Genomic DNA, 252767 nt, shown 5'->3' with positions numbered 1-252767 from the left:
GAATATGATTTCGAACTATAAGAATGCCACAAAAAGGGTAACACATCATTGAATCCATTTTCTGATAAACATATGCATATAAACTGAATTACAATAAAAAAATCATATGGAAGAATATGACTCATTTCTTTTATTGAACCACCTGATTCAAAGGCTTCGTCGGGAAAGAACTAGGAAGAAAACCTGACATCGTAGCCATTTCCACAATAAGTTTATAAATATCATTTTTACACAGGATTACTATCCCACGGAGAAATCTTCTAACATATTTGAATTTCAATAACATTTCTGAATTTTGTTCTTGGCTCCACAACAGGGAAACCATTACAAAGTCTGCAACACATCAAGATGATCATAAAGAGAACGAAAACTTACCAGGAGACAACCAATCTTAACATGAACACAATTTCAAACATTCACTCCCATCCAGGTTTGCACAACAGGTTCGTCATTGAACCAAACTAAGGAGAAGGTGGATTTTTCTAACAGGAGATGTCAGCCACAACACCATAACAAGTGCCCTTTCGGGGCTATAAACTCAAGAACTTATATTCTTCCATTTCTTAAATTCCAAAACTCAAAACATGGTTTGTGCTGATGAGTAGGGGCCCATAACACCCTACTCTCCCTCCCTCTCCTCGTCTTGAGAAGAGACTCTGCACTGTCGGAGTCCAACTAAAGACCTCCTCTCATACATGGCCACTTCTGCCATATCTGAGGGTAAGTAATGCCAATACAACCCATACAATCCCTTCGAAAATCAAAGAAAAATACTAACGAAAAACAATTAAGAAAAACCCATTTCAATCCCTCCCAAACATATTCATCAAACACATGAACATACATATGCAAGAAAACTACTTAAGCTTGAAACACAACATGAACAAAATGAGCTTGAGGGATTCCTACCTTCATAATAAGGTTATGGTAATTGAACAATTTGAGATGAGCTTCCCTTCCTTCTCCTTCTCCTTCAATCCTGAATTGCTCTCTAAAACTAGAGGTTGGGTGAACACTCTTCCTTTCTCAAATTTGCCTCTAAATAGGATATTAACTCAACCACCTCCAAAATGCAATAACTTCCCCACTTGCTTAAAGTTTCTAGAGTCTTCTAACTCAACTTGCCATAAAGCTAACCTCAAGGTGGAGTTTAACTTATCCAACTCATGGTGAAACATTCAATTTTCGCAATAAAGCAAAAATGGGATATTTGGATGACCATAAAAGTCAACAAAAGGGGTTAAAGGGGTGGAAAATGCCCCTAACCCATACCTATACCACTTAAGTACTTAGTTCTCATGATTTTTGGCCTCTAAGACTATTTAGGGACCTATCAAAAAGCTTAAAAATTTGGACTTCCTAACAATCCTCAAAAATGTAAATAAATCACTAATCTTGATTAGGGTAATTAATCTCAATTACTAACTGATTAGCCAAAAGGTAACTAACCTAGTCCAACTTAGATCGTTAGGTTACTTGGTTAACCCTAACTATCAAGCTAAAATGCATATACGATTCACAAGTATCAAGCGACACTATAAAATCACTATTACAAAACATTAACACTTAATGCTTACATAATGATACATTCATTCAATACATGATACAAATAAAATATGAACAACGAGGTCTACATCTTTTATTAGACTCAACCCTAGTTTTCACAAACGATACATAGGGTCTAGTTCAAATTCTTCATTAGATTTCCCGACTAATAAATCCTACACACTCATTTCACACATTAGTAACTCAAGAAATCACTTGCATATATTTAAAACTTATTTGGATAGTCGCATAAATCAAAACATAAATCTTTCATTTAAATAACCCCTTTCTAATTTGACACACACATTTAGTCATCAGTAATTACATAATCAAATATAACTTTATTCATTAATTCATATTAAAATAGTAGAATATTAAAATACTAGAATATAACATCATAAACATCACCAATTAAAGAATACTGAACTATTTGAATGTGTATAACCTAATCATCAAGGTACCATAATCAACATCATCATCATTGGGTGAAAACGCCTTGTATCATCGTTAGTGAAATTTTAAAGTTTAAACAGTTGAGATAATGTAGTAGCTCTCAAATCACTGAGTATTAAAACATGGATGTATAAACTGATCTCAATTTTCATTGGGGCATTCACAACATAAAACATTACTTTGTATCCATTTCAATCTCCTATAATAGTTTTAATAGAGAATTCATATTTGATAATTACATACGAGGAGGGACTTTTCACCATGAAATGATATAACTTCCCCAACATTCTCAAGTGTAGGCTAATCAAGAATAGATTTTACCTTTTTAGGATCCATCTTCAAACCATCTATCGAAATAAAAAAACCAAAATACACAATCTCCTCTTTCATAAAAGAATATTTCTTCATATTTATCAACAACCTCTCCTCTTTCAAACTCTACAAAGCTTGTCTGATATGCTCAATGTGTTCATCTTTAGTCTTACTATAGATTGGTACATCATCAAGGTACATAATCACATACTTACCTAATAATTTCTTCAGAACTTCATTCATCAACCTTATAATAGTACTAGGTGCATTAGTTAAATCAAAAGGCATAACCAACCACTCATACAAACCTTAATTTGTCTTAAAAGTAGTCTTCCATTCATCTCCTCCTCTTATCCTAATCCGATAATAGCCACTTTTCAAATCAATCTTTGTGAAATATTTTTGCTCCACTTAATTTGTCCATAATATCATCCATCCTAGGGAAAGGAAACCTATACTTCATTGTTATCTTGTTGATAGCTCTAGAACCAATGCACATTCTCCATTCTCTATTCTTTTTAGGAGCTAATAGAGCAGGTACTGCACAAGGATTCAAACTTTCTCTAATAAAACCTTGCTCAATCAGCTATTGCACTTGTTTATTCAATTATTCATTCTTTTAAGGTGTTAGTATATGTGGTGTTTTATTAGGAAAACTAGCTCCAAGTATCAAATCCATGCAATGACTTATACTTCACACATAAGGTAATCCATCAAGAATGTTATCAAAATAATATCTTGAAGTTCAGCCAAAAAAAATCTCACTTTAGGTGCATGTTCAAGCTCATTTTGTTTCTCAATATTTCTAGGAATTAAAGCAAAGCAAACATTATGTTTCTTCATGTCTTTCACAAACTGATTTTCCTCAATCAAAAAATCTCTTATAAAAGTACAATGATTCTCTTTAGGTTTCTCAATCAAAAGAAATGATACTTGTTTCTTTTCATTGCCCCAAATAGTGCATTATATCATTTTACCTTCATGCAAAGCTTTCCTACCATACTACCAAGGTCTCCCAAAAGTATATGACAACAATCCATGGCATAATATCACACAAAACTTCATCAATGTAATTTTCAATCTTGAATTTCACAAGGCATTGTTCACTCACCACCTTGATCCAAGAAATGCGATAAGGGTTAGGGTTCTCCAATCTCTACAATTCTAACTTATTTACCAATTCTATAGATGCCAATTTTTTAGAACTGACAATATCAATAATCACCTTGCAACATTATCTTCAATCTTACATATGGTTTTAAAAGGACTTTTCCTCAAAACATGTTCATCATCCAACTGCTCATTCCATAGAGCTCTTCTCATCATCAAGTTCTCTCCCTTCTCAAGTTCATTAGGTACATCAATAGCTTCTTCCTGAATCAAAACATTTCTACTACTTCACACTTTCTTACTAGAAAATTTATATTCAAAGGCTCCATGTCCTTCTTCACCACACTGAAAGCAACTTCCCTTAAACCAAGATCTATATTCTCTCTTTCCATTATTGTTATTCCTATAGTAACAGTATAATTACCTCTAGTTTAGTTCCTCTTTCTCTACTTCCATTGTCTTCTTTCCATTCAAATAAGCCTTTAGATGTGCTACTTTCTCCATAAGATCTTCCTCTCCTTCACTGAAATCTTCCATCTCTTGATCTATTTATATGCTCTTGTTTCTTTGTCAAATTTTCTTCAACCTTCAAGGCATACAAACATGCTTCCTCTACACATTCCATCTTTGTAAAATTGATTTCATCTTGTATAGGAGTCCTTAAACCATTCAAGTACTTAGCAACTTTATCAACTTCATTATCAACATGTCTAGATCTAATGTCCAACTTATAAAATTCTTCAGTATAGCCTTTCATAGTCATATCTTTATGTCTCAGATTCTGCATTCTTCTCAACAAGTTAACTTGATAATCAACAAGAAGAATTGGTTTGTTCAACTTACTAGTCATCTTAACCCAAGTATTGATCTTTTCTTTTCCTCTTCTTTGTCTACCAGTTTGCAAGTGTTTCGCTAAAGAGATGCATGTCCATTCAATTTTATAGCTTATATCCTCACCTTCTTATGCTCAGGAATACTTTCATAGGCAAAATATTTCTCAATCTCAGAGACCCAATCCAACAAAGCATTAATATCAAGTCTTCCATTGTAAGAAGAAAGTTCAAAATTAAGTCATGAATTCTCTCTCTTCAAGGCTCTCATAAGTCTCTCTTCATCTTGTTCCACTTCAAATTCAAGATTCGGTGTCATTGCTTCTTCATCACTAACATCTTCAAGATGTACTCTCCTTCTCTAGGCTATTTCAACAACTTCAAGTCTAGCTACAATCTATCTCAACATATCCATAATAGCATTGTCTGCATTTCCTCTACCTCAAACCATTTTGACAATAGTTCTTGCAAGATTGCAACCTTCTGCAAGTTATAGGTCAGAGACCAATTATGTCATCCTACAACCAATCTTGAAGAAGATTCTACGTGATCCCAAACTTCACAAGAAAGAAATCTTCACTCTGATCCTACTTAACACAAGGGAGGAGGGGATAAAGTCCTCCTCCTAACTACCATTGCTAAGAGTTACTCATGAAAACCAACCAATTGGATAAACCACAAGAAATTATAGAGAAATCAATGTAGCAATGATGAGACAATCTTCATTCAATATGACAGGCATAAGACCTACCTGGTTGTAGCCATATGCATTCAATTTACAAACACCAAGCTAAAGAATTCAGACTTTCAGAGCCAAAACTTGTATTTTTCCTTCTATCTAACTTCATTGTACTTTTCCTAATCCTAGATCTCTAATTGTCTAACTAAAAAGACCACAAATCAGCCTGTTAGACAAATTATTACAAAATATAGGTCTTGCCCTAAAGGAGAATTTAGTGACCTTACAAACAAGCAAATAAACTTTTGTGGAGACAAATATAGGTCCACATGTGATCCAAGAAGATAATCTCAAGTGTGTAAAACACCATGATATCAAACAAAACCTCACCAAAGCCAACCCTACACATTACTCAAGTTGCCAAGAAATCATCACGCCTCGAACAAATAGAAGGATAGCTCCTATAAATAATGGAATTAGATTCTGCGAGCTTAGGTATAGGATCCACAATAGGCCCACATTAAGGAGCTAGTTGCACAAAAAGAGAAAACACGAATAACAATGATTATTCTTCAAACAACAGATAGGAACTATAAAAGGAAATCTTTTTAGTTGATGCAAGATTGTCAAAGTACCTAAGATGCTCCTACATCAATTATTGATATTGATTTTGTTTGGCAGATATCATTAGTTGTGTTTGTTATGATGTTATAGGAGTTCGTTGATGATCATATGAACATTACATAGTTCTACCCTTGGGATCTAGGTGGACTGATTTTATTTGTTTCTAAGATTTCTTGGGCACAAGGAATTTGGGAAGGGTAGATTATAATGTCCCCTTTTTAGCTCACCCTGGTTGGTGGTTTGGATTATCCTTTCAATGGCTGTCATAACATAAGATAGGCAGATAAAGGATCTTTGTTGGCATAACCAAAGGACAATTTGCCACAATTACTATTTATTGTGACTATTTCAAGAAGGTTAGGGTTTCTATCTTTAGTAGGGCACTTGAAAAGCTTAGTGGAAGTGTTGAGATTCAGTATCATTAATTGGGGCAATTATTCAAGACTTACTATTTATAATAAGTCATTGTTAAGGAGTTGCTTTGTTTGGCAAGGTTGCCTTGACTCATGGTCTGCACAATGGTTAACTCATACTTCAATTGGCTCAGTTTGAGGATCTTGATATTCACAATAAGTCAATTATGCTCGTGTTTTTTTTTAAATTTTTTGTAGTGCACCTCAACTTGGTATTAGTAGACTTCATTAGTTGATTAAGTGGAATAAGTTGATTAGCCCAAGTTCATAATATAATTTCTTTAAGTTAATAGTGCCAATTGATGATAATATGGTCAGGGCGTACTTATTTATTATCCTAACAAAATGTGGGACTTGAAGAAGCACATATATTAATGTTTTTAAAGTCAATTCAATAGCAAGTGGTTTTAACATCAATTATTTAGATGGGAATTATAAGCTCATAACTTTAATGGGGCCTAAGTCATCATTAAATATTATGAAATGCTTATTTAAGTACTGGTCACAACTGGAGGGGAATGTAATTAATTATCATAAATTTCAAATGCAACAAAAGTAAATACACTTACAAGTTATGTGAAATGTAATCAAGAAGACACTCGATCAATTTCCTACTTGAGAAATATTAAAAGACAAAGGGTAGAAGAATGGATTCATTGTATGCTTTGTTATCTCTTGATTTATGTGAAGAGAAATTGGGCAAGGGTTTGTAAAGTTCAACTTGGGCAATTGATAATTCTTCTAAGTTTTTCAACAATTTGAATTAGTGAAATAACCAATGAATTGTTTCATTGTGAAGTTGGTTGCAAAAGTTAGAAGATGAATAGATAACGTAGATTGTAACCTATATTAGCAACTTATGTAATCATTAAGGGCAGTCATAGGGTATTTAGCAACCACGTGAGGCAGAGAGGAAGATGTGGATTTCTTATAAAGGCCCAGTGGGGTTTTGATGCATCAATAGGCACTCAACATTAGCACCAAGGTTCAAAGTATTTCTAGATAATACTTGCGATACATTTTGACGGTTTGAATGCAAGCTGCAATAATCTCCAATTTTTTTATAGTGCAAATAAAGTTATATTTTTGATCCCTGTGTTTATCATAGTTAATATTTCTATTTCCTGAATTGAAATAGAGGAATTCTTGTGAATAGTTTGAAGCAGATAGTTTGAATGCAAATTATATGATTAAATGCGTTTAAATAGTTTGATGTGTTTTCATGATGATATAATTCCCGTATTTGACAAAAATCAAATTATTGGTGAAACCAACTTATATCCAAAATTGAAATAATACAATGTTTGTCAAGAGTTATAACCATAGGGTTCTTACATTCAAGTGTCCATTTTTTTATAGAAACTTTGTATTTTTGTTTCCCCACAAACCTACATATAATGGCTAGATCCCTCACTAATAACTTATCAATAGTCACTTCTTGAAACACTTTGATAGAATAATGAAAAATTGTATGTTATGTTGGAGAGATTTCACTTTTTCAACTCTAGAAATAGATGTTCAATGTCTTTGACTCTATATCAAATTCACATAGCACAAATTTGATCTTTAACACAATCCTAATTTGTTGTAGCGAAGACTCCTATAATCTATCTACTATAATCTCTACTCTCTGTTTAAGTGTGAGCAACATGTAGGAGTACATGCAAATGCAAATATAATATCATCAAATATGAAAGAGTGTGTTAAATGGAGATAAGGATCGAGGATAAGTAAGATATTTCAGCAACTAGTCAAATTGTGATAATGCTCTTAGGATTCAATTGTGTATTTTTTTAGTCAAACACATTGACCATGTTTTATGAGTAGTTGATCACAAGAACCCATCTCTAATTAGAATGAATAGAACACTTAATACTCATTGCATTTGTGTGATGCTCACAAAGGTGAAGCATTAGGCTTTCCTAGGAGGTCATCCTAGTACTACTCCAACTTGGGCAAGTTTAACCATGGAATCTCCTCCAAGTTTAAGCCCACTTAGTTTGCTAAATCATTTGCAATATCTTTAGTAAGTGTTGTGACTTACTTGTGCTTACACCATGGACAATAATCAATGGTTAAACACTCGAGTTGTAGTATTACAATGGTTGACATTCCTAGGTCTAATGAAACATCTATGTAAGCATTACTTAGACATAATGACCGGTCAGTGTTCCATCTATTCTCGTGAGATGTGGGTTCTTGTGAACCACTACTCATGGGGCAATGGATTAGATTTGAGAACTACACAATTGAATCTTGGTGGCAATATCACATGGATCAAGGAGTCAACATTACAATAAAAGTGTACCACTAGATTAGCCTTTTATTGATCAAAAAAATAATAATGTGTTTAAAGTAAGCATAAATATCTTCCATATATCTTATCTAAGGGTCTTTAAGATAGATCTATTTAGTAAGATAGCTATTCTAGTATTTATTTATTTTTAACGAGGGTGTTGGAATGTAAAAGAAACGATTACACAACTTCTACTTTTCTATCTTCATATTTTAACCGATTTTTACCACATAATCTCTTATGCAATGACAAATGTCCAAATAGCTTGTTTTTAATTGATAATTAATACAAACCTCAACCTTAAATGTTTTCTTTTATGCTCATTTCCAAGGACTATACGAGCCTCAAATTTGTCAATTCCCCAGCTCAATCATATCTACGGATACAACAAATACCCAGTTCAAATACTCAATTGTAAGCATAATCTCTACATCCTTCAAATTCAAATTCATATTTAGGACGAACCTAACCTTTCTTACTTGTTCATTGTGCGTTAACTTGATGAAGAGACCATTTAAAATCATTGTAATTGTATTCAATCGGGTAAATATAATTCAATTGGTGGCACATGGATCTTAGTTTGCATTCTTACTTGCACAAAATTCAAGGAACATATGTTTGGAGTACTTTCATTATGCATATGTTGCATATTTGTTGTTTTTCTTCAATAATGTTCTACATTGTTAGACTAGACATTCAAAATAAATAAGAAAAGAATCACCTATATTACATGAAATCTCTACCCCAGAACTAAGTTCTTACACAAAGCCAAAGAAATAATTTCATGATAGGCCACTCGTGAACATTCACATATTTACAAGGACTCAAATCAAACTTGGCATAGGTCAGAGTTGCATGTGCATAATCTCTACCACAATTGCTGAGGTAGCCTTTGTGATGCACAAATACATTTACAAATTCCAAGACATTCATCCCAGCATCACTGGATTTTTGCATTCACAAATCATTTTCAGACATCTATGACAACATATTACATCAGATTCCTTAATTTAAAATGTCACTATTTTATTTTCCAAAATATTTAAATCAGAATGACCATAATTCCCAACCATATCTAAAATAGATTCTGAATGCTTATGTATTTAATAATTTACACTAATGTATGTAGAAAGGATATCATTCTTCCTTTCAACTAATAAGTCAAACAAGAATTGAAGCCAAGCCTCTTGATTTTTTTTTATGTGTTTGAACCCATGACATCATTTGTGAACATTATATGCAATTTGTTCTTTACACATGTTCTTTCAACAATTTTTATTCAAGTTATTACACATGTTCTTTCAATGATATCCTGTCACAACACTAGGGTGCATTTGTAATTCCTCTCAAACAATATTCCATTGGAAAGCTGGCAACCACTGCTGACAGTTGACATTGATTTTCTTTGTTTTAGAACATATTGTCATGCAAAATCTGGTCTTACTTGAGCGATGCAGTTGAGCTCATAATCATGCAAGCCTTCAAGAACCCAATGTCAGAGAATGTAATCACAATCTTTATCAATCTTCTGAAAGAAAAACTGATACTTGTGCCCTTTCTCAAGAACACGGTAGCATTCAACAAGATATGACTATTACATGTAAACGACAGCTAGTCATACATAATTATACATGCTGGCATTTCCAGATCATTAGCCTCAGACTATATATTTTTGGAACTGACTGTAAAAATTGAATTCATTTTGATCAAGCATAAATGGATTTCTGCCACCCAAATTACCGTGAATACCCTGCTCACAATACAAATTTTGAATCCCGTGCAATTTCACGGCCATGAAGAATCAATGGGAACAATTCTATTCTGCTGACTGTCAAAGCTCCAGTGCTGTATCTCGCACTGTAGATTAGTGTGCAAGGCCTGCTGGTTTTGGATGAAGCTCATAGGAAAAAATTTAACTTATGACAACTTCTACACAGATTCCTTCAAATGTTTGATCTTTAAACTATCCTTTTCCTACAATAACGTTTTGATAATTGACTTGTCCTTGGATGGAAAGGAGTAGAATTGCAGATTAAAAGATAATATTGGATTTTAACCCTTCCATCAGGTAACAACACTGCAAAATTATTTGGAGGATATCCCCACTATCTTGCAAAAGCCAGTGCTAGAATTCATTGTATTTGCATTCACCTAGGTTCCATTTGAGTGAAGCTAGCTGGTGCACTGCTAGCAATAGTGGTCATTAGAGATAACGATGATGAAGATGATGCTCCTTTGTGCGTTGATTGTGCCTAAGGATTGTGAAAAGCGTAAGAATAAGAATAAGGCTCCCAAAGAAGAAAATGTATCCAATAACAAGAGCAAGAACCAATCCCAACAGATTCTATTCATTCCTCTGAACCGTTAGTTTGCTGCGACTCAAATGTAATCACTTCCTATCTGTCTCAAGCAAGAAGAAAATGTATCCAATACCTTTGTTCTGCTTGCAGAACCATGTGTGTCAGCTCCTACTTTAAAGTTTTTGAAGTCGGAGATCAATCCAGGTCGTGTCAACAGTTTCTCATTTATATTTATGTCTTTTGAAAGCATTGCCACTACTTGAGACATAGAAGGCCTGAAGTTGGCTGCAGCTTGCGTGCATAGAAGCGCAACCTTGATGAAACGCAATACTTCTTCTGTGGGACACTCCTCTAACTTTGGATCAACAACATCTAAAAGTTTGTTTTCCTCCCTGCGATGCCATGTCTGCGGTAATATCATTCAAAACTATTAAGTACAATGGTCCCTAAGTTTCACCAAAACGATGCAAATTATAGCAAGAAATTACTTTTCTGAGCATCAGGACTTGAAAGAAATGAATATAATTGCAAGAACTAAGCTAAAAGGTATTATAAATATACTCTTTGCAAACATCTAGATTAGTAATCCACCCTTGATGAAGACTGGTATTGTACAGGAGATATTCAAGTCCCATCACTTGTGGCAATATTTAATCATCTACTGATATTATTCTAATGTGTTCAATAGGTAGATGACAGATATTGACAAGCTATGAGCCAAAATTTAAATCTCCCTTGTGAAATAAATTCTTCAAGGCATTGGTTCACTGACCAAAGTGCCAATGGCTTACAGCCCATTATGAGATGGTTTTGTTATCCATCAACTGCTAATTCTTTCGTGCATATTTTCATCATCACAGGAAACTAGAACTTCTTCCCTATGATTGTATTAAGTTGAACAACATTTTCAGCATAGCACCAAGATTTGAGGGGCAACACTAGTCACTTGATCACCTGGCCAGAGAAGGAAGTGCTAGTTATATGTATGATTATTTATTTCTTGTCTGATCCACTAAGTCTATGCATGGGTTTTATTCTTCGATATTTAGATTAAAGCTATTATACCCATTTTATCATCTGTCGAGACTGATAAATTCAATACGTTAAGAAAGGTGGTGTATTCACAAGCACAAATCTACATTTCTTGACCCGTGTGGCAAGGAATCTTTTAGTGCTTGGAGTAGCCATCTTGTGTTCATAGTGCGTGGTCAAATAGTGAACTTGTATGCAAATCCATTTTTCAGTAAATAGAGGATGGGCGATTATAATGTGAGACCGACAATCAGACTTAAAAACTAATATAATACACTAGTGAACACCTATTATAATCCCTGGTAAACCAGTATAAAACTTGTAAAGAAATTATACAAAGATCACATTAAAATAAAAGAGATTCTCTCTCAAATCATGAATCCACTTATCCTCCTCATCTCAGCTTGCAAAAACTATTTCAACCACCAGTAACAAATGGAAAACCGTTAATTCCTTGTTCAGAGCAAACTCTGACAGTGAAATACAAGGGATACTTCAAGTTCTAACTAGGAAACCTAATGTAGTGAACATACTTCCTATCTTATATTATCCCCTCTGTGTGATTTATTAAAAGGTGGAGTGGATGGATTATAACCCTTAGGGTAACACTCCTTGGATAGTGTAAATATTCATTTTGTCATCTATTTTAACTTTAAGAGAATGAATGGGGAGAATGAAAGAAGAGGCAAAGAGTGAGGACTTATGTGTATTGCAAAGTAAGCATGTAAACCATACAAAATGGAGAGAGTTCATAGGATGATATCCCTTTAGTCCAATAGTATAATCATTAATCTCTCTCAAAAATTGTGAATAAGATTTCAAAAGTTGCAGGTTCCTTTGCTGCAAGTTCCCATAAATTTGCATTTTTGTTGTGGGTTTGAGCATAATAGTTGTCTCTACTATTATTGCAGCATTTCTAATGAATTCTGTGAGCTTTTTTATAAACTAGAAAGGTTTTGGATTTTTTTTGTTATTTGTTGGCTCTAGTTGTAAACCTGGGTATAAATGTTAATAAAAAGACACTGAAAAAATCTAGGCTTTACACGTTCTTGTTAAAATATTTATAATCTAAAACTTATTTTTTGGGAATTATTACAGTGGTATCAAGATAAAGTTATTTCTGGCTTATAGGGAATTTACTGATTTCTGTCTTTGAGTGAGAGAAACAAGGTATCTTAGAAGAGAACAAACGGAATGGCAAGTTGAAGGCTCAAGGACTGTAGTTATAGCTACAGGAGGAAAAGGGAAGAAGAAACTGATAGACATGGGAAAAAAAAGTTATTGCAGAGAATTTTACTGAAACTAATGGAACAGCTAAGCACAGGATACCTTCAAGGAAGGGAAAGCCTGTCAAGGAGTAGTAGAACAGCAAGCAATTCTCTATAATTCATTTTCAAAACCAACATTCATATTAGAAGAAGAGGAGGTTGCAGTTGCATCCACTAATACTAGTGAAATATCACCAGTAGGGGAAACTACTAATTTACTTAAAGGTATCAAAAGTACATGAATCAATCTGAAGCCTTTGGGGCAGCCCTCCCGTTTGAAAAATTTGCAAAAATAACAAGGCCTCATACTAGAAGGGGATTTGAAATGACCAAAATAACATGAGAATGACTAGACAAATAAACTAAGAAAACTTTCAATACCCACTTTCGATGGTGGCAATAAGATATCAGCTCGGGCTTGGTCGCAAAAGCTACATAGTTACATTACTCTCAGTCCTATGAGGAAGAAAGAAGCAATCCAAATGCAAAACCTCTGGCTTGGTTGCCAAAACTGCAAACTTATCTTACTCTGAATCCTATGAGGAAGAAAGAAGCAATCAAATTTTCTAATTTGCCTTTGGAAGAGATTGCCTATGATTGGTGGCATGATGGCCTCACCACTCAAGGGCATGCTCAAGTGCAAACTTTTGAGGAGTTTAGTAAGAGATTACTTAACAAACTTGAGTTGAAGGATGAAAAAGAAACCTTAGATGCCTAGGTAGCAGACTTTCAAACAGTTGTAGTTATGGTACTTCAAATATCAGAGAAAAGGATAAGGATTACATACCTTTTCATTTAAGTACCCTTTGAACCACCCAAATGCCTAGTCAAGGCTTTTGCTCCATCCCACTTACAGGAGGCTAACCAAAGAGCTCTCATTCTAGACCTCTCATAAGGAAAATGTCTAGAAGAATGGATTTCATGCACTTCCAAAGGGCCACACATCCAACTACATTAAAAAAGGTTAGATGAAGATTCCAAGAATGAACTTTGGAGAGAGAAACATTGCTTCTCTTGCAGAGAGCCAATGGGAAGTAGGCCGTAGATGCTTGAGCAAAGGACAGGTTCATTCCATTGAGGTGATTTATAATGAAGAATTAGATATAGTGGAACATAAACCACAAATAGTTTCAGAAGATTTCAAAACCAAATAACATGAAAGTGAAGTCACCAGTGATGGGTACTCTTTTAGCTTGGTCAAGAGCATCAAAATACCACCCATTCAAAGTTCATGAAGTGTTTTATTCAAACATTGAAATTTCATTGCTTATTGACAACGAAGCAACCCACAATTTCATTGATGAAGGTATGGCGGCCAAGGGAAGATTGAAGGTAGAAAATTTGAGGCTTTCAATATATTATGCAATTGCTGCTAATGGATTTACCATTCCCTGCACTATGGTCATTCAGCAACACAATTTCTCCGGGAAATCAAATAAAATGTGATGACGTTATGTTGTGGGCTTAGGAGAGACAAATATGGTATTGGGTGTTCAATAGTTGCATGTCCTAGGGAAATTTTCAAAGAATCACCAAGCTATCAAGCATAAGTTCAAATCTGATGAAAAAGAAGAGATAAATAAGGGAGTTTCTAATGGGGTGCCACCAATTTTTACAACAAAGAGAATGAGGAGTATTTTCCATAGAAGTCAAGTTGCATGGGCTTCCAGTTGCTTGATTACACCAACAAATCACTCTAGTGGTGACAAATATTCACATCATGTTGATATATAAAAAAAATGATTAGTACGGTGTTCAATGACTTGCATCCAAAACAACCTCTAGATAGAGTGTTACAATCAAAGTAACGAGAATTAGAATCGAATCAAAATCAACAAGGCCAAATCGAATCACGAATTGGCCATGAATCGGAATCAAATCGGCAAATTTAAAAAACCCTTGAGATTTAGATAGTTTAACGATTTAAAACTTATTTCATACACCCTTTATTGAATATAACTTTAAAACACTATAACGTCATCAAATAGAAGCTAACATACATAAACAAAGAAGATAAATGATAAATCCATCACATACATAAAATGTAAATTGTAATTTGTAGCTGAAGTAAACAAAATACATAGGGTCTTATGACATAGATATATGGAATTATAAATGCTGTCAAATCATAAATGTAAGTAACATGAAGATCCATAAAATCAATAACATCAAACCATAAATGTATGTAAGATGAAGATCCATGAAACATATGTCTATCTATAAACAAAATGAAAAGACAAGTCTATTTGCTCTAGCTCTAGCAAAAGTCTATCCCTCACTTTTCCTCTCTTTGTCATACTCAACAAATAGATGGCCTTTTAGGGTTATAAGAAAAAGAAATGTGAAAAAAAATCATTAAAAAAGTTGTATTCTTTTATGTTTTTTAGTTGCCCAATTGGGCTGGCTCATTTTTCCAGCCGATTAATGGTGATTCATGCCGATTCATGCCAAGAAATCGCAGATTCAATTCACCGATTCAGAAAAAATCGTTTGGCTTGAATCGAATCACCAAATCGCGTGAATCGCCACGATTCTCGTTACTATGGTTACAACATATCATAGAATTAAAAACCGAAGCAAAACCAATCATAACCACTTCATATCATCATCGAAGAAAATATAAGTGTTAAGAATATAGCTTCATCGGATTGAAGCATTTGTATCATGAATAATGATGTACGAACATATATATAAATATGATGTTGACAAGAAACAAATATATAGAGAGAGAGATATTAGCATCCATTATTTTGTATTACAAGTGTCCTTAACTAATCTGAATCGGCAATCTTAATGCATGTCTTCATTGGTTGTAATTAAGAGAAGTCACGATTATGAATGGGTGTGACTCCCTGTGGCAAGTGCCACGAGGGCAATCACAACCATTCATAATCGTGACCCCCTGTGGTGTATTTATGTCTCTGATGACATTGTATCTCTCCCAGCAGTCATCAATATTAATAATATTCAGTCTGTCCTTCATTGATTCACAATAATAAGCAAAGAAATCAGATAAACATCTGATCTGCTTATAACCAAGGGAAAAGTAAAGGTGTTAAGAACAATCTCAGATAAGGGACATTGCAAACCGTTCTTAAGAAGTGCAGATTTATTCTCTAGAAAAGATCCTCAAATAACAATAAGGAGGACAAGGAAGCTATAAAAGAAATTTTGAAGATGGGCTAGATAAAGCTCAGTTCTAATCCCTTTGCATCTCCTATTGTTCTGATGAAAAAGAAGGATTATTCTATGCAAATAGGTATTGATTATTGAGCATTGCATTAGAAGACCATCAAGAACAAATATCCATACTCAAGATCAATGAGCTAATAGATGAACTACATGGGGTAGTGCACTTCTCAAAGATTAATCAAAATCTGTGAGATGATGTGCAAAAAGCACATTTAGATGTCATATTGGACATTTTGAATTCTTGATTATGCCCTTTAGTTGACAAATGCTTCAGTGAGTTTGCAATGCATGAATTATGCATTCAGCAAGCAATTCAGTTGGAGCACTTGAGTATTGTTCTAAGCATTTTAGAGCAGAAATCTATTTATGCGAAATAGTACAAATGTGGGATTGAATTAACAGAGATTTTACATCACAAGTGCTAAGGGTGTATAAATAAACCACACACAAACCAAGCTATTTCAATTGCCCACCTACTACCACATTAACATAGTTAAGAACTCAAGAGGGTTCTTTAGTTTATGCAACTACTACAAAAGACATGTGAAAGGGAATCTTCAACTTGTTGCACCTTTAGCAAATTTAACAAGAAAAAGGAACCTTTGAATGGACTAAAGTAACTGAAAATACTTTACTAAACTCAAAAATAATGAGCTTGTGCCTTGCACTTGGTATACCTGATTTCTCTTCCATTTTTTTGTAGAATGTGATAGTCAGGGAGATAGAATGAGAATTGTTACAACTCAAAGGAAACATTCTATTGCCTTTCAAAGTAAACATTGAGTGAATCAAAAGAACTTACTCCATCTATGACAAGCAAATGTTAGCCATCATGTGTGCTCTAAAAAAATTTAGATGGTATTTAGTTTGTCGAAGATTTGTAGAAAAATAGCAACCGTAACATCTTGAAACTCTTTTTGCACCAACATGATTTAAATGATGACCAATTAAAGTGCGTAATTAAGATATAAAATTATGACTGAAATAGAGAATACAAAGGGGAAAAAGGATGTCATTGATGCTCTTTCTAGAATGTCAAATCTCTGTCCCCTTTCCACTATTTCTTCTGACTGAAAAGCTTGTATTTTGGCTGAATAGGCCGAAAATACTTTTGCTACTAACATTTATGATAAAGTGGTAAAAAAGACAGAGAAACAACCGCAGATGGACTCATTCTGTATAAGAATATATTTTTCTTGGACTGTGATTTTAAGACTAAGGAAAAGATATTAAGAGCAATTCATGATATACCATTACCAGGGACCTAGGCTACTACAAAGAACACAAGCAATTAGGAAAATATTTTCATGGAAGGGCCTCAAGGAAGATGTTCTCAAGCATTTGTGAGAATGTATCATACGTCAGCAATGTTTAATGCTATGGGTACAGTGAAATAATGCATACTACAGATAGAAGAAATGTAACAGATACACATAAGAGCAATGAATTATTAGAGAACTGCCAATTCTTTCACTAATGCCACTCAAGTTTACATCCAATTATGACTCCATACACAGTGATCACCATAAGGATGATGCCAAACATTTCCTCTGAGGGTATACATATAAACCCCTAGGGGGTGCAAGGTGAACCGTCACAACTCCTAACTGTCTACCCCTCGTGCATACTAACAACCAATGACCTACTTAACAATTAACAACATATTTATGATGACAATACAACTATGCCCGACAACAAGCAAAGCAAAAGAGAATAATTAACACAGATTTAAAACCATATCCAGCTTCAATATTGTTAATGACAGCAATACAAAAGTTAGCAACCCCTTCTAGACCATAGTGATTAGCATTCGTTTGAGTGTATGGTATTCTTGAATGCCCTAAAAGGCCACAAAAATGTACAACAACACAGCTATCAAACAGGACTTATGTACATCAAGCATGTAATAAACTTTGAACAAGGCAGCCACCTTAATAACAAAAAGGATCAAATATCAAATTGTATAGAAAAAGGAATCCTTCAAGTGCTAGGTTGATGCATACATGACAACGGACTTCTCTTGACAGGTACAAAAGTTCAAATGTTGCAAAATAGGGTTGTCATCCAAGGGATTGGAACTATGGGGACCTTAAAGGATGTAAAATTTACTTTTCCAACTACATCTGTTGAGCTGAAGTGGATAACGACAGAAAAAAAGGAATGATAGTAGGGTTTAGACTCTATAGTCATCTATTTTTTGCACTTCAGATGGTACTCCGTACTATAGATATTATATTAACTTAGCGCAACCCTTCCTTAGACGATACAGCAAGGTGGACTTTTAGCTGGTAAAAAACAACTAAAGCAGCAATATTATTTGTTATTATAACAATAACATGATAATGATATAAACTTGAAACCCTGTGATTAACTCTTGCGCTGACTGCTTTGATATTTCTTGGTAATTGTATTTGCTTTATAAATGTTTATTTATCTGATCAAATGTCTGCTGAATATATGTGATTGATTGGATGATTACAGGATTGTTGATTAGATAATTGATGAGTGGTGATGTAATGAGTGCTGGTTTGATATATTGGTGAATATAATGTATGCTGCTTTGATACAGTAGTTTTCTGATTTATTCTTTGTTTGACTTTGATCTGATAAATGATGATTGCTTTTGCAGATGCATAGGTGATGAAATGATGTTTGTTTGAAGCGGATGCCTGTGGAGGCGGATTCCAAAGCCGATGCTTGCGGAAGCCACCCGGAAGTGCTTCCCAGGCATCCGGATGCAAGTTGAAGCTTGTCAGGCATCCAGGTGGCTTCCACAAGCATGTGCTTCTATTATTTCATTAAAACTTGAGCTTTATATCCAGTTTAGGCTTGAAGAGAAGAAAATATTCAGGATTGCTAAATCTAAAGGTTGACGATTATTGGTTATCTGTGTATGGAGGGCATTTGCAGAGCATTGTCTTGTGTTACAGGCAGAACATGTGTCTGAGAGTTTGCGTGGCAGCAAATTTAAATCCAGAGATCAATTTCTACTATTTAAGTTTTCCATACCTAGTGTCTTCCATGACAAATGTTAAGGAGATATAGACAATACTAAAGATGTGATCTTATCTAATGCTGTTTTCAGTTCAGGGGATCTGTGGCTTTTGACTGAGGATTTTGGCAATATCTGTGAATATTTGATCCTAGAACAATCCATTTATTCAATATTCAAGGTTAATGAAAATGCATTTCTTTGCATGTGTATACATATATATACACACGCATCCAAATGCATCTCTGCATTACCACCCATAAAAAATTGCACATCCACACACCCACTTCTTGCACATCTGGATCAGCACCCGAATCAGTAACTTAGTAATATTTTAATACCCACCTTTAATGGTCATCCTCTAACTCTTGTCTTATGGTCACAAGTTCTTCAGAACATTTTGCTGCTGCTGAGACCCTCCCTGGATCTGCAAAACGATAATGTCCAAGGAATCATGATGTTGGGTAAAAAAGGTATTACTCCCTGTGCCATTCTAAACTTGTTATTTCTAAAATACAAATATGTATGTATTTATGATTTTTATATGTTTTTGGTGCCCAAAAAATTCTTGTACCAGCATACTGTACCTAAGTACTAGTACCCCTACCCAATTCCAATTCAGCAACTTAGTTTTCTATCTTAGAAAACAATCAAAGTAGTTTTCTGGAGGTAAAAGGGAGGTCATCCAAATTATTTAACACACTTCTGAAGTCATCCCCATTGAGTCTCTTCATCTGCAATATCCCCTCTTCAATTATGAGGAGTTCAAGGACTAGCATCCTCAAAGTCAGACAAGAAATGCCAAACAATTTGTGTATTTATAATAAAATTAATGCTAGTAATCATAGGACTTTATGTCAACCAAAACATAAGAATCAAGACATTTAAGTTGTATAACTGTTTGTTTTATGGTTTTTTTAGAAAATATAAACATGTTATATATCCCAAAGATCTCTCAAAATCCAATATTCAATGGTACTACTCTCATTCCATGAATCTGCTCGAATTTTATGTCTACTAGAGTTTCCACGATATCTCATTTAGTTCATGGTTACCTAACAGAAATGGCTTAATACTAAAATCTTCCAAAGGATTGTTCAGATAAGGGTTTTGGGCATCCACAATTGTTTCAATTAAAGGTGTGTGCATTATTGAAGGAATGCAAAAAACAAAGTCAATGGACACGAACATGAGCTATTTACTCTGAATATTTTTAGTCTTTTATGAATTCTCCCTATAAGGATAAGTTAGTTCTAAGAATACATTCAGAAATTTCCTAGTATTTCAAAGTACACTGTATTTTAAAAAGTAAATTTGTAATTTCTGTAAAATTTGAAGATGGATACAAATAATTGAAATAGATAACCTTACCCACTCCAAAAGTATTTGTTTCTCATCTGGGAGGCTATGCTTTGTATTACTCCTGCCACTGATTACCTCAAGAACAAGTATCCCAAAGCTGTAAACATCTGCCTTTTTTGTCAGCTGGCCACGCATAGCATATTCTGGAGCCAAATAACCCCTGCATAACACAATTTGTCATACAGAAAATTTTAGTTAGAAGTACTTAAATTATGTATTTAACATTGACTACTCTTTGTTATTGAACTAAATAGGACACAAATTCAAATGAATATTTTAAGCCAAATTTATGCCTTTAATATCAATAGCCCTTTAACGAAATCGAGCCAAATCTATCCCACTTGGCATTGACCAATAAAAAAATTAACACCCAACATTTAAGCATTGTATAGATTCGTAATGTCCTCATTAAGGATATCTTGGGATGTGGGGACTACCTCAGTTTCTTAAACTGACACTATCTGATCTTTGCAATTGAATTAGGTGGTGGAAATTGTACCCAGTATCGTCTTGTTATTTCTGATTCAATCAGTATATATGCAAAATGATTTGCTTTATATATATATGTGTGTGTGTATATATATATATATATATATATATATATATATATATATATATATATATATATATATATATTTCTGATCTCACTATTATAACCAATATTAATACTATATATGATCCAACTCATTTCTTATCTTTTCCTTATGAAGAGTGTCAAAGTATTTTATATTCTCTTATTAATATTCTCTCCTATTTGATCTGCACAAATATTCCCTCCATAAGTAATTCATGAACATATATATTCTTCTCATGATCATTTGTACTTTCTTCATACTTGGTGAATATGCTATTGTCATTTCAAGTAATTCCCCTCCCTTTTGCTCATGTGAATATTCAGATGTGAAAGATAGGACTTTGATCTGCCAGGTATGTTTTCTAACGATGATTGGATATTAACCAACTCTGATTTATACAATTCTGATTCTGATGTAAGGATGTTTTCCCCATAACTTTATGATTCATCCAATTGATTAATACCCATTAATAATCTCTGATCTTCCCTATTTTCTTCTTATTCCCCAACTCCCATCTTTTCTTTTCTTTTCCCCCATAAGGAAGTCTTATCTATCTATCTATCTATCTATATATATATATGATCTCACTATCATAACTGATATTAATACTATATAGGATCTAACTCTTTTATTATCTCTTACTTATGAAGAGTATCAAAGTATTTTATATTCTCTTATTATTATTAATATTCTCTCCTATTTGATTTGCAGAAATATTCCCTCCATAAGCAATTCATGAACATATATATTCTTCCCGTGATCATTTGTACTTTCTTCATACTTGGTAAATATGCTTTTAACATTTCAAGTGATTTTCCACCCTTTTGTGTTCATGTGAGTATTCAGATGTAAAAGATAGGGCTTTGATCTGCCAGGTATGTTTTCGAATAATGATTAAATGATAACCGACTCCGGTTTATACAATTCTTATTCTGATGTAACAATGTCCTCCCCATAACTTAATGATTCATCAACTGATTTATACCCAATAATAATCTCCGATCTTCCCTATTGTTCTTATTCCCTGATTCTAACTTTTCTTTTCTTTTCCCCAATATGAAAGTCGATATCTATTTTATATAAATCTAGATACGAAGGTTTGTACCGATCTGGAAATGTTGGATTTAGTGCCAATGTCTACTCCTGCACGGTTTTACTATCTATTCTCTGGACACATATATATTCTACAGTTTATACTTTTCTTTGCAAATTCCTCCTTCAGTCTTCTCATGTCTCCGTGCTGACAAGCATATATTGCCGTGCAGCCAATATTGGCCATAGCTATGCCAAGAGAACTGATTTCTTTCACATTTCAATGGTTTAACATTTTGTCAAACACTTGGCAAGCAACCCAATTACCATTGAATATATGATGTCTTAAATTTTCAAACACAATATTAGGATGTACAACAAACTAATTACAAATTTATTTAATTTTGCCCTTATAAGTTTTGCATAATAAATACCAAACGCCAATAAAAAATTCTGAAATGATTGACACCAACCTATGAATTCATTCATTGACAAACCATACAGCAATATAATGAAAAGGGAATTTAATTGTTGGCTGATTGCTATAAAACATAATTTGAAGCCAACCTGTTATACTTTCAAACTATGTAATATAAATCAAATTTTACAAATTAAGAACTTGGTCTTTGTCATAGAATGTAATTGCAAAGTCAAACTGAAAGCCACCTAGTCCAATTGCAATCTAGCATTCACAGTCTACCCTTTACAAATGCTTCCCAAAACTGATTTCGAAATCACGCCAAATACAAGAACCCTTGGCATTCAATCTATAAATCCAACACACTAATTCTAATGCAAATCGAACAAACTAGAATATCTAGAATTACCAAACTCAAATTTGTAAACTAGACCCTCGCCCAGCAATAGAGATAATTGAAAATGAATTAAAACTAAATTCTTCAGCAAGCCAGTCACTTCTTACCACAGTAGACACAGTATGAGAAGTCTCTTTAATTTAGATTGAAAATTAAATCAATACCACTTTACCTCAGCAGTGGATTGATGCACAAACTCAATCTCAAACTCTTATACTTTAGCAAGGGCACATAAAATCAAAACTTCAAGAAATGTCACAAAGACGACAAAGCAAAATAAGATAATCAAATGATCGGATGCTTTTCTTATCAAATGTGGTCATATTTATAATCTCCAAATGGCGAACCAATTTCCCAAAAGAACTCCACTTGAGAAGCTTCTTCTACACAACATTAAAATATAATAAAGTGGCATTAATATAATTTATTAATTGTTTTTGGCTCCAAAAAATGACATTTTCCACCATAACTTAATATTCTGACACACAAAGCCACTATTTCTTGTTCCCACGATTTAAAACTTTTTCTCCCGGTTCCAACAAGCTATGCTACTGAGGTGACCAACAAACAACACCAACAAAAATAGCAACCTCAACGTATTTAGATGAATAACAATAATAATTCACCCGTCTTGCAAAAACAACTAAAGAAGCATCATAATCGAAATCTGACAACATCAAAATGATCCTGATGATAAAAGACAATTAATGAACCTAACAAGATGACTTACTATCAATAGACGCTCCCTCCAAGATTCTTGGAGCCCAAACTAGAAGCTCGAAATAAAAAGTGAGAGCATCACCCAACTCCTCTAACTCAACTGAGCTCATCAAAACCAATAGTTTCACTTACTATAAATAGTAAGCCCCTCAAATGGAACCAAAACACACCATAGGTTGTTGGGAAGCCTATAACCATACAACTAAGACCTTCAAATCTCATTATCAACTCACGAGGGTCGCAATGCTAAACTGACCTAGCCAACTGCCAAAAACTTGCCAAAAATGGGGACATTACAGTCCTCCCTCCCTAAGATTGCTTATCCCCAAGCAATCTCGGAACAAATGAACATCATAGTCCAACCGGATCCCAAGGGTAGAACTACGTACTATCCATGTTGTGTACAAGCAACTCCTATAGCACCAACACCCAAATAACGAACATCACCATTAGAATCATCTGGAAACTAACCCTAGGCACTAATGAAGGCAATAACTCATCAAAACTCAACCCAACTGAAATAACAACTCTGTCCACACCTGAGTTCCCATCAAATTGACACACACCCAACTGCATTGTAGAGACAATAACAACCATAGGTACCTGAATCACTATCATCAACTCCAACCACTGATAAAGTGTTCTAGGTGTGGGGATCCTGCAAGTGGTTTAACTTGCAATTGTCGATCCCACCTGCAAAAGATGGAGCTAACCCATCCCATAATGGATGGTATGAAACTGGAGCCAACCTACACCGATGTGAAACCAAATGCTCTACCTGTGGGTCAAATGAAAAGTGATGAGCACTCCTTACAATGCAATGTCGAAAAAAACTCCCAATCTCTATCAAGGGCTCATCAATATCAAACTGGGAATCAGGAGACAACTCCGAACTACTGGTCAAGCGAGATCCTGGTCAATTCTCGAAGAAAATCCAACCATGAAATCCCTGTGGTCAAGCATAGTAGACAAAGTCTCTACAATCTTTTCCACCAATCTCTGAATAGCGTGAGAGCCTCGGATGAGAGTACCCTCAGACACTATGAATCCTCCTGTACATCTGAATTCTCCAATAGCTACTCCATGAAGGACTCTATGCAATAGAAATTATATGTGGAAACATCAACTTGCTCCCTTGTGACCCACAACTGATCCCTCTAAAAATGTGGCACTGTCAACTGTCTAATGGTGCCAGTTGTATGAAATGAAGAAATAAATCCGCTTTCGACAGAGGGAAGCAAATCACCATGAGAGTTCAACTACACTGATACTGTTACCTCACTAGTACCTACTGCAGCCATATCTTGGATAAATGTGTTGACCACATCATCACATCCCTCATCCCCAAGTGTGGAAGCAAACTCACCACCAACCACAATATGTAACTGAACAGGGTCTGGGATTGGTGTCAATTGTACCTGTTCTAACTCCACGATAACCTCATCCAACTGTGATTATGACTCCTGAAGAACCAATTGAGTATATTGAAGAGAGTCCACAGCCACCTCAAGCTCTTGGGTGAGCTCATTCACCTCCTCTTTCCCTAACAACGTCTCATAACAAGTGCTACTCCACTCTAGAAGGTAATCCTTGTCAGCCACTAACTGAGAGTAACTATGCTTCAAGATCCTGACAACCTCTCGAAGCACATGAATCTCTATTAGGGAAAGACTACTATCACTATGCTCATCTGACATATGAGCACCTCAACTGGACGTAGCTAACATTTGACGGATAGCGTCATAATGCTCAAGAGCTAAAGAAATGTCACTATCACTCGCCTTCAACTGACTAGTCGTCATATGATGCCCCCGTAATCCCTAACTCCTATGCAAGTTCTTTGTTTCACTAACTACACTGTGATAGGAAACTGAATCAGAACTGACCACCACAAGATCGCTCACCGCATGTGTGCTATCATCCTCACACACCTCTGCATCCGAGATACAACTACTCGTACCTCAACCAACACCTCATCCGAAGAAATGGAAGCCCTCGCAATATCAATCTCCTCGCATGCCTTAGCTTCCACCTCAATAGTAAAATCCTGTAAACACCGATCTTGGGACCCATCCAAAACCTCCTCAAAGTCATTAGCTAATACCTAGCAAAGGATATCATACCTAGTGCAACTCATAGCATCATCAAATGGATCATCAGATCTGTCCATACTATCCGCATCCACATCTCCTGACTTCGTTGTAACACCCATATCACCAACATCACAATTAGATGACTTCATGCGTGCCTCGGTCCCACCTAAGGAAGCAACTGCCTCCTGCACTAGAGAAACACTATGATAGATGACATAGAAGTCTCCAATAACAACTCCTTCTTCGGGAGAGTCTAAACAGTCAATGACAACTACAACATCAATTGCCTTTGAACTAACTGTAGCGACTACTTTGGGAGTCTCAACCTGTTGAAGCTCAATGCTACTATCAACCCAGGGCACTCACACATCCACATGTCCTTGTGAGATAAGTCCATCATCATTACAGATAGAGCTAGTAGGTGTCATACTAAATATAGGTACATCTGCATCATGGACATCTGTCGGGGCAAACTCAAGCTTCCTTCCCTGCAACCTCAATGCCGACCTTCTTAAGCCGAAAACCATATACCTCGTTGCCCTCTCAATTGTCTCTGGATCCAACAAGCTCTCCGCAAACCTCTATTGATAAAGCTTAAGTTTCTCCATACTCTCTTGCAAAGCATTCATTTTCGCGCTAACTTCCTCATTACTCCACCGACTTGTAGAACTGTCAGTCCTCCTATGTCTATTCATAGCTAGAAAATGCTAGAGTGCTGGTCACTCCAAATGCAACAACAAATCTGAAAATAAAATAAATTTCCTACCCTACAGGATGGGAGGAAACCACTCTGATACCATTGTAATAACTCTATCTGGTTATAGCTAAATCTAGCATCAATTTCTTTCACATTTCAGTGGTTTGACATTTTGTCAAGCACTTGAAAAGCAACCCAATTACCAATGAATATATGACGTCTTAAATTTTAAACACAATATCACGATGTACAACAAATTGATCACAAATTTATTTAATTTTGGCCTTATAAGTTTTGCATAAATAAATACCAAACACCAATAAACAATTCTGAAATGATCCACACCAGCCTCTGAATTCATTCATTGACAAACCATACAGCAACATAATGAAAAGGGAATTCAATTGTTGGCTGATTGCCATAAATCAGAATTTGAAGCTAGTGTATCATACTTTCAAATTATGTAATAGAAACTGAATTTTACAAATTAAGAACCTGGTCTTGGTCGTAGAATGTAATTGCAAAGTCAAACTAAAAGCCGCCTAGTCCAATTTCAATCTGGCATTCACAGCCTACCCTTACAAATGCTGCCCAAAACTGATATAGAAATCACACCAAATACAAGAACCCTTAGCATTCAAGCTGTAAATCCAACACACTAATTCTGATGAGAATTGAACAAACTAGGATATCCAAAATTACCAAACTCCAATTTTTCAACTAAACCCTCACCCAACATTAGAGATAATAGAAAACGAATTAAAACTAAATTCTTTGGCAAGCCCTTCGTTTCTCAGCCACAATAGACACAATATGAGAAGACTCTTCAATTTAGATTGAAAATTAAATCAATACCACTTTACCTCAACAGTGGATTGATTCACAAACTCAGTCTCAAACCCTTATACTTCAGCAAGGGCACATAAAATGAGAACTTCAGGAAACGTCACAAAGACGACAAAGCAAAATAAGATAATCAAATGATCGGATGTTTTTCTCATCAAATGTCCTCATATTTATAATCTCCAAATGGCACCAATTTCCCAAAAGAACTCCACTTAAGAAGCTTCCTCTACACAACATTCAAATATAATAGTGTGTCATTAATATAAATTATTAATTGCTTTTGGCTCCAAAAAATGACCTTTTCCACCATAACTTAATGTCCTAACACGGAAGGCCACTGTTTCTTATTCCCATGATGTAAAACTTTTTGTCCCAGTTCCAACAAGCTATGATATTGAGGTGACCAACAAACAACACCAACAAAAATAGCAACCTCAGCGTATTTAGATGAAAAATAATAATAGTTTGACTGAGCTCATCAGAACCAACAGTTTGACTTACTATAAATAGTAAGTCCCTCAAATAGAGCCAAAACACACCATAGGCTACTGGAAACCCTTTAACCACACAACTGAGACCCTCAATCCCAATGTCAGGTCATGAGGGTCACGATGGTGAACTGATCTAGCCAACTGTAGAAACCTGCTAAAAATGGGGACATTACAACCAGAGTAACGAAACTCGTCTGGAGTCGGGCGAGTCTCCCGAGTCAGTGAGTCGAGTTATGTTCACTGGGTCAAATAAACCTGCGATCCTAGCTCGCCGGCTTAAGTCAAGCGACTCGCCTAAGTCACGAGTCATGTCGTGACTCATGGTTCACAACAATCGTGACCCGATCGCTGTTGAGTGTTGGAGTTCGGAAAAAAAATTAAAATTTGGTTGCTTGTTTTATATTATTTTTTGTCTTTCTTTTCCTTATAACCCTAAAAGGGCTTTCATAATACTCTATTGTGAAAAAAAGAAAGAAAGAGAGAGGAAGAAAGGGAAATAGAGTGCCATTGTTTTGCAACCAGCTGAACGGAAGAGGAAAAAAGCTTGCATTTGTGACATTGGAGCAGCTATATACTTGCATTTAAATCATCAAGGAGTTTATAGGAGCTCTTCTCAACACTTATCAACTCATTTCAAAGAGGTAAGAGTTGATTTTCTGGATTTAGATGATTTTTTTCTCTATACTTATGGGTTTCTTGGATGAATTTTTTCTATATGTTTATGGGGTTTGTTTTACTTTAAATCTTCCTAAAATACAATGCTTAAATGGTATTTGTTGGTCTAAAATGTCTTATTGCAGCAACCTTGACATTTATCCTTACTCATAAATTCATAATGGCTCCTCCCACTAAAAAATCCAAGCTCTCTAAAGGCAATCAAAAAGATGAGTGTTGGAAGTACACCATAGACTTTCCGGGTAGAGGTAGAACTCAAACAAAATGCTTATTTTGTAAGACCATTAATAGTGGGGGGATAAATAGATTGAAATACAATATCACTGGCATACGTGGTCATGATGTTGAGCCTTGTAAAGTTGCAACTACTAAGGCTCAACATTTGTTATGTTCCGTTCGAAAAATATGAACAAGAAAAGGAATTAAGACAAAAACCATTAGCAGAATTAGCTCAAATTGGTTCCACTTCCCATCCACCCTCATCTGGAATTGCTTTTGTATCTAGTTTTACACCCCTAGGTTGAATAGGTTGTGTTGGAGAAGGTTCTTCCTTTTCCGCCTATTGTCCTAGTGCTTCGACTGGTGCTATTGCTTCTACATCTATTCCTGGCACTGCCCCTAATAGTAGTGTTGACATTACCTTTCGTCCTAAAGTCAAAAAATCTAGGTTGGACAATTTTTTAATACCACGTTCCACTCTTAGTGCACAACCCTCACTTGAGAGCTTGGACTAGAATAGGGAGATCCATGAAGCTGGAAGAAGAGCAATTTGCAAGTTTTGGTTTTTCTACAACATTCTATTTATAGCAGCCAAGTAGTTCAACTTCATTTATATTTGACTGTTTTAAGTTTTAAGTTTTACTTTTAATTTTTTTAATTCAACTTTGAAAATAAAATTTTATAATTTTATCTTGATGTTGAAATATTCTATTTTAAATGTTTTTATAAATGTAACAGGACTCCTTATTGGTAGGGGATGATTGATGCAATTTCCATCTGTGGTGTGGGGTTTAAAAACCCCACTGAAGATGAGTTGAGTCGCCCCCTCTTACTAGAAATGGTTGAGAAGATGAAACTTGAGTTGGAGGACCATAAAAAGATTTGGAGCCAAAGGAGGTGTACCATTATGACGAATAAATGGACAGATAGGAGGAATAGGACTCTCCTAAATTTTCTTGTTTCTAGTGGACGTAATCCATCATCCTCTACTTCTCGAAGTCTAAAATTTAATGTATTATTGAATAACCAAAATTTTGTTTTATTGATTATTCAATGATAATTATTTTGTTTTATTTTCAATTTCAAGATCCACCATGTTTTTGAAGTCTATAGATGCTTCCTCACATGTCAAAAATGCAAAATACTTATGTGAGGCTATTGACGAGGTCATAAGGGAGGTGGGGGAAGAGAATGTTGTCCAGGTGCTAACTGATAATGCACCTAATTATGTTGCTGCAGGTAAAATTTTAAGTTTCTAAATTTTTTATTTTAGTTTTTCATTAAATTTTGAAACTTAAAAGTTTTTTAACACATCTAAATTTTCAATTGTTTACTAACTAATTTAAAATTGCTGCAGGAAAACTTTTGATGGAGAGATACCCAAGAATCTTTCGGACTCCATGTGTGGCCCATTGCCTCGACCTCATGTTACAGGATATTGGCAAGACTGAATGGGTAAAATCATGTGTTAAAACCAAAAATCTTTGCAAGTTCAATCATGCGTTGGTCCTCAGCATTATGAGGTAATACACAGAGGGAAAGGAGTTGGCTCGTCCCGGAATCACAAGATTTGCCTCTAATTTTATCACACAAAAATCCTTGTTGAGTTCAAGATTACCTTTGAGGTGCATGTTTGCTGGTTCACAATGGACTTCCTCGTCCTTTGCCACCACCCCTACAGGGATAGATGCAACAAAATGCGTTTATGATGAAGGTTTTTAGGAGTCATCTAAGGAGATTGTGGAAGTAATAGAAATTTTAAAAGCTTAAGTCTTAAATAAAACTTTTATTTTCATTTTGCAACTTTGCAAAGTTTCATTATTCACTAAATTGTTTTTTTTTTAATTGTTTTGTAGATCACTAAGCCCCTTGCAGCCCTCCTATGAGTTGTTGACAAGGAGAAGCCCGCTATGGGTTACATATATGAGGGCATGGATAGGGCCAAGGAGGCTAATAGAGCCAAATATCTAGGAGTTGAGGACAAGTATGGCCCTATTTGGGACATAATTGATAAGAAATGGCAAAATCAGCTTCATAGACCCATCAATGCAGTAGCCTATTACCTCAATCCGACATACGATTTCCGTGATGATTTCCAGGCAGATGAGGATGTTCTTAGTGGCCTATACACTATGATATTGAAGATGGCCACTAATGCCACAAATATATTGCTTGAGATGGATGCCTATAATAATGCAACAGGGCCCATTTTTTCAGGTCAAATTTGAAGAGGTCGTACAAAATTGCAGCCAGGTAAAAGTTGCAGCTTAAGCCTTCTACAATATGCAGTGATGCACATATATACTATCTACTTTCTAACTTTCCAGCTTTAAAGGTTGAAATGAGACTAATATTTTCTTCTTTTCCTTTTTTCAAAATTCAAATAGATGGTGGCAAATGTTTGGGCCTTCAACAAATTGACATCCACATATTGAGCCATCTAAATAGCGCTTTTAGATGTAAGCGCAACTAGAGCATGTTTGAGCACATCCACTCGAAGAGGCATAACACATTGTCTATGGAGAAAATGAATAAATTAGTCATTGTGCATTACAACCTACGCATTAGAACTAGGGAGATTTTGGATAGTGACACCTCTCCGATTACTCTAGAGAAGGTTGATCCAGAGTCTGAGTGGATCACTGAGGCTATTGATCTTGTCTTTGATGATGAGGACCTAGAGTGGGTTGACGAGGCAGCCAAAGAGGTTGAGGCCGTGGCTATGGAAGCAGAGGAGCAAAGAGTTAAAGTTGATCCTAGTGGCACCTCACAGGTACTACAGAGACTATAGTTGATCCTAGAGGCACCTCACAGGCTGAGGTTGTGGCTAACCAGTCATCTAGGACCTACCTTAGATGCCTTACTAAGAGGCATATTATAAATTATATTGAGGATGGGGATGGGGATGGGGATGAGGATGAAGATGAGGACTAGGAGCCATAGCTATAGTCTTGTTTTGACTTTTTGTTTAACTTAAAATATGATTGGAACATTTGATGGTGACTATTGATGTGATGGATTTCATGGATTTGATATACATTTTGATGGGTTTCATCGATTTTATATATCTATGTTTTCTATTTTCTTCAGTTACTATTTAGCAATTTACCTTTGTACTTATGTAATTGATGTATGTTTATGTATGTGATCAAATTACCTTCTATTTCATGATGGTATTGCGTCTTTAAGCTTTATTCAATGAAGGGTGCATGGAATGTTCTTTAAATACTAAAAATCTCAAAATTTCAAGGGTTTTGTCACCTTGCCAAGTCATTGCTGAGTCATTGGCAAGTTTGAGATGGGTCATGAGTCGAGTTACCCTTGCCGAGTCCGAGCCAGGTCTAAGTCTCATTACTTTGATTACAACATATATGCCAAGGACGCAACCTAACATTCCCGTGGTAAAAGACCCTTGAGCACAATTGTATGACCTCCTCTATGCTTGGTGCGAGACACTTCGACCTCCCAATAGATCATATATAGCTCACAAATTTCATTCCCTATTGGTAGATACCTCTTATCTCCCTATTTGATGTTCCTCCGTTGCTTGTATGATTGTTTCTTTAATATCATCGGGCATCAATTTATGGGAAGTGACTTCTCAAAATGAATCTTTATTGCACCCCTCTGTCAAGACTCTTCATTCGTGACTCTCACCCTTGTTTACATTATTTAATATTATAATATATATATATATATATATAATATTAGATTTATATTATGATTAATTAGAATTTAATATGTATTTTAGATTGATATTTATTTTTTTTCTATCACTTGTAATTTATGAAACATGTATCACATAATCATGCATATGGTGTCATAAGAGTACAGCAGAACCATCCTATTTCCTACGCCCAGTCTGTACATGTCAAGGCGAGATACGTGATCAGATAAACAATTTACTGTTACATGATCAGATATACAAATTACATAATCAGATAACAGAAAACGCATGATCTAATTATTCAACTTCATGATCTGATGAAGACCACACAGTAGAAAGGCATATATGCATCATGTTTCATGTCCACCCATGCAGTCTATCCAGCTCAGAACTTTGTCATCCTGGTTGTGCTGCCGGTAGGAGTGTTCGACCAAAGTGGCAACTGGTATCCCCAGTAAGGCTGCAATTGGCTCCTCTCTGTTCTGCCTCTCCTTATCTCTTTGCTCTTTAACTTCTGCCATAAAATTGGCCAAGGCGATTTCGAATGGGGAATATTCTGGTGTTGTTCTGGTCCATGCATGTCCATGGGAGATTTCCCACCTGAACACTCTCACTGTCCCATCCTGAAGATCTTCAAACTTTTTTTCATTCAGCAACATTGTAACTGTCACCTACACAGCAATGTTATTATAAGTGAGTCTCTGCAGAGACGTCCTAAGATGCCTATTTCTGCCACCAAAAATTAAGTTGTTATGAAATTTCCAAATAAGGCACAGAATCTCAACAGAAAAAGTAGACCAAAAGATATTACCAGATTTTTTAAGGCTCGGAATAGAACCAGACAACACCTGATACATACTAAAATTATTATGGACAGTAATACCAAATGAGCCCCATACTCCTTTGGCAAATAGGCAGTCAAATAAGATTATATTTAAAAAATTTAGGCAGTTTACAAAAGGAACACACATAGGATCTCCAGTAGGGAGTTTAACCAGCAGTCTATGCAAGACAAGGCACCACATGAAACACTTTTTCTTTGGTTCAACTAACCTGGTCCAAAGGTTTCCAAAAATTTTAATTCCCTCAGCAAAATCAAGTGTAAAGTTCCAGCAGGAGTTGGCATGGGTGAAGATCAAATTATCATCATACTCGCATAGCCTAGGTAGTGACAGCTCATTACATGCCTCTCTCAATACTGGGTATGTCCTGATGGAGCCCTGAATTTTGCGTGTTTGGGGCCTCCATTTGTGCATTCTTCCCAGCCTCCTTATCATACTGTGACATTGGAGAGATAATTATATTTTTTGGTTCAGATTAATCCTGCTATTCTTTTTTACCTCAAGCATGCATATCTGTAACCCCACTACACATGCACCAGGAGTTTTATTTGAATTACAAACAAGAGCAAAGGGCATTGAATACTCAGTACAGAGACACATTCTACGAATCCAAAAACAAGGAATTCAACCAAAAGTTACTATGTGCTATTGGATGGAAGTTCAGGTTTCAAAAATTCTCAAGAAATTATAGATGCAACTGCTTGAAATGATATGTTCTGTAAGCAAATAGAATACCTAGAGATGCAGTTGTGGAGTTAAAATGTTATTGGAAGTCTCTCGTTCAAGAATGAAGTAACACAGGAAGCACTGAATTCATTTAAGAACATGTATAGAAAAGATTTTATTCTAATGGTTGCTGAGGTTGGGTTTGAGCAGAATCTGCAACTGTAATGCTATGTATGGAGTATCTTTGAATACTAAACAAGCAATATTGAAGATTTTTCACCCTTGATATCATCCCTGTAGTTAAGCCACATAAATAAACAGTTCGGGCAAAAAATTGAGGCTTCAAAATGCCCATGTTGATCGTGTTTTCATTCTTGTGAAACGCAAATAATTATTGAAGACGTGTCAATGAATACCTTTCTGTAGCGAACAAAGTTAAATTAAGAATTGGTCTTATAAATTTGTGATTATCAAGTTATAAAAGGAGGATGCAGTGCATTATTTGTTTCAAAAGTCTCTGGCGCCAGAAAGTATTTTTCAGGAGAGTATGGTATTTCACGCAACATCTGGATTATTCCTTATAATGGAGATCTTAATCTTCATATCCGTCAGAACCGTCAGAAGCTTGCCTGCAATTCTGGTCTGGAAGTGATGTAACAAGATGAAGAAATTGAACTCTGCAAAACCCGGCAATACAGAGACAACGTGAAGTCAGATATTCAATATCGTTACCACCAATTTATCCTACAGCAGCACCAGATTTTCCAGCACGCACTCCACGGGTTGATGGAAAGGATTTCTTCCACAAGACATGACAGATCAAAGACGCAGATATATTAAAATATTTGCAAAAGAAACAGAAAACATTCGAAAGCTTTGATGAGTATCATATTGACATTTATCTGAAGCCATGCGATTCTTGTACCTTGGACTCTTTTTGGAATTGTTTTTCATCTGGAAGTAACCGTGCAGGAATCATATCATCTATTGATTCGGATTGCCTTTGATAATTTATATCTAATAATTGCTCTTATCTTTTTGCAGAATTAACAAGATACAAGGAGGAGAAACACACATAAAATTGGAACAGAGGACCTTCGCATATGAAGCAAACCATCCAAATCATTATGCCACTGTTTATGAAAATATTACATAAAGTTATAAAACCGCCTATCATATCAAATCAAAATTATATTGAGTTTTCAGTTATTTGTTATGAAAGAGTGTGCTGGTTGAGTAAATGCCTCTCCATCATTTATAAATAGGAGATGTAAATCAAACGAATAGATATAATTCATAGAATACAAATTTTTGCATACTCAGAATCTATTAGCACTCTTGATATGATATTTTCACTGGCAAAGATTGGATTCTTGAACCAAGTTGGTGGAAGTTGGATTATTGGGCATCTTTATATGCTGTTCAGGATTGAATTGCAACGAATTAAGCATCAGCACTGAGTGTCTTCGTTGCAATTTTATTTCTGCATAACCAGTAAGTGTAATTGATTTATTTTATTTGCATGAGACTATAGAGTCGAAGATATTATATAGTTCATCCTTTATAAATATTTTTTAAACTATATAATCAATTTTAATATCAGATAAGTGGACTGAATCAATTGTAGCATTTCAAACTCAATAATCACAGATATAGTGAAATGTTAAATTGTTTCCATATTTGTGTCTATTTTGTCTCTCCAAGAGTTAAAAACAATCTAGACTAGTTTGAAATTGCATAGATATAATAGATCAGTCACGTCTTGATGATTAAGTTGTTTATAGATTAAGCGCACTAAATTTTGTAAAGTTGTACGTAAAAGCTTATAATATTAACTCTACTGCTCCTTTTTGAATTCTAGCACTGGTAACAGTGTAACACGAGGACGCGTCCCCCCTCCCCAAACTGGGCCGTCTCAGAGACAGGGACGTCCTCGGGACGGGGGGACGACGTCTCAGCATTTCGGGCGGCACCACTTAGAGCGCCGCCGCCGCCGGAGACTGCGAGACGTCTCTGAGATGGCTAGAGGTCTCCGAGACAAGGGAGACGTCTCCGAGACGGCAAGATGTCTCCGAGTGTGGGGGTGTGGGGCGACGCCAAGGAGTCTCCTTCATTGAGGGGGGACGCCAAGGAGTCTCCTTCATTGCGGGGGGATGCCACGGAATCTCCTTCATTGACTTGACATTTTGATTTGGACTCTTGGAGAGTCGTAGTTTTTGTTTGCATTATATACTTATTTTGATATCATGATTCATGGCACATGATACTTATTGTAATCATCTTTATGTCATGACTCATATGATCATTGATTACTATTAGATATTAGAATCTAGATACTCATACTATTGATCTGAAGGCTGATATATAGAGTCTAGACTAATATTTATTATTTGTTGATGTTCAATGTTCAATGTTCATTGTTTGTTTGTCATTTGACCATGAAACACGATGTTCCAATTGAAAACTTAAATGCAATGTTCAATGTTTAAGTTTTTTACATCTTTGTATCTTATATTGTATAATTATAGCACATCTTTTCATAACTAGCATTTTAAGAACCATATGTATAGTATATAGACCCTTGCTCCTTCCACCACCCCCCCCCATCCCCTGCCGATGTCCCCTCGCCGTCCCCCCTACCATCCCCAAATCAAGGCCTCTCTGTCCCCCCGTCTCGAAAACTTGTCCCCCCGTCCCCCCGTCTCCCAGGGCGGTGTAACTATGACTGGTAATTAAATAGCTTATAGTTCATAAGTCCATATGTTGGCAACTATCTTGTCTAGTTCCTTTGAAAGTTGATATATTCATTTGTTCTAACAATTCGTAATAACTTCTCATTTCATATATTCTTATATTTACATAATCATTAATTTTGATTCTTAATTCAGAATCTACAAGTTCAAAGTATTCGAATTTCGAAGTTACCATTAAATTTGTACTTATTTGAGGAAGTCAAAAGTTTTCTAAATTTCTTACCAGTTTGGAAGACATTTATTGCATTCAAATCTATCTGTTATATGTAATCTTGAATTCAAGTGAGTGGTTCAGGATCAAGTACACCCGCCTTGGCCTTATAGAGCCAGAAGCGTAGGGGACTTGGATTGTATCAATCAATCCTATCACGTTGGCCATAACCAGTTGGATATCACAGTATCGAGTTGGAGAGGCTCGTAGGATTCCAACCCACGGTTTTGGGAACCAACGTGTCCTCCATTATATGCCTCTCTCAATACTGAGTATGTCCTCCATTACATGCCTCTCAATACTGAGTATGTCCTCCACCGTTGATCCCCATAGTTCAAGTTTCACCATATTGATCTTTCCCCACAAATCATATTGTTTCCTGAAAAAATCTTGTTATTGGAGATAAGCATGCTCACATTTTCCCACCCTTTCCAGATGGAGTTAAGCACACTAGATGTAATGTCCTCTTTTCTGGTTCATTACTATTGTTACATTCCTAGACCTTTCCACTATGCTATTGTGGGCTAACCAAGAATCTTTGAGGTATCAGAGTGGGTTTGGGTCTAGGTGCTTGCAATTTCAGGCCAAGCTGAGTGTTTTAGCCAAGTTTCTCAAACACTTACTATTTATAATAAGTCAGTTGAGTCTGTATTTTGGTATTCCAGTATTGGACTCGGACCGGTTCATCCAGAGCCTTCCATTGAGCTATCACACCTGCTATTCTGAGTCAGTTGTTCATTTTTTAAGCCAGAGATGCATTTAGATTATTTATTATGCCACTTTCCAATTATATAGAGACATTAATTGAAGTGAAATAATAAGACAAGGAGAAATATAATGAGTCAAGCAGGGGGAAAATGAAGAGACATAGGGATAGTTATAAAAGGACATTCAGGTGTTCATTTTGGTTATGCTTGGATATACATTTGGTTATTTGCTCGGATTTTAATCTCTCTTAGAGAGTCAATAGGAAGCTTCAGCTTTCAGCCCACTTGGAGGACAAAAACCCACAAGATGGAAGACGGTGGCCGAAAACCCATTGTAGTGGAGGCTTCAATTCAAGTGTCTCACCTGCGCTTCATTGCATCTCTTGTTTTAGCATCTCCAATCTGATTGTAAATCTGCTTTTAAGATTGGATGTTTTGGTGACAATAATAGTTGTTGTATTGCTGATGTATAATGCAATAACAAACCTGAGATTATTGGAATCTGTTGTATTGGATGAATTGTTGGTTATTCATTGAATATTTGATAAAATCAGTTCCAAGTATTTGTTGTTCATTATTTTGTGATTTTCATTTGAGAGTTTGAAGGAGATACGTAGTCGAGGTATTACAGTGATATCAGAGCCATCGAACCTGCCATCCTGTTGGGCAAAAGCAAGTTTACCAGAAAGATTATCAATATTCAGAATAGTGTTGAAATCATCCCAATGTTTCCATTCAAGTCTTGAAAGATAACATTGGAGTGAAGTGCAATATTACTAGCTTTACACATTGTGAGTAATATAAAGTTTATAGTTGCAGATAAATAGCAATTTGGGCAACTTCAGTGATAATATTTTATCGAGCCAAGGTATTCAAAATTATTTGTAAATGGGCAAAGCTCTAAAGTTCAAAAATGCCAATTTTTATTTTCTGGCAATACATAACATTGAAACCGATTATGCTATGTAATGAAGAACTTGGTTCTGAAGTTGATCTGCTTGAGGACAATCACTCTCTATATGTCTTCTTTGGTGGTGGAATTATATAAACAGGACGATACAAGAATTGATAACTACTAGGTCTGCGTGGAGTTTGAGCACTGAAGAAGTCGATCTACAAGAGCTTGAGGAAGGAGAAAGGCTTGTAGACAATTCACAATAGTAGTCATTCCAAATTTCTATGCATTTCCTAGAGCAGAAGACCCAATACAATCCCAATCATGTTTGCAATAATATTTGTGGACATAGCTTTTAAGACATTGAAGAGATTGTTGTGAAATCGTTACACAGAGACATCAATGATGGTCAAGTTAAATAAAAGAGGGCCTACGAATAGTTGGAACCAAATATAAAATTGCGACTTTGAGATTGGTTTCAGATGTGAAGTGGAAGATGTGCAGCTCATCATGTTCCTCAAAATGAAGTAGTACCTTGTATTTCTCTTATGGAGAATAACAATTGAAAGAGCTATTAAAATCATGTTTTCACGAAAGCCTTGTCGGGGAGAACCATTACCAATGAAATTGTCGTTTTTGGATAAGTTGGTGGAGCCGGAGAGAACCATTAGCAATGAAGTTGTCCTTTCATGATAAATTGGCAAAGCCTTAACCATTACCAAGAAGTCGTTTCTATATAATTTATGAACAGTCAGGGAAATAAATTGGAGAGTTTAAAGCTTGCAAAAAGGAATGAGCATTAACAGAAGTCTTAGAGACTGAGTAGAGTGCCTACGGATTATTGAGATTGAAGTGAAGTATATTTTAAAACCCACATCTTTGGTATCATTTTGAAAGGAATTTTGGAACATGGTTGGACATTGATGAATCACCGTAGAAAAGGAATGTGGAGTGTTGTCCTGCATTTTGTCACCACAAAAATGTAGGTAATAGTACGAAACTTTTTAACTTAGTTTCGCATTTCTCTGAGTTTAGATCATTATTTAATTGGATAACATGTTCAATCAATTGACCCCAATTGATATAATGAATCATTTTATTGAAGGCTTTCATCAAGTCTTTTTCATTTTTCTGTTTGTTGAGCTTATGCTTGATTTTTGAGGCCTTCAAAGTCTTTTTTCTCGTTTTTAGTGTATTTGTTGGTTTTTAGTCCATTGGTTTTGCTCAAGTCATTGCTTTCGGGTTTTCCTTAGATTTGATCTTAGGGCTTAATTGGAATTGGCAATCAAAAGATATGACCAATTTAGTGCCCAAAAATAGGATCTTTTAGGTGCAACTGCACGAATTAAAAATATCATGTTATATTTTTAATTTGACTTTCACCTTTTGAAAAATATAACATAAATTCACTTTATGTTATGTTTTTAAGTTACTTTGTCATTTAAATTTTCACTTAACTATAGTGCAATTCATGTAATATTTCTAAGTTGAGTTTGTTTTTCGATTTTTCACTTAAGTGACTATATTAACTATATAGTTCAATTTGATTTTTTATTTTTAAATCAAATACTCTAGCAAATTTTACTTATATTTCTAATAAGATAATGTGAATATTATTTATGTCCCATATAAATGATATTTCATCAAAATTAAATTGACATGAGCTTAATTCATCACTTAAGTTGTGTGCAACATGCTTACATGCAAAATATGCAATTGCATCCAAAATGTGTGATTTTGAATGCAAAATATGCAATCACACCAAAAAGGTGAGACATGCATATTGCAAAAATATGTAATGAAACCAAAAGGTGAGTTTTACCTTGGAGGTCAATTTTAAAATATTTCATTGCACCAAAAAGGTTAGTTTTACCTTGCATGCACATTTTTAAAACATGTAACGACACCCAAAAGGTGTGTTTTGTGTTATGGGGGTTATTTTTGTAAATTTTAAAATGTGCAATGGCACCAAAAAGGTGGGTTTTTCTTATAACATATGCACTTGCATACCAAAAACCCATTTTTGAAGCTTCAACGGCAAAAAACCTGATGTTTTCTTCCTCCAAGAACACGTTTTTCATCAAAAATCCTTAGATCTGCCCATATAATGGCTTGAAATCCATGACAAGAGGGGCCTTTTTGAGCTTTAATGCATTTATATGCATTTGAGGTCATGATTTTGCATATTCAAAACAAAAATGACTCATATTTTTGCAGATTTGGGGCAGTTTTGATCACTTTTTGGCTCAAATAGAAGTCGTCTTGGCATTTTAATCCATATATATAGTAATGAAGAACACGTTTTTGCCTTTAGATGTCAAAAACACTTCATTTCATGCCTTTTATGAATCACATTTTTGAGAAAAACGCCCAAAAATTTGGGGTTCTCATCCACTTTTTTGTATTTTGAAGCCAAGTTTTTGCATTTGGGTTCATGTATATGCATTTGGGAAAGTCGTTCTTGCATTCACAAGTAAAATATGACTCAAAAATATGCATTTTGCCACGTTTTTGCAAAAACGGCACAGATTTTTGCATAAAAAGCCACATTTTTGTTAAAAAAACTCAAAAAATGGCATCTGAGCCCCCATACATTTGGACAAAGAGGGGTCGTTTTTTAGTTTTAATGCATGCTATTGCCTTTGGCGACTATGTTTTTGGCCTTCTCATGTCAAATTCAACCACTGAATGTCCATTACATGCAAGTACGGAAGAAGTCAAATTATTGCTTGAGAACTTGGATTTGGAAAAGAATTGGTCTTCAAGTTTATAAATTTTGCTATTTTGGCACATTAACCTCCAAGCAAGTGGACATTTTCAAATGTGTTCATCAATCCTTGCTTATCTTGCTATTTCTATGCATATTTTAGCTTGATGTTGTACACTTGTCCATATGTAAGCCATGAATAGTGTTGTCCTGCATTTTGTCACAACAAAATGTTGGTAACAACACGAAACTTTTTCAAGCTTGTTTCGCATATCTCTAAGTTTGAATTTGATATTCAACTATTTAATGTCGATCAATCAATTGACTTCAATTCGTATATCAAATTATTTTACTGAAGGCTTTCGTCAAGTCTTTTTCGTTTTGCTTTCTGTCGAGCCATTGCTCAATTTTTAAGGCCTTCATCGTCATTTTCTTTGCTTTTGAGTTTGCGTTTGTTGGTTTTTAGTGCTTTGGTTTTATTCATGTCATGGCTTTTGATTTTCCCTTCGATTTGGTCTAACCTAGAACGTAATCAGAGCTATCAGTCAAGAGTTATGGTCGTTTTAGTGCCTCAAAAGTGGACTTTTTTGATGCAATAGCACGAATTAAAAATATCATGTTATATTTTTAATTTGACATTCACTTTTTAAAAAATATAACTTAAATTCACTTTATGATATGTTTTTAAGTTACTTTATCATTTAAATTTTCACTTAAAGTAACTATAGTGCACTTTATGTTATAATTTTACGTTGAGTTACTTTTTGATTTTTCACTTAAAGTCTCTATATAAACTATATAGTTTCAGTTTAATTTTTGATATTTAAATCAAATGCTCTTTTAAATGATATTTATGTGTTAAATTTTTAATATGATATATAAATATTGTTTATGTCCCATTAAAGTAACATTTTAATGAAATTAAATTGATATATGTTTGTTAAATGACTTTAAGTTATCAAAAGTGGACATTTTATATACAATTACATGTAAAATCCATCAAAAGTGGACATTTTACATATCACTGCATATAAAGTTCAACTTAAAAGCATAAGGCTAGTAAAAGTGGACCTTTTTGGTGTCATTACACCAAAAGTGTTAACTTTCACATAAAATGTGTCATTGCACCAAAAATGTGAGATACAACTTAAAATATGCAATGTCACCCCAAAAGGTGCGATTTTGATCAAATGCATGTTTTAAAATGTGTCATGCACTCTAAAAGATCCGATTTACCTTGTAGAGAGTTTTTAAAATATGCATGTCACCCAAAAAGGTCCGATTTTTACTTAAAGCATAATTTAAAACATGTGCCTCCCAAAAGGTCCGATTTTGGAAGAACACATGCATTTTCTCTCCAAGAACCCGATTTTGCACATTGTGAGTGATTTACTTGATGTTTTTGCATGAGATCTTCTCCATTAAGGTCGTTTTTGCTTGGCAATGGATTTTTTAGCATCAAAAATGGATTCATCTTGCTGAAAATTGTTTTTCTATGCTCTATCCTAGGGCACGTCTTTTAAAAAAACTTCAAAATGCATCATTTTTAGAGCACGTTTTTGCTCCAATAAGAATCAATTTTGTTCTTTTCATGATTGCATTGCATATTGGTAAATGTTTTGGTGCTTAAACACCAAATCAATTTGATCTCTTGCCTTGGTGAAAAACGTTTTTCACCAAAAACATCCCATAGCTTGAGCATGCAAAAATGTTGGATCTTGGAGCATTATTAGGGCACGTTTTGGCACCTTCCTTCCAAAACACCCTGTTTGCTGCCCTCTCCCATTTGAATTTGCAAGAGTTTGAAAGATTCAATTGTTTTTTAAGACATTTTCAACATTGGAGCATCTTTTTCCTTCATTTTTGGCACTTAATTTTCATGTAAGTAGACTTATTCTTTCTTGTTATTTAATTTGTGCTTATCTTGCTGATTTTATGCACATTATTGCTTAATGATTGCCACTTGTTGAAATCAATGCCATGGAAAGTACATTTTTTCTTTAAAAATAAAGAAATTGTTCATTTTTCTTGTTTTTGGTTTTTCCCCAATTTCCAAATTCAAATTTGTGTGTTTTGAAGTGCATTGTATCTTAACATGTTTGAGTCACTTTCCAAAGGTATGTTTTTCTTTTGAATTTTTGTGTATTGTGCTTACTTGTCGATTTTCTCCACTTTACAGAAGTTGGAAGTTCTTTCCCAAGAACTTGTTGTTTCACTTCATGCGAAAGCATCATCACGTTTCACTTCCATCTTCCATGTCACAACACTTCGCATCTCATCCAACAAATGTGATTACATGTTTTCCATTTCATTCACCATCTACACATGCATATAATCCCATTTTTCGATTCCATTCACACTCATCTCACTTTTCACATCCACTCGCACAACACAATTATACGAAAAGCCTTGCGTGTAATGGCATCTCAAAACCCCGATTTTGACTAAAAGTCTCTTTTTGAAAAGTCAAAAAGATGTCATTTTCATCTTCCATGTACTTTGACTTCACCTTTTAACCAAAGATGACTATAAAGCTCATTATCCCTCTTCCATTTTCCATTTCCATCTCTCCATATGCATTCACGCCTTAATAAACGAATGAATACATGTTTCCACATCTTTCCATGCTTTGCACCTCATCCTCCATCCACATTTGCCCGTTACATGTTGCTTACATGTTGCACTTACATGTACTAATTTTTCGTGCAACAATGTCTTGAAACCCTAAGTCACATTTGAAAATCAACAATCTTCATTCACATGCATTCCCATGCATTCCACTTTCATACATTTTCATTTCATTCCATTTTCCATTTCTCACCTTCATAACACTTCATTCTGCATTCCGTTCATTTCATTTTCATTCACTACATATGCATATGTTTCCATTTTGAGATCATTTCATCTGATCTACAAAGTCTCCAATCCATTTTTGAATCTTTGTTGCTAATCGCGAATCAACTTGTATGACAATTCCTTCTAATCTTGTGTTTATGTTTTGGGATTTTGTGTTGCAACACAAACACAAGAGATGCCCTCCTCACTAAAATCCAAAGGAAAAATGAAATACCAATACGATAAAGAGTTGGCTCATGCAACTACATCATCAGTTGCATATGTTCTTGATAATGCAATGGACACAATGATCGGTCATGTAGACATGGCTGATTTTCTAAGGAAAGTTGAAAATCCTGTTGGTCACGAGATGAAGCGCATCAAAAAAAGTAACATTCACTTGGTGTCTGAATTTCCTATAGTAGCCATGGAACCTGATCTTGATCTTGGATGTGTACGTTGTTTTACTCCAAAATCAAAGACTATCAAGGATGCTAACGCAAGGTTGTCATTAGCCTTGATCTAGAGGTCATTGAGCAGATCTTTAAAGTACCACATAAAGCAAAGTGTTCAGATCTAACCAAAGAATCATCTTTGGCATGCTGGAATCTGAAGTATGTCAACCGATACTAGTTAGACAATAAAAGAAACAACTTCTCAAAATGGCCAAAGACTGTTCATTGGTCTAACTTCAAACAAGAATCCAAGGATCTCATCATCCTTCTCAACAGAGTTTGCAGCCTCAAAGATTCCACTGATTTCAAGCCATGGATGTACAAGTTAATCTTTCAAATCATAGAAAACAAAGAACACATCTTTTCGGGAGAGCTGATCAGCACTGCACTTTGCCAACAAATACTCAGTGTGGGAACTTCAACACCCTTCTACATGAACTCCTATACTGTCTACATTATCGCTGCCATGGGATCTTTCTCTAGTCTCTAAACCAAGGCAGATCGTCTTCAAGTTCCTGTTTGGGATTACTATGACCAAATCACTCTGGCAGACAGTAAATTTCATTATAGAAGAGTCCAAGATGCCTTCTTTGAGCATTTTCGGCGATTATTTAATAGATAGTTATCTGCCAAGAGAGTATTTGATGCAGCATGGTTAAAGGTCAATCAATGCAGCTGTATTTTCATTCAATTTCCAACTTTTGCATACTTAAGTGTTGGGTATTTCAAAGGAGAACAATATACCTCACCTAGGTATGCTACAAATCAAATCATCTTCATGGAGCTAACTGGACAACTCATGGACGTGCAAAGTGATCAACATGTTATGCATAGACATGGTTTTGGCATTACTTCAGCCAACCCCTTGGCGATTGGCAACTATTCAATCAATTTTGTGCCCAAAGCAAAGAACATAGAAGCAGAGTTGCAGTTGATCACCTTGAAGAAGTTCAAGGCCAGATTCGACTTTGATTACCGAGAAATAAATTCTCAAATGAAAAGAGCTTACACACATGTTCTTCGCATCGAGGACATCTAGATTGATATGAGAACAGAGCTTGACATCATGAAGATTGACTACTGCAGATTAACCCTGCAATAGATAATCAATCTCAACATGCTGGAGATCCCTTCAGATTTCCAAGTTGAAGATGACGGCAACATCCTTGATCTAGAGTTTCATCAAGTCAGCTTTGATAAGAAGTGTCATTTTCATATTCAGTGGAAGCAAAAGAAAGGTATGTCTATCATGGATAGATTTCAATCCATCTTGGTAAACACTAACAAATGGCTAAAAAATAAAGGCCTTAAAAGAGTTAATCCTAAGATGGGATTGGATTGTGGAAGTTTTGGCCCTCCTGGAAGAAAGTCACAGCTAGAGATTACTGGGAAAGATGGTGTTTCACCGTTTGATGCTAAGGGTTCCCTCAAATTCAAATTAAAGGGTGGAAAACGTTCTAAGTCTTCTCAGATCTCTGAACCAGTTCAGGAATCAAAGGAAGAATCAAAAGAGGAACTGGATACAAAATCAAATAAAGAAGATACAGATGAAGAAGGGGATGTCATGATCATATTCCCCCCAAGACTTGCACAAACTTGTGCACCATGTATACATGAAGCGCCTTTTCTGGATGAGGTAGATGATGATGTGGATTCGTTCTCCACAGTTTTCACTCCTATTCCAGTCTCGGAAGTTAATACAATGGCCCTTCCTATTTCTTATGTTGCTCCTCTCATTCCTACAAATGATCAATATGAGCATTTGTCAAATGTGTTTGAGGATTTTCCAACTATCACAAGTGGTCAAGTTTCCCAACTTGATACCTCTTTCACAAGTTTTGAATTTTTCATGACAGAATCTTTTCAGCATGTTCCTATGCCTTCAGCTGTGCAAGCTGAATCTTGCTCTGTTACAACAGAAATACAATTTGGATCAATGTCAATGGTCTCCACTGTACCTGCTTCTACGGATGAAGGTTTCAGCTTGCCTACATGGTTAAGTAGAATAAAAACAAAGAGAAGAAAAGTGGTTGTACCACCAGATAATCTCCCTGTTAAGAAGACCAAATCCAAATCCTTCAAAGATAAGATTGTTTCAAGAATTTTGGTTAATTTAGATAAAACCAAATTTGTTGCAGTTGTTGAGACCTTGGTGGAAAAACCTGTTAAAGAACTTACTCATCCTAATTACAAATTTACCAAGGTTGAAATCAAGAAGCAATCGTGTCTAAGTTGTTTACAGGATGCTCAAGATACATTGGGTAATGTAACAAAATGCAATCATGAACTATAGGAGAAGAAAAATCAACTAAAACAGGAGGTTTCTCCCTTGAGTGAGGTCATTCGACACCAATCTTCTCAAAGTGTGTTGCTATGTCTCAGACATCTAAGGAGAGAAGATTGATTGAAGCCGCCAAGCCTTGGATAGGAGAAATCATCTCAAAAGGAGTCTGAGCCATCATGGAGACATTTGCAGTTCTTAGGTGTGTCAAAGAGATAAATGGAATAGAGCAAATTTTGATCTCTTCTTTGACTCAAGAAGCATTTAATTTGAAGGAAATTCTCAATGATTGGGATGAAATGACAAGATTTGATCTAGATGCTTTGGTTTCATGTGATATTCTTCCATCATGTGAAATATTCTTCAGATTTCAAGAACTTATTGGTTACAAAGAAGAAACATTAAGGAAGCTAGTCACAAAGTTGCAAGCAGCGCTAGGAGATTCTCAAGCAGTTGAAACAATTGTTACTTGTGATTTGGAACAGATGGGATGCCATGTTATTGATGAATCCAGTAATCTCATTGCAGCTGAAAGGGTAAGCTCGGAATATACAATCAAGATCAATGCTGATCTAGATTCTAAAGACTTTGGTTTACACGCAATGAACAAGTTTGTCTCTTATAAATCCTCAACAAAACAATTGTTAGATTCTATGAGAGCAAACTCCAAAGTTGTGCAATCAGCGTATGTAGATGTAGCAAGGATTGAAGCCATATCAAAAACCACGGAAATAGCTGATCTTCCCACAATGCATAATATCATTGTCAAATTCAAGACACTAAGAAACAATCTTTAAGATTGTTGTTTTTGTTTTTATTTTTATTTGTAGTTGGAGAGGTGCATTACATTAAAAAATGTAATTACATGTAATGCGAGTTATATGTGCACGAGGAGATGTAATGAGAGATGCATGTGCAATTGCATGTAACCCTATAATTTCTCTTTTAGTTAGACTAAGTCAAAGTTGGTTGAGTTGCTCCCACTTTTTCGTCCACATTTTTCTCAACTCCTAATGCCTATATAAAGGAGTGCCCCCTCATTGTAAAAATCATCTTTATCTTTATAGAAGAGAGCTCTAGAGAAATTGTGCCAACAGAACTTTGTTTGTATAACACTATTTTGAGAGAAAAGTAAATACACAGGAGCATTTGAGACTTAACCTTGATTAAGTGAGGTTGTTACTAGTGTGAGTTATAAGCTTTGTCTATAATTCATCTAAGTTATCTTTTATTCATGTTATCTTGTGTTTTTTATAATTTTATCTTGTGAATTGAATATAAAAGAGTTAAGAAACAATTGGAGTCGGAGCTTTAACTAAGAGCAATTGTGGAAGTGTATAGCTAAAAGCTTTGTCTATAGCATATACTTCTTTCTTAATTTGCAAAATAGTTAAGTTATTCTTACTTTTAGCAGTCTTTGTGCCCTAATCGTAAAGCTTTTTTTATAGACGTTCAACTGGACTTAGAGCCAAACTGGGACATTTTCAGCTAGCCTTTGAGTTAATGAAGATTTATCAATATCACTGTTTCCAGCTCTTGATAGAAGTGTAGTTAGAGATTCACCCTACCCATTACTCACTCCACAAGTAAGTGGATTCTTTCTTGAAAGATAAGAAGAAAGGATATTGGTAACACCCATTTCATAAAATCTCTCAACTTCTTGCTTGTTTTGAATTGATCCAAGGAATGGTAAGAAGGGGGAGCCTTCTCTTTAAGGTAGGAGAAACTCTGCCTCACTCGTTGTGGCCGGTCATCTTATTTTGTGACTGGATTTTTACCCAGAACTGTTGGTTGCAAAACATCCACCCAACAAATTGTGCATTTTTCCTTTAAAAATGATGAAAATTCTAATTTTTATACTTTTGGATTTTTCCCAAACTCCAAATTTGAATTTACATATTGAAGTGGCTTGCTTGTTGACATGTTTGATTCTTTTTCCAAGGGTATGTTTTTCTTTTGTGATTGTTTTTGTGTTTTGCATTTTTGCATTTCAGTTTCTCTTCAAGTTGCAAGTTCTTTCCCAAGAACAAGTGCATTATTCCTTTCCACTTCCATCATTCCATTTCATAAAGCATTTTATCTCATCCTTCACTATAATATCCCTCAACCGATAATAACTTCAACAAACACCAAAACTTTTTATAATTCAGTTGTTTGACATTTCGTCAAACACTTCACAATCAAGCTTTGATACCACTGTAATAACCCAACTAGCGCTCAATCAATATGTGCTAAAGAATTGATTTCTTTTCTTTGTTCTTGAGGTTTTGCAATTTTGATACAACAATATAGCAGCATACTAGAAGATTTTGCAATTATAATTTCAACTCAAATATTTAGATACTACTTAGGAAATATATAACTAAAATTTTCCAAATTTCAATATCAACTTCGATACTAAGTATTTTCACAAAATACCAACAACCCAATTGATAAAATATCCCCTAGTATCTAAATCAACAATATCTAGAAAAATTAGAAGTTACACTCCATGAATTTACAAGTAAGACGTGCCTTGAAACCTTTTGAAATGAAGTCTAGCAGCAGCAAAAGAATTCTCTAACAAACAAATGCAACTGCAAATATGTAAAACGTTGCTCCCAAAGTGAAGATAGAAAATAATGCCTAGCAACAAATATAAATGGGTGCTCAACCAACTCCAAATTAACCAGCACCCAACTACTTTGCAACAACAGTAATAACAGTATAAGAAGACACCGAATCACAAATCCAACACCACAATATGTCCCAACCACCGTGTATACAACAATGGAGATAAAGACCAATTCTCAGAAAACTAATTCACAATAACTCAGCTGTGAATTACAATTAACTTCTCAAAAACAAACCCTTATACTTCAGCAAGGGCACAGAAAAATCAAACTTCAGAAATGTCACAAAGACGACAAAGCAAAATAAGATCAAATAGTCAGATGTTTTTCTCATCAAATGTCCCCATATTTATAATCTCCAAATGGCACCAATTTCCCAAAAGAGCTCCACTTAAGAAGCTTTCACTACACAACATTAAAGTATAATAATGTGCCACTAATATAAATTTGGCTCAAAAAATGACCTTTTCCATCATAATTTAATATTCTGACATGCAAGGCCATTGCTTATTCTTCTCACGATGTAGAACTTTTTGTCATTGTTCCAACAAGCTCCAATACTAAGGTGATCGACCAACAATACCAACAAAAATAGCAACCTCGACATATTTAGATTAATAATAATAATAATTCACCCGTCTTGCAGAAACAACTAAAGAAGCATCAGAATCGAAATCTGACAACACCAAAGTGATCCTGATGATGGAAAATGATGAATGAACCTGACAGGGTGACTTACTATAAATAGACGCTCCCTCCAAGATTCTTGGAGCCTAGATCAGAATCCCAAAATAAAAACTTAGATCATCACCCAACTCCTCTAACTCAACTGAGAGCATCACCCAACTCCACTAACTCAACTAAGCTCATTTGAACCAACAATTTGACTTACCATAAATAGTAAGCCCCTCAATTGGGGCCAAAACACAGCATAGGCCACTGAAAAGCCTATAATCCCACAACAAAGACCCTCAAATCCCACTGTCAGCTCACAAGGGTCGCAATGGCGAACTGACCAAACCAACTACAAGAACCTGCTAAAAATGGGGACATTAAAACACTAGTGTTGTTTTCTTCCAGCTCCAAAAGGATAGTGGTGCAAGAGCACCCACATAAAATATTTTGGAGGTGATTTCTAAATGAAGAATTTATCCCGATTTTGTCATTACGATAAGATTTTATTCTTGGGATTTGTACAAATCATTGTGGGGTCATTCTTCCCCATTCTATATCAATATAGAGTATTCTATAAACTGTTTTTCCTATTTTGTAATAATCTAGAATTTTCTGTAGACCATCTTAGCAAGTATAAATAGAGTTTTAGGTTTAAGTTTAGGTTTAGGGCAAGTCTTTGGAATATGAAATTACAAGAGAAGAAATCTCTAGGAGAGCAAATGTATTTACTGTTCATTTGAAGAATTAATTCAGAAGAAATTTTAATATATATTTCTTGCTAGTGCCGGTTCCTTTTTTTTTGATATTGCTTCTATTGAATTTATCTCTGCATCATTTTTGGTATCAGAGCTTGGGAAAAGCTCCTGAGGCAATTAGATTTTATGTCTGGATCGGAATCAATAGCTGAAACATCAAACATGGTCACCAATGCTGAATTGGCAAAGAAGATGCAAGAACATGAGAAAATCAATAAGTGGTTATTAGATGAACTTGAGAAGATGAAGGGCCGGATGGAAAAGACGGCAAAGATTTCCTCAGAGCAAGAGGAAGAAGGGGAAGAAGAGGATACCCCTAAGCAGGAGGTGGTTAACTTACCTGCAGACCAAAGATACTCCATAGAGGCCCTTGAAAGAGTTGGTAAGAAGGATGCCAAAGGTGACCTACCCATCTTCTCGAGGAAGATGGATGCTGATGCGGTTGTGGATTGGATAGAAGCCTTGAACAACCATTTTGAATGCGAAAATATAGCAAAGAAGGATAAGGTAAAAATTGCCAAGTCAAAGTTGAAGGGACCAGCCCTCACTTGGTGGAATTTCATTCAAGGAGAAAGGGTCAAAGAATGTAAGAACATGATAATTTCATGGGAAAGAATGTGTGCAAAGGTGAGAGAAACATATTTACCTGAGGATTATGAAATCCAACTTCATCGAAGGAGACAAAGTTTAAGACAAAAGGAGTTAGATGTCACTGCCTATACTGAAGAATTCCAAAAACTAAGTCTGAAGGCAAAGCAGAGTGAATGTGAAAGTGTAAAAGTTGCTAGATATCTCAATGGATTGAGGTTGACCATTCAAGAACTTAATTTATTGTGTCCTAATACAGTACAAAAATGTTATCAACTGGCATTGAAGATGAAAGCCAAATTGAAAAGAAGGCAAGAACAAAATAGCAAAGGAAGAGGAAGAAATCAAAGGGGAAGAGGAAATTTCCAAGGAAGAGGACAAAATCATGAAGATCATAAGGAGATAAAGCAAGAAACAAGTCAAAGCAAACGAAATTTAAGAGGTGACTTCAGAGGTAGAAGAGGCAGTTCAAGAGGTGGATTTGGTGGTATAAGGGCAAGTCCGATTATTTGTTTCAATTGCAATAAGGAGGGACATTATGCATCTAGGTATCTGGATAGAGAAAGTTCAAGTTCACAAGATGAAAGAAGAACACATTTGGTACAAGATGATGAATACCAAGAGAAGGAGACGGCTGACTCAGATAGTGTACCTGAAAGAGGAGAAAGTTTAATGATGAAAAGAACACTTTTGAAAGTGCCTACTACCATGGAACCACCACAAAGGAAAACTATCTTGAGGACTGCTTGCAAATCCGGAGGTAAGGTATGTAAAGTCATTATTGACTCAAGATCTACTAAAATTTTAGTTTCTCTTGAGATGGTTCAAAAGTTAAAACTTAGGAGGATACCTCATCCTTTTCCTTATAAGGTTTCATGGCTAACAAAGGGTCAACAAACTCTTGTAAATGAGCAAGCATGGGTTGATTTTCAGATTGGAAAGTATAAGGACAGAATTTTGTGTGATATAGTTGACATGGATGTGTGCCACCTATTATTTTGTAGGCCCTAGCAGTATGATTTGTAGGCACAACATGATGGAAAACTCAATATATACACCATCAAAAAGGATGGAAAAGTGATTAGATTAATTCTATTTGCTGATCATGAGGAAGTGGAAGAAAATAAAGAGAGGGAAGCCAAAATTATGACGGTTGATAAAAAGGAATTCTTACGGGACATGAAGGATGAACCTAAGCCTTGTTCTCTTTTGATGCCTAACCCACAACCACAAGAACTCGTTGGAAATGACAGAAAGGAGGCTGAAACAAAGAAGGCAATTCCTAGTGAAGTGAAAGAACTTTTCGATAAATATGAAGGTTTGATTTCAAAAGGTATGTCAAAATCTTTACCACCTATACGAAACATTAGTCATTGTATTGATTTCATTCCTGGAAATACTTTACCCAATAAGGCTGCATATAAGATGACACCACAACAAAATGAAAAGATTGCTAGACAAATAAAGGAGTCACTGGATTCCGGCTTGATTACAAAAAGCTTAGGCCCATGTGTTGTACTTGTTGTTTTGGCACCCAAGAAGGAAGGAACCTGGAGGTTGTGCATTGATTCTAGAGCCATTAATAAGATTACAATCAAATATAGGTTTCCAATGCCAAGAATTGAAGATTTTCTTGATTGTTTGGGAGGTGCAAAGTATTTCTCCAAGATTGACTTAAAAAGTGGGTACCATCAAATAAGGATAAGAGCTGGAGATGAGTGGAAGATAGCATTCAAAACCAACGATAGATTATATGAATGGAAGGTAATGCCATTTGGACTCTCTAATGCTCCTAGTACCTTCATGAGACTTATGAATGAAATACTCAAAGACTTCAATGGCAAGTTCATCATAGTATATTTAGATGACATATTAATTTTCAGCAAAACAAAGGAAGAACACCTAGAGCACATTGACATGGTTTTGAGAAGACTTCATGAGGAGAAATTAGTAATAAATTTGGAAAAGTGTTTTTTTATGCAAGACAAGCTGACATATCTAGATTTTGTGATCTCCCAAGGTATTTTGAAAAAGGATAAAGAAAAGGTAAGTGCTATACTATCTTGGCCACCCCCAAGAACAGTTGGAGATGTTAGAAGCTTTCATGGTCTTGCTACATTTTATAGGAAATTCATAAGAAATTTTAGTCATATATGTGCTCCGATGTTAGAAACTGTTAAAGGAGGAAGGAAGTGTAAGTTTGCATGGAGTCAATCAGCAAATAAAGCTTTTGAATTGCTTAAGAAAAGGTTAGTGAGCGGTCAATTCTTTCTTTACCTGATTTTAACAAAGTTTTTCAAGTAGAATGTGATGCTAGCAAGGTTGCTATAGGGGCAGTTCTTAGTCAAGAAGGAAAACCAGTGGCTAATACTCTTCATATGACCTAGAAATGTATGCATTGGTCCAAGCTCTCAAAAGGTGGAGACACTACTTATTGCCAAAGGAGTTTGTTGTATATACCGATAACCAAGCACTCAGTTTTTTGAATAGCCAAGACAAATTAAGTCATAGGCACATGAAATGGGTGGAGTATTTACAGGCCTATACCTTCACCATCAAGGATAAGAAAGGCATATCAAACAAGGTTGATGATGCTCTTAGTAGAAGGAATCTGACTGTCTCCTAGATACAACTAGAAAGTGTGGGAATTGAAGCACTCAAGGACATGTATGTAGCAGATCCAGATTTTGGCGATATCTACAAGGTATGTGTGGAGCTTGGTGAAAGATACAATGCTGATTTTCCTGATTTTTTGATACAAGACAGACTTCTTTTCAAAGGAGGACAACGATGTGTACCCAAGTGCTCTATGAGAACAAACATTATCAAAGAGAAGCATAGTGGCACAATGGGTGGACATTTTGGTTTGGATAAACCCTTAGAATTGGTTAGAAGGTACTACTAAAAGGTGTGTTTGGGTCTATGTTGCATATTTAAAACATGTAATGGCATCTAAAAAGTCTGTTTTTCATTCAACTTCATCCATTTGCCCTTCCAAACCTTGTTTTTGAAGAATTTCATAACATTGGCCTCCAAGAACCCGCTTTTTGGCGATTTTCTCATAGATTTCTCCATGGAATGACTTGAAATCTTTCCCTCAAGAGGCATTTTTGCTTTTGAATGCTTTCCCATGCATTTGGCATTCCTATTCATGTCAAAAACGATTTTTTTTAGCTCATTTGGACTCATGTTTTGATGAAAAACGTCCAGATTTGAAGGTTTTGCAAACTTGGTTCGGCCCGCAATAGAAGTCGTTTTGGCATTTCATGATGTATACAAGGCATTAAGAATCACATTTTTGCATTCTAGAGTGAAAAATGACTTATGCAATGCACTTGGAAATCCACGTTTTTACCCAAAAACGTCCCAAAACTTGCATATAACAAAAATGCTGGAGCTATGATGAAAAATGCCTCATTGGTGCTCATTTTGAATTCCTCCTTGCAAGGTTGAAGAAATCCAAGTTTGTTTGAGAATTTTTCAACATTGGAGTTTCTTTCTCCTTCATTTTTGGCACACAATCATCAAATAAGTGGACATTTTCCTTCTTGCTAATTTATTTGTGCTTATCTTGTTGATTTTATGCATGTTTTAACTTGATGCTTTACACTTATTGATTTTGATGCCATTGAAAGTGTATTTTTCCTTTAAAAATGATGAAATAATTCATTTTCATGTTTTTGGTTTTTTCCCAAACTCCAAACTCGAATTTGCATGTTGAAGTGGCTTCCTTGTTCACATGTTTGAGCCTTTTGCCAAAGGTACATTTTTCTTTTGAGCTTGTTTTTGCGTTTTGTTTGATTGTTTTTCGGTTTTTCTTCATTTTGAAGAAGTTGCAAGTTCTTTCCCAAGAACTTCATCATATTTCACTTCACTCCACCTTTAATTCCATGCAAGAGCATCATTTCATTCAATTTCCATCTTTCCATGTCACAACACTTCACATCTCATTCTTCACATGCGATTACATGTATTTCCATTCATCATCCGCACATATATGTAATCTCATTTTCCATTTCCATTTCCACTCATATCACTTTCCGCATCCAATCGCACGTCATGATTACATGAAAAGTCTTTTACATGTAATTGCATCTCTAGAACCCGTTTTTGACTAAAAGTCGCTTTTTAAAGGTCAAAAATGTCATGTGCATATTTTCCCATGCACTTTGACTTTACTTTTCCTCAAAGACGTCTACAAAGTTCACTTCGCTGCAAGGCACATTGCATTTCCATCTTTCCATATGCACTTACACATCCATGAGCAAAATACATGTCATTCCTCCCTTGTTACGCATTTCATCTCATCCATCATCCGCACTTACATTGTTACATCCCAATTTTTGACCTAATTTAAAATATAGCCATTGAGGTTCACATGAAGTCAATTGACAATTAAATTGGTTATAATCCTATGAAATGATAAGATGGTTAGTCGTTATAATTATTTATCACGAATTCATGAAATTGAATGGGCAGTTAGCCGTTATGATTATTTATAACTTGTTATGATAATAGGATTTAATTACGAAGAATCTCCTTGCCAGAAACATGTCAAAGGGGTGGAAGCATTGTCAGAAAAGAATTAGGCACAGGAGCATCACCATCACTGGGTAGATGGGTTGAGAACCTAGTGACTTGAAACAAGATACATCTGTGGGACCCGCATGAGCTATTTAAATAAATGATTTGAGAAACATAAATAATTGAGCTAAAATATAAAACATACCTCAAAGGATTTTTTATCATAGTATTTTAATAGAGATATTTATATACGTGCGTATAGATATAAAAATGGAATGGCACCATTATATGATAATAATTTAATTAAGTGTTGCCACCTCATTAACATATTTACATGTGCTTATATAAATAATAATATTCAAGATATAATAACATTTGAATTGTAATTATAATCTTCCAACTCTATTCTTTCCAATTTAATATTCTTTGCTTTTAAATGATAACACTTGGCATGATAAATCAATTTAATATTTGGCAATTCGAATTGTCTTATAATCTTTCCAACTTCTCTTCCAGCTTTTTTATATTCTTTTCCTTCTCTTTTTCCAATCGATTTAATGCTTGGAATTCGAATGGGCAAATAATCTTTTTATAACCGGTGGGATCCAAGAAGTCATGTTGCTCTTCATTGAAGGAAACCAGGAGAGGAGCCGAACTAATTATTATTCCATTCGTTTATACATTTCCGATTTTCTTCTCTCCTTTTTATTGTCTGCTACGTTTCCCAATTCAAGTGGAGTATATTCATTCCTAGTCGAAGCATTCTTTCTAACTACATAACCAACATTACTTTGTTCTCCCTTACTACTTCAGCGTTTGAACTCTGAAATCAAGTCTCTACTAGCAGGCAGAACAAATAGCCAAAAGGAGTTCCAATTGAGGACAGGAGGAGCCACGTCCAGACAAACCTCAAGCACAACCTCAAGTCATGAATTATCTAAGCATTCATATTTCTTATTTCCTTCCTTTTTGAATGTAAGTCCGACTGCAATCGGCTACACATTGCTAGGACTGTGAATAATACAATATATGCATTTGTAATTCCTCCTTTTATGAAGTGTAAGTTCAACTGTAGCCAACTATACATTGCCAGGACTGTGAATAAAACAATACATGCATTTGTATCATAAGCCTTCCTTTTAAGAAGTCTAGTTACAGCCAACTATACATCGTTTAAATACAAAATATCTTCTTGTTAATCTCTTGCATTTCATAGAGTTCCATTAGATCTTCTTAGTTTTTATCTATGTGATCAAGATATCATTTATGAAACCAAATGGTAGCTGAAGGAATTTAAAATGATTTTATGAACCATCATCAATAACCATGCTTTATAACTCCCGAAACAAAGAACAGAATGCTCTTAGAATCTTTAACACCTAGGTTCACCAGGCAATGAAGCCATGAAATGGTGAAGAGGTGTAAATAGAAACAAGGTGATCATAAACTTTCAGACACCTAGGATTCACCTAGGCACAGAAGCCACGAAAGGGTGAAGAGGTGGAATTAACCTAAAAGAATCAACAATGGAATCAGATTTGAATAATGAAAACGGTATTAGTTGTGAGATAACAATGTTTATCATTTTTAATATGAATTATTTAATAGCTCTTGCATGATCTTGTTATTGTAACTCCTGTTGTCAAGTTGAGAGATATGGTTAGATACCAAGATGCTCAGTAGATGAAAGATGTTCCAAGTCCAATTCTGGATAGACAGGGTCTTTCTCGTTAGAGATTGTGAGGGGATAAAGTTATGGTCCAAGGTTGGGTGGTTAAGCCCCTAACAATGTTTCACCTCTCCCCAAGATGTCGGATGTGTGTCAAACAGAGATAAGCTATGCATTCAATTGTTTATTGGAAATAGGTATTATCACTTTTATATATGAGAAGGTAAGATTAATTGGGTTATTTCATCGTTACAGATATTTTACACCTAGATGCGAGAGATAGATTTATGGATTGTTTTTCATTTATATGAATATCGAATATGAGCATATTTTCTAATTTTGAGTTATTGCCACAGTTAAATAATCAGAAGGAAAGGAATCTGAAGCCCTAATTGATTCAGTGGTAACTGGAACCCTAAATGATACAATGGTATTGAAAGCCCTAATTGAATTAGTGGAATCGTAAGCCCTAATTGAATCAGTGGTAACAGAAACCCTAATTGAATCAGTGGTATCTGAAGCCCTAAGTGATCCAATGGTAACTGATGCCCTAATTGATACAGTGGTTTGTGATGCCCTAATTTTATATAGTGGTTTTTAATAGTAATCGTCATTTGATTTTGATATAGCGGTATTGGATGGTAGTCGTTACATGACATTGTTATAGTGGTATTTGTGGACTAATTTGGGTGATTGCAAAAGCCTTCTTACAATGATTAATCGGTTCAAATTTCATGGTATGTGGATTTTAATTTCTCTGGTAAATTCATTGATGGTGTTTTAAGTTTTTAGTTAAGAAAAATTTTGTCTAACTGATTTTAATGGTAAATCTCATTCACATGAACATGATTGATATAACTATCTCCTATGAAATTGAAGTAATAATTGTATTCTATGTGAATGATTAATTGTTAGTTTAGACCCAGGAAAACGGGATGTTACATACATGTAAGCTCATTCTCTATCTGCATTCGCATATCATCTCACTTTCCATTCCTCATTAAAATTGCATTTACATGTAATCCATTTTCGGTATAATGATATCTTGAAAACCCAAGTCACTTTTTAGAAAGTCAAGACTTTTTAGTCACACGCATTCCCATCTGTTCCACCTTCATGTCTTAAAACATATTCATCTTGTTCCATTCTCACTTCATGGTTTCTCTTTCCACTTACCATTTCCATCCTCTACATATGTATAATGTCTCTTTTTGAGATCATCTCATCGAATCCTGAAAGTATCTAATCCATACTTGAACCTTTGTTGCTTATCAAAAATCAATCTTTTATGGCAATATCCTCTGATGATGTGTTCACATTTTGGAATTTGTGTTGCAGCACAAGCACAAGAGATGCCCTTACCATCAAAATATAAGGGCAAAATGAAATACCAGTTTGATAAAGAGTTAGCTCATGCCACGTCCATTCTTGAAAATGTGTTAGAAACAAAGATCGGACATGTAGATATGGTTGGTTTTTTGCGAAGAGTAGAAGCTCCTGTTGGGCATGAAATGAAACGTATCAAACGAAGTCATATTCACTTGGTATCTACATTACACATGGTTGCCTTAGAACCAGAGCTTATTCTTGGATGTGCGAAACATTTTAGTCCAAAGTCAAAAAAGATCAAAGATGTTGATGGCAACGTTATTATTAGCCTTGATTCAGAATATCAGAAGTATATGAATCTAAATTGGTTGGATACCAAGAGAAGCAATTTCTCGAGAAGGCCAAAGATCGTTCACAGATCTAATTTCAACCAAAAGTAAAAAGATCTTATTATTCTGCTCAGCAGAATCTGTGGTTTTAAAGATTCCACCGATTTTGAACCATGGATGTATAAGTTCATCTTCCAAATCATGGAGAATAAGGAACATATCTTTTGGGGAGAATTAATCAGCACTGCACTTTGTCAATAGCTACTCAGTGTTGGGACTTCGGTGCATTTTTACATGAATTCCTAACTTGTTTATATTGCCGTTGACATGGGATCTTTTTCTGGATTCTCAACCAAAGGAGATCGTCTTCAAATTCCAATTTGGGATTACTATGATCAAATTACTCTAGCTAATAGTAAGTACGATTACAGAAGAGTTCAAGATGCTTTCTTTGGGCATTTTCAATGTCTTTTTGATAGACAGTTATCCATCAAAAGGTTATCTAATGAAGCTTGGAAAAAGGTAAATTAGTATGGTTGTATCTTTATCCAGTTTCCAACCTTTACTTACTTGAGGGCTGGGTACTTTAAAGGTGAGCCATATCCCTTACCTAGGTATGCTACTAACAAAATCATGTTGTTAGAATTAACCAAACAGCTCGTGGAAGTTCAATTTGATCAACATGCTTTGCATAGGCCAAGTTTTGGTATTTCATTTGCCAAACCCCTGGTACTTGGTAATTATATGATCAATTCAGTACATAAAGCAAAAACTAGGGAAGCAGAACTACAATTGATCACTTTGAAGAGATACAAAGCCATATTTGACTTTGATTACAAAGAAATGAATTCTCAAATCAAGAGGGCTTTCATACATGTTCATCGCATTGAAAATGTTTGGATTGACATGCAGACAGAATTGGATATAATGAAGATGGATTACTACCAATTAACTTTGCAGCGATTCATTGATCTTAACATGCTTGAGATTCCATCAGATTTTCAAATCGAAGATGATGGTAATATTCTTGATCCAGAATATCATCAGGCCGATTTTGATAAAAGATACCCTTTTCCCATTCAATGGCAACAAAAGGAAGGTACATCAATCATTGATAGAATTCAATCCATCTTAGCAAATACCAACAAGTAGCTGAAAATTAAAGGCTTAAAAGGGTTAATCCAAAATTGGGTCTTGATTGTGGAAGTTTTGGTCCTCCTAGAAGGAAGTCGCAACTAGAACTTACAGGTAAAGATGGAGCTTCTTCTTCTAATGTGAAGAAGTCTCTAACCAAATTTATCCTGCCGAATATTGTTCTAACCATTGGAAAATGTTGTTTTTTGAAATTTGTTTGGCCTAAGGATAAAATTACATTTTCCTGAAAATCAAGTTTCGTACTAGGTGAAAAAGAAATCCAACCACATCCCTCTTGGCCCGAAGGCATCCAAAGTGTAAAATTTTCAAATTGAAAACTTTTGGACAACTCCAAAAAAAACTTGCCAAGGCAACCGAAAAAAGGGGTTCACCAAAATTTTAAGGAAATGATGTGAAAGCTTCACATCTGCCAACTCCACTGGTGAAATGTTCCTGAACGTTTCAAGAATAAAATAACTTAGAACAAAAAATACCAGGATGGCCTATCTGCAAATTTACTTAAGGACAAGCAGTCAACAAGGGAAAGAACTCTCAAGTTAAACCTATGCACCCTGACCATAAGTTACTCACGTGTGTGCAAATAATTTATTCCCCACTCGACAAGAACTTAATAATCTCTCAAATCCATTAAACTTAGCTACTCTAATATCCTTACTTCAAAAGCAACCTAGATAGAGCCCCACTACCAGTCAGGCATCTATAGCCCCGATGGAGTTATCATTGTGGCACCACAATCATGGTTCTACCTTTAGTGATTATTTTTATAACACTGGTAGAGATGATTGCACACCCTTGAACCAAATTTCATCTTTATTTTCAGTTTGATATTGTCTTTTCTTTTGCATAAATTCTCATGATATTACTCTTTTCTTTTCTATTCAATCTTTTGTTTGGCTTGCAGGCAATGAAGCTTGCGAAGGGTTTGGAAGACCATAGTGGCGCTGAAACAGGTGTAAGATTTTTACTAAGTCCAACTTCACTTCAAAACATCAAGAACTCAAAGCAATTAAGTGTGAGTAGAATGTTGTAACCATGTCAAAGATAACTTAAGAACCTCTATCGAGTTCGACCTAGATTTAGTACAAGTCCTACTATAGACTAACGACTAAGCACATCTTTTAATCTCTGAAACTTGCCAAATGTAATCAAGAAATGAACAAGACAAACTCCATTTTCTCACCAAAATGCTAAATCCACACACCTCGCCCACAAGTGATAACATGGATGCCCTTTGCACTTGCAAAGGCCCAAAACCAAAACTACCCTCCAACTGAGGGAAGCTAAAAGATCTAAAGTCAAATGACTTGATGCAAATCAAATCGAGCTCCCTCACAACACTTAAACTAAACTAAAAGAAAAATACTCTAACCAACTGAAAGGGAAACTACTTTACCCTTTAGGCCAAATGGTCCAAAACAAACTCTACTCTAAAGAACGAAAAGCAAACTTGGGCCAAATGGTCCAAAACAAACTCTACTCTAAAGAGTAGAAAGCAAACTAACTTCTAACCGAAAGCAAACCTAAACTAACAATGTACAAAAAGGGCTCTGGACGAAGTCCTAGGCTTAGAAATAATGCTTGAGGAATTGCCCATTGACAGGCAATAGGACATCCTCACCAGTGAGTGTCTCAAGTCTAAATGCATTATCCCCGATAATTTCTAAAATCTAGAAAGAACCCTTCCATTGTTTGTCAAATTTATCATGTTGTCCCTTCTTTTCATGGGCTTTGTCCCAATACAAGACCAAGTCAGAGATCCTGAAGGCCTCGTTTTGCACTTTTCTGTCAAACCAACATTTTACTACACCTTGATATTTTCCGAATTTTTCTAGGCTTCGTATCTTTTTTCATCTAACTGCATCAGTTGAACCAACCTAACTTGGACTCTATCTTCATTCATATCATAGTACTCCTATATGAACCTTAAAGTTGGAATTTTCAATTGAATCATGAATTCAGGGTCTTGTCCATAAACCAAATGATAAGGGGTGATTCTGATGGACTCTTTAACTCTTGTTCTATAGACCCACAAAGCGTATATCAGTTGTGTGTGCCAATCTCTTGGGTTCCTGTCTAAAAGTTTTCCGATCAGAGTCAAAAGGTTCTTGTTTGTGGATTCTGCTAGGCCATTCCCCTAGGGATAGTAACCTGATGAAAAATTTTAAATGATCTCGTGGTCAAATGCCCACGTATGAAATTTCAAAGAAATTAAAGCAGAATCATTATCACATACAAAAGCTGGACACCCAGACCTATTAGTGATTCTTTCCTCTAAAAATTTGATGAGAATCTCAGCAGTGCAATTCTTGAAAGCTTGAGCTTCTGACCACCGAGTACAATAGTCAATTGCGGTTAGAATATACCTGTGTTGCACCAAGGAAGGTGGATTGATAGGACCAATGAAGTCAAGTCCCCACATCGCGAAAGGTCTCGCCTCAATAATCAACCGCAAAGGCATTATTGGATTCCTTTCTCTCTTGGCTGATGTCTAGCAAACATGACAGGTCTTTATGTGTTCGTGAGTGTCTTTGAACAAGGTTGGCCAATAGTATCCGGCTCTTAGTATCCAATGTATTGTAGCCAAATCTGATCCATATACTGTTCCCCATTTACCATGAAAATGTTTCTAGCTTCTTCTTTTTCAACACATCTCAAAAATATCCCCTCTTGATTTTGCTTGTATAACACTGCTCCTTGCAACATGTATCTTTTACTCTTGAATCTCAATGCTCACTTCTGTACCAGATTCAAATGTGAAGGGCACCGATGATTTAACAAATAATTGATTATGTCTTGATACCATTCGTCAGGGTGCACATCCTCCAATTTGTAAACTTGTTGCACAAGTCCAAGTCCTTCTGATGCCATGCTCTGCGCCAACTGTTGTCCTCTGACCAATTTCATCGATTGAATTTCTACGTCATATTCCTAGTTAGTAGCGGCCCACTTGCCTCTTCTTTCTCCAAGTTCGTTTTGCATTAAAAGAGTCTTCACTGCTATGTCAAGCACAATTGCATGTACCTTGCTTCTTAAGATGTAGTGCCTGAACTTCTTCATCGCCTTCACCAAGACATAAGCTTGTTTCTCCACATTTGGATAATTCAATTCGACTTCCCTGAAAGGTGCACTCATGAACGCTTTCGAGTGCTCTTCATCTACCTCATTCTTTTGTGTTAAAATGGCCGCACATGCGTGAGCAGTGGCGAAAGAGTATATATTGAATAGCCTCTCGTAATCCGGGCTTACTAGAATTGGTGTGTTGATGATAGCCTGCTTTATTTCTTCAAATGTTCTCTTAGCTGCTAGAGTCCAATCCATCTTTGCATCTTTCTTTAACATGTCATTCATTGGCTTTACAATCTCAACGAACGCGGATATGAATTTTCTCACGAAGTTGATCTTTCCAAAGAATGATTTGAACTCTTTCTAGCTAGCTGGTACACCAAGTTTGGAAATTGCCTCCACTCTCTCTGGATCTATCATGATACCCTTTTCTGAAATCACATGTCCCAAAAGCTTTCCCTCAGTGACTCCGAACATACATTTCTTCGGATTCAAAGAAACTCTGAACTTTCTACATCTCATGAAAACTTTCCTCAAATCCAAAATGTTTTCACCAAATGAAAACATTTGAAAGCATAATCCATGGCTCATTGAAATATTGCAGCTGCGTTGATCAAGCCAAAAGGCATCCTCCTGTATGCAAATGTTCCCCACTTCATGGTGAAAGTTGTCTTCAATCTATCTTCTTCTTCAACAATCACTTGACTGTACCCCGAATATCCATCCATAAATGACATCATCTGTGCTCCATTTACAATTTGCAAGACCTCATCTAGTGATGGCAATGGATAATTATCCTTTTTTGATGCTTTGTTCAGATTCCTGAAATCGACACAACCTTATTTCTCTGTTTTTCTTCCTAACTGGGACGAGATTGGCGACCCACATTGAATGCCTCACTGGGAAGATGATCTGCATATTTAGAAGCTTCTTTACTTCTTGGAATATCAATGGTTCTAACAAAGAATTGATTGGCCTTTGTTGCTTCCTAAATGGCTTACTTCCTTCCTTCAATGGAATTGTATGTGTGATGATGGAAGGATCATATGTTTTCAAACCTTCATATCCCCAAGCCATTACATCTAAGAATTCTTTCATCAAATTCAATATATCCACCTTCACCTTAGGTGTACAAACTTTCCCAATATGAACTATTTTGGGACAATCCTTTGTTACCAAATTTACCTTTTCACATTCATGACCCCCTGTGGGTTGATATTGCACATTGTTGAATTGATCCATGTCAAAGATTCTTTCTAACTCAATCATTCCCTTTGGAATAGTATTTGTCTTCAAGCTCATAATTCCTTCTAAATTGATCTCTACTTCTTCATCCACTTCACTATCGACGATTTGTGTTGTGAAGACATCCGAATTGGTCAAGAATTTGAGGATATGTCTATCATCTTCAAACACTTGGAAGTTCTTGACATTATCTGGTACTAGTGGAACTGATGCTAACTCAACTCTAAATTTCTTCAAGCCGTCCAACTTAATTGGTGCTAGTGAGCTTGCAGCTTGTGCGAGGGCATTAGCCACCTGATTGTTTGCTCTATAGCTAAACTTGATACTAAAGGTGTCAAAGTCCTCTATCAAATCCCAAACTTTGTTTCTATATCTCTTCAATCTCTTGTCATGGCAAGCGAACTTCTGCTTTACTTGCTCAATTACTAAATACGAATCTCCAAGTACATGAAGTATCTTGGCACCTTTCTTGATAGCACACAACAAGCCTAAAATCAAAGCTTCATATTTTTCCATATTGTTGGTGCAACGGGAATTGCAATCTATGTGCCTCCAAATATGTTGCCCCTGTCGGGCTAACTAACTCAAATCTAGCTCCAGCGCCTTGCTTAGTTTTGGAACCATCGAACCTTAGAGTCCATACTCCATCACTTTCTTGATAATCCTTTTGGGAACCCTTGGACTTCTCTAATTCATCACTTTTTTTCATTTCTAAGTTAAGGGGTGTAATTTCATTTTTTGTTTCACCCATCATGCTACTTTTTGCTTCATCGGCTTATAAAGTTTCAACCCTTTGTTTTCCATGTTGGTCATCTTGTTTTAGTGCCCCTAGGATTCTCCTCTCTACTTGTTCCAAGGCAACTATGCACAAGGATCAAGATAATTCCGAATGGAAAGCATTATGGATTCTGCACCAGTTGGGAAATAGTCTCTCACTGATGTTCGGTTATCCAACTCTACTCCTTGTTGTACAATTCTAATAACAAAGTCCTTAAAATTCTCGAACATGCCTTCACCATCGTCTGATGAAGTGTCTGGATCCGACTCGATCAGGATCTCAATTGAATCCTTTCTTTCACTTATGATATTTCATTGTCAAAACTTTTGTCTTCTTAGGTCTATAGGTGTTCATACTTGTTTCCACAAACAATATTTCATTTGATTCCCCATACTTAATAATTGTCAATCTCAACCTTGGGGTGCTATCAATTCTAATTTGATTGGTCAGCCCTCTCCATGGGAGCCACATGTGAGAAAAGTCAGTTGTCATGTATCCACTCAACCTTCTAGCCCAATCCCTACCTAGGATCAACCCATAGGTATCAACCACATCTACCATTGAAATATCTACCATGTGTTCCATCCTCGGAGCAAATGCCAACTGCATGTGTATGTTGTGTAGCTCACCTACCACCGACACTTCTGTCTTATCAAATTGGGTAACCTTTATGTTTGATCCCAAAAGCGTGATTCCCAAACTTCTACAAATATTCAAAGGCATGATGTTACTTGACGCCCCTGAATCTATCAAGCAATTATGGAGAAGCTTCCAAAATATCCTCACTGATAGTAGGAATGGGGTTGGCTCATCTTTCCCTTGATAATATACCACTGGCGTCTTATGTACTTGCTTCGGCTTCACTCCGAAATCTATCGGTTGAACTACTTTCTTCACCACTTCCTTATTATTTACCAGGGCTTGACTCCTTTGAGTCTGTCGTTCCACCGGCGTTGATCCTTGGGCTATATAAACTAGTTGAGGCCCTGGCTATCCGTTGAACTCACTAATATCGCCACATGCAATCTCTTGCGTAGAGTTCTCTATCACCCCGTATGAAATCTCTTGAGATGAATTCGTCATGTTCCCTCCTGGACTTTGAGTGTGAGATCCTTGTGATTTGTTATCCTTCAAACTGTTAAGAAATGTATCTCTAATCTTCGTTATCTTCAACAATTCAAACAAAGGGAGATTGATTTTGATCTTCTTCATCTCCTACATTACACTCTGTCCTAATCTTTTCAACTCATCATTATTCACGACATTGTTTCCCATTCTTCCTCTCTTTGCTTCTTGTGTTGACTGGACACTCTATGATCCTTGAACATCTTGATTGCTTTGTTGTGTACTTTGTTGAGAACTATGTGTTCCACCTCCATTGATATGGTTACCATGTCTGTACTTGGGTGAGTCCCTTGAAGAATTTGGTACATTACTTGCATTGGGGTGTGGAGGCGTATTGAGATTGTTTAGAGGTATCGAGGATGTGAAGGGTCCATCATTCCTCTTATTGTTCCTCTGATAAAACCTTGCATTGCTAGTCAATTGTTGAAATGTTTAGTTCCCAGCAGTCCCTTGAACTAGAACAGCATTGCTCAAAGGTGGGAAAGAATCTGACCCATTATTATATTCATTTCGATCTATTACCTCACTAACTGGCCCACTCACTAACTTGGGAGGAAATCTCCCTTGGTGTTCTTCATATGCTTCAAATTCTAGTGGAAATGAAATCTCCTCAAAAGTCAAGCATTGATCATATCTCGAGGATGGGACAATTTCATACCCCGAAACCTTAATATCTTCTTGATTGTTTGACTCATCTATTATGTTCTGAAACAAGTTAGATGCCCTCTTGAACTCAGCACATCCTAACTCCGAATGTTGATCAGTCTCATGGAATCTACAATATTTAGACATGGCAGACTCAACTAAAAATATTCTATCCATCAGCCAAAAAATATTCCATCAGCCTACTATCCGCTAAGGCTTGATTATCTAGTGGCAACACCACATTTCCATTGTTTGGGCTTGTGTTCCACATCCTCTTTTGGTTAGACTAATTGTTATATCCTTGATCTTGTGGCTGGCCGTTACCTTGATGGTTATTATTTTGATAGTTCCTTTGATAGCCACCACCTTGGTTGTTTCTTTGGTAGTCTTTGTCCTAATAGTTCCTTTGGTATCCGCCTTCTTGATGATTTCTCTGATACCCTCCTTGATAACTTGCACCATGATTTTGATAATTATTTCCTTGATTGTTTCTATGGGAACTTTGGAGTTGATTGTTTTGATTTCTCAAAATAAGTAACTTCTATAGGTAGCTTCTTGACTTGCTCGATCAATTCCTTCATTTCCTCCTTTTCTTCTTGCGTTCTTGTGGATGAACTTGCACTTTGCAGATAAATTGGCACTGGTGGTGGTGCTTGAGACAACGGAGATCCTGGATGTATCAACAATTGATTTATAAGTGCCTGGTATGTAAGTTGTGGAAGTGGACTGTTCGGATACCTTGCACTTGGGGGTTCCATTCCTTGTTCGCCCAATTGCTTCCCTCTTTCAATTGCTTTAGTGTAAGCCTCATTCAACACTGTGGGAGCAAGGTTCGCCACCCTTGTAAACATAGTTGTCTAACTATCTAAGGCATTGTAATATGCTTGTAAAGCACCTACCTCCTGCATTGTGTAAGGGGCTTGCAATCCTGTGTAGGCCTTGTGGAAACGATTGTTAAAGGAACTTTTTGAGTCTTTATCATGTCTCCTAATGTCCACAAACATCCTATGCAACTCCAATGGTGTGGTGAACATGCCAAATTTTGCAATAAAAGCTTCTCTGAGCTGAACCCATCCTGTTATAGATGATACTAGCAGATTGGCAAACCAGTAGTTGTTAAGAAAGTTAGCAATTGAATAACGAAACGTCTGCATTGAGACTATATATATACTAATAATAATGCAATAGTTAAAATCTGGTTATATGCATAAATAGTAACAGATAGGTGTTAGCTTTAATAAAGTCTCTTATCTCCAACAATCATTTTTATTGTTAGTTATTTTAAAACACCCAATAACAATTAAGATGATGCCTCAATCCCTATCCGATCTTTGATATCGGGGAGTAATGAGTTACTATGTTTAATGATCTTAACACACCGATTGGTGTTTGATTATATGAATCGGTATGTGTTGAAACATGTACATGTAGAGTCATGACACTATCACGTCATGTTTCAACATATATTTATATTTGTTTTAATTCCATTCTCAGATCATATCAATAACAATGTGCATACTGCTCTGGAAGAAGGTAATTGCAGTCACAACAAACATATTAAAGTTTTCAAAATATATATATATATATATATATATCAAAATACAAAATATCTCATATATCAGAATACATAATAAATACCTTGATAAGTCTACACCAAACACGATCGATTAAACTTTTTATGGTATCAGAGCCTACTTGGTAGAGACTATCAAAGGTACTGTAAATATGTCAAATAATGTGACAGTAGAGGACAAACTCGAAGGTGCTGTAAATTTCTTTTCATGGAATATCCGGATTACCACAATTCTTGAAGAACTACAATTAGAATCAATCATTGAATATGATAATCCAATTCCCGAAGATGAAACTGAAAAAATCACTTGGAGAAGGTGAAACAATAAAGCCAAGAAAATCATAATAGACTCCGTAAAGGATCACATTCTCCCTTCCATTTCAAATCTGGAGAAAGCCTTTGTAAGTATTCACTACAATAAAAAATGCATTTGAAATAAACAACTCAAGCGGATTGATCACTATGAAGAATCAGTTGATGAATACTAAAATGAATAAGGGAGAATCAATCTCATCTTATTTTGGAAGGATCTCTGAAATTAAGAATCAGTTAAATTCCATTGGAAACAAAGTAGAAGATCAAGAACTCTCTATATTAGCACTCAGAGGATTACCACTATCATGGGAAGCATTTATTCAAGTTGTTAGTAGACCTTCAATCCCTTCATTTGATCAGCTAAAAACTAACTGTATATCAAAAGAGTCAAGATTAATCTCTAGAGGTATCATATAAAATCAAGAGGGTGAAAATCAAGCTCTTTTCTCAGCTCCCAATCATCAAGGAAAGAAAAGAAAATTTAAACGAAAGAAACATGACTATAAGAAAAAGCATAATAAAGTCAACAATACTAATCTCTCTAAAGTTAAATGCTTTAAATGTGAGAAATTCGGACATGTTTTCAGCAAATGTCCTGAAAGGGAAAGAATTAGCCGAAAGTAAGAAAGATGAAAGTCTAGTTTTCTATTCTGCTTTGTCAAGCGAGATAAATTCTAATGAAAGTGTGTGGATAATAGATAGTGGCGCTTCTCAACATATAACAAGATTCAGAGACAAATTTGAAACACTTGAAAATTATAGATCTGAAGGAGTTACTATTGGAGACAACTCCACTCATCTAGTCAGAGGCATTGGGACTTGTTCTATTCAATTAAGGATAGGAGTTACACTAAAGTTGAAAGATGTTCTATTTGTACCTGGAATAAAAAGAAACCTAATTTCAATCTCTAGATTAACGGATGAAGGTTTTCAAGTTACTTTCAACAAAGGCAAAGTCTTGTACTAGCCTAAAAACACAAGTCTTAAAAATGCTATTACTATCGAGACTAGAGATGGGACCTTATATAAACTATGTGATATTCAAAACCAAGCTCTTAATCATGAAATAAAAAATTCTAATGAAATATGGCATAGGAGACTTGGACATACTAGTTTCAATTCACTCCCTAAGATAGGCAAAATCACCTCTGGAATTCCTAACTTAAATTCTACCCATACAAGTATATGTAAAGGTTGTGCTCTAGGAAAGAACATTAAAAAACCTTTCCCTACCAATGAACACAAGTCTAAATCAATTTTGGAACTAATTCACTCTGATCTATGTGGGCCCATGCCAACTCTCCCTAGAAGGTTACTCCTACTACATAATCTTCATCGATGATTACTCTAAGAAGACTTGGATTTTCTTTCTAAAAGTTAAGGAATCAAATGAAGTGTTATCTAAATTCAAAGAATTCAAAGAATTGGTAGAAAATCAAGTATCAAAGAAAATTAAGACTCTAAGATCCGACAATGGGGGAGAATATACTTTTGAAAATTTCAAAATTTTTTGTACATCTGTTGGGATTAAGAGGGAGTATACAGTACTTTATAATCCTCAACAAAATGGTGTAGCAAAAAGAAAAAATAGAACTATTGTTGAGGCAGCTAAAGCTATGCTTTATGATCAAAACCTACATTTTTCATTTTGGACAAAAGTTACTAATACTACTATATACATTCAAAATAGATGTCCACACTCTATCCTGAAAAATATAACACCTGAAGAAGTCTTCACAGGGAAGAAACCTAACTTAAGTCATCTCAGGATCGTTGGTTGTCCTATATATATACATATACCTAAAGAAAGAAGAACTAAGTTAGAACCTTCAGAAAAGAAAAGAATTTTTGTTGGGTATAGTGAAAACTCAAAAGAATATAGAGTCTATGTTCCTGGACAAAGATCACTAGAAGTAAGCAGAGATGTCATATTTGAGGAAAACATTGCACTAAAATTATCCATAAGCACAAATGATGAGATGTCAACAGATTAAGATTAAAATCCAGAATCTGAAATTCAGAGAGAGAATATATCAGAAGATATAAGTTCAATACTAGATACAGAACATAGAATCATCCCTAATATCAGAAAGAGACCATTGTGGGCAAGGAAAATGATTGAAGAAAATAATATTGAACGAAATGAAATCTCTAAGGAAGTCAAAAAAACCAGAAACAAATCTTGTTATACTGCACTAGTAACTAAGCTCACTAAATCTGAACCTACATTTGTTGAAGAAGCTCTAACTTGTCAAGCATGGAAAGATGCTATGATTGAAGAATATCAATCAATAGTTCAAAATGATGTCTAGGACATTGAACCTAGATCTAAAGCCAAATCTGTTGTTTCTTCTAAATGGTTGTATAAAATCAAATATGTAGCAGATGGAAGCATTGAGAAACATGAAGCTAGGTTTGTTGCCCGAGGTTTTACACAAAAGGCAGGTATTGATTACGAAGAAACTTTTGCCCCTATTGCTCATTTTACTTCAGTTAGGACTATTCTTGCCTTAGCAGCAGCAAAAGGATGGAAGGTACATCAAATGGATGTGAAAACTGCATTCTTAAAAGAAGTCATAAATGAAGAAGTTTATATTGAACAACCTGAAGATTTTGTAATAAAAAATCAAAATCTCTATGTATGCAAACTAAAGAAAGCATTGTATGGCTTTACATAAGCTCCTCGAGCTTGGTATGAAAGAATTGACCGTTATCTCATCAAATTAGGATATTCTAAAAATGAAGTTGATCCTAACATTTATTTCAAGGTATCTAATGGAGACATGATCATATTGGTTCTTTATGTTGATGATCTCTTAATAACAGGTGAAGATCATTTGATTGCTAAATGCACAAGACCTTGCTCTTGAATTTGATATGAAAGACCTAGGTTTATTACATTATTTTTTGGGCCTAGAAGTATGTCAAAGGAGAATTACATATTCTTAAACCAAGGAAAATACACTCAAGATATTTTGAATAGATATGGAATGATGGACAGAAAGCCACTTGCAATTCCAATGGAAACTAATCTTCACAAGCTAAAAGAGGAAGCAGCACATTTAGAATCTATTGATCCTACCCCTCTATAGACAGATTATTGGATCTCTCATGTTTTTGGTTAATACCAGACCTGACATCTGCTACGCTACGAATGTTCTGAGTCACTTTATGTGTGAACCTAAGAAAATACATTTGATGGCGGCTAAACATGTTTTGAGATATCTACGAGGCACTATTGGTCTTGAACTAAAGTACAAAAATGTTGAAATCAAACGTGAAGGCTACACAGATTCTGATTGGGTTCGTTGTTCCTTAAATCGAAAGAGTACCACTGAATGTTGCTTCCGTCTTGGATCAGCAATGGTATCATGGTTCAGTAGAAAACAACCTACAATTGCCTTGAGTTCTATTGAAGCAGAATATATGGCAGCCTCCATGGGAGCGCATGAAGCTGTTTGGTTAAGGAAGCTATTATTTGGACTATTTGGGAAGAAATTAAATTCCACTGTGATCCATTGTGACAATCAGAGTTGCATTAAACTTTCAGCAAATCCAGTGTTCCACAATCAGTCAAAGCACATTGAGACTCCTTACCACTACATCAGAGACATGGTTGACAGGAATGTGATCAAGCTGATTTATGTTAACACAAATGATCAAAATGCTGACATTTTCACTAAACCTCTTGCAAGAGTGAAAATAGAGTGTATTAGATCTAAACTTGGTGTGACAAATATGTAATTACTTTTGTAAATGTTATTCATGAATATTATATTAAATTTTGTTTGCAAACTTGTTAAATGAAAGGTGACGTTCTTTCATAATTCTTTAAAGGTCTCTATTATAAGGTGACGATCTTATCAATAGATGACCAACCTTTATTGAAGGTTATTGCTGTCATTGTTATATGTCGGATTCTGCCGGACACATTGATATCCATCATGATTGTAGGTAGGATCTTATCCGGACATCATGAAATTTGCTGATGTCATTGTTATATGTCGGATTCTGCTGGACACATTGATATCCATCATGGTTATAGGCCGGATTTTGTCCAGACATCATGAAAATACATCAGATATAATCAATCCTACTCAATTATATACAGAAGTTTCAATCCCTCATTGCTAAAGAGGGAGTGTTAAGAAAGTTAGCAATTGAGTAATGAAATGTCTGCATTGAGACTATATATATATATATGCAATAGTTAAAATCTGGTTATATGCATAAACAGTCACAAACGGGTTTTACTTGTAATAAAGTTTGTTATCTCCAACGATCATGTTTATTGTTAGTTATTTTAAAACACTCGATAACAACTAAGATGACGCCTTAATCCCTATGCGATCTTTGATATCGGGGAGTAATGAGTTATTATGTTTAATGATCTTAACAAACCGATTGGTGTTTGATTATTATGAACCAGTGTATGTTGAAACATGTACGTGTAGAGTCATGACTCTATCACATCATGTTTCAACATATATTTATATTTGTTTTATTTCCATTCTTCGATTATATCAATAACAACGTGCATACTGATCTGGAAGAAGGTAATTGCAATCACAGCAAACATATTAAAGTTTTCAATATATATATATATATAAGAATACATATTAGAATACTAAATATCTCATATATCAAAATACATAATAAATACCTTGATAAGTCTACACCAAACACGATCGATTAAACTTTTCAGTAGTAAGGGTCTTCCCCCAATGAATAAGGGAAAAGCCTACACGCTACATCCTCGTGTTGAATCTTTCTATTGCACAATGCATCTTCAAATACTTTGATATGCTCCTCTGCTGTACGATTAGGGTCATTAACAAAGAACATGGAGCAGAATCCCGTCGAATTCTTCGATAGATCATGATATTGTTGGAACGAAATTGATGAGGCATTGTTTTGAATCCATGGTGGTTGAGCCATCGCTGCTTGATAGACTTGAGCTTGCACTGGCTAACTCAAGGAGTTAGCCAAACTTGGAGTATTAGCTACCCTTGATTTCTTATGAATTTCTAACACAACTAAATCCTCCTCCTAGTGTGAGGTAGATATCAGTATACTTTGCCTCTTATCTAATTGTAATTTCTCAAACCTTTCAGGGGAGAAATATCCAATTCTTCTATCCAGCTTGACTATAGTTCAGACCTGATTGATTATCCTAACTTGAATTTTCCTCAAGAGCAGCCTAAGCTTGTCTTTGTGCTTTCCTTTCTCTTTTAAGCTTCCTTTCTAGTTCTCTTAGTCGTTCCAACCTCTTTTGAATTTTCCTTTGAATAGCTCATGCTTTCCTTTCTTCTTGATTCAATATGTCAACGGTGTCCAGATACTCTCTAGTATTCTCACTTTCCTCCCAAGTAATTGAGCACAAAGTGGCTACAATATGATCTCGAAGCGTTCTCCAAGTTTCCCTAAGTTGATTCGATCTAGGAAGCACCATTCTTCTTCATAGTTAAATACCAACAAGTCCTTAAACAAAACACTTTCAAGCCCTCTTTCTAGCACCAGATAATGTTGATGTTAGTTTTGTACCACTACATAACATATAGCAATTGAACACTTGATATGGGATATCAAACACTTAATTTCTCTCTTGAAAAGTTAATACTCATGAAGACATGAGAATAACATCCTTACACCTGTAGATACTAACTTAGTTATCGATGTGATTTGTTGGTAATCACGTAGGCAGCCTTACGCTGTTCATTCAAAAATGACTCAGATTTTGGGATGATAGTGATGATTTTGTATGAGTGTCAGATGATGTTGATGGTGGTGACGATGGAGGCAATAATGCTCTAATGACTTTTACCTTCCTAACTTTCTTAGAATGAAATCCGACTACTCGACTACTTGCTATTGTACTCCTACTCCTATGAATGGAATGATTAGCAAATTGACAAGGATTGAATCTAATGAAAGCTAATCAGCGGCTCTACCTCCATAGATGCAATGATTCAAGGGAAAAGACTAGTTTACCAAGCAAGGTTTCCTAACCAACCACTAGGATGCTAGTGGCCTAGTTTATAGATCCCTATCAAACATCCACTAATATCACCATGCAACTATCCATCTACTCTTACTTAACAACCTTCTTGAAATAAAATCTACTTTAGCAACTTTCTCAAAATGAAATATACTTTAACAACTTCAAAAGAAATATAACTTTAACTATTTGGTTGTAGAAACCATGCAATAACACCAAATGTTCTTAATCACCATGCAAGTCACAACAATGATAAAAAAAGGCAATTTCGGTATTATCTTAGCAACAATTTTCTTCAACCCTTTACAAATGAGAGCAAATGGCCTTATATAGAGGCCAAAATTACAACCAACGGTAGAGATTAAGAGGCAAAACCAACGATCCAAATTGGATACTAGAAACCCTAATTAGGATTGCCACCCCATTGGCCAATGAGAAGACGCCACCTCATCAATGGACCAATGAAAAAAAAGAAAAAATGGCAACCAATGAGAAGACACCAAAATGGTAGCCAATTAGAATCAGACACCTATCCTACCCAAGAAGGAGAATTTGCCACTTGGGCTTACATCAAATTATGTTCTAATATAGTTCTACCCCTTTCTCTCATCTTTTTAGCCAAAGCAATGAATTTGGCTAGCTTGTCGTTGACTTCCTTCATGGGAGGGAAAAGCGTATGTTTCATCTTGAGCTCAGCTGAATTCATCATGTTGCCCACTGCTTGCAGTGTTTTCTCATGATCCTTTTGATAGTTTCGCGTATCCGATAAAGGCACTAAGGGAGGCAAGGGTGCCCAAATGTTTCTTCTTGATGGCAACCTTCCCCAACTCATCCAATCTTGATCCAAATTTTGTCTCATTGATGTTCTCCTCTTGTCCACTTGTATTATCCCTTTAGTCTCTAGCCTCAAATATTTTCAAATCACTTCCTCCAAATTTGCTCTTCCTTGAAATTCACTGTTCAATTATTACCGCCTCTAAATCAAATAAAAGATGTATGACCCTATATAGAATTGTTTTTTATTTTGTACGGTGCTAAGTTGCAATTCTAAATTCTCGCTTATAATCCTATAGCCCAATCAAATCTTCTTTTTCCATTTTCAATTCCATCAATAAAATAATACATCCAGTTATTGAATTGCATACCTTGAGCTAAGCCCATGATCTGGCGGAGAAGCACAATGAGATCGCCATATTCTGATTTGAAATCTGTCACGATGAGCCTTGATGATCTGGTAACTCCCTTCTTGCCTTCGTGCAACCAATTTTGCTTTAGGTGAATGAAGTAAGCCCCACTGATTATCCTGAAATAACATAGTCGCCTGATCCATCATTACCACTATCATGCTTTTCTGCTAGGGTATATTAAATGCTTCTTCGACCACTTGTCCACTGATGTTGGCCAACACTCTCTTCCCTTCATCAAAAATGATGGACTTGGTAACAATGTCAAACCGGGATGCACACTCTATTACCAATTCTAGACAAGGCAAGGTATGAGGGAAGGCTACCGCGTGAACAATTCCGCTTTTGTAGATTTTCTTTGCTATGAGGGATTGCCTTCCTTCAATCTGTCCTTTAACTACATCATGTTCACTGTACCAATATTAGTGTCACTTATTCCTCTCACTTTCGAGAAGAAGGTGGTCTTAGGCATCATGTCTTCCTTCTCTTTCTTGGTATTCGTTCCCTTTGGGTTCTTGCTTGCACTAACATCTACCACCCTAAACACTTTCTGCCCCTTCATTCTAAATGATATGGACTACACTTATCGATCTCCAACCTTCTTTCTATTGATGGAATCTAGCTTATCACTGCCTCGCCAAGTCCTATCTCTACACTTATCAATTTACAACCTTCAACCTAAGGGTGGGACTATCACTTATTTCTGCCTCTTCATTATCTTAGAATGGACTACACTTATATCTCCCAACTTCAACCTAGAGTGGTGTAGCTTATTTCTGCCTCGCCAAGTGTCCTATCATGAAATCTACACTTATCTCTCCAAACTTCAACCTATCAATGGGATGATGAATGCAAAAAGAATATAAAGGGAAACGAAACCAAGCAAGAACAAGGAATAGAATCCACCTTTAACAATCTTCACCTCTAAAATGAATAGAATTGCAGCTTAATTCTGTTTTTACCAATAACCGGGCCCTCTTCAAGTTCAAATCAGGTTTCCAAAATTTTAATCCTCCTAGCAAATAATGATGCCCTTAGCAAAAATCAGAATTTTGTCTCCTTGAAATTGCCCATATATTTGCCAAAAATCAAACCTTGGATCATGTATCTACTTTATCACATAAAATCGCCCAAATCTAGGGCAGAAATTCGCAGCCTCTAGCAAAAATTAGAACTTTAAGAAATCGCCCAAGCAAGAGAAAATATTCAGATCTGCTCCAAAATCGCTTAGGGCAGAAATTCGCTTAAATTGGAAGGAGAATGGTGCCAAGCAAGGAAAATCTGCTCCACAAGAAAATCGCCTAGGCTGGAAATTGCCTCTTCAAGAAAAAATCGCCCAACACATGAGGAGGAAGGTGGAATGAGGAGATAAGGAGGGGGAGCCCCTCTTATACCACAATTGCATGTCTCTCCAAGCTGGCTGACTTGCCTTGAAGGAGAACAAAATTAAATTAGCATCCTTAGTAATGGCCTAGATTTAAATGCCATGCTAAATTTACTTACTCAAAGTGAAATTAACCTATTTAATTGCCAGTTGTGATCAAAAATTGCAAAATAAAACAAGGAAACCCTAGGAGATGTTAAAATTTTCATTTAAAAACATTTTAGCAATTAAAATATCATTAAAATAACCTCTAGCAAGCCAAAATCGATTTTCAATTTTAATTTACCAATTTCTTTTGAAAATTTAAAAATCTCCTAAGCAATATTTCAACCAATTTAATGAGATTTTGCAATTTAATACATTTTTAATTTTGCAATGCAATTTAAATTTATAACAAAAATAAATCATTTTTCTAGCATCCATAATCGATTTTCCAATTTTTAATTTCACTATCAAAAAATTTCCTTTTCACCGAAAAATTCAAGATTTTCCAAAATTAAATCTAAAAAAAATGTCATTTTGAAAATGTCCAAGTCTATAAAATTATTTCCAATTTCCAAAATCTGTATAAGTCCAAAATTTTCCAAATTTATCTTGCCGAATACTATTCTAACCATTGAAAAATTTTGTTTTTTGAAATTTGTTTGGCCTAAGGATAAAATTACATTTTCCAGAAAATCAAGTTTCGTACTGGGTGAAAAAGAAATCCAACCACATCCCTCCTGGCCTGAAGGCATCCAAAGTGTAAAATTTTCAAATTGAAAACTTTTGGACAACTCCAAAAAAAAAAATGCCAAGGCAACCGAAAAAAAAGGGGGTCCCCAAAATTTTGGGGTGATGATGTGAAAACTTCACAACAGATAGTTAGGTGGTAAGGAAATGCATTAGTTGGTTTCCAACTAACCGACCCTTCTATTAATGTCTGGAACATTGGTATTGTATGCATGTTGGTTTTTGGTATTAATAAAGAAATCATTTCCTTGCCTACTAGTATTATGGTATGAATGGTATGTTCTAAATTTCACTTCATATGTATTAATTGAACCATACTGTATGATTAGCATATATTTGTATCTGTGATATTTCCACTCTACATTTTGGCGCCATTACCGGGGAACGAACCCGGGTCACCCAGGTGATAGGCAGGAATATTCACCTCTACTACAATGACATAAAGCCTTTTATATGCCTCATCATATGGTGGCCTTGTTCTTTGAAGCAGTACGCACTCAGGTGAGCAATCAGCACCGAGGAACTCTGGTACCGGCTAGTCAGGTGGAGCCCTACAAGCCAGCCATGACATACTAGCTGCATATGGATACCATGGGATCTCACAATGAAGGAGAACCTAAGAAAAAGAAACTGAAACAAACAGTGGTGATTGAAGAAGTGGAAGAGGAGGATGAAAGTTCAAAGGAAGGCAGCGATATGGATTCATCCTCGTCGGACTCACAGGAGGCGGAGATCCACTTGAGTCATCTATAGGGGACTCCACAAGCGGTGATGTTTTTACCACCTACAGAGGGGCCACTTCCAACAAGGGTAGCAGAACCTCCTGAACTTTACCAGAAACTGCCTAGTGATCCCTATAGAATTGAGATAGCAGATCATTCCAATCCAAATCAAGTGGGAGTCAAAGAACGAACAAGTGGCCGGCAACAAATTCCGACATGGCGGTCTTCCAAGATATCAATTCTGAAGATGGCACCACTTATCTTTTCGGAATAGTCATCCTGTACCAAAGTCATCAATCTGAGGTGCCAAAAAAAGTGTGCTCATAAAGTAAGGGTACAAACACCTCTTGGACCGGAAATAGTCCATCTGATTGCCCTTGTAGTACAGCCAATAGGAGGAGAGGAGAAAACTAGGAAAATTCATAACCAGGGTAGCAGGACGACAGAAGCTAGTAAGGATGTGGCCAAGACAGATACCGTCCTAGAGGAAGCGGACAGGCTACTCGAGGAAGGAGGCATGGTGTCTTCACCCATAGAGACAGCTACTAAGGAACAGGTAGAGATACAAAGTGAGCATGGGGAACCACCAGACATATCCTCTTTTGCAGCCAAGGCTGAGTTGTTCCTCACTGAGCTTCAAGCCATAGAGCATTCTACTAGGAAGATCGTGGAGTAGGCCAAGGCTCAGAATCTAGAAACCTTCATCACTGCAGCAGAGGTGTTGGTCACCTTTATGTAGACTGACTGCCACACGGATTGGGGACTATTAGAATAGGGTGGCTATTCAGAGGAGAACATGGCTACCACATGGATGGGAGAACATGGCTACCACATGGATGGGCAGCTCTATCATTTCCATGGGACAAGAACAATCGCCTCTCCTAAAGGCGCTAACAACAATGGAGGTTGCCTTTCGCGAAACCTTTTTGAAACTTCAAAAGTAGAAGATCCTAGCTAAAGTCTAGGGGCTAGAAAGAGTCTTCAACAGTAATGGGCAGCGGAGAAAGTTGCTATGCAAGAAGCCTGGAACAAAGAAAAAGTTGAACTAGAGAGCAAGGTCACTATGGCAGAAGCTAAAAAGATAGACGCACTACGAGTATTGTAGGGCATTTGGACAAAGCAGAAGACAGTTGAGTGAGACCTATAACGGCTAAGGGGAACTTCGAGCACAGGGATGTCCTACCATCCTTCCTTTTGAGGTCAAAGTTGTTTTTTGTTGGTTTCATGTTCTACAGTCGTCTGGAAGACTTCTTTTTTTGGGGGATAAATATAGTCGGAATAAAGTAACTATTATGTTAGTACTTGTTAAAGCTAGTCGAGTTGGGTAGTTAGGTGGTAAGGAAATGTGTTGGTTAATTTCCAACTAACCAACCCTTCTATAAATGTCTGGAACATTGGTATTGTACGCATATCGATTTTTTGGTATTAATAAAGAAATCATTTCCTTGCCTATTGGTATTATGGTACGAATGGTATGTTCTATGTTTCACTTCATATGTATTAATTGAACCATACTGTGTGATTAGCATATCTCTATATCTGTGATATTTCCACTCTACATAGTGACATCGAAAGGTTGTCTTCTCGATGTCCTCTGCTCTCATCCAAATCTGATGGTATTCGGATTATAAATCAATTTTGGTAAAGAAGCGTGCCCCATGCAACTCATTAATCAGCGCATCAACCCTAGGAATGGGATACCTATTTTTAATTGTTTTCTTATTCAGTGCCCTGTAATCGATGCACATGCGCATCATCCCATCCTTCTTTACCAAAACTACTACTGAAGCAAAAGGGCTTTTGCTAGGCCTTATGTATCCCATCTCCAACAAATCCTTAATTGCCTTCTCTATCCCATCCTTCTATTTCTTACGATAGTGATAGGGAGTAATCATAACTGGTTTGGCTCCCTCCTCGAGGTCAATAACATGTTCTATCCCCCTGTTAGGAGGAACCCCATGTAGAATCTCGCCAAATGCTTTAGTGTGCCTGTCAAGAACCTCATGGATATCTGGTGGATGACTCTTCACCTGTGGCTCTCGTGAAGCTGGCATAGTGAAACATTTTGCCGCCCACTCTATCTCATCATTCCGAAAAAGTCTCTGCATTCTCCTCAATAAGATTACTCTACAAACCCCATCCGAAAGTCCTCTAAGTACAACAATTTTGCCCTCATGTTGGAATCTCATCTACAATTTTGCTAAGTTGAGTGTGAACTCAACTAGCGAGGCCATCCATGTCATGTCGAGGACAACATCATAATCTCCCATGTCTACTACATAGAACTCATCCTCCAACTCATAGCCATCTCCAAACCTGATGTGAAGATTAGATATCTTCTGAGTGCATAATAAGTTTTCACCGTTAGCCACCATAACTCTAAACCCAACATGCTCCTCAGTCTGTAAACCTCTCTTGGCTACCAATTGTGCATCTATGGAATTATGTGTAGCCCCAATGTCAATGAGTGAGATCACTTTCTGCCCCTAGATAGTACCCCTGACCTTAAATGTGATTGCCTCTTGAGCCCCTGTTAAACGTACCAATGACTTCTCATCCTTAGGAATGTTGCTCTCCTCTGTAGTATTACCCTAATCTGAATCAAAGTGTTGATCCTCTCTGATTGTGACTCCTCTGCTAAGAAATATTCCATTTGATTTGCCTTAGCCTTGAGAGGGCACTTATGAAATAAGTCCCAAGGCTCTCTGTAGTGAAAACACCGCTTCTTCCTCCTCAACTCAGTCAGGATGTCATTATCCAACTTATCATCCCTTTTTGGCTAAGCATCCTTCTGAAAATGTTTTTTGTCCTCCTTATCCTTCTTCGTATGTGAATCCCTAGGCTGAAATCTGCTCCTAAACGAAGAAGGTGCTAAGTCATGAGCCTACTTAGTGGCCTCTTGTAATGTAGCTGGGTCATGCCCCTTGACCCAACCCCTCAAGGGGTCTAAGAGTTTGTCCATTAACAACGCTACTTATCTCCTCTCTGAAATATCTGTGACCAACACAAAAAACCTCTAAAATTCATTGATATACATCTCAATTGATCCCCATTGCTTGAGTTGTACGAACTCCTTAAACTGTAACTTGGGATCTTTGGTACCAAATGTTTATGAGCCTCTCAGTGAACTCCCCGTAAGCTATGCTCTGATTATGCCCCAAGGTTACCATGTCATGGTACCACCACTCATGCGTTGGGCCATCCAAATGAATAGTTGCTTACTTGATAGCCTCCTCCTCAGGCATAGGATTTAGCTGTAAGTATGTATTTACCTTCTACACCCAAGCTCGTGCAGTCATCTTCCCTGAAGCATCATAATAAGGTAAAGGAAGTTTTCCAACTTTCTTTCTCAGCTCAAAGTTTTGATTCCTCCCTCCTACTCTAGGCATGTGTTTCATCTAAAAGTCCATATAATCTCTGAGGGAAATATCGTCTTGAAACTTTGGTCGGCTAGCCTCCCAACCCCTCTTGAACTGATCCTGTAACTCGGTAATATGCGGTCCATTTACTAGTTGAACCGGATCTCAGGGTGGGAAGGTGGGTAGAAGAGTTCTCAAACTCACTGTCCAAGTTGGGCGTGCAACGTGTCTAAAGTTATCATCCTCATTCCCATTGTTACCATGTCCATTATTATTAAAATTAATGTTATTCTCAAGACCTGTTGTTGCCTTGGCCTCCATTATTATCATTGCCCCCATTGTTATTGTTTCCATTGTTGGCGTCACCAGGATTAACATTAAGGCCCAACTGTCTAGCCATAAGCTACAGCATCATGTCCATTTGCCTATTTTGCTCCAACTGCATATGCTGCCCCTACTCTAATGTATCCAGTAATAGTTTGAAAATTACCTCCCCCTGATCTGATCACCCATATTGATGTCCTGATCAAAGAATATCTCCTCTATGTCTATATGATTGAATTCTATCTCCACCTGCACGAATGAACTAGATTGTTCACTCTGCAAGTCCAAAATTCTATTTTGTCTTACTCTAGTATTGCGGAAGTTATAAGGCCCTTGTCGCATGCTCCAACATACTTTCTTAACCTGTTTTATTCCTGATTTTAGTGTTTTGAAATTTTGTCAAACATTTTTCCCTCTCCCCTATTGTTCTAAATTTCCTGTAATGCCTCCACAAGATGGCAGGACAACTAGGCTTTGATACCACTGTAGTGGGCACCCTTAAATGCCCAAAACTAAAGCAACCACTGATAGGAATTTTGTCAAATAGTTTGCATCCAACTCCTTATTCCTCTGTTTACTAATTTAACCCCTTGTGACTTCGGAAATGGGTTGTTTATATTGTTTGATTGCATGGAATTGAAAATCACACAACATGAACAAAAAGGAAGTATAATGATATGCAGATTGGAAATTGTATTACTGCTGATAAGATGTTATTTTTAAAATTTAATAAAATCAAATGCATGGCAAATTATCCACTCACTAATTGCTCCAATATTATTGACGTAATACTCCAACAAATGTTATTTAAACCTGCTGCTACAATGACACGAATAGTGGCACATGAATAGTAACCGTGTGAATAGTGCCACATGAACAGTACCCACGTGAATAGTGTTGCTACAGTATTTTTGTCTTCAAACAGTCTAATATCTTCATAAAATCATTCCCTCAAAGTAGCATAAGAGTCAGATGAGTAATGAAGAAGATATGAGCAAAACATCAAATATGCCTGTAGCTAGAAACAAGCCCAATCTATTTGATAATGCGCTGATGACAATGGATTCCAAAGGCCAAACCCCAAGGGAATGACGTCTAGAATGTCACAAGAGAGGATAGACATCCTCTAATGCCAAGAACAGATTTGCAACTCACACATCATTTTTCTTCTCATATTCAACTTGTTGAACAATAGCCACCAGCTCTCCTTTTATTTCCACTTCATAGGGTTGACCCACTTTTCACAAGCAATGTGGGATAAAGTGTTTTAAAATAAAATAATATAAAATAACATCTTATGTCTCCCTTGAGCGTCCCCCTCTCAAACACACAACCTGACATAAATAATATTAAAGTAACACTTTATCATTTTAACATTTAATTTAAATGCTACTTCAATAAAATTCAAGCATTAAAATAATATATCAATTGGACTCAAAAAGAAGCAAGTGATAGCTTGTCGGAAAGCTCTCGGCACGAGACTTCAAGTCCATTCATTAGAAATATGTCATCTCTGATGCCCAGTCAACTTACTATAAATAGTAATTTCATCCAAAGACCCCACAAACAAACTCCAATTGGCCGCAAGCTAGGAATGACTAGGCCAAGATCCCTCTAAACTCCTAGCTAGCCCTCAAGACCATGCAAAACTAAGCTAGCGGAAACATAGCTAACAATTGCCAAAGAGGGGGCATTGCAAAGAGTCAGAGGAAGAATCAGACGAAGAATTTGACGAGAAAAATGAGCAAGAAGAAAAAGTCATGATCATATCTCCCCCAAGACCTGCACAAACTCATGAACCATCCATGCAGGAAGCACCTTTTCTGGATGGGATAGATGCTGATGTAGATTCATTCTCTATGGTCCTCACACCTCCCATTCCTTCATCAGAAGTAAATACATTTGCACTCCCTATATCTTTGGCAACACCTTCCATGCTAACAGCTAAGCAATGCGAAAATCTTGGAAATGTCTTTGAGGATTTTCCAATCTTCACATAGGGTCAAGTTTCCCAACTTGACACTTCTATAACCAGCTTTGAGTTGTTCTTGACAGAATCCTCTTGTCATGCACCTATGAATTCAGTTGTGCAGACTGAATCTTGTTCAATTACGACAGAGATAAAATGAGGATCAATGTCAATGGTCTCCACTGTACCTGCTTCCACAGATGAAAGTTTCAGCTTGCCTACATGGTTAAGCAGAATCACAATTAAGAGAAGAAAAGTGGTCGTACCTCCAAATAAGCTTCCTGTAAAGAAAACTAAATCCAAGTCTTTAAAAGATAAGATTGTTTCAAGGATTTTGGTTGATTTGGAAAAAACCAAGTTTGTAGAGGTTGTCAAGCCACTGGTGGACAAAACTGTTGAAGAGCTTACTCGTTTTCATTACAAGTTCACCAAGGTAGAGACCAGAAAGCAGTCACAACTTAGTTGCTTACAAGATGCTCAAGACGCACTTGCCAATCTATCAAAGAGCAATCATGAATTATGGGAAAAGGAAAATCAACTCAAGCATGGAGTTGCTCGCTTAAATGAAGTATTAGGGAGTGTCTATAACATCTAGGGAGAAAAGGATAGTTAAAGCTACCATGTCTTGGGTAGGAGATGTTATTTGCAAAGGAAATCAAGCTATTACAAATATGGTTAAAGTCCTTAGGCATATTAAAGACATGATTGAAATGGAACAAGATTTGATTTCCTCCTTTACTCAAGAAGCTGATGATTTGAAATAAATTCTTAATGACTAGGATGAGATAGCTAAGTCTAATTTGGATGCCATGGTTACACGTGACATTCTCCCATCCTGTGAAATCCTTTCCAAATATCAAGGACTTATGGGCTACAAAGAAGAAACAATTAGAAAACTGATAACAAAGTTAAAAGCAAACCTTGGAGATTGTCAAGCAATAGAAATAGGGATCACATGCGACTTAGAGAAAATGGGATGTCAGATTCTTGATGAACACGGTAATCTGATTACACATGACAGAATGACTTCAAAATATACAATCAGGATCAATGCTGATCTAGATTCTGAGAATTTTGGTTCTCACACAATGAACAAATTTGCTTCGTATAACTCTTTGGCAAAACACTTGCAAGATTCTCAAGTGGCAAATTCCAAGGTTGTGAAATCAGCATATGCAGATGTCGTAAAGATAGAGGCGATATCAAAGACAATAGAGATTTCTGATCTTCCTACAGTGTGTAATGCTATCATCAAATTCAAGGCACTAAAGAACAATCTTTAAGATTGTAATTTTGTTTTTATTTCTATTTGTAGATCAAAGAGGATGTATTGTAGGAAATTGATGTAATTACATCTAATACGAGTTGCATGAGTAGTTGCATGTAACCCAATAATTTCTCTTATAGTTAGACTTGGTCAAAGTTGGTTGAATTGCTCCCACATTTTATTCCATCTTTTTCTCAACTCCTTTGCCTCTATATAAAGGAGTGTCACCTCATTGTAAAATCATCTTTTATTGTATGCAAGAGAGCTCTGGAGAAATTGTGCCAGTAGAATTTTGATTGTGTAGCACTATTTTGATAGAGAAGTGAATACAAAGGAGCAATTGAAACTAAACTTTGATTGAGTGCAATTGGTACTTGGGTGAATTAGAAGCTCTCTCTATGATTTGCATATGTTATCTTTGATTCATGTGATCTTGTCTTCTTGATAATTCAGAGTAAAAAGAGTTAAGAAGCAATTGGAGCCAGAGCTTTGACTAGGAACAATTGTAGAGATATATAGACTAGAAGCTTTGTTTGTAGCTTATATCTCTTTCTTGATTCACAAAATAATTAGGATATCTTTACTTTTGGAAGTCTTTGTGCCCTATCAGTAAAGCTTATTCATATAGAATAACAATCAGACTTAGAGCCAAATCGGTACACTTTCAGCTAACCTTGGAGTTAGTGTTGGTTTATCAGTATCACCATTTTCAACTTTTAGAAAGAAATGTAGTTAGAGATTTCACCCTACCCATTTACTTGCTCCACGAGTAAGTGGATTCTTTCCTAAAAGTTAAGAGGAAAGAATATTGGTAACACCCTTTACAAAAATCTCTCGACTTCTTGCATACCTCGAGTTGATCCAAGGAATGGTGAGAAGAGGGAACCTTCCCTTTAAGGTAGGAGAGACTCTGTCTCACATGTTGTGGCTGGTCATCCTGTTTTGCGACTAAATTTTACCCAAAACTGTCAGTTGCAAAATATCCACCCACCATAATTCACTTGAGTGCTATATAGAATGCGAAATTTTCATCTTTGATTTCTGCTAGAGCTGCTTGAATTTTCTTTCGTTTTGGGCAGGAGTTATGAAGTGACCAAATTTGTCACATTTAAAGCATTGTACTTTTGACCAATCTCGTTTGTTTATGATTTGTTGAATTCCTTTCTATTTCGTTTGAATTTACCTTTCTTTCCTTTATTGTTGGTATTGGCTTGAAGAGTTTGAATGTCTCCTCCCTCTTGATTTAAACTAATTCCTCTAAAAACTAATCTTGACTCTTCTTGAGTACATTCATTTTTAAGTAGTTCAAATTTAAGAGGATCAGGTCGAGAACTTAGACCACGAATAAATGTTTCTCAAGATCGTGGTAGTCCTATTAGAGCTATAATGCTAAGTTCTTCATCATCTACTTGATTTCCAATAGTCGCAAGTTGATCTTTCAACTCTGAAATTCTTAAAAAATAAGACATAATTTAGTAATCTACTAGCGTTGTTAATTTTGAAAGTATTCTTCATTGTGGAAAACATCTCAAAATTTTCCTTAAGACTTAATATAGAGGGAGAATGTGATCCTTCACTGAATCTATGATAATCTTCATGGCTTTATTGTTGTGTCTTTTCCATGTTTTGTCTAGATCATTTTCTAGCATCGGTTTATTTGTCTCTATATATTCTTCTAATTCCATCTCTTGTAGAATAATCATTACTCAAATCTTCCATGAAGCAAAGTTTGAACCCCCTTCAAGTCTATCTTTTAACCTTACGTGATTCACCGTTTTGAATTGAAGATATTTAACAATTATGAGATTGAATTTCTCTTTCAGGATGGCTCTAATACCATGTAAAAGATTGTAGGATCTCTGATAGAGATATACTAATATCTTCTTTTATTCTTCTAGTTAGTAATGACAAGTTACTAATATAGAATTATCAGTATTATATATATGCAACTGAATCTGATTTAGATTACTGTTATATAGCAATGATGTTCTCTCATATATATACTTGTGATTCCAAGTATATTCTATATTATTTTCTGCTGTCAAACTGAACTATATATATATATTGACTGTATTATATTCTGTTAGACTAAGTATAGTGTTATATCGCTGTTCACCGTACTGGTAAAGAAATCAACGCATACAGACAATGGAACAGAATAGCAGAATTATATTCGCACATGCTAGACATACATTATGCTTCATAATATCGGTAATAGTAGATTATTTACAATGATCCCAGACGGGATATAAATACTATCCGCCGAACCTTCCCGAAGGAGTCCGTCGGCCACAAACATTATGTCCGTCACAAACTATTTACCCGTTAGCTACAAAATACAAAACACCGACGATAGTCAATTCGTCGGCTACAGAAACACCGTCGGAACCATCCAGTCAACTGACACCATCCCCCCCAAAAAGAAAAGTCGTCTCCGGACGACAATTACAAAATATCTGAAACAAATTAACAAACAAAATACATTAACAGAGTGACTACAACAAAAATTTGCTTCTGTCACATCACTTCCACATTCATCCCGTTACATCTGTAGCCTCTGCTAACACAATACTGTCTCCTCAAGCTAACCTTGATAGCCACCCGTGCTGCTTTCTCTGTCTTCAATTCCTCGGTACCCTGAGCCAAGTGTCGCTGCACTGCCTCCAACTGGATGATCGACTCCTCCCGAGCTCTCTACGCATCCACCAAGACAGCCTCCCGACCAATACCTACTCCTAGTGCCTCTGGTACACAGACAGTCCATGCCTGCAGCAACTTCAACTCTTCTCAACTGGTCAGACTCCCACGACTGATATCCGCAACGACTGGGGGTCGAGGGGCAGCGCCCCCGGCGAGGTCGAGGGGCAGCGCCCCCGCAGGGTCCTGGGGCAGCACCCCGAGTGCGCTCCCTGTCGCAGTATAGGGCAGGGTCAAGGGGCAGCGCCCCTCGTCGCCAAGACCAAATTAGCACTCCGTAGCCCACACAAAAATGCACGGAACAAACTATTTCTGCCATTTTCTGCCGACTCTACATTCTTTCTGGCAACCACTGATGCGTCCCCTTCCCTTTGGCACCATCTGTAACTCATTCTGAACAACTTGAATCTGTCGTCGTTTTTTTTTTACTACTTCCTCTTTCTTGCTCCTCACAAAACCTTGAGCTTCTGCTGCTTATACATATATAGGTGGACGGAAGAACTCTGCACGTCGGATTTCTCCAGCACCTCTTCGTGGGAAGGAATTCTTACCAAGAACTTTCGCAACTCCTACTATTGTTGATCCTTCCCCGAGCCCATTTCATTATGGATGGCTAAGAAAATCGAAATACACCAAAGGTCTATGCCGCTGAAAAAAACTGTGAGTTTCATGGTTTTAAAACAACCCCGCGGGTTGCTTCCGCAGACAAGACAGGCGGCAGGTAGTCGATTGTGGGGCAAACTCCCACGGAGAAGTGCCCGCGGGCCATCTCCCGCGGAGAGTTACCCGCAATTATATTCGCACATGCCAGACATACATTATGCTTCATAATATTGGTAATAGTAGATTATTTACAATGATCTCAGACGGGATATAAATACTATCCGCCGAACCTTCCCGAAAGAGTTTGCCAGCCACAAACATTATGTCTGCTACAAACTATTTACCCATCGGCTACAAAATACAAAACACCGACGACAGTCAATCCGTCAGCTACAGAAACACCGCCGGAACCATCCAATCGGCTGACAATCGCTGGTGGAGAACAAAGCATTGCCATTTTGATTGGTGATATTCAACCACCCAGCAATCGGCAATATATACCAAGGTAGATGTTCATGTCCCCGTAGGGACATGAACCTATGTGTCCATGAAGTTACATTTAGTATTTTTAATAAACCGATATGTAACATGTATCGTTTACAATATACAACATAACATTTCAATGATTAAGTATATGATGATTATTAGTAAACACATAACCGTGACTGAATGTGTGTGTGTGTGTGTGTGTGGAAATCACAGATTTATATACTTAATATAATGTGTACTTCACCTCTACTGAAGCTACACTTTAATAATTTGTTTTCAGAATTTCAGTGTGAAGCATTTATATTTCAAAAACACAAAAAAAACAAATACATTCCAACGTCATATACAGTTATAAGTTATAACAGAGTTGTCAGCCATGTGTTTGACGAAATGTCAAACACTTGATTTGTGAAGAAAATTAATGTTTGTTTAAGCTATAACCGGTTGGGTGTTATTACACTACACTGCTTTGAAATCTATTTAAATAAACACCTCATCAATAACAGAAGACTTAGAGTCACAACTTAGAATAACAGAAGACTTAGAGTCACAACTTTGAATTCCACTTTATATGTCCCTACGAGGAATTGAACTTGGGTCTCCACAATGAAAACTCAATGTTTTGACCAATTTCAAACTCAAACCCTTAGACATGGACCATGAACTTGAAAAACCTAGGGTACACTATACAATTTTAGCAACATAAAAGCCATTGAGATAGCTGCAATAAATTGAAAAAGGGGATGCAAGGACTGAAAATAAACTAGCTCATCCACAAAACATAGACCATTGTTGTGAATGAGATCCCAATGCATGAGGACAAAAGTTGCACCAGAAAGAAACCATTACAGATTGCACTAGAATTTCAATTGTTTAAGAAAACACATGCCAAAGTAGGCTTGATGTGCCTTCTCTGCAGCAGGTAACCCGAATATGGCATGAGAAAGTAACTCCAATAATGCCTAGAATATTCTTTGTGCAATCCTCTTTGTCATCACTCTATGGCTCCGCATTGTTTGGTGTCTCCTTATTAAATATACATGAGAACTGTTACATTGTATATATTAACATATTATGCACATAACTATTTGCAACACTTCCATAATAGTTTATCTCCAAGCTCCTATATAAGTGTGTTCCTCCAGTTACAAATCTTGTTCTGTGGTATATTATATATTTCCTTCCCATAAAATTTTGTTTTGTCTGTCTGCATACAACTCTTGCAATCCTATTCCCAGTGACTTGAGGTGGGGTACATTCTTAAATAATTGCTCAAAATTTTCAGACCAACATGGAGCAAGTACTTATTAAATAATATTATTTAAGTTATAAGCTTCATTTTTTATTTACTAAGTAAAGCATTCCCATGTAGCAACAAATATCAAAGCATGCTGTCACAAGTGAAATTAAATTCTACTCAAATTCCATGATATTCCCAATATAGTAATCAATAGAAAGCTGCAAATACTGTCAAGTAATGACAATTGAATTTCATAGAGAAACTGTACATCTGCAAGCAAGCATATTGAATTTGACAGTAAATTTGCTTCATGAAATGAAACATAATTAAATAGATCACATTTAAATAATTTTTTAACTTACAGTGTGCCAGCAACCCGAGTACTGATATGAGTGACATTATCCGGGAAAAGCTTGGCTAGACCAAAGTCTGAAATCTTTGGGTTTAAGTCTCTGTCAAGAAGGATATTACTAGCTTTAATGTCACGGTGTACAATGTATGGCACAAGCTCTTCATGAAGATAAGCAAGACCACTGGCAGTTCCCTTGCAGATTTTAGCTCTCGTTGGCCAATCCAAATCAATATGAGCATTTGCTGAACCTGAAAACCATTTGAATGCACGTCATGTTAAAATTCTACCTTAATTGTTCCCAAGGCAATTCCTTTCCCTTTGTTTCTACTCAATTGATCTCTCAGTGACAGCTTATGTTCTTGTGTTCTTGCTCTTTCCTGACTCTACAACTTTCTTTACATGGAAAAGGCACTATTACTCGCTCTCTCAAAATAAGATGATAGGTTCCAGTGATCTAGATCTATGAAAGAAATTATAGTTCATAGAGTCATACCAAGTAAACATTGAGCAATGCTGTTATTTTCAAGATACTCATAAACCAAAATCCGATGACTGTCTTGTACACAGCATCCATACAGTTTAACAAGATTTTCATGTCTGACATCAATGATGGTAGCTATCTCAGTTAGAAACTCTTGAACACCTTGTTTAGATTGGACAGAAAGCGACTTTACTGCTACTGGGGTGTCATCCTTCAGGACTCCCTGTCATTTAGGTGAACATTTATGACTCAGAGAGAGATTTGAAGAATCAACTAGAAAAATTAAGACAATGAAAAAAATACAGAAAAAACAATGCAGTGTCTACAACAAAGTTAATGTCCTTTTATTTAACCGAAATTCTGAACTCTGTATTTATACAAATATGAAGAGTGGAATATGTCCCAGTTGTTCATCGTTCTTATGCTTTATTGAATCATTTGTGTGAAATTATAGTTTTGGCATTTCAGTTGAGCTACTTCACCCATCATAACAAATTAAGTTTGATCTGTGACAAAACCTTATCCAAAGTTACTGTCATTGATCAATATTATAAAAATTAAAATGAAAACCTACCAGGAACAAACTACAGGTTCAAAATTAGTGCTGAAAGTGCAGTCAAATGTTTAGTTGACCTGTCAAATAAGAGCGCATTGTCCGCAACAATAGAAAAAAGCCCTCATATGGTGCATAAAAGCTACAAGAAGCAGGTAACAGCAGGCAGCAAAACAGAGTGTCAAAGGAGTGGCAGAGCTAATAAAGAATTGTGAAGATGCTCAACGACAGATGAAATATATATTTCAAAAAAATTTGAAATTTTAAGCTAAACCGAACAACAAAGCACAATTTCTGTTTTCTCCTTTGATTGAGCTCAGCACAATTGTAAATGTTCAGATTTATTTTCGGAGAGATCATGATGATTCTAAAATCTAAAGCTCACAGGATAATGGTAGAAAAGTAAGCATCTAGGAGGCATGTGACTTGCTGACTACAGATGTGGCATTCCATAAAACCGCACCGAAGCTTAAGGCAAGTACCTCTATTCTTGCTCAATATAGTACTTCTTTGAGTTTTTGGGGCTTATGGCCACTGGTGAGGATGACAAATCTCTCCTTCATATTGAGCTTTAAAAGCCTTCCGGCTCCTTGAGTCAACCCGACTTCTGTAGATAGGATACAACCACTTTATCCTCCCCTGCAACCAATCTCGTCAGTTGGAGCTCTCCACAAAATCTATTTCATTTAAGAAAATGCATATTGTACCTCAATGAACAAAAAGATAACATCAACTAAACAACTGGACTACTAGTTTAAAATGGAATAGTTATGATGGTCTGGAGGACTAACAATTTCATTAGACATGCAGACAATACTCTCCTTGAATGAATAAGTCAAAAATTACACTTGTAGGAGAACAGGAACAGTTCAATGAAAGCCATCTAGGTCAACAAGACACCAAGGAGTGGGTACCAATACTTATCAATTGCCTAAATGACAGACTCAATTGTGGTCATATTTGTCAATGTCAGATGCCTGTAACATGCTTGACTGTGGCCAAATCCATTGCCCACAAGCAGGTAACACATATAAGGCTAACTACAGGGAAGTAGGAATTACCTGGAGCTTCTGAAGACATCTCCATTATTCAACTTTTATTGTCGCAGAAGAACAAGCTATAACAATCCCCTTGTAACTTGAAAAAGGGGTTGCTTTATAGTTATTGGACTGTATCTAAGCATTATAGAGCAGGGAAAGAGTCATGTAATGGGTATTGATTCGATTCAAAGGTCTGAAAGAAGCTACGTTCCCCAGAGTTTCCAGGTCGGGGATGGCAGGACGTGTTTCTGGGATGGCAAAAATTGTTGCTGATTTTGGGAACATAGGGGAACAGCAAACAGGGATGGCTAAATATATATAGGGAAAATCCAAAAATATATAGGGAAATTTGCATATATACATAACATTCATATGAAGACATAGATAAACCGTGCCATTTAAACATCATTGAACCTCAACATACAACATTTCAATAATCATATTGAATGCTCAATATGCTTTAATGCATTCATAATTTGGAAATATTGACAATGTGCATGTAATCTTAAAATAATAGCATAAAATTTTGAAATATACCCAAGAACATAATTCAGAATTCATTTTCTATAGCAACAAGAACAATAACCCCCGCCTTTCAAATTGAAACACACAACTATCATTTAATTCTGAAGCTACACTTCTAATTCGTTGCAAGTGGACTGATATTAATACAAAAAGGTCCTCTAAGGCTCTATACATTTCTGATCATGATATATGTACAGATCTGCAAATTCGTGAGCCTTAAAACAGACTCAGAGTTGCTGAGAATAATCTTTCCAGCAATATGTATATTCAGATTTGAGAGACAGATATCCTTATGTGCTTACTGCAGGTCCAGTCATCTAAATTCGAACTTGTGTGATTGAACAACTTTGCTATGTATCCGTGGGAAGGAGAATGCTTGTAGATCAGAGTGCTTGTATTGTGTGTGTTCTCCAAACTACATTCTCAACCCTACATATATCCCATCTAGAGGGTATGTTCCTCAAGGGACATGACCATCAGTTTTGGAAATAACACAAAATTATTCCTAAGTCGCCAATTTCAAGGAGTCTAAATATAATTCACAGACTAAGCATTAGCTAAGTTAAATGCTAAACAAGAACACCCTTTGGAAATCTCCAGCTTCTCTAGGAAAGATATAAATGTGTTAACTATCGACCATTGGATATATATTATCCATAAAAGAATGTACAGCCCGTACTAACAGACCTGTAGCATTATTCAAGTTACATTCTCAACACTCCCTCTTAACCTGATAATTCTACAGAGAGATATCATATCTAGCAACATCAATACAATATTTAAGCAAGAATTAATACTCTATATCTGTCTGTCTCTTCTTAGTGCGTAGTATCATAGAACACATGATACAAAGTCATATTACTAAACCTGTGATATGACAAATCACTGCTACTAGTGATAAGATACATGTTGTGACTCATAGAAACTGGTATTTCTATATCACAACGAGATCCTAAGTTTAAGATCTACCAGAATACAGGATAAACCTAGAGAATTTCTAAAATTCTTCCTTTATCCAATTTGTGACCCATGAACATAGCAATGTCAATGTCACAAGACGATCTAAAACTCCTCCGGATCTTATAGTAAAATCTATTGTTTAATACATTATCTAAGAGATCGTCATCTCTCATAATGCCTTTTACACAACTATTCATTATTTCAAAGATTGTCACCTCTCAAATAATGATTACACATGGTGGAGCCCATAACAGTCAATAGCCTGACAAAAATAAAATTATTTTATTAATAATCAATAAGAGTACAAATAAATTACAACTCAACCATACCAAGTCTCTTCCTGAAATGTTCTATCTTTACTCTAGATAGAGGTTTGGTGAGTATGTCTACTGTCTGATCTGCAGTACAAATGTACTCCAATTTTACAAAATTCCTTTCTACCATATCTCTTACATAATGGTAAGGAATTTCAATATGCTTGGATCTGTCATGGAAAATTGGATTCATCGAGAGCTTGATGGAACTCTGATTATCACAATGAATGATCGTAGGATTCATGGCTTGTCCAAATAATCCCACAAGTAACTTCCTCAACCATACTGCTTCTCGAGAGGCCATTGCTGCTGCAATGTATTCTACTTTTGTGGAGCTCTGAGCTACGGAAGACTGCTTTCTACATATCCATGAAATCATAGCTGATCCTAAACTGAAACAACATCCTAAAGTGCTTTTCATGTCTTTAACACTTCCACCCCAATCTGAATTGATGAATCCATGCAAGTCTAAAGCAACTTTCTCATATTTGAGTCCATAATTAAGAGTGTCTTGCAGGTATCTCATAATGTGTTTAACAACAACTAGGTGAATCTCCTTACGTTCACACATAAACTGACTTAAAGCATGAACAGCATAGCAAATATCAAGTCTTGTATTTACTAGGTACATCAGGGACCCAATCATCTGCTTATAGAGAGTAGAATCTATTGGAAGTGATTCTACAGCTGCTTCTTTAAGTTTATGCAAATTGGTCTCCATTGGAAAAGACATAGACTTGCAATTCCACATTGCAAATTTCTTCAAGATATTTGAAGTGTACTTTCCTTGATTTAGTATGATATTGTCAGCATTCTGTTGTACTTCTAATCCTAGGACGTAATGGAGAAGACCCAAGTCTTTCATCTCGAATTCTCTGGTTAGATCTTTCTTGCACTAATCTATAAGATGATCATCACCTATGATTAATAAATCATCAACATACAATATCAATATTATCGTACCATCTTTATCTCTTTGATAATATAAGTTTGGATCGGCTTCATTCTTAGGGAATCCTAAGTCGGTGAGATATTTATCAATCCTTTCATACCAGGCCCTAGGAACCTGTTTAAGCCCATAAAGAGTTTTCCTGGGTCTGCAAACAAAGGCGTTAGGATCATGGATTTCCAATCCTTCTGGTTGCTCTAGAGAGACTTCTTTTAAAATCTTTCCATTGAGAAATGTTGTCTTTACATCCATCTGATGTACCTTCCATCCCTTAGATGCGGCAATTGCTAAGACGGCTCGAACGGTAGTATATCTGGCAATAGGAGCAAAGGTTTCTTCATAATGAATCCCTTCCTTCTTAGAAAAACCTCTGGCTACAAATCTCGCTTTATATTTCTCAAAACTCCCATCTACAACATGCTTAATCTTGAATATCCATTTGGAAGAAACAACGGAATTTCCTTTTGGTCTTGGAACTATTTTCCAAACATCATTTTTCATAATTGATTGATATTCTTTTGTCATAACTTCTTTCCAGGGTGGATGTTTAATAGCATTAGAAGGATTGGTTGGCTCTGTTTTGGATAAATCAACCATATTTGTTGAATAACCAAAGAATCTTTTAGGTCTTTTACTTTCTCTAACTGATCCTGAAGGTGTAGCAAAATCTTGAGCTGCTTCAACTGTTTTTATGGCCCAAAGTGGTATTTTCTTTGAATTTTCCTCAAGGTTCATATTTATTACGAAGTAATTGGTAAATACTTGCTTATTAATAACAGAGACCGAAAGGTCAATTTATACAAAAGAATGAGACGATGTTTCCTTAGGAAACGATCGTAAAGAATAGAAACATTCTATTCCAAAGAAAGCAAAAAACGAAAGCAAACTAAAGCTAAAGATATTTACAAGATAAACATTAACTAATAATAGACGTCTTATCTATTATTGTAATACCCTCCCTTCAGGGTTAATCTATCTAACACACCAAGCTGTCCTCTGAATTTGACAAACTTATCAGGACCAAGAGGCTTGGTGAGAATGTCTGCAGTCTGATCTGTGGTAAGAACATACTGCAGATCTATAGTCCCGTCTTCAACCAGCTGTCGTATGTAATGACAATGAACATCCACATGCTTGGTTCATTCATGGAAGACTGGATTCCGTGCTAACTTGATAACGCCTTCGTTATCAACAAACAGAGTAGTCGATCCTGCTGGTGACATCTGCATATCCCCAAGCATCCGACGAAGCCAGACAGCTTCTCATCCTGCCTTAACAGTCCCTCTGTTTTCAGCCTCTGTAGAAGAGAGAGAAACTGCCTGCTGCTTCTTGCTGGTCCATGTGACTGCACCGGATCCCAAACTGAACACATATCCAAATCTTGACCTTTTATCATCAACAGAGCCTGCCCAATCTGAATCTGTGAACCCACTGAGTTTAGGATTAGAACTCCGAGAATACAGAAGTCCATAATCAGAAGTGCCCTTCACATAACGAAGCACACGCTTTGCTGCCATCCAATGATCAGCCTTAGGAGCTGTCATAAAGCGTGAAATATAGCTGACTGCGAAGCTGATATCAGGCCTAGTAGCAGATAGGTAGATGAGGCTGCCTACTACTTGCCTATACGTAGTATCATAAACGGAAGAAGAATCAAACTTGGCTGATAACTTGAGACCTTTCTCCATAGGTGTAGATGCAGGTTTGCAATCTTGCATTCGGAATTTGTCTAACAAGGCCTTGGCATATTTGGACTGAGAGATGAATATACCAGAAGACTGTTGCCAAACTTCAACACCTAAGCAATAATGCATCAGCCCAAGGTCAGTCATATCAAAAGACTGGCATAAGTGTTGTTTGATTCCCTGAATCAAAGATGCCGAACTGCCAGTGATGATCAGATCATCCACATAGATAACCAGAAGGATGATGTCACTGTCAGTAGTCTTGATGTACAGATTTGAGTCTGAAGAACTCCTCTTGAAGCCTTGATCACTGAGGTACGTATCAATCTTGATGTACCATGCCCGAGGGGCCTGCTTCAAACCATAGAGAGCTTTTACCAATCTGAGAACCTGATGGTCTTTACCAGCAACCTTGAAACCAGGAGGCTGCGTCATGTAGACCTCTTCATGGAGATCACCATTCAGGAAAGCACTCTTTACGTCCATCTGATGGACCTTCCAGCCAAACTGTTCTGTCATGGCTAGGACTAATCTGATGGTGCTCATCTTTGCAATAGGAGCAAAGGTCTCCTCATAATCAATGCCCTGACGCTGAGAAAAGCCCTTTGCCACTAAACGAGCTTTGTACTTATCCAAAGTACCATCTGATTTGTATTTGATTTTGTAGACCCATTTGCAGCTAATGGGTTTCTTCCCTGGGGGAAGATCAGAAAGGACCCAAGTGTTGTTCTTCAACAGGCTCTGGTGTTCAGATTGCATGGCCTGTTCCCACTCTGGAATTCCTTTAGCCTCGGAATATGTTTGAGGTTCAAACACACTGTGAATGTTGGCCATAAGAGCAAAGTTAACAGAATCTGTAGTTTGGCTCTTTTTCTAAGCAGTTCTCCCATCAATGAGCTCATCATCATGAAGATCAGCAAGTGTCTTAGCCCACCACTTAGGCCGGAGAGGAGAATGACCAACAGTAGTACTAGGAGATGCTTGATCAGCAGGGTCCTGGTCAGAAGAATCTGGATCAAACTCAAGTGAAGCATCTTCAAAACGAGGTGATCCTGCAGGAGAAGCCGGAGGTGGCTGTACAGGTATCACTGGCAGGACTGGAGCTGGAGGAGCTACTGGAGCCCTCCCATCAGGTGGACCTAATGGAAGCCGAACTCCCAAATCATGAACCTGCATAGGCTGGTTTGCTGGATCAGGAACATGAGAAACAGGCATGAATGGTCCTCGTTGCTCATCAAAGACTACATCGCGGCTGTATATGAGACGAGATGTCTCAACATCAATAAGGCGGTTGGCTTTGTGAAGACTGCTATATCCAACAAGCATTAGTTTCTGACTTTTGGCATCCAACTTCGTGCGTGAAGCATCAGGGATCCAAACAAAAGCAAGAGAGCCAAAAACCTTCAAGTGACTGATTCTGGGCTTGCGACCTGACCAGGCCTCTTCCGGAGTTTTACCTTTGACCGCCACTGTGGGTGACCGGTTCAACAGATAAATTGCAGTGTTAACTGCTTCTACCCAAAAATGCTTCGAAACATGTCTGTGTTCGAGCATGGAACGAGCCATCTCGGTGATTGTCCTGTTCCGACGTTCAACTACACTGTTCTGTTGTGGCGTGTGGGGTGTGGTGAACTAGCGTTGGATGCCATGTGTATCCAAGAAGCTGGAGAAAACATTAGAACAAAATTCCCCCCCATTGTCTGATCTAAGAGTAATAATAGATTTCCCAGACTCTTTTTCAACTAAGGGTTTAAACTTCTGAAATACAGTAAATGCATCGGATTTCTTTCTAAGGAAATACACCCATATTTTTCTACTGAAATCATCTACAAACAACAGAAAATACCTGTACCCAAGAACAGGAGGAGTGGCCATAGGGTCGTAGATATCAGCATGAACAAGCTGAAGTACTTGAGAAGCTCGCCAAGAATCGCCACTGGGGAAAGGTGTGCGATGTTGCTTCCCAGCCTGACATGCGTCACAAACTCCAAGGTGTTGGGTTTGAATCTCTAGCAAACCAAGAACAAGCTCATCCCGAGCAAGTTGTGAGAGATAATGCACATTTAAGTGCCCATATCGCCGATGCCAAAGTGTGTTGATAGAAGATCGCCGAGCAGCCATAGCTAAGTCCTGAGAATCACCAAAATCAGTAAGTCTGAAAAGACCATGATCCTCAAGACCAACTGCAACAGTAGACTTAGTCACCCGATCAGTGATGGTGCACTGATGTGAACTGAAGGTGACTGCCAAGTGTGGAGAATGTCGCAACAACTGACTGACCGAGAGTAGATTTAGTTCCATCCCTAGAACGTAGTACACATCAAGGAATATGAGCTTCCTCCCAACAGACTGAATTTGAATGTTGCCTTTACCAACAACCGTGTACTCTTCTCCACCACCAAAGATAACAAAATCTGAATAAGGCTGGTAGTCAGTAAACCAGTCTCTGCGGTGAGTGAAATGTCGAGAGGCACCTGAATCAATGTACCAGGCAGATGACTGCACATGATCTGCGGGTCTTTTAGCCATGAAGGCGTAAAAGGCAGATTCCGCCTGCTCAGTGTGCTCTGCACTGTTCGCTTTGGGTTGCGAACCTGATTGCTTAGACTGAACAGCTAAGCGTTTCCGACATGCAACCTTCATGTGACCATACTTGTGGCAATAGTTGCATGGAATGTTCTTCTTTTTAGTACCATCGGATGCTGGAGCAGAAGACTTCTGCTGAGATGGTTGCTGAAACTTGCCCTTATCCTTCTGAAAGGATTTCGCAGCAAAGGCTTGCTCAGTGGAGGTGGAACTGGAGCTGCTACCGAACTGTTGTTTCCACCGATCTTGTTGAAGCAACAGGGTGCAGAGATCAGTGAACTTTAGATCAACACCAGTAGATGTGATGTTGAGAGTCTCGATAAAATGTTCATAGGAATTTGGTAAACTCCGAAGAGTGATTACCACAATATCCTCTTCCTCCATCTTGCGACCGATGGCAAGTAACTGATCACGGATTTCCTGAATCCGATTCAGGTGTGCCTGGAGCGAGGTGCGCTCATCCATGACAATAGAAAACAGAGTGTTTTTCAGAAAGAAGGCTCTGCTTTTGTCGGAAGTCTCATGAAGACCTTTTAGATGTGTCCAAATTTCGGCCGCTGTCTTGCCGGATGGAATCTGAGAAAGCTGGTCATCAGCTACAGAGAGTTTGAGAAGCATTACTGCCTCTCGATTGTTCAGATCCCATGTATCTTGATCAGGACCCGGAGAAGTCGAACGCTGCTTAACACCCAGAACAAGTTGATCGGTGTTTCGATATTCGAAGATTGCGATGATGCGCTGCTTCCAGGTTCCATAATTGCGACCATTGAATTTGGAATTATGCTCAAGCAGAATATTTGTCAAAGATGCCATGGCACGTTTTTCAATAAAAAATTGTAAAAATTTGTTAAGGCACGTTCTTCAAGGCAAAAATATGGAAGACCCAACAGAATCAGTGAATGACCCAGAAGAGAGCTCGAAAAGCCCAAAAGAAATCTGTTGTCGTTTTCTGAATCCGCTGGCTCGAAAATCGAGGCACCCAGAAAAAACGGACGACAACCCAGTTGAGCTCTCAAAAAGCCCACCAAGAATCTACAAACAAAATATTTTTCAACCCCAAAAATTAGGGTTTCGAAAAAAAAAGGCCCTAGCTGAAAAAAGCTTGGAAAAACTTCAGATTTCTTGATAAAAAATGGTCGAATCTGCTTCCCATAGCACGATGACAGACTGAGACGGCTAAGAGCATGGAGATTTGATACAAAAACATGCAGATTTTCACCCCAAAAACGTAAGTCTGCTAGTCGCGCGGCTGTTACAAACCCCTGCAACTACAACAAGAGCTTCCAAATCGCGCTGGTGCAGGCTGAACACGTGAAAATGGAGTGTAAAAAAAAATCGCGATTTGCTGAGAATGGTACAAAACGACCACGATTTTCATGCAATTTGTAGACCCGAGTTCAGAATTTCTCTAGACAGAAAAACCTAGGCGGGTTTTTGGAGAAAATAGCTGAAATAAGTTTGGAAAAATTTAAACAAATAATTTCAAGAAGAAATTATAAATTTTAACAAAAAAATTTAAAATTTAAGCATTTAGCTCTGATACCATATTACGAGGTAATTGGTAAATACTTGCTTATTAATAACAGAGACCGAAAAGTCAATTTATACAAAAGAATGAGACGATGTTTCCTTAGGAAACGATTGTAAAGAACAGAAACATTCTATTCCAGAGTAAGCAAAAACGAAAGCAAACTAAAGCTAAAGATATTTACAAGATAACCATTAACTAATAATAGACGTCTTACCTATTATTGTAATAATATTTTCATTTTCAACCTCTTCTAGGTTCTCTCTCTGGGATTCAGATTCACTAATTCTTTCAAAATTTGATAAATGAGAAGGTTCATTGGAACTTAAGGCCCTTTTGAATGCAAGATCTTCCTCAAAGATTACATCTCTACTAAGTTCAATAGTTTTTTGTCTAGGTATGAAAATTCTATATGCTTTAGAAGTTTCACTATACCCTACAAGGATACCTTTCCTCCCAGATGGTTCTAATTTGGTTCTCTTTTCTTTTGGAACATGAATGTATACAGGACATCCAAAAATTCTGAGGTCACTTATATTGGGTTTTACTTTAGTAAATACTTCTTCAAGGGTCTTATCTTTAAGATAGGAGTGAGGGCTTCTATTTTGAATGTATACAGCAGTACAAGAGGCTTCTACCCAAAGATAGTATTCTAGATTTTGGTCAAAAATCATGGCCCTAGCAGCTTCTATAATTGTCCTGTTCTTTCTTTCAGCTACCCCATTTTGTTCCAGGTTATAAGGAACAATGTACTCCCTCTTGATCCCTCATTCTTTACAAAACCTTTTAAACAAGTCTGAAGTATATTCTCCTCCATTATCTGTTCTAAGGGTTTTAATTTTATGTCCTAAAAAATTTTCAGTTAATGCTTTGAATTCTTTAAATCTTTGTAGGATTTCTTCTAATTCTTTTCATTTTAAGAAATAAATCCATGTTTTCCTAGAGAAGTCATCTATGAACAAGACATAATACCAGAATCCTCCAAGGGAGGGAGAGGACATAGGTCCACATAAATCTGAATGAATTAATTCTGGTGCATTATTTGTTTTTCTAGTACTATAATGAAAAGGACTTCTAGTACTTTTACCCAAGGCACACCTTTTGCAAATACTAGGGTGATCTTTATTTAATTTTGGTAATCTCGTAACCATCTTTTCCATAGTTGATAAAGTTTTAAAGTTTAGGTGCCCTAATCTTCTGTGCCATATTTCGTTTGAATCTTTAGCTTTGTAAACTAGGGCTTGAATGGATCGATTGGATTCGGTATCCAATTCATACAAATATCCCTTTCTTTGACCAATTTATTTAGCTTTCTTGATGGAAGAATTTTTAGCCCAAGTTAATACTTTGCCATCCACGAACGCAACATTGTGTCCATCATCTTCAAGTTTTGTTAAAGAGATTAGGTTTCTTTTAATCCTTGGTACATAGAGTACAACTTTAAGAAGAAGAGTATTTCCTTATTTTAGTTTCAAAGTATAGCTTCCAATTCTTTCAACTGAGTGTGCAGAGTTATCACCAATAGTAACTTCACCGTTTACTTTCTCTGATAAGGAATCTAGAGTTTCTTTGTATCTCATTATATGTCTGGACGATCCACTATCTATTACCCATGCCTTATTTGAGATTTCATTTGATAGAGAGGAATACAAAACACGATTCTCCGGAACATAAGTCTCTTCTTCTCTAATGACATTTGTACAATTTGTCTGTTGTTTGGAGTTTTCCAGACAATTAGATCTAGTGTCCAAATTTTTCACATTTGAAACACTTTATTTTAGATAGATCTTTCTTGGGCTTTCCATTCTTCTGATTTCCCCCTTTCTTCTTGAAGTGCTTTTTCTTACCTTTATAGGAGTTTGCATTAAGAACGTGAAGTTCTTCATCTTCTACTTTTGGTTTTCCTCCTTTCTTTAGCTTTCTTGACTCTTCTTGAAGACAATCATTCTTGAGCCTGTTAAAGTCCAGAAGTTGATCTCTACCACTTATTCCTTGTGCAAAAGTTTTCCATGATTCTGGCAATCCATCTATGGCCATGAGTGTTAGTTCGATGTCATTAATAATGGTTCCTATGCTTGCCAATTCATCTCTAATGCCAGCAACTCTTAGGAAATAAGAGTTTTTTTATTCTCCTTTCTTTATTTGGATGTGATTCAGTTGTCTTTTTAATGCAAAGACCCTGGTTGCATTGTTTATTTCAAATGCATTCCGTAATGCGTTCATCATATCGTAGGCAGTTTGGTGTTTCGTAAGCATAGGTATGATATCATTCTTAACTCCGTCCAAGATGATTTGAATGGCTTTTCTATTTCCATTGGTCCATATGGATTTGTGAGGTTCAACTGGTGGTTGTTTGGATGCTCCATCAACAAATTGTTTAACATTTTTTTTTTCAAGAATCATCAAGATTTTGAATTTCCATGCTTCAAAGTGTTCCTTCCCATCGAATCCATTCTCAGGCCTGATTGTATATGCCATTGGAAATGGAAAACAACTACTAAATATATAGAAGTTCTGAGTATTGATAAATTTACAAAGCCCTAGATCTGGTAACTTGGCTCTAATACCATGTACAGATCTGCAAATTCGTGAGCCTTAAAACAGACTCAGAGTTGTTGAGAATGATCTTTCCAGCAATATGTATATTCAGATTTGCGAGGCAGATATCCTTATGTGCTTACTGCAGGTCCAGTCCACTAAATTCGAACTTGTGTGATTGAACAACTTAGCTATGTATCCGTGGGAAGGAGAATGCTTGTAGATCAGACTGCTTGTATTGTGTGTGTTCTCCAAACTACATTCCCAACCCTACATATATCCCATCTAGAGGGTAAGTTCCTCAAGGGACATGACCATTAGTTTTGGCAATAACACAAAATTATTCCTAAGTTGCCGATTTCAAGGAGTCTAAATATAATTAACAAACTAAGCATTAGTTAAGTTAAATGCTAAACAAGAACACCCTTTGGAAATCGCCGGCTTCTCTAGGAAAGATATAAATGTGTTAATTATCAATCATTGGATATATATTATCCATAAAAGAATGTACAGCCCGTACTAACAAACATGTAGCATTATTCAGGTTACGTTCTCCACAATATAGGTTTCTTACAGTAAGATAGTATCTTGATGCAACTTCCAATATTCACCATATCTTCCACAAAGGACCCAGATCAACCCAAGACCAACCTAGCACTGATGTATTGCCAGAAAATGACATAAGGATGCATGTTTTAGGTTTGTAACGCACTTTTTAGTCTTTCCCAGCACCTTGCAAACAGTCTGCTATATAATTCTGAGCGTGTAGCGTGACTATAAAAGCAATATTAATTCCATGATTTTTAACATAATGTTGTCAAATACTAATCAAAGGGCCCCAAATACAAGGGATTAACTACCAAGTAGTAATAAGCATGTTAGTGTGAACTTGAAAGGAGAGGCTCGCTTTAAAATTAAAAAAGAGAAATATTTTATAAGTGTTGATGTTGTCTTAAAAATCGGGGACGCCCAACCATCCCGGGGACTTCCAATGCATCCCCAACTGTCCTTGGGAAGTACAAACGTCCCCAAGTAAACTTCCTGAGGTCCCCAAGTTTTTGGGACATTTCCTCGAAATTTTCAGAAAAGGGGGATGGGGGGGCATCCCATACCCATCCCCTATCCCCGAGACGTCCCCATTTTCGAAACTTGGCCTTTTTGGGCAGGGACACGTCCCTGGGGAATGTAGGAAAGAAGTCAATTTTGTCATTATAGGTGTTTGGATGTGAATTCATGTTGTAAGATGTCCCTAAAGGCCTCAAGGAGGTAGTAAGCTTTGTAATCATAAGATGGAGATAGTGACTAAAGGAATTTATCCCACCCTTCTAGATTTTTCATTAGGTTATGCTTCATTTCAGGACATATCTACTCACTTTCACTGTTAGTTGCCATGCTAAATGAATTTTTGTTCAAAGCAATTTCATTATAATAGTTTCAAGACTGTTATAACAATTGCTCCCAGAACAACAAGCATATCCATCCTTCACCAATTAGACCACCCAAGGTTTGTGTTGATAATGAAGAGCACATGATTATATTGAGAGCAGGGGGCTGAATCAGTATAATTATAATTTTGTCAGTTTAAAACTTTTATCCAAGCAATAACTTTAAATGCTGAAATAAACAATATTGAACATGAACAAAATGACACTAATTTACATGGAAACCCAATGTAGGAGAAAACTACAGCAAAATAATTGCTTCATATATAAATTATTCTTTTACAATGGTTTGTAGGCTCCAACCCCTATGTTTATGAGCACCGACTCACTGGAAGCTTCAACTCCCACACTTTGCAAGCTCCGACCTGCTAGAAGCACCAACTTTTGCTTTTGTCTTCGTGAGCACCAACCCACTGCACACAAAAGTTCCTGTCCACCTTGATGATGTCACCTACTTCAATTGATAATGGACGTTTTTATTGCACAACTTCTTCTCTTCTTGTCACTATATAAATATATACACTTTTGTCCCTTGAAGTTAGTCTTTAATCAAGTTATATATAAAACCTTTTACTTTCTAATACACTCTGTGTGATAAATATATCATATTAGATTAAAAAATAATTATATATTTTTATTCCACTTCCACTTCCTTGCTCTTGCTTCAGTTTCATACTAAATATAAATTTTCATTTTTTCAACTTCACTTCTTTTACAACACCACTAACTTCTCTTTTTCTATCTTTTTCTCAGTGTTACAGAACTCGATGAGTCTAGAGGCGAGCCAAGCAAAATGAGGCAAACTACCTTAGGACTCGAACTCAGCCGAGTCCTGGCCGAGTCTTGATTGACTCGACTGAATCGCCAAGTCCCGTCAACTTGACTCCACTAGCAAGCAACATCTAGAAAAGGCTTTAAAAAAAAAGTTTTCTTTTTTTTTTGTTTTCTTGGTATATTAAGCATGAGTAAGACCTAAAAATGTCATTCCATCACTTGTAACTGCAAAGAATAGAGAAAGAAGAGTTTAGGTAAGAGTATTAGGGTTTTGGAATACGACAATGGCAATGGCAGTGGAGGAGGCTAGAGCACAAGGAAACCTAGTGTAGGACCCTAAGGCCAAAAGTAATGGATTCAACTCCGATGATGACGATTATGAAGATGAGGATGAGGATGATCATGATGAGCATGTCACTGAGGTTCAACCATAAACACAAGGAGAGAGGATCGCTCTAGAGTCTTCCATGACCTATCTTAGGCATACTCATAGGAAGACATAGGCTACTATGAGACTTTCTTTTGATATGTGTTTTGAACGTTTGATTCCATGGATTGCATATTAAATGGATATTGTAGACATTTGATAGTTACACTATATTTCAAGTTTCTATTATGTTATTCAATTTAACTTTAAGTAATTTATTTCAAAAATTTGCATTTATAATTACGCGATCTATGAAAAGTTGTATGTGTGCAAAGTAGCTTCTATTTATCTCAATTACTGTGTATTTGATGTTAATTGGCTAAATGATGAATGAAAAAAACTTAAAATCCTTAAAAATCTATGAATTTCATGGGTTTTTCAATTTGCCGAGTCCAATTACCGAGACCGAGTCTAAGCCAAATTTGGGGCTGACCATGTTTGAGTTGAGTCCAAGGCTGGTAACACTTCTTTTTCTTCATTTCTATTGAAGAGCGCACAATTATACTGAGAGGGAGGGGGTGAATCAAAATACTAATGATTTTGTCAGTCTAAAAATTTTATCCAAACAATAACTTTAAATGCTGAAAAAACAATATTGCACACGAACACAATGACACACTAATTTACATAGAAACCCAGTGCGGGAGAAAACTATGGTAAAATAAATGTTTTATATATAAACTATTCTTTTACAATGATTTGTAGGCTCTAACCTACTAGAAGCTCCAACCCCTATGTTTATGAGCACCAACTCACTAAAAGCTTCAACTCCCACACTTTGCAGGCTCCAACCTACTGGAAGCACCAACTCTCGCTTCTGTCTCCGTGAGCACCAGCCCATTGCACAAAAACCTTCTTCTCCACCTTGATGATGTTGCTTACTTCAACTGATAATGGACGCTTCTATTGCACAACTTCTCTTCTTATCACTATATGAATATATACACTTTTCTCCCTTGAAGTCAGACTTTAGTCAAGTTTTATATAAAACTTTTTACTTTCTAATACACTCTGTGTGATAAATATATCAAATTAGATAAAAATTTAATTATATATTTTATAATTCCACTTTCACTTCCTTGCTCTTACTTTACTTTCGTACTAAAAATAAATTTTCATTATTTTCAACTTCATTTCTTTTACAACACCGCTGACTTCTCTTTTTCTATCATTTCTTCATTTCACACACATCTATTTTCTTTACCCCTATTTAAATCTTCAATCACTGCTTTACTATCTTTTCTCTTCTTTACATTTCTGATTCTTCACACTTCCTTTTTATTATTCCTTTTTCTGACTTTCTTTTTACACAAAAGTCATATCTTGAAACTTATAAGATATGACTTATCAAATAAAAGGCACGTCTCTTCATATTATATTTTCTCCTAATTCAAAACACATTTGATAATTATTTATGAATGCACCCTTTCACTTTTCTAAACATCGGGCTTCTTTTCTAATTTACCTTCTTTTTATTAATCCATCGCTGGATAGTGTTTGCAAGTTTTTTGATAGCCCATAAATATTAAACATTCGAATGCTGCCATGAACCCAATCATAGTTGCTGCCAAAGCGTAACTACCATCTTAATATATCTTTACCCATCGATTTTCGTATTGAACATCACAATATGTAACTGGAGTTTAAAACTGAAATATGTTTCATAGAGATGCCCGTCTACTTTTGAAAACTCTGCAATGATGATATGGTGAGACTTGCAATCCAACCATACACTGTTTTCTCAATATCTGCCAGCTTACTATTTTCAATGTATTTTTAATTATTTTGTTTGTATACAGAACTGCTCCCAATCTCGTATATCTTCCTTAGCGGGCTATTTATAGATGGATTGATATTTGTTGAGTGTATTCGACCAATAACACCTCTCATCGCGATCTTCTGCTGTAGTAAATTAGTAATACCGGATAACGTACAACATGTCTGCTGATTATTGAGTCGCTGAATAGAAGACTTCAAATAGTTCTGTAATATCCACAACTGACAGCATATGATTTGTATTTATAATCATAATGCTGCTTGTATTATTTCCTTCATATTCACTGTCTATCCACATCTTTTGCAGTGATATACATCACCACTAATGCTAACAATTAAATTGTGATAGAAACAATTTGCCTCCCTTCCGAATAATCATATTTATCTGCTTTTCATATGATGATGGCAAACATATAGTTATTGTTGATTTGTCAAGCACCATTACTTTTTGTCTGCTTTAGTGGTTTCATTGCCTTGAATGCTTCTCTATATTCCTATGTATCTTGCCAACATATACACTGCTGCTGAAAACATATATTTGGAAGTTTGATGAATACAAAGACTTTTCTGGAATTTGATTGTGTATGAATTTTTAATATCAACGTTTCGGATCACACACAGTGATCCATCATCAGGATGGAGAGTGCAAGAGAATAGAACATTGCACTCTCTTGCCTAGAACAGTGGTTTCATTGCCTTGAACACTTATTTTTCTTCTCTTGCACTCTCCTTCATCCTGATGATGGATCACTGTGTGTGATCCGAAATGTTGATGTTAAAAATTCATACACAATCAAATTCCAGAAAAGTTTTTTCTATTTCTAATGGATTGTGGAAATCTAATGACACGTTTCATGAATATTAATAATTCCTTTCAATTCTGTGCATATACAATTACTTTTCACTTTAACGTTTCTTATAGCCTCTTCAAATTTTAATGCCGCATACACACAAAGAATGATGTATATATATATTTGAAAACCTTCGTTGCATGTTGCTGCCACATACAAACATTCTGCTCATTGTAATCACTGGCTTTTAAAACAAATGGTTTATATAACAATTTCATTAAGGACAAGATTGTTCTTCCTCTGGATTTTTTCTTTAAACACCACATGCCCTTCACATTAAAGGTTTTGGTGCATATATATCAGACAGATAAATCTGATTACATATGTTTTCCTTTGTAAGCACTCTTTATGTCAAACATGTATAACATCAACAGCTCCAACATTAAACTCGGTATTATGTTATTCTTTGAACCTTTGACATTGATGACAATTGCTCTAACAATCTTGTCCTTGCCCTTGAAGTCATTTGACATCAATGACAATATTTCCATCAGATAAAACAAAGAATGGAATATATATCCTGTTTATGGATGAGATTGGCATCAAAGCTAAGATTTCTTGTTTACTTTGATGTATTTTTCTGTTGTCCATTCACAGTTTTTCAGTTTTGTCATTATATATCCATCTCTAGAACAACTAGTGCAAAGGACCATGTTATTTGGTTCCCTTCCAACAGGAGATAGGTACAAGTGGAAACTTGGAAGCATAAACTTTGGAGGAGAAAGTAGAAATCCTTCCAAAAATGAGGGATTCAGAAAACAGGAAGAGGATGTTGCTAACATCATCCAATCTTTGGGGAAAGCTTCACAAAATGAAGAAAGTCTTAGAACTTCTCATGCATATGTCCAGTGTGTTGAAGTTAGGTAGCTGCAAGAGCTATCTGCATACCTGAAATAATTGCATCAGTGTCTTGGTTCTTCCCTAATCTTGCCATGCATGATTGTATTCCTTGAAGACTGTCATTTCCTACCTTATTTATCAGAAATTGAGTTTTGGGTACTGTTGGTTATCACAAAGTCATGTGTGTGTGGCTGCCATTCATTGAAGAGACTTAATTGTCTCTAACAAAAGAGCCACATGTGTACATGGCTGCTAAGTCAGTCAAATCATATGCAGCATTGCCATTATTGTAACCACAGATGTTTGTCGGCGTTGAAGTATTCAATGCTGAACGGGTCATTCATATGATGAATTCTATCCTTTGGCGTTATTTCATCTAAGTCAATAAAGAAAATGATGTCATATATTGTTGGAATGTGAAGTCATCATATTCTCATCTAGTTGTGGTTGAGTCATCCAAATGCTCATGTAGTGCGCAGTTTAGGAGCTACAATGTAGGCACTCCTACTTGTTGAGCGTCGTAATTGCATGATGACAACGGCAGAAATTTGTGTGAATCTCTCTCTTGAAAAGTTAATAAAATATCAACCCCAAGGTTCCAACAGACTGCTTTTCAACCAACTAGGTAGCTTGATTGAAGATAAACATTTTTGTTTAACAAGAAGGCCTTTGCAAGTTAGATGAGGTCCAATCTATAACTTTGTGACCCTTAGAAAATAATTAGTGGCAAACCGTATTTTTAATGTTTTCTAATTTTTTTATTAATGCAAGTTTAATGTGTAACTAATTGAATTTCTAACTTAATCAGATTTTCGAAATTGCAAAGAGATAAGGTAACAAGAAAGTAGACAAATTGCTGAAAATGAAATCTAAATGGACATAAGCCACAATGGCAACGTGTCTTCTGCAAATTAAATCTACAAAGGGGATGGTAGGAAACCAACGAAATTCGAAGCAGTGCAACCATTATCTCTTTGATACAATCATCAACAGAACTTTGTAAGATAGTATGATTTTTCACAACTCATCAAATTGTGCAGCCACAGAAGTACGTGCACACGAGACAAATTGCTATGAACGTACGTGTACAAATCCCCTTCTCTAATTCGTCACTACAAAGGTATTATGTGGCTAATCATGACAAACTCCAAAAATAAAGATCGCAAGCATTCAAAAACAACAACACTATTAGCTCCTTCGTTATTCATCAACTATTAATTCACAAAGAGAGCGAACATTCCAGCAAGAATCACTACACAGAATGAGAGCACCAATAGCATGCTTTATTGCATTAAATGTCAGCCCTGAATACATGTTACATCCCTGAATTTATAGTGAACCCTCTCCTTTCATGTGATTTTCAGAGCTACGATTTTTCCCATACAAAGAGTATGCTAAAACTATTAAAATAAAGCTAAATATATACAAATTGACCCCTAATATCGTGCTAAGTAGGCCTACACTCTTATTTTTATTAACTAAATGGTGCATGGGCCTTTACATGACATAAAACTATAAAGAGAAGAAGATACGAAGAGAGTCATCCCTGAGTCGTAGCTAGAGCTTAGGAGCCTTTAAAAAATTGGAACTTGACCTCCTCCATGCATATCTACTAGTTAACCAACGCCAAGCTCAAAAAACACAGATTAGGTGCATGAAAATCCCAAATTGCAATTAAATAGCAGTGCAATTGTAAATTGCTTGAAATCATCAAACCTATGGAGTTGAGCACGTTCACACATGCAAAGGTGAAAACTATGCCTTCTTCAAAACTTTCAAAACTATGAAGCTGCAGAGGTGCGCACGTGTGGAGGTGCAAAGGTGAAAATTGTGTCTCCTTCAAAATCTTCAAAACTGCAAAGCTATGGAGGTGTGCGCGTGCGGAGGTCCGAGGATCAAAATTGGCAAAATTTTCTCTAAGTCAAAATCTCAGTTTCCAGCATGTGGGCCTTCTTGTGGTTCAACCAAAATGATGTCTCAATGAGTTGTCTTGAACCTTCCTATAGCCACGATGATTTCTTGAGGATCCGAAAAGTCCAATGCTTCATACTTAGCCCTCACATCCTTGTCGAAATCACAAACCTCTTTCTGCACTTCGTCAAAACTCTCCATTTTATTCTTTCAGTGTCTCTAGAGCCTTGAAGACTCTCCTTATATCATCCTTGGATGGCACTACTTCAAAAGATGCTCGGAATTGTTGTACTACTACTTCCATCGAGCATAAGTGTTCACTAGAGTCATCATCAAAAATCCCCAAGCTTGCGGCACTGTAATAGTTATCTATTTCAAATATCTGAGCCTGGGCTTTTCTTTGCATGTCCTAGATATCTTCAAACATGGATAGCATTACTTTGTTCCCATTCTGTATTTTCTCAATCAAGTCATCAATTTTATCTAGCTCTTCGCTTGTGAAAATGCTCATCAGCCTATACTTCTGCCCTTTAATCTTTTGTAAAGCAACCAAATCATTAGAGCAAGAAGACACTTCATCTATCAAGACAAAATCCCGGTCGATTATAGTTGCTAACTTCCCTACATTCTCCTATATCCTGCACAATAGCCGCATGTTGGCCTCAATGATCTCTAATCCTAACTCCTCAAAACTGTGACGCCATCTATAACAGGCATCCAAAAATAAATCTCTTTGTTGTGGGGTTGAAGCTCATTTCTCGAGGGCAACCTTCAATGCTATATCAGGGTTAGCAGGGTCAATGGGCCTACTACCTCTTTCACAAATTCTCACAAAATTTCATTTTGCTTCTTCAAAACTTAGATCTCTTCTTCACCCTAATCCAACTAGCAGAAAACTTGCCTCGGGCTCATGGTGGTCAAAACCTTGTCATATCCGTTGGCTTCACCAATACAATTTCTTGCATCTAGTAAACCTGGGGAGCTATGGTTTATGGATAAACATGGGGTGGAGGAATAGCAACACGAGCGACCAAATTGTCTCGCCTATCCTCTTGGGTGGATATTTTGCAACCGACACTTTTGGGTAAAAATCCAGTCGCAAAATAGGATGACCAACCATAGTATGTGAGACAAAGTCTCTCCTACCTTCAAGGGAAGGCTCCCCCTTCTCACCGTTTCTTGGATCAACTCAAGGAAAGAAAGAAGTCGAGAGATTTTATAAAATGGGTGTTACCAATATCCTTTCTTCTTATCTTTCAAGAAAGAATCCATTTACTCGTGGAGTGAGTAATGGGCAGGGTGAATCTCTAACTACACTTCTATCAAGCGCTAAAAATAGTGATACTGAAAAGCCTTTGCTAACTCAAAGGCTAGCTGAAAATGTACCGGTTTGGCTCTAAGTCCGATCGTACTTCTATATGGAAAAGATTTACAATTAGGGCACAAAGACTCCTAAAAGTAAGAATAACTTAACTATTTGCAAATTAAGAAGATAATATAAGCTACAGACAAAGCTTCTAGCTATATATTTCCACAATTGCTCCTAGTCAAAGCTCTGACTCCAATTGCTTCTTTAACTCTTTTCTATTCAATTCACACGATACAATTATCAATAACACAAGATAATATGAATCAAAGATAACTTGGCTGAATTACAAACAAAGTTTACAATTCAAACAAATAACAATCTCACTTAATCAAAGTTAAGTCTCAAATGCTCCTTTGTATTCACTTTCTCTCAAAATAGTGCTTACACAAACAAAGTTCTGCTAGCACAATTTCTCCAGAGCTCTCTTGCATAAAGATAATGATGATTTTACAATGAGGGAGCGCTCCTTTATATAGGCCCAAGAGTTGAGAAAAAGGTGAAGAAAAAAGTGGGAGCAACTCAACCAACTTTGACCTAGTCTAACTAAAAATAAAAATAAAGGGTTACATGCAACTCATATTACATCATTTTCCATACATGTAACTCGCATTATATGTAATCATGCTTTTTCATGTAATGCATTCTTTACAACTACTAACATGAAATAAAAACAAAACAACAATTTTAGAGATTGTTTCTCAGTGCCTTGAATTTGACAATGATGTCACGCACTATGGGAAGATCAACAATTTCCATAGTCTTCGATATGGCTTCAACTCTCGCTGCATTTTCATATGCTAATTGCACAACTTTGGAACTTGTTGTTGTAGTATCTAACAAGTGTTTTGTCAAGGATTTATACAAGACAAACTTGTTCATTGTATGCGAACCAAAGTCATCAGAATCTACATCAGCATTGATCCTGATTGTATATTCTGAATTTACTCTCTCTGTTGCAATAAGATTACCAGATTCATCGGTAACATGGCATCCCATCTATTCCAAATCATAAGCAACACTTGTTTCAACTGCTTGACAATCTCCAAAGGCCACCTGCAACTTTGTGATCAGCTTCCTTAATGTCTCCTCTTTATAACCAATGAGCCCTTGAAATCTGAAGAACATTTCACATGATGGAAGAATATCACATGAGACCAAGGCATCAAAATCAAATTTCACCATTTCATCCCAATCATCAAGGATTTCCTTCAAGTTATTTGCTCCCTGAGTCGAAGAAATTAAGTTTTGCTCCATTTCATTCATCTCTTTGACACACCTAAGAACTACAAATGTTTCTATAATGACTCGAACTCCTTCATAAATGATTTCGTGTATTCAGGACTTAGCGGCTTCAATTAGCCTTCTCTCTTTAGATGTTTGAGAAATAACAACACTCTGAGAAGATTGTTTCTGGATGACCTCATTCAAACGAAAGACCTCCTATTTGATTGTTCTTTTCCCAAAGCTCATGATTGCTCTTTGATACATAGCCAATGCATCTTGAGCATCTTGCAAGCAACTTAAACGTGATTGCTTTCCAATTTCAACCTTAGTAAACTTGTAGTCAGAACGAGTAAGTTCTTCAATAGGTTTATCTACCAAGGGCTCAGCAACCTCAACAAATTTGGTTTTATCAGAATCAACTAAAATTTTGGAAACAATCTTATCATTCAAAGATTTAGATTTGGTCTTCTTAACAGGAAGATTGTTCGGAGGAACAACCACTTTCCTTCTCTTTGTTGTTATTCTACTCAACCATGCAGGCAGGCTGACACTTTCATATGCAGAAGCAAGCACAATGGAGACCATTGGCATTGATCCAAATTGTATATCCGTAGTGATTGAGCAAGATTCGGTCTGTACTACTGAAGGCATAGGAACATGTTGAGAAAACTCCATCATGAAAAGCTGAAATCCTGTCAAAGATGTATCAAGTTGAGAAACTTGACCACTGCTAAGAGTCGGAAAATCTTCAAACACATCTATTAAGTGATCATATTGTTCATGTGCAGGAAAGTGAGGAGCAACAGAGGAAATAGGAAGAGCCATGATATTAACCTCTGAGACTAGAATTGAAGGAGTGAAAACAATGGAAAATGAATCCACATCATCAACAACCTCATGCAAAAAGGGCTCTTCATGTATAGAAGATGTACAGGCTTGTGCAAGCTTTGAAGGACATATGATCATGATTTCCCCTTCTTCATTTGAATCTCCTTATCAGATTCCGTTTCCAATTTTTATTCTAACTCTTCCACTGATTCTTGAATTGGTTCAGGAATTTGAGATGATTTAGTTTCTTTTCCACCCTTCAATTTGAATTTGAGGGAACCCTTAGCATCAGAAGATGAGGCACCATCTTTCTCTGTAATTTCCAGTTGTGATTTCTTGCTAGGAGGACCAGAACTTTCACAATCCAGGCCCAGCTTAAGATTTACTCTTTTAAAGCCTTTACTTTTCAACCATTTGTTGGTGTTTACCAAGATGGATTGAAATCTATCCATGATAGAAGTACCTTTTTTTTGTTGTTATTGAATAGGAAAAAGGCACTTCTTATCAAAGCAGCTTGATGAAACTCCAAATCAAGGATGTTGCCATCATCTTCAACCTGAAAATCTAAAGCGATTTCCAACATATTAGGATAAATTATTTGTTGTAGGGTTAATCTGTAGTAGTTCATCTTCATGATATCAAAATATGTCCTCATATCTATCCAGATGTCTTCGATACAATAAACATGAGTGTAGGCTCTTTTCATCTGAGAATTCATCTCTCGGTAGTCAAAATCAAATCTAACCTTGAACTTCTTCAAGGTATTCAACTGCAACTTTGCTTCCATGTCCTTTGCTTTAGACACAGAAATGATTGAATAATTGCTAATAACCAAAGGTTTAGCTAAGATAATGCCAAAACCAGGCCTATGCAAGGTATGTTGATCATTCTGCACGTCCATGAGTTGTCTAGCTAGCTCCATCAGAATAATTTGATCTGTAGCATACCTAGTTAAGGTATACGGCTCACCTTTGAAATATCCAACTCTCAAGTATGTGAAAGTGGGAAATTGAATAAAAATATAGCCGTATTGGTTCACGTTCTCCAATGCTGCATCAAATACTCTTTTGACAGATAACTGTTTTGGTCATAGTACTCCCAAATAGGAACCTAAAGATGATCTCCTTTGGTAGAAAGACCAAAGAAAGATCCCATGGCAGCAGCAATGTAAACAAGATAAGAATTCATATAGAAAGGCACTAATGTTCCCACATTACATATTTGTTGGCAAAGTGCAGTACTGATGAGTTCTCCCCAAAAGGTGTGTTCTTTATTCTCCATAACTTGAAACATGAACTTATACATCCATAGCTCAAAATCAATAGAATCTTTAAGGCCACAAACCCTGTTGAGAAGGATGATGAGATGCTTATATTCTTGTTTGAAATTTGACCAATGAACGATCTTTGGCCATCTAGAGAAATTGCTTCTTTTATTGTCTAACCAGTAAAGGTTGACATACTTTTGATAATTACCCTTTTGCTCATTCCAATAGGCCAATGATGATCCTTTAGTCAAATCAACGCATTCTAATTTATGCAGAACCTTGAAGATTTGTGATATAACCTCAGGATCAAGGCTAATGATAACCTTGTCATCAGCATCTTTGATATTCTTCGTCTTGGGAGTAAACCGCCATGCACATCCATAAATGAAGTCAAGTTCTATAGCCGCCATAGGAAACGTAGATAGCAGGTGAATGTTGCTTCTCTTAATGCGCTTCATTTCATGACTAGCCGAAGCTTCAACTCTTTGTAGAAAATCAGCCACATCCACATGACCAATCTTTGTGTCCAACATAGTATCCAAAATAGATATGACTGAAGAAGGAGCTGCATGAGCCAATTCTCTATAATATTGATATTTCATTTTGCCTTTGGATTTGGATGGTGAGGACATGTCTTGAGCTTGCGCTGCAGCACAAAAATCTTAAAACACAAATACATCATCATTAGAAATGTCCATATAAGTGAATTCCGGATCAGCAGTGAAGATTCAAAAATGAATTGGAGACTTCACAAATCTAACAAAGTGACTTTAAAGAGAAAGCATATGCATATGCAATGGAATGGAAAGTGGAATGAAATGGTATGAAAGTGAGAAAATGGAAGATGAAATGACATGGAATGGAATGAGAATGTGTAAAGGTGAAACACATGGGAATGCATGCAAATGAAAATTGTTGATTTCAAAAGTGACTTAGTGTTTTCAAGACATTATTGCATGAAAAATAAGTACATGTAACGGAAGATGAAAGGTGAAATGAGATGCGAATGCGGGTGGAGGATGCACTTCACATGTAAGTGAAAATAAAAGATGAGATGGAAAAAATGGAAAAATACATAAATATGAATTTGCTCACGAAGGTACAAATGCATATGGAGGGATGGAAATGGAAAATGGAAGTGAGATAAGTTTTATAGTCACTTTTGGTGAAAAGGGGAAGTCAAAGTACACAGGAGATAAAAATGACATCTTTTTGACTTTTCAAAATGTGACTTTTAATCAAAATCAGACCTTTTGGATGCAATTACATGTAAGACATTTCGTGTAATCGTGTTGTGCGAGTGGGGGCGGAATGTGAGATGGGTGAAAATGGAAATGGAAAATGGGATTACGATGGAAAACATGTAATCGCATCTTGTTAAGTGAGAGATGAAGTGTTGTGACATGGAAACAGAATGTGGAATATGACGGTGCTTTTGCATGTAATGAAGCAAAAATAAGTTCTTGGAAAAGAACTTGCAATTCCTCTAAGTGGAGAAAACCGGCAAGCAAGCACAAAACACAAAACACAAAAATAACAACGTACCTTTGGAAATGACTCAAACATGCCAAGACACAAAGCACTTCAACACTCAAATTCGAAATTGGGATTTGGGAAAGAATCAAAAACATGAAAATGAACAAAAAACTTCATTTTTAAAAGAAAAATGCACTTTCCATGGCAAAGATTTTAACAAATGGCAACCATCAAGTAATTTCATACATAAAATCAGCAAGATAAGCATGAATTTAAAGCAAGAAAGAAAGAATCCACTTACGTGTGCCAAAAATGAAGGGAAAAGATGCTCCAATGTTTGAAAAATTCTTCCAAAACACTTAGACTTTTTCCAACTTAACAAATTCGAATGGGAGAGGACAGCAAACAAGAGAAGTTGTTATGAGATGCCAAAATGTGCCCTATTCATGCTTCATATTCAAACATTTTTGGGTGTTCATGCTTGTGGGACGTTTTTGGCAAAAGCGTTTTTCTCCATGATGCAAGATCAAAACGTTTTGATCATTAAACATCAAAATATGAACCACAATGCAATGTAAACTCCAAACTATGCCAAATTGATTTGCTTGGGAGGAAAAACATGCATTAAAAATGGATTTATTTGCAAATTTCTTCAAAAACGTGCCCTACCATGAAGCTTTCAAAATTGTTTTTCAGGTTTAATGAATCCGTTTTAGAAGCAAGAGAAATCATTGCCAACCAAAAATGCCTCCAATGGAAAAAATCTCATACAAATCCATTGAGAAAATCTCAAGTTATGATCAAAATCAAGTTTTTGGAGGGCAAAAGCATGTTATTCTCCAAAATCGGATCTTTTTGGGTCATATACATATTTTATAACATGCATCTCTCCAAAATCACACTTTTTGGGTGCCATTACATATTTTAAAACATGCTCATAGGTAAAAACGAACCTTTTGGGGGAGGAAGCATATTTTAAAAAGTGACTCATCTTTTAGATGTTTAAACATAAAACTTCACTTTTCATGCCATAGGATCAAAAAGGTCCACTTATGATGAACTTTTGATGTAATGACATCAAAAAGGTCCACCGAAGCTAATGTTACCCCAAGTTTCCAAGACGAGGGGATGGGGGGACGGGGAAACGAGTTTCCAGGACAATTTTTTTTTGGTCGGAATAGGGGATGGCAAGGGAGAGCTATATATATATATATATGAATTTTCAAATATACTCATCAATTCTACATTCATCACAGCAACATAGTTTAAAATTACCAATTTCATTCATCAAATAATGATTCATCAATGATCATAAAGCATAGCAACCAGCATTAATCGAATCATCATAGAAAATTCTAAATAGCATCATTTTCAATAATCATCTAAGTACTTAAAATACCATTAGTACATAATGAAATGAATCAAATAAGAGAATGAAAAACATCACTCTCAATAAAATGGAAGCATTGAATAGATAAAGACTCAAACTTTTAAGTTTTAAACTTTTAATGTATAAACTATAGTCTATCAATGATCATATTGATATATAATCATTCCATCAATGTATCAACTATCAATGATCATATAATGTCAAGACAAAACACTCCAAAGTCTGAAACATCATAGTCAAATTCAAAACAAAGATACTATGGCAGCTGCCCCTAATCGTCCATATCAAAGTCACTATCAATATCATCCCAAGCCTCAAAATGAAAACACATATACTATAATAGCTGCCCCTAATCATTCATTATAATATATTTTATAAAAAATTGACTTACACAAGTTCGGGCCCGCAGATGACTCAAAAATCTTTTTTTTAATGGTTTTGTTGAGTTTAATAAATTTTTAATAGGAAACATTTTATGCAATCCCCGGGACGTTAGGAAATGGGAAAACAGTCCCCAAAACGATCAATGTGGTTCGGAAACTGTTGACCGTTTCCAAAGTTTCGAGGACGTGTTTCCTTTTTTTTTCTCTAGGTGGGGACGTTTGGAAATGTCACCTGTCGTCCCCCCATCCCCGAAACCGTCCCCATTTCCAAAACTTCAGATTTAGGGGTGGAAACGCATCCCCAAGTAACATAGCACCAAAGTAAACTTTATATGCAGTGACATGTAAAAAGTCCACTTTTGATAGATTTTACATGTTATTGCATATAAAATGTCCACTTATGAAGACTAAGTCATTTAATTCACTTAAAATTATAAAACTGTTACAAAATGGGTCATAAATGATATTTATTCATCATATTATGAAATATAATATATAAACATCATTTTAAAGTAACATTTAACTAAACATTTGATTTTTAAAACCAAAAATTAAACTGAAACTATATGATTATATAGTTACTTTAAGTGAAAGATTAAAAAGTAACTCCACTAAAAATTATAACATAAAATGCAGTATAGTCACTTTAAGTTAAAAATTTAAAGTAAAAGTAACTTAAAAACATAACAAAAAGTGAACATAAGTTATATTTTTCAAAAAGTGAAAGTCAAATTGAAAATATAACATCATATTTTTAATTTGTGTTATTGCACCCAAAATGTCCACTTTTGAGGCACTAAAACGAGGATAACTCTTGACTGACAACTCTGATTGACCTCTAGGTTAGACCGAATCGAAGAGAAAAATGAAAGGCATGACATGAGCTAAACCAAAAGACTAAAAACAAACAAACGCCAACTCAAAAGCAAAGAACAAACGATGAAAGCTTCAAAAATCAAGCAAAGGCTCGACAAAAAGCAAAATGAAAAAGACTTGACGGAAGCCTTCAATAAAAAGATTTGATATATGAATTGAAATTGATCGATCGATCAACACTAAACAATTGAATATCAAATTCAAGCTTAGAGAAATGCAAAACTAGCTTGAAAAAGTTTTGTGTTGTTACCAACATTTTGTGGTGACAAAATGCAGGACAACATGTCCTTCATGATAAACACCAACTGTTGAGGATCCTATGGAGGAGGTGTTGTTGACTGCAAGGCTTGTGTGAGAACTGGCATTCCCTCAGTTGCACATGTAATATACATTCTCCTCTCAATCTTTGCTGCTTGTGTCAGACATTTTGGGGTTGTACCTAATAGAGACATGAATTGGCTAAGTGACGAGGTTGTCACAAATGCTAGTCCTTTTCCTTTGTCTATGCTCTTCTCTTGAGTTTTCTCCAGTCTTGGCTGACCTTCCACCTGTGTGGCTACTATTTGCCTTGGAGGAGACAGGGGTTGTGTCACTAAAGGCGAAGCCTACCCCAACTAAGCTACTGTCCCTCCTTGGTCCATACCTACCTATCCATCTGTGGTTCTCTGAGTTTGGTCAACTAGTATTGGAGTAGGCATAGGCATTGTATCTAGCTCTGGAGGAGGCCGAGGTGGCGTTTCTAGCTTTCCTAGAGGAGGGGGAGGTATCTCTGTCTGCACCTGTGGGAGCGGAGGACTAATGCTCGAATGATCGCCTTTTGGCTCCTCGCGTGGTGTATCCCTCATCTCTCCTTCCTCTAGGTGTGTTCCTACATGCGTAAAGTCAAAATCAAAGAAGTCAAATTCGTCTGACTCGTCCCCGATTGTAGTTTCTGTCCAACCTTCTCCTGATCAATTGACTCTTCGATCTAGATAGGCTCTTCGATCTAGATAGGTTGTTCTTGTGCAATCGAAGAGGTTTGTGTCTGGTTTCTCCTCCTTTCCTGCCCCTTGGCTACAAGGGCTCATGTTGGTTGAAGTCAATTGTTCATCCAAGGAGTCACTGATAATAGTACCCCAATCAATCCTATTTGCCCTGGACTTGATTATCTCAATAAAATGTACCATCTATGTCTCCAAATGGCTCACTACAAGAAGCCCCATCACTCTAACTTTGTCATAATACAATCATATATATATATATATATATATCCTAGTCATATTGACTTTTCCATAACGCAATCATATATCCCCTAGTCATATTGACTTTGCCAGGCTTGTTATGTAGGGTTTGAGTGATCAAATACTCATCTTGCACTATAGTATTTGCTTGTTCTTTGTGCTCCTTGTACCACTTGTTTGACTCTCATATGAGATCCCATAATATTCATCCAAGATGGGTAGGTGGAATACCTTCTCCATGTTGTCTAGCCTTATATCCACGACAATTCCTCCACTAACACTCTTGACTACCTTCTCATCTGGAGCATAATGTTGCGCTAAAGTCGTGATTAGTTTTGACAACTGTACTGAGGTAGAGTACGAGGCCGCATTAACGAGTCCATTCTGTATAAGCGTCGAGATCATCTCTGATCTTTCATGATGCTTGATGTATAGCACGAGGAACTCATTCTAGTTAATATGTCCCAGTTTCGTGTCGCGAATGTCTAGACATAAGTCAATGAATCTTGACATCTTTGGCACCCCCTTGAACTCTAAGATCGCAAGTTTTAGGAAGATCTTCGATTTTATTGTTGAGGATGAGGTGGAAGCCATGGTTACCTACATCAAAACATGTTGTTAGTGTCCATATTAAGAGCATAAGCAGATTGACGATTCAAATAGACCTTACAAAAGCCTGAAGCGGGGACACAAAACTAATAGGAAGGTCCAAAATATTAAAATGTAGGGATTTGTGCAGGTGTGCAATGTGCACTAAATGAAACAAGCAAAAAGGACAAAAGGTGGGTGTTTGCACATGTTGCGCAAGTGCACATGTTGAGCATGTGTGCATCCTGCGCAATGCGCAGGGTTGGAAGCAGTAATGTGATGCAAATTGGGGAAGACATATGCGCCAGTTGCGCACCTACGTATGTGCATGATCACTCACCCTTGGTGATCGAACACACGGTGGCTACGGAGGTCGCAGAGGTTAATAGGTGCACAGATGCGCAACTCAAGGCCTATCGGATGCAAATGAGGTGATTTTGGCCCTACCCCTTCCATTTATAAGCAACAAGAAGCCCACTAATGCTAGCGCACTTGCACAAGTGCACACCTCCGCAAGGTGCATATATGTTGGCTTTGAAGCAAGGATATATGCACATGTGCAAGTGTGCGAAAAAGGACTTAGGTGAAAAAAACTAGGAAAAACAAGATTAAAAATGCCGCATTGCACTAGTGACACATCTTGAATTAGACATCCAACAATTACTTATCATGTGTGCATTGGTGTAGAATGAAAAATATGAATGTCACTTGCAATGCAAACGATTTATTTGTCCAATGCTAGTTGAAATAATGTCATGTAAAAACTAGGGGAATTACATTATGAGAATGTCTAGAAAGCAATGGATGGAATTGTTGAAGTATATTAAGTTTTCACTTTATCACACATTAATGTCATAATCTTTTGGTTTGACTACATGAAGTTCAAAAGTTTATCTAAGTTTTACTATTTTTGATGGAAGATTCCACATAGCAATTGAACCAGCCATGAGCAAGCATCGGTGGAGAAGTGATAGATTTAAAACAACTATACATTCAATCGCAAGGATTGAAACATTAATGTTGTCAGATCTGGCTTGATTCCTACCAGCCACATTGGAGAAAACATTAAAGTGCTCACTCGTTTGATTTAGCACAAATACTGTAATCATTGCAATATATGAGACTACATTTCGCTTTGGCATTTGTCAAATAGGTATCGTGTATACACTATAATCCCCATCTACGCACATCCTACTATCATAGAATTTCATAACACACCTCATTTTGACATTTCATCAAAAAAGTGGCACTCATTTTCACTCTAAATTGTTCCACATATCACGTTATGATAGCATTCCATGAAACTACATTTCTTTGTGGCATATTATTAAACACTTTAAACACATCATTTTGACAATACCCTACAACTATGGAAGTCCACGAGAGCACATCTCATTTAGCAATTTTCTCAAACAAATCGTATGTCATTTCCATGCTCCCTTTCCAGGCATACACAACAATCATTGCATTTCAGGATACAACTTTTGTTCTAGCATTTCAACAAACAGTTGGCAAGCACATTTAACTCTTCCTTTCTAGAAATATTCAGAGATCATCACATTCCACGATACTACACTTCATTGAGAGAATTTGTCAAAAAACATTGCCTCCTCAATTACTCCACTGTGAATATACCAAGATAGCATCGCAGTCCATGAGATCACATTCCACTGTCACTAAGATTGTGTTCATTTTCTACTCTCCCATTTTGTACATTTGTACATAACTCAAAACCATGACAGTCCATGAAACTACATTTTGTTCACATATTTTGAATGTCCTATAGATACAAGTGCTAGTATGCAGTTCCTTTGATATATGCACAAGAAATTAAATAATTTACCATATTTATTTATTGATTAAATTCATATTTTCATATTTAATATACATAATGAAAGCCAAAAATATATTTTCCATAATTAAAATGTGACCATCCGTCTCCCTCTAAACAATAAAATAATATTAATAAATTATTCTTTGATAAGTGTAATACATAGAAGCTCAATCAATCAAGCATTTGAAAGCCATGAGACACTAAGAAGTAGTCATTTAACTAGCTTTCCACTTGTTTATCGCAGGACAAATCAACAACACTAGTCAACTGCCATTAAATGTGTCACGCAGTAGAAAGCACAACGCTATGAACAGCAGTAACCTAAATATGAAAAAATTTGGAAGGTTTAGCTCAAAAAACCATCTTATCAAGTCATTACGCCGATCCACTACACAGGAGAAGAAAACAATGGTCAACGGGATCATTTGAGATCAGAAGAAATCTTGAGACTGGAATTAAATATTAAATATTTAACATGCTGACTGTTGCAGCTTTGAGTTTTATGCTAGTGTCATTGGTGACTGCTGGACTATGGCGGCCCAAGCCTGTTCAAACACCGATTTTCTCTGGCGTTGAAATTTTCCTACAACCTGATCTCAGCTTCAACTCGCTATGTAGGTATTTACCAATCTGTTTCTGACCTAGCACGTGAAAGTGTCTCTGTCTCTCTGTTTATATATAGATACAAGGATTAAAGATGCTGTAGAGTCCTTTCAGTTTTGTTAGGTCTGTTGATATGCAATGCTTATATTTTAAGGTATCTCGAAACTATCTGGGATTTATCATTAGCAATTGTCTTTGTTTATTTCATTTTGCTGGTCTTCTTTTGCTTCTCATGTACTTTTCATATTATTTGTTTGTCATGGAGATAAGGCAGGGCTCTATATCTGGAGTGACAACCAAGTAAAACATGAGCCCATGAAAAAAATCTTCTTCTCCATTGTCATTTAAATTTCAGTACCTAAATCTGTGTTGGCATACAATTTCATGTTAGTGAGTTCACATATATACACCACGAGTCATAAAAATGTAGTCCAAGCCTATACTCTACCTTCAAAGCAACCTCATCTAATCTTATGGGACTCTAAAAATCACATTTATATGCAAATTGAACTATGATGTTGCATTACATGGTAACATATTATGGTTTTAGAAATGTAGAATGAAATCTGTCATATTCGAAAGCCTTTACCATCCACACTAGCAGGCCACCATTAGCAGTTCATAGAGACCATCACATAGGTGCATAGTGCGAGAATGCTGAAGCTGAGCTGACTTATCTTTTATTGAACAAGGAGTAGAACACAAAGACAATCCTAAGAGGGTGGGTGAATCAGGATTGTACTAAAACTTTTGATTCAATTTAGATTGCTGTTTAAATCTATTTTAAGTATTGCATTTAACATAATGTCAGCAAAAATAGTAAAGAGAAGACAGTTCACAAAAGTAATGCACAGGATGTAACATGGAAACCCATTTCAGGAAAAACCACCAACTCAAGGACTGCTAGGAGCTACTATCCTAATCCAGTCCCCAAAAGCTTCTGTTCACTTGCAATTTTAAGGGCTACAACCCTAAGGAGCAACAACACCTACTTAAGAGCCCCAACTCTATTCAATGGACACCAATCCAAACATCATTACAGTCTCTGATGACTGCTTATAATATCATTCAAACTGTATAACTCTATTTTTCTCTTGAGATAACTATTACAAACCAAATTCTGTGAACTGATCCAAATAAGTATGACAGTTTCCTTAATTTTCTTGACATGTATGCAAGTATAACTGTTATATCAAATCACATAGGCACAACTGTATAAACTTCAGAGATTCTTGAAATCTGAAATACATATCTTATTGATCACTCTGTTAATTGCTCTCTGTGCAACACTGTAATATCAGAAAATGAATAATGGATTTTATACCTGCCTCTGAAAGTATAGAATCTAGGAAATCATCTAACCTAGATTATCAATACTCCTTGTTATTTGTTTTTCAACTCCTTTCATTACCCACTGTCAGTTCAATTTATTTCTCACCTCCCTTTAGTTTCCTCTCAACACTGTTTCATGTTCACAGTTCTGTCTTTCAAGAAAGAATCACGATACTTATATAATAATGCATATCTTATTTAAAAACAGCGTCACACTTTTTTATTCTTATACAATTGCACTATTTTTTTGTCTGTCTATGTTAAATGAACAAATTAATTTTGCTTTATAATGTTCAAAGAACCGGTTATTGCAAGTAGTTTATAATATGGCTTTAAAACTTCCTTCAACTTCCTTACATGTAATTGCATTCTTTCAACAAAGTCCTCTAACTAATCCAAGACTGGCAGTATGTTAAAGGTATGGTTTATCCTTCTGAACCCAAAATAAAAACCAAAAGTCCAGAGTGAATATTTAAATTTATCAATACTGATTTTCTTCATGCGTCTTTGCCGTGCCATGCCATATCTTTAAACAATTTTCAAAACCCAATTTAACTGACAAACATTGTTTGGATTTTATTATGTGGCAGTGGACAACTGTTTTATGATTACTATAGCTATTTCCTTTCCAAATAACTTTATCAAGTTGTCAGATAAGCATACATGCAGGCTGCACAATTTAGTTTTAAGATTTATATTATTCTTGTCAGCGATATACCGGAAGATTTGAGACCAAATTGACTTGTATTAAATCCAACTGCATATAAGTCAGTTCCTGTGAGTTCTTGAGCCATAATTCCTTACAACTCATGACATGTTCATTGTTTAAAGCATTCTGAAAGTCTGTAAATTATATTTTGCCTGCAAAAACTGAAGAAGCATCATATATTCGGGCAGATGTTATAAACTGACGATGCATCATATATTCGAGCAGATGTTAAGATATTCTGCAAAATGTGAATTTATTGTTTCATTGTTGCATATTGTATTTTGACATCAATGACATATGCTACAAACCAATGGCAATACAAGGTTCCTACCTTAAATTAAATGACAGGCTGTTCCATCAATCAATATGATTTTTGAGGGACTGCAATGTGACATTCTGAAGAAAGATTAAGATGATCAAGATTCTGAAATGTGGTTGCTGAAGCTCAAAGGAGCTACCGCACCTAACTTCTTTGCAACAGATGTGATTTCTGCACTGCTTCCTGTTATTGACACAGGGTCCCTGTATTGAAATGTGGATGGAAAATATGTAATTAGCCTTTGAATGTCGATGCAGTATAAGCATAGTGATTTTAGCTTACCGCGTCTGCAACTGCATTCGAGTATTATTCATGGCCGGTGCTGTCAATTTCCAATTTTGGTGCTAGTAGGGTTTCCTTGCTAACACTGTCATGTGGATGCCTATGAGCTGAGTTTGACCGACTGGCTTAATCACACACCACTCAGAAAAAAAGCAATTCATTTCAACAGGTGAAAGGATGTGAATAGTGGACAACAGAAGAAAAACTAAAAAGCAAAGATACAAAAAAATGAACGGCCAGGATATTTTTGATGGTCATCCATTTTCTAGAGACAATATCAGCCATTGATCGATCAGTTTAGCTCGTCCATCTCATACAGAAAAAGCCTTCAGCGTAAAAATAAATAAATAAATTATGATAATTTATAACATAATATAATTATTAGACAACTAAATATCTTGACTTTGTGAAGTCTCTAGAGAGACAAAATTGCAGTCTTGAATCAAATGCTCATACGTGAAGAGACTAAGATATATCAGTTGACATACATTGAGTATAGAAGACAGTAATCAACAAATAAGATATGAAAAGGTATCCAACCCTTAGCAAACGAGGAGTAATACAACAGCAACAATAATTGTAATCACATCAGGAATACTAACAGCAACTATCAAGTTGTTCTAAACAAAGCTATAAAATTATTACCAAACAGTGGTCTACCATCAACTAGAAATTTGCTGAATTTGGACAGGTGTGATTCAAGTTGTTAAATAAGTCAAATGTTGAAACTCATGAGGCCGCAACCGACTAAGGGACAGTATCATTCAAGAGTAGTTGGCTCATATAATTATTGCTTCTAAAGGAGATTAGTATTATCGCCGATTAAAAGAAGATTTAAAATTTTATTAGTTAAGTCATTAACAAATAATCATAGAGAAATACGTTTAAAGAGGTAATTGCAAGAATCATATTGCTGGCACTAAACATAAATATACATTAATTAGTGAAAGGTGATTGGTGTGAATAAACCGATCTGTTGAAGCCTCTTTAAGGTCATGAAGAGACATATATCCTATCATCAAGGATGTTACCTTTCAACATTCAAAGATATATAATGAAGATCAAACCCATTCCTTCAAGGGCGTCGAATGGAAATTACAAAAATACAAATGGTACTGATCACATCAAAAGATCGATAAGGAAATGGTATCATGGATTAAGACGATCAAAGAATCACTATCTATTTCTGATGAAAGAATCAGATACTATATTGATATTCATTATCATGGGAAAAGATAGAGATTATTATATATAATTGATACTCTTCACAAAGAAGAGATGAGAAAGGAAATGAAATATATTGCTGGCAAGCATCTCTGAGTTAAATACTGATGAGAGAATATTATATCTGAATCCTATTAGGAATAAAAAAATCATTATATGATCTAATATGTGTCTGTGTGTTAATAATAATAAAATCAAAATTATATATAAATATTCGTAATACATAATAATATATACATAGCCTATTCCTTAATCACTCACCAATACCATGAAGTAAATAGGTTGGTTTTGTTAGGAAGAGATGGAGTAAAGCCGCTCAATGCAGGAAGAAACTCCCAAGATGGGGTAAGGAAATATATAATGCATCCTTGAGGGAGAAGTCCTAAGATAGGTATTAAAACATGTTCTGGAAACCTTGAGGGCACCTACTTGCAGATTGGTGTTTGGGTGCCCTGATACAAGTAAATCCCCATCCTTCTTAAGGTTGATGTCAAGGAGTGGAGTAAGGAATTAGGGCTTATGTATTATGGATCAGTAGTTGTTTATTAAGTTAAGTTCACTTAACTGCATAGTGAGGCATGTTAATCATTGAGAATCAGCAGCCTCTAGTAGGGAAAAGTTACAAATTGCCATTTCCAAGCGCAATCTAATCCCTAGTTGGGAATTTTAGGGTAAGTCAAGTAAAGTCCCAATATTGCCATTTCCAAGTGCAGCCCAAACCCTAGTTGGGAATTCTAGTGTAAATCAAGTAAAGTCCCAATAGGGGGTATTACAAGTTCTTTAACTCAATAATTCATTTACAAATTTACCAAGCTCGGAGGCCAGCATAAAGTATCATCATAAATGCTGCTATGCACTTTCATATCTGAATCATAAGCATGATTCAAGCTGCCAATCCAGCAATCAACATAATGGGAGACACCTCAAGTGAAGACCTTGGTTCTTAAAATTGTCACTTTGCTTGAAATGCATCTATTGTAACTTGATGTAACAGAAATTGTCACCAAATATTCCCAAGGTCCCAATACCATTCTGTACTGGTTTAAGTACCAACATCAAGATGGGAGAGGCCTAGGTTCATCCAGCATCCATTCCTGGTATCCTTGGTTCCTTGTGGGTGCTGCACAGGCAAAACCTAGGGAGATCGAAGGACCATCCAAAGAAAGAGAAAAAATTCCAAGTCCCTAGTTTTTTTTTTTAAATTGTTATGGCTATGGGCCAATCATTGTCTTCAGCATAACTTTTTTCATTGCAACCAAGACCTGTACGTGAACATAAATTCCATTATCTGTATATACATGTTAGTGCAAATATTCTCATAAAATGTTATAAAGTAATAGCAAATATAAAAGGGGGTGGGTTTTGCCTTGTACACGTAATTGTTGTTAAAATAGGAAGGGACATTTGCAACCTGTACATTAGCAGTCTATCAAACATGCTAAAAACCAAAAACAAATTCTAGGGACTAGATAACCCTCAAGACTAAATTAATTCTAAATAGATACAGCTTTGGCCAATCCACAATACCATTTAGTTGTAAATGCTAAATTACATTAATAAATTCTATGAACTAGGTAGCCCTCATCTCAGATAGCAACAAATACTAGTAAATCAGGGACAGCCCAAACATAAGCCCCAATAGAAAACCTATTCAGGAATCTGATGGCATAATTCTTTGAAGCTATCTTGGTTAAAGTTTGCCAACCCAAGCATTCTTTCCAGCAAAATAACTTTAAGCTTCAACAAGATAAAAACTTTAGTTAAGATATTTATTAAAAAAAGGACATTTTCATACAAGCAACTAATGCTATCTCAATCTTGGATATAAGCATGAGTTCTTTGACTGAGTATTCAAGATTTTACTGTTCACAAAATCATAAAAAGGACACCCAACTTTTAAAGTTCTAATGAGAATGAGGAGACAAACTAGATTAGAATTATGATACCTTATACACACTGCCAAAACCACCTTCTCCTATTTTATTCTCTGGATGAAAGTTCCTTGTCGCGATTTCCAATTCATGATAAGTGAAAAATTTGACATTCGGAAGTCTTGAAAAGACTTGTAGCACAAACAATTATATAATGAAAAAAGTTAGTATACAATTACTATGATATATACTGAAACAATAAACAAAATTTAATTAATGGTGACAGGGGAATTAATTATTAAGACATTGCATCTCACAAAAAAAAAGAGAAGAAACAAGGACAAAGCAATTGCAGTGAAGGTTAACTTCATCAGATAGCAGCACCTCTGATCATTACAGATCTGATGTTAATCACTATTATAAGCCTTACCATCTCCTAGCTCATCGTTTTCTGATGCCCGTTTCTTTGTTTCACCCCTCTTTAAAAAACCAAAGCAACAAAAGTTCATATCTGTAAGCAGCTATACATGAAATTGCTATAGCACTGAGGAATGGTGTTTCAAAGGCCAAGTTTAACTGGAAGCCTGCAAAAATGTATCAGATATGAAATAGCATATATAGAGGTCAGGATATAGATTTAAGAGAATTAGGAGTGAAAAATACCACATAACTTAACAAAGCACACACAAAAGTTGAAAGATCATTTTACTTCAAATGGTGATAAAGCACAAGAAAATGACAAGAAATAAGGTAACTTGCAATCTATTGTTTTCATAGTTAAAACATGCTACAGCTCATTTTTCAAAATTAATAATTCTATATGACTCCCATTAAAGCTCATCTGACATGAGCTTATGAGCATATGAATCAAATCCTATGTATATAGAAGATGGATTAAATTAGCTTAAGACTAAAAAGGGATTTTAATAAAGGCAAAGAATAAACATAATAATGACAAATTGGGAAGTGTCTACCTCAATTTAGGGAGAGAAATGTAAAGGAGCCTAATACGAAAGGAAAAAGAGAGTACTGTTAACTTAAGACATTTATCCTAACCCCTGATACTCATCTCCCATATCAAACATGCATCCCCATAATAGAATCACATATGAGAATGTCTTTAGACATCAAGAGATCCCTACACATCTCATAGAAGAGTGACTCCCTATAAAAGAAATCTCAATTTTATCATATATATAACATTGGTTTCTTCTCAAATGCTATTATATGGTTGAGAAGAGCTAAAAGAACTAAAGAAATACGTTAACCATGCAATCTTCTATTATTTGCATGAGTATTTACAAGTTTTCTTGCAGTACACTTCTTATCAAAGTCCAAAGAGGTACTAGTATGAAAAGAAAAAGTAATGAGGCTTGGGAAGTCTATGTACACTATATCAAATAATTGAAAATACAGCCATCTCTGAGTTAGCCCCATACCATATGTTTAAAGTAATGGTACTCCTGTCGCAATCCCTATTTACCATCTCCAGGTGAATATGGTTTTAAATATAATTGTTTGCCATGATAATGTGAATCTCAATATAATTAAATCTTTGCCTTTCATTACTATATTTTTTTGTGCTTGAAGATCTCTTTTTCTAAGCATTTTGCATTCTACAAATTTGCATGGCCATTGTATAATATTTTTTTCTAAATTTAAATTGCATATATAAATAATCCTCTGTTCTGCCATTTCCGAGCACCCATCTCCCATTTTCTTGGAAAATGGCAAGCTGGTACCTTTCCATGTCTCTCATGCCAATACCATTCACCTTATATTAGTAACTATGGAAAAAACTAAAAAGCAGAGGCACCTATTAGACAATTCCATAAGGTCAAAAAACTTACTGAAATAAAAAAGGAAATTAACCGTTTCATGTATGACTTAAATATAATGGACATCGATTTAAAGAGTCATTTATATGAGCTATATAAACGCAGTCAAGGTTCTTTTGCAAAGATGGGTATTCACATGTAAGTTGATGGTTACGAAGAAGACTGTCCAGACAACATAACTATTTCAAAGACTGCAGATACATTTTCATATATGACAGTGAGCTGTTTGAATATGAAATCGAATTTTATATTTTCAAGCAATACCATAATATGTTTTCTTCACAGCAACTTTTGGACTCACACTCCTGGGGAATTAGGTAGAGGTTTCATCCTAGCCTTTGGAAGTTTTTTATTGCTGTTACAACCTTTGTTTCTGCTATGTACCTTCTGCAATCAGCCCACTTCAAGAGTTGAAATCTGAAGGATATTATAATGTTCAAACTTTCTTTACTGTATAATTTACCAATTTACTGTGTTTGCAGGTGGTGACACTCTTTGCTATGCTTCCATTTTCAAAGAGAAATTGAAGATTATTATACAGTCCTCACAAATGTGTTTTATTGTGTAAAAGGAACAAAAAAAAAACAAGTCTTAGTGATCCTCAACATAAAGTCATCAAACGGGGTACTGAGAACTTTTGTATGCTATAGGATGTAAATTTCTTCCAATAATCATGAGTACTCAAGCTCTAGCATGTCTTTTTACATGGAATTTTGGCAACGGTATCATTTACATAGTATAGAATTGACCTTAATCGCGTATAATTTTGCTTTGAGATCACTAACAATGAGGCTCGGGATGGGTATGTTATATCTGAAATTTGAGACGTCCTGTCTGATATGTAAATAATAACAATAAAATTAAGATATGAAAATAAATAAATTCTCAATTTGTAGTCAATCAATAATCAATTTATGAATTTCACAAGTATAATATATACATATATTAATAATCAATATCAACAACACATATTTGATAGATTTACCAAATTAGTTAATTAATTTCTATTACATGATTTTAATATTAAACAATTTAAAACTTTGATATATTTTTCAAATTAATTAAAGTCTATTATAATATTACTATTAATCCACATTCTATCTACATGGACCGAAATACTACTTAATATGCTTATTTAATATTTACCAAATTACTAACAAATGCAATGATCAAACTTATTTACGTCATCTAGTTGCTGAGACAGTTTTGACAAAGTCAGTGATCTGGAAGTGTTATTTGTGATTAAGGAATTAAAATACATGGAAAGACACCTCTCTTCAGAAATGACATAATGGCAGCAAAGGGTACATCCCTCTCTCCCTCTGAAGGGATATATATATCGACAGTTCCATATTGCTGGAAAGGCATTAATAAGAAGCAAGGAAAAAGGAAATACAAAGAACAAATATACTATAGCAATCCAATAAAATGGCTACCATATTAGAGCCATTGAATAAACTACAACATCAAATGAAGACAGAAGCAGACCACCTGAAGGATACGACAAGGAAGTCTAAGGCAAGGACGCTGCAAGGTAACACAGGTCAGAAGAACAAAGGTAAGGAATAATTCATCTATTTCTGAACAGTCACAAATATTCATATTGCTGTTTATATATGGAGTTGCACATTATTAATATCTGTGTAAATTACTTCACTTGATCTGGATATGAATCTGGATGAAATATGTGTGTGTCTGCATACTAATCAAATGGTGTGTGTGTGTGTGTGTGTATGCATATGTACATGTATGTCTGTGTGTGTATGTGTGTGTATCGGGAAGATATATTGACATACATAAAGTTAAACGAAGGACTTTGTATTATACATGAGTATTCATAAAATATATTAAGACCATATAACTCACATACTGTAATCAGATCTGTATTAACAACTTTGTATCATGTATAAACTCAGATCTATATTAATTAGAGAAGATATTTGTAACCTATACTTGGATGATGTAAAAGTATATCTATCAAACAATCGTAATCCAATGATAATAATCAGCCTTATGGAATGGAAGGAAAGGGCAATTTGGGAGAACAATGAGGCCTCACTAGGTACGCCACCCCATAAAGTATGAGTCCAAGAGGGACAAGAGATTCTGCTCTTGGGCCTGGGGTTGAGTTAGGACGCCCTATTGTAACCTTTCCCCCAATTTCCCCCAACCCATATGGTAGAGTTCATATAATAGTGGTGCAGAGCACTAAGGCACTTGGTTTATATTTTGGTTTTCATGTTTGTTTTCACCTACTTAGGCTAGAATAAATAAACCTTGGATGAAAAGTACATGGTTGTCAAAGCAAGACACCATTTTGTATGCTTAAGGCACTTTATGCAATTTATAAGCAAAAGTTGCTCATTAAGAAAATTTGGGTTTTTTAATGTTTTTGGTCAAGAAAGCCTAGGATTAGGTGGTTTTAGTTGGTTTGAGGTATGTTGGAACCTTTTCCAAGTCCTAGAAATGAAATCAAATAGAAAATGCAAAAATTGCACTTTTTGTGCAAAGTTGCATAGTTGGAAAGTTGTAAAACTTGCTCAAAATTGCAACTTAATAGGAAAAGGGTTATAACTATTAAAATCTTGGTTATAACTGTTGAAATAGACATAGGAAAGATATATACCTGATTTGTGAGGTCTGGAGGGCATTAATGTACCGATTGGAAGAAGTTACAAACAAGGAAATTCAGTTTTGGAGTCGTTTTTACCGTTGTTTGCATGTTGCACAAACTGTATGGACAATCAAACCAAATATGACGGATGTTTGACATAGAGCTTTGAATCAGCTTTCATTTGCTTCTGGTCTCATCATTCTAAGTGTTTTCTTATTCAAGTTATCGCATTTTTAGTGAAACTAGGTTTTTAGGACAGCATTTTGGTGTATTCAGCAAAGATGGACCTCTAACTTCAATTTCCTTGGTTGGAATTTCATGGCCACTTGGGAAATGGTAGTTAGTAGGGTCCTCTTGAAGATTCCAAGGTTCCAAAACTGAAGGACATGTTTTGTGATTTTTCCAACCAAGCCCTAGGTCAAGTGCCATGAAGGATTTGACTTCTTGTAGTGTGCTGATTTGTGAATGGCAGGAGTTTGGGACTTGATGAAGGTCTAAGCATTTGGAAATAAGTTATTTTAGTGTTGTCGATCATTCTTGAGTATTGAGTTCATTTTCATGACCCCATTTCCTATTGGTTGCTTTGTAAACCAAGCCTAACTTGATCACTTAAAATCTATGTTGCTTTGTGAAGGAAAGGGAATGTTGGAGTGGGGCTAGAAGATGCTTTGGGGTTTGAAGCAACTTTGAAAAGGGTATTCAATAACCTAATTTGTTTAACCTAATTTGTTTTGGGTCTTGTTTGAAACTTTGTTAAGTTAGATCCAAAAAGTCATTTCAGGAGGGCTAAAAGGGGCTCATAGGGCTACTAGGCTAAATTGGGGTTTGAGGCTTTATGCAAGCATATGATTCAAACCAGTGGTGTGGTTTGTGGTAAATAGTTGCCCTAAGATCTTTTAACATCTTAGAACCCTTGGGACAAACTTCTAGAGTGTTTTCCTAGTATTGACCTAGTTGTAGGAGATTGGTGCAAAACCCATAAAGTGGGCAAGATTGGTTCTTTGTCCTTGGATTATTGGTGAAGTTGGAGAGTATGTTTCTTTGATCCATTGGAGGATTGAAGTGTGTTGAAACCTTGCAAGAAGGTTGAAGAGTTGATAGCCAGTTGGTTTATTTCAAGAGTGGGAAGCCCATTTGAAGCTTCTTAGTTGTGCTCTCTGCATCAAATAGTTAAAGGACCTCAACCATGTGAAGGGAATAATATAGAATGATAGTAAGAAATGGCATAATGATTCTGCTAGGTACACCGACCCCATAAGTTATGGGGCTAAGGGGGACAGAGTATCCCTAGGGCACTGACAAAAAGGGCACCTCATCATGTCTGCTTATTCACTCCTCACTAAAGGCCCATGAAAGTTGAAATGCTATAAAAAAATCCTTACCATATGCCTAATTATGTTATGATTATGTTGTTATGTAACTCCAAGACAAATCTGCATATCTTTTATTTACTTACGAGATACTAACAATTTAATTAGTTATGTATACATATGTGTACTTTTTTATGGTCGCAGGAAGCATAATGAAAGAGATTTCCTACTTGATGACTTTCTAACCCTAGCTCTTGATTTTGTGTTATAGAATCTTAATTGGGGCGATCCCAATAGAGGACATTAAGAAATTCATACAAAGGATTTGCAAACAAGGCTTGTGTGTGGTTAATGTACGAATGGTAAAACAATTTGGTATGTGTTAGGCACTAGGAATCCAGCTGATGGTGGCGAGACAAGCTCTAGCAACTAGTTTGACACAAAACTCCAATATCCCAATGAGCTATAGTTTTTATTCATTGTTACTTCCAAGTAAGGGGGATGGCTCACTTCCAAGTAAGGGGGATAAGAAAGACAGCTCATAAGCACTTAAACAAGTCTTACATGAGTGCAACTAAAACACAAACACAAATCCGTATATGAGCCAGAATCAGAAATGGATTGTTAAGGGAAATACGCAACATCATCACATTGAAAGTCGTGTTGTTATAGCTCTTTCTCTGCTGAAGCAGTTTAGAGGTATGCCAAATTGTAGATTACATACATATGTTTGCCTAGGACTGTTAGAGTAAATAATTAATTATTAATTATTTATTCTATTTACTTAAGTTTACTTAGGTTAATGCATGTAGTTAATAGTTGTAGTGATGAGTTGTTGACAACACGGGAGTTTGTTCCCTTCTAGCATGTTCCACCTTTTTGTGGAAGTGTGCTTAGTTGTCAACCTTATCTTCTACCACCTTCCAGCTTGTTCTATAAGCTTCCTTGAGGCCTTTATATTTAGTCTCTCTCTCATTGTAAATTCATCCATTCACATAGCAATTTCATTTTCCTATTGTGAAATATTTTCTCTTCCATTGTTTGCTTCAAGCTCTTGCTCCTTCGGTTTCTTTTCAGCAAGCTATTTGCATGCAGATCATCGTGGCGAACTGTGGAGTTGGATTTTATCAACTCCTACATGATATCAGAGCCTCCCTACTGCTTCTTGACTGAAGAATTTTTGAAGCCGCGATTCGGAGACACAAACCCTAATTTGTGATTTTTTCTTCAATCGGGAGGAAGAGCATTTTTTCAGTATTTGGAGAAAAATGAGAAAGAGGGTTTGACATAACAGATCTGACATTTTTTGGGCTTTTTTCTTTATTTTTTGCAAAGGAAGTTTGACATCTCTGTTCCTCAATTTTTCTGCAACTCGAAAATCCCATTTTTTGCACCTTCAAAGGCTTCATTCGAGCTCATATGGACACATATTTCAATGCTATTTATTTTTTAAAATGCATGATTTATTGTCTTCTTTCTAGATCTGGGATCAATTTGGAGTAATATTGAGCTCCTATTTTTGGTGTTGAAGTAGAGGCTCCAGTTTCCTCCCTCTTTGCATCCGAAATCCAAGTTCTTTTTTTAGTTTTTCTTGCTTTCCATAGTTGTTCTTTTGTGGTATTTGAGGGATATCATTATCTGTTGTGGGGGGGGCATTTTCTTTTCTGTAATTTAATTCAAAATAAGACCCTTCTACTTCAATCTTCTTCTCTCCCAATGGCAGATCCATCTTTGACCCGTCTCACACCACACAACTATCACACCTCGAAGGCACAAATGACTAGGCTTTTCATGTCAAGGGGCTTATGGTCATGTCTGGATAAGAATCAACTTGTTCTTACACACCCTTTTGAGGTTCTTCAGCAAAGGAATTAAATGGATGAGGCCAGGGGATTGATTGCACTAAACATCTCAAAGAGTCTTCTATTTCACTTGGATGGTTTGACCACTCTGCAAGCTATTTGGAAGAAATTCTAGTCTTTGTTTGGCACAGTGAATGAGTTCCGAGTACTTCAGCTTGATGCAGAATTGACATCTTTGACAATTACAAACTTCTCCACCACTGAGGACTTCTTGATGAAGTTCAAATCTCTGCGTACACTTTTGCAAGGATGTGGGAAAAATAAGACAGAAGATGAGTGTATCTTTTTTATACTCTCAAAGTTGAGAGGCCAATATCAGATCTTCTCTTCCACTTTCTACTCCACTATGGATGCCTTGGGTGACAGACACAGGATGCCTTCATTTGAGATATTTTGTGATCGGTTAACTCGTGAACAGTCCAAAATCAATTAGATGGATTCACTTTCAGGTTCACAGTCGCAGGCATTGCTTGTCAAGGATACACAGGAGCAAAAGTCAAAGCAGATATCAAATCCCTCTTCTACTAGTTCATCATCTTCTAAGAAGAAGGAGAAAAAGAAGACTAAGACTCCTACCTGTTCTTATTGTCGGAAAGGATCTCATGATGAGGCACATTGTTTTCAGAAGAGATTTGATGTCTACGAGAAACAAATTGCAGATTTGCAAGCTCTTCAGAAGAAGAACACTATTTCTTCTCCATCCTCTTCTACCTCACAAGGGTCTGCCTTTCAATATTCTTCCACATCTTCACCATCTACATCGGATCTTGGAAAGGGTCATGCATTACAGGCTTCCATTCCATCTCCTTCACAGGTTCCTTGGATACTGCATTCAAGTGCTTCTCACCATATGACATCTTCTCAAGGTGTCTTCTCTACTCTTGAGGCTTCTCCTATTCCTCATATTCTCATGGGGAATAACACTGCCCTACCATTCTGTGGGAAAGGTTCAGTTCACATCCAGGATGGTATATTCAATGATGTATTGTATGTTCCATCTTTGTCTGCCAACCTTCTCTCGATTTCTCAGATTACACGCAGTGGATCAGGGAAGACAATTGAGTTCACTGTTGATTCAGTCTTCATTCGGGATCGTGTAACAAGAGGTCTTATTGCTACAGGGGCAGTTGATCCTTCCACTCATCTCTACACCTTCTCGCACTTTGGTCCACCATCTCCGTTGTTGGAGCACACTACTTCTCTTTTGCAAGAGCATCATGTGGTGCAATCAGGATACTTGAACCTTTGTATTGTTCCTAAGATCCCTATTTTGACTGCCACACCACATCCAGTTGAGGAATTTTCTCTTCAGCAGGATTCTTCTTCTTCTACTCTGCCTGATCCTCTAGCTCCATTTATCGAGCCACTAGGTGTACCTATTGCGGATTCTACAGTGGACATTCATGACAATATCATCACACCTGCCTTGGGGATTCCCTTTAAGGATCCTCATATTTTCTCCTTTGAGCATCAGATAGGCCTTCCAGTTTTCCCTCTCATTCAGGGGTTCCCTTGTTTTGTACCCTTGTTTACTCTGCATTGGAGTTTCATTGGTTCGATTCTTTCTTCGAGGGCTCCATTGTTCTAGGGGGGCTTTGGCAGCTTTTCTCTCTCTCATGGGGGGGCTGGTTGTACTTATGGTTTTGAGAAAGTCTCTTGAAACATTTCCGGTGGAAGTTGTCCTTGGGGGATCTTGTTGAGGCCTTCCTTCCTTCCTTCTTTCATTTTTTCCAGAAGTTTTTTACCTCTTTTTGGGGGAGGGTTTTTCCCAATGAGGTTTTCCCTCTTTCCCCATTTTCAGAGGTTGCATTTCTTTCATTGTACATAGGTACCCAACATGGCCTCATTGCTGGGACCCATCCTACATTTCATCATAGTTTTGTGAGCTTAAGGCATTCCCCTAAGTTGCACTTAAGGGGGGGTGTTAGAGTAAATAATTAATTATTAATTATTTATTCTATTTAATTAAGTTTACTTAGGTTAATGGGTGTAGTTAATAGTTGTAGTGATGAGTTGCTGACAACACGGGAATTTGTTCCCTTCTAGCATGTTCCATTTTTTTGTGGAAGCGTGCTTAGTTGTCAACTTTATCTTCTACCACCTTCCAGCTTGTTCTACAAGCTTCCTTGAGGCCTTTATATTCAGTCCCTCTATCATTGTAAATTCATTCATTCACATAGCAATTTCATTTTTCTATTGTGAAATTTTTTCTCTTGCATTGTTTGCTTCAAGCTCTTGCTCCTTCGGTTTCTCTTCAGTGAGCTATTTGCATGCAGGTCATCGTGGCGAGCTGTGAAGTTGGATTTTATCAACTCCTACAAGGACCACATTACATTGATAGTTCTAGTACTAGAACCTATGTTATTGGGTCCGTCAAGACTCGATCTTCATCAAAGTGGTTTCATAAAAGGATCAAAAAAGTTCTTAAGGTGTTGATTGGAGACAAAATCCCTCATTTGTTAGTGCAGATTGAGAGGCAGATTCAGGATGGGTTCGTGTTTGTGCTAAAAGATATTTACAAATTCGGTTTTTGGATTAAAATGTTTAAGTAAATACATCTGTATAGTCTTTAAAAGAGAAGTTTCTGATTTCTATGGTAGGATGTTTCATGGTGGTTTATTGTTGATTTCCATTTGTTGAACCAGCTTGGAATTTGGAGCGTATTATTATGAATATTGTTATCTCTACAAAGACGTGAATAATGCATTTGGGGAAATTTAATGACAGAAATATTGGCATTCAGATATACAGTAACCTTAGAATTGATGATTGAAGAGCAAATACCATGTCTTCTCCTGAGATAGAAGTTGTGTTGGTAACAGTGCATGCATTTCTTTGTGATGTGAGGAGCTTACTAAGCATTACATTGCTGTTGAAGCCAAAGTCTTGCTGATGTTCATTACTGAGTATGTCAACTGTTTCCAGCAGCTCATAAGGGTGATATTGGCAAATTTTTGCATGTGCTGAGACATTATTTCTGTCATGTATATGAGGTCAGATTATATGAACTATCTTTGCTATTATTCTTAATTTGCTGTTGCTAAAGAAAATTAAAGTGGTTATTTACTTGCTTAGTTTGATCTATACTTACAAATAAAATCGATACTCTTTAGTCTTTACTATTTCCTGTTTCAGCAACTACAACCAAAAATAATAATGGGAACACGTGAACAGAACCCAAAAAATCCTTGAATATCATTTTCACATGCATAGAAATTGTTTGACAAAACACTAAATTGGGAAAGGTTAAAAAATTGATTCAAATTGATAGAAGATTTTACAGTGGTATCGGAGTTGTTGAACCTGCCAGCCTGTCAAGTTGTGTGTTGAAGTATACATCAGATTTGGTGAATTTCAGTTTGGAAAGCAAAGTTTAACTAAGGAAAAAATTATTTCAGGAGCAAAACAGAACCGTGAGTCTTTTCTCAAAAGATTGGAATGACACATTTAAGTGTGTCTAGCCAAGGAATTTAGAAAAAGAGAAGTGACGAATTAGATCCTTATAGTTAGAGTAGAATTTGAGTTCATGCAATTTCCAGATGATGTCCTTTTATAAGTTAAAGAAATTGGAATCATGTTTGTCCAAAGTAGACCTATTAGATTAGAGGATTTTGAATTGGACTTTGAAGTGATCAGTGCTTGCTCTGGTCTGGCACAAGCTTTATGGAACATCCTTGAGAAGATAAGACCTGCAGTTACCTTTTGTCTTCGTGAGATCACAAGAATTACAGCTCCTATAGTGTTCTACAATGATGAAGTAATGAGGAAGATTCTATTGCTAATTATTGAAAACTTTCATGGGTTAGGTGATACTAGAAGCCTTTCTTTTGATAAGAGGGCTAAGGTTATAGAAGTTATGGCTAAGGTCAAGTGATTTGTCATTTTGCTTGATCTCAAGTATAATGATTTAATTCTCCAAATTTTTCAATGCTTCTTTGCCAATTGGCAAAATCAAAAAGCATCATGCAAACAATGATGGAGTAGCCATGCTAACTATTTTGTGCTTGATTGTAAATGAGGATTATGATATCTCCAAGCACTTGCAATCTGACTTGTTGGTCATTTGGAGTAAGGAATAGGACATCTATTCCATAGCTCATGAATTCTCAAAAAGATTAGTTAAGTAGAAAATTGAGAAGTTGAAAACCCAGTTGACTGAAGAGGAACTGATTTCTTTAGGTTTGCAGGCTACAAAGTCACCCAAAAGAGAAAGAACCAAGTGAGAAGAGATCAATGATGTTTCACATGTCAGGAGGTTTGGACACCTGGTCACATACGTGGAAAATACCCAAAAAGAGAGAAGCAATGGACAAGAGACCAACAATGTTTCACATGTCACGAGGTGTGGACACCTAATCACATATGTGGGGTCAATACAGATGGAGAATAACCACAGCCAGGTAATGTTGAGGACAAAGAAACAATTAAAGCAATAAAATTTGAAGAAAAAAGCCCAACTCACGAAGGATGTATAACAGAGTCACAGAACGACTCCATAAAAGTGCATGTATCTTCATATGATGAGGATTTGTTTGACAAGATGACAAAACAATGGGATTGGCTACGCATTTAGATCAATCTAACACAGGTTTTGAGGCCTATGGTGATACTGACAAGTCTATCCAAAAAATGATGAATCTGTTAATGTTTTATTAGCTGCGAGAGAAATCATCTTACCTCTGATACTCTGTCATCATGTCCGGGCTGTGTATTATTTTGGTCACTCTGTCTCATACCATTCACTGTGCTCAAAGCTAAGTTACCAATTCTGGTTCTGGTTCTGATGCTGGTGCAGTGTTCTGATGTGTGGATGCGTGATTATTCTTTTTTAGAGATTTTGGATGCATTTGCATGCGTTTATATATATTTTTTTATTTTTTTATTTTTATTTTAAATTTATATGGTCAGTAGCTGGACTAGCATGGCTACCTGGATTTACTATGGGTTAGAATTCAGATTCCATAGCAATATGGAAAGCATCTGGACTAAGTTATTAGCTCATTTATATGTGAAGTGCTTAATGTTAGTTCCTCTAATATACCTAGAATTTTGCCTATGATCAAAAGTGTTAAATCATCCTGTATAAGTAGAATTTTTACATCTTTACTCAAGGTCCAAGGAGGAAACCATTTCCTGCAAAAGAATTGGTTTTTCATACTACGGATATTATGATTTATCTTATAACTTTTGTAACCTTAATATGACAATGCATGAGGCCAACTATAAGTTGTTAAATATGTTGGCAACTTGTTAAATCTGAATTCTTATTGGATCAAGAGATTGTTCTTTAATGTTTATTGGATCAAGAGGGCATCCATGCAGAACCCAGGTGCATCCACGCATCGGTGCACATCAGCACCAGCATCCAGGGCAAACCTGAGCGCACCAGTAACTAAGGCTCAAAGTGCTTTCAGAAGGATCACAAATAACATGAGTTGGCATTGTATTTCATGGCTCTGTGTGTGATGGCTGCAACCGTTTCATTTCGTGGTCAAGTGGATCGTGCTTAGTGAGTGATGTGGTCAAGCTGGATGATGTCAGTTCATTGGTCATCAGTTCTCGTATTAAAGATGCCAGTGTCATTCCATAACCCCCAACATTTCACCTTCAATGAAGGACTGTTAAGTTTTATGGGGGATATATATTTGTTTTGTTCGTTTGTATTATATTCATTCATCCGGAATATCATTTTTTGGTATCACTGTGATCAGAGTTTTGACTTCAATCTGCTGCAAGGAAATATAAGTGTTTAAGTTTTCTTTGTTAGCTGGGTGAACAGTGATTTTAGTATTCATTCTCTCTGCTCTGTATCAGTCTTTGTGATCATGTCTTATATACTACAGTGTGCTGTAAGTTCTGGGACTATCGCACTAAGCATGTATGTGTTGAGACACAGTCATTTTGTATTGTCTAGTCTATGTGATTTTTCATGTATTGTAACTGATAACAGGAGTCACTCAGATTGTTATAAGAGTGATTGCCAAGTCAAAGCAATCTAAGAGTAGGATGCATTTCTCTGACTGAGCTTGTGAGCTTTGTAATCAGTCTTGCTCTTTATTTCAATAAACAAGAATTTCTTTGGCATGGCTGGGTTTTTCCCTCTAGTAGGAGGGTTTTCCCAGGGTATCTTTGGTATTATCTGTTATTTATTTATGCTATTCTAATTCAAAAATTCAGCATGTTATTAGAGAGGGTCTAGTAAAGATCTTGGACAAGAAAAATAAATTCGGGATTTAAGAAATGCCAGAACCGAGGGGTTCTTTTGAGATTGTGTACAAGAAGATGTGCTGGTGTTCGAATTTTCTCTCTGCTTGCACTATAATTTTGTGATGGCAAAAGATTTTTTGGCTGGATTGTGAGGAAATTCAGACAATAAGGGGATAAGTATTTTATGATTATATCCTTAAATATGGATCGTGAATTTTATATAGCTATTATTAATTCATGTATTTCACTAGGAATAGTGTACGCTTTCAGCGTCGATCTGGGATTTCTCTTCATGATAGATTGATTATATAAATTATTTATTAATCTCTCTTGGTTGTAGGATAGATCGAGAAGTAACAAGATGATGAGAGATTTCATGCAAGTCATGCAAGCTGACGAAATGAACAAACTTTTCTGTCATGAGACTGAGTTGATGGAACATAACCCTATTGAAGAGATAGAATCTATACAGAGTTTCATTGCAATTAGTTTCTTCAAGAGGAAGAAATGGCATTCAGGAGGAGACTACTCAACTGCAGAAATCAGATTCAGAGGGAACTTGAGTCACAGATATAGAATGCCATACCCTTTGCAGAGATCAGCAAGCTTGTGTAGCAATGTGACTGCAAGAGCTCTTTGTTGGACATACATTGGATCCAATTGTCTAATATTGTAATAATCAAAGCTATGAGAATGCTAACTCTGTTGAGAGGGAATCTGATGCAGTGCAAGGCCAAGTGAACCCCCAAAGGAGGTTACCTAGCCCCCAACAAATAACCACACAGCGGAAATACAACAATGACACGGAGATGTAGATCCAAAACAACACAAATTCTCATAATAGAATCATAAGATTAACAGCCAACATACCTGGTTGTAAGGCCTTCTGGGTTATGAACAATACAAAGAAGAATTCAACTCAATCCTCAAATACGAAGATCCACCTCCTAGCTATCATCCCTCAAGATGCTCCTAGCTACTCCATGCTCCACTGAATCAACCCCAACTGATTGAATGACTCTAGACATCACAAGTCCCTCTACTTATACTAAACCAAGCCACAGGTCGGCCTAGCAAGTTACATTAAATAAGCACTCAAGCAACAAGTTGGCCTGACAGATTACATAACACTTGGGGTAGGGCCCAAGTTTACAACCATACTAACTCAAAAGATAAAATAAACCTACACGGCCTTAGACGTAGGCCCACATGCCATCCAATGATCCACATCTAAGATCACTTAAGCCAACTCCCACGGATAAAAGCCTGCGGAAACAATCTCCAAAGTCTGCCCAAGAAATAGGGAACATGTTATGAGCAAACACCAAAAAAATTCTAACTCCAACACAATCCATCCAATCATTATGCGCACATAGGACAAGGTCCACCAATATGCCTTGAACATAACCCTAACTGCATGAAACATAGGGTCCACAAAATCCAAGCTCGATGCTCATACATCAGACTCCTAAGGTAAATAGAACACTTTGATGAAAAAAGAAATGTTTGCATTCCACTATATCTTCACCAAAGGCTTCCAATCCATCAAGGACAATAGAACAAATTTGCAAATCAACCATCTCTACTTCATCCATTCTGTATCACCACAAAATGTAGGTAACAGTATGAAACTTTTTCAACTTAGTTTCGCATTTCTCTAAGATCTGTAATAACCCTCACCTAGTTATAGCAAAATCAAACCCATTCTTCACACTACCCAGGTGTTGGGCATTTTGTTAAATGCTTGGCAAGTAAAACTTGTATACAATGTCAAGAGTCCAACTCCAAAAAGAACTTAATGTAATTGAACTTTTCCCAAACAATTACGTCATTTATAAGATTTCAAAACAACCCAAACTTTGAGATTTGCGACGAAAATATAGTTCTGAAATAACAAGCAACTCACTCCAAAGGAAATTCATCAAATATTACAACTGTTTGAATTTCCAAAATTTTATTCACTAATGGAACAAATAACTAGTTTTGTTACTTTTTTGCATACAAATAAATTTTATTTGCAATGACGATGAACCTAGTTGTTATTTGTATATCCTTTGAGTGCCAAACAGAAATGTGCATTTCCAGAACGGTCCAATGCAATGCCCAAACGAAACGAAGCCTTCTCCCAGAGCATCCACTGCCTCAAATACCTCCAATGTACAGCTTAATGAAGTTCGCAAGTCATTAGACATTAGTTCCAGGCATCCATCCCAGATCGCAGCTACTTGGTGAAGGTTCCAGCTGCCTCTAAACATTGCACACAAGCTAGATTACTCACAGTCGTCCCTCTATTTTCAATCACAGGCAATATTACCGCTTGTAAATCCTAATATGGGAATCGCAAGTCAAAGATATAAATGCAAACCCTTAATAGATTTGTCACGCAACTCAATAGAATGGCTTACAAACTTCATACAACGAATTGCAGGCATTGTATGTGCACCTTCCAACCTCCAGACTTGACGTCACAAGCCTCCAGAATGAAGCTTCAGAATGACAAATGTAATCACCAACAAATAATTCAGTGGGAGACACTCAGCAATTCCTAGGTTGATAATTCAAAGTCTCCTTCAATCTATAGATATTAATGCTATCAACCTTCTTCAATCACAAAGACTTCCAACCACAAAAAACACAGCCAACAGAAGCCCTCTTAAATCAAACTGTAGACAATTCAACTCACTTTACCTCAACAGTGGTTGAATGCACTTCTCAGAATCTCAAACTCAACCCTTATACCTCAACAAGGGCAAAAACTTCAGAACACTCAAGAAAAAGCCACAAAGGCAACAAAAGCAAATAAATTTTCCAAGCGTGCTTTTCCTAGTGAAATGAGCTCCCATTTATAATCCTTTGTTGGCCAAAGTTTCCTAAAAAACTCCACTTCAAAAATTGTGGAAGTTTCCCAAAAGAACTCAAACACTTGAAACTTTCCAACACACTTTTTAGAAATATCTCTTAATGCCATTATAATAACATAAATATTATTATAATTATTCCACTTACTAATTAATGAATAAATAAGAGCTCATGCAATTATTAACCTTATTTACTACAGCTGACGACCAACTACCAAAGCCACCCACTGCACTACCAAAAATAGCAACTACCAATAATAGACTTACTAAAAATAGTAAGTCCACAACTGGGACCCCCAAAACACCCTATCAGCTCACGAGGGTCACTATGATGAGCTAACTCCATCAACTGCACAGACTTGCCAAGAACGGGGACATTACAAGATCATTTGTTATTTATTTGGCCAACATTGATCGATCAATCAACCCCAATTTGTATAACAAATCCTTTTATTGAAAGTTTTTATCAAGTCCTTTTTGTTTTTGTTTTTAATAAGGTTATGCTTAAATTTTGAAGCCTTCAAACGTCTATTTTCTCGTTTTTTGAGTGTGTTTGTTTGCTTTTAGTCTCTTGGTTTTGCTCAAACCATTGCTTTCAATTTTCCCTTCAATTAGGTATATTATAGGGCTTAATCAGACTGGCAGTCAAAAGATATGACCATTTTAGAGCCCAAAAGGTGGACTCTCCAAATGCAATTGCATAATTTAAAATATCATGTTATATTGTAATGTTGACATTCACTTTTTGAAAAATATAACATAAATTCACTTTATGTTATGTTTTCAAGTTACTTTATCACTTAAGTGACTATAGAGCACTTTATGTTATATTTTCATAATGAGTTGCTTTTAAATTTTTCCCTTAAGTGACTTTATTAACTATATAGTTTGATTTATTTTTGTGTTATTTTATGTTTTATTTAAAACATCTAGGTTGAATATTACTTTTTGAAATGATAATTGCATATAATATATTAATCGTATAGTGTAAATGTTATTTTTGACCCAATTACGTGATGTTTCCTCAAAAATCGATTAGACATGTGCTTAATTGATCACTTAAGTTGTGCATACATGTTTTCCAACCCATTTACATGTTTGTAAATGCCTCTAGAGATTGTGATTTTGCACTAGAGAGTCATTTTGAAATACTTAAACATGTAAATGCATGTAATTTAAAACATGCAATCAGTCTCCTAGAATGCGATTTGCATCTAAAGGCTCAAAGACATGAAAATGCATTACATGCAAAAACCCTTGGAGAATGCGATTTTGCACCATATACTAGGTTTTGACAAGTTTTAAAACATGCAAACTCCCTTATAGAGTTTCATTTGCCTTTGAAACACATACAAATGCATCTTAAGACCATGATTTTGCAAAAGAGGCCAAAAATGTTCATGTTCTTGCTCTCCAAGAACACTTTTTTGCAAAGAAACTCCAGATCCGCCCATTCCATGGCTTGGAATCTCTCAAACTAGGGTCATTTTTGCCTTGTTATGCATTCTCATGCACAAGATGTTGAATCTAATGCAAAAAACATTACATTTCAATGATTTCATAGTCTTTCAAAGATGCATTTTGGTTTTAAAAAGCCTAGATTCAAGGAATTTTTTATCGCGTTTTTGTCCAAGATGGAGTCATCTTGGGGTTTTAATCCTTGATATTGTTATTCATTAACACGTTTTTGCCTTTCAATGCCAAAACCGACTCATGTAATGTCAGCTTGAGGCCACATTTTTGACAAAAATAATCCAAGAACTTGGTTTTTGCAAAAAATGCTTGCATACTTAGAAGTTATTGAGCACGGTTTTGGCATTCATATTCAAAAATGTCCCATTGATTGCTCATTAATGTCCATTATTTGCAAGTATTGAAGAAGTCAATATAGTTGTTGAAGATTCGAATTTGGAGGAGAAACATTCTTCAAACCCATTAATCTTCCTCTTTTGGCTCCTTGATCACCAAGTAAGTTGAAGTTGTCAATCCTTTGTTATCTCATTGCATATTTTCATTCATCCTTGTACATTTGTCCAAAGATATGCCATGTATTGTGCAATTTTTCTTTAAATAAGATGAGAACTTCCATTTTTTTGTGTTTGCAATTTCCCCAAATTCCAAATTCAAATTTGCATAAAAGAGCAACTTGTTGTTTGTCATGTTTGAATCAAAGACCAAAGGTATGTGTTTGTTTTGTGTTTAATTTCGTTCGTTGTCTACTTGCTTTTTTGTTTTCCTTCTTTCAAGAACGTAAGATCATTTCACTTCATTACACTTTTCATCTTTTCATGCAAGTGCATCACTTCACTCCATATTCATTATCACATGCCAAAGCACTTTGCATCTCATTCTCCATATGTGTTTACATGTAATCTCATTCTTCATCCGCATTTTCATGTAATCTCATCCTTCATTCCCACTTACATGCATTTCCATCCTTCAAACCTAATTGCATGTTCACTTTAAAACAACTATTACATGTAAATCACTTTACATGTAATTACATCTAAAGAACCCAATTTTGGTAAAAGGTCACACTTTTGAACACCAATGTCGCCATTTGCACACATCTATATGCATCCCAACTTGCATTCTTGGTGATACCCATAAAAGCCCATCTTTGCCCACATGCAATCAGCCCTTGAGAGTCCGATCTTTGGCCCTTCCCATCCAAATACACATGCTTTCCAGTTCACTTCCAGCCATCATATGTGTTCCATATCTAATTCATACTTTGAACAATCATCCCTCATGGATTCGTCATTGTAACTGAAATCCCAAAGTTTTCATGGATGCAATCTCATTGGAAGATGTTTTCATCTTCATGTTACGGTGCACTCTTCAAGATATGTCAAAACTTCTTCAAAGAAAAGAGACATCCCATCGAAAAGATATGCTTTGATCCTCGGGAAGCAGTAATTCATTTGGTCTCCATTTTCCCAATGGTTGTCCAAGAACCTAAGTTTGTGTGGGAATGCACCAAGCACTTTGCTTCAAAAAGAAGAAAAAGTTAAAGGTGTTGATGGAAAGTTATTCCGAGTTTACATCCGGACACACCATCGAGAAGGTTTTCAAAGTGTCAGAGACCCCATAATATGTCAATCTACGAAGGAGAATTCACAACAATTCGAATGAGAAAAAGCTTGATCACATCAAGTTTTCAAATAACAACAAGCAATTCATCAAAGAGAGTCAAAGGTTATCAAAAAACACAATATCATGATTATCAAAGTGAATGCAGTGGCACAAAATACAGGAACTCCCAATCCTATGATCATTTGGGTTTGCATCATCAAGTACAGGGCCTTTGCTGACAATCTATAGGATTGATTCATTCAAAATCAACAACCTCAACATTTTCTTGAAGTGTTTTTCATGTTTGTAGATTAGAGAGGATGTACTGCATAAAATTGTATGATTACATGTAATTCGATTTACATGTCCTTATGACATGTAATCCAATAATTTCTCTCACCTAGTTTGATCGAGTCAAAGTTGGTTGAGTTGCTCCCACTTTTTCCTCCGTTTTTATCTCAACTCCTTTGCCTATATAAAGGAGTGCCCCCTCATTGTAAAAATCATCTTTTATTGTATGCAAGAAAGCTCTACCAAACTTGTGCGAGCATAACTTTGATTATGTAGTACCAATTTGGGAGAAAGGTGGATAAAGAAGCAATTGGATTCGAAGCTTTGACTAGAAGCAACTGTGATAGAGTAAATTAGAAGTTTTGACTGTAATTTGTGCATATTGTCTTTGATTCATGTTATTATTGTGTGTTCAATAATAAAGCATAGTGAGTTAAGAAGCAACCAAAGTTGAAGCTTTGACTAGGAGCAATTGTGGTGATATATAGACTAGAAGCTTTGACTATAGCTTGTATTAACATAACAAATTCACCAAAATTAGTTAGAATTTCCCTACTTCTAGAAGACTTTGCACCCCAATGGTAGAGGTTTTTCTTATGGAATAGAAATCATCTACTTTTGGAAGTCTTTGTGCCCCAATGGTAGTGATTTTTCTTATAAATTAGACAAACAGGACTTAGAACCAGACCAATATGCTTTCAATCAACCTTTGAGGTATCATTGTTTCCAACTATTAAATAGAATTGTAGTTTAGAGATTTAATCTTGCCCATTACTTGCTCCGTGGGTAAGTGGATTCTTTCCTGAAAGAAAAGATGAAAGAATATCAGTAACACCCCTTACATAATCTCTCAACTTCTTGCTTACCTTGAGTTGATCCAAGGAACGGTGAGAAGGTGGAGCCTTCCCTTTAATGTAAGAGAGACTTGGTCTCATACATTGTGGCTGATCTACCTATTTTGTGACTGGAATTTAACAAAATTGTTGGTAGCAAAATATCCACCCAACACATTCAAACATCAAAATCATATGAATCTCAGCAACCCAATTAGCATGCTCACTCCCAAGAACAAACTGAACATAATAAAACTTCACAAACAATTCCTACAACTCATCAACAATAAGGGAATCCACATAAACCGAATGTAAATCCAACTCCACATCAGTAGCCACATCGATATCACCAACATGTAGATCTATGTCGATATCAGCAACAATAGAATCATCAACCATATAAGCAGCAACATATAAATTCTGATCCATATCAGCAACCATATGCAAATCCTCATCCATATGTACATCCTCATTTCCACAAATGCAAACCTCATTATCAGCAATCTCATCATCCACAATAAGATGCTCTACAATTTTCATGTCAGACACAACCAACTAATCATGAAAAACATCTCCTTTCCAATCTCAACAAGGTTAGGAACCTCTTCGGTAACCTTAGGTATCTCAGATACAACCACAAGTTGCTCTACAGGTTGCATATCAGACTCCAAAAACTAATCAACAAAACCAACCACACATACCTCTTCTACCTCCACCACAACCTTGTCATGCCCTCTTCCTTCTCAAACAAGTCTTCTAATCGGCCATACAACTCTATTTTGGATCGGTAGACTCCAACTATGATAATATCTGCAAAACTCAACTATCCTTTCCTTGATTTGATCGGTTAAATCAACTTCCAACCGAGCAAACTTCTTTGTCACCTTGGTTTCCACCACATCATAGAGATCAACAATCGCCCTAGGGTCCAATCTTCTCGGAGTCATCTTCCAAGATCTTTGAAAACCCTCTACAACAAATCCTATTCCAACACCTTGTGACAGCCTCCAAGTTGCTTGCAAATCATGTTGCAACCTGCCACCTCGCACAATAACCAAGCAAGAGTTTCACAAATTTAGGCAAACCAAATCGCATGAAATCTCTACAACCACACTCTAACAATCACCACCAAATCAAAACTAGGCTCTGATACCACCTAACGCAATGCAAGGTTGAGTGAACCCCCAAAAGAGGTGACCTAACCCCTAGCAAATAACCACACAGCATAAATACAACAATGACACAGAGATGTAGATCCAAAACAACACCAAATCTCCTAATAGAATCATAAGATTAACATCCAACATGCCTAGCTCTAAGGCCTTCCGTGTTACAACCAATACAAAGAAGAATTCAACTCAATCCTCATATGTGAAGATCCACCTCCTAGCTATCATCCCTCAAGATGCTCCTAGCTACTCCATGCTCCACTGAATCAACCCTAGCTAATTGAATTACTCTAGACATCACAAGCCTCTCTACTTATACTAAACCAAGCTACAAGTCGGCCTAGCAAGTCACATGAAATAAACACTTAAGCCACAAGTGGGCCTAACAGATTACATAACACTTAGGACAGGTCCCAAGTTTATAACTATACTAACTCATAAGATAAAATAAACCTACACGGCCTTAGACGTAGGCCCGCACGTCATCCAACGATCCACATCTAAAATTATACAAGCCAACTCCCATGGATCGAAGCTTGTGGAAACAATCTCCAAAGTCTACCCAGGAAATAAGAAATAAGTTACCAGCAGCCACCGAAAGAGCTCTAACTCCAACACAATCCCTCCAATCATTATGCACACATAAGACAAGGTCCAACAATATGCCTCGAACATAACCCTAACCGCGCAAAACTTAGGGTCCACAAAATCCAAGCTCAATGCTCCTGCATCAGAATCTCGACATTTAGATGATATTTTATGTGTTAATGAGTTCTTCTCTAAGAGAGAGAAAATCGCGATGATATCCCTTGTAACAATGGTGTTCATTGTCTCCAACCTTGTTTCGGTTTTACATAGACAAGTTGGAAGAATAGTTAAACAAGACTAGCAGTGAGGGGGTGCAGCTGGCTAGCTATGTGATGAAATTGCTCTTATATGCAGATGACTCATCATACTTGTTAATACGGCTAAGGATTTTTAAAAACACTTGAAGGCACTAGAAAGTTTTTTTCATGAGGTGGGAATGCAATTGAACACAAGTAAAACCAAAGTTATGATCTTCTCGTTAAAGAGGAATAGGAGATCTCCGGACGAATTTCTGTTTGAGGGTAACCCTCTTGAGATTGTGAACGAGTACAAATACCTTGAAATAGATTTTCAAAACAAACTCAACTGGGATACATGCACATCAAAAAGGATTTAAGGGGGCTTGAAGGTGTTATATTCTACAAAATAGGTGTAGGAATGCAAAATTATAGGATTGGAAGACCATGAAAAACCTTTTTGGTCTGCTAGTCACCCCAGTGTTTCTATACGGGTGTGAGGTGTGGGGCAGCAGTATGTCCGATCAGAAATGGAGACAAGTGGAAAGAATTCAAAAGCACTTCATTATCAGCAGTCTCAAAACCAAGACAACAATGCCCAATGAGATCTTATTGGCTGAGGCTGGCTCTTTTTCGTTAAAAGTCGTTGCATTGGTTCAGATGCTAGGTTATTTAAAGAAAACTCAAGGTCTAGGAAGTCATCGATGGCCTAAGCTAGTCACTGAAGAAAAGCTTGATAGGAGAAAAGGCACATGGATGGAGCAAAATGTTAAGAGGATGCGCAAATGGGATGTTAACATCCATACATGCCTAGTTAATAATGAAGATCTAAAGAAGTTTGTTATGGAAAATTTTCATAATATCATGTGGACAAGACACAAGGGGCAGAAAAAATCTTAATTTATTAAGGAATTTAATTCCACCTCTTGTCATGATGAAAAGGCATATATAAGAGCACCTATTAAATGGAGAGCAAAAATGGTTATAGCTTAGCTTAGAACTAGCTCTCATCAACTGAGATGTGAAATAGGTAGATGGCAGGTTCCAAAAGAAGATTGAGCAGACAGAACATGCTTATTTTGTGATATGGGGATTGTGGAAACGGAGCAACACTTTGTCAAGGAGTGCCTGGCGTACAGTGATATCAAATCTAGGTATGCAGAGATATTAGAGAAAAGAAACCTGAACTACTTATTTGAGGAAAAACAGTTGGGCATAACAACAAACCTGATTATCAAAATACATCGATGGAGAGATGAGTTAGTCAAAAGTTTACAGCTAGATTAGATTTTCGCCTCTTTTGAAGGTGGGTGCTACATGCGGGTCCCATAGCTGCCTTGGCCTTGTAGATGTTCTTAAAATCTTTCATTCATTCATTCAATGAGTTCTTTGCGAGAGAAGTTTGAGGTCAAATACCTTGTTAATGAGTTCTTCTCTACAAGAGAAGTTCAAGGTGAAATCCTTTGATAATGTGTTCTCTGCGAGAGAAGTTTGAGGAGATATCCCTTGTTAATGAGTTCTCCTCTGCAAGAGAAGTTTGAAGTGAAATCCCTTGTTGATGAGTTCTTCTCTGCAAGAGAAGTTTGAGGTGAAATCCTTTGTTAATGAGTTCTTCTCTACAAGAGAAGTTCGAGGTGAAATCCCTTGTTCCACCCTCTGAGAGTAGCTATGGTAGATCCACCCTCTAGGAGTAGCCATTGTGGAAGTCACAAGTGTGACTCCATGACTTAATTTTCTGTTTTTCTGATTTAACTTCTAGGAGTAGCTATGATGAATATTGTTATAATGAGAACGATTTTTATTCAGAAAATTTCTGATGAGATTTTGCTATTAACATTATTTGATTGCAGCAAAGTGCACTTGTCAAGAGATGACAAACTGATGATTTATCTTTTGCTAAAACAGAGTGTTAATGTTTTAATAGCTGCGAGAGAAATCATCTTGCCTATGATAATCTGCCATCATTTTCAGATTGTGTTTTATTTTGGTCACACTGTCTCTTATCATTCACCGTGCTCAAAGAATTTTGAGAAGGATTGTAAATTAAAATAATGTGAGCCGCCATTCTATTTCATGGCCCAGTGTGTGTGATGGCCGAGACCATTTCATTTTGTGGTCAAGTCGATTGTGCTTAGTGAGTGACATGGTCAAGCTGGATGGTGTCGGTTCATTGGTCATCAGTTCTCATATTAAAGATGCCAGCATCATTCCATACCTGCCAAAATTTCACCTTCAATGAAGGTCTCTTCAGATTTACGAGGGATATATTCGTTTTGTTCATTTGTATTATATTCATTCATCCGGAATCTTATTTTTTGGTATTGAACAGTTTCATTCCAATCAGCTCATTTGAACAATGATAGAAAATTCATTTTGGCAGCAGATGGAGAGCGTGACAGGTTTGGCTAACCAATTTTAGGGTTGGTTGGATTTTTGGCCACCTAATTATTCTTATTGCTTACACTTGTGTTTGGAAGAGCAGATTGGATTTCAGTAATAGCTATTACGTGGAATTGCAAGGTCTTGGGAATGAGAGAGCTATTGTTGACTATTTTGAGCTTACTCCTATGGTGCCTTGCATTGGTTTCTTCGAAGAACGATTCTCTGAAAATTTGACCAAGTTTTAACAGTATTTGATTGCTCTCCTTATAGGCAGTTCACAGGATTTCTCTTATCATTTTCTATTTCTGCAACTCCGATCAGAAAACAACCTGGGAACACATGAACAAACGAAAATAATAACTCCTTAATATCATTCTCACGAGCACAACGACTGTTTGACAGAATATTCAATTGGAAAGGTGTTAAATAATTGGTTCAAATTGGTAGTGGATATTAGGAGGCGGCATTTCCATCTACTACCAGGATGGAAGTCGAGCCACAGCCTTCTACAACAATTCAGAACCTCAACCTTGCTCAAATTTTTTACTAGTATAGGGAAGAGCTAGATGTAAAAAATTGCATTTACTTTTTCATTTCTTTAGCTACCTATTGTATAATGCTACTGAGTTTTGACCATCAAGATTCCATATGATGGTGTGATTTTGTACACAATTAGCATTCAAACTAATGATTCAATGTATCCCTCTCTAGTTCCAGACGATAGAATAAGTTAGTCCAAAATATACACATGTCAAATACTCCCATTCATTGATGGTCGAAAACTAGTCCATGTTAAGTACCTACCCCCTCTATAATTAATTCAGATTCGCCTTTTCCCCAGCCCATCCTCGACAATTGTGGCTTCTGTGCCTAGCTGTTAGACAGAGAGATTACCCCACTCTCTTGGAACCTGCAATATGTTTGAAGAACACACGGTCTGGACAACAACAGGGCCAGTGGCTCGGACATAACGCACCCCAACATGCTAATGTGAAGTCTTTAGTCCAAATCCTAACTGGTTCATGAGAATAACCCCAACAAACAATTATGAACATTGCAAACTGACTCATTCAAAATTGCCGAACCCATTTCCTATTTTCATTTCCAAGCCAAACGACTCATGAAAGAGCAAAGCAATTTCTTCCGAATCTTCTTAAAAAGCAAACAACCGGGAAAGAAAACACCATAGACACCTTACACCAATCAAATTTACTCATCACCCTATTTGCAAACCATATATACGAGAATATTCATGTTCAGAGATGAAGATAATCTCAAGAAACGCCCAAAAAGCATTATAAAAGAGCAAAAAGCAATGATTGTGATCTTACAGAAAGAATATACGAGCAATGAACGCAAATGCAACAAAGAAATTGACGTGAGCTTACCGTCGACCTACGAAGAGTCGGAAGAGCAATTTGGAGCTAATTGTAGCATCAGATTATAAATTCATTTCTCTTGCTAAATTCCGATCATTCTTAATTGCTCTGCTTCATTCTGTCGTTGCTACACAGTGAGAAAAAGTCATATATGACCAATGATTCGTTGTTACCTGTCCCGCGTTCTTTACCTCGCGTGGAGGACAACAACATTGCTGATACTATATGCATAAATTGTCCTCTTCGCCACAGAGTAGTTCATTACAAAGGAACTTCAAATTTATGGTGGAAAAACATTGATCGTAAGTCAAACTCGGCCCCCGATGGCGGATTCCGATTGGGGCCGGCATCCGCATTATAGCGAAAGGAAACATGTTATTAAATAAATAAATAATTCTTTGATACAGTAGGTAGGATATTTTGGTTTAACGAATGTACGAATAATAACTTTCAATGTTATCCAGGCTAGAAATATTCCATGGGAGAGTATTAATATGAACACGAGAATATTTAAAAATGGTCCGTGGGAGAATGTGTACATTTGAACAGGTCTTTCATCCCGTTTATTTAAAAATGTGGATTTGTTGATTTAAAGAGTTCCCTTTGATTTCGTCTTATCGTGATAACATAAACATAATAATAATAATAATAACTAGGAAGCATTGTTTATTTATTTAACATAAATAATGGTGGAGAAGATGTTTTTTTTAAAGGGTAGATTTTGTATTGTAAAATGTAATGAAGAAGTAGTAGACAATTGTCTATCTACTAGCAAGGACGTATATTGAAAATGTGCAATCTAAACAATTTTTAAGGTTGTATATATTGTGATGTTTAATCTGGTGTGTCGATACAACTAGCAATCGCACTTTGGTGTACAATAAGTATGCCAAAGATATATTGGAAATTAATTATCAAAAAGTATATATAGAGGAGAGGGATAGGGAAAATAGCATTACTCTTTTTGAAGAGAACTCTCTCTCTCTCTCTCTCTCTCTCTCTCTCTCTCTCTCTATATATATATTCCTCAAGCTCTCCCTCTCTCTCTCTATATTCCTCAAGCTCTAGCTAGATCTCTCTATCTTGCTTTAGCTCTTTCTATTACTTTTTATCCATCTCCATCTCTCATATCTCTACATATTTATGTCATCACAAAATATAAATATTCATGTGAGACTTCTCTAAAAGAATATCAATCTTGTGTCTCTCCTCTTTGTATCTAGTCACATCTCTCTCATTTTATTCGTTCATCTCTCTCCTTCACCCCCTTTCTATACCTTTATGTATCTGCATCTCTATTTTTCTTCCCGCATCTCCCCTTTTGTTTCTATCTATATTGTGATTTGTTTCTATCCCTATATATTGCCCCCTCACTATCTCTCTCTATATATCTCTTTCTACCTCTATCTTTATTTATATATCGTGCATTCTCTTATATATATATATATATATATCATCTCCCCCACCCCCCCCCCCCCCCCCCCCCAACGCACACACATATTTTTTCCTTATGTCTCATCTATTTATATTTATATTTATCCCTACCATCTCCATCTACCCTTTCTCTTCTCTCATCATCTATCCCTTTCCTTCTCCGCATATCCCTCTCTATGTCTATATTTCTTCCCCATCTCTCCATCTAGTTGTCTCTATCCTTCATTATCCCTATATATCTTCCTCTCTACCCCCTCTCTCTCTCCCCTCCTACCTCAACCCTCCCCCAAACTACATCCCTCTTCTTTGTAATCTATCTCTCCCCCTTTCTTTGCACATTTCCCTATGTCTCTCTCTCCATCTCTATCTCAAATTAATATATATATACTTATTTATGTTGAAGTATAACATATCAATTATCTATCAAAAAAAATATAACATATCAAATAATTGTATATTTAAATTTTAAAAAAATGTTAATGCAAAACATTTAAGTCTGCTAGATAAATTATTTATTTAATCTATATTATCTTTGAAATATCATTTAGAGTAGTGATCTATATATAATTTTGTTAATATTTATATTCATTATAATATAATTAGTAAGTGTGTGTAAGTGTGTGTGTGTGTGTGTGTGTGTAGAGAGAGAGAGAGAGAGAGAGAGAGAGAGAGAGAGAGATTTCTCCCATTAAATTATTATAAACATAAGAACTTATTTGACCTATTAATTGAATAAGTTTGTATATAAAAATTTCAATTATTTTTGAAACTTTTACAATATTTCTTCTATTATCAAAATTTCAAATTTAAATCATTTTTTTTAGTGAATATCTTCCCACTCTAAAAAAAGGTTTAAGTTAAAATAAGAAGAAAAAAATTACAAGAAATATTAACATTATTGTTTAAAGTTTGTAAATATATTCTAGATATATTTTAAGAATAATACATTTTATTTATATATTTAAAAAATGATATTAATATATTTTGTATTTAACATAAATAATCGTGCAAAAGATGTTTTTTTAGGGTAGATTTTGTGTTACAAAATGTAATGAAGAACAAGAAGATAATTGTCTATCTACCAACAAGGACAGATATTGAAAATGTGTAATCTAAACAATTTCTAAGGTTGTATATATTGCAAAGTTTAATTTGGTATGTTGATACAATTAAGTATACATTGATTTAAATACTTGTAGATTGTTATTTTCAATTAATAGATAGATTATGGTTTGTGAGATGTAATGTCTAATTTGGTGCAATAACAAAGTTAAGTATACATTGATTTAAATATTTTCATTGGCATTTTTTATTTGTTATAGTATTATCTTGTTTAATGTTCTTTTTATTATGAGGTAATTGGTAAATACTTGCTTATTAATAATAGAGACCGAAAGGTCAATTTATACAAAAGAATGAGACGATGTTTCCTTAAGAAACGATCGTAAAGAATAGAAACATTATATTCTAGAGAAAGCAAAAAACGAAAGCAAACTAAAGCTAAAGATATTTACAAGATAACCATTAACTAATAATAGACATCTTATCTATTATTGTAATACCCTCCCTTAATGGTTAATCTATCTAACACACCAAGTTGTCCTCGGAATTTGACAAACTTATCAGGACCAAGAGGCTTGGTGAGAATGTATGCAGTCTAATCTATAGTAGGAACATACTGCAGCTCTATAGTCCTGTCTTCAACCAGATGTCATATGTAATGACAATGAACATCCACATGCTTGGTTCGTTCATGGAAGACTGGATTTCGTGCTAACTTGATAACGCCTTCGTTATCAACAAACAGAGTAGTCGGTCCTGCTAGTGACATCTGCATATCCCCAAGCATCCGACGAAGCCAGACAGCTTCACATCCTGCCTTAACAGTCCCTCTGTATTCAGCCTCTATAGAAGAGAGAGAAATTGCCTGCTGCTTCTTGCTGGTCCATGTGATTGCACCGGATCCCAAACTAAACACATATCCAGATCTTGACTTTTTATCATCAACAGAGCCTGTCCAATCTGAATCTGTGAACCCATTGAGTTTAGGATTAGAACTCCGAGAATACAGAAGTCCATAATCAGAAGTGCCTTTCACATAAGGAAGCACAAGCTTTGTTGCCATCCAATGATCAGCCTTAGGAGCTGTCATAAAGCGTGAAATATAGCTGACTGCGAAGCTGATATCAGGCCTAGTAGCAGATAGGTAGATGAGGCTGCCTACTAGTTGCCTATACGTAGTATCATCAACCGAAGGAGAATCAGACTTGGCTGATAACTTGAGACCTTTCTCCATAGGTGTAGATGCAGGTTTGCAATCCTGCATTCGGAATTTGTCTAACAAGGCCCTGGCATATTTGGACTGAGAGATGAATATACCAGAAGACTGTTGCCAAACTTCAACACCTAAGCAATAATGCATGAGTCCAAGGTCAGTCATATCAAAAGACTGGCATAAGTGTTGTTTGATTCCCTGAATCAAAGATGTCGAACTGCCAGTGATGATCAGATCATCCACATAGATAACCAGAAGGATGATGTCACTGTCAGTAGTCTTGATGTACAAATTTGAGTCTGAAGAACTCCTCTTGAAGCCTTGATCACTGACGTACGTATCAATCTTGATGTACCATGCCCGAGGGGCCTGCTTCAAACCATAGAGAGCTTTTACCAATTTGAGAACCTGATGGTCTTTACCAGCAACCTTGAAACCAGGAGGCTGTGTCATGTATACCTCTTCATGGAGATCACCATTCAGGAAAGCACTCTTTACGTCCATCTGATGGACCTTCCAGCCAAACTGTGCTGCCATGGCTAGGACTAATATGATGGTGCTCATCTTTGCAGTAGGAGCAAAGGTCTCCTCATAATCAATGCCCTGACGCTGAGAAAAGCCCTTTGCCACTAAACGAGCTTTGTACTTATCCAAAGTACCATCTGATTTGTATTTGATTTTGTAAACTCATTTGCAGCTAATGGGTTTCTTCCCTGGGGGAAGATCAGAAAGGACCCAAGTGTTGTTCTTTAGCAGGCTCTGGTGTTCAGATTGCATGGCCTGTTCTCACTCTGGAATTCCTTTAGCCTCGGAATATGTTTGAGGCTCAAACACACTGTGAATGTTGGCCATAAGAGCAAAGTTAACAGAATCTGTAGTTTTGCTCTTTTTCCGAGCAGTTCTCCCATCAATGAGCTCATCATCATGAAGATTAGCAAGTGTCTTAGCCCACCACTTAGGCCGGAGAGGAGAATGACCAACAGTAGTACTAGGAGATGCTTGATCGGCAGGATCCTGATCAGAAGAATCTGGATCAAACTCAGGTGAAGCATCTTCAAAACGCAGTGATCCTGCAGGAGAAGCCGGAGGTGTCTGTACAGGTATCACTGGCAAGATTGGAGCTGTAGGAGCTACTGGAGCCCTCCCATCAGGTGGACCTAATGGAAGCCGAACTCCCAAATCATGAACCTGCATAGGCTGGTCTGCTGGATCAAGAACAGGAGAAACAGGCATGAATGGTCCTCGCTGCTCATCAAAGACTACATCGCGGCTGCATATGAGACGAGATGTCTCAACATCAATAAGGCGGTAGGCTTTGTGAGGACTGTTATATCCAGCAAGCATCAGTTTCTGACTCTTGGCATCCAACTTGGTGCGTGAAGCATCAGGGATCCAAACAAAAGCAAGAGAGCCAAAAACCTTCAGGTGACTGATTCTGGGCTTGCGACCTGACCAGGCCTCTTCCGGAGTTTTACCTTTGACCGCCACTGTGGGTGACCGGTTCAACAGATAAACTACAGTGTTAACTGCTTCTGCCCAAAAATGCTTCGGAACATGTCTGTGTTCGAGCATGGAACGAGCCATCTCGATGATTGTCCTGTTCCGACGTTCAACTATACTATTCTGTTGTGGCGTGTGGGGTGTGGTGAACTGGCGTTGGATGTCATGTGTATCCAAGAAGCTGGAGAAAACATTAGAACAAAATTCCCCCCATTGTTTGATCTAAGAGTAATAATAGATTTCCCAGACTCTTTTTCAACTAAGGGTTTAAACTTCTGAAATACAGTAAATGCATCGGATTTCTTTTTAAGGAAATACACCCACATTTTTCTACTGAAATCATCTACAAACAACAGAAAATACCTGTACCCAAGAACAGAAGGATTGGCCATAGGGCCGCAGATATCAGCATGAACAAGCTGAAGTACTTGAGAAGCTCGCCAAGAATTGCCATTGGGGAAAGGTGTGCGATGTTGCTTCCCAGCCTGACATGCGTCACAAACTCCAAGGTGTTGGGTTTGAATCTCTGGCAAACCAAGAACAAGCTCATCCCGAGCAAGTTGTGAGAGATAATGCACATTTAAGTGCCCATATCGCTGATGCCAAAGTGTGTTGATGGAAGATCGCCGAGCAGCCATAGCTAAGTCCTAAGAATCACCAGAATCAGTAAGTCTGAAAAGACCATGATCCTCAAGACCAACTGCAACAGTAGACTTAGTCGCCCGATCAGTGATGGTGCACTGATGTGAACTGAAGGTGACTGCCAAGTGTGGAGAATGTCGCAGCAACTAACTGACCGAAAGTAGATTTAGTTCCATCCCTGGAACGTAGTACACATCAAGGAATATGAGCTTCCTCCCAACAGACTGAATTTGAATGTTGCCTTTACCAACAACCATGTACTCTTCTCCACCACCAAAGATAACAGAATCTAAATAAGGCTGGTAGTCAGTAAACCAGTCTCTGCGGTGAGTGAAATGTCGAGAGGCACCTGAATCAATGTACCAGGCAAATGACTACACATGATCTACGAGTCTTTTAGCCATGAAGGCGTAAAAGGCAGATTTCGCCTGCTTAGTGTGCTCTGCACTGTTCGCTTTGGGTTGCGAACTTGATTGCTTAGACTGGGCAGCTAAGCGTTTCCGACATGCAACCTTCATGTGACCATACTTGTGGCAATAGTTGCATTGAATGTTCTTCTTTTTGGTACCATCGAATGCTGGAGCAGAAGACTTCTGCTGAGATGGTTGCTGAAACTTGCCCTTATCCTTCTGAAAGGATTTCGCAACAAAGGCTTGCTCAGTGGAGGTGGAACTAGCGCTGCTATCGAATTGTTGTTTCCACCGATCTTGCTGAAGCAGCAGGGTGCAGAGATCAGTGAACTTTAGATCAACACCAGTGGATGTGATGTTGAGAGTCTCGATAAAATGTTCATAGGAATTTGGTAAACTCTGAAGAGTGATTACCACAATATCCTCTTCCTCCATCTTGCAACCGATGGCAAGTAACTGATCACGGATTTCCTGAATCCGATTCAGGTGTGCCTAGAGCGAGGTGCGTTCATCCATGACAATAAAAAACAGAGTGTTTTTCAAAAAGAAGGCTTTGCTCTTGTCGGAAGTCTCATGAAGACCTTTGAGATGTGTCCAGATTTCGGCAGCTGTTTTGCCAGATGGAATCTGAGAAAGCTGGTCATCAGCTACGGATAGTTTGAGAAGCATTACTGCCTCTCGATTATTCAGATCCCATGTATCTTGATCAGGACCCGGAGAAGTCGGACGCTGCGTAACACCCAGAACAAGTTGATCGATGTTTCGATATTCGAAGATTACGATGATGCGTTGCTTCCAGGTTCCATAATTGCGACCATTGAATTTGGAATTATGCTCGAGCAGAATATTTGTCAGAGATGCCATGGCACGTTTTTCAATGAAAAACTGTGAAAATCGATGAAGGCACGTTCTTCGAGGCAAAAATACGGAAGACCCAAAAGGAATCTGCTGTCATTTTCTAAATCCACTGGTTCGAAAATCGAGGCACCCAGAAAAAACGGACGACAACCCAGTTGAGCTCTCGAAAAACCCACCAAGAATCTGCAAACAAAATTTTTTTTTGACCCCAAAAATTAGGGTTTCGAAAAAAAATGGCCCTAGCTGAAAAAAGCTTGAAAAAACTTCAGATTTCTTGATGAAAAATGGTCGAATCTGCTTCAAAAATGACTAAGAACAGGTGGGATTGCAGAGGCGACAAGTACTGGGTGAAGGTCGCGATTGTATTTGCAGGAAAAAACAGAAGAAATCGTGCGAGTTGCAAAAAACGCGATTTCCCTGTCAATTTTAGATGCGGGCCGACCATACACAGACCTCCAAAAAATGCATTTTTCCAGTCATGAAGTTGTGATTTGCAGAGGAGTTCGGTCAAAAGAAATCATGATTTGCACATACCAGTCACAAATGGTAAAAAATGGCCACGATTTCCACGCGATTTGTAGACTCGTAATTCGGGAATTTCTCCAAGCAGAAAACCCTAGGTGGGTTTTGGAGAAATTAGCTGAAATAATTTTTGGAAAAATTTAAACAAATAATTTCAAGAAGAAATTATAAATTTTTTCGAAAAAAATTTAAATATTTAGCTCTGATATCATATTACGAGGTAATTGGTAAATACTTGCTTATTAATAATAGAGACCGAAAGGTCAATTTATACAAAAGAATGAGACGATGTTTCCTTAAGAAACGATCGTAAAGAATAGAAACATTATATTCTAAAGAAAGCAAAAAACGAAAGCAAACTAAAGCTAAAGATATTTACAAGATAACCATTAACTAATAATAGACGTCTTATCTATTATTGTAATACTTTTTTGATGTAAAGACAGTTCATTTTAAATTAATTTATAAATTCAAAGATTACATCTAAATAAAATAAAAAATTAGAGGTTTATATATGTATATATGTATGTACATTTATATGTATATATATGTATGTATGTATGTACACACACACACACACACACACACACACACACACACACACACACACACACACACGTATGTATTATAAATATGTATGTGTGTGTGTGTATGTGTATATGTATATATGTGTGTGTGTGTGTGTATATATATATATATATATAGTGTGTATATGTATATATATGTATATACACACATATATATATGCATATATAGATGCATATATATACATATATAGAGATATGTATACGCACACGTGTGTGTGTGTGTGTGTGTGTATTGGGAGGAAAAGTCAATCCTTGAAGATCATGTGGGCAGAGTCCAAAATTCTTTTAAACAAGGACCTAACCCTTAAACAAAAATAGTTTTATAGGCCTAGCCTAGAAGAGAAACATCCCCAAGCATTCAAAGTAGTAGTAGTTGAAGGAGGCGTGTTTGGTTCACCCTTTTTCCTCCATCCTGGCTCGTGAGTTGGTTGAGGGTCTGCAAAGGTCCAACCATCTCCACTATCTTCTTCAACCTCCTTGTCCTCGCATCACAAAGGAATCGTTAAAGCCAACCTAGGAAAGCCCTTGAAGGATAAAGGCCAACCCGGATCATTTTCCTAAGGTGGCCAACTAACGAGAGTTGGGGGAGCCCAAAGAGGGATTGGTAGTTAGAGCCCATCTTGAGGGAGAACCTCAAAGGCATGGTGGAAATGCAAATCTACATGGAAAAAGTTAGCACTAGGAATGATAACAAAGAGGTTGAGAGCGAGAAGTGTATGTGTGTCATCTAGAAGAGCATGTGTGTGTGCGCGTGCGCGCGTGTCATCTAGAAGAGTGTGTGTGTGTGTGTGTGTGTTGGGAGGAAAAGTCACTCCTTGAAGATCATTTGGTCAAAGTCCAAAATTCTTTTAAACAAGTACCTAACCCTTAAACAAAAATAGTTTTATAGGCCTAGCCTAGAAGAGAAACATCCTCAAGCATTCAAAGTAGTAGTTGAAGGAGGCAGAGGGTTTGGTTCACCCTTTTTCCTCCATCCTGGCTCATGAGTTGGTTGAGGGTCTGGAAAGGTCCAACCATCTCCATTATCTTCCTCAACCTCCTTGTCCTCACATCGCAAAGGAATCGTTAAAGCCAACCTAGGAAAGCCCTTGAAGGATAAAGGCCAACCCGGATCATTTTCCTAAGGTGGCCAACTAACAAGAGTTGGGGGAGCCCAAAGAGGGACTGGTAGTTAGAGCCCATCTTGAGGGAGAACCTCGAAGGCATGGTGGAAATGTAAATCTACATGGAAAAAGTTAGCACTGGGGGGAACAATAACAAAGAGGTTAAGCGTGAGAAGTGTATGTATGTCATCTAGAAGAGCTTCAACCCCAACATCGACAATGAGAAGTAGAATGGTTGTTGTAAATGGAAGCCTTTAGAGAAACTCTTAACAAAGTACATAGAGCATTTCAAAGGTGTTGCAATGATTCTTGAAAATGAGCCACCTCAAGGGCCACCTTATTAACTTCAACCTGTATTTGTAACATTACATTGTTGCATATGAAAGCTTTATCAAAAATAGAAACATTACAATCAATTAAGGTGTGTGGTAAAATTGTCACATTTTTGTCTTTCCATATGGAAAAGAGAATTTTCAATTTGAATCAAAATTGGGTAAGTGCACCAAGTTTTTGGTCAATTAAGTGAACACATGTAAAAAACAACATTTTTTTAAGAACCCATTTGGGTTCCTTAAAATTCAAAATCTTTCTCGGCTTAGTAAAACCAAGCCTAAGAAAATACATTTAAAAATGGATATAGTTTCTCATAATCTGTGCAAGTTCTAAGAAACGAAAAAAATTCTCATAACCCGTACAAGTTATGAGAAACATAAAAATCTTTCTAACTCGAGGTTTTGGGACAACTTTTAATATCCAAAACAGTGAATGGGTAGCTAAAACAGACCAAAACATATGAGGACCTAAGCATGTTTGATGTTGTATTGCATTTTTTGGTGTTTATAACAATTTTTAACAATGTCACTATGTCAAAGAGGTAAGATTTCATTATTTTGATTGTTTTTGTTTTCATTTTAATTTAAGTATGATTTTTTAATTATTATTTTTTATTAATTTGATATCAGATTCTATAATTAATCCTTAAAAATGAAAGAGACGACAAATGCCTCTTCCTGCACAACCAACACAAGAAACCCCCAAAAATATTGCACATGAGCAACAAGAAAACCCTTAAGATGGTGCTCCACAACCACAAAACCTTCAAAATATTGCTCACGAACAAACACCACCACCCTAAAACCCTCCACCTCCTCTACTAGATCGTGTACAGGCCACACATGATGATATCATCAAACACTTGGCAAAAAAAAGCCCAAATTTCTATATCAGTGAATAGGTTGAGGTCCTCTACTAAGGAGCACCACTCATCCCTCACAACAACCACGGCTAACAGTGCAAATAAAGGTATCTAGACAAGGTGCAAAATGGGTTTGATAGAGGGATAGATGTTGTGCATTTTATGTGGATGGGTTATCATATGATCGAGTGAAAAGAAAGGCATACCTAAAGATGGCGTGTACACCCCTTTCATCAATACAAACAATAATAACAACCTACTTACTGATATGACATGATTTCCTATACATTGGTATGTTTAGACTAGGATGAAAGTAGCTCTTGGGAATAGGTGGTATATAGTCTCACCAACCACCTTGTAATAATTGGGAGGTACCTCTATATTTTTGAGAAAGTCGTGTTGTGAGTTTATCCTTGGTGAGAAGTTGAATTACTTTGATGTCTCATAGTTACAGGGTAAAGGGAGAGGCTCTACATAGGATAGAGCTAGGGCCTAGAGCTAAGACCCACAAAGAGGTACGACCACAACATAGGAGGTGTACAAAGTATGTATATATATATATATATATATATATATATATATATATATGGTTATTTATATTATTAATATATTAACTAATGATGATTAACTATAAAGACATGTCTCTTCATGAGAAATGTCCCCTCTCATATTTCTAAGTCTTCAAATCTACATTTGGAACACATCAATTACATTGGCAATGTTACTACATTTGTAGAAAATGATCCATGTTACTCAAAATATGGAAGGTGAGTTATATCTTGTAGATTTGCAAGGGGGTCAATGAAATCTAATTATTTGCATTTCTTCCAAACAAGGATCAATCCTCAAGAATTGTTTGATTACATATTCATGCATTGAAAGGAAAAGTGAATGAAGCTAATAAGCTCACCTTAGAACTGAAGGATACTATGAAGGCCTCAGCGAATACACAAATGGCTCTTCTAAAGCAGAAAATCAGCATATTGTCACTAAAGTATTCAAGAAGCAAGAAAGAAGAGAAGGGGAATACAACTCCAGCAAGTAAATCAAGAGCTTGAACAAATCCAAGAAGACTTTGACTTATAGCAAAGTCCAACTTTGGCATGTTCAAATATGGGACAACAGAATGGTTGGTCTAAGTTAGAAAGTGGGAGTACTTTCCATTTTATTGATAACCCACTATTTGTGATGAGTATTGATTTAACTTTTGATAATCCACTATTTGATTTGGATGGTGAGGTGACTTATAATCTCAATGACACAAGTGAGAAGCGGGATCCAAGGCATGGTATTTAATTATAAAGTGAATCTAGTTGAATTCTCTATTGGGCTACCAAGGATCCTAGATGGTTTGCTTCCTACAGTGGACTATTGTGGATTCGATGATCATGGATTGATGGTTGACCTTGTCGGTCTACCTCAAGGAAGTGAGTACTATTGTCAACAATGGTTAAATGGGATCAATACCATTGGCATGAATCTTCAAGCATCATCAATGCATTCTCAATAGAGTCTACATGGAAATCAGAATATAGTAGCGTCTACATGGTGGACTCACTCATTGGTTTAATATACATGCACAAGACCATTTGGGTGGCCAATACAGACACATGGGTGGGGACAAGCCCAATAGAATAGAACCAATAACAGAAGCAGAGATGCCATTGTTCCTGATTGATTCCTTTGTGTTACATAGAGAAGCTTTACCTTTGTTGAGACTTGAAACTATAGAATGGGGGGTCTCCCAAAAAGCCTAACCTAGACCCATCCTATTGGGCTATTTGCTTTGCCCCACCCTAGTAAAGAACTGGTAGAAATCTATAACAACTAAAACCATGGTTGGTAGCCCCATATTTTTTTTAAGGGTTTTTGGTGACTAATGATCATGGTAGAAGCATCCCATGGGAAGATATGGAACTAAAAAGTGATAATAATGTTATTGTTACCTCTATTTTTTGTCTTCATATGAGTCAATTTGAGTTCCTATAGGTGGACTAGAGATAGATTATGTAATGTTCCAACCTAGTTTGCGGTGGTCCTACAACCCAACTAGTGAATTGTTTGGTGCAAGTGGTAGTTCGTACATTAGAGTGGGATTCACACGATGTAGGAGGTTGTACTAAAACAGGTCATACAGTGGAGAGGGGAGAAATGTTGCAGTGAGTAGCACGGAGGAGTCCATACGATATGAGGTGAAGGTTGTACAATAGCTGAAGGGGAGGTCATACAGTCGTAGGTGGAATGAAGGGTCGTACGGTGGAGATGGAATGAAGGGTCATATGGTGGAGAGATAGCCATGGGGAATGGTCGTACGGTAGGTCAATAAGGTTGTACGATTCAATAAATGAGGTCTTGGGGTCGTACAGTAAGATGCTCTACATGCTGGGCCTAGCCAAGGGTCTGTAGGGTAGAGGATGGTGTACGGATGGAAGATGGATTCAATCATTAACCAAAAAAATAATTATAATTCTGAATTCATTAGATAAACCCAAACAAGAAGAGAGATTTGAACATGAATAACCATTAATTAATATTTGCCACAAGATGGTGCTCTGATTTGCCATATCTGAGCGAAGTATTATAGGCGACAAAATAGGGTGAGGGTTGAATCCCATCAAAACCGGCATAGCCAAATAGGAAAGGTCTTTCACTTCTGAAATGGCGAACAACAAAGAATCCCATCGGGAATTCACAATAGAAAGAAATAATTCAAATCGCATACCAACAACTACCTACAAGCCATGCTTAAATACCCGTCAGGGAAACCTTTCTAAAGGTGTACAAAGATTGCCGACGACAACATCTACCTACGAAAACAAAAATAAAAATTGGTCTAAGATATACTAAATCAATCGACCCATTAACAATGTTTGATTAATAATTTATTTTATGACGGGAACATTACAATCCTCCCCTCCAAAAATTTTCTTGTTCTCAAGCAAATGCAATGTCGGATGCTATAGAATGTGCTCACCTTCCCACATCGCATCGTCCAACTACAAGTGTCTCTAGTGTACCAAATATTCCTTCACCATTTGGTTTCGCAGGGTCTTCTCACGTACTTCAATGATCTCTGCCAGTTCCAATATGAGTTTCCCTTCTTCATTGAGCAGCGAGAGGTTTGCAGCTATCGTGATGTTCCATCCCACAACTTTCTTAAGGCAGGAAACTGATGCAGGAGCATCCAGAGGTATAAGGGCAATCCTGTGTCACCCAAAAAAATGTACTTAGACTTAGTTTCTATTTTATGTCTTTGCATTTTTGGATACCCATTTGGCTCAAATAAAGGTTCCAACTCTCATACTTCAACTATCAGTTCATTTAAAAATCCCGAAAAAATAGGAGCATGCAATTTGACCATCATTTTGGTGACCTAGAAGGTGTGACTTGGCCAGATGAATGTAATCGAGATTTAGAGCATTCCAGAAAAAGAATCAGGTCAAAAGGCCCCACGGTTTGAAAGTTATTGCAATTTTTCGAGTTTTGGAGACCCCCTAAGAATGCTTCAGAGTCAAGTTTGGGGCATTAAATGGCCTCGAAAAGGGTCGAAAAATGGGGGACGAGCGAAGCTTGTCCATAGGGCTATAGAGCGCTTCGAGAGCTTTCCGAAAATGTAAACGGTTCGTCAATCGGAGTTACGGTTCAAAAGTTATGCCTCCCGGAAGTTCGGCTACCGTTTCTGGATTCTTCTAGAATTGCACCGACTTCTAACGCAGCTCCCGGAACCTTCTATTTTGTCGGTGGATGCCCACTAGCACTTTCTATAATGTACTCCTAGTCCTTAACCCTCCGGGGTCTATTTAAGGAGGTTTATGGCATTGTAAAAGGCAGTTCGGGTTGGAGCTTGAGAGGAGGTGCTAAAAGGAGAAATATTCTCCAGATCTATGCTATTGTAAGCCCGCAGGGCATGTTTTGAGTTTATTTTCTCTGCACTGTTTGTACCAGCTTATTTTCTTAGTTAATGTAATTCCCCCTTTCTATTGTGTCTATTCTGGTTGTTGGGTTGTGTCCCCATCAGAAACAAAAAAAAATGTTATGAATACGGCTCCCTTGTGGAAGTTCCAGCTCATAGGTGACTTCTCCGATGCAGTGAACTACACAATAAGGGCCATAAAATCGTAGCTTCAATTTGTTTTCCCCATTGTCCTTCAATGACGACTATCGGTATGGCTGAAGTCTGCGATAGACCAAATCACCCACTTCGAAACTTCTCTCAACTTGATGTTTGTCAGCGTACATCTTTTGTTGATTTTGCACCATTTGTAATTTTTCCTTCAAGCATCTTAGGATGTCATGTCCCTCTTGAAGTCAGTCCCTCACCCTTCGTGCGCAACTGTCACCCAGCACTTTATCAATGAATGAAAGGGGTTCATACCCGTACAGTGCTTTGAAGGGTGTCATTCTAATGGACGTGTGAAAGGTGGTATTGTAATAATATTCCCCAATGTGCATCTATTTGACCCACGCCTGTTATTATGTCGAAACATAGTTCTAAAGGTAGCCTTCTAACCACTTGTTCAGAATCTCTGTCTATCTATCTGTATGAGGGTGGTAACTAGTACTTGGCGACAATTTTGTTCCTGACAACTGAAACAATCATATCCATAAGATACTGATAAATTGTCCATCATGATCACTAACAATGTTTCGAGGTAACCCGTGTAGACGAAAGACTTCTCTAAAAAATAGATCGACTACCTGTGCAACCTGAAAGTCTGAGGGAATGATGAAGAAATGTGCATACTTCATCAGTCTATCAACTACCATGAAGATACAGTCCTTCTTGTTTACCTTAAGGAGTCCAATAATGAAGTCTGTCGAGATACTTTCCCACTTCTATTCTAGTGTAGGTAGAGGTTGCGATAACCTGGCCGATAGAGTATGCTCAAATTTGTTTTGCTAGCAGACCACACTCTCTTATATACTGTAATACATCTCCTTTAAGACTTTTCCATGAAAACCTTTCCCTGAGTTGTCTGTAAGTTTTGAGGAAGCCTGGGTGCCCAACCAAGGGTGAGTCGTGTACCTCCTTCAAGATTTTATGCTTCAATTTGGATTTTGGCACTAAGTCGATTCTTATAGTAAATGATGTCATTCACCACTTTGTACCAATCATCTTGAATGTTGTCATCCATTAGCTCATAGGCAAATATATTTTTGAAATATTCCACCAACATATGTGCTTTCCAATAAGCTGAAATCTGAGTCAACAAGCAGATAGCGGGTTTCCTAAATAGTGCATCTACAACCACATCGTTATTTCCCTTCACATATTCAATATCAAAATTAAAAGTTTGACCCTTGCTTACCAATTTATGTCGCCTTTCATTCAAGTCTCGTTGCTCCAGAAAATATCTTAAGCTATTATGATCAGTACAGACGACAAACTTTGCACCCACCAAATATTGTCGGAATTGGGTTAGTGCATAAACAATGGCCAACATCTCTTTGTCATAGATGGAATATAAATGCTCTACTTGTGTAAGTCTCTGACTCTCATACGCTATGGGGTGTCGATCTTCTATCAGTACTGCAACACTACCTTTTCTGGATGCATCACACTCCAAAATGAATAATCGAGTGAAGTCAGGTAAGGCAAGTACTGGACAAGTGCCCATTACTTCTTTCAACTTATCAAAAGTTCGTTGCGCCTTTTCATTCCATTGGAAGGAACCCTTTTTTGTTAGATCTGTTAATGGTGCCCTAAGTTGAGAGAATCCTTTTACGAACCTCCAATAATAATTGCACAGTTCAAAAAACCCTCGCAACTGAGAGAGGGGCGCAGGGGGGTGCAATCAAGGATAGCTTGAATCTACTCCTGATGAACTTGTACTCCATATTTACTAACAACATGCCCCATATACAATATTTCTATCATACTAAATTCACGCTTGGACCGCTTGGTGAACAAAGACTAAGCCTTCATGATCTCTAAGACTTCATTCAGATGCTTCAGATGTTCTTCCCATGTCTTGCTATAAATAAAGATATCATTGAAGAATATCAGTAAATATTTATGCAATTCTTTGTTGAAGATGTGATTTATGCATGACTAGAACATAGCAAGTGTGTTCCTTAATCCAAACAGCATGACCAAAAACTCATAATGCTCGTAGTGACAACGAAAAGTCATCTTCTTCCCTCATGCGGATCTAATGGTATCTGGATCAAATATCTATTTTTTTAAAAATAAACCACACCATGTAATTCATCCAACAATTCATCAATTATGGGAATAGGATATCAATGTTTTATCGTCTTTTTGTTCAACACGTAGTAATCCACATGCATGTGCATCCTCCCATCCTTCTTTTTGACCAATACTATTGATAATGCAAAAGGGCTAGAACTAAAACAGATCCGTCCTTTCTCGAGCAGTTCCTTAATCATTTTTTTCGGTCTCATCTTTGAGTTTCTTAGGATGGCGGTAGGGTGTGGTTATGACTGATTTGGCGTCTACTTCCAAGTCGATGGTATGTTGAAACCCACGATGGGGAGGTATGCTTGGAGAATGTCCATATAAACTTCATTATGAGCACTCAAGATATTCTAAAGATCATCATCTTAGTGAGGTGGTCGTTATCCATTTATAGGTTCTGCTGAAACAAAATAGTATGCAGTCCAAACAATGTTATTATGTCAAAAGATTGTCTCCATCTGATGTGTTGAAACTTCCTTCGATCCCTCATTGGTCATTCTATAGAGAACAACCTTCCTCCCATCAACAAAAAAAGTGAAGTTCATTTGTTTGAAGCTCTGAGTGTATTCATCAAATGTCTCCATCAACTGTATGCCCAGAATAACTTCCATATCCTTTAGGTCCACTATGAATAAATCCTCTATCACCGTGTGGTTAGCCATAGTGATACTTAGTTGGAGAACAAGGTGTGTATAGGACAGAAGGGTCTCTTTGATGTGTCTCAGTAGGTAGACCTCTTTGTTTCACCGAAGATGAGTTTATGAAATTTAGAGTGGTTCCTCTATCGAGCATCACCATGACCCGTTGTCCTTGAAGGGTTCCCCGTACACGAAACACCGTGCACCTCAGGCTCCAGGCTAGGGCGATAGTTCCTTCACGTCGTACCAATGTTGCAATTCTTTCCATACAGTTCAAACTAACCATTTTGGTGTCCTCGTGGACATGGTTGTCTTTGGAGGGTAGATCTTCTTGTTCGTCCTCATCATCGAACATGATTTCAATGTAGTGAAATTTTCCTTTCCCGAGGCATCTGTGCCCAGGTTCCCACGGTCCCTTACAATTGAAACATAGTTTCTACCTTCGACACTCCTGTTTGGCAACTTCGTCCAACGATGACTTCTTTGGCAAAGGTTTGTTATCTGTCTCTCAGAAACACCAACGATTTAATGTGAGTACCCTCGAGTGGATGACATCAATGATGATGCCATACTCTGAGCATTTTTTATGACCTCTAACAGGGTGGTAGGATTGAACCCTTTCACCCAACCCTTCAATGGTTCTGTCAGTCCACCCATGAAAAGCACTATTCGTCTTCTTTCAAAAATGTCCATGACCAAAACAAAGAGTTTCTTAAATTTTGTAATGTACTGGTCAACCGATCCAGTTTGCTTCAGTTATGTCAATTCTTTAAAATTAAGTTTTAGATCTTTACCATCAAATTGATCTATCAATCTCTCAGTAAATTCTGCATAGGTATTTATTTGGTCATGCCCCAGTGTGATGGTGTCATGATGCCACCATTCATGTGCTACTCCCTCCAAGTGTAATGCCGCAAATTTAATTGCTTCTTCTTCTGGCATAAGATAAGTTGGAAGTAGGTAATCGACCTTCATTACCCACGCTTGCACAGATATGGATCCAGATCTGTCAAATGGAGGCAAATCTACTTTACTCAACTTCCTTTTAAGACCATCGTTAAAATATCCTCGAATTTTGCCTCCCGAATATCTCACTCTCAAATCTATGTAGTCTTTAAAAGATATATCTTTCTCAAAATTTGCATTTCTAGTCTTCTCTCAATTGTTCTTGAACTTCCTCAAAGGTTGGTTGCTTCCATCCGTGTGGTATCTTCGTCCATGGGGGAAAAGACGACATGGAAGGTAGTGAGCGTGTTGGATGAGGGTTTGCTTTTCCCAACGTCGAGTCCGTGCTATGACCATTTTGTTTACCAAATATTTTCTTGTTTGCCAATTTCTTGAGAGTTTCTTCCATGAGTCGTTGAATATCATTGATCTATGCCTGATTCCTCGCAAGTTCTCTTAGCAGTGCTACGATTTTGACAGTCGTGGGATCTAGTTCTACCACCATTCTATCAATCGAATGTGATCTTCTTCTCTTTCAGATATAAACTCTCATTCACTGTCCACAAGCTGGCAGAATTGAAGCTCTAATACCACTGTAATGTTTCGACCTAGCCGTGCGATGGTCGTATAACCCAACTAGTAAATTGTTTGGTGCAAGTGGCAATCTGTATGTTACAAAGTGGGATTTGTACGGTGCAGGAGGCTGTCCTAAAATAGGTTGTACAGTGGAGAGGGGAGAGATGTTGTAAGGAGTAGTACAGAGGAGTATGTACAATATGAGGTGAAGGTTGTATAACAGCAAAAGGGAAGGCTGTATGGTGGTAGGTGGAATGAAGGATCGTACGGTGGAGAGATAGCCATGGGGAATGGTCGTACGGTAGGTCAATAAGGTCGTATGGTTTAGTAAATGAGGTCTTGTGCTCGTACAGTAAGATGCTCTACGTGTTGCGCCTAGCCAAGGGTCCATAAGGTTGCGAATGGAAGATGGATTCAGTCATTAACCAAAAAATAACTTATAATTTGAAATTCATCAGATAAAACCAAACAAGAATAGAGATTTGAGCACGAATAACCATTAATTAATATTTGCCACAAGATGGTGCTCCAATTTGTCAGATATGAGCGAAGTATTACAGGCGACGAAATAAGGTGAGGGTTGAATCCTACTAAAACCAGAATAGCCAAGTAGGGAAGATCTTTCACTTCTGAAATGACGAACAACAGAGAATCTCAATGAAAATTCACAGTACAACAAAATAATCCAAATCGCATACCAACAACTACCTATAAGTCGTGCTTAAATACCCGTCAGGGAAACCTTTCTGAGAGTGTACAAAGATAGTTGATGACAATCTTTACCTACGAAAACAAAAATAAAAATAGGTTCGAGATATACTAAATCAATCGGCCCATTAACAATGTTTGATTAATAATTTATTTTATGATGGAAACATTATAGATTAGATTAATACTTGGTTTCCTACCAAGTTAGTGATTTTGGGAGGACAATTCAAGCCAAGGACATGATCAGAAATTTATTTTGGCCACGACCATTTAGTATTGCAGCAATTGTTTTTCTTTGCAAATCTTTTATTTTGAAGATTTAAACTTGCAGAACTGCAATTCGAACAGTTTCATTCCAATCAGCTCATTTGAACAGTGATAGAAAATTCTTTTTGGCGGAAGATGGAGAGCGTGACAGGTTTGGCTGACCAATTTTAGTGTTGGTTGGATTTTTGGCCACCTAATAATTCTTATTGCTTATATCCAGCTTGCATTGGAAGTGCAGATTGGATTTCAGTAATAGCTACTATGTGGAATTGCAAGGTGTTGGGAATGAGAGAGCTATTGTTGACTATTTTGAGCTTACTCTCTGAAAATTTGACCAAGTTTTTACAGTATTTGATTGCTCTTCTTAACGACTGTTTGACAAAATACTCAATTGGAAGAACACGCTGTCTGGACACGACAGGGCCGGTGGCTCGGACATAACGCACCCCAACATGCTTATGTGAAATCTTTAGTCCAAACCCTAACTGGTTCATGAAAATACCCCAAACATTGTAAATTGATCCATATAAGCTTCCCAAACTCATTTCCAGTTCTCATTTCCAAGCCAAACGACACATGAAAGAGCAAAGCAATTTCTGCCGAATCTTCTTAAAATGCAAACAACCGGGAAAGAAAACACCATACACACTCTACACCAATCAAATTTACTCAGCGCCCCATTTGCAAACCATACATACGAGAATATTCATGTTCACAGATAAAGATAATCTTAAGAAACGCCCAAAATAAATTATTAAAGAACACCAAGAAATGGTTGTGATCTTACAGAAAGAATACCCAAGCAATGAATGCAAATTCGACAAAGAAATTGACGTGAGCTTACCGTCGACCTATGCAGAGTCGGAAGAGCAATTTGGAGCATCAGATTATATATTCATTTCACCTGCTAAATCCCGATCATTCTTATTTCCTCTGCTTCATTCTGTCGCTGTTGCTACGCCTTGAAAATTAATTATCCACTGGAAAAATTGTCCTCTTCGCCACAGAAAAATTAATTATCCACCGGAAAAATTGTCATTCTTCGCCACACAAAAATTAATTACAGAGGGACTTTGAATTTATAGTGGAAAAACATTGATCGGCAATCAACTCTCGCCCCCGATAGCGCATTCGATTGGGGCCGGCATCTGCATTATAGCGAAAGGAAACAGGTTATTAAATATTTCTTTCAGAGTTGGTAGGATATTTTGTTTTACCGAATGTACGAATGAACAACTTTCAATGTTAACCAGGCTAGAAATAATCCATCGGAGGGTGTATTCGTATGAACACGAGAATATTAATAAAAAGATTCGTGGTAGAATGTGTACACTCGTCTTTCTTCCCGTTTATTTCAACTTGTGGAAAGTTGATTTTTAAAGAGTTCCTTTTATTTCGCCTTGTCGTGATAACATAATTGTTTTTTTATTTTTTTATTTCTATTGTTTGTCGCTCCCGTGAGACTAAAGTTTTCATGTGTTTCTCTTTAATTAGTCTTTTTTTGACTCATATAGTTAACCTATGGTTGTACTCATTTTATTACATCTATCATTTTTTCACTCTCTTATTCTATATTTTGGATTGGCTGAAACTATTTTTGTTGGTAGTCTTTTTCTTTTAAATTAACAGAAATTGTAAAATGGCATTAGTTTGCAGCTGGCATTCACAAAATAGTTCACATGTATTGTCTATGTTTCCACATTTACTTACATGCAAGGACAAGTGGTAGATAATAAGACCACATCAATATGTTTATTCAAGTACTGTGAGCCAAGGTATCCTTTTAAGTATTTCTCTAAAATATAGTTCTCAACCTAAACTATTCTAGCAATTTCAAATGGAACACTATGCAGCGATGTCCACTCTCAAAATTGGAGTTTGCCAGTAAGTATTTTGTGTAATTTAGTTTTTACTGTAAGAATGCTTAGTTGTGTTTTGCTCGTTTATTTTGAAGAAAAAAAATCTTAAATTGTACTCAAATGATCATCATGCTAGAGGATTTCTTCCTTCAACTCTTACAACATATATGTATTGAAAACTTAAAATAGTCGAATACTATTTTTTAGTTGGAGACACTTATATTTTGTCATTGTGATGACGGTATTTTATTAGTTCCAGTTATGTTGTGGAGTAAATTTTTAAACAGACCTATCATTGTCAAACTCATTCTGTTTCTTTTACATTTGAAATTATCAGAGCTTAAAAAACCTATTGAAAATCACCCTCTGGATTATAATTATCTTCTTTTAGTGAAAATTGAAGTAGAAAAATCTTTTCCAAAATCTTTTGAGCATAACTAAACCTAACAACTCACAAATATTTCTATGGGGTTCTCCAGAAGTGGTTGCATACCTGAATTACAATTGCTCTAACATTTTCTGAGATTTCAAGAGTGGCCCAAAAGCACTGATGCCCTTCTTTAGAAGTAGATGAAAATATTGACATAATTTGGAATGCCTCGGCCTTTGGTCTTTGAATGTAAAAATCTACAAGTTCTGCATGTATTAACATTTTTTGAACACCCATCAAGACTCTTTTGCAACAAGGGTTGCCTTCACTCCAAAAATTATGTTGCCAAAATGTATCTTTGTGTAAGAATTGCAGGGATCTTTCAATGGTCTAAAATCTTCCTAGTTGAACATCTATCAAGAAATTTTGGGTAATGTTGATATATCAACAAATAGTTTCTATCTTAAACTATTCTAGGTAATGTTTCCCTAGAGTTCAAATTTTTTTGTCTTGACAAGTGTCCTCGCTAAAGGGAATCACTTAATAGTGTGTATATTTCCTTCACACAAAACTTTGCAGTACAAGCGCTGTCCAAATCTGGGTATTAATAGAATGGTAATTTGCAGTGGCAAATGCTAGGTCTTCTATCTTTTTGCATGTTCTCTCTCATTTTATTTGTTGAAAAGACCGTTGCTTCTTGAAGAATATGATTTTGAAGAAAGACAAGTGATTGTAATTTATGTAAACAATGACGGTGTAACCTCACTTGGCGACTAGCAATTGATAGATGATATTCTCTCTGCATGATTCTAAGTAGTTCCTATGATCTTTATTGAAAAATTAAAAAGGTGCCTTGATCTTATGATCTCTTAAAAAACACAAAAAAAAAAATTGAAGATAAATAGATTTTGATACAGAAATAATACAATTGATTTCACAAAAAAGGGAGTTGTCATCCACACACCTAGTGTAATATGAACTGGAAATGTTTTGAGATGAAATATGGAGTAGGCTGGCTTGTTAGTCCCTGAGTTAAGGAGAAGACTAAAGTTTTCATTTGCTCCTTTTCAATTAATCTTTCTGTCTGAAATCTCTTTAGCAGGTAGGATTTTTCTAATAAATTAATAAAATTTTAAAAATTATACGTAGTCTACAACTTGCATTCATAAAATAGTTCAAAGTGTATTGTCTATGGTTCCACATTTTGCTTACATGCAGGGACAAGTGACAGATAATAGCACCAAAATAATTTCTTTAAGATTGTGTGAGTGGAGATATCCTTTTAAATATTTCCTGAAAATATAGTTCGAGTTTAAATAATTCTAATAGAGGCATTCTTCATGATGTTACTCATAAAGATAAGAAAAATTGAAGCTCAGTAGAAAGTATTTTGTCTAATTTACTTTTAACTACAAGAATGCTCAGTTGTATTCTTTCTCACTAGAAGACACATTTGGCATTGTATTTCCTACTTCAACCTTTAAAGCATTTAATAAAGTTATTAAAGAATTTTAAAGATTCATATTTAGTGGTTGATTAGTTCTTTATTAGTTCTAGTTTTTTTATGGAATAAATTTTCAAAAACCACTATTATTATCAAACTCATTGTGTTTCTTTTTCATTGAAATTATAAGACCTGAAAAAGCTCCCCCTCTTGATTATAGTTCTCTTCCTATAGTAGAAATTTAGGAGCAAAAGTCATTGACAAAATCTTTTCAATTAATTAATAAATGTACATTTTGGTCCTTGCATAGACAACCCCATTGACACTGAAGGCTTATTTTGTGATTATTTTTGCATGAAATTTTTTTAGATTATTTTGCATTTGAAAATTTAAAAATCTATTTTAATAATTTAATTAGCTCTTGCTATTTTTATTTAAAATAATTAATTTACCCTTGGTGCATTATATTATTATTATTATAGTGTTTGCATCATACCTTGATCAGGAAGCCTTTCTTTTATATTGATGATATGCAAAGCTTTGAGTGTAGATAGTCACACAGCGAAGTAATTAAATATTCTATCAATATTCATTTTATGAACTTGCATCTTTTAGATGCAAACTTAGGGTTCTATTTGCAAAATCCATCCCTTATATTCACACTAAGTAATTAAATATTCTATCAATATTCATCTTATGAACTTGCATCTTTTATATTTAAACTTAGGGTTCTATTTGCAAAATCTATCCCTTAGATTACTTTCAACACATGTAGTTTCTAATTCATGTCATTAGGCAATAGAAAAGCGTCTTTTTTCAAGACCAAACAATGTTCATTATTATTTATGTATGAAGAATATCCTTATTTAAATATGAAGAATATCCATACTTTGTGATACTTCATGGTATCACATATTAATCAAAATATTATTTTCCTTGCACATTTGAAAAGTATTAAAAAAGTAATAGGGTGTGAATCTTTAGAGGATAGTTACACCGGACAAATCTTAGAAGGTAGTTGCACCATTTAAAAACTTTGATATTCTACTTCTAGCTATTCAAATGTCCATAGAAAAAATGTGAAGTTTTTTTTTCAACAAATATAATCTTCTTTCCCTCATAGAGAAGGGTTTGTAGGGTCCTATTTATTCCCATATTCAGTTGTATTTATGAAGTTTGGACTATGAGTTGTTATACTTTCTTGATTTAGAATTGTTTCATAAAAAATAGGGCTCTAATATGTCTTCTATTCTTCAATTTGTGTTATTTTTTCTTCAGTGATATTAATCATTTTCATGGGCTCACTTTGTTGTTACAATTTCATTAAACAAGAGTTCTTGTAGCCAGAGTTCCTCTCTATTATTATGCCAAGAGGCATAACCTATAGTGGCAGAATGGGGGGAACTGAAGTGGTGTGAACGTGTTAATGTTAACTTGGTGTGAATGTGTTAATGTTAACTTTTTAATATTGAAAATTTAAAGCTGATTAATATTGTATTAAATGAATTGTTGCATCCCGTAAAATTAATGATATAAATATAGAGTATACATTAAAAAAGTATACATTTCAATATTTAATTTTATAAGAAAGATAGAGTGGAGCGATAGTGCAAATACAATGCAGTAAAAATAAGGTAAGTTGATGATCATTTTAAATTTGTACTTAAATTACTACATAAAATATTTGTGAATCACTCTTATTTTTAAAAATAAACCATCAAATTTTACAAAACTTTCAAATGTATCATCTGAATGTTTATAAATTGCATCATTGAAGACTACCGCGTAGATTCAATTTTACAACCTCTCCATCACATGAAGGAAAATCCAACCAATAAAAACCTTCATCATTTTGCAACATAATTTATGTTAGAACAAATGTTCAAGTCAGTAAAAAAAGTGCAAAATGAATGTACTCAAAATATCAAATAATTTTTTACCTTTGTATTTAATTAGATCTTCAAAAAATTAAAAAAAAAAAAAAAAAAAAAAATATATATATATATATATATATATATATATATATAAGAAAAATCTAACAACCTAACTTATCTTAATAATCACAACATTTATAAGCCAATAAAACAGCATATGAAAGGGCACATATAGGACTCTCGTGTATAAATTTGCATAAAATAGAGGAAAAGTTACAAAATAGGATTGTCATTTATAAATTTGGGGGTGACATTAATCTACACTTGTTTCACTTGGTTCATTTTGCAACAAATTAGTGCACAAGGCTATCAAACCTATCTTTTACAATACAATTGGCCACTTGTAAACAAATAGAGATTTATCTTTTCCAAAAAATTGGGCACACATACCATATACAAATCTATTTTCCATTAATTGTAGGGTTTTATGATAGCGATTAACTACATGGAAACATATACCTATTTAGTAAAAGATATAATATATGGATTTCTCATTGCACTATTTTTAGTGATCAAGAGTGCATATTTGTTTTTACCGCGATTAACTTGCTATATCTTAATAGCATTAAAGCTAATGAAATAAATGAAATCATTCAAAAAATAATTAACTTACACAATAGAATATACAACAAAATACTTAATATTCAATTTAAATAAATATATAATGCAATGTATTTATAAGTAAAAAATTTGGATGATATTAGAATTATTAGATATTTAAAATAATATATAGTTTAATATATTTTATGTTTTATTTATTTGTGAAAGATTACTAATTATCCTATTACTTTTACAGTTATCACATTCACATTTTCTAAAATGCCTTGTCCAAGACTAAATTTTGAGAATGAAGAGTAACAAAAATAGTATCGAAGAGAATATGCTCAAAATTATATTAGACAACAATGTAAACAAAGGAATAATGCTCAAAGAGAGGAAGCTACAAGTCCTAGAAATGAAGAGCAAAAAATACAATGCAGAGAATATGCATGAAATTATATGAGATAGCAATGTGAACAAATGACTAATGCAGAAAGAGAAGAAGAAAGAAATCATTGAAACCAACTTGATAGAGAAAGACATGTCAAGCATAGGGAAACTATGATAGTGAAAGAGATTAAAGAAGAAATGAGACAACATGTAGATGAGATGAGAGCACATCATACACAAACATCTCAAGATAATCAAAATATAGTGAGAAGACAAACAAAAAGAGCTATGAACCTAGACGAGTTGAATGAAAGAGAAATACAATAAATACAAATATGTAAATGTGAATTGAATCAAGGACAAGCTCAATCTCATGAAATGGTGGGTTTAGTTCCAATGGGATTAATTCTATGACAATATATTGTGTTCTACAGACACCAACTGATTGAGTAGAGGATCTTATGAATGTTGATTCAGGCAATTACAATTTACAATAGGAGTTGACATCTCAAATAAGAAGACAAAGACAATTAAACAGAACACAAAATAGAATGGATAGGGGGACAATTAATACTATTCAAAATAACATGATTGACTTGAGGACTTTACCAATAATATTTCGAAATGGACTACATAAACTTGATATGCCAAGTATGTGTTACATTTGTCAAGAAAGTTATCTTTCAATGAAGGTTGTTGTCATCAATGTCGACAAGAAAAGAATGAGCATCAAACAACATGGATCCTGATCCACAACCATTACAACTTTCTAATCTGACACAAATAGAATAAATGTTGATAGCACGTATCAACCCCATTCTTTGAGTTACACACACAACTAGAGGTCAATTTAAATATAAAGGGCATACCATAAGTGTTCCATAAGAAGTAAGAGAAACAACCAAAATCTTACCACATCGAATAAAAGATTTACCTATTATCATTGTTCGCAAGAAGGATCAATGTGGAACAAGTTATAATTTTACACTCAATAAAGAGAGGGGATACAGAGCACTTCAATTTAAAATAAATCATGATAAGGTCTTAGAGATGTTCAAGTTGATGAAAATGCACTTAGTGACTTACATCCACTTCAGATGATAACATCTTTGATCAACTAAACTCAGTTCATATGGAATTTACTTTAGATGCAAATGAATATTTATTTGTGGATCTAATAATGGAGATGGATCAAGGAAATATTATCAATAATACTACATTAGTGGCCTCTAAACTACCAAATGTATGAAGAGAGATGGAACTAATTGATGCATGAATAAATAACCCAAATGTAGATCCTGGATCACTAATTGATTGGCCAAGAATTGGAACATCTCCAATGAATTATGAGTATGTCACAAAAGGATTACTTGATATGACTTTTCCAACACTATTTCTAGATGGATGATGCAATTAGATCAAACTAAGATTGAGAAGAGTCCATCATCATTGTGAGGCCTCACCCCGACCCATCGTAGCATAGTGATGCATTACTATTATTTTTTGATATTCACGACTCGAGATGTCGAGACATTATCTGATGCTTAGAACATACTTTATTATTTCATGTTGTGTGATGTTACTTCAGATATATTTGATGATTGTCATTTAATGTTCATGTATATGTATGTTGATGAAATCAGTAAATGTAGGATTGAGATTTTGATTTAAGATATTTTAAATGGTTAAGAATTATGTAGGATGAAGAAACCTTTATTGATGTATGTTTTAATTTATGTAAATTTCTGATACATATACATTTATGTACATGTGATTTTACAGGACTACTGATGTGTGCAATGAGTGTGCAGATATTTTAGCTGAGAAACCCTACGGAGGAACATAACTGATCTCTATGTGCTAAATTTGAAAACCTTGTTGTTCGTAATTCACGTATTTGTATTGTGAGATGTATGTATGCATCTCCTTTGTTCAGTGAATGTTAATGTTTGTAATTATGTTCTTTCAGTGTCGCTTGACACTCGTAAAATGTTTATGTGCTTCGGTGTGCTGTTTAGGGTTAATTGTTTAACCTTTGGACCAAGTTGGTTTAAGTTAGTGTCAGTTTACTATTAGGTTCTTAATCAAGGTTAGTCATCCCTTAATCCGGATTACTGCTTAATTTGCAAGTTAGAGTAGTGAGTTGGACCTATTTTATTCCTAGATTTTATTTGACTCTAAACCTCTTTCCTAAGGCTTTAAAACATGTTATTATTCTAACCAAAGGGTATGGGTATGGGTTAGGGGTCTTTTCCAACCCCTAAGCCCCTTTTTTTGACTTTTGAGGTCACTCAAAAAGTCCCTTTTTGCCTTTGTGCGAAAATTGATCATGGTTATCTTGAGTTACCTCACCTCATCTCCACTTAGGGTTTAACCATGGTGTATGTTGAGTTAGGAGTTTCTAGATTTGTTAGTAGGTGGAGATAGTTATTGCTCATTTTGGGTGGTTGAGTTGGAGGCTTATTTAGAGGCCTTCCTTGGACTAGTTGGTTGTTACCCAATCTCTACATTTAGAGAGGAATTCTTGAAGGTTGAAGGAAGGAAAGGGATACTCTACTCAAACTTGTTCATTGCCATTACCTCTTTGTGAAGGTAGGAAATTCTCATCTCCCTTATTTAGTTTTTATGTTTTGTTTCATGTTCATTTTACCTTGTTGTTGTTTCACTATTGTATGGTTGTGGATATGTTGGGAAGATTTGAAAACCATGTCATTTTGGTTGTTTTCCTTTTTTGTTTATGTTTGCAATTTTGAGTTTTTCCTTGCATGGGTGTTTTGGTATTACTCACCCTTGGAGAGGGCAGAAGTGACCAATTTTGGGAGAGGTCTGTTTAGTTGGACTCCAACCAGTGTAGAGGTTCTTCTCAGGATGAGAAAAGGGATAAAGGGTAGGGTGTTATGGGCCCCTACCCGTCAGCACAAACCTGGTATGAGTATGGCATGTTTAAATGAAAGAATGGGAGTTCTTGGTTATTAGCCCCGATTGGGCATCTAAATTGGTGTTGTGCTTGACTTCTCTTGTTGGAAGAATCCACATCTCCCTAGTATTGATTCATTGTGAATCCTATTGTGTAAACCATGTATGATTATGCATGTTTGATTTTCTTTTGGTTCTGCTTGGTTGTCACCCGATCAGATATTGGTTTCCTCCATGGTTCTTGAAATGAGATTCAGAAAACATTACAAATTCCTTGATTTTGATCATGAGGAAAAATTTGATTTAATTGTTGAAATTTGGGATTGAGATCCTATTGTAAATTGTATTTTAAACCTTATTGTAAATGGCAACGAAGCCGAGTTTTCTTCCTGATTCTTTCCCAGCTGAGCCCTTGAATCAGGTTTGCCAATAAAATTGGTGTTGAGCATATTTGGTTATCATGTGATTTGATTGTGTATTAGATTTAATATGGTTGCACATAAAAGAAAAATAGAATAACGGATAATGTCATGAATTGTGATATTTCAAGTTTTTAAATTGTTAAGGAAGAACAAATTGATAGAATGAAATTTCCAAGTTGATGTATAAGTATTAGCTTAATTAGGATTCCTACCTTGAGAACTCAAATTATCTTTTCTTTGTTAAATTTCCTTATGAACGAATCAATTGGACTAAGAGATTATGTATCTCCTTAAATTTTTAAAGCATAAATTAGTTAGTTATCTTTAACCTTGCCATGGATTGCTTATCGGCTGCATTAAGTTTTATGTTGGTTGTTATATGAATTATCATCCTAAACTATACTTAGTCCAATGAGTAACTGACACTATCATTGTAATATCTTATCATGAGTAACTTAGACTATTGGAGTAGGAAACCAAATAGATGGTGTTGATTGTATAAGATGTAATTGTAGTTGGTTGTAGATGATTGTTCCTTGTAATGTAGGTATCATTGAAATATATAGCATCTGAGGTTTAGGAAAATTATTAAGCAAGAATTCATAAGAAATTTACGTAGATTTTGATGATCTTGCAATAGTTGATTTTGTTGAGCATAATGCACAAAAAGGTGGTAGATTAATATCATTTAAGAATTAAAACACCAATCCTATAAGACTACATAGTAAGACCTTATCCATCAAGTAAGTTTCAAAAATGCATATGAAAAAGGCCTGTAGAAGCACATTTTCATTCTGGAAATTGTATGGAAAACACAAAATTGGTTGATACTATTACAGACAATTAAAATATTCACATCACAATAAAATAAAATAAAACCTATAACCAAATTCTATTCATTATGACCAAAAATATTATAGTTTAGTGGATATCCTAAATATCCTAACTTTGTCACCTATAAAACTTTATTGTCTTTATTGCATGATCACCTTCTTGGACGTCAGTTTAAACTTGTTTTAAAAAGGTTTTTTTTTGTCTTGTCTTAAGTCAAAGTGGTTGGATGGGAGGGTGACGTCATCCTGCCACCTTGTCCCATCCCCCTCCTCCTCCATTTCCAGCGGCCAGTTTGGGAAGGTGACATTTATGTTAGAAGAGGAAATTGTGGTGGTCATTTTCTTTTTTTTAAACTCCCTTGCTTATCTTTGTTCACGTGCCCACCTCTTGGGTTGCATTTCCTCTACTTTGGGCTACGTGGGAAGATGTGTGGAGAGGGCTATGTCATGACATGACATAAATTTTGGACGTTGGCTTAAGCTTTTGGGTTTGTATTAAAGTTGCTAGTTGAGGTATGTTCAAAAACAAAGAAAAGACTTCATCTCCTCCATGCTCCTGCGTACCTTTTCTTTGATGTGAAGGCTTGGGTTTGCGTGGGGCCTAGGAAGAGGTGTAGGGAGAGGTCAAATCGACCTGACTTGTAGCCAAGTGGAATGATTAGTGGTTAGGGGTAGGTTAGCTTGGATTAGTATAGATTAGAGTTAGTAGGTAGGTTAGTTGTTAGTAAGTTTAGTTGTTTTCTTATGTTTATTAGTTTTATTATTATTAAGCTATGTTTTAGTAAGGGTGTTAGTATTTAGTTTTTTAATTAGTTTAAATTGTAATTTATTAAAGTTATGTGGTTTAAATTTTATATATATTGCTTTAGTATTGCTAGTTTAATTTCATGTTTTAATTGATAGTTGTTAAATTTTATTTAATTTGTAAAGTTAAGTTCTATTTAAAAGATTAGACGTTCATTTATGAATGATTAGATCAACTATAGACTTAGTTAGTTAGTTTAAGATAAATTAGTTTTATATGAAATTATTATTAAATTTAGTTTAGATTTAATTTATATTCGATTAAATTTTTGTGGAAAATTAAGCTAAGATGGAGATTTAGAAATGTTGGTATTAATAGTATCTTTGAAAATTTGTTTAATTAGTGTCCTAATAGCTTAAGTTATTCGAATAATCTAAACCCAATCTTCTTTAGATTGTTATTAAAATAAATTTCGCATGATTGTTTAAGCAATGTAATAACGAATTAGTAAACATTTATATCAACCTAATAACAATGTACTTCAGAATCTTGATGATGTATTCCTCCACAAAAGTTTTTAAACCAAGGATGTTGTAGAGAAACTTTTCTTAAACTGTAATCAATCATTTCAAACTTAAAGCATGTTTAATTATTAATTATTATTCAAAAAAAATTGTGTGTGTGTGTGTTTTGCCCTCGTAGTCTGGGCATGACAATCATGAGTTTGTTAAGCATTTACTTTGATATAGAGATCGTCACTTTGGATGACACCCATGATTTAGGTATTATATGATGACTATGATCATGTGACATCTTGCACAAAATTCATCAACATAATTTGTCAAAAAGAGCTTGCAAGATATACCAATCACAATCAATGAGTTATAGGAACATATAGAAAATGTCCCTCACTCACATCTAGCAAATCTCTTGATGCATTTTAGTACAACTCTAAGGGGTACAAAGTCTTATTAGGAAAAATGTCGAGCCGAATTAAGTGATCTCTTACATCAAAGTGGAACACCAACAATTTTCTTTACTGTGAGTGCAGTGGATATGTATTGGGTCGACTTACATTCATTAATTCCAGAAACATAACCATCTAATCCACAAGAAGCACAAAAATGGCGATGACAAAATATTATTGACTACCCACATATTGTTGCATATTATATGCATCTAAGAGATACAACATTTCGAGAGGAAATATTACTAAAGGGAATGAAAGTAAAAGATTTTTGGTCAAGATATGAATGGCAACACAGAGGATCACCACATGTGCATGGATTCATATGGTTAGAGGGAGCACCTAACATAGACAACCTTAATTGGAGAAATCATGATGAAATCAAGATAGTTTAAAAATATTTTGGTTCTATTATACATGCATGGAATCCAAGGGGAGATCCACATCAATGAAACATATAAGTATGATACCAATTCTTTCTATAGGTATTCAATATATATTATGCTTATTCTTTTATTTTACTTAATAAAATATGTTATATCTTCAATAATAGGTCCTACAAATTTTTACACAAAATCCATGCCTTTGAAATACACAACAACTAAACCAAGTAGACTTCAAACATGATTATGAAGAGTTGCTCAATTGTGTTGAATGCCATACAATATGCAAAGAGGGTGCTTGTCTTCATAAAAAAAAGGTTAAATGGTTTGTAGGTAAGATAATTGTATAGATTCATATGTCTTTTTACTAAGAAATGAAAAATTAGTGTATAAGCTAATAGTTTTCTTTATTTTTTAGGTATAATGCACCATGGCCATTACATTTGGATGGATCAAGATTATTTGAAGATTCAACAATAGGAGATAAAAATATATGAACCAACAAGAAATGATGATCAAGTAAACACACATAATCATACCATACTTTAGTTATGGAGAGCAAATGTAGATTGGCAACTCGTTCTTTCAAGACATGTTGTAATGAATTATATTGTGAAGTATGCAACAAAAGCATAAAAGAATTCTGAGACATATCATTAAATGTTGGTAAGACTTGCAAATATTTAAAATCCAAATGAAGCAGCATCAAAGGCATATAAGATACTACTAACTAAAACCCTAATTGAAAGAGACATTGGTGCACAAGAAACCATGTCATATGTTATTAGAGTTGACATTAGTAGAAAGTAGCATAGTACTTGTTACATTAAATGTTTCAAGAGAGGTGTTCAACCCAGTGATAAAGAATGAAGCAATGATGATGAAACTCACCTAAAACTTTTCATTGAAGGATATATGGATATACCATATGCAATGGAAAGTGTCACACTAATAGATGCAATTAGATCTTGGACTTATAACTCCAGAAGAAAATGAGATAATAAATGGCAAGCAAGGACAATGACAACTATTGTGAGAGTGTTTCCAAGATTTACAAATATGCCTTCACAAAACTCAAAAAAATGGGTTGATTTTTGTTGGTCAGAGTTATTATTGTACAAACCATTTTGTAATATACAAAGAGATATTGGAGTAGATGATACTGCAATTATATCCAACTGGGAGTCCCTTAATTATAATCCATGGCATGTCGATAGGAGGACTATTGAAAATGAATCTAAAAATAATGTTGAAACTCATGATGATTCTGAAGATGAAAATGAATTATGAAATAATCAAAATATAATTGAGCATGAGTGGGAGATAATATCAAGACTATATCATGGATAAATGATGGATCTAATAGAAATTGATATGCTAGGAAGAAGAGATATTGACGGACAAAATCCATGGAGTGTAGAATATCGAGGAGAAGAACATGTCATGCCATTATGTATGATAATTCAAGGAATAGCTAGAACAAGGAAATCATATCTAATTCAAGTCATTCGTCAAGCTCTTTATGATGCATCAACACCACAATGTTCTCCCCTATTATTATTAGCACCAACTGGAATTGTAGCTTTTAACATTGGTGCATCAACAATTCATTCAACTCTAAGAATTCCTCTTACAATTTTTTCAAACTTACAAGGCACAAGGCTTACAATATTACAAGAAAAAATTCAACATATTAGGTACATATTAATTAATGAAATGAGTTTTATTAGACAAAATTTGTTACAAAATATAGATTCAAGATTATTTCAAGCTTTTCCAAAAAATTCAAACATGAATTTTGGAGGAAGATTGATTATTTTAGTAGGAGATTTGGGACAACTACCTCTTGTTAGTGACAAACCACCTTATGATAATAATGTTCATGCAAAGTTATTATGGGAAGAGTTCAAGACTATTGTTTCTTTGGATAAAGTGTTCAGACAAGAAGGTGAAAGTGAAGACCAACAAAGGTTTCACCAATTACTCACTAATATAAGAGATGCAACTCCAACTATAGATGATTAGAAATTGTTAATGACAAGGATAGATGTTTCATTGCGCCAAAATGCTAAGGAGGAATTTGATAATAATATTCATATATTTGTAACAAATGATAATGTTCATAACCATAATAGAAAGAAATTGCATTCACTAAAAAAACCAGTTGCTCACAACATTGCATTAAAAGAAGGTAGTACTTATCCAGGGGGAGGTCAAAATGATGAGCTAGATGTTGAATTATTACTTGCTAAGGATGCAAGGTCATGTTAACATCTAATTTATGGATTGAAGTAGGACCTGCCAATGGAGCTTTCAGATACATTTGAAATATCATATACAAACCTAGAATTGCCTCGCCAGATCCACCAACATATGTTATGGTTGAATTTGATGATTACTCTAGAATGCCATTTGAAGACGAAGCTCCAAAATTAATTCCCATTTCTCCAATACAAAGAGGGTGCATATGTCAATTGCCCTTACGTTTGGCTTGGGCATTAACTATCCATAAATCACAGAGATTAATACTTTCCAAGGCAACAATTGACATTGGACCAAGAAAAAGGACAATACTAACATTTGTTTCTATATCATGAGTTAAGTCTTTGGATGGACTTCGAATTTCACCACCATTTTCTTATGATTGTTATGAGCAACTTGTCAAAAGAAAAGGAGAGGAGGAACAACTCAAATCTCTGAAAAGAGATTAATTGTATGCAATGTACATAGTATATTTCAATATCTATAAAAAATAATGGATATGACAAGCATCATGCTTTAAAAAGCATATTTCAAATTAAAACTTTAATAGATCTCAATTTTTCATGTTGTGTTGTGGATGCTACTAGCTTAGATATCTTTATACATCTATCTAAAACATGTCGAGAGATATGAAGCTCGAGGCACCTAGGATTCCCAATAACTATTTATAGAAATAGGTGCCCTGAGATTGATATCTCTCGACGTGTTTTAGATAGATGTATAAAGATATCTAAGCTAGTTTAAAGAAAAATACACATTTTAGCATGGTTGTATACTTAGCCAAATGTTGTATACTTGTTGATATATGTTGTACCTAGTTTTTTTAATATTGTTATAAGCAAGGAGTTTCAATAATCTAAACATGGCAATGAGTGACTTACATTTATATTTAAATGCAAGATTCTATATGTTCCATTCGAAATATTATAAGATTTTAGATGTTCAATTTAAAGTCTTAATGTATAGTTTGACAATCTATAAACAATTGTTTTAAAAAATTAATAGATAAACATAAAATAATATTTATTGAGTAAATAATAGAAAAATATTAAATCATTTCTAAATTTTACTATATAATTATTATGAATAATACCATTTTACCATTCAAATAGTAATCAAAATTAAAAATAGATAGAATTGCTTAAAAAAAAGAATTATAATAAAATCATTACAAACATTAAAGATTATCTAATCCATTAAAAAAATTGTCTAATCAAAATTTTAAATACATTTAATTTTTTTTATAAATACAATGAAGAACAATGAGAAATTAAATATATAGACAAAATATGTTGAAGTTGATTAAAGATCAACCCCACATCTCCCAAGAATCACCTGCATGCAAACACCTAACACAAAAAGAGAGAAGAAAAAGTTAGGGAGGATGGAATTCCCAAATCCAAAAATGAGACATTCTTGATGAGACAAAAGAAATATTGCTACTATCAAAAGTGAATGAATAAATTACAACGAGATCAATCCTTATATAAATGGAGATCAAAACCCTAACATGAAAATATCATAAGTTGCATAATAATAATTAATAAAAGAATTAATTATTATATGCCTAAAGTTTAGCTTAAGTAAACTAGAGATAATAAATGATTTAATTAATAAGGCAATATGTTATTACTCTAATAGAATAAAACACACATTTTATAGATATGGGGACGGATTTGATGAGAGTCAAAAAATCTGAAGACAAAGTTTTAAATGGCACGGGCAATTTTTCGTCTTGTTTTGGTGTGTAATTATAATGGCTAGTTCCTTATTGGTCCCTTCTTAATTTGCTATTGGTCACTTTGAGATGAGGTAAGTGCCTTTATAGGCAATATCAATTCAAATGTCGAACTAACATAACTAGCAGTTGCGCATTTATGCATGTGCAACAATTAGCCAATAGGAGTAATCTAATTGAATACACGCAAAAGAAGAGGTTTTTTGCTACTTTGGAGAGGAAGAGGTAGATAAGGTGGTGAGTTGACATATTAGTAAAAATAGATAATGATAGGAAAGATTAAAAGTAAACAAAGATACTCTTACACTCCAATGAATGTGTGTGTGTGAGTAGAGAGTATTAAAAATGAGATGAAATATGAGAAGAAACATGAAACAATATTAAATAGAATTTAATGTAGCATATGGTAACTATACAAAATATGAATGTGTTCTCATTATTAGTTCCAACCAAAGGCATTGAACAATTTTTAACAAGTGATTAAACGATACAATTTTGTCCAAACAAACTTCATCAATTTTTTTTTTATAATATGACATTTTTATGTTTGGTAAAGTAAGTTGTAAATTCTTTTAAAAAAATAGTTATCAAAAATTAATATTCTAAATCTAAATTGCTATAAAAAAATTGATGATATAAGCCCTTTTTGCAAAAGCTAACCTTATAATAGGAAAAATATTAGAAATAGAAAGACTTAATAAGTCAATGCGAATAGTCTTTTTAATTTTTAATAGTTACAAACAATAATTATAATTCTCATATATTACATTAGATAAATTTCTAATTCTTAAACATTATAATTTATTCCAATCGAATATATTACAAAGTTTTAAATTTTAAAATATATATTTTTAAAATAAAATATTATAGTATCATAAATTATTTTTAAAATTACATTTAAAAAATATGTTATTAACTTTGATTAAAAACATTATAAAACTATATATATTTTCATGAATCTTAATAGTTTTATATTTTATAAATTAACAAATAATTTTTTACAATTTGCAAATTACTCAATTGTAAATTAGTTCATTTTTAAAAAAACTATATTTAACATAAACACTTTCATATATAGATACTGCTAATAATACATTTTAAAAATAAAAAACATATAAGTAATGTGCAAACTCTATGTTTTAAATTCTCCTACATCTTTTCTTTATGCACCAAGAAACTTTGTACAAAAAACTTATAATCTCTTAATACTTATCATCTAATATTTTTTTATATGTTTTTGTATATTTAATATCTTTTGGCAGGAACTTAGTTGCATTTCAATGTTCTTCCAATAGTCCCTTAATTTAGAGGTTATTTTTTTGTTCGAGAAATATACAAAAATGTTTTAGGAAAAGAAGTAGATTGTGAGTGGATAGTTTTCTCATATAAGATATAAAACAAAAATTAGAAACATGTCTAAAACAAAAGTTTCATTAGTGGAGAAGAATAAAGTTGTTGTTGTTTTTTTTTTTTTTTTAAATTAAGTTTTAAATGCATTATAAAAAATTTGAAAAATATATACTTAATTTTGTCTATTTAAAAGATTAATTTCATATTAGATTAATTTTTTTATTACATTAGATTTTTTTAATTTTTTTTTATTACATATGTTTTCAATTTCATACAAATTTTAATACAATTGAAAAAATAAAAAATAAAATAAATGTATCATTCATCCTTCGCAAATTTAACAACAATGACAAATTTGATGACTTCAAATTCAATCATCTTAAACATTTTGATATATTTGTTCATTCACTAATTTAAATAGATTTAAAGTTATTCTTGTTTTTTTCCCTTTATAAATTTGAATTAAATGATTTATAAATATTAGAATATAATCAAATTTATAAATGTATACATTTTGATTTGATCTAAAATTAAATTAAAAATATTATTGAATTATGTTTAAACATTGTTATAATAAAATACTTTGGACAATTTTTTATTTAAAAAAATTAACTTATTAAACTTCATTAGTATAATTTGGATGCAAATATTCCAAAAATTAGAAGCATGCCTTACAAATAATCACTTGAAAATAGTTTTAGTAAAAGAAGTAGATTATGAATGGATAGTTTTTTCATAAAAAGATATCAAAGAAAAGTTTCATTAGAATAAAGTTTACCTTTTTGAAATTCTTAAAAATAAGTTTTAAATGCATTATGAAAAAATCAAAGAATACAACTTTAATTTTGTATATTTAAAAGAATAATTTCATATATTTTTAATTTCATTCTAATTTGAATACAATTGAGATTTTTTTTTAAAGTGTATCAATTATCTTCATAAATTTAACATAAATAACAAATTTGTTGGCTTCAAATTAAACCGGCTTAAAAAAATTGATATGTTTGTTGGTTCAAAGTAGATTTAAAGTTACGCTTTCTTGTTTCCTTTTTGAATTTAAATTAAATGATTTATAAATATTAGAATATAATCAAATTTATAAATGTATAAATTTTGATTTGATCTAAAATTAAATTAAAAATATTATTGAACTATATTTAAACATTATTATAATAAAATGCTTTGGACAATTTTTTATTAAAAAAATTAACTTATTAAACTTCATTAGTATAATTTGGATGCAAATATTCCAAAAATTAGAAGCATACCTTACAATTAATCACTTGAAAATAGTTTTAGTAAAAGAAGTAGATTATGAATGGATAGTTTTTTCATAAAAGATATAAAAGAAAAGTTTCATTATAATAAAGTTTACCTTTTTTAAAATTTTAAAAATAAGTTTTAAATGCATTATGAAAAAATCAAAGAATACAACTTTAATTTTGTATATTTAAAAGAATAATTTCATATTAGATTTATTTTTTATTACATATATTTTTAATTTCATTCTAATTTGAATACAATTGAGATTTTTTTTTAAAAATGTATTAATTATCGTCACAAATTTAACATAAATAACAAATTTGTTGACTTCAAAGTAAACCGACTTAAAAAAATTGATATATTTGTTCATTCAAAGTAGATTTAAAGTTACGCTTTCTTGTTTCCTTTTTGAATTTAAATTAAATGATTTATAAATATTAGATTATAATCAAATTTATACATGTATAAAAATTTAATTTAATTTAATATCAAATTTAAGAAATGATTGAATTGTGTTTAAACATTTTTAAATAAAATACTTTCAACAAAATATTTTATTTTTCAAAACTTATTTCATTAGTATGACATAAATGCAAACATGCCAAAAATACATGCTATTAAAGTACCATGAGTACTTTTGAACATTGAAATCAATGTTTTTATTTCAATCTATATACAACAAAATCTCTAAAAAAATGATTGATATAACTATCAACTCAAATCGAATGAATACAATATATGAGGTCTCCAAATAAGAAAAAACTAACAATCCATTTGAAAAAAAAATCATAAAATTTTATTCATTCTTCTCATCAGCCATCTTTCCCTTATCCACTACTCGCCATTAACAAAACTAAATTGTTGTTCATAAAGGATCCTACACTATTTGAGCATAGTCTAAAACATTTGTACTTGCTCATATGTTATAATGTTGTACAAAAAAAAAAAAAATCTAAATCTAAATATTGATGCCATATTAAAAAATTAGAAATGAAGAAACTGAAAAATGGGTCTCTTTATTTGTTGCATTTACAATGAATTCATTTGAAGAAACATTAATCTGCCTCCCCAAAACTTGCAGTTTAAGAAATTGTACCTTGCTTCTTTTGCCTCAGAAAGCCTTTTTTGCATTGTAATAGTTCTATTTAATAGAGAAATTGTATGTAGATGGCATTGTTGTAACCCAAGAAATTGCATAAGAATCAATGAATATTGAAACAAATTTTCAAGTTTTACTCACCGATGCACTTCTTTTAACATTAACCATCTAAATATTTTAAAGAAATAGTGGCAAACTTAGAAATTTAAAATATAGGAAGTTTCTAATTAATGATTTCTTTTTTACATCATAGAAAAGGAAAGAGTTTTTGTGCTTCATCGAAAAATCATTAAATTGGAAAGTCTTACAAAACTTTTGGCATAAAATAAAATCCGAGAGTTAAGCTCCCACAATAAACCTATCGGCTTAATTAATAAATATCATATCAATTTAAATGTTGAACTAATATTAATAGTGTCTTTTTATTTATTTTATTCCCAACAAAAATGCTTCAACCAATAAGAAAACATAAATTATATCTTAAACATTTATTTTAAAAATATTACCATCAAAACTTTAGAATTTAGAAAATTAAGTTTGTCATATCAATTAATTGTAAGGGGGTCTAACAAAAACATGAGTTTCGTGCCTACTAATAATGGTGTAAAAGATGTATTTTTTTAAGGTAGATTTTGTGTTGTAAAATGTAATGAAGAACAAGAAGGCAATTGTCTATCTACCAACAAGGATGTAAATTGAACATGTGCAATTTAAACAATTTATAAGGTTGCATATATTGCAATTTCTAATTTGGTGTGTTGTGCATTGATTAAAATATTTGTAGATTGTTATTTTTAATTTTTAGCTAGATTATGGTTTGTGAAATGTAATGTTTAATTTGGTGCATTGATAAAGTTATTTATACATTGATTTAAATATCTTCATTGTTATTTTTTATTCGTTATAGTAGAGTATTATTTAATGTTCTTGTATTGCATAAAAATGTAATAAACGGAATAAACACTAAACAACTAATGCATATTCCTACATGATCATGCAAAAATCAAAATATGCAAGAGAACATGTAACTAAGAATAACATGAAATCAAAATAACTTAATCTATTGAAAATAACACCAATGCAAACCTCACAAAATCATCAAGTGTAGATGATTTCACATTATGGGATGTGGTTGCTCACAAATCCTGCAGCATATCAAGGAGGTAGATGGTGCTTGTGGAAATGAGGAGAGAGCTCTCATTTTATAGGAAAAGAGATGCAACAAATGGCTGAGATTCAATGCAAGATTGAAGGGCTAGGATCTCTCAGGATCAATGAGGTGTCAATGAGGTGGAGGCCAAGTAGACTCCACATGGATTAGGGTTTTTGACCATTCAAAGGGGGGGGAAATGCTCACACATGTGTGAGCAACCTTTGATGGTGACATGATCAATGAGGTGTGAGAAGCATGGCTTCTCACACATGTGTGAGACAACTTGACTCTCATGCAAGGGGACAAGTGTACAAGAGGTGTGAGAAGCATGGCTTCTCACACATGTGTGAGACACCTTGACTCTCATGCAAGAGGACAAGTGTGCAAGAGGTGTGAGAAGGCACGACTTCTCACATGTGTGTGAGACACCTTGACTCTCATGCAAGAGGACAAGTGTGCAAGAGGCATGAAAGACATGAGGAGTGAGGAAAGTGTGAACATCTTTCACATATGTGTGAGCACACACTTAGGATTAAAAGGAGATTAGCTAGGTGATTAGGAAAAGTAAGCATGATTAAGGAAGTGGGTAGGTTTAGAAAGGTGGGTTAGGTAGGATAGTGAGGTTAGGTGAGGGTTAAAGGTAGGAGCCATGTGCTCAAATAGGATTAAATTTAATATTTAATTCCAAGTCAGTTTAAGCAAGGGATTAATTAAGTAAACAGAGTACATAATTAAAGTGAATGGATTAGGATTTAAATAAACCTTAGTTTATTTAAATCAAGGAAAGGCTAGGATTTAGATAAACCTTAGTTTATTTGAATCAAGGAAAGGTGAACATAATTAAATAAATGTAAATTTATTTAATTAAAGGTAGGGGAATTAAATAAATAATAAATATTTATTTAACTAGTCAGGAAATGGGTTTTGGACAATTTTAGGTGTCTACAATTCTTTTTTGATGAAAAGACAGTTCATTTTAGATTAATTTTAAATAAAAAATTACATCTTAACCAAAAAAATATAATGTGGAGGTTTATGTGTATGTCTAGATATATATACATACACATATATAGATATGTATGTATATATAACATATATATGTATTTATGTATATTTATTTATGTATGTATGTATATACACACACACGTATGTATGTATGTATATATACACACATATATACACATTTATAAATACATATTCATATATGTATATGTATATTTGTGTGTGTGTGTGTGTGTGTGTGTGTGTGTGTTGGGAGGAAAAGTCAGTCCTTTAAGATCATGTGGGCAAAGTTGAAAATTCTTTTAAACAAGACCTAAACCTTAAACCAAAAATAGTTATATAGGCCTAGCCTAGAAAAGAAACACACGCAAGCATTCAAAGTAGTACTTGGAGTAGGTAGAGGGTTTGGTTCGCCCTTCTTCCTCCATCCTAGCTCATGAGTGAGTTTAGGGTCTAGCAAGGTCCAACCATCTGCAATATCTTCCTCAACCTCCTTGTCCTCACATTGCAAAGAGATTGTAAAAACCAACCTAGGAAAACCCTTGGAGGATAAAGGCCAACTTGGATCATTTGTCTAAGGTGGCCAACTAGCAAGAGTTGGGGGAGCCCAAGTAGGTTTGGTAGTTAGAGCCTCAAAGGTATGGTGGAAATGCAAATCTACATGGAAAAAATAGCATTGGGGGAACGACAAAAAAGAGGTTGAGAGTGAGAAGTGTGTATATGTCATCTATAAGAGCTTCAGCCTTGATATTGACAATGAGAAGTGGAATGGCTATCATAAATGGGATCCTTTAGAGGAACCCTTAATAAAGATTCTTGAAGATGAGTTACCTCAAGGGACACCTTAAATTAACTTCAACCTATATTTGTAACATTACATTGTTGCATATGCAAGCTTTACTAAAAATAAAAACATTTCAATTAATTAAAGTATGTGAAAAATTATCACAGTTTTGTCTTTTCATATGGAAAAGAGAATTTTCAATTTGAAAGCATGTCAAAGTTGGGTAAGTGCACCAAGTTTTTGCTCAATTAAGTGGCCACATGTAAATAAATATTTTTTTTAGAACCCATTTGGGTTCATTAGAATTCAAAATCTTTATCATCTTAGTAAAATCAAACCTAAGTAAATACATTTTAAAATAGAAATAGTTTCTCATAACCTGTGCAAGTTTCGAGAAACAAAAAGTTTCTCATAACCTGTGCAAGTTTCGAGAAACAAAAAGTTTCTCATAACCCCTACAAGTTATGAGAAATATTAAAATATTTCTAACTTGAGGTTTTGTGGCAAGTTTTAATACTTAAAATAGTGAATGGGTAGCTAAAAGAGACCAAAACATATCAGAACCTAAGCATGTTTCACGTTATATTGCATTGTTTGGTGTTATACCCATTTTTAACAATTTCACTGTGTCAAAGAGGTAAGATTTCATTATTTTGATTTTTTTTTTCTAGTATGGAATTTTAATTGTTTTTTGAAAATTGATTTCATATCAAATTCTATAATTAATCCTTAAATTTGAAAGAGATGACAAAGACCTATTCCTACACAACTAACACAAGAAGCCCCCAAAACTATTGCACATGAGAAACAAGAAAACCCTTAAGATGGTGATCCATAAACACAAAACCTTCAAAATACCACTCATGAACAACCACTACCACCCTTAAACTCTCCATCTTCTCTAGTAGATCATGTACAAGCCACATAGGATGATATCATCAAACACTTGGCAAAAAATACAACCCAAATTTTTATATTAGTGAATAGGTTGAGGTCCTCTACTTAGGAGCACCACTCATCCCTTGTAACAACCTTGGCCCATAGTGCAAATAAGGTATCTAAAATGAGGTTCATAGAGGGATAGATGTTGTTCATTTTATGTGGATAGGTTATGATATGATAGAGTGAAAAGAAAAGGCATACTTAAAGATGACATATGTACTCTTTTCATCGATTCAAGCACTAATGACAACCTATTTACTGATATGACATGATTGCCTATACATTGGTGTGTTCAAGATAGGATGAGGTAGCTTTTGGGGATAAATGGTATATGGTCTTTCACCAACCACCTTGTAATAATTGGGAGGTGCCTCTATATTTTTTGAGAATGTTGTGTTGTGATTTTTTCCTTGGTGAGAAGTTGAATTATTTTGACATCTCACAGTTATAGGGTAGAGGTAGAGGTTATGTTTAGGATAGAGCTAGGGCCCACAAAGAGGTATAACCACAACATAGGAGGTGGACAAATCCTAAACTAATGGTTCATGTCAGTGTCCCAATATCCTCAAAGGAGTCTATGGAATTAAAAACTCTTCAAGAAGTTGTATTGTTGACTGATGTCATCATTCAAGGACATGGCACACATATAAGTAGAGTAGAGGATGAACCACCACTTGCAACACCTCCTTGCTTAACAACACCTCATGCATCATTTGGCACAAGCTGACCCAGTTAACATATGTGTGCCATCTCCCAAGGTGTATGTTCTGGTGTAGACACTAACATGAATGAGGATGGTGCAACATCTCATTCATGTACATGGTGTAGGAGTAGATGCCCTGTGTGCAAAAATTGTAACTTGTGTAAAGTGGTAATACAAAAACTATACTTCATTTTACAGTTTTGGTGTGTAATTCTCAACAAAATCAATGACATAGACAATAGTGTCAAGGGGGAACATGTCCTTACACAAATTGAAAATCTCATCTAACCACCGAGATCTATGTGTGTGACCTATGTACTCATAAAATAGTTTCTGTTTAAACATCTTCATGAAATTGACTATATTTCTCTAATTTGCACCTCCTTAATCCTTTTCCATCTTTTCATACCATAAGTGATTGACTTGTATTTTCCTATAGAAATTAGTTCCTTACTAATTCTAGATGTAGGCATTTAATGCAATTATTGCATACCACCACTTGTAGGACAAAAACCTCTCAAACACACTGTCTTAAAATTAATGTAGTCATCATCTTGTTTGGAAAGTACACTTGAAATAAATTCTCTTGGTAACTTGGTAAGTGCTTGTACAACACATTCCTATGAAACATCATTGGTTTGCAAAGTACAACATATCTAATGATAAATATTATAATGCATAAAAAAATCAACATGGATCCTACAACACCATGTAATACATGCACAACTAATTTTAACATAAAATGGGTTTTTCATCTCAAAAACCTCTCAAACTAATCTTAATTTAAAGAAAGCCTTGAAGAAACTTTTTATAAAATTGTTTAAGTCATATTTGAAAAGTGTTTCGATATGACTTGTGATTTTTAATTTCAATTTGTCTTCTTATAATGTCTCTTTGGTTGGGTGAAACGCTTGTATTTTCATTCAAAGATATGTCAATTAAAATTCTTAGTGCATCAACAATGACATTGTTGTTGCATGAAAGTCTAATTGAGAATGCCCAAAGAGAGTTATTGTTAGGATCCTCAATTGTCTCTCACTACTCTACGACATTGAGTAATGTTGTTCTCCTTATTCTTAAGGACTTGCTTGTTTTTCTTACCAAGTGAGATTTCTTAATTTCCTTTCTTAAGAGGACATGATGAGTAATATGAGCATCTTTAGTGTATATTTTTTACCAATGGCTTGGTATGCATGAAATAAATTTCCCACAATACTTCTTTCATTGTTATTTTCTAATATTCTTAACCTTGGAATTTTCATTATCACTCTAAATTTTATATTTTGAATTATTTCAACAACTAATTGGCATCTTCCATTTTGATTTTAGTTTTAAAAATATTAATTTCAAATTCGTCTAACCACTCTTCCAAAAAAAAATTGGAGAATTTTATCATGCATTGGCTTCACAATATTTCATTAAAATCAACTAGAAAAATTGGTTATCTACAAATTATTCTAGGAGGTGTTTTAACTAGTGTGTGCTCTTCATTTTCATTACATGCATTAATCACATCATATTAAAATGGTGTGTCTTCTACAATTTCATTATGTGCATTGATCACATCAATCTAAATTGATGTATGTTCATCATAGTGCATTTGATTTGGTGTATGGTTTTCATTTTGATTTAGTACACTCATCATATCAATTTGAATTTCCTAATCTTCATCACTTTCATCAGGTGCATTATGTGGCATACATCCATGTAATTTCCTCAGATACTCCCTTTGTCTTTCCTTTTCTTTGTTGTTCATTTATTCCTCTCTTTTCTTTATCATTATTGATATTGATTTTCCTACACATAACATCATGATGCAAATCAAGAATAGAATAGTAAACTTGAGCATCATTTTATTATAATATAAAGCAACAAGTACCAAAAAACAAGACAAAATCATCATTTCAAAACAAATTTAACAATAAAAATGCAAACCTGATAGAAATTGTGATATAAAATTATGTGAAACAACAATGTGACCTTCAAACAAGGTGTAATGATTGTTCTTAAGCTATTGGGAATAGAAAATTAATATTTTCTCATAACCCATATAAGCTATGTAAACAAAGATACAATGTCAAAATATGCTAGATGAATAACCCATGCACCTCCCACTGATACTATATTGGATATGTTGTCTCTTTGTGGTTAAACCAGAGGTTGAAGATTGGGTTTCAATGGAAGGTTAGGAGTAGTACCCCTAGTGTTTGGCTAAAAGGACATGGTATCTTTGGATGGATATTATCATCATGTCAGTTGGTGTGAATTTTAATGTAAGATGTTGTCCACCAATTGAATTGATTGTAACCTTGTTAAAAGGTGATGCTATGTCTAGCAAGGTTAAGTGATCCTAATTCCAAATTATAGTTGAGCTCTATGTACCTTAGAGACCATATTGCTCCTATGTTTGAGGGTAAGTTATGTAATGAGTATACCTTTGTAATGAAGGAGTTCATTTTGAGCCTCCTCGATGAGAGTTATCTTGGTTTTGATTATGCAACTTGGTACACTTGCATTTGTTTTTACATTTATTTAGATATAGTGTCCCTCAGAAGAGTGCAATGATAGTAGAGAATTTTCATCTTTTGAGGTTTAGTGTGAATTAGTGAGGTCTTGGTTAGATCTAAAAATGTTGTTGATTGTCATGGTAATGTTCTTCAATATTTGGGTGACTATTAGAGTGATTTAGTTTGACTTTTGGAGAAGTCAATAAGTTATTCTTGAGTTGATTGGTTTTTATCCTACACTTGGTGCACTTCATTTCCTTATGAGTTGTAGGCTTCTAGAAATAAGCTTAGCCTTCTGGGGATGATGTAGTGCCTCTCCCATTTTTATTTAAATGTGTGTCATCCTAATCTTTCTTTCTAAGTAATCATGTTGGAAATATAAGAGGAGTAAATAAGAGGGGACAAGTGAATCAGTTACTACAAAATAAATCCTAAATCCCTTAGATGTCAACATAAAATAAACTCTAAAAATTGAACTCTATTGTAGCTCGACAAATACACATAAAATATTGTAACCCGATAAACACTAAAAATGCTCAACAAATACTTAACATGAAAGTCTTATATGTTATCTGTGATTACCATTACTTTAGCATAGTTGCAAACACATAAAAGAAATAGCATGAACACATTTGACACCAAGATTTAATGTGGAAATCCAATTTGGGAAAAACCACCAATTGCAACTAGTTACTAATTTTCACTCTTCTAAAGTGAACCCTGTTAGGAGCCAACCCTATTAAAGGTTACAAAATACACTATTAGGTGTGACCCTATTAGAGGATTTAATCACCTTGTTAGGAGTGGCCTTGGTAGAGGTATTACAAATAGTTGTTAAGCCAACTCTGTTAAGAGATTTAGATTACTGCTACAATGGTTAGAGAGTAACAATGACATGACCTAATTTGGATGCAACTGAATTGCTGATTATAGATCTCAATTCTAGCTTGTATACTTGATCCTTCTTGATCAAATATATCTTTTCAGCTCCACAAGGATATTCTTCTTATCCTTCTAATTCGCTTCCTCTTAGCATCATCAAATTTTCAATTATCTTCCATGCATTTCACACTTTCAAAATTTCAACTCGACCTTATATTTATATCTTTCCTATAGTCAAGTCAGCTAGAATACATCTTAGAATAATTAATATTCATCTCCTCAATTGGCTAGAACCAACACACAAATCAATTGAACTTAATATGCCAAAACAGAAAAATCCTTTGTTAGCTGACCCAGCTTGGTAGGCACTAACTCAGAAACAATTTTCCCTTGTTAACCAAATGAACTCGGTCAACACTGCATATTTGTAAAGTTCCTTTGGTAACCAAGTGATCTCAATTAACACTAGTTCCATCCAATATTTCCTTTATTAACTGAGTGAGCTCAATTAACACTCATCTTCCACAAATTTTCCTTTGGTGCCCAAGTGAACTTGGTAGATACTATCTTCTGAACTAGGCAAACATTGAAACACTTGGTAGGCATAGAAAAATATCTTCAATGCTTGAGTGAGCTTGACAAACACTGATTGATAATGATATGATATTTTGTGTAACATCAACAATAATACACAATTAATCCATTGTTTCAACAATCTCCCTCTTTGGCATTGATGGCAACACAACATGTCATAGCATAATGAAATTTTAGAGTAAAGGAACAAAGTAAGGAACATATCTTTAGTTTCATTATGATTCTCATCCAGGAGAACTCCCTCTATCAATATGAATTCTTTTTGCCTTCAGTTTCTCCCTTTGTCAAAAAACTTTTGTTTGCTACATCTTCTTTTGATAGCAAAACTATGCCTTTGATATCAGACTAAGTTCAATCTCCCTTTTTGACAACTCTTTCATTTTACAAAATTTCTATGAGATATGACCACAAACTTCTCCCTCTTTGAAATCTCATGCCAAAGAAAATGTTCAGTGAATATCAATGTACCTCAAGTATGGATTCATTTGCAATATGCCCTTGTTAATATTGCACCAACTCAATGATATTCAACATGCTTTGGTTGTTGCATCACTAAACTTCATTTAGTGAGCTTCAGATAGGGGAATGACTCCTAGCTTACCTCTTAGATATAGAAATGCATCCTTAGGTAATGGCTTGGTGAGTATGTCTATAATTTGTTCTTTTATTTACATATTTCAATTTGACTTCTTTATCTTGTACCAATTCTCTCAAGAAATGAAATTTTATAGCAATGTGTTTTGTTTTGGTATGCAGCACTAGGTTCTTTGATATATTGATTGCACTAGTGTTATCACAGTATATGACTATTGGATCCTTGATTTCTATCTTCATACTTGCCAACATAATATTTTTGTCTGGTCCTTCTTTGATATACAAACTACTATTATCATTTGTTCTTTGAAACCAATATGTATCAAGTGGTTATGAAGTCTTTCATACCAAGCTCTGGGAGCTTTCTTAGGACCATATAATGCTTTGCGTAATTTTCAAACCATGTCCTTTTTGCTAGGATCTACAAAACCTTCAAGATGATGAATGTAGACTTCCTCATCAAGAATTATATTCAAGAATGTAGATTTTACATCCATTTAATAAACTTTAAATCCTCTGTGTGTTGCATATGCTAATAAAGTTCTAACACCTTCCAATCTTGCAATAGAAGAAATTTTTTTCACCATAATCAATAAATTCTTCTTGAGAATAGCCTTTACATACTAACCTTGCTTTGTTTCTGAAAACTTTTCCATCATCATCTAGCTTATTTCTGAATACCCACTTTGTGCCAATTACATTTTTACTTTTAGGTCTAGGAATAAGAGTCCAAGTGTTGTTCTTCTCTATTTGTTCAATTTCTTCATTCATTTCTTGATTCCAACTTTCATTATCCAATGCATCTTTAACATTTCTAAGTTCAAATTCAACAAGAAAACATGTACCTTTCAATTTTCTTATTGTTATTGTTCCATATAATTTGTCTCCAATGATCTGATCAAGTGCATGATGCCTTCTAACATATCTTGCTAACACAGGTTCTTTTGATTTGGAATGAGTTTCATTGATTTCATCATGAACTTCAGTATCAAACTTGGGTCCCACTATCTGTAACTCAAGTCCATTAGACTTGGTTTGCTCTTGTAGTAGCTCAGTAGCCTCTGACTATGACTCAAGTCCTTTAGACTGTGACTCGGGTTGCACTGCCTGAAAATCGGTAGCTATTGGAGATTTTGGGGACTTTGGAGGTGAAACCTCTTGTCTACTAGATAGATTTGGCAGGGTATCATGTTCATAGTAAAAAAATCTTCAGTAATCCTCATGCTCTTTGTTGCTTTCTTCTTCACTCTTTTTTGCAAACTCATCAATTCTCACATGTGCACTTTCTATAATTTTATGAGTAGAAAAATTCAAACACTTGTCTGCTTTACTTCTATAGGAATATGCCTTCATCACTTTTGACATCAAATTTACCTTTCATAGATTCTTTCAAGATATAACATTTGTTGCCAAATACTTTCAAATAACTTACATTAGGTTTGTAGCCATACCATAGTTCATAAGGGGTTTGATTGAGTCTTTCTTCAGCTATACTCTATTCAATGTATCTACTGTAGTGTTGATTGCTTCCTTCCAGTATTTGATTGCAACATTTTTTTCTATCATCGGTGTTCTTGCACAATCTATGATGTATTTGTTCTTTCTTTCAACTATACCATTTTGCTGAGGTGTACTAGGGGCTGATACTTGTCTTTTAATTCCTTTTTCAATGCAAAATTAATTGAATTCATTGGAGATGAATTTACCACCTCTGTTTGATCTTAAACATTTTAACTTCTTTCTAGTTTCTTTTTCTACTCTTGCCAAATACCACTTGAGGTTTTCAATAGCTTTTGATTTTTCTTTTAGATACATTGTAGTCATCATTCTAGAATAGTCATCAACAAAAAGAATGAAAAAAATTTCTCCACTGTAACTCTCTATTCCAATAGGTCCACATAAGTCTGTATGCACAAGCTCTAAGACTTCTTCAGAATGATAGTTCTTGCTTTTGAAACTAGTCTTTCCCATCTTACCAATTTGACAATTTTTGCATAGACCCATATCAAGTTTCCTTAAGCTAGGAATACCTCTTACTCTTCTATATTTTCTTATCTTAACCATATTATCAAAGTTTACATGACATAATATTTTGTGCCATAACCATATTTCTTCTACTTGAGCAATAAAACATGAACTTTCACTGAGATCTAGATAGAATAGGTTACCTTTTGTTTGTTTGCCAGATTCAACCAGATTTCCTTTTCCATTTAGCAGTTTGGCCTTCTCATCCATAAATTCTACCTTGAATCCAATGTTATTCAACTATGCCACACTTAGTAGATTATTTTTTAGTCCTTCAACCTAATAAGCATTATCACATATAAGTTCTTTGGTCAAATAGATACATCCTTTTCCTTTTATGCAACAAGGTTCATTGTTTCCAAATCTCACACTACCGCAATCATAATATTTCATGTGCCCAAACTTTGTTTTGTCTCTAGCCATATGATGTGAATAGCCACTATAAATAATTCATGCATCATTTTTTCTAACATGAGAGATAAGTGTCATCTTATCTTCTTCATCAAAAAATTCATCTTTTACAACAATATATACCATTTCATCTTCACTCTTATCAAAATATTTAGCCATAAATTTTTTTTTTAACCTTTGTCCTTATAGTCTTTATAGCTTTTGAATTCCTTCTTACCTTTGTACTTATTACTTATCTTTTCATCCTTGTGTTCTCTATTTGGGCATCTTGCAACAATGTGACCAACTTCTTCACAAGAAAAACATATTAGAGGAATCTTACCTTTGTACTTTCCCTTGCCTTTGAAATATTTCCTTGCAAGTAGGGCTTTAACAACTTCAAGATCACTGTTAGAACTTTGTTCTTCTTCTTCTTCACTTCTTGATTGATTGGCCTTTGATTTCTTACTCTTTTTCTTGAGTGAGAGTTTGGCTTCAAATGTAGACTCAATACTTTTGGAACTAGGAACATAGGTATCATAGTTATCCAACTCAAAAGCTATCAATCTTCCAACTAGAGCATCCAAAGTTATATTGCTATTTGGATCACATCTCATCTCTTGAATAGCAGTCAATCTAATTGCATAAATAGAAAAAAGAGTTCTAAGTACCCTTCTTACAAATATTTTGTCATCAATGTCTCCTCCAGATGCTTTGATTGCACTCACACTTTCTTTGATTCTTTTCACATATTTTATAATGTTTTTATCTTCTCTCATTTTCATTTGATCAAATTCACCTCTGAGACTTTTTTCTTTAGCTTTTCTTACATTGTCATCTCCTCCATAAATGTCTTTCAGTTTGATCCACATTGCATGTGTTGTAGTGCAGTCTTTTACTTCATCAAATTCAGCATAACTAAGAGAAGATGCAATATCAATCATCATAATGTTATGATTTTTCTTTTCGACAATGTCTTCAACTAATAATGTTCCAGCAAGAGTCTTGTATTCAGTATCAAGATACTTACAACCTAAATCACGGATAGTTTCTAGATTTAATCTCATAAGTCCTTGCCATGCTGCAAAGTTGTCTTAGTTCATCTTGGTTCATCTCTCTTCTGTAAGACATCCTGATCTTTAGCTTAGGTCCTTGAAACCTTCTATGCAAGCACCAAGATCTCTAATACCAATTGTTGGAAATATAAGTGGAGTAACTGAGAGGGGAGGGGTGAATTAGTTACTACAAAATAAATCCCATATCCCTTAGATGTCAATACAAAATAAACTCTAAAAATTGAACTCTATTGTAGCTTGGCAAATACACATAAAATATTGTAACTTGATAAACACTGAAAATCCTTAGCAAATACTTAACATGAAAATCTTAATATGTTATCTATGATAACCATTACTTTAACATAGTTACAAACACATAAAATAAATTGCATGAACACATTTGATACCAAGATTTAATCTGGAAACCCAATTTGGGAAAAACCACCAATTGCAAGTAGTTTTTGATTTTCACTCTTCTAAAGTGAGCCTTGTTAGGATCCAACCCTGTTAAAGGTTACAAAACACACTATTGGGTGTGACCCTATTAGAGGATTTAATCACCCTATTAGGAGTGGCCTTGTTAGAGGTCTTTAGACACTTCAATAGAAATTCCACCTTGTTAGAGTATTTACAAAGAGTTGTTAAGCCAACTCTATTAAGAGATTTAGAGAACTGCTACAATGGTTAGAGAGTAAAAATGACATGACTTGATTTGGGTGCAACTAAATTGCTGATTACAAATCTCAATTCTAGCTTGTATACTTGATCCTTTTTGATCAAATATATCTTTTCAGCTCCATAAGGATATTCTGCTTATCCTTCTAATTCACTTCCTCTTAGAATCATCAAATCTTCAGTTATCTTCCATGCATTTCACACTTTCTAAATTTCAACTTGACTTTATATTTATATATTTCCTATAGTCAAGTTGGCTAGAATGCATATTAGAATAATTAATTATCATCTCCTCAGTCGGCTAGAACCAATACATAAATCAATTGAACTTAATATGCCAAAATAAGAAAATCCTTTGTTAGCTAACCCTTCTTGGTAGACACTAACTCAGAAATGATTTTCCCTTGTTAACAAAGTGAACTCGATTAACACTGCATATTTGCAAAGTTTCTTTGGTAACCAAGTGAGATGAGTTAACACTGGTTCCATCCAACATTTCCTTCATTAATTGAGTGAGCTTAGTTAACATTTATCTTCTATAGGCTTTCCTTTGGCACCAGAGTGAACTTGGTAGATACCGTCTTTTGAACTAGGCAAATACAAGAATACTCGGTAAACATAAAAAACTGTCTTCAATGCCCGAGTGAGCTTAGCAAGCACTAATTGATAATGATATGACATTTTTTTTAATATCAAAGACTTTGTACTAGGATCGATGAGCGACCTACACCCTTGGGGTGTTTTGATTTGTGTTGTTGTATCTATAGACTAATTATGCTTTATATGTGACTTAGAATACTTATGATGTATATAATGGTTTTACTGGGGTATTTTCTAGTGGTTAAATGGATTGGTATGGTATCATGATGTTATCACATGAGTACCCTTGAGATATGAATGGTGGTTGCACTATGTGATGCATTGGAGTATTAGACCTGATTTTGGTTCTAGTAGTGTTGATGTATATGCTTGATGAAAATATTAGTAGCATTTTGGCCTTATCTATATGTTCATCATGTATGTTGTTATCTCGTGTATTTTACAGTTGAGGTTATTGATGTTGCTTGAAGATGACCATATGAGATTTTATGTTATATTATGCCATATATACTTATAATAATTGAGAATTGATTTATCTATATTTGGGTTTGGGATTATGGATTACATTTGTGCATGGAAGATATTCATTTGAATTATAGAGTATTGTGCCTCTTGTTGGAAATTTGGTTAGGTTAGTAGAATATGATCTTGTCATTTATGACAACATATTGTCATGCCCAAAATTCTACAAGGCAAAAACACAACTAATTTTTTTTTTAAAACAAGAGAGAAAACTAAAGATAAGATACACATTCTATCCTTAAGCTTGCAGGTGATGATGCTAGAAGATGAAATGAAGTTTTTTCTACTCGGAAGCTAGATTTCAAGTTCTCTATATGGTGGTCACCTAGTTGCTAGCCATTGAATGGAAAACTACAGTAAGATGTCATGGTTATAAGCCCTTAATCTTCTACACCCAAATTGAGACACTCTGATGTGCAAGTGAGATTCAAAATTTGTGTTAATGTAGTGGTAAAAATTTTAGGATTGTAACGAGAAGATTTTTTATTAATTAATAATTTTATTTCTACTAATATTAAGATTATTATTTTCCTTTTTAACATCTTTAATTGGTTCAATGTCTTTGACTAGGCTTTTCAATCTACCGAACATTACTTGCACCTCAAGTTCAATAGGTACTACTCTCAGATAACCCTAATATTTAATTTTACACATACTTAATTTTCAAAGAATGATATATATATGTTATATCATTCTTCCGCATGTACCATCTTACCATAACCTTTACTATTAATATTAATATTATAATTATAATTATAATTATAATTTTAAATTTACCTATGCCTACCATTCTTAATATACTTGGTCCCTTCAAGTTGATTATCTTCTTGTAAGGCAATGATATTATTTTGGGTGAGTAAATGTTCCTTTAAAAAAAAAAAAATTAGGATATTGGTAGGAAATGTATATTTTATTTTGATTATATTATTTTATTGACTGTATTAGAGGAGAGATTTTTGTTGAGTTGCCATACATTTTCTAGAGAATAAATATGCATCTATAGGTACTTGTTTGTAAGTTGAGCTTATTGCCTTGTTTCTTCGTGTGTTCTCTATGGTTATATTTAATTGAATTGATGATATACTAACATAATATAATTCTTTCCATTACTTCATCTAAATGGTAATCTAATATATTGCTTATAATCACTGTTAAATTTATACCAAAATTTAGTTCCCGAATACTTTTATTCGAAGCACAAATGAAATCTTTGCATGCAACTTTATGAACAACAAGTATTCCACTTCATGGATGATATCCGTCTATGACTACATTCTAAATACAATCACAACAATGATTGAATGCATACTCTACATCTATACAAGAGTCAAGATTGATCATAAAAATGCATCTAGTTTATTCATATGAGACTTGAGGAAATAAGAATAACAAAATGATGATTTTTCAATTCAACTTTCTAATATCAACCATGACACTTAATCCTTTCTTCATTGCATTCATATCCAAGATTATGAACCAACCACATCAATACAATAAATATTGCTTCATGATCTTCTGAAACTTACATTCAACCATTTATCAAGTATACACACAAGGTGGTGAGATCACCATATCAAATATACAGATGGAGAGACCTTTCTATAACATATAATGGATTCACAATCTTTCTAATAAAAAATAAATGAGAATAATAACAACATTCTTACAAATATATAATAATACACTTAACAAGATAGAGTTTGTTTCTCCATTTTTCCACTCAACAATAGTATTCTCCTTCTAATGCAAAGGTAAGCCTTCACAATTTCCAAATGTCCAAGGATTCAAGAAAAAACCTTCAAATAAGAGACAAAATGTAGAACCATAGAGGCTCACCTCCCAACCTAGGCCTCAAGGAGGCCACCTGCCAAGCTTGGGGAAACAAGGCACAAACAGTTGCACACCTTCACATTCACATATCATGCAACTATAACAACACAATACAACCCATCCCAAGGCTTGCATATAGATCCTTCCATAGAATCAAGATATAGGGTAAAGGTGGGCTCTCTCCATTAGGAGAATGTAAATATCCATAAATCACATATATCCACATTTCCTCATTAGTAACATTCCCTTTCAAGGCTTAACAATGTCTTTCCTTCTTCATACACCTCCTTATACCTCCCAAGAATGCAAGAAATCATGAAGACCATGCTCCTTTGAACACATCAAAATTATCTCCACACATGGGAGAGTTTCTCAACTACATGGGTGAGCTCAACTAACCCCTTCACCCAAGCATCTCTTCCCTCCCAAGGGTCAGTGATGTTTCACACCCATTTGACATAAACAATCTACATGAACAAAATAAGATTCAAGAAGAAAACTCATAAAACTTCTCACATTCACACACATACAACAAGATTCTTCACAAACCACATTTGCACCATAACAAATCTACCATGCAATGAAGAAACAACATATCTATCCTACAATTAAATGAAGAAAATACTATATCAAATCCATTATGAAATGAAGAGACACCATGGATCATGGATACCAACTTCACTCAAAACAATGGCAAATGAAAGTTTTTGTAGAACTCCTTATCCTCTTTCTCCAAACCCTAAATGTCTCTAAAGTTAGAGAGTGGGAAAGTGGGTTTCTAGTTTGGTCATGCCTTTATATATGACTCCCATTTTTGGATTCCAAATAAAAATGCATTCTTTTTGGGGTCTCATAGGTCTTCTAGGTACCCTAGTGGTCACTATTAGCCCCCTAACCTAAAGTATTATTATGGGTAGGGTTTATTTTCATCACAATTTCACATTAGAGCTACTTTTTGGCCCTCACAATGCTAGGTAAAATCAAATTTCAAATTTCTTATGGGGGTAACCTTTGTTTCCCTTAGTAAATCAAGGCAATTAAGTCTAATTCTTACTTTAAGGGATTTAACTTGAGATAAGGTGGCTATATGATCCATCTTCAGAGAACCTGTCATTTTTACATAATGAGTACAAGTGTCAAGTGACACACACAAAAGTCATTATATATCACACATGACATGTTTTGAATCTACTCATGAAATACATACTACACACATACATCTCACTTTACAAAATAAACACATCAAAATGAGGTTTATGAATCTTTTAAAGATTCACCTTGGTAGTGTCATATTAACATGTGTTTATACCTTGTTTCCCCACTATGTTTCCATGGTTCCTTTCCTATATACTAAACTCGAGCATCAATATTCCAATGAAAAGTTACATATAAAATACATATGAAAGTAAAGATACATGATAATTTTTCATTATTCTACATTTCACATATAACACATTCATAACTAACTTCCTATTCTCCATCATTTACTTACATACATTTAATCATTTAACCTCAAAAATATGAATATTACTGCCTTTCCTAAAAAAATTAGTTTAAGCATTTTGAGTCACAACAAAATTCCATTTCCTATAATAATAATAAAGTACTGATTAAACATCCATTAATTCATTGATTATGCCAATTAAGTCCTAATACATATCAAAATAGAAGATCACAAAGTAAATATCATCGGATAAGTAGAAAAATTTACTGTCCATCAAGTATCAAAATATATGTCGAGATATCCAGTCCTAAGTAACAAAATGGAAATACAATATCTATGCAATGATGAGTCGGGGTTAGGCCTCACACATATAGCTCAGATCAAGTTAACAGATCTTGGAGATAAGGTTTTGGGATGTAAATTTAGAAAATTGTCTAACTGTCACATAATATATATGTCAGTACGGGAACCTTTTTGATTAGCATAGTTCAAAAAAGTAATATTGACATGTGTGTAGTTAGGTACATCTAGCAAAGACTATTATGATAACATATGCAAGCGTGAAACATAGTACTATTTGAGATAATTTGGTTTTACAGTAACAATGTTGAGCATATATAACAAAGTAAAGATAAAAAGTTACGTATTTTGGGTTAAGGAATTTTTTTTTATCAAATTAACTATTTAACTAATTAGGGACAACATCCTAGATGTTAACCCTAAGTTAGCAAGATTCACTTTAGTAATTTGCCAAGCGTATGAAGAGATGAAGGTCGAAAACTAAAGAAACAAGGTATAAAGGAAAGTTGTGAATGTGAAGTTTAGTGTGTGCTTTATGATATGATTATATATATTATATGATGTGAATTTTAATTGAAAATTAGAGCAGTGCCAAGATCAAATTTTGTGAATATCAACAAAGGCAAATAACAAATATTGAAGATATCAACATAGGTTTTTGTATTCATCTTTTGTATACTAAATATTCATTGTATACTACATGTTTGGGTAGCAGGATCATCTTGCATGTATTTATAAATTTTAATAAAAACTCCTAACAAGGTTGTGGCTTCTAACAAGGACCAATACACTATATAGATGTAACGGGCTCCTAATAGGGTCAATATCTTTAACTAGATACTTTTGATTAGTGGATCATTTTGTGGATACCATCCCCACTAGGGTCTTACCTTGGCCAAGGTTTCCCTAGTTAACAAAATATGGTTTTATGAGTTACTTTACTTCATGGTTGTGTTTACTATTCAACATAGTTAGTTTACTTTCTTACACAAGTTATGAAGTTATTAAATATATCTAGTTTTGGGCAAAAGTTTGTGAAATACTCATTCACAACCCCCTTCCGCGCCCCAACACCGCCCCCCCCCCCCCCCCCCCCTCAATATTTCCTATTTCTAACACCTCTATGTTAGATATGTGTTCTTTGATTTTAGTTGACATATATGCTCAAAGGGCTAGACATAATGATTTAAATGAAATGTCATATAATTTTATGTTTTTATACAATACTACACCACTGTTATGGGTGGATTTCTTGTTGATGCTCAACACAAAGTAGGAATGGAGTTGTAGTCACTTGCTTGTGAGATCTATAGGGTGTCTCATTTTCCTTCTCATTATTGTGTGTCTTTATGTGGTTAAGATATTTATATATTGAGTATCTATACTTGATGTTTTCTTGTTTACTAAACATGTACCAAGTACATTCACCCAAAATTTAGGATCTAAGTGTGTACCTATATCCTTGACATTAGGCACTAGGAGATAGAAACTTTGACCTTTTGCATTAAGCCAATGATGTTCCTGTGTGGGTGATGTTTATGTATATTTGTTATTCTTAACCCTCTGATAATTGGTAAATCTTGATTCATAATGCATTGTGTGATTAGACCCATGAGTGTATCTGTGCATTTAGGGTTCTTTAATTGTCATTGAAAATATTAATTTAATTGATTTTGGAGATTTTATTTACTTGATTTTATTTATTTTAAATACTAGCTATTTTTTTGTATTTAAATTCCAAATACTAGTAGTTGTTTTATTTAAATTAGGATAAGAGAAAACAAATTATTAAGTGGGTTAATAATCTATTTTATAAGTCACTTTGTAAAAGTGCTTATATTATGCCTAAGAGTATGTTTTATCCTCACTTCTTATTTTCATGTTTGAGAATTGGAGGATTTTTCCTGTAAACCATCTTGGAGAAAATCCTTCAGTTGTTTGTTGTGTTTGCACTAGTTGTCATATTTGTGCATGGAGTGGCTTATTGGATTAGTGTTGAGATTGCTTTGCTTCCCCAAAGGTTCCATTCAATTTGGTGGAGTTCTCATTTATTTCTTCCTATTCTTTTTTTTTACCATTCATGAGAGGTATGGTCATCTCATTTAATTATTTTTCTTTGTTTTAATTAGATCTTTTGATTTCTAAATGCTTGGGGTTGAGAGCTAGTGTTCCCCTCTATTTTTATAAAATTTTATCACCCAATTGGACGACAACAAACGGTTCTTTATTTCATGTTTTTTAAAATGAAAGATATGGTTATTTTATATTGTTAGATTTTGAGAGTATTCCTAGAACTTGAATTTTATCTAATTTTTGGGATTTTGGGCATATTTTAGAAGTGGGTTTTCGATTTCATTGAATTTTGAGATGCTTGAATTTTGGGTGTTTTGGTAGTTCCTTATTTTGTGTGCCATATAGTATTCTTCTATTACCTTTTTTTGGCTTGACTTGAATTTTGTGTTAGTAGCCTTTTCTACAAAGTGCAAGATCATGGATTCATGATGATCAGAGGATATTTTGAGGTATTATATATCCTGATCTAAAAGTGTGCTTTTAGTTTCAAATGTGGACTTTTGGTTCTTGCCATATTTTTCTTGTGAACTTGGATTGATAATTTTATTGGACCCTTGGTACTTTGAACACATTTTCTAAGTGGCTTTTCACTTTTATTGAAATTGAGAAGTTGGAATTTTTGGCAATTTTTTATTTGTCTTTTTTTGTGTGTCACCCATACTTTGTTGGGATTTTGGTAGCCTATGTTTAGATAATGTAAATGGATTGTATTTCATTTTTCCATTCATTCCATGGTTTTAATTTTTGTATTTTAGATTCATTGGTTGAGTGAGTTTTCATATTGATCTTTTGTTGGATTTCCTAAATCCAACCCTTGCATTGTTATAATCATGTTTTTTTTGTGGAGTTGGTTATGCCCACCCATGAGTACATGTACATCCATATTAATTGTGGGATGTTGTGAGACCCAAACTCCAAGACTAAGGTTGGTTGAGTGTTTATTTATTTAGGGGTTTACTTGGGAATTTTCATTGCCTAAGGGCACTCATCATAGGATAAGCATGAACATGTAGGGTAGAGGAGTGGAGTAGCTTTTTTGGTGTACGCCGACCCACAAGGGGTCGACAAGGTAATGTGAAGAGGATCCAAATGAGTGATAACCAAATTAAATACATGAGATAATAAAACTTAACGCAAGATAAGGGAACACCTATATAGTCATTAAACATCTCGAGGGAGCTAATACAAGGGTATCGTGTATGTATTGTAGCTATTCTTGTGTGCGAGTTAGTTCAAGGGCACACTGTTTGTATGATTTCCAATCTTTTTTGGAAGTTGTTGTGAGGGCAGGGTATGAGGCCTCTTGAGGGAGTTTCCATACCTTATATAACTTGAATTAGTACAATCCAAATGATTACACTCCACTAGAGTCCCTACATATTTATCATGTAGTGTGTCTAGCTAGTGATCGGATGTATTACATTGCATTTATGAGCTTTGAGTTATTGTGTCATGCACTTTATCTCATGTGTGTAAGACTTGGATGCTTTTTTCTTATGTGATTGTGGTTGGGTTTCTATTTCCATGAGAAAAACATGGTGGGCCTACATGTTCCATGTGGTTGGGAGGAATTTCTACCTATACCAATTCTAGGGATCAAAGTATAGAGAAAAAATTCCTCTAGTTTCAGGATTGGAGTTTAATGCTCACTTGGTTTGTCTGTCTTCTCTTGATGTATATTTTACTTTTTGTTTAATGCACATGTTATGTATATGATTTTTTATTCTCATGGTGATGGATACAATTATATTTAAGAGGATAGTGATTTAGATGATAGTACTTAGTGTGTTTGGTGATTTTGATAGTATTGAGTTCCTATCTCCTTGATACAAATGTTTCCAGAGTTCCCTGGTGTGGAGTTAGCTTTCATTTTATGTCATACATTAGTGTTAGTATGTTCTTGCTTGGGTTGTCCAAAGTATCATAGTCATTTCATGTTTTGGTAGTTGTGACCACTTTCCTATGTTAGTTTAAGGTTCTCTATGATTTAGATCTCAGCAATACCTTTTTGAATCTTTTTGAATGCAGTCATCAGAGTTTGGTTGCAAAAGTTATCATGGCTTCTAGAGTGAAGACCAATTTTATGCTACTTTGTTAGTGTTTATCATGTCTAATGGAAGCACCATATCATGTCCAACAATAGAAATTCATCGTACAATAAAATTCAAAAATGCATCTCATTGTACATAGCACAATCTTTCATCGTATGATTCCTTGGTGAATTTTTTCACCTTCTTAATCATTGTATTGTGTAATCAAGTATTTCATTGTGTGGAACACAATTTTTCATTTCACAATACTAATTGTACTCCATTGTACCTTGGATAGTGAGCACTTACATAATTTTTTGAAGTGCATGCTTTGATTTTCTAGATACCCACTTGGAAGATGTACATTCCTAACCCAAAACAGATTGATTTCTTACACTTCCAAAATGATTAGAAAGTTGTTGTGATTCCTTTATATTTTAGTGAAAAACAAACTTGTAAGTTTAATCATGTATGAATTTGTATTTGGGCATCAAAATCTATTTCTTATCTAACATTCATATAGATAATGCAATGAACCTTGTATGTTTAATTGCCTAAATGGAAATGTATGAATTTTATAGGTAATGGAATGCTTGGGGATCTTTGGTTAGTTAGTACTTCCATTGCAATCTTTATGATTGATGTCTACTTGTATTTATGTATTATTCAACAACAACAAAACTTGTTTGGAAATGCTATATCCTTGTTTCAAGGATTCCCAGGTGGGGCATTACATCTGGCATTAGAGCCCATGGTCAAACATTGAGATATTTGTGTATATGTTGCATGTTTAGTAGATGTTGTGGTTATTTGAGCACAGATGTATTTTTTTGTGAGCTCATGGCATATTGTTACTTGGGTACCTAAGTGTAACATATGTTTTTATCAAGTGGAATTGACTTGAGTAACATAAAGAGAAGGAAGTGAATCTTGTTTTGTGCACCTCTTAGGAATGGATGATACCCCTTATTTAGAACATCATCTAGGCATATTAGACCATGTGGTTGGCATGTTTCTCTTGAAGTTTGAATGGTTAGTAACCTTTGTGTGGTCCATGCGTGTGGATTTCTTGGAAACTTTGGTTATGTACCATTTGGTTTAGTGGGATATTTGATGTATTTATGTTAACCCTAGATTGTGATTGGATCTGATATGCCCAAGTATGGCCTTGTCTTTGTGTGACCCCTTATTTGAAATCAGTGATTGGTGTACTCCATGTTTGGCCTTGAGTGCCTATTGTATTTCTCCTTGTAGAGTGTGGCACACTATATTGTTATGTGTTCTCTGTATTGAAATTAAGAGAAATGGATCATATTTGTTATGTATCGACATCTCCTTTTAGTATCGAAAGGTATCCTTGTATAGAGATATGACTGTGTATTATGAAAATTATTTGAAAGAAATAGAAAATTGAGAAACAAGGCATGAAATTAATTATGGCAATAGATGATTTGGGTTAATCACCCATGTCCCCACATTGCTTACTACTTAACACTTTTGAAAAATCTATGTGATTGTGAGACATTAGATATATCCATTTGTTCGATATCATCATGGGAATATGGAATCTTGTACCTTGTGACCTTGCATGATATATTGTTGCATTACATGGAAAGGGAAATAAAGTATTTGCATTAAATCATTTTACTTTAACATTCATAAATATAGGTTATGCATATACATAAGATTATTGGTTGCACATCGTTTCATGCAAGTGAGTGTGTCTTCTAACATTGCTGGGATGATGTATTCCTTAGTATCATGCGATGATTAATCTCTTTATGTGGTTGTTCTCAATCATAGTGTGTAAACATAATTTTATTGGTACCTTATCTCAATTTCTTGGTGAGTCTTTCCACATGTTGTGTGGGTTGACATTGTTTTGGTATTCTTATTGTTGTGTCTAATCACCAATTTCTTTATCTTTCTCCTTATGATAGTTATCATCGTTGACATAAAAGTATGCACCCTTGCTTGAGGTATGTCCCTTAAGCAACATTGTGTAACATGGAAACAAACTCCAAGTGTGGGACTTGCACTTTGAGGTTGAATCTCTGGAGAAGACTGACTTCCTTACAATCAGGATAAACCTAAACTACAACTTTCAAGGAAAAGGGAGAAGGATAATTGAAAATTAAATTATTGAAAGGGAAAGGGTGATGCACTAGATTGAAGTTTGGTCACAATCTCTACCTATAGATGCACAACACATGAATGAAATATCCAAATACACAAATCTCAACTCTATTCCATTCACTAAGAATTCACATACAAGTTTGTTATTGATCAAATATTGAAAGGAAGGATAACTTCATGATGCAACAATCGTTAACTAATTAAACACAACATGTAAATCTAAGAAAATAAAAGGGAAACATCCACAACAAGGAAATATACATGCACAAATAATGGATGTCAAGAAGAGGTAAGAGGTAGAGCTATTTCATTAATGGAAGGCAAAAGTTACAAAGCATAACACTGATGCAAAATAAAAGCAAAGAAGAACCCTTGAAAAATATTTACAACTTCCTTTTAAAGAGTTCAAACATAACTCTGATGTTTACATTGAGTTAAAACCCCAACTAGGTGGAGTTGAGTTGAGGAGGGCAATAACTAAGAATTGGAAGAAAATTTGATCATGGAGTGCAACTCAATGCTAGAAGTGACATGAAGGAACCTAAATTAATACACCCATTTGTAAAAGAGATCCAATCACCAAAGATTTGATGATTAGATGCATTAAAGAGGTACATATTGAATTGCCACCATAGAAACAAGCCCCAAGAAGTAGCTCGACATTAAAGAATAGGCTATGTTTACATGTTATGGCTGTAAGAAGCTAATTCACTTACAAAATGCAGGGTTGACTGCTAGAGGGGATCTAGTTATCCCAAAATTAAATGTTGGTCATCGATGAAGGTTGTGTTTGAAACAAATGACCCAGATATGGTGGGAATCTCCCCAACAAGAGATTAATTTGTAGTTGTCAATGTAGATCATCTTCATTTCTAGTGATGACTGAGGTGCAATAAGGGAACCTTAAGATGTGTTGAATTCAATGGTTTTCATGTAATTTTGGGCTTCAAGAGCCTTGTGGAGACTCTGCAATGTGAAGAAATGCCAGAAATGTGACACTTGGAAACATCATATGCAATTTTGGGCTTTAGAGTCATTGATCTTCTAATCTTTTGATGTGTTGATGGGTGGCCACGATTCATTTAAGGTTAAATCTTAGTCATAAAAAATACTCATGTATAAACCATCATTTAAAACCCTCCAACACTAAGTGAGACATGTGGCTTATTGTCATTATGTTTCTCTAACTAAAAACCTTGCAACTTTCTATAACGACATAATAATGGTCATTAATCTTGAGGTCAATTTGTAGTTGAAGTTGATTTTAAGCACCACTACAATTGTCCAGTCCCACTGGACACACATCACAATGTTTCTATTTCACTTTGGCTAAAGGACTTAAACTTTTCATAATGACATAGTGAGAGTTGTTGATCAAGGATCAATCTGAGAAAGTGGAAAAGTCAGAACACAATAAACATGGCAGCATCTCACACTGTCAGGAAGATCAACAAAGAAAATGGAAAAGTCACAACATAATAAACATGGAAACATCTCACACTATTGGGAAGATGAGCAGATAGCTCACAAAAAAATAAAAAATGAGAGCCACTAGATCTCATCTACAAAGAATCTAGCTCGCAAAAGGTCTCTCAGATTGATTATCAATGTCGGGCTGAATGGGGGCCAAAATAGCCAACATTCTTGGTGACTCAAAGGGGACACTTGCCTACTAAGAATGAGATCAATGGCCTTAAGAAATCCATTAGGCATGGAGTCACCAAAGGTAATTACACATCAAAATACTTGCAACTTCACAGAAATCTACCTTTGCAACCAACAAAAATACAAAATTTGCTATATCCAAGAGGGAATAGTTTTGCTTGTGCACTTCTTGGAAAACTCAAAAACCTACTCTACTATGTACAAAGGTAGAAATTAACCTCAATAGTAGGGTTTGAGATGGATCCTATTAACTATGATAGGGGGTTCTTCTCCCTCTAGGTTAGAGAGTTGGAAAGCATTATGTGCTTTACAAGCTGAAATCACAAATGGCCCACTCCATAATGCATCAAACTTAGTATGTTTTTGAGGCTTACTTTTCAACTCATCCCATTTAAGTACTATGTTTCCCACATTATACGTCCTAGGACCTGCTCTTTTATCAAATGCCTTTTCATTTGAGCTTGGTCACCTTCCAAATTTTGCAATGCTTTCTTCCTCATCTCTTCTAACTCAACCAACTATGCAAGTTTGACCTCCATATGCCCTTCTTCCATTTAGTCTAATTCTTTAATCAAACTTAAAGTAGGTAACTCAATCGAAATGGGTATTCTTGCTTCTCTACCATACACAGTAATATAGGTTGAGTTTCCTATTGACCTTTTTGGAGTTATCCTATCAATCCAGAGAACTGACCTTAGCTTGATGTGTTAAGCTCTCTGATTATCCTCAATTATTCTCATTATAATCCAAATTAGGTTTCTCTTTGTTGATTTAGGTTGACCATTACCATGCGAGTAATAGTTAGATGAGGTGTTCAAATGGATGTTATTATTCAAAGCCCATTCTAAAATTTTCATACTCACAAAATCTAAATCATTACTAGAAATGATAAAATTTGGGACACTAAACCTAGCCACAATATTAATAGAAGTTTAGGATTGAAGTTTCATTAGAATCCTTAAGGGCTACAACTTTTGTCCACTTAGTGAAGCAATCGGTGGTTGTTCGGATCCATTTATGAGTAGAACTAGAAAGAGGGTTGAGAGGACCAATAAAATCTAATCCCCACTTAAGAAATGGTTATTCAACTTAAATAGGATGTAGGGGAAGGGCTACTAGCTTTTGGTTACCATTAACTAGAGCACATTTCTTGCATTTATTTACCCATTTGAATGCATCCTTGTAGTGGTCATGCCAATAATATCCAACTCTCATGATCTTAAGAGTTATGTTCCTAGGAGAAAAGTGTCTACTTGCTACTCCATCATGAAATTCCTCCAAAAAATTATCGATCTGTTTTGGTTCTACACATCTCAATAATACTCCATGATAATCCTTTCTGTATAAAATATGATCAATTACTACAAATGGAATGTATTGTAATCAATAATACCTCCTCTTTGGGTTGTTCAAACCTTGAAGACATAGGCCCATTAGTAGATAATGCTTAATTTCTATTATCCAATTAGAGGTATTTGCTACCCCTTGGTTCTGTCCTGCATCACCATTTTTCATGACAACATTTTCATCTTCTGGTTCACCATCAATAGGTTATCCAACTAGTTGTTCACATAAGCCTTTTCCTCTAATCAACTTAGTAATCTTAATTTGAATATCATACTCCATGACCTTTGTAACCTAGCCAACCCTTTTATGGTTTAGATCCTTGTTAAATAGAAAATATTTAATACTAGGGTGTGCAACCATAAGATGAATAATATTGTGTGAAACCAAGTGCTCAAACTTTTAAGACTTCCAATGATAGCCAAAACATGCTTTTCCACAAAGTATACCTTTGTTCATACCCATCCATACCTTGGTTGTAAAAGTCTATGGACTACTCCAAATTATCATTATTCTTTTGAATCAACACTACAATAATAGAATCCATGCTTCCAAAAGCATACAAAATAAAATCCTTAGAAAAATTAGGATTAATGAGAGTAGGTATTGTACCAATAGCTTCCTTTACCTCTTTGAAACAATGCTTATCTTCTTTAGTCCATGTGAATGTTGCATTCTTCTTAATCATTTGAGTCATAGACCTTAGCAATGCTACAACACTAGGAATGAACCTTCTAACAAAGTTAATTCTACCTAGGAAACTTTACAATTCTTTCTTGTGTGCTGGCAAGGGTAAAGATAGGGTAGTTTCTAGTCTTTTATGATCAATAGTAGTTCCATGCTTAGACATGATATACCCAAGTAATTTTCCTTCATGGACAACAAATACAAACTTAGGATTCAAAGATACTCCATACTCCCTGCATCTCTCAAAAATCTACCTCAAATGCATAAGATGCTCATTAGTATCCTTAGAAAAAATAGTAATGTCATCCAAATAAACAAGAACAAACTTGTTTATTAAACCATGAAAGGCCATCTCCATTTCCTTTTGGAAAGTTACACTAGCATTGGACAACCCAAAAGGCAATTTTTTGTATGCCATAGTTCCCCACTTAGTGGTGAATGGAGTCTTATATTGGTCCTCTTCCTTTACTAAGATCTGATTATATCCAAAAAAGCCATCTAGTAAAGAGAATCTATCAGATCCTAAAAGTACATGCAAAATCTGCTCCATGGAGGGGATTGGATGGTGATCCTTAAGAGAGGCCCTATTTAGGTCTCTAAAATATACACAAAGTCTTATCTCACCATTTTTCTTTCTAACTGGGACCAAATTAGATACCCAAGAAGTGTTCTTAATGGGAAAAATAATGTTATCCTCAATCATCTTACTTAGTTTATCCTTCATGAGTGCTTCCAACTTAGGATTGATAAGTCTTTGCTTCTATTGCACTAGTTTTGCATTAGGAAACAACTCTATAGTATATTGTGCTAATAGAGGGGTAAACCCTTTCAAATCATGATACTCCCATGCAAAGATATCACTAAATTCTTTGCATAAGGAAAAAAATGTCTGTTGTTCATCTTTTGAGCATTCCTTGCCAAGCTTCAAAAACTTATCTCAAAGTGCCTCAACTGGCTAGTAGTGTTCTTATTTTACTATCATTTTTTCCTTATCCCTCCTAAGATGATCATCATCATTAAAAATAGAATCAAGGGTGACCAAACCCTTGGGTAACTTGTTAGATTTCAGCTGTAAAAGTTGATCACCATACCATTGCTCTAATTTTTTTTCTAATTTCCTCTAGAAAATTTAGCTTCTTCTATTAAGAAATTGAGAATTTTTTGATCACTCTCAAAGAATTGTTGACTAACCTGATTGTCTAGAATTGAAGGCCTCACAACAACCTTCACATACTGTTGTGTCTCCACATTCTTGACCTTCTTTGGGATGTCATGATAGCCAACTTATTTGTATGCTTATTATGATTTCTAGGCACATTAATAAGATTAAAAAGCATCAAAATATTCTATCAAGTCCCACACTCTATTTTTATACATCTTAAGTGCATCATTTTTAGTGATATTTGTGTTGTGGAATTGCTTAACAATCAACTTACTATCTCCAAATACTTGTAAAAACTTTATACCTTTCTTCCTAGCCCATTCTAGACCATGAATAAATACCTCATATCTATTGTATTATTTATACAACTGAAATTAAAATGAACAATAGAGTAATACCTTTGTCCTTTAGGTTAAATGAGCATAACACCTCCACTGGAACCTACCTTGCTCCTTGTTCCATCAAAGAACAATTGCCATAAACCACCATGCTGGTTTTTGAACTCTTGTGCCTCTTCTTTGACCAAATTGATGCATGATATAAACACCCATTTTGGCCACTTCCATGTGTCTAAAGGGGTCCTCTTCTTGACTTTCAGATGCCCATTCATTTAAAGCCATATTTGGTATATTTTTAGTAGGGTTAGTAGGATTTGGAACAACAAGGTCTTACTTATGAAATGCTAAGTTAGCATTGATTGGGTTAGGTGTAAAGGGCTCAAGATGGTCATTAGCACATGCTTTAGATTTGATTTGGACTCTATTACCATACCTACTTCTAAAGTATAAATGAGACCAATATGTGGAAAGATACCAAGAAATCTTAGCGATAAAATCCCTACTTAGGCATATAACAAAGAGGGGTACTACATCAATAACATAGACATCCTATGGGATAAAGAAATTGGGACATTCATAAAAGGTAAGACTCAAATTCTTAACAATTCCAACTATATTAATAGATGAACCATCTAGCTAAATGACACCCTTTTCAAGAGGCTAATAAGTCCAACCTAGCTTATTAGCTATTTGTTTAGGCATGATTGAGCTACTAGCACCTGAATCTATCATGTAATTATGGACCAAAAACTTCCCAATGATTATTGTGACATAAAATGGTGGTGGTTTTAATTTAGAAGCTTGTTGCTCAATTTGTGGCTAAGATGCATTAGCAACTAGGACCTTAGATTTCTTTAGAGTAGGCTCACTAGATATTATAATTTTAGACAAAGCATCAATCATAACCTCCTTTTGTCCAAGTAAAGCTAAGGAATCCAAGATAGAGATACTTACAGGGTCTTCTTTATTTGATCCACAATGTTGAATAAACCTAAACTTTCCCTTGGTTGTCCCTTGCTAACAACAACATCTACTTGAGTTGACAATGATATTATTGTTGTTTTCACAAGCTCTTTAGCTGGAAATGATTGATCCTTAGACAAAATCATAACATTCTTATCCTTTGGTACCATAGAATGGGTCTTCTGGCTTGTAGAAGCTAGTTGTTTTGCTTTAATGGTTGTCTTCTTGGATCTAGTATTTACTGAGATAGGGGTGTCATTCAGATTATTTATAACCAGTGAGCTCATCCCAACAAATTCTTCAATTTTCTAATTTACAAAACATGTATCATGCACATTTTGTTCACTAGGAAAAATAGATTTCTCTTAATGTACTTGAACATCTAAGGTTGCATTATATTGAGTTGCCACACTATTTTGTACCATTAGAGCTTGCTCATGTAACCCTCTTTGACAAGAATTCTAATCATTTTGGTGACCACATGGGCAACACCATTGGTAATCCTAAACCATAGTATTGGTTATAGGTATGTTTGGATTGTAAGGTTAGCTATCTTTAGCATTATAGTTCCTTCCTCGACCTTGGTGACCTATTAGGTAAGAGGGTTTATTAGGTGGAAAGCGGGGTTGTTGACAATGTTTCTTTCTAAGGCTAAGCATCTCATTACCAAGGTTTTGTGAAGCTTTCTAAAAGTTTTTATCTTTTCCTTTATCTCCCTTAACTTTTGAGAATGATTTGATTCTTGAGGGGCTATGCTAGCACCTTGGGTTGGGAGTGTTGGGATAGGAGGAATAGTTGCCAAGGCTGGGATTACTTCAGGAATTGGCTATAATTTTAGAAAAATCGGTATAGGAGGCCTTAAGGCTATCTTTCCATCTTGAATGAGGCTATTTTTGGCTCTTATGGCAATATCAAAGGCTCCAGGCAAGGTATTCCCACCCATAGACTAAATCATGACTAAAATGTTGCTATTAAGGGCACTTATGTAGTATAAGAACACATGTTGATTAGAGGGCCTTACTATTGCTAGGATTCTATTCTAGGTTCTTTGAAATTTGAAATTAAAGTCCATTGTGAGGCCTCGCCTCGACCCTTCATAGCCTTAGTTGTTACTTTATCATTTTGATACTCATGACTCGAGATGTCGAGACATTATCAGATACTTGAACATATCATATTATTTCATGTTGTGTGATGTTATTTTCAGATATTTAATGTTCGTCATTTAAGGTTTTATGTATATGTATGTTGATGAATTAAGTAAAATGTAGGATTAACACATTGATTTTTGGAATCTTTATGGTTAAGGATATAAGTAGGATGCAAGAAACCCTGATTGATGTATGTTTCAATTTATGTGAATTTATGATACGTATACATACATATTTACATGTGATTTTCGAGACTATTGATGTGTGCAATGAATGTGCAGATATTTTAGCTGAGAAAATTGATGGAGGAACAGAACTGATCTCTATGTGCTAATTTTGGAAACCTTGTTGTTCGTAGTTCAAGTATTTTAAATTAAGATGTATGCATGTATCCTTATGTGATCAGTAAATGTTAATGTTCATAACTATGTTCTTTTAGTGTCACTTGACACTCGTGAATTGTTTGTGCTATTTAGTGTGCTGATTAGGGTTAGCTGTGTAACCTTTGGACCTAGGTCGGATTAAGTTAGTATCTTTTGCTAATTTGGTTCTTGATCGAGTTTAGTCATCTTTAATTTGAATTAGTGCTTAATCTGCATTGTTAGAGTTGTTAGATGGTCCTATTTTATTCCTAGCTTTTGTTTGGCTCTAAACCTATTCCTAAGGCTTTAAAACATGGAATATTTATACCCAAGGGGTATGGGTATGGGTTGGGGGTCTTTTCCAACCCCTAAGCCCCTTTTATTGACTTTTGAGGCCACTCAAAAAGTCTCTTTTTGCTTTTGTGCGAAAATTGACTATGGCTACCATGAGTTTCATTACCCCACCTCCACTTAGTGTTTAACCATAGTGTGGGTTGAGTTAGGAGTTTCTAGAATTGTAAGTGGGTGGGAGAAGTAATTGATCCTTTTGGTGGTTCAGTTTGAGGCTTATTTAGAGGCCCTTCTTGGACTAGTTGAGGTTGTTACCCAATCTCTACATTTAGAGAGGAGTCTTGGAAGATTGGAGCAAGGAAGGGGAAAGCTCTACTCAAACTTGTTCATTGCCATTACCTCTTTGTGAAGGTAGGAATTGTCATATCCCTTGTTCAGATTTAATTCTTGTTTCATGCTTATGCTACCTTGTTGTTGTTTGAATGTTTGTATGTTTGTGGCTATGTTGGGAAGATTTGAAAACCATGTCATTTTGGATGATTTCTTTTCATGTTTATGTTTGAAATTTTGAGATTTTCTTGCATGGGTGTTTTGGTATTACTCACCCTTGGATAGGGCAGACGTGACCAATTTTTGGAAAGGTCTGTTTAGTTGGACTCCAACCAGTGTAGAGTCTCTTCTCAGGATGAGAAGAGGGAGAAAGGGTAGGGTGTTATGGGCCCCTACCTATCAACACAAACCTTGTATGATTATGGTATGTTGAAATGGAAGAACAAAAGTTCTTGGTTTATAGCCCCAATTGGGCATCTTTTTGGTGTTGTGCTTGACTTCTCCTCATTGGAAGAATCCACCTTTCCCTAGTGTTGATTCATTGTGAATCATATAGTGATAACCTTGTGTGAATATGCATGGTTGAATTATTCTTGGTCATGCTTGTTGTCACCTGATCAGAATTTTGTTCCATCCATGGTTCTAGAAATGTGTTGCAGAAATTGTTACGAATCCCTTGATGAGGGTCATGAAGAAAATTCAATTATATTGTTGAAATTTGGGATTGATATCCTATGTAAATTGGTATTTCAAACTTTGTTGGATTGGCAATGAAGTCGGGTTTTCTTCCTGATTCTTTTCCGGCTGAGCCTTTGAATCAGGTTTGCCAATAAAATTGGTGTTTGAGTATAATTGGTTATCATGTGATTTAATCATGATTTAAATTTAGATGGTTGCACATCAAAAATATGATGGAATTGATGATGTTCAATTTGGTGAAATTTCAAGTTTTCTTTTATGTTGAAAATGAAAATTATTATCATGGATGTAGATTCAGTTTGCATGATTATTTGAATCAAACAATTCTTGCATTATTGATTAAAACAAATAATTCAAATTCTTGGTATATTAAGTTGTAACAAGTCCTTATAGATTTGCTTTGAAAAGAAAAAATTAATTCCCCCTTGATTATTAATCAACCGAAAATTTTATACTTAGAAAATTTTAGACCAAAAAAACAAAAAAATACATGCATTGCTTGTAATTCTATACTTAGATAAATTTTCAAATAAAAAAAAAGTTTTAAGAGAGTAAAAACTCTCTGTCTTTTGTATGGGAGAAACAATTAAGTGATGTTGGGCAACAGAGAATCTTTTAAAGATTCTTTTTATATTTTGTTTGAGAAATATAAATATAATTTAATAAATTTATAAATAGGTGTAAAACTCCAAAATAGACTTTAACATTTTAAAAAATGTCCTAAATATCTACCTTACCTATAAAACTTTATGTCTTCAATGCTTTTCCATCACCCTTGGTGGACGTCAGATTTGAGATGAATACTTAAAAAGGTTTTTTTTTTAAAAGTTGTTTGGAAGTCAAGTGTACATGGGGGGGTGATGTCACCCTGCCCCCCCACTTGTCCCATCTTCCCATCATCCTACTGATCGCCTACCTCATGTTGCATGAAGTTGTATTGTTTTAGGCAAGTATATTTTACTTGGTCTTTTTCCTTGTTTCCCTTACCTCTTTGAATGCCACCTTTGATGTCCTGCGCTGGTTCTAACATGGGGCAGAGCGCTGTCCCAAGGAAAGTGCTTGGGAAGCACATGTCCCTTGGGAAGCACAGGGCATAGGGAATAGGGTGGGCATAGGATTGTAGGGTGGGGGAGTAGAGTGTAGGATAGTTAGTAGAGTAGGGTTTAGTGTTAGTTAGGTGTTAGGGGTTAGGTTAGTATATAGGTTAGTTTAGTATTTAAGTTTTTTTTAAAATTGTAGTTAGTATGTTTTTAAATAAGTTAATGTTAGATGTTAGTTTAGATTAAGTTAGTTAGTTTGTTTTATTTTATGTATTTAAATTTGTGTTATATTAAATGATTTAGATAGTTGCTAGTTTTAATATAGTTTTGTAATGATAATGTAGTTAGTTTTATATTAAGTTATTTTAGCTTGCTTTTAATATTATTTAGTTTAATCTAAAGGGTAGTCAGATAGTTTTATGATTTAGTTAGTTAATTTTGTTTAGTAGTTAGCATTATTTAATTATTATTTAGTTGTGTAATTAATTTTTGAAAGCTTTACATTTCATAATTAGTTAGAATTTATTTAATTGTTAATTGATTAAATTTAAATTTAGAAGATTTTGATAGTTAATTACTATGTTAAAGTAGTCAAAATATTTAAAAAATAATAATAATAATAATAATATATATATATATATTCTGTTTTAATTCTAGTTAATTGTTTTTCTTTAAGTGACTTTTCAATATCGATTATTTTGTCAATCGATATTTGTGTAAGAGATTTATAATTGAACTTGATCTAGTTGAACTTGATTAAAATTCTTTTTTTATAATGTTAACTTTATATGAGATGAAAGATGCTATGTAATAAATGTTAAATCTATCTTTAATTATAATGTTATAGAGGAAATTTAAATCTATTTTTTTAAGATTAATATGAAATGAAATAAACATCGATATTATTTTAATAACGAGAGCTTCAGTTTAACGATGTATTCCTCCACAAGAGCTTATAAACTTATGATGTAATGAAGAGAATCTTTTCTTGTATTGTGATCGCAAATTTATCAACAAGTGAGCATTATAATAATTATTAATTTAAAAAAAAAAAAAAATTGTGTTTGTGCCCTCGTAGTTTGGGCATGACATTTTGGTATCAGAGCCAGGTTTCAACACTAGGAACCTTAGACCATTATGCTTCTGAAACTTAAAACTAAACATTAAATTCTGTAGGATGCCTCGTGTTACTCGAAGCAACCCACGAGGCAGAGGTCGTAGGGCAAGAGGTGGTAGAGCGGGACAGGGGGATGGACCACCTCCACCACCACTATCGAACCCGAACCAGGACATTATAGATGCACTTCATACTTTTATCGGTGTAGTTTAGTAGAGAGTAGTACCTTTAGTTCAGCCAATTCAACAGATTCTAGTAGTGGAAGCAGAGGGACCCAGAGGAGGCAAACCCAGAGTCAGAGAGAGGACTAGGAGTCCCCCACCGAGATAGATTGAGGGTTAGGGTGAGCACGAGGAAGAGTCAATACACCAGAGAAGACCCCCACTTGACAAACCTCCTAGACATGTAGGGGATGATATCAGGGAATTGATTCGACTTGGGCCACCATTATTTATCGATTCCACTGAGGGAATAGTAGCAGATGCATGGTTGCAGAGCCTACAATGGTGCTTTGGATTACGACCCTATGGGAGTAATCTAAAGGCATGCCTAGCAGTTCATCAGTTGAGAGGGGATGCCTCCAATTGGTGGCATCAAGAGGAGATCATAGGTGGAGTGAGGATGGATACCCTCACATGGGAATCATTCCTAGAAAGATTCTAAGAGAGGTACTTGTCAGAGCATTTTCGATAGAAATAGATAGAAGAGTTCCATTCTCTTTATCAGAGAGGTCTTACAGTAACTCAGTATGAGAGCAGGTTTCTTGGGCTCCTTCTTTATGTGGAATACATGAAGGACGAGAAATTACGGGTATATCACTTTATCATGGGTTTAAATTTCTCACTTCAGGGTCCAGTTTGGATGGCCTTCCCTATGACCTTTAGACAGGTAGTGGAGATAGCACTAGTGGCAGAGGATACTCGAGGTAGACAGGAATCACGAGATTGATCTCAAAACCGAAACTCTACTTGGTAGAAACCCCCTTGGAAAGGGAATCAAAACTATACACTAGGGTCCTCTAAGGGCCAACAGTCTCAGCAGCAGTAGTAGGAATTCTCATAGGGTTACTAGGGCTTCGAGCCCAAGCAGTGGCAGTTATAGCAGGATCAGAAAGTACATACCCCACAGTCACAGGCAGTGCAGACTCAACAGTCTTCCAGGGGTGGATACAGTGGGCCTAACAGGTCAGGAGGCCCACAGCAGTCAGGATCACAAGATACACGATCTTATACCTGAGGGCCATGCTACGCTTGTGGTGGCATGGGTCATATAGCTAGAGAGTGTCTGTAGGGATAGTCATCCAGTGGTCAGAGAGGGGCTTTTTCAGAGCTGACAGTTGGAGACATGGGCAGGTCCCACAAAGTTTTTATAGCGGTTAACAACTGCCAGATTGAGCATCAGGCTATAGATATTGAGGCTACAGGTGGAGTTGGTTGGCCAGTTAGCGCTAGAGCCTATCCATATTTTTGCCCGATAAACCCTAGCTCCTCGAGGTCGAGAGCTAGACCAAGTTAGTGTCTAGTGGGAATGTTACAATGAGGTCATGATTTCTTGGGAGGATGCAACACGGATGCGATCTTAATATGCTTATCTTTTGATGAACTCTAGGAGGAAGTTCATGCCTAGAGGGGGAGGATGTGAGGCCTCACCCCGACCCTTCATAGCCTTAGTTGTTACTTTATCATTTTAATACTCATGACTCAAGATGTCAAGACATTATCAGATACTTGAACATATCAAATTATTTCATGTTGTGTGATGTTATTTTCAGATATTTAATGTTCGTCATTTAGGTTTTAGGTATATGTATGTTGATGAATTAAGTAAAATGTAGGATTAACACATTGATTTTTGGAATCTTTATGGTTAAGGATATAAGTAGGATGCAAGAAACCCTGATTAATGTATGTTTCAATTTATGTGAATTTATGATACGTATACATACATATGTACATGTGATTTTCAGGACTACCGATGTGTGCAATGAGTGTGCAGATATTTTAGCCGAGAAAACTGATGGAGGAACAGAACTGATCTCTATGTGCTAATTTTGGAAACCTTGTTGTTCTTAGTTCAAGTATTTTAAATTGAGATGTATGTATGTATCCTTATGTGATCAGTAAATGTTAATGTTCGTAACTATGTTCTTTTAGTGTCGCTTGACACTCGTGAATTGTTTGTGCTATTTAGTGTGCTGATTAGGGTTAGCTATGTAACCTTTGGACCTAGGTCAGATTAAGTTAGTATCTTTTGCAAATTTGGTTCTTGATCGAGTTTAGTCATCTTTAATCTGAATTAGTGCTTAATCTGCATTGTTAGAGTTGTTAGATGGTCCTATTTTATTCCTAGCTTTTGTTTGGCTCTAAACCTATTCCTAAGGCTTTAAAACATGGAATATTTATACCCAAGGGGTATGGGTATGGGTTGGGGGTCTTTTCCAACCCCTAAACCCCTTTTATTGACTTTTGAGGCCACTCAAAAAGTCTCTTTTTGCTTTTTTGCGAAAATTGACTATGGCTACCATGAGTTTCATTACCCCACCTCCACCTAGTGTTTAACCATAGTGTGGGTTGAGTTAAGAGTTTCTAGAATTGTAAGTAGGTGGGAGAAGTTATTGATCCTTTTTGTGGTTGAGTTGAGGCTTATTTAGAGGCCCTTCTTGGACTAGTTGAGGTTGTTACCCAATCTCTACATTTAGAGAGGAGTCTTGGAAGATTGGAGCAAAGAAGGGGAAAGCTCTACTCAAACTTATTCATTTCCATTACCTCTTTGTGAAGGTAGGAATTGTCATCTCCCTTGTTCAGATTTCATTCTTGTTTCATGCTTATGCTACCTTGTTGTTGTTTGAATGTTTGTATGTTTGTGGGTATGTTAGGAAGATTTGAAAACCATGTTATTTTGGATGATTTCTTTTCATGTTTATGTTTAAAATTTTGAGATTTTCTTGCATGGGTGTTTTGGTATTACTCACCCTTGGATAGGGCAGAAGTGACCAATTTTTGGAAAGGTCTGTTTAGTTGGACTCCAACCAGTGTAGAGTCTCTTCTCAGGATGAGAAGAGGGAGAAAGGGTAGGGTATTATGGGCCCCTACCTACCCCTACCTATTAGCACAAACCTTGTATGATTATGGTATGTTGAAATGGAAGAACATAAGTTCTTGGTTTATAGCCTCGATTGGGCATTTGTTTGGTGTTGTGCTTGACTTCTCCTGGTTGGAAGAATCCACCTTTCCCTAGTGTTGATTCATTGTGAATCATATAGTGATAACCTTGTGTGAATATGCATGGTTGAATTGTTCTTGGTCATGCTTGTTGTCACCTGATTAGAATTATGTTCCATCCATGGTTCTAGAAATGTGTTGCAAAAACTGTTATGAATCCCTTGATGAGGGTCATGAAGAAAATTCAATTATATTGTTGAAATTTGGGAATGATATCCTATGTAAATTGGTATTTCAAACTTTGTTGGATTGGCAACGAAGTCGAGTTTTCTTCTTGATTCTTTCTCGGCTAAGCCTTTGAATCAGGTTTGCCAATAAAATTGGTGTTTGAGTATAATTGGTTATCATGTGGTTTAATCGTGATTTAAATTTAGATGGTTGCACATCAAAAATAGGATGGAATTGATGATGTTCAATTTGGTGAAATTTCAAGTTTTCTTTTATGTTGAAAATGAAAATTATGATCATGGATGTAGATTCAGTTTGCATGATTATTTGAATCAAACAATTCTTGCATTATTGATTAAAACGGATAATTCAAATTCTTGATATATTAAGTTGTAACAAGTCCTTATAGATTTGCTTTGAAAAGAAATATTTAATTCCCCCTTGATTATTAATCAACTGAAAATTTTATACTTAGAAAATTTTAGACCAAAAAAAAAAAAATACATGCATTGCTTGTAATTCTATACTTAGATAAATTTTCAAAAAAAAAAAAAGTTTTAAGAGAGTAAAAACTCTCTGTCTTTTGTATGGGAGAAACAATTAAGTGATGTTGGGCAACAGAGAATCTTTTAAAGATTCTTTTTATATTTTGTTTGAGAAATATAAATATAATTTAATAAATTTATAAATAGGTGTAAAACTCCAAAATAGACTTTAACATTTTTAAGAATGTCCTAAATATCTACCTTACCTATAAAACTTTATGTCTTCAATGCTTTTCCATCACCCTTGGTGGACGTCAGATTTGAGATGAATATTTAAACATGTTTTTTTTTTTTAAAAAGTTGTTTGGAAGTCAAGTATACAATGGGGGGTGACGCCACCGTACCCGCCCACTTGTCCCATCTTCCCCTCATCCTACTGATCGCCTACCTCATGTTGCATGAAGTTGTATTGTTTTAGGCAAGTATATTTTACTTGGTCTTTTTCCTTGTTTCCCTTACCTCTTTGAACGCCACCTTTGATGTCTTGCGCTAGTTCTAACATGGGGCAGAGTACTGTCCCAAGGACAGGGCTTGGGAAGCGCATGTCCCTTGGGAAGCGTAGGGCATAGGGAATAGGGTGGGCATAGGATTGTAGGGTGGGGGAGTAGAGTGTAGGATAGTTAGTAGAGTATGGTTTAGTGTTAGTTAGGTGTTAGGGGTTAGGTTAGTATATAGGTTAGTTTAGTATTTAAGTTTTTTTAAAAAATTGTAGTTAGTATGTTTTTAAATAAGTTAATGTTAGATGTTAGTTTAGATTAAGTTAGTTAGGTTGTTTTATTTTATGTATTTAAATTTGTGTCATATTAAATGATTTAGATAGTTGTTAGTTTTAATATAGTTTTGTAATGATAATGTAGTTAGTTTTATATTAAGTTATTTTAGCTTGCTTTTAATATTATTTAGTTTAATATAAAGGGTAGTTAGATAGTTTTATGATTTAGTTAGTTAATTTTGTTTAGTAGTTAGCATTATTTAATTATTATTTAGTTGTGTAATTAATTTTTGAAAGCTTTAAATTTCATAATTAGTTATAATTTATTTAATTGTTAATTGATTAAATTTAAATTTAGAAGATTTTGATAGTTAATTATTATGTTAAAGTAGTCAAAATATTTAAAGTTAATAAATTTTATATATATATATATATATATATATATATATATATATATATATATATATATATATATATATATATATATATATATATATATATATATATATATATATATTCGGTTTTAATTCTACTTAATTGTTTTTCTTTAAGTGACTTTTCAATATCAATTATTTTGTCAATCGATATTTGTCTAAGAGATTTATAATTGAACTTGATCTAGTTGAACTTGATTAAAATTCTTTTTTTATAATGTTAACTTTATATGAGATGAAAGATGCTATGCAATAAATGTTAAATCTATCTTTAATTATAATGTTATAGAGGAAATTTAAATCTATTGTGTTAAGATTAATATGAAACGAAATAAACATCGATATTATTTTAATAAGGAGAGCTTCAGTTTAATGATGTATTCCTCCAGAAGAGCTTATAAACTTATGATGTAATGAAGAGAATCTTTTCTTGTATTGTGATCACAAACTTATCAACTTGAGCATTATAATAATTATTAATTTAAAAAAAAATTAAAAAAAATTGTGTGTTTGTGCCCTCGTAGTTTTGGCATGACATCCATCATGAACTCATGGGGTGCTCTCTTAATGGTAGTTAGTTGCTTAACTAATAAAAGGTGGTTATATTTATCTTCAAATATGGTAGTCAAGGTTGTTCCTAACTCATCCCATGAGGCTATAGAATTAATTGGTAACCCTCTAAACCATTGAAGGACCTTTCCCTTAAGTGATGTTGCTAATAACCTTACAACCATATTATCCCAGGTAACATGGTGAAGACCATAAAGGGATACAATATCTCTTATATGCTCAATAGGAGTAGTTTGATCTTCCCCACTAAAAATAGGTAAGCTTTTAATGGCTGCAACTAGGATATCACCGTGTTGCTACAAATTCAATGATTTGTCTCTATTAAAGGCCACGAAAGGATGATTTCTTTCTATAGGAGGGTTCAAAGGTACTTTAACTACTTGGAGAGGTGGTAGTGGTGGATTAGGAGGTACTATATGTGCTGGGGGAAGATTGGAAGTAGTAGTAGAAATATGATTAGGAGTAGAAAAATGTGAAGCAATAGGCTAAGTATCCTTGGGTGTCCTAGGCTTTCCTTTTGGAGGTGATAACTCTCTAAGTAAAAAAGTATCCTTACTTTGCCTAGTTTGGTTCTTGCTCATATGTTGAAATTTTTTATTTGCATAAAACCACAAAGAGAGTCACCAAGTATGATGTATTTCACTATTAAAACATGTCACTGCTACTCACACTAAATGAAAAGACTATGTGCCACCCTTTACTCAAATTGATGGATTAAGAGGGTCCCACCTGTTGGAAATATTCAAGATATGATAGGTTACTGAGAGGGGAGGGGTGAATCAGTAACCTCAAAACTTTGAACAATTCAGCATTTGAACTATTCACCATTCATTCATCTAATCTACTGCATATATGAGAAATCAAACATCCATAATACATGTACATAGTGATTTGGTGACCCAGAAACCTTCCAAATAGAAAGTAAAACTGGGGTGGGGATAATACCCACAAAACTTTGTTACTGCAATATGAAGTTGGCCTGTTAAGGCTTACATTGACCACTTCTGGTGATCTGCCCTATTAGGAGCACAAAGGACTGCTAGGTCCACCTTGTTAGATGATTTACAAACATACACTGAAGTATGCACTCTATTAGGAGATTTATACAAAGACTGTTAAGTCTACCCTATTAAAGGATTTACAAAACTGATTCACCTATTAGGATGAAATAGTGGATCAACTTACAAAATTTATTTGCTGATTGGATCCTTGAAGTATATATCACCTCTTGTGACTGATGAATCATTTTTGCTCCTTGTAGACCTTGCTGAATATTCTGCTCTTTTGCTGATTCTCATTTTACACTTCAAAACATTACATGTCTTTTTTTGATACATGCTCTCATTGTAAATGATATAATACGTTACATATATACCATCCCAATAACTATAATTGCAAGGTCGGCCAAAACACAAGTGGACAGAACATTACTGAGTCGACCCAATAGTAAATAACTCAGGTTTACTGAACTGACTCAGTGACCTTCTGATACTCGGCATCCATTGCATTACTCGGCATCATCATGCACTCGGTAGAAGTGAAGGCTCGTTTCATACTAATCACTTGACGTAGTTTTAAACTCGATAACCATTGGAGACTTGGTGGATATAGTATCACTTGGTAAAAAATGAATCCTTCATTTTCCTTGCTTTCACTCGGTAAACATTATACTTTCATTACTCGGTAAACACTGTGCTTGGATCACTTGGTAGGCACTATGCTTCCATCACTCGATAAGCACTGTGCTTCCATCACTTGGTAGGCACTGTGCTTTCATCACTCGATAAACATTGTGCTTTCATCACTCAGTAGGCACTGTGCTTCTATCACTCGGTAAACACTGCAAAGCTAGGTGAACATTGTAAACTCGGTACACACTGCTAGATTGCACATTCGCTCGATAGCTATACTCAGCTCAGTTAACACTAGAATGCTCGATGTGAACTACGAGGCTCAGTTTAAACTGCTTAAGTGATGAATTACAAGGTAACCACTGAATGCTCGGTATGCATTGTAGACTAAGTGATGAGCTTGGTAGCTATACTGATACAGATAAGTGTTGTCACTAATGGCAATAATAACTTAATGCCAACACCACCGAGCATTCCAAAAACTGTTGACACAAAAGTCCACACCCTTGCTTGAGGTATGTCCCTCAAGCAACCTTGTGTAACATGGAAACAACCTCCAAGTATGGGACTTGTGCTTTGAGGTTGAATCTTCGGAGAAGGTTGACTTTCTTATAGTCAGGATGCACCTAAACTATAGCTTTAGAGGAAAAGGGAGAAGGAGAAACTAAATTGATGAAAGGGAAAGGGTGATGCACCTGATTGAAATTTGGTCATAATATCTTCCTATAGATGCACAACACATGAATGGAATACCCAAATACATAGATCCCAACTCTATTCCATTCCCTAAGAATTCATATGCAAGTTTGGAATTTGATCAAATGATAAAATGAAGGATAACTTCATAGTGAAACAATCATCAATAGATTAAACACAACATGTAAATCTAAGAAAATAGAAGGGAAAAATCCACAAAAAGGCAAGATACATGCACAAATAATTAATTGTAAGAAGAGGTAAGAAGTAGAGCTATTTCATTAATGGGCAAAAAAAGTTGTAGAGCATAACACTGATGCATAAATACAAGTAGAGAAGAACACCTCAGAAATATTTATAACTACCTTTTAAAGAGTTTAGGCATAACTCTAACATTTCCATTGAGTTCAAACCCCAACCAGGTGGAGTTGAGTTGCAGAGGAGGGAAATAACTTGGAATCAAAAGAAAATCTGATCATGGAATGCAACTTGATGCTGGAAGTGACATGAAGGAGCCCAAATCAATGCACCCAACCACAAAAGATTTAATTATTACATGTATTAAAGAGGTATGGAGTGCATTAGCACCATTAAAACAAGCCTTACGAAGTACCTTGATATTAAAGAACAAGATATGTTCGCTTGTTATGGCCACAAGAAGCTAATTCACCCTAAAAAATGTAGGGTTGACTGTAGGGGGCAAGGGAGGGAATCTGGTTTTCCCAAAATTAAATGTTGGCCACTGATGAAGGTCTTCTTGGAAACAGATAGGGCAGATGTGGCGAAAATCTTCACAAGAAGAGATTAAGTTGTAGCCATTGATGTAGATCATTTTCATTTCTAGTGGATGACTGTGATGTAATGAGGGAACCCCAGGATGTGCTAGATCCAGTGGATTTCATACAATTCCAATCTTTAGAGGCTCATAGAGACTCCATAATGTGAATAAATGCTGAAAAGGAAACACTTGGCAACATTGTATGTAATTCTGGGCTTTAGAGTCGTTGATCTTCTAATCTTATGATGAGTTGATGGGTGGCCATGATTTTTTCAAGGTTAAATCTTAGTTGTAGAAAATCCTTGTGCATAAACCATCATTTAAAACCCTCCAACACTAAGTGATACACATGGCATGTTTTCATTATGTCACTATAACTAAAAACCTTGTAACTTTCTATAATGACATGACGAGGACCATTGATCTTGAGGTCAATTTGCAGCTAAAGTTGATTTTGAGCACTAGTGTAGTTGCCCAGTCCCACTAGACACACGTCATAATGTCCCTATGTTGCATTGGCTAATGGACTTATAGTTTTTCATAACAACATAGCAAGAATCGTTGATCAAGGATCCATTTGAGAAAACAAAAAAGTCACAACATAGTAAATGTGACACAATCTCACATTGTCGAGAAGATGAGCAAATAGCTCACAAAAAAAATGAGAGCTAGTAGATCTTGTCTACGAAGGATCCATCCACAAAAGATCTCTCAGATCATTTATCAATGCCAGGTTGAATGGGGGTAAAAATAGCCAACAATCACCTTGATCTATTGTTAAAATATTTATACATTTTAGGCTCACTATTGGAATTAAAAATTCCCCCATTTGGAAATTTCCTTTTGTTTTATACTATTTATTATGAATGTTTTCCATTGATTCCTGATTTGTTTTAGTGATTCATCATGTTTAATTTAGATTTGTGATAGTATGTAAAAGGGATAACATCACAAAGAAAATACTAGTGTGTTGTTAATATATGTAAAGGTCTTAATGAGAATATATATTAAATGATTAATAATAGCTCACATTATGCATGAAAAGAAAAGAAAGTTGGTAATGATGTATATATTTGCTAAGTCTTAATTGATTGAAAAATACAATGGATTGTAAATCTCCTTGGTATGGATATTCATGGCTACATTATGTAATGGATGAGTTAATGTTAACCATATTAAATGAGATCATGGTTCTTGAATTATTTGGATTTTCAAAAGAATGAATAGTTATTTTTTGCAAACCTCTTTTGTAAATTAATAGGAATTTTCATTCAAATGCTCCTTTTGGTTGATGTTATTGCATATCCCATGTGGTATTGGTTTAGCTTGAATTCATGCTTTGTTGTTTGTGTACTTGCATATTATGATTCTTGTTTTCTCACATGATGTTATTTGGATACCTTGAACATTTTCTTTCCCAACATTGATTAATTTGGGTGATTAGGTGTGACTTAGTCCACCTATGAGTTCTGATCTATGTAGTGGGTCTTGGTGACAATGTGTTTCTCTAGCGCTTTCCTATTTCAAAGTAAGTGAGCTGATGTGGATGCACCTCTAGATGTAGTTTGGTGGGTGAGTGTTTAGATGGTTGGTGGTCTTGTGAGTTTCCCCAACTCATCTTAGGTTGAAATATTGTAGAAGTTGTGAGAGACTCCATTTCAAGTCTTGACACTTTGTAGCTATATCTCCTTGTGCTTATCTCTTTATGGTACTAGCTTGGTTAAGATGTATGTTTGTGGTTATTTTGATGTGGGGTCTAATCAAACTCAGAGGTTTATTCGGCACAATTTTTCTCCAGATTATTTCTATGAGGGTTTGGGGGTTGCACCCCTGTGGGGTTCTAGGGTAGTTTCCTAGGTGCACTCCTTCTTGTAGTATAGGGTGGGGTCAAGGAGAAATGCCCTCACGGGGGTTTTTGGGGGTTGCACCCCCGAAGCCAAAAATTTCCTTATATTATAAATGACATCGACTACTATTTTCCTATTATTCTAGACCTAATTTTGTAAGCAGCAAAAGCTTGTATAAAAAGGCTTAGGGTTAGGGATTTCATGATGAATGGTGATATTGTAGCTTCTTGCAATGGTATTGAGCTGTAAGGGATTACATATTGTAATTTGGTTGTAATCACTGTATAATAATAATATTGGATATGCTATTGGTTGACGTAGCACAAGGATTGGGTAAACTACATTAAATTTTGGTGTCTTGTGTTCTCTTATGTGTGATCTATTATTTTTTGATATTGGTTATATTTGCATGTAGCTATTATTTCTATTTGACGTTAACCCTAACAGTGGTTATATTGGAGGTTGGATGTTGGGTTTTACAGAAGGTTAAGAGTAGTATCCCTAGAATTTGTCTAGAAGGACATGATATCTTTGGGAGTATATTATCATCATGTGAGTTGGTAAAAAGTTGAACGTAAGATTTTGTCCACTAATTTAATTTTTTTACCATGTTAAAAGGTGATGCCATGTCTAGTTAAGTTAAGTGATCCTAGTTCCCATTGATAGTTGGTATCTCTATACCTTAGAGACCATATTGCTACTATGCTTGGTGGTAAGTTCTATTGTGAGTATCACTTTGTAAGGAAGGAGTGCACTATTGAGCCTCCTTTCTGAGAGTGCTATTGGTTTTGATTATGTAACTTGGAATGCTTGTATTTCTTTTTATACTAAGATAGATGTAGCATACCTTAATTCCAACAAAAAATCTTCATCCATTGAGATTTGAGGGTGAGTTAGTGAGATCTTGGTTGCATCTAAGACTGTTCTTGAATTGCATGGTAGTGTTCTCTAATATTTTTAGGATGACTGTTTCCCATGGTTCCAATTTTATTTGGTAGTATGTGGTGTTTTGAACTTGGATAGATCCATATAGGTTCTAATTTTCTATTTGACACCTCATGATGAGGTAGGGTGACATGTTCTTTTCCTCATAGTGTAGAGGTTTTGGCTAGATGAGTTTTTTTTAGTGTGCATGATTTTTTCTAGTGTGCATTGAGTTCCTTTTTAGAATACTTTGTGATAGTGTGATACTCTTTCTCTTATGGTTGGCCCTTTTTAGTGTTATGAGATGTTTTATGAGTGTTGGAGTGATTTGGTTTGACTTTTACAAAATTTGATAAATTATTCTTGAGTTGATTGGTTTTGATTTTACACTTGGTATGGTTTGTTTCTTTGTGACTCAAAGGCTTCCAAGAGTAAGCCTAGTATTTGGGGGGATTATGCAATGCCTCTCCTATTTGATTTTTGTATGTCATCCTGATAGTTGTGACCTTGATTTTATTTATTTTTGAGTGATCATACTAGGACCAATGAATGATCTATACCCTCGGGTTGATTTTTTTGTTGTATCCATAGATTGATTAAGCTTTATATTTGACTTATGAGACTTATAATGTATTTGATGGATTCATTGAGGTATGTTGTAGTGGTTACTTAGATTAGTATGGTATCAAGATATCTTTTTTGTGAGTACTCTTGAGATATGAATAGTGATTGCATTGTATAATGCATTGGAGTACTGCACTCAATTTTGGTTCCTACAGTAGTGTTGACTTATATGTTTGATTAAGTTGTTAGTAGTATTTCAGCATTATCTACATGTTGATTCCGTATAATGTCATCTGGTGTATTTTATATTTTAGATTATTAATATTTCTTTAGGATGACCATCTATGATTTTATGTTATGGTGTGCCATATATACTTAGAATAATGGGGAAATGATTTATCTATATTCACATTTGGGATTATAGATTATATTTTTATATGGAAGATGTTCATTTAGAATATAGATTATTGTGCCTCTATGTTATGGATAATTATTCTTTAATTTCAGTTGACATATATGCTCAAAGAGATAGAAATGATTATTAAATGATTTAATTTAAATGAAATATCATGTAATTATATGTTGTTACACAATAGTGCATTGCTAGTATACTTAGATTGCTAGTTGGTGCTAGTACAAAGTGGGAAAATAGTTGTAGTCGCTTGTTCAATCTAGATAATGTCTCATTTTTCTTCATGTGATTGTATTTCTTTATGCACTTTGACTATTTATACATTGAGGATATACACTTGATGTTTGCATATTTACTGAATAGGTATCAAGTACATTCACCCTAAATTTAGGATATGAGTGTGCACCTATATCCTTGATAGTGGGCACTAGAAGATAGTGATTTTGACCTTTCATAATGAGCCGATGAGATCCCTTTATGTATGACACATCTATATATTTGTCATTGTTAACCCTCTAGTAATTGGTAAATCTAGACTCATAATGCATTCTATGATTAGACTTATAAGAGTGTCTGTGCATTTAGGGTTCAGTAGTTATTTTGGAAAATATTAATTAAAATATTTTTTATTAAGAAAATAGGTTTTTTAGGGGCCCTAAAACCCTGTACAGTAGAGCTAAAGATATGACATTAAGATCCTTTAAACATCAACATAAAAAAGATAGATCCAATATAGGCAAGTTAGCTACCAAAATGCAACACAAAAATAAATAGAAAAGAAAAAAGACATAGAAAGACCAGGGGTGAGGAAAACAAGAAGACATTGACCCATTTTCTTTATCATTTCAATTTCTTACTCCTCCAGCTCATCCATCTTCTTGGCAACATCTTTAATCTATCTAATTCCTAAGGAGGCCCCAACAAATATTTTCTTTGTGCTAGCCCTATTCCTTTTCCCCATTCCTTGTTCTCAATTGTAGGTCCATGATCGTTAGAAAGTGTGACAATGGCTTCATCCCTTGGGATAGCTTCTAGATTAGTAATGAGAATCTTTATATGCTCATTGGAGGCTTTGAGGATTTTATAGCTCTATTTTTCTATGTTCATAAGGGTTCCTTCAATACCATTAACTTTTTTCTCCAACTCCACAACCTAGGTTTCTAGCTTGTAGAAAGTAGCCAAATGAATCAAGGAGACAATGAGGGGATTGTCCAAATTATCAACATCCTAAGACTTTTTACGACTAGCTCTCTCCTCAACACTTGCTACCTTGTCCTTCAAATCAATAATCTGATGAAAGAGTCATTTGATTGATCTAAAGCTGTCAAGGAGGTTATTCCTGACATTAATAAGAAGTCAAAATTTTGGGCATTTGTTTTTTTATATTTGCGTCATTTTTCATACCACACCCATATTTTATTGGGATTTTGGAAGTGTATGGTTAGATAATGGAAGTGGACTATATTTCATGTGTCCATTCATTCGTTGGCTTTACTTTGTAGATTTTGGATTTTTTGGTGAATCCATACTCTTGACAAATGCTCAGTTAAATCATTTCTCATATTTGGATCTTTTGTTGCATTTCTTGAATCCAACCCTTACATTTGCATTATCATATTTATTTCATGGAGTTGGTTATTCCTATCCATGAGTACATGCACATGCATATGGAAGGATCTTATGAGACCCAAACTCTTAGATTGATTTTTATTCATTTGGGCTTTGGACTAGGAATTTGCATTGCCTATGAGCACTCATTTTATGAAAATCATGAATATGTAAGCGCTACTACATTTGGGCCCAAATTGCGATGGGATGGCAAGCCATCGCAATTACAACAGTAACCCATCACCCAATTGACATTAGTTAAAGTACAAAAAAGGTTCCAAACCTGCAAAAGTGACATCATTTTCCCATCTTTTAGTGCAGGTCATTTTTCTGTCGCATCTAAAACAAGATTCTATCACTCTAAGTTGAGAATGCATGTGCACCTACGTTCTTTATGCAGGGACAATAGGTAGAGCATGCAGTGTAATTATATTTATTTAATAGGTCTATTAAGTTTTTAAAATTATAGACCATCATCATGAACAATGTTCGTGATGGTCTATAACTTAAAATACCTAATTAAAGACCTCTAACAAAAATACAAACTTGTTGCATTTTCCAACTCCACCTGATATCATATGCATATGAATTGACATTGCATATTGAACTATGACATCCTCCTACATTGTCTAAAACCAATAGATTCACACAATTAGTTTTCATACAATCATAGGTTATTTTTTAGCTTCACTTACTTTCAAGAATAGTTTAGTATTCTCTACTAATCAGGGCTAACCACGTAAAGGTGGAAGCTCATTTGCTGCCCCTCCCAACATCTAAATTTCCCATTAACATCTAAAATCTTTAAGAAAGGATCAATCTTTAAAGTACTTGGAATATCCTCATTGCCTCTTGCTACTTGTAGGGAAAGTACATATTCATTGGTCATGGGTACATCCAGGAATGTCCTCATTGCCTCATGTATAAAATGAATCCAATATTAGAAAATGCCCCCTAAGAAATAACAGTTCAAGTGAAATAAACACATGAAAATGAGAGAGAGAAAGAGGAATTTACTTACTAGTGGGCATTGCCATTGCATCTGTGGCCATGCTACTTGTTGAGTGAATTTTATTATTTTTCTATTGTACTAAGATCTCTCTATTTATATACATACATACATATACACTGTAATGCCTACCCCTAGTTGACTTTTTTGATTGTATTGTTAGATTGTTTTAGGCTAATTTTCTGATTATGTTTTATTTAGAGATACCTGGTTACTAGATTAGATTAAATGTATTTCATATTCATCTGATTTATTTAGTTATTTTAGTTATTTTATAACTATTTCTATTGTGATATATATATGTTCATAAATCAATATTAGTTATTGCATGATGTTAGTTAGATGAATGATTTATATGCAGTTTTATGGATACTCACCCCATACTTGCATTTGTATGGTGTACATGTATGTTTTACTTTATGATTGATGTTCTTGATGTGGTTAAGGGAGAGAGTCGTAGTCACCTATTAGTTAGGATCTACATGATGTACCACTCCCCACCATTGCTTGCTTAGTCTAGAATATATGTTTATGTACATGCATGAATTTTATGCAGATTTTAGGTACCGGGTATTGACTTTCCTGAATTGCTAGGATGAGTGTACCCTATCACAATATCTCAATGGTAAGAGAGGGTAGATATCTCTCGAGTCCAAATTCTAACCTAAGCCAATTGTCCTAGAAAATAGGACAAGTATCTGAGTTAATTTCACCTTTCAAAATTTGTCAAGTGATGTGAATTTGTGTTTTTGACCTTGGAGTTTGTTTTGGTATTCTGTCCTTTATGATGGCTTTTTGTATTTAGTCTTGTGGGTATGTGATGATTTTTTGTTATAAATAAATCAAATTAAAAGATAATTTAATGAAAATTTTATAAAGAAAACTCAATATTTAATTAATTGATAAATTGATTAAATAAAAGAATTAAATTTAAAAGATTAAATTAAAGTCTAATTCTGGGTGTAATAATATTTATTTAATTTAATAATATATTTAGTATTTTATTTTTAAATAAATGCTAAATATTATTATTACTTAATAAATATTTTTATCAAAAAAGTCTCAAGAATTAATTAAAGAGAGAAAGCTATTTTAATTAAATGGCAAAAAGGTTGTGCATGAAAATTATGATATAATTAAATAATAAAAGATAAAGATCAACAAGTCTTATCGCGTGATTGCACAATTGAAGCCCCAAATTTAGGTGAGAACTCTTTATCAGATAGAGCTCATTTTGGGATAACACAGGTTTGGAGGACCCAATTTCCAAGAACAAGGTTTTGAAAGGAAGGAAATTTTTGCATGTTTTGTGCATTCATTATTTTAGCATCAGATCCAGGTAGGATCTTGTGGGTTTGTGCAGTAGTTGCTCATTCTTGATTTTTCTGTCTTCTCCATGTTTGTGAATTTGTTTTCAATATTTAATTGAATTTGAAAACTTTGTATGTGATTTTATCGTTCTTCATTTGGGAAACCTTTGTATATGAATTGAGTATCTGAAACCTTTGTTTAATTTAAATTGAGTGATTCATAATGGATTTGTTAAAATCAAGATGTGGGTTTTGAAAAAAAAAACCAATTTTATTTTATAGATTTTGACAGTTTGAATCGGATTTCTATACCAAGTTTATATTAGAAAATTTATTAAAAAAGTAATAATGTAATTACTATGTAATTACATTATTAAATATTAAAAAAGAGGAATGCAAATTTAATTTTAAGGGGCATTGCATTTTTATGTTTTTATTATATATATATAGTGGTAGGCAGGGTCCACCTCCCCACCCACCTTTATTCTCATTGTTGACGACAATGTGGCCGCCTAGGACATGCCTACTACGGTGATAGTAGGGCTGTCATGACACCTTTTGATAGTTGACGGGCTTAAAAGATAGATTGTAGGGTTGGTTTTTTAAATTTAGCTTTAATTTTTATTTAATATTTTAAAAATTATATATATATATATATATATGTGTGTGTGTGTGTGTGTGTAATAGTATTAAATGTTAAATACTTTATTATTATTAATATTAATCATAACTTTATTAATATATAAGAATAGTATTAAATGTTAAATACTTTATTATTATTAATATTAATCATAACTTTATTAATATATAAGAAATTATTTTATTAATAATTTAATTGAAAATTATTTTAGTAATAATAATTACTTTCTAAATAATTGTTATCATCAAGAGTTTATTGATTGTTATTGTGAGTCTTGATAATATGTAAATTGAAGAATTTTATTATTAAGACATATTAGAAAGTAAATTTGATAATTTGAAAATGGGGTTTGTTTTTAAATGATTTTCTTTATGGATTGTTGAATCTTCTGAAGTTCTTATGAACTTGAAAACCTTAGTGAATCTGGCAACTAGACAAATGGAAATTGAAACCTTATAGTGAAATTGAAAACTTTATAAATAGTAATACTTGGAAAAGAAAATTGAAACTCTGGTTATTATTAAATCTTTGTGTTTGAAAATGAAAAAGAGAACTTGAAAACCTATAAATAGAAATTAAACCTTTGTGTTTCATGACCTAAGGTATTGAGAAAGTTATATTGTATGTACTTTATGTGATGTGTGATTTATTGGTGTTGGGATTTTTGGGATTGTTGGCCAGTCAAGATGTTTACCATGGGCTTGGGGGTTTTTTTTGTGATGTCATGATGATATTTTATATATGATCTTTTATACCCAACCTTGGTGATGTGACATGCATGTTTCTATGATAAGTTTGATCTATTGATTATTATTGCTTTCCAGTGTTCTTATGTGGATCTAAGATGAATGATGTGATTTTTCTATAACCTTTGAGTCTTTGATGATTAATTATCATTGATTTCTTCCCATTTGCTTGTACAAGATTGAGGTGATTAAATGATTTGTTTTTGGTTATGTCATGTTATGACATAGATTTGGTTTATGTGTACTTGATTTTGGGATAAATCCTATTAGGATGATCGTATTAGTGAAATCTATGATTATAATTAGTAATATTTTAGTATGCTCTAGTTACTTGTTTAAGAATTGATGTGTCGTTTATGGATATTTGAGATCTTTTTCTTTTGCTGAGCTTAGGGTAGGTTATTTGTATGTCATGTTTGGAAGTGGCTTGCAATGGAGGCCAAGGCCCTAAAGAGGCTAACAGGTAACTCATTTTAGGTTGTTTTAATAAGTGATACCACTACATTAAATGAGAGTAAAATTAATTAATGAGAGTCATTATTTTTCCTCACTCATGCATCTAGTGCTAGTATAGGCTAGGATGGGAGTATGGAGGATGCTTGATTGCAACCTTGCTTCATTAGTATGCCTTGTTTGTATGAAAGGATACTGATGTCATATAGGGGTACTAGGGTTTGAAGGATTACAAGACTGCTAGGGTAACCTTAGAGTTGGCTCATGCGATGACACTTTCCCACTTACATAGTTGATTTCCTACGTGTCTTTGTTTTCCTATGGGTTTAGATGTCATTTATATCTTGGTACCTTTGAGTTAGATTACTTTCAAGTTTTCTTTGACCTAGATGTTGGTTTTGACCTTGGAGTTTGATATCCTATTTGGGACTTAAGACTATCTCCTTAGCGTAGTGGGAGTTGACCTTTTTGGCTTTCACGAGGTTAGCTGGTAGTGCTTTTTAATTTTACCATTGAGATCCATCAGTTTGATGTCATGGCTGGAGTTCCCTATTTTGCATTTCCTTTCATTCTATTCTTGTGTACTATGATGGATGGTTGTAATCTATTGTGTTGTTTTTGATTTCATAGATCTTACAAGATGATATAATCTATTTTTATGATGTATATTCTTTCAACCTTTCATACCCTATGAGTTGTACAGTGGATGATTGTGCATTCTAATTATTGCCAAGTGGAATTTAGGATAATTGTATATTATTTAAATGGATTTTTACTTGTAGATATTCTTTAATGTGGATTTATTATATATTGATTTTAGTATTA

General features: G+C 35.2%; 1 protein-coding gene across 2 annotated transcripts; it reads right to left on the bottom strand.

Annotated features, from left to right (window-relative positions):
• Nucleotides 1-9334: 9334 nt before the first annotated feature.
• LOC149543584 (putative serine/threonine-protein kinase) lies at nt 9335-178933 on the bottom strand. Of its 2 annotated transcripts, none has more exons than XM_089798371.1 (8): nt 178611-178933; nt 131696-131849; nt 131341-131456; nt 91784-91994; nt 91301-91538; nt 20418-20568; nt 10696-10968; nt 9335-10514 (listed from the first exon to the last, which is right to left on the bottom strand). In XM_089798371.1, exons 2-8 carry the CDS (start codon nt 131772-131774, stop codon nt 10410-10412), a joined length of 1173 nt encoding a protein of 390 aa, XP_089654497.1. In that variant the 5' UTR covers nt 131775-131849; nt 178611-178933; the 3' UTR covers nt 9335-10409. The 2 variants fall into 2 exon arrangements, with proteins under 2 accessions (XP_089654497.1, XP_089654496.1); XM_089798370.1 differs by lacking the exon at nt 178611-178933 and adding an exon at nt 157917-158328.
• Between the last annotated feature and the right edge of the window lie 73834 nt (nt 178934-252767).

Source organism: Cupressus sempervirens, chromosome 8, assembly GCF_028749045.1.
Source record: "Cupressus sempervirens isolate cs-2001-9-10 chromosome 8, ASM2874904v1, whole genome shotgun sequence".
Taxonomy (NCBI): Eukaryota; Viridiplantae; Streptophyta; class Pinopsida; order Cupressales; family Cupressaceae; genus Cupressus; species Cupressus sempervirens.
Note: the sequence above shows the minus strand (reverse complement) of the source record. Positions and strands in the feature narration are given on the sequence as shown.

What these genes read in the sequence shown, in the direction of transcription:
- LOC149543584 (XM_089798371.1), bottom strand. Translation starts at nt 131,774, where the DNA reads ATGAACTTTTGTTGCTTTGGTTTTTTAAAGAGGGGTGAAACAAAGAAA. An exon ending in GTTTTGGCAGTGTGTATAAG is followed by an intron (nt 91,995 to 131,340) that starts GTATCATAATTC and finishes CCTAAATGACAG; the next exon opens with GGAGTCCTGAAGGATGACAC. An exon ending in ACTCGGGTTGCTGGCACACT is followed by an intron (nt 20,569 to 91,300) that starts GTAAGTTAAAAA and finishes TGTGTTATGCAG; the next exon opens with GGGTTATTTGGCTCCAGAAT.